At 46.2% G+C, this 287,034-nt stretch overlaps 2 protein-coding genes across 24 annotated transcripts; both read left to right on the top strand.

The window, feature by feature from the left end:
- Positions 1-546: 546 nt before the first annotated feature.
- Positions 547-165,654, top strand: ZBTB7C (zinc finger and BTB domain containing 7C). 10 transcript variants are annotated; one of them, XM_065046850.1, is made up of 6 exons: positions 25,297-25,511; positions 29,981-30,286; positions 68,645-68,743; positions 86,138-86,198; positions 153,436-154,632; positions 159,520-165,654. In XM_065046850.1, exons 5-6 carry the CDS (start codon positions 153,452-153,454, stop codon positions 160,154-160,156), a joined length of 1,818 nt encoding a protein of 605 aa, XP_064902922.1. In that variant the 5' UTR covers positions 25,297-25,511; positions 29,981-30,286; positions 68,645-68,743; positions 86,138-86,198; positions 153,436-153,451; the 3' UTR covers positions 160,157-165,654. The 10 variants fall into 10 exon arrangements, with proteins under 10 accessions (XP_064902925.1, XP_064902920.1, XP_064902922.1 ...); XM_065046849.1 differs by lacking the exon at positions 29,981-30,286 and adding an exon at positions 54,339-54,486; XM_065046848.1 differs by lacking the exons at positions 25,297-25,511; positions 29,981-30,286 and adding an exon at positions 696-833.
- Positions 165,655-192,076: 26,422 nt separating this feature from the next.
- Positions 192,077-240,904, top strand: SMAD2 (SMAD family member 2). 14 transcript variants are annotated; one of them, XM_065046855.1, is made up of 13 exons: positions 192,129-192,198; positions 194,174-194,198; positions 195,595-195,639; positions 202,852-203,144; positions 226,101-226,190; positions 227,363-227,556; positions 228,026-228,160; positions 231,255-231,329; positions 232,540-232,593; positions 233,230-233,442; positions 234,862-234,999; positions 235,152-235,296; positions 238,937-240,904. In XM_065046855.1, exons 4-13 carry the CDS (start codon positions 202,909-202,911, stop codon positions 239,058-239,060), a joined length of 1,404 nt encoding a protein of 467 aa, XP_064902927.1. In that variant the 5' UTR covers positions 192,129-192,198; positions 194,174-194,198; positions 195,595-195,639; positions 202,852-202,908; the 3' UTR covers positions 239,061-240,904. The 14 variants fall into 14 exon arrangements, with proteins under 14 accessions (XP_064902931.1, XP_064902938.1, XP_064902926.1 ...); XM_065046857.1 differs by having other exon boundaries at positions 192,156-192,248; XM_065046858.1 differs by lacking the exon at positions 192,129-192,198 and adding an exon at positions 192,729-192,857.
- The last annotated feature ends 46,130 nt before the right edge of the window (positions 240,905-287,034 follow it).

Below are 287,034 nucleotides of genomic sequence, written 5' to 3' on the forward strand. Positions count from 1 at the left end.
AGCGAGTTGAGAGAAGGGAACGGAGCTGGGGAAGGGGCTGGAGCACAAGTGTGATGGGAGCGGCTGAGGGACCTGGGGGGTTCAGCTGGAGAACAGGAGCTGAGGGGACACAGGATGGAGTCGCCATCCCTGGAGGGGTTGAACAGACGTGGAGATGAGGTTCTTATGGACGTGGGTTAGTGCGAGGGGTAGGTTAATAGCTGGACTTTTTGATCTTGAGGGGCTTTTCCCACCCGAACGCCTCTGTCACCCCGAGGCAGGGGCGCTTCCCGCCCTCCAGCTCCTCAGGGCAGCGGGCGGCGCTCGGACCCCGCGCTCCCCTCGGGCGGCCGCCAGCCCCGCCCCTCCGTCCTGATTGGCTGAGCCGCCCGCCCGTCCGCCGCGGTTTGTTTGGTCGCGTGGACCTGTCAAGCCCGCCGCGGGGGGGGGCGGCAGGGGCGGCCCCGCTCCCCACCCTCCCTCCCCCCCCCCCCCGCCGCTCCCACGTGGCAGCGCCCGGCGCCCCGACGGGGCGGGCGGGACTTCCCACCCCCGACCCCCCGACACCGGTGACCCCCCCGCGGGGGTGGGGCCGCCCGGGGCTGCGGCGGTGGCGGGGGGGGAGGGAGCGGGGCTACCGACATCCGGGCCCTTCGCTCGCCGCCGGGAGCCGCCGCCAGCCGCGGGTCAGCGCCGCCGGACGGGGCGGGCGGTGCAGGTGGGTCCGCGCCCGCGTCCCCCCCCCCACACGCCGAGGGAGCCACCGCCCCCCCCGCTCTCCCCGGAGGTGCCGCCGCTGTCCCCGCGATGCTCCCCCCGCACCGCCGGGGCTCCCTTTGATTGCGCGTTAGACGGTAAGTTCTTATTGTATTTAATATATATTTTTCTTCTAATGCTCCATCTCCCCGCCCCAGCCCCACCAGGATTCCCGTGCCGGGGTGGGGGGGACACGGAACTCGGGGTCTCCCGTCTGCACCGACGGGACGTGTCCCCTCCATCCCCAGCGCCCCCCACCCCGCGGGGAGCGTCCTGCGTGGGGAGGCAGCGGCAGCTTCACCCCCGCCCCGTCCCTCCCTCCCCGGTGCCGGGGAAGGTGCCCGGTTGTACCAGGGACGGTGCCCGCTTGTACCGGGGGACGGTGCCCGGTTCTCCCAGCGGGGTCGCAGCACCGGCGGGTCCCCGAGCTGCGGCAGCACCGCAGAGCCAGCACCGCTGTCACCGGCAACCCCGGCTCCCAGGTCTGCTGTTCCCACCCCCATCTTATTTTTATCGAATATTAATTATCATTCTTGCTTAATTATTATTATTAATTTTTATTATTTGTTAATATTGGGGCAAAACTTTTGCCGGAGTTCCCACTGCCTGCGGTTGCTCGTGCTGCAGCCGGCGCGATCCTGAGCTCTGCCAAGCGCACGCCGACTTAAGCTCAGCTTTGACTTGTCGCTAAGGACGGGGTGTTTGGGGGGGAGACCCCATCACAGCCCATCGCACCTTGCACCCGGTGGCTCAGGGTCCCCTCCCGGTTCTGGGGTGTCCTCGCTAGGTTTTGGTTCTGGTTATTTATCCAGCTGCTGCCTGAGCCTGTGTGAACTCGGAGGCGGTTGTGGCTTGTGCTCGGGTTTAAGGTGGCACCTTGGGCGAGGCGTTGTCCCCGCGGATGCTGACGGGCTTCACGCTGTGTCACCGTGTCACTTAGGTTTTCCTGGCCCCCCACAATAAATAACCCCGCGTCCTGCCTCCCCCACAGCAGCACCGAGCGATGCGGAGCTGCCTGCCCTGCGGGTGGGCTGCCCGGAGGAGAGGGATGTGGGGGGCTGTGGTGGCTGGGGACCGGTGGGCTTGGTCGTGAGCAGCCCAGGGACAGGCTCAGTGTGGGGTGTGGGGTGAGAATCCCTGGGACATGCTCAGTGTGGGGTGAGCATCCCTGGGATGGGTCAGAGTGGGGTGAACATCCATGTGATGGGTGAGTGTGGGGCGACCATCTCTGGGATGGGTCAGTGTGGGGCGAGCATCCCTAGGACAGGCTCAGTGTGGGGTGGGCATCCCTGGGATGGGTCAGTGTGGTGCGAGCATCCTTGGGATGGGTCATTGTGGGGTGAGCATCCCTAGGACAGGCTCAGCGTGGGGTGAGCCTCCGTGGGATGGGTCAGTGTGGGGCGAGCACCCCTGGGGTGGGTCAGTGGGGGGTGAGCATCCCTGGGGTGGGTCAGAGTGGGGCGAGCATCCCTGGGATGGGTCAGTGTGGGGTGAGCATCCCTAGGACAGGCTCAGCGTGGGGTGAGCCTCCCTGGGATGGGTCAGTGTGGGGCGAGCCTCCCTGGGATGGGTCAGTGTGGGGCGAGCATCCCTGGGATGGGTCAGTGTGGGGTGAGCATCCCTGGGATGGGTCAGTGTGGGCCGAGCATCCCTGGAATGGGTCAGTGGGGGGTGAGCATCCCTGGGGTGGGTCAGTGTGGGGCAAGCATCCCTGGGATGGGTCAGTGTGGGGTGAGCACCCCTGGGATGGGTCAGTGGGGGATGAGCATCCCTGGGGTGGGTCAGTGTGTTACAAGTGTCCGTGGGATGGGCTGAACGTGGGGCGAGATCCCTGGGACATGCTCAGCTTCGGTGCGGGGAGCATGAAGCCAGAATCCCTGGGAAGGGCTGAGCCTGGGGTGAGAATCCCTGTGACGTGCTCAGCCCGGGTGTGAGGAGCATGGGACGAGCATCCGGCCCGGTGTGGGTGCCTTGCCCCCTCCCGCACTGCTGGCAGCCGTCCCAGCATCCCCAAATGTCCCCACCGTCCACACATGCCGCGTGGCAGGAGGGGGAGCTCGCATCGCGTTGGCCAAACAGTCTGGGGAGCTGTGCAGGACAGGGGACGAGCCCCAGCCTGTGTGGGGGTCCCGTGAGCCCCCCTGTACCCCGAGCAGGGGGGACCCCTTTCCACCGAACCCCCCTTTCCGCCAGCCCTCGCCGCTGAATTTCCTCCGAGCCCTCCTGCCCGTATTGTGCTATCGATCGCTGAGCTGAACTTCCTCCCGAAATCATTAAAGCTTAAAAAATTGATGGCACAATAGAGCCCTTTATTAGCCACATAACTTTTCTCGCTTGCTTTTTCTTTCTCTCTTTTTTTTTTAATCAACACAAAAGAGCAGAGCCCGAGCTCAGATTTGTGTCCCGTGTCCCCACGAGAGCTGAGCAGTGTGCCCTCCTCCACCCCGGATACCCATCAGCACAGCCGTGCTGGGCTATTTATTAGGAAAAATGGCAACAAAAATGAATCTCTTATTTTCGTTTAATCCCAGCCTCCTCCCTTTGCAGCAGGCAGATAGGTCTGTTTATTTCTCCTCTTATCAATAAAAATACCTGAATGGGGACTGTGATATTTTATTCCCTGTCACACTTGTCCCTTGCTCTAACGGCAGCTGAATTCTTGCTCGGTATTATCTTACCATTTGGGTAACAGTTGAGTTTTCCTGGAGGAAACCCCCCCGGGCTGGCCGTTACCGTGTCGTTGTACAACACGGCAGAAAGATGGATTACCTGCCTGGGTCTCCTCCGGTGTGACTTCTCCAGGCGACGGAACTTCAGCTAATCCATCCCCGTTCCCGTCCCAATCGTCAGGATGGGTTTTATAGCTTCTAGGAAATATTCGCGGCGTTTCCCGGTTGTAAATACAGGCGCTGATTTGGCAGGTGGGACCGTTGGTGGCATCTTAGGTCCTGCAGTCAGGTAAACCCCTACTAGTTCTCTTTTAGCAGAGAAATGCGGAATTCTTACTTTTTCTGGTTATTCAGAGGGATTTTGAGGTGGCACCTGGAAACAAAAGAAAGAAGGAGGCAAAAAAATAACTACATTTATACACCCTGTTTCCCCAAAAATAAGACAGGGCCTTATATTAATTTTTGCTCCAAAAGATGCGTTAGGGTTTATTTTCAGAGAATGTCGTATTTTTCCATGAGCAACAATCTACATTTATTCCTGAACAGAAAAATCAACATCTATTCAAATACAGTCGTGTCATCACATTCTGTAACATCATAACAACTCTCCAAACGCTGAATTCCATCATTAATTTCTTGTGACTCTGTTTCCTTTTCCATGTACAACACTCCACATTTTGGGTCTCGTGGGGTCTTTTGAGCGCGATTCTCTTGGGGTATCTGCTTTTCTTGGTGAAGGGTGCGTTCTGTTGCCAATTAATTTTACTTTTTTACATGTATAGCTGCGTGTACACTTTTTAAATTGACTATTTTTATGAACTGTAACTAGGGCTTATTTTTCGAGCAGGGCTTATATTTCAAGCATCCTCAAAAATAATGAGAAATCATGGTAGGGCTTATTTTCAGGGTAGGTCTTATTTTTTATTTGGGGAAAAAAGGGTATGTGTGTATGAGTGTAAAATAAATCTCATTATTTTGAAGGCAATATTAACAGTTTTTGAAGGGTCCCTTAGTGATCCTGTGCCGGAGCGGGGACTGGCAGTCACATAGAGGGGACACTGGCCGGTTGTGTGGCCTTGGGCTGGTCATTTGCCTTCTCTGTGTGTCAGTGTCTCTGGAGCGCGGCTGCCTGTGCTGGTATCACCCTCCTCCTCGTTGTAATATCCATTGGGCACTTGCACCCTGTTATTTTTGGGGTGGAAGCCCTTGGGTGCAAAGCATCACCCCCCAAATGTTTCCTTCTGAGAAGAGGAGCTTCAGGTGCATCCGCTGTGCTCCTTGGTTTTTGGGGGAACAGCAGCTCGGTTCTGGGTGATGCGAACGGACCCACGAGCCCCCCGTTTGCCATCCTACAGAATATTGCATGCTGCTGCTGAAAATTATAGAGTCATTTGGTTGGAAAAGACCCTCAAGATCATCAAATTCAACCATAACCCAGCCCTAGCACTGCCCCATGTCCCTGAGAACCTCATCTCCATCTGTCCAACCCTCCAGGGATGGTGACTCCAGCACTGCCCTGGGCAGCCTGTTCCAATGCCCCACAGCCCTTTGGGGAAGAAATTGTTCCCCACATCCAACCTCAACCTCCCCTGGCGCAACTTGAGGCTGTTTCCTCTTGTATGGATCTCAGTGGACACAAATGGCCACAAACAGGACCAAAGGGCATGGGGCATTATAGAATCATAGAACAGTTTGTGTTGAAGGGACCTTCCCAGCTCCCCCAGTGCCCCCCCTGCCATGAGCAGGGACATCTTCACCAGCTCAGGTTGCTCGGAGCCCCGTCCAGCCTGGCCTGGGATGTCTCCAGGGATGGTTCATCCACCACCTCTCTGCCCAACCTGGGACAGGCTCTCACCACCCTCAGGGACAACAATTTCTTCCTTATGTCCAGCCTGGATCTCCCTCCTCTAGTTTAAAACCATCGCCCCTTGTCCTATCACAACAGCTCCTGCTCAAAAGTCTGTCCCCATCTTTCCCACAGGCCCCTTTTAAGTTCGGAAAGGTGCAATAATGTCTCCCCGGAGCTTCTCTTCTCCAGCTGAACACCCCAGCTCTCTCAGCCTGTCCTCCCAGCAGAGCTGTTCCAGCCTCGGATCATTCCTGTGGCTCCTCTGGCCCCTCTCCAGCAGGTCCATGTGTGTCCTGTGCTGAGCACCCAGAGCTGGACCAGCACTGCAGGGGGGTCTCACCGGAGCAGAAGGACAATTACACCATATTGAAAAAGCCTGAGTCTGCCTAACCTGGGGCTTTGCAAATGCCAGAACCAGGTGCCTGAAGACATATTCAGGCACCTAGATCTCTGTGAAACCCTTTTCATTCCTTCCTCTCCCAGAGCATCCCTGTCGTCCCACGGCAGCGACGCGCTCTCCTCAGCACCAGGACTCTCTGTTCCCTGCTCCAGCCACGCTCCAGAAGCTTATACAATATTTTTGGCGCTTTTCCCCGGAGTCATTATTCTGGGTAACGTGGTTTGTTTGTTTATGCTTTTTGGTTTTAATCATACTTTTTTTTTTATTAAATTGTGTCTGAAAAGCTCCAGGGCTTCCTTTCTCTTCTCCGTTCCCAGATTATTAAAAAAAAAAGGAAATATTAGAATAAAAAAGGAAATAGTTCGGTGCTGTAATGAATGTAGTTTGGCTTTTCCAGAGAGGATGTGGGAGAGAAAAAGGGGAGGGGAAAAATAAGCGGCAGGTGTGTTTGTAGGGAAGGGTGTGCCCGGCTGTGTATTTTGGGATCTGCTGGGTCTGTGCCACTTTTTTACGGCGTTCTGGTGAAAATCCGGGTCTCGCTTTGCTTTTAATCTCACTGTCACCAGCTCAAAGGAGAAACAACCCTCATCGTTCTTATGAATCCGTTTCATTTGTTTAATTAGATCTTAGTTCTCTGTTGGCGTTGCTGGGAGGAGGTGTCTTGGCTTGTTTACCTAAGCTGGTTGATCTAAAAGGGTTTGAATTTCTTTTATTGAGTTTTATTTTGGAGAAGGAGGAAGGCTGGGGAGCGGTGGGGCTGGCCAGGCTGCTGGTGTCCTCTCCAGTGGACCTCCAGGAGCAAAGGGAATTACTACGAGAGCAAAGCTCAGAAGAAGGACATCCAAGGGTGGGATGACACTGGTGGCAAGGAGAACCAGGAGCAAACTGTACCTCCCTTGTAGATGGTGGTACAATTCACAGAATCAGAGAATTGTTTTGCTTGGAAAAGACCTTTAAAGTCATTGAGACCAATTGTTAAGCCAACACTGCCACGTCCACCTCTAAACCATGTCCCTAAGTGCTAATTCCCATGGATCAGGACTAGGATCTTGGCTAACAGCCATGGTTGGGAGGTTCAGTCCATCCTGGTGACACCTTGGCTATTGTGGCTCGAGGTTGCAGCAGCTCGCTGGCATCCATGGTAGTTGTCCCCACACATGGTCCTTCCTCTGAAAGGAGGTTGTAGCATGGAGGGTGTTGGTCTCTTGTCCTAAATAGCAAGTGATCGGACAAGAGAAAATGGCCTCAAGTTGCACCAGGCAATGTTCAGGTTGGATATTAGGAACCATTTCTTTGCAGAAAGGGCTGTTGGGCATTGGAACAGGCTGCCTAGGGCAGTGGTGGAGTCACCATCCCTGGAGGGGTAGAAAGACGTCTAGATGAGGTTATTAGGAACATGGGTTAGTGCTGGAGTTGGGTTATGGTTGGAGAGTTGGGTTATGGTTAGACTCGATGATCTTGAGGGTCTCTTCCAACCAAACAATTCTATGATTCATGCAATGGGACAAACATCTGGCGCAAGTAGAGGAGGTGACACAGGGCCTGGCCGCAGCTGTGGGGTTATCCCACATCCCCGTAAGTGCTGTTGGGTCATGTCAACCTGCTTCTAGATGTCCTGTTGGCTTCCCCAAGGTCAAGCGTGATGCGTCTTGCTAGACCGGAGCTGGGATATTACAAATACACCCACCGCTTCTGCATCACTCAGCAGCAGCAGGGCTCGCATGCCGCCTCGGGGCACCTGAATGCAGAGACGATGAGCGGTATGGGCTGATAGCATCTCATCCTGCCGGTCCATACAGACCAGTGCCAGAACACACGTTGGCTGTGCTTAACGTTCCTGGAGGGAAGCAGGTCTCTGGGGCAGGCAGGGAGGCTGTCGTAGCGAGGAGAGCTTGATCTAGGTCTGGCTTTGCAGAGATGTGAGCTCATGGGTTTTAGTTGCTCACAGTGTATTCTGCTTTCTCTCACCAAACCTTTACTTTTGTTCTTGTGTGGCCTCAGTTTTCCTTTTCTCCCACTGAAACCGTGGGAGATGGAAAACATCCCGATGTGCAAATGGATGCTGTGACCAGGAGTTTATTGTTCTGTGATAAACGGGAAAAAATATGGAGTGTCCCATTTATTCCTGAAGAGGTTCTTATTGCCACCTGTGTGAGGGACATCTTTGGAGCATTGAAGTATGACGTATAGATGGGGTGAGGGATCTAGGATGAGAGGAAATGTCCTCAAGTTGCGCCAGGGGAGGCTGAGGTTGGATCTGGGGAACAATTTCTTCCCCAAAAGGCTGTGGGGCATTGGAACAGGCTGCCCAGGGCAGTGCTGGAGTCACCATCCCTGGAGGGGTTGGAAATACACAGAGATGAGGTTCTCAGGGACATGGGGCAGTGCCAGGGGTGGGGTAACGGTTGGACTCGATGATCTTGAGGGTCTCTCCCAACCACATTGATTCTGTGTTTCTATGTCGTGGCCAAGGCGTTATGGTGGGACACACATCTCAACATGAAAGGTCTGTCTGAGACTCCTTGTTCTGTCTGAGGTGGGACTGCTGTGGTCCTCTTGTGGTTAAACACTTAGATGGGTGCTCTGGGCTTTTCCTTCTGTTCATTTTGCTGGCTTTTTCCTTGGGATTTGGGGACATAATCTGTTTTTACCTCCATTCCCCACCATCACCAGCTGCGATGCTTCCTTTTCTGCTCCGCATCCTGTAGAACCGGTGCTGTCTCTTACTGGTGCGTATCAATAGCGTGGTCTCCATCATGGTTGGAACCTGAATGAATTACTCCACTACAAATAAGTAAATTAAAAAAATAGTATTTGCAAGAGCAACAGGTCAGAGATCTAACATTTCTGCAGGGCTGTTCATCAGAAATGATGCCCAAATATCCTATAAACTTTCATGTGCACATAAAATGCCACTCCCAGGCTTCAAGGCAGTATCAACTGTTTAATAATGAATAATGAACTGTTTAATAATGATGGTTCCGGGCCTGAAATACAGAATTATTGCCTCCACTTGGAATTTTTTTTGTCTTCCAGTGGGCAAACCCAGCAGCTCTATGGCTTATCCGAAAATTGTCAGCTCTATCAGCCAAGCACCCCCAAGAGGGACATGGCTTCTTTTGAGTTGTGGGGTGAACGATGCTCTAGAAAGTCCTAAATAACCTTTCTGGGAACTGAATTGCTGGGAAAAGTGGTGTCTCCCAACCTCTTGTGGCTACTTCCTTCGGATTTTGGGTCTTTCGCAGATAAGATTCACCAGTCTACAAGATGTCCTTGGGTCCTGTAGGACCTCTTGGTAGAAGAAGCTTGGTGGAAGGAGCCTTTCCAACACTATATGAACCTGCTAATCGCATCAAATTTAACAATATACAGCAGAGGAGGAGGTCGGGAGGGAGCAGAAAATGTAAATTTTGTTTCAGTTTAATCCCGAACTGATATTTTTATTTATTTACCGCTCAGCCCTCCTCCTTTCTCCAGGCTTTGTCTAGCGTAAGGAGATGAAGATTTGCATGCCCGATCAAATCTGATAGGAATAAACAAATCAGCGAATTAGCGAGTGTGCGGCCCTCAAGCTAATTGGCAGGTGACGAGCTCCGTGACTGTGCCGAAGACGAGATCTTCTGCGCAGCGTGTTGTACCTTGGCACAGGGACACGAACAAGAGGCCGTTGGCGACTTTTGAAACAGAAATCCCTCGGGGTGTTTATTTTTAGGTTGCCTCGCTCTGTGATGAACACACCATCAAAGTCAAACCAAAAAAGGGTGGGCAGGAGAACAGCGACCTCAGCTCGGTCGGCGATGAGCTTGAGCTTAAAGTCGCGAAGATCCGCCAAAATTGGCGACTCTTTGTGCCTCGAGAATGAAGTTTCGACAGTTAATCATGGCAATGTGAGAGAAAACATTTGGGGTATTTGTTGTTGCTTTTAAACATCCTAATTGTCAATTAAATAGAGGAGATGAGCAACATGACTGATGATAGTTGCCGGGGTTGCTCAGCGGGCGTTTGCAGTGGTTTTGTCAGCCTTTCCTTTAAAAGTCATCCTTTTTTTTTGGTATTTGCAGCTTGGAGTTTCTTTTTGAGCCTGGATTTTTGGTATTAGGACCCTCAATCTTCTCTTCAACCCAAAGTCACCAGGCACTGGTGCAGATCTGGTGTTGGTCAGTGCCTTGGATTGGTGAAATTAATCTCTGATATTCTGCTTTCGTGTCTTTTATTTCTCCCAAGAAGACAAACACTTCTTGGCCAGCCTGTTGAGAACCGCAGAGATGCCATGTGAAATTATAAGGGGGAAACAAGCAGCAGGGTTTCTTTAACAATCACCATTTAAAATGGTAAGGCTATAAACGAGCCCTTTGATAACGTGCAATTAATATGGCGATGCAGGATTTTACCGGGTCCAGGTTGTAAATTTAAAACGACCTGTAATAATGACGGGCTTTGCAAATTAAACACCTTGTAGATTAATTTAACACCACTTTACAAATAATGCATTATATGACTCCCCTTCAAAATATGAAAAAGCGGGTGTTAATCTCATTTTTTGTGAGGTTGATGCAACTTGAGTCTTTCACTTCAGTGTATGTGTGTACTCCTGTGTTATTTTTTGATGCCTTATTTTTAATGTATTTTATTAGGGACTGAGCTTGCAGCACTTCCAAGTGTGAATGATTTAGTTCGCCTGGCTAGTCCATTGATTTCAGGAGCAGATCTTCTCCGGGGTTATTCTGAACCCATTATCTTTATCGGGCTTCGAATTGTAAAGAAATACCCTGCCGTCCTTGTAAAATGTGGAACTGGTTGGATTATTTTTGAGGGGGAATAGAGGAAAAAGGCACTTTTGGTTTAGAAACATGGGTAATTGGGAAAGATGCTGCTGTGGCAAGCGCTGAGCCTCCTTTGGGCATCATGGATGAGCCATTGGGACGCTTTTCTTCTGAGCAGTGTAGCCCAAAGCAGGTGAGGATGTTACAAAAAAGGAGGAAATCATGACCCCCTCCGTGAAGAATAAAAAAATCAGAGGAGGAAATTAAAGTCACGTTCTAGTTTTGAGTGAATTTGCTGTTTTGGCATCCTCACCTTCACAAGTGGTCCTGCTGCCCGAGCATCCCTCATGAGATGGACCTCAGGAGCCCGATTTTGGGTGGAGGAGCAACCGGTAGGGGCTGAACACCATCTGCTTTTGAGTCTTCTCTTGCCCACCTTCTCCTAGTGGTCTTGGTGCTGCTGCAGTTTTGCCCCCAGTTCCTATTGTCAGTGCCTCCTATTTGCTTGGTAACCCTGGTGCCGTTGATGAGACTTAGTCATTCCCTGGTGCTCTTATCCTCCTTCCTCCTTCCTCCTTCCTCCTTCCTCCTTCCTCCTTCCTCCTTCCTCCTTCCTCCTTCCTCCTTCCTCCTTCTCCTTCTCCTCCTCCTCCTCCTCCCCAGGAACAGGAAAATGCTGCACAGCCATGGTGTCCAGCATGGCCACACTCTTCTGCCACCCCTCGAGCTCCCCGAAATAGTCTCACAGCGTGCTGGGCTCCTCTCTCCATGAAGAACTCCAAACATCTGTGGTCACCAGAGGTAAAGACGTTCTGCCTGGGAGAGTGGCTGCTCGTCATTGGGGTCTCCAGCCCCAGCAGAGGACATGGGGAAGGCTGAGGAGCAATGATGAGCTCCCTCTCCTGGTCTCTGTTACCCCAAATCTGTGCAGCCCACGTGCTCCTACAAGGATGGTTTCAAACCAGGCTTGTTGGGATACTTTTGTCCTTCGTTATTTCCTCCTGGCTCTGCCAGGTTGTGTCTAGAGGTGAAAAAGGAGTTTGGAGAAACTTGGTACCTCCAAGTCATTGGGCATGGCTGGTCCCCCTGATACCCTCTCCATCCTTGGGGCACGTGTGCTGTGATTGATCAGTAAAAGCATTTCCATTGCATCTTTCATCTGGATGTTCCAAATGTTGTATCAACTTCCAGGCAGGCTGCTGACATGCTCGAGTAGGGATGGGTTGTGTTCTCTATCATCTTCAGTTCAGGATGTCTTCCTGGAAAACGTGCTTCAGCTCAGATGTCACACGTGGTCTTCATGGGGCTCCGCTCTCCAGGTTGAGGTGGGGACAGGGTATCTCGGAGGGCCTTTGTAGATAAAACCCTGTGGATTTATTGAAAGGAGTTTGGGTTGAGTGACTGTTTTCAGTCCATGGTTATGTGAGGAGCTGGAGGATGATTTGGAGACAACCCATCGTCTGGACTGCTTATCAGACCAGAAGATCGCTCCGTGATGAGACCGGAATTTAGAAACAACATGCATGAGAGAAGGGAATCTAATTGGCCAATTGCATACTAATTCATAGTAATTACTCATGCAAATTAGAGGCATAATTTTACATGCATTTGGTGCAGGGGCGGCTTTGTGCCAGCGTGGTCCTGGCTGGGGACATGCTGGTGACAGGGAGGGCTGAGGGTGTCACACAAGAAATCCATTTTAACATGGGATTTCCAGGGCTGTGTTGCTTCCCTGTCCCTGGAAAGACGCTTCCCCTTCAGCTCGGACCTTTCGATGGCTGTGGGGAAGAGCAGACGTGCAGGAGAATCCCCAGAACTGTTCTGGGAGATGCTGCTTATTTTCTTTTCTCATAGAAAAATAAATGAATTAGTCACCAAAGGGGCTTTTTGTTCTTCAGAAAGTACTTAGACTTTCTAATCTCTGCCGAGTGTGTCATGGGCTGGAATCTGCATAGCCCTGTGCCTGCTTTGCCTGTCTGAAGAAGTTGCGTTAGTCTCAGTTTTGCCTCCTGTGCTAATCCAGAACCACCGTTATTGCTTCACGCTCCGGAGCCTGATCTGGGATGTAAATCTCGAGTCTTTGTTTTGCCTTTCGGTTCATTCCATCCTGAAGCTTTTGCCTTTACCAAAGACTGGCTTCGTGATCTCCAAAAAATGTTTCCTAATCTCTGTCTGCATCTTGTCTCCTTAATAGTTCCGTCTGTTGATAGTGGGCAAGGAAAATGTTCTGATGTTCATTTATCGTGCCCAGTTTGCCACATAGGTAAGAACGTTGGGGTTCTTCTATACGTAACCTGAAATAAACACCAAGAACATCTTTATCCACACCACATCATCATGTATTAGGTATATGTTGCAGTTTTGTTTATGCTTTATGTATATTACAGCTATACTTTGGGAATCCAGGTTGTATTTAGAGCTTCAGGTGGAACGGGGAAGCAGTTCACTTGCATCTCCTCTAAAATAATCCAAAAATGAGGTGCCCTATGTAATACAGCTGTCATTGTGTTTTCTTTGGGTCATTTCTGTTGGGGCCTGATAAGCGTGGAAACTATAAAATAAAAAGCAGTTTTCCATAGCTGCAAATTCCTCATGTTATTTTCACATGTTGCAGCAATTTCTACTTTAAAGGCACCATTTTAGTAAGGCTTAATAATGCCTCTCCTACATTTTGGACTTATGTAGTTTTGCAAGAGATAATTGCAAAATGTTTGGGAGGCAAAAAGCTAATTTTACCCAGGGCTCTGTTATTTCCTTAGCAAAGTTGATCGTTTTTGTGAAGCATCTTGCAAGTTGTGGGTGTTGGGATGAGTCTGGAGGGGAACAAACGGGTGGATGATGTGCAGGTGTGGCTTCTAAAGAAAAAACACAAGCCATTTTTCTGCTGAACAGCTTTTCCTTGCGAGTTCTGCCTCATCTCGCGCTCCACCATGAGCTCCTGGGGACAGGGACATCTCTGTAGACTTTGGCAACCACCATGGCGGGTTCATTGCGGGATGCGCACCCCCAAATTGTTTGCGGCTGCACTTCTCTTTTGCTCTTAAGCTATTTTTTTAGCATTAAGGGCTGGTTTAATGTGGTTCCAAATATGCAAACGTTCAGACAGCGCAATCAGCCGACTCAGCGCAGCCTTCAATGATGCTTCCCTGGGGCTCCCGCACCGTGCTGGCCCCGGGGCTACTGGTGCCTCAGGTGGCTGATGAGTGTCTGGTGACTGAGGCCCCGGGGGGACACCCTGAGATGACCCAGAGGGTTCAATCTTCTCCCCTTGCTGCACCCCACGCTCAGGGATGTCTTTTGCTGTTCCACTATCTCAGGCACATCTCCATCACATTGGCCTTGTGCTGTGGGGCTTCCCCAGAGTCCATCACCAGGGTGGTCTTCTCCCCACCTTCCCAAGGGCTCTTCTCCTTCTTCTCTACAGCTGAAGCTCATCATCAGTCACTTTCAGGGCAGAGCCTTCAACAGCTGAGCAAGAGGATGTTATGCTGCAGGTGTGGCAGGTCAGATACACCTATAGGTTATCAATAATCATAGAGTCATTTTGGTTGGAAAAGACCCTCAAGATCATCAAGTCCAACTGTTACCCTGCCCCTGGCACTGCCCCATGTCCCTGAGAACCTCATCTCTGCATCTGTTCAACCCCTCCAGGGATGGTGACTCCAGCACTGCCCTGGGCAGCCTGTTCCAATGCCCCACAGCTCTTTGGGGAAGAAATTGTTCCCCAGATCCAACCTCAACCTCCCCTGGCGCAACTTGAGGCCGTTTCTGTGTGTCCCTGTGTCCCCTCAGCTCCTGTTCTCCAGCTGAACCCCCCAGGTCCCTCAGCCGCTCCCATCACACTTGTGCTCCAGCCCCTCACCAGCTCCGTTCCCTTCTCTCCACACGCTCCAGCACCTCAAGGCCTCTCTTGGCATAAGGGGCCCAAAACTGACCCTGGGATTAGAGGTGCAATAATTCACTATAATATAAAGAGTTAGTATATCCACATGGAGCAGCTTTTCTCCATGGGTGAGGGATGTGTGCTGGTGGGAGGAGGCTGGTGCAATGTCACCTGAGGTGTCTGCACCATTTCTCACCCTCTTCTGCCTTTAGTTTGGATTTGCAAAAGGGCTGTAGATCACTTAGGCTTGGTCAGACCTGACAAAGGGACACAAACAAACCCTGAGCCACGTGTTTGCTGCAAACCCACCCTTCCCCATCTCTTGTCTGCAAGATGGTGCAGGCTGGACATGAGGAAGGAATTGTTGTCCCTGAGGGTGGTGAGAGCCTGTCCCAGGTTGGCCAGAGAGGTGGTGGATGAACCATCCCTGGAGACATCCCAGGCCAGGCTGGACGGGGCTCTGAGCAACCTGAGCTGGTGAAGATGTCCCTGCTCATGGCAGGGGGGGCACTGGGGGTGCTGGGAAGGTCTCTTCAACACAAACCATTCAGTTATTCTATGGAGGGAGAGCCCCATCCTGTCTCAAGGAGCTGGGTTAAAAATATCTTAAAGACAGGCAAGCTCTGACGTGCAGGAAAAGAAAAATATGACTTAGATATGTCTGCTGCAATTGGTATTTTTTCTTTCTTTTTTAGCACTGGGGGCCCCAGCCAGTCCAGGGGTGGGCAGAGCAACATGTAGAGCGATATTGGCCTCTGAGCTGGGCTCAACACTGCATGGGCCTGAAGGGATGCTGTGATTGTAGAATCATGGAATAGTTCAGGTTGATGGGACCTTCCCAGCTCCCCCAGTGTCCCCCCTGCCATGAGCAGGGACATCTTCAGCAGCTCAGGTTGCTCAGAGCCCCGTCCAGCCTGGCCTGGGATGTCTCCAGGGATGGTTCATCCACCACCTCTCTGTGCAACTCATTTCAGTGAAACCTGCTCATCTTTTGGCAACCGTCTTGCCCACTCTGATGTCCCCAGCTGCCTTTCAGGTGAATCTTCACCATCCCTCCAACTCCTTCACTAGTACTGAGGAACATCGGTCGGGGTTGTCGTCCTATCAAATATGGTTGCTTCTGCTGGCTTTAAGTTATCAGCTTTTTTCAAGTCCTACCAGAGTGAATCTGTCCCACAAAATTCACCCTTCTCTCATTCCCACAGTCATCTTTTCCTTTAGTTTTGCCTGAGCCCTTTTGAAGCAATCGTGGGATGTAGGAGGAGAACTTGCGCCTATGGACAAGTTGTTGAGTCAAACATGTTGAGTTGGGGTTCCTCTGGGGTTATGTTTTTAATAAGATATACCATCAATACATATGTATACGTGAGAGATTTTGGGTTCCTTTCAGTGTGGGCTTCTTAATTTATGAGGAAATGGTGTTTGTGCATTGCTTGTTTTCATTATGCCTGAAGAGAGGAGTGGAAGCTGGCCAAGATATGGAGATAGTTTTGGCTGAGGAATAAAGTGTGAGTTCTGGTACTTCTGTGGTGAAGGACACAATGGGTGAGATACTGAAATAATAAGAAAAAGAGAGATATAGAAAACATGTTTGATATTGCAGGTTGGTGCTTGAAGGGGTGGTTGGGCGTTAGAGAGGTGATGGTTCATGAGCTGCAGGTGAAGGATCTGATCTGGAGAACGAGCTGCAGCTGTGGGGAGGGAGGAGACAAGCCCATGGGGAGGGGATTATCTCGGTGATGGACTTTGGGAAGTCCCAAAGCATGAAGCTGATGTGATGTGATGAGGATGTGGCTGAGATGGGGAGCAGGAGAGGACAACCCTAAGTGTGGGGAGCAGGAGATGTCTTCCCTAAACATGGGACACAGCAGAGGTAAGAGTGGACCTCAGGGCCAGTGGTGGAGAATTGGAAAACACCACATTTTTGAGCTTTTCTTTAGAATGATGAGGGTGAAAGGTTTTTAAGGCTTTATTTTTGAGGTGAGCGCAGCTGTAATTGCACCTTGGTGAGAACCACCACCACGGCCACCACGTTGGTGTCTTTGGTGTCACCTCGCACAGGGACAGGGCCGGAGGACGCTGCCCGCTCCCCCTACCTGTGGCATTTTGCTGGCGTTTTAAAAAACAACGAGTGGGCAGAAACCTGGGGAACATAAAAGCACAAACCTGGTGCTAAACCAACCCAGGTGCTGCTCGAGCTGTGACGCCCCGTGGTCCCCAGGAGGGGTCCCCCATAGCCGGAGAGGAGGGAGCGATGCAAACCAGAATAATCCCCTTTATGGTTATTATTTTTTCCTTCTTCTGGAGCATTTTAGTCTCTCCCCTGGACAAAAGCAGGATAGTGCTGTGTGTCATTTCCTCCCCGGCAGCTATTCAGCCTGGCACCGCGCGGCTCTGCCGCCCCCTCCCCTGCCCCGGGCACAGATTCCTCCTTGTTCCCGTCCTCTGTACCACCCAGGGCTTCCTTGCCAAGTTTTCTCACACCCTTTTATAGCTGTGCAGAAGGAACATTTAAAGCCGCACAAGCGAGGAGCCAAGGGGTGTCTTTAAAAACCAGACATTTCTCTCTGCTAAGCCATGGAGATGGGTTGGGTGAGCTCTGGTGATGCTCTACGTGCAGAAGATGAAGTTCAGCCCTTAAATAAGCTCCTGTCTCATGGCCAAGAGGGCAGCTGGTCGTTCGTACTCTGTATTGATGAGTCTTCAAAATATGAGAGTGTTTTTAGGTCCAAATCCAGGCAAAGAGGTCCTGAGTGGGTTGAATTGGAGCTGGAGAGCACTGGTTGTCCTTGCCGGAGAGCTGGCCCTGGTGGTGAAAGCATCAAATACGATGGTGTCTCTTATATGTTGGGGATGAGGGAGAGATCCAGATTTCCTGATCTGGGCACAAAAATCGGCATTATGCCGTCCTGCTTTCTAATTTTCTTGAGTTGATCGCCAAGGAACCATCCCATGGGCAGGACCTTTTAATGTCACTGGTTTGCTTAGGTGGCAATCAAACCAGCGACCTAAAGGCAAGTGGTAATTAATTACAGCCCTTACTTAACATGCAATAAAATGCACCATATACCCTGTATTTCAGTCAATAAGTTGTATATTACACAGAAGAAGTGCATAAATTGGTGTTTTTTGCATCAAACAAAGGCTTCTTGCAGGCTCCTTCTTGACGGAGTCTCTTGGCTTGGATACCGGATCGCCGCTCAAATGATGGGGAGTGATATCGTTGAACAGTAATTGGCTCCTGAATTATTTAACTGCACAATCCCTGTAGTAGCAACAACACTGGCGAACATTTAACTCGCAATTGTCTCGGCTGGGAAACAAATACAGGGGTGCTGCAAACTCCATGGAGCCCGGAGGTGGAATAATTCGGTGGAGACTGTGCTTTATAAAATGAAAAGGTTTATAGTTATTTTGTCGATGGTGGCCTCGTGCAGTGGGAAGTGCATGCTAATCGCTTATCAGCTCCTGCCTTTTAATTTGTAATCTGGATCCTGCTGATTTTTTTTGAAGAAAAAGGGATGTTAATCCATTGCAGGTTCCTCATGTTAAAGGCCAATATCTCCCTGCACCTTCTCAATTCAGTGGCATTTGCTGGAGATGTAGTTGAGTTGTAACTCGTTGGCTCCTGACCTGGGTCTTTGGAGAGGATGGGCTAATCAATTAACAAAGCAGCTGAACTTATGAAGCAGAAAACCCCAATCAAAATGGGTTCTAAGTCCCCCTAAAGCCTCCTTGCAGCTGGTTGAAGACCACAAGCTCTTTATACATGAGGTTCAAGACCAGATGTTGGTGATGCTCTTCTTGCACTAACCTGTGTGCAGAACCTCACCCCTCATTATTGTCTCCCCAGTTCTCAGCTTGGCCATCACTCAAAGTCCTCTCTGCCTTTGAGGTGCACCTAGAAAACCCACCAGCAGCTGGTGGTGCTGCTGCCATCTTGTCTAGACTGTGGTTTGCCAAGAAAGGTTGGACCAGATGATACTTGTGGTCCCTTCCAACCTAGAACTCGATGATTCTATGATGATCCTACGATGCTGCACCATCAGAAAACCCATTCTTGGTTATGTTTGCCTGAAAGTCACAGGCAGCAGAGTCAGGCAGGAGGTTTAACACGTTCGTATCTCATAGTACAGACTCCACCGTGAGTGCGGCCCTTCATTTAGAGCAGTTCCAGCTCCTCCTCTGTCAAGCAGTTTCTTCTGTCCCTTTGGTGTCTGTGTGTGTAGGAGCAGCAAAGAATAACCTGGTGACTCTTCAGGGTTTGTTTTCACAAAATCCCAGAGTGTCAGGGGTTGAAGGGCCCTGGCAAGCTCGTCCAGTGCAATCCCCCCATGGAGCAGGAACACCCAGATGAGGTTACACAGGAAGGTGTCCAGGCGGGTTGGAATGTCTGCAGAGAAGGAGACTCCACAACCTCCCTGGGCAGCCTGGGCCAGGCTCTGCCACCCTCACCAGGAACAAGTTTCTTCTCAAATTTAAGTGGAACCTCTTGTGTTCCAGTTTGTACCCATTACCCCTTGTCCTGTCACTGGTTGTCACTGAGAAGAGCCTGGCTCCATCCTCCTGACACTCACCCTTCATGTATCTGTAAACATGAATGAGGTCACCCCTCAGTGTCCTCTTCTCCAGCTCCAGAGCCCCAGCTCCCTCAGCCGGTGGTCTGGCAGCTTCAACATCTTTCTCCTGTATAGGTGCCACCTGAGTTCTCAACCCGGTGCCCAGCAAGGATGGCGTGACCCAGATTCGATGTGTTAGACTTGCTTCTCTTTTAATTAAAAGCCCAAAGAGAAATAAATTATTTTGCTCCTGTGGATGAAGAACAAGTGAGGGAGGTGGAAAAGGAAAAGAAGGTGCAGGCTGTTTGCAGAGGCTTGTTCGCGAGCTGCTTGTCCAGGCAGCGCCGCATGTTTGCTGTGGGACGGGCTGATATTTTGTGGCTTCATTACGTGGGTTCGTTTAGCACTGAGAAATCGGGAGGTTCCCCTAATTTGGGGATGCAGGCTAAGGTTGGATCTTGGGAACAATTTCTTCCCCAAAGGGCTGTTGGGCATTGGAACAGGCTGCCCAGGGCAGTGCTGGAGTCACCATCCCTGGAGGGGTTGAACAGACACACAGATGAGGTTCTCAGGGACATGGGGCAGTGCCAGGGGTGGGTTATGGTTGGACTCAATGATCTTGAGGGTCTCTCCCAACCAAAATGATTCTGTGACTCTATCCCCAAGGAGCAGCAGCTGAAGCTTTCCCATCCCATCACATAACCATGGCCACTCGTAGATGCCCCACTGACTTTTCCAATCGCATTATTACTATTAATCGGTTATTGACTTGCCCCAGTGCTTGGCAGCCACTGGAGCAGGGCTCTGGTTTCCTACACGGGGCATAAATATCCTGGTGAAATGTCCCAAAGAGCTGATTTTCCTATTGTCTTGCTCCCGTCTGGTCCCACAGCAGGAGGTTTGATGCTCACTGGTCCAGATATGCTTTTCGTCCCCTTTGCGCAACTCTATTTACTCCATGGAACCAACAGCAGGATCCAACCCTGTGATTCAGACCTTCCCATAGATGCACCTCTGGGAAGATTAATCTTCTTAATGGAAGCTGGACTTGTGACAGCTGTGACTTTCAAACCTTGGTCTGTCTCGATGCCACATAAACCAGGGAGATCTAAAAGGCTTGTAACCTGACCAAGGGATGTATAAAGCAAAATAGTTATAATTAACTTCAAAGTATGAAGCTGTCTGTCTTTCAAGCGAAGAGAAAAAAATCCTCCCTGGGCTTGGGTCGAAAATGAGTCGTTTTTATAAAGGCATAGTTAATGTGACATAAAAGATATATATATATATATATATAATTCTGAATAGTAATAGGTAACAGATAATGAAGTTCTCCCTTTCATAGGAACAGTGTGGTTCTGTCACTGGGGTGAGCTGCTTGTTTGGATACAGGGTTATTGTTGTGTAAAATCAGCGTGCGGTCACTTAATTAAACACAATCAAAGCTTTGTGGGTCTCTGAAGATGGCAGCATCCAGCAATGGGCAGGGGATGGAGGTGGAGCCTTTTGCACAGCCCCTATATATCTGTACATGAGCTGCCTTGTAGCTGGTAGAGGTGGATATATATGGATGGAAAGACCATGGGGAGCTTTAGACCTTGCCCATCTCCCCGTATGGATTTTTTGGGGACGATTCAGGGACCCCATGCACGCACCCCAAGCTTGAAGGATCTTTCCAAGCAACATCTGGCAGCTCTGGTGTTGCTGCCCCACCAGCTCCTTCCCTCATGGAAATGCTGGGTGAAGAGTTTCTTCCGAAACAAACCCGGCGTTGGCAAGGCGGCCCCGTCTCCGGTTTGTCCGTCCTTGCTTTTGGCACGAGGCCGGAGCTTGTATCCCAGGAAAATAATACGTAGCCGGGAGGCCAAGACAAACAGCGTGTCCCTGCTTATTTTATGACTTCTTGTCCTTCCTCCCAGCCATCGACGCCTTTCCCTTAATAAAGGATGTTTTGGTCTCCATAGGGGACTTCCCAACTTCTCATGGTTAAAGCCAAGTTGGTTGACAAAGGGAGGATCTGGAGAGACCGGGGGCTCCTGCTCTTTGCAACCCTTTTCATGGCGATGTTTTGATTTAGGGCCTTGTTACTGTGATGAGCAGGTTTTAAACTAAAAGAGGGGAGATTTAGATTAGATATTAGGAAGATGTCCTTTACCGTGAGTGTGGTGAGAGCCTGTCCCAGGTTGGGCAGAGATGTGGTAGATGAACCATTCCTGGAGACATCCCAGGCCAGGCTGGACTGGGCTCTGAGCAACCTGAGCTGGTGAAGATGTCCCTGATCATAGCAGAGGTTAGACTAGATGACCTTCAAGTTCTCTTCCAACCCCCAAAATTCTGTGATCCTGTGAAAATCACTGTTGGATTTTAGTGGGAAATGCAGGCAGTACATTGCGATGGATGGTGCGATGCTCCAGCTGGTGGCCATCTCCCCTGGGACTAACGCAGCAAGTGGTCTCATCGTAGTGACTCTGAGAGCAGATGTTGGCCCCACCACCCCCAGGGCCCTGGCAACTACCAGGAACATTGCAAAGAATTCAGCCCAATGCTTGGGACAACAGCATCAATGCTCTATTTAAAGCCCCAGCTCTTGGCATCAGGTGCTGTTGTGGGTTGTCCGCTTTGGCTGGTGGAGCGTAGAGGAGAGCAGGACATGCATCTGCCTTCATGGTTTGGAGGAGAAGCTCAGAAACTTGTCTGCCATGCAGACTTAGAGGCAAAGAAGTAATTTGTTTAAGCCATGGGAATTTTTTTTTTGGAAACTGCCAGAGGGGTTTTGAACCTCCAGGGCTTGCAGTTCCAAGTGCAACAATTAAAAGTTTGGGGTATTTAGTGAACTCTGCATAGCTGTTTTTCCTCTTTCATAGTTCCATCATACCTTCTAATTAATTCCCTTTAATTGCTTTTAATTTCCTTTCCTCCTTATTTTCTCCCTTCGTATAACTAGCACTGTCATCCTTTTAGTTTGCCTTTCATGTTGGAGACTCACCATTTGATTTCGTTTCACCCACGTTGTGTCTTGCAGCTATTTCATTCCTGGAAAGCTCCGGCTCCGGAGATAAAATCTAAGTGGATTCAGAGAACCTAAAAGGATCGCATGCTTCATGGCTTTCTCTTTAATAATATAGGAGGTAAACAGAACGTAATAAAAGATCCATCCTCCTTGGAAAAGGGCCATTTTCCGTCCCCTGTATTTTTGCAGTACCGTCATGCCGTGGATGCTCTTAGTCACCGGTGACAAGATAAAGAGCCTCTCGGTATCCAGCGCTGGGGGGTGTCTGGGGCTGAAACGGGCTGTTTGGATGACACACCGTCTCGCTGTATTTTGATTTAGTCCTCACCGATGTCTTACACAGCACCCCCCACCCAAATTCCCACCGCTGGGACAGGCAATGTTGCGGATGGCACCTTGTCTAGACAGAGGGGACATAGGGAGGGTGACAAGTTGCCGGTTTTGGCCAAATGAGGCTTTAGCCAATTATTAAAATTTTGACATTTGTCTCCAATAGATCTTTGGTTTAATGTGCACTAAAGGGCATGGTGCATTTTGGTTGAGGCACGTTCCACCCCAGTCAAAAGTAAAAATAAGAGCAAGCAAAGCCACTCAAAAACACTCAGAATTATTGTAGAGACTTGGATCCATCCAGACGGGTGGTTATCGGGAGAGCTCTTTGGAGCTTGGCCAATATGCGCCAAGAGCTGGGAGAGGGGTGGCAATCATATATTTTGGTTTTCTACATCATCTCCCTTCTTGAGTGATGTTGCGATTGCTTTATCTGATCTGACCTCTTTTCCTACTGCTCCTCTGTTCGTAGTGGTATTTAAACACTGTCTACCCCTATGTTTTCCATGGTCCAAATAAACCAGGCATTCAAAACCTCCTTGGCAGTTTTCCTCCCAGCTGCTGAAGGATTCGTGATTCCAGTGCTATTGCTTAATTCTCTCCAAGGACTTTGCAAATGAGAGCGAGCAATGCTCTGAGTACAGAATCATAGAACAGTTTGGGTTGAAGGGACCTTCCCAGCTCCCCCAGTGCCCCCCCTGCCATGAGCAGGGACATCTTCACCAGCTCAGGTTGCTCACAGCCCCGTCCAGCCTGGCCTGGGATGTCTCCAGGGATGGTTCATCCACCACCTCTCTGCCCAACCTGGGACAGGCTCTCACCACCCTCAGGGACAACAATTCCTTCCTCATGTCCAGCCTGAATCTCCCTCCTTTAGTTTAAAACCATCACCCCTTGTCCTGTGGCAACAGGCCCTGCTCAAAGGTCTGTCCCCATCTTTCTTAGAAGCTTTGGTGAGGAACAGAAGGTCGCATGAAGCAGCAAGGGCTGTCCCAGCTGCTATGACTTGGGGATGTGCACGTGTGGTAGGGCCAGGTTATGTGATGGTGATTCAGAGGTTGGTGGAGAAACTTTCTTGGGCTACCCAGTTGCTATAAGGAGAGAGCTGAGTTTGGGTGGAAACCACGACAGTGGAGTCAGCGGAGGGAGGAATGCGGTCCTGGGCCCTCAATGTGCCAAGAAGAGCGGTTCTAAAGACAAAGTCACCAAAAAGATGGGCTCTTGCTACCTTGGGAGTTTAGTATAGATTATTATTATTCTACTAGCAGTTGGAATAGTAGCAGTAGTAGTAATTTAGCTTTGCAGGCTGTCCTGCTGGTCCTCCCTGAGTCAGTAGGTTGTTCTGTTGAGTTGCCATCACTGTGAGATGGTAGAGCAAGAACGGGTGGGACATGTTCAGGGCTGGTCTGTGAGCTGTAGGGTCTGGTTTTGGAGATCCTAGCAGCTCCAACTCCCTTTTTTTAAGGTGCTGCGGGGCTGCCAAGGAGGTCTTGGTGAACTGGCCCTCTTTGACAAGGGAGGAGTATTACAGCAAATCCTTTTTTGTCCAGGTGGGACCAAGCTATGGCCAGGAGTTGGTGGCAGCCAGTTTAGCCCTGGGGCTGTCCCCACTGTCTAGAAGCCCAGGACCAAAGTGGCTCTGGGCCAAGCAGTCACCGAGACATAACATCTTGCAACGAGCTGATCAGAGCACTTTGTACCTTGCATTTGTGGGTGAATCATCCTGGCGAGAGCCGAGAGCGAGCAGGGATCTCCGGAGGCACTGGGGTGCAGGTTCCTGGCAGCCCCGGGCCGGGTGGCAGTTGTGGGGGAACCTCCTTGTCCCTGTCCCGTCTGGGCACGTCCTCATGGCTGCAGCTGGGGCTGAGATCTTCGGGGCTGAGGGCAAGCGGCTGCCTGCAGACTTGGCCTGCGAGCAGCATCTTCTTCTTGGGACTTTAAGAAATCACGGAAGCAGAGAATGGTTTGAGTTGAAGAGACCTTCCCAGCTCCCCCAGTGCCCCCCCTGCCATGAGCAGGGACATCTTCACCAGCTCAGGTTGCTCAGAGCCCCGTCCAGCCTGGCCTGGGATGTCTCCAGGGATGGTTCATCCACCACCTCTCTGGCCAACCTGGGACAGGCTCTCACCACCCTCAGGGACAACAATTCCTTCCTCATGTCCAGCCTGGATCTCCCTCCTTTAGTTTAAACCCATCACCCCTTGTCCTATCACAACAGGCCCTGCTCAGAAGTCTGTCCCCATCTTTCTCAGAGGCCCCTTTTAAGTCCAGAAAGGTGCAATAAGGTCTCCCTGGAACTTCTCTTCTCCAGCTGAACACCCCAGCTCTCTCAGCCTGTCCTCCCAGCAGAGCTGTTCCAGCCTCGGATCATTCCTGTGGCTCCTCTGGTCCCTCTCCAGCAGGTCCAGGACTCGGAGATCCTTCCCCAGGGTGCTATGAGGAGGTGCATGTCTCCTCTTTGGTATATTCCTCCCCCAAAAAAAAGTCACCAGGAGGAAGTTTTGGGGATCTGGCCTTGGATTACCCGAGAGCCTCTTCCCCACCCCTAAGCAATACAAGGGGCTTTATTTCCTCGGTAGGAACCGGGTCAGCTCCTTGTTTGAGCATCCCTCAGCTCTGCGCTCCCGATTCTTCCCACTCCTGTCTTAATAACCGTAAAGATCAGGGTTGCCAAGGTCTTCCCGTTGCTATAGTGAGATTAGATAGGGCAGAGCACTGCATTCCCTCCGCCGAGGGGAGAAAACACTCACATCCCTTCCCTGGCCCTCACCAGCTGCCTTTTTTCCTCCACTACAAGCTGCTAATTGCACCTGAAAGACACGCTATCTATTTCCCCAAAATTAATATTTCATAGCCTTTAAAAAAAAAAAGACAAAAAATTATTGAGGCATTTTCTGCTAGAATCAAGTTAAGAGACTCTCCGGCTGTAACGAGTTTACAGCGCGAACTGCGAAGTTAAAATATTTATCTTCATCAGCGCGTCGCTCGAGCCGTCCTCTTCCTCGCGGGGTAATTAGCAAGAGGCACGTTAGTCCAATCAGCAGGTGCCTGCGAGACACAGATTTGCCTTTTGCTTCTGGGCGTGGTGAGGAGATGATTTATTAAACGAATTTGCGAGCTGCGAGTCTGGCCAGACCTCTGAGTCAAACCGCTGTAGGAAAAGAAGGAAACAAAACCACCAGCCGGGGCGTTTGCGGGCAGAAGATGGGGCGCATTCGCTTCGGTACGGTCGATTGTTTGCTCCTGTGGACGTTTGCTCCCCAAAAACTCTCGAGGACCTACGGGAACTGACCCAAGGACCGTCGGATTGCAGGAGGTAGTTTTTCATTTTATTGTTTTCTTAGGTTTGATTTTCATGTTCTTAGTTTTTGTTTTGAATTATTCTTTGGGGTGCCTGGGGACTTGGGTTGGTTTATATGAGAATTTTGGATGAGATGTCCTCAAATACAGGAGCACTTGGCTTGGGGGATGGCACATTATCCCTCCTCTCCGCCTCCTTTTTTGGGTTTAAAGTGTTTTGTTTTGTTTTCTTTTTTGAAGCTGTGAAGTTTAACCCTCTGTAACCCAGCACCAAATGTGAAGTCAAACCAGCACAAGGGATCTGTGTGATCATTTGAGTGTGTTTGTGGGATGGAGGGTTTAGGTAAAGGGCTGGTATTTGAACTTGAGGCTGTATCTTGTGTGTGTTGGGTGCTGGTACCCCAGGATGTGGGGCAGGGTGAAGGACACAGGTCTTCTGGACACCTTGCTGTGGGGTGCGCTTCCCAAAACTCGCATATTTTATGGTGGGGCCAGAGATGTTCAAGTCCATAAACCTCTCCGGTCTTGAGACTGGTGAGGAACATGCAAAGGAAGAGCTTCTGGTGGCCCCGTAGCGTAGGAGAAGGTCCTTGGCTGGTGACCTGGGAAGGGTCTGGTGTCTCATCCTCTGAGCAGATGTATTCTTGGCAAGGTTCAAGATGTATTATTTTTCCTCTCCAGCAGAAAACCTCACTCTTTACTTGAAATTTTTGAAAACAGATCTCCTGAGCAGCATTGCAAGCTCTCTGTGTAGAGGGGGCAGTTGGAGATCCAGTTTTTGGTAGGAAACCAGTTCTTACAGACATTTTCTGCTGGGTCCCAATTTATGTTGTGGTTGCCACTTGCATTTTGTCTGCCCTTGTCTCCTCTGCTTTTGTCTCCTTGTCTCGTCTGCCAAACTTCCCCCAGATGTGCTGGGCTTCACAGCTGGAGGGGTTGTCAGGAGAGCTCTCACATAGTTACTCGCAGGATTTGCCATAGCAAACGTTGCTCAGCGTTGATCGCCTGGTCTGCTCTGGTTGAGCAAACACAGGGCTCTGAGCAACCTGATCTGGGTGAAGATGTCCCGGCTCATGGCAGAGGGTTGGACTAGATGAGCTCCGAAGGTCCCTTCCAACCCATTCTATGATAAATCTTGATGCTGCCATTGCTCCCACCACTGCTCTTCACTTGTGGTCAGGCTGGGAAGCACCTGGCGCTCCCCACATCTTGTGTTCCTGGGTTTTTCATGACTTAATTCTGATCGTCATTCAGCAGTGGTGGCTACATGGCTTGCAGGAGATGTACTCAAAATTTACATCCTGGTGGGAGGTGTCATGCCCTGTGCTGTTTGATCAGGGCTGATATTTGTGTGATTGTACTGGCCCGTGCTGGGTGGATGCTGTTTGCAGAGTTCTTCTCCCAGGCAAATACCAATATTTTGCTTTCAGTAAACTTCCTGTTTTTGGGAAGCCTTTTTGGCTTTTTCTCTGCTGTTTTCCAGCAGGTGGTTCCAGCTGCTTCTTGGGTTGGAGCAGCCAAAGCCATTGTTGGTTTAACGCAACAGGGAACATTTTAAAGGTGCAGCATCTTCTTCTTCACCACAGTGTGGCCAAGAAAGCAAAGCGTGATGTGGTGGCATTGTGGTTGGTGCCCTGGGTAGGCAGGAGGAGGCTGGACCAGGCCAAGAGGATGGTTTCTGGTCCAAATCCTGCATGTTTTTGATAGAAAATGGAGCAGGGACTCCCCTGTACATGGTCCCTGTCTGGCTCCAGTGCTGGTGGAGGAGCTTGGTGGAGAAGTGATCATGGAGGGTACGAAGTAGAAGCCTTGGCCCTGGTGTGAAACCCACCCATGGTTGTCCCATCCTTGCGTGTTTTGTTCCTGAAAGCCACGGTAAAGGGTGTGGTTGCCCACAGTGGGGTGGGTTTGTTGTGGGTTTCAGGGAGAAGAGTGTTTGGGTTTGTGCAAAACTTGGTCTAAGATGCTTGCAAGGTTTTCTAGAGATTTTTAGGGGAAGGACCAAGGATGCAGGAAGGAAGGGATCGGGGTGGGTTGGGGAAGAACACTCAAGGGAAAATAGAAGGAAAAAAGGATAAAAGCAACTTCCCTGGATGTGGGGGAAAGGAGGGAGGGTCACAGCTGGGATGACGAGTAGATCTGATGTCTGGAGGGGCGTACTGGAGGCTGGAGAGCAGGAAACTCGCTGAGATGTTGAAGAAGAGGTCGATGGTGAACCAGCAGTGTGAATAGGAAGGAAACTAAAGGAGGGAGTTTCAGGTGAGATATGAGGAAGAAATTGTTGTCCCTGAGGGTGGTGAGAGCCTGTCCCAGGTTGGGCAGAGAGGTGGTAGATGAACCATCCCTGGAGACATCCCAGGCCAGGCTGGACGGGGCTCTGAGCACCCTGAGCTGGTGAAGATGTCCCTGCTCATGGCAGGGGGGGACTGGGGAGCTGGGAAGGCCCCTTCTAACCGAAACTATTCTGTGATTCTACTTAATTGTCCTTAGAGCTGATGAACTGCTCAATAAGCTTTTTTTCATCCTGTATGACACAGAGGGGTGTGCACGAGCAAGACACTCAGCCCTTTGCCCATGCTGAGGAGCAGCAGGTGTCCACAGCATGTAGGTACCAGCCGCGATGAAACCGTCCATGTGTTGCTGCACAGACAATGTGGAAGAGATCTGTGGTATGGTTGGGGAGCAAGGAGAGAGGGGAGGACATGCTCCCAAATGCCTTTGGGGGCACTTGGAGCTCTTTCTGGTTATCCAGGTGGCCAATTTTTTGGCGTTGCGGCCAGCCCTGCGGGCTGTGGTGCTCATCTCCCGCTTCTCCAGCGATGCCAGAAGATGTGCATTATGTATGGCCACTAAAACTCTCACCCTGCTGCTTCTGATTACGGAGAAATTACAGGTTACTGGGCCAGACTGTGCAACCAGTGACGTCTGAAGGGCTTTGATGCCCCGGGCAGAATTCGGTCAATAATGCGTTACTAACTACAGGTGCTCGGCAGCAGCCTGACCTCAGCCCTGGAGATCCTGCTTATCCAAAGCCCACATTTCGCAGGGAATTTGCAAGCCCCAAGACTTGCCTCAAATCCTTTGCATATATATACATATATATATATATATATATATATATATATATATATGCATATATTTTAGTTCTCCTAAGGTTTGGGCAAGGCTTCTGTTCTGGGTGCTGTTTCCCGTGACTCAGAGCATAAGTAGCAGTTGGCTGCGCTCACCTGGTTTGCTTGCTAAAAATGAATGGCGGACAGTCCAGGGTTTTGTTTCCTGCAAGGACAACTTCTATTTCAGTCGAGTTTGTCTCTGATTACGGACTGTCAAACCTCAGAAATTCCTAACTGCCTGCCCACTCTCTAATTTTTATTTTATTTTTCTTAAATAGAAAAAGAGCATAGCCCTCTTTTAGTGGAAGGCCAGAAATATTCGTAAGAGCAGGTGGATTTTGGAGGGCTCGTGCCTGGGTAACGATGCAAATGGTGAGCAGCACAATTTTTGGCAGGAGATGGTAACCACTGAGCAACCGCATCATAGGCACATTTAAAATAAAGACCTCCAGCTCCACAGCCCTCCCTGGGGTCATTTGTTGTGTTATGTCATACTGGGAATATCGTGAAGAAGAGGACTGTCTTTGTCCAGTACATCTAAGACCCACCAAACTGTAATTACAGCAATAATTTCAAGGCTATTGCCCATTTTGTGGTGCCTAAGTGGAAAGACAGAAAAACATAGTGGGGTGATTAAGACATTGGAGTTGGTTTGATATTGAGATGGTGGAGGAGATGGGCTGGCTCCTCTATGAGTCTGAGCATGATGACACAGAGGCAAACGGTGTTAGTTCAGGTCTGTAGGGGAGAAAATAAAGTCATGTTGGTGTTAACATGACACGGTGACAAAACAACATCATCACCACAACTCTTCGGAGGCAGGATCACACGATGACATCTGATGCGGGGCTGCCCCAGAGCATGCGGACGTGGGCAGCAAGGTGGCTGCCCTTCCAGCTCCCTGTGCGTGCACACACTTGTGCACGTGCACACACAAGCACACGTGCATTTGTTATCTTACTTTTACGTTGGACCGTTGCCCCAGAGCAAAGGCTGTTGTTCATCCCTCTGCCATGTGCTGCAGCTTGCTGAGGTCAACTTGGCTTGTAGGTGGCCCTAGACAAGATGTTGGTGTGTTCTCCATCCCGTCTACTTGAGCATGAGTCTTCCGTCTTTGGAAGGACTCAGGTGGCGGGCTTGGTGCTGGGCCCCTCTTTGGTGCTCTGTCCTGTCCCTGGCATGGGAAGCCCAGTGATACTTGGCCGCAGGATCTCTGTTGCTCCACATGCAATGTTCAGGGCCAGGCTGGATGAGGTTCTGAGCAACCTGAGCTGGTGAAGATGTCCCTGCTCATGGCAGGGGTGGCACTGGATGAGCTTTGAAGGTCCCTTCCAAGCCAAACTGTTCTATGACTCTATATTTTCATTGACAGGTTGGCACAGGATGATGATGACTGACCCTCATAAAGGTTTTCTTCTGGCAGAAGAGTGGCCTTTGAGGACATGAGCTAAGGAGAGTTGAGGAAAGCAGGGGTACAAGGAAAGATGTGGAATAGAAGCCTGAATTAAAAGTCGTCTTTGAAGAGATGACTTGGTCGCTTCTGACCCAAACCGTTCTGTGATTCCTCCTGGATCCTGGTGGTGGTCAGCTCTTGTCTGCAGCTGGGAACCTCTGTTGATCTCCACACTTGCTGCAGAGCAGCCATCTACCTACAGGTCAAGTTGAGGGAGGAAGTAAGGTGAGAATGAGAGGAAATGGCCTCAAGTTGCACCAGGGGAGGTTGAGGTTGGATCTGGGGAACAGTTTCTTCCCCAAAGGGCTGTGGGGCATTGGAACAGGCTGCCCAGGGCAGTGCTGGAGTCACCATCCCTGGAGGGGTTGAACAGACACAGAGATGAGGTTCTCGGGGACATGGGGTAGTGCCAGGGTTATGTGAATGGTTGGACTCAATGATTTTGAGGGTCTCTTCCAACCAAAATAATTCTGCGATTCAGGTTGCAAAAAACTGATGTTAGGATGAGAATTCATCCCATGAGGTTGGGTACTCCTGAAGGGACACCTGGGTGTCTTCCTGGCTTGGCCACTACTCGCTTGGCTGACCATGGCAGGTTTTGTGTTTCCACTGCCTTGTCTGTGGAGCATCATTTTGATTCTTCAGGGCAGGGCTTGTCTTTGATGTTGGAAGTAAAACCCGAGTAACTTGCCAAGCACGACATTAGGCCCTCTTGTCTAGGTCTCTGGACCTCTCTGTAATATGGACAGTGAATTGTGATGATACGGCATGCCCACAGCCTGCAAGTTGTTGTAATTCTTCAGATCTTCCACCTTCTTGAGGAGGAAGAAGTCAGAAGGTCTGCAGCGAAATGGCCCTGATGTGAACTAACTACCCAGCCTTTTAGATCATTGTCTCATAAAACTTGCACAAAATACACACAAAGTTCAAAATAACAGATGGCTTGGTTTTTCCTCTTTTTTCTCAAATACAAGGAACCCCAAGGTTTGTTATTTTGACCTTGCAAACTGTATACAAGACAGTGATGAATTTGCAGGAGTGGGATAATCAGCTGGAAGGAAAGAGGTCAGTGGAAGAGGTGTTTTTGGGAGTGAAAAAGAGATGGGGAACTTTAGACTGCTGGTCATGCAGTTAACCAAAACTATAGCCAAGGAGTGTCCATCCCACCAGAATACAGTAGGATCGTCCTGCATGGTCCAGCTGGTGGCAGAAAGAGAGGACGTGGGTATGGACTGGGCACCACGAGCTCAGCCGCCTCCGCTCAGAGGCTTGAGCTGAATTTTGCGTTGGTGTTATTTTCTGCAAGGCTTGGGATCCAGCTGCTTGATGGGTGGGTTGATGTTTTAGAGCAGAACAGGCTTGGATTAATGTGAAGTGTTTTAGATGTGAGAGGGAGAGAGATTTTATTCTCCCTTTTAAAACCTCTATGGGATTTTCACAATTAATTTCTCAGTGACTGTAGCTTCCATGGTGTGAGTTCAGCTCAGGCTTGGTGTGTAACCAAGTCACTCTAGACCAAGGCAGAATCATGGAATGGTTTGGGTTGAAGGGACCTTCCCAGCTCCCCCAGTGCCCCCCCTGCCATGAGCAGGGACATCTTCACCAGCTCAGGTTGCTCAGAGCCCCGTCCAGCCTGGCCTGGGATGTCTCCAGGGATGGTTCATCCACCACCTCTCTGGCCAACCTGGGACAGGCTCTCACCACCCTCAGGGCCAACAATTTCTTCCCCATATCCAGCCTGAGTGCTGCAGCAGCCTCTGTTGGGCTCAGACCTGTACCTGGCACTCGCTGGGAGAAGCCAAAGCCCTGGCATTGGTTCCCCCCCTGGATCTTCTGAGAGTCAATATGCAAACTCCTGCCTGGGCTCTGATGCAGCAAAACGACTGCCAGCTTCACGCTGGCATTTCAGAGCCCCAAATCCCCCAGGGGGTGTATGAGCAAGTTGTTTTTGCTGTAACTTTTGCTTTTAGTTCAAAGCTCTCCTCCCTTCGCCTTCAAATCCATCCTCTGCTCTCTGTTTCCTCCGCAGAAATCCTGTTTTCTTCTTCCCACTAGGATTCCCCTCCCTACCAACGAAATCCAAGCTGCACATTTTAATGCTTGAGATAGATATAAAATATGATCAACAGTCCAGGCATTTCTTTTTCAAAATTCCTGCAGTGATTGTGAAGGTTTCTCTAAATAGCTACTGCCTGCAAATATTGGCCTGGAGGAGGCTGACATCTCAGAGAAGGGTTTTTTGTAGGAGGTGACTGTGTGGTGGGGTTCTGAACGTCATTACGGGAGGTTGAGGTTGGATCTGGGGAACAATTTCTTCCCCAAAGGGCTGTGGGGCATTGGAACAGGCTGCCCAGGACAGTGCTGGAGTCACCAGACCTGGAGGGTTGGACAGACACATAAATGAGGTTTTCAGGGACATGGGGCAGTGCCAGGGGTGGGTTAATAGTTGGACTTGATGATCTTGAGGGTCTTTTCCAACCAAAACGATTCTATAATTAAATGCAATTGGGGTGGTTCTCCTCCCTTTGCTGGATTTTCCAAGTCCTTGTTCCCATCTCCGCACGCTCGACGTTTATCCCAGGTTGAGATGGGACAGTCCGGATGGGTCCCAGCTCTGGTATCCGTCATCCTTCGCAGGCAGCAGCTCTGATTTCGCCCTCGTTTACATGGGTACAGCTGGGAGTGTCACCCGTGCGTGGTAATGGAGAAGCCTGTGTTTTTAATCACTTACTCCGAGTGTAATCCCCAGGCCATTCTGAGTCACATCAAGAACTGCAAAACAAGGCGTCTGAAGTGTGTCCTTCACTTTGGTGGGCGATGACGTCGTCGGGGCGAGTGGTGATGTACCCTGTTTCCCCGAAAATAAGGCAGGGTCTTATATTAATTTTTGCTCCAAAAGATGCCTTAGGGCTTATTTTGGGGGGATGTCTTATTTTTCCATGAACAACAATCTGTGTTTATTCCTGAACAAAAAAATCAACATTTATTCAAATAGAGTTGTGTCATCACATTCTGTAACATCACAATAACTCTCCAAACCCTGATTTCCATCATTAATTTCTTGTGACTGTATTTCGTTTTTCCATGTGCAACAATCTACATGTACTGATATTCAGGAACAAAAATCAACATTTATTCAAATGCAGTCATGTCATCATCTTCTCGAACATCATCATAACTCTCCAAACCCTGTCTGTCCTGCTGCATTCTATTGCCAATTAATTTTGCTTTTTTACATGTGTAGCTGCCTGGACACTATGTGAACTGCCTTTTAAAATGAACTGTAACTAGGGCTTATTTTTGGAGTAGGGCTTTTATTTGGAGCATCCTCAAAAATCCTGTAAAAACATGCTAGGGCTTATTTTTGGGGTAGGACTTATTTTCGGGGAAACTGGGTAGAGACCACTCAGCTCTGACTGCTATACACTGGCTGGGAAAAACAAGGTGCGCAGCACCCTGGCTGCTAAGAGAGAGAAATACCAAGGGAAAAACAGGAGCCAAAGGGTGATTTGCAGCAATGATAGTAAGTACAGCTCTTAAAAATCCTCTTGGAGTCGTGTCACAGGTCTGCGGCGTAATGTGAAACAAGAGAAGCCACCTGGCAGTCTGGGGAGGTTGCCTTGAAGGCACCGTCTGCTCCCTGCAAGATGTGTTGCTGGTAGGGAGGGCAGATATATGGCAGTTGGAGAAGGAAGGAGAGGGATGCGATTATTCTCTCTCCTCTGTGCAGCCGTGCGCCCTCACAAGCTGGTGTGTGCGTGGAGATGGAATGGCTCATGGAATCATAGAATGTCCCGAGTTGGAAGGGACCCACAAGGATCATGGAGACCAGCTCCTGTCCCTGCACAGGACACCCCACAGTTCACACCATGTGTCTGAGGACGTTGTCCAGTCTCTTCTTGAACACTGTTGGTCTTTGGGCTGTGACACCTCCCTGGGGAGCCTGTTCAGTGTCCAGCACCTCTGGGTGAAGAACCTTTTCCTCATGTCCCACTGACCCTCCCCGGCACATCTTCTGCCATTCCCTCGGGTCCTCATGAGTCCTATTGTCTTGTGAGGATATTGTACCCTTTAAGCTGTGGTTGCTTAAAGTTTTAGCTGTGCAAGTGGAAAATGAGATGGTGGAACCAGGAGGAGGGGAGTAAGGGTAGACTGGGCAGTGAAAACCAAATGACTTTGTGGCGAGACATTAAAATCAGGGTTTTGCTTGCTTTTGGCTGGAATTGTGCAGGGAGGAGTGTAAAGGGGATTAGATATCAACTATTTAGTTAGTGTGACAGAGGCTCCAAGTTCAGAGCATGTCCCTGTGATTAAGATGTGGGGTGGTGGGCCGGTCAGGGTCATGTATGGGTTTAGAAAAGAAGACCACCAGACCACAAGGAACCCTCCCGCTTTCTGCCTGCACAGCCAGGTCACATTGGGGCCTCCCAATGGCCCGTGGCGTGTCCTGCTGTCCCGCCGGGCTGTGGTCAAGCCATGTGCTGCAGTGTTAGGCTCAGTCACAGAATCCCAGAATGTCAGGGGTTGGAAGGGCCCTGGCAAGCTCATCCAGTGCAATCCCCCCATGGAGCAGGAACACCCAGATGAGGTTACACAGGAAGGTGTCCAGGCGGGTTGGAATGTCTGCAGAGAAGGAGACTCCACAACCCCCTGGGCAGCCTGGGCCAGGCTCTGCCACCCTCACCAGGAACAAGTTTCTTCTCAAATTTAAGTGGAACCTTTTGTGTTCCAGTTTGCACCCATTACCCCTTGTCCTGTCACTGGTTGTCACCCAGAAGAGCCTGGCTCCATCCTCCTGACACTCACCCTTTATCTATCTGTAAACATGAATGAGTCCCCCCTCAGTGTCCTCTTGTCCAGCTCCAGAGCCCCAGCTCCCTCAGCCTTTCCTCACACGGGAGATGCTCCACTCCCTTCAGCATCTTGGTGGCTGCGCTGGACTCTCTCCAGCAGTTCCCTGTCCTGCTGGAACTGAGGGGCCACAACTGGACACAAGATTCCAGGTGTGGTCTCCCCAGGGCAGAGCAGAGGGGCAGGAGAACCTCTCTGACCTACTGACCACCCCCTTCTAATACATCCCAATGGTGATGGGTTGCTCAGAGAAACATCTGGCTAGGACTGTTGGTGCCCAGAAACACCTGATGGGGAGAAAGGAGCCTCCTGGGAGAAGCATCATAGGATGGTTGGGTTGGAGGGACCTTCCCAGCATCCCCAGTGCCCCCCCTGCCGTGAGCAGGGACATCTTCACCAGCTCAGGTTGCTCAGAGCCCCGTCCAGCCTGGCCTGGGATGTTTCCAGGGATGGGGTTTCTGGGAAGGAAAGCTCCCATCTCTGAACTCAGCACGCTGGGGGAGATTGGGTTAATGTCTCGTTATTGCTGGCTTGGGAGACAAGTCTGCTTTACTTTATTTTTTTTTTTTTTTTTTAATTTTGATATTAAAGACATCCTTTAAAGAAGTGTCAGCTCATAGCTTGTCACTTTTATGATTTAAAAAATGATATCCACTTGCCTGGGGTGTATTTGAGAATAGCAAGGAAGAGACTACTTTAGATTAATAAGTGAGCGCTTAATTAATTTTCGTTATTTCCATAACAGTGTCCTCTAATTAATAGATAGTGGATAGCCTCTGTATTAATGCAGGGGTGAGTTCTCCAGTGGTGCCATCCTAGGAGGGTTTTATTGCTGGGAGGTGCAGTTTTCCTTAATTTTTCTAGGAAATTCAGGAGCCAGGAAGGCCAAATTTTGTCCGTGCCATTGTGTGCTGGTGGCCAGGTCTTTATGGGACAAGTCTAGTCCTGGTCTACTGCAGGCAGAGGAGAGCCAAGAAGCCGCCCTTATGTTTTAATTAGTCTTAAGTAGCTTGCAAAGTAGATGCTTGTATCATGGCCATGGTTTTTCCTCTCTTTTTTTTTTCCCATAAAAGCCTGTCGTGCTGTCGTTTCGTGTGTTCCTTCTTCAATGAGCAGTTATCTTAGGGAAATGGGTTAATGCCAGGATTGGGTTAACGGTTGGACTCAATGATCTTGAGGGTCTCTTCCAACCTAAATGATTCCGTGATTCTGTATCTTACTTCTGGTCTGGAGGTGCACAAATAGTGCTTGTATTATTCAATGTATTCATCAGTTATTTGGACGAGGGAATGGAGTGACTGTCAGCAAGTTTGCTGGTGACACCAAGCTGGGAGGAGTGGTGACACGCCAGAGGCTGTGCTGCCATCAGAGACCTGGACAGGCTGGAGAGTTGGGTGGGAAAATGTAATGAAATAGAACAAGGGCAAGTGTAGAGTCTTGAATCTGGGCAGGAACAACCCCAGGTTCCAGTGTAAGTTGGGGAATGACCTATTAGAGAGCAGCGTAGGGGAAAGGGAGCTGGGGGTCCTGGGGACAGCAGGGTGACCATGAGCCAGCACTGGGCCCTTGTGGCCAGGAAGCCAATGGTACCTGGGGTGGGTTAGAAGGGGGTGGTCAGTAGGTCCGAGAGGTTCTCCTGCCCCTCTGCTCTGCCCTGGGGAGACCACACCTGGAATATTGTGTCCAGTTGTGGCCCCTCAGTTCCAGCAGGACAGGGAACTGCTGGAGAGAGTCCAGCGCAGCCACCAAGATGCTGAAGGGAGTGGAGCATCTCCCGTGTGAGGAAAGGCTGAGGGAGCTGGGGCTCTGGAGCTGGACAAGAGGACACTGAGGGGGGACTCATTCATGGTTACAGATATCTAAAGGGGGAGTGTCAGGAGGATGGAGCCAGGCTCTTCTCGGTGACAACCAGTGACAGGACAAGGGGTAATGGGTGCAAACTGGAACACAAGAGGTTCCACTTGAATTTGAGAAGAAATTTCTTCTCAGTAAGGGTAACAGAACACTGGCCCAGGCTGCCCAGGGGGTTGTGGAGTCTCCTTCTCTGCAGACATTCCAACCCGCCTGGACACCTTCCTGTGTAACCTCATCTGGGTGTTCCTGCTCCATGGGGGGATTGAACTGGATGAGCTTTCCAGGTCGCTTCCAATCCCTGACATTCTGTGATTCTGTGATTCTGTCTCAGATACATGCTGTAGGGGGATCTCTCTCTTTATATCTCCGTTTCTCTCTCCTTTTTTATGCTTGGGTCACACCGTTGTTTGTGTTAACAGCGGAACGCGATTGCATTGGGTGACTTGAGATGCAGAAGCAGAGAAAAGCTGGTGATAAAGTTTGAGGTGGGAAGGAGACAGAAGCAACCTTTTTGCTTGGAGATAGATCTTGGTAGTAGCTGGGACTCCAGGCTCGGCAAATTACGTGCTGTGGAAGGAGCAACATGCAATTTGCATCCTGAAGACCTCACCTTACGAGATGAGACAGGCACGTGTGTGCAGACGTAGAAGAAAGCCGGGGAAGCCACGGGATGTAGGTCCAGGATGGTTCTTGGTTTTCTTCGTCACCAAACTGCCCCAGGGCTGTCCCACTTTAATTTTAGTGGCTATTTTGCCCCTTGTCTCTCTAGTGATTAAATCACTCTTCCCTGCATCCTAATATGTGCTCAGTGTTTTCCTGCAACGATAATCCTGCTGCCTTTGGAGATGTGGCGTGGATGCGGCCTCGGCTCTGTGTTGGGATTTGCACCCACTCGTACCAGTGGTGAGCGGGGACCTTAGGGCTTATTTATTTTTCTTTCACTTAATCCACTCCGTCTCCTGAAAGGAAAGCTTCATGCAGCTACCCTGGGAGACTTTTCCTCTCATTCTCCGCTGAACCTGTGTGAGATCCCACGGGCTTTGAGTGATGTTTATAGGCTCTGACAAAGGAGAAGCGTCGTTCTGACAGACGACAGGTATTTTGGAAATAAATTACAAAAAAAAAAAAAACAAGTCGTGGGAGTTGAAAACATAAATTTTTGTTGCTTCTGCAGTTCCGAGCAACCTCTCCTTGCCAACAGTAGCCCTTCAAAGAGGAAGCACAATTTGGCTAAAATTACTCGAATGAGGTAATAAAATTAGGCTCCCATGCAAGTTCCCGTTATTCACAAAAAGCGCATTTGTTTGGATGCAAATTACTGAAGACCTTTCACTGATACAGTGGGGAAAAGAGAGCGTTTTCTTGAGCTTCCTACAATTTAGCCGCTGAGCAGATTAATACTAATGTAACATCCAAATACTCTTTTAGAGCCCATTTATACTCTATTATACTCTGGGGACTGCCGCTCTTTGGATGTAATCTTGAACACAGCTCATCACATACTGTTTATAATTTATATAATACCTTACAATCTCAAAATGTGTGTCCAGGAACCCCTTTCCCAATGCCTGGAGCTCTTCCTTGGTGTTATTCCTCTGGGCACAGGATGTTTTTGAATGTGGTATCGGTGGGGAAAAAAATATCATGTGCAGCAGGATGCAGAGGATGCTTCACTCACCTGGAATTACATGGAACTTGTATGTGAGCAAAATAGTTGCCAAAATTGCTAATCATGCCAATCAACAAGGTCAGGGACTTGTTCTTGCAGAAGGGAGTCAAGGAACCTTTGAATGCAAGTCTTGGAGATGCCACCGTAGTGTGTTGGTCCGGTACTAACACATGCTGGTGAGCTCAAGAGCCTTTGCTTCGCTGCCTCAGTTTTCAGTTTTGGGGTTCATGTTGAAGAAAAGCCCAGATCTAACTTGATACCAAGAGGTTTTCAGTTCAAGAGTCCAGAGAAAAGGAGCAGCCTCCTAAGGAGTATTCCCAGGAGCTCTGTATTTCCCATAAGGTTGCTTTTTAATTTTTTTCTTCATTGTTATCATTCATGGTTCAGCAGGTGAAGAGCCAGCTTCATTTAATAAGGGATGCTGGCTGAGCTTCAGGAATGGGAAGTTAAAAATAATGGATTAAACACAGAAATATGTGGAGAGTGGAGAAAAAGGCTGAATGTGAAGAGGCTTGTTTTTCTCCTCTCCCTCACCTCAAAAAGACAAGAGGTAAAAGGTTCCAGAGAAAGGACAACAGGAGAGAAAAGCAAAGTATATATCTACATTTTTTCCCCTTGCATTAATTCTGCAGCTGTGTCCTAAAAGCAGTGTTTTGTCTTCTGTATTTCATACCTTCTATGACCGTGACACCTGCTTTTATCTGGTGGACAATGGGAGTGCAGCTGGCGTTGAGCCCGAGCCTGAGCTGTTCTGCACCTCATGTGGCTTTGAGTTCAAATAAATAGTTTGACTCACTCAAGGAGTGAATCAAAAGGAGGAACTTGAGCCTCCATCCTACAAGCACCGTGCTGTGCGAGTGAGGCGTATAAACATGTGAGTTATTCTTTCGTGTGCGGTTTGATGCAAAACTGGAGGAGAAGTCGATATTTCAGACCTCCCGTAGATTTGTTCGGGCTCTTGATGGAGGTTTAGACCCTTTAGAAACCCAGGAGAGTGGAGGTTTGTGGTCTGTCCTGGGCAGGTTGGTGGTCTGTCCTGTTCTCAGCTTTGGTGCTAAGTGGTTTCAGTCTGAGCAAATTACAGCACTGAAAAGGAAAAACAGAAAAAACAGCCCCCCTGAGCTATCACCACAAAATGGGGATAATATATTGCTAATGGCAGGAGACTCTATATTGAGATATTTTGCCAATGGGAAAAGTTGGTACCTTGCTGGTGATGCCTGGGGACAGGTTCTCCTGGCCTTGACTGACTCAATGATCTTGAGGGTCTCTTCCAACCAAAATGATCCTATAAATCTATAAAAGTACTTCCCCGTCAGTCACCCCAGGGAGGTCACACCAGAACAGCGACTGATCTAATGGTCTAATGGTGCAAATTTTCCTTTAGCCACTGTCTATCCAAGCTTGGATCTGTTGAGCGTGACATCTTCTAGAAAACACGGTTGTGGGCAGCTCCACCGCATCAGACAACCCAAGTTCGTGATGAGAATTGCAGCTGGCCTGGGGGCTCTACTGAGTCCCACCACCAACCTAATGGAAAACAAGCATGGGTGTGACCACCCTCATGTCCCCAAAACCCTTCACCAAGGCTTTTGGTTGATGGATGTGCTTATCCGCATGAGTATTACTCATCCAAAGAGGGGTTGTAAGACAATACCCTTGGTTGTCATTGCCGGCTGGTTTTGTCAGGCCTCCAGAGCCTTGCACATCACTCATGGCCTGACATGGTCGTCTGTGCATGTGAGGAGAAATCTACTGAGAAATTGTTTTTATTATATGTTAGCACTAGCAAATAAATAATGTTCCTTCTTGCCTTGTGCATGAGGAGATGGTTTTCTGCTCTGCCTTCAAATGGGGTGATTAATAACAAACATTAATCCCCGTGAATGACAGCAGTATATTAGGAGTGAAGCACCTGTTAAAATAATTTGAGAGACTGTTGTTGGGTCTCAGGCTAGCACATTCTCTTCATATATAATATTTTCATAAGGTGTAAATATTTCTAGACTGGGGCTGTTGGCTGGAGATCAACTTTCGGGAATGTACAGAAGAGGATCATGTACAAGGGCATCTCAGGGTCTCAGCATCGCTGTCTAGATCAAAACTGAGCTGTTCCAGTGTAAATTATTTCAAAAGCCAAATTTGGGAAAGCCAGGACTTTCATAAGCTTAAGTTGAGTTTGGCGGCTGGATATGTTCAAAATCCCCCGGGGGAGTTAATTTACTTTTAATGTCCAGGCATTTTATTTGAAATGTCAAAATGAAATGTGTCATTTTGGAAATGCCAAAACATTTCTTTTTTGACGTCTTCTCAATGAAGCTTTTCAACTTTTTGTTTAGAAATGACAGTTTGCAGTTAGAAGGAGGAAAGGTTAAACTTGGAAGCGAACTAAGACATTTTGTTTCGATTCAAACAAAATGTGGAGGGCTGAACCCCTTTCCCTTCCTCTCAAATCTGTTTCTCGTTGACCCAAGCCATTTTCATCCTGCTTTTAGCACAAATAGGAAATGTCACTGCATTTGAAAAATTAATTATTCATCCCCTTCCAGCTCCTGGAGAGCCCTGGTTTGGAAATGGTGGAAAACACTGATGGAAAACCCAGGCAGAAATATGTAGAAGAGCCCCTTAACATGATGATCCTGAATGTGGGATTTCATGGAAGGCTGTGAGGATGTGCTCAGGTGGCCAAGAGGCCACCAGCATCCTGGCTGGTACCAGCACTGGTGTGGCCAGCAGGCCCAGGGCAGCGACCGTCCCTGTGCTGGGACCTGGGGAGGAAAAACCTCGAATCCTGGGGGCAGTTTTGGGAGTGCAAAATTGTGGTACCAGGGGCACCAGAATCACCTCAGGGCTCAAAATGGCGGCCAGAGGCGTGGCGGGATCACCTCACAAGAAAGGCCTTGAGGTGCTGGAGCGAGTGGAGAGAAGGGAACGGAGCTGGTGAGGGGCTGGAGCACAAGTGTGATGGGAGCGGCTGAGGGACCTGGGGGGTTCAGCTGGAGAACAGGAGCTGAGGGGACACAGGGACACAAAGAAACGGCCTCAAGTTTCACCAGGGGAGGTTGAGGTTGGATGTGGGGAACAATTTCTTCCCCAAAGGGCTGTGGGGCATTGGAACAGGCTGCCCAGGGCAGTGCTGGAGTCACCATCCCTGGAGGGGTTGAAAATACACGCAGATGAGGTTCTCAGGGACATGGGGCAATGCCAGGGGTGGGTTGTGGTTGGACTCAATGATCTTGAGGGTCTTTTCCAACCAACATGATTCTATGGTTCTATGACTTGTTACCTGCTGGTAACCTCCTCGTTACCACCCACCCAGTTGTGGAATGTGGCCCTGCTCGCACTGGTGGCTGCAGCAAGCCTTCGATCTTGACGCACCCTCTTTGCAGGCAATGAGGAGTGATCTTTCCTTAGTGTTCGGTGAGGAGATGCATCATGCTGTCTGCTGGAGCTCAGGGAGGAGCGTCGCCAAAATGCAAGAGGCTTGTTTGATCTTCCAGGATCAGCGCCCAGCTTGTTCCTGTTCTCAGCTCCTTTCTACCATAGTCTTTCCCATCAGTTAGAGGAAATGATAAGAAAAAAACACTAGTTTTGCATCTGAGTGAGCTCCTGCTGGTTTTATTCTGGGTTTTGGAGGAAACTGTGTGATATTCAATGGGAAGGAAACAAATGAAATTTTAAAAATAAATAAATAAATAAATTGCAGGTTTAACCAGGAATGACTCTGAAAATGCTTCTGAATTTCCAAACCGGAGCATTAAATCCCGTGTGCCCTTCCCTCCCCCCACCCTCTTTAAGCCAGCCTTTGGCAGTCTGGGCTGCAATTCAGTGTCACGGTATCAGATGCTCCAGCCAAGCCTGCGCTTGCCGAAATCCTGGAGTGTTTTTGCAAGGACAGCATCCCGGAACGGGGGAGCTGAGCAGAGTGGACACGTCGACTTCCTTTGATTAATTACCTGTCAAAGCTCCCAAAACGCATCCCCAAAGCCGGTCAGAGGAGGCTGGGACATGGGAAGGGGAGAGCGATCCCCCCAGAATCGCCGGAGGGTCCCAGCACCGACCAGGAGCTGTCAATGCCGCCACGTGTGGATGGAGCTCGCAAACCTCCGGAGGAACATTTTGCACAGCGTGGCTCTGGTAGCTGTCATCTAAAGCTGAGGTTTGGGAATAACCATGCGCAGGGTGATGGCAGCATCCCCGTGGCTTTTGTTTCTTTAATTGCTAACAGCGAGGTGTTGCTGTTTTACTGGAAGAGAAGGGGGAAACTCGAGGTTTCTCATCACTTTGACCCAAGCTGCTGCTGAGCTCCAGAAGATTTTTGTGCTTTCAAAGACTTAACACCAAGGCAATGTTTTTGGGTTTTTTTAAACACATTTAACAGCGTGATGGTGAGAGGGAAATGTCACCAAACATTTGCTTGGTTCTGCCTACGTGTTGGTGTAGCGTGGCTTTCAGATGATTGCCCATATGTGGGGAAACACATTTTCTGTTACTCATACTGGAAACAACCGTGTCTGGAAAAGGCGACTTGTAGCTCTATTTGCCGCAAGGTGCAAGACAAAATTGATTTTAGGCGGCGAAGAGACTTTCTGTGTCAGTAGCAAACTTTGGATGGGGTCTCGACGTGATCTGGGAAGCTGATGGTGTAAAAATATGACTTCTCTACGTGGTTGTTCTTCTTTTATTTTAGCTGGTATGGCCCTAATCCTGCAAACATGCTGAATTGTCACCAGGGAGCTGTTTTGTGCAGGTACTGGCTGGACTGGGGTTTGCAGGTCGTTGCTGGTGGAAATGCTGGTAAATGCTGATTATTTGAATTTCTCTGGTCTCTAGTATCTATATCTGTGTATATATGTGTATATATATATATATACACATATCTATCTATCTATCTATCTATCTATCTATCTATCTATCTATCTATCTATTTATATCTAGATACCAGCCCAGGTAGAGCCAGTGGTGAGTCTTTGGCTCACCCCCGCCTTGTTGGTGGGATGCTTCTGTTATCTTTTGAGATGAAAGCTGCCCCAGAAATGTAAACCACCGGCAAGCTGTACCCCTTTTAATGTAAAATAGCAATAATAAATACTCTGCCGCTGTTCCCCTCATCCCTCGGGGTCACCAAGCACTCCATAAATCACCTTCCAGCCTCTCACATTCCAGCTGTTGGATGCACCGAGATGCAGCCCTGCGTGGGAATAGAAGAAATTCAATCTTTGGGGCCAGTGCTTATGTTACCTGTAGGTTAATGTGAATGGTTGGTATTTCCCTTCACTCCCCCTCCTCCAGGTCTCTGATCCATGTTGATTTGGAGGCTGAGCTCAGCCTGCAGCAGTTTGTATCTTTATTTCTGTTGAGTCCTTCATACCAGCTGGCACAAGGACCATCTCGCATCCCTCTGGCCAGGGCAGAGTTGTTGGCCTGTTCTTGGAGGCTTGATGAAATCCTGGGTGTTCACCTACTCTACAAATGGCGCAAGGTTGTATTTTTTGCCATCTTCTCTGCCCTTTCCCATGGATCTAAAGCTGGCACCCGGCCCGATGAAAAGCTCAGGTTTCTCTTTGGCAGGCCGTGGTCTCCTCCCTCCTTGTCTTGGGTCTTTGCTTGTGGAGAAGAGGTCTCAGCCATCACCACATCCTCTTTTCTTCTGTCAGCCGCACCTCCTTCCCATCCAGCATCCATTCAGGAGATGAGTGTTTTGGAAGGAGGGATGAGTGTGCCTGAGCTCTGGTATTTCTCTGTGGGGACCTCCTGCCTCTTCGGCACATCCTCTAGATCCTTGATTGCTCTTCCTTCTCCGTCCTCGCGCTGTTGGCCAAGGAAGTAACATAAGCCAGTAGGTTGGATGGTGTCCTGGCCCACACACAGCAGCCTAATTTCCCCAAGAGAAATGTATTTTGTAATTTCATTAGACTCCCAAAGACCTTTTCCTGGTGCTAAACCATCCGTGTTTCAGGATCACAGAATGGTTTGGGTTGGAAGGGGCCGTCAAAGCTCATCCAGTGCCACCCCTGCCATGAGCAGGGACATCTTCACCAGCTCAGGTTGCTCAGAGCCCCATCCAGCCTGGCCTGGGATGTCTCCAGGGATGGTTCATCCACCACCTCTCTGTTTTTATACTGTTTTGTTGTTTTTATCCAGAAGAAAAAGATGTAGTTGAGGTTCAGCTGCAGATTGGCCTCTGCGCTCTTGCTTGCTGAGACTCAGTCAGGAGCCATATCCAAATTATCCAAATTCAGACCAGGCTGCTGTGGGCTGGTAGCAGCTCAGGGGAACCATAACCTCCATCGCCAAGGTCCAATCCAGCAACCAGGGTTATTTTAAAGCAGGCGAGTGGAAAACCCACCGAGATAAACGCTCAGGTAATCACATGGGTCCAAACTGTGCAACCACCTTATGTCATCAGAGCAATCTGAAAATCAATTTGATGTCTGGCAGGGAGGCAGACACGCCGGGTCCCTTCGGCGTTCATTAGCATTCAGGTGGCAGCACTCTGCCGAAGCTGCTTTTTCTGGGAAAGCCATTAAAAAAAGATAAATTAAAGGCAAGTGGGGGGACAAAATAAAATAAAGCATTAACCATAATTTCCTCTCATTAAAGGTAACAACAGCCCCAGCACCAGTCTTGAACGGGGCTGGCTGATGGTTTTCCAAGACGGGGAAGCGAAGTGCACACCGCAGAAGTGAAGCGATGATCAAATAAGAAAGCAAATGAGGCTCCCCCCTCGTTTTTAACAAAGGCAGGAACGGGGCCGGTGGCAGAGTGGTTTAGCTGAGCAGTTATAAAATTGGAGGTCAAAGCCTGACATGGCTATTGATGAATCGGAGGGCGATAGAAGAAGAGTCGCAGGCATTAGGAGTGGGCTGCGGGGACTAAAACGCGAAGGGAGATTAAAAGAAGTTAAGTGCCTGGAGGTGGTGTGTCTGCACGGCAGCAAGGAGGGCGGTAATTACAGTCACCGCAGGCTCGGAGAGGGATAGAGAGAGGACTGGAGCGGGTAAAATAGGTGTACAGGGGTGAAATTCAGGCTTTTCTCTCTAGGTGCTGAATTTGGTCAGGTTGTGTCGTCTGCGGGTCATCTCTTTTTTGCCGTCTCTTCTGGAGTTATCTCGGTTTATACCCTGATATTTCTGATATAGCCACAGGTTGTTAATGAAGAGCTGGATTCTGCTCTGCCAATGGAGAATGATCAAAGTCAACATCCGGTGCCTTCTACTGTATGTCAGCCTCATGGGCATTGAGTTCAAAGCTTGAAGGAACAAATTCTTTGAAGATCTGGTTTGCCCTTGGTAGTTCATGCCTCACCGGGCAGGGTGATGGGATGGAGCCGGCTCAGGAAAGGTTTCCTGCTGGAAAGGGTCACAGTATCTCAGACTGGTTGGGGTTGAAGGGACCTCTGGAGATCATCCAGTCCAACCCACCTACTCAAGCAGGGTCACCAGAGCAGGTCACACAGGATCGTGTCCAGGTGGGTTTGAATGTCTCAGAGAAGGAGACTCCACAACCTCTCTGGGCAGCCTGGGCCAGGCTCTGGCACCTCAAAGGAAAGAAGTTTCTCCTCATATTCAGATGGAACCTCCTGTGTTTCAGTCTGTAACCATTGCCCCTCAAACATCGGGTGTCAGGCTCATGTTGTGGCTTTTCTGGTGTCACCTAATGGCTCTTGCTTGATGAGATCGCCCCTTTTCATGAAGACTTTATGAGCTTCAGAACTTTGTATCATCACGTTGCCCTTTGAAACTCAAGTGGAGATGACGCCCTGGGCAGGTGACCTAGTGAGAAACGTAGATGTGGAGACTTGCATGTATGTTATTAAGCTTGCTTGCTCACAAAGCCAAGCTCCAAACGAGCCTCTAATTGCTGCGACTGCAAAATTGTGTCTGTGGGGTGTAGCAGCACCTTCGTGAGTCTCAGATAGTAACAAACAGGGTGAACTCTCCTGCCTCTTACCACATGCCTTGGGGAGCTCAGCTCGGTGGCTTTGCCTTGGTTGGTCTAGACTAACTTTTTTCCTGATGATTATTTCAGTGGTTGGAGTGACAACAGGAACGGATTAAGCCTGTTAGCATCATGCTTTCCAATGTTTTTATTGATGACATGTTCAATTGATTGATTAGATCCATGATTGCATGCATCATGTTTTCTGTCTGGCTTCTAAGGGAACAAATCTGAGACCTGGTGCTTTCTCTGTCCACATATCTCCCTCCAGTGAATCTTGAACAATGCAGTGGCCGAGGGTCAAATTTGATGGAGGGCTAGCAAGAATTTGGAACATCTCAGTTTCTTGAAAATAAATATCTTGAGATGGCAGAGCCATTCGAGGTGGTTGCCGCCCGACTGCAGCAGCTTTCTGGGTGGTTGCTTTTAATAAATGAGTCCTAGGGGTGCCTGCAGTCTCTGCACAGCCAGACACTCCTAGGATAAATCCTGGACCTAATTCTGAGCTGTCTGGCATCTTATGTAGTCATTTGGCTTCTGCAAAATGGGGACAAGAAGCAGCCAGACTGATGTTTGACTGCGAGGCGCTGAGGGATTGAACTTTTTGCATGTGTCTGAGTCGGGCAGACATAAGTCTTGAATCAGATAAAAAAAAAGAAAACAAGTTGTTAGTTCATTAGACATGACTAAAGGCTGCTTGGGTTAATGGAAAAGTTGAGCAGAGCTTAATTGTTCCTGCGTAACGAGCAAATGGAGGAGCTATGGAGGCAATCGGAGGCGATGTGTGTAAGGTGGTACTTGCGTGCTTGTAAGGTTGGAGGGAGTAGGTGTGTCAGCGTCAGGTTGCATGAGGAGGAAGAATATAAAAATAAAACTCAAGAGCTTCTATTTTGAGAGCTGCCAGTGGCAGAGCAGCCATAGAAAGATGCTGGCCTGGGATGCTACGGGTTCAGATGTGGTCTAATGTTATTTTACACATTTATCATATAATCACAGAATGGTTTGTGTTGAAGGGACCTTCCCAGCTCCCCCAGTGCCCCCCCTGCCATGACAGGGACATCTTCACCAGCTCAGGTTGCTCAGAGCCCCGTCCAGCCTGGCCTGGGATGTCTCCAGGGATGGTTCATCCACCACCTCTCTGGCCAACCTGGGACAGGCTCTCACCACCCTCAGGGACAACAATTCCTTCCTCATGTCCAGCCTGAATCTCCCTCCTTTAGTTTAAAACCACCACCCCTTGTCCTATCACAACAGGCCCTGCTCAAAGTCTGTCCCCATCTTTCTCACAGGCCCCTTTTAAGTCCAGAAAGGTGCAATAAGGTCTCCCCAGAGCTTCTCTTCTGCAGCTGAACACCCCAGCTCTCTCAGCCTGTCCTCCCAGCAGAGCTGTTCCAGCCTCGGATCATTCACCTTTATTTCCTCATGGCCTTCCTCTCCTTTAGCCCCGGTCACCATGACCGTCCTCACCTCCTTGCTTGTGGATCAGATCAGCAAGCTGATCTTTTATTATTATTCTTTTTTAGTCTGACTAAGAAAGTGGGAGAAAGGCAAAGAAAGGGGTGGGAATGGCATCACGATGGCTGGGGTGACTGCTCAGGTCCCTGCTGCTGTCCCAAAAGAGAGGGGGGACACCAGGGTCAGTGTAGGAATCCCCAGCAACATCTGCGTGGCTCCTTCCATCACACCATTGAGGAGTTACAGGGCTTAATAAGTGCTATATCGACACAGAAAAACATACTTTATGCAAGAGCAAACTGTCCATGAGGTGGAATAAAAATTTTATGTGTCATCTCTTTTCCTTTCTCCCTCTTTTACGCCTAAATAGCAGATGTTGATGTTGTCTGGATGGGTCTGATCTCGGCACTCGGGTTGTTTTATGGCTGTTCTTGCTGTTTTCATGCGAGTCAAGTGATTTATGTGCATCTCTGTAGATCTGGGCCTTTGGATAATATCGAAGTGCGCACCCCCGCATGCCGCCACGGCAACATCTCATAACCCCTGTGTAGAAAAATATTTCCTTTTCATTTTAGCACTAAAGCTGGAATTTTTGGGAGGGTTGATGGTGTGAAGTGCCTGACTCCCACCCAGGTAAATAAAAGTTGAACGTGTTATTCTTTGCAGGACCCTTTTTGGAAAACTCCTTGGTGCCTGTATCTGCTGATGTGGGGGTAGAGGAGTTCTACACCGTGGTGGTGATGGAGAGATCCCTTTTGGTCCTAAGCTGGGCTCCTGGTCTTCAGCAGTCAGGTCCCTTGTGCTCAGCATGCTCTGATGATGGTGGTTTAGTATTGGGGCTTAAGATTTAGGAGCAGCGTTTGACCCCAGAGTGTTGTCTCAGCCAGGGTAACGCCAGGGGATGTTACGTATAGATACCAGGGGGAGATCCTTGAAAGTGTTTTGAAGCCAATGGGGAGGAATAAAATAAAAATAAGAGGCTGTTTTGTGCCCCCCCCGCCCCAGCAGCCAAAGCAGCATTAATGAAATTCTGCAGAGGGCAGAGGGAGGGCAAGGCAGCGCAGTCAGCAAAAAGATGAATCCAGACGGCTGTAACATAAATATCGAGGGGGATGGAAGGAGCTGGAGCTGCTGCCCTGCCCTGCAATGCCGAGCGTTGCAATTTCAGTCTGCGGTGTCCTAGTTTGAGAGCAGCCATCTGCACGTGCGCACACACAGTCATGGAATCGGGATGGTTTGGGTGGGAACGGACCTTTAAAAATCATCTGGTTCCATGAGCAGGGACATCTTCACCAGCTCAGGTTGCTCAGAGCCCCGTCCAGCCTGGCCTGGGATGTCTCCAGGGATGGTTCATCCACCACCTCTCTGGGCAACTCATTTTAGTGAAACCACCTCCTCGTTTGGCCAAGGTCTTGCTCCCTCTGATGTGCCAGGCTGCTGTTTATCCCTCTGTGTTCTCTTCTTCCCTTCCCTTCCCTTCCCTTCCCTTCCCTTCCCTTCCCTTCCCTTCCCTTCCCTTCCCTTCCCTTCCCTTCCCTTCCCTTCCCTTCCCTTCCCTTCCCTTCCCTTCCCTTCCCTTCCCTTCCCTTCCCTTCCCTTCCCTTCCCTTCCCTTCCCTTCCCTTCCCTTCCCCTCATGCACATGTCCCACCTTCTATTTTGGGAGCTGCTGCAGATGCAGCCATGCCATGGCTTTGCTGTGGTTTGGAGTTGGAAAAGGATGACTATTTTTTTTCACTGGTATGGAGGAATCACGGGTGCAAGCTGCAAAATTTAGAGCCACATGTCCAGAGCCCACATCTCAGGGATGTCTGCTTGGAGGGTTTTGGATTCTGCTTTGAATTTCTGATTGAAGGAAACCTTGGGTCCTGGAGGGGCTTCTCTTCCAGGAAACTAGGGCTCCGAATTAGAAATGTGAATGATGTCTGAGGAGCACATGGGCTTCCTGGGGCTTTTGTTGTCTTCAGACCACTTTTGTTGGAGGATACGTGCTCCTAACGCAAGTGAGATACCATCCCAGCCTGGACCTGTGCTGGGATTGCATTGCAAAAGCAGAGCTCGGGTACAGTCCCAGGGAAATGGAACCTTCTGGCTCCAGCTTCATGATGAGGTTTTGGAGAACATCAACGTGAAGGCTCAGAGTCAGGTTTGAGGAGAAGGTGATCTACACCGGTGTGACAAAGGCCGCGTGGGCAGAAGGCAAGGCGGGTGAAGACCCTTGTTGAGGAGTACATGGGAAGTGTGGCCAAAAGGGAGGCCAGTAGGTGCTGGGAGACCAAGGAAGAGTTGAGGCTGAGCAAGTGTGGAGACCAAAGAAGAATCTAGAAAACAGAGGCTTCACCATGGCTACCAGGGGAGTTCTACAGGGGTGTGCACTAGTACCTCAGCTGTTCAGCGGGTTCATAAAGGATCTGGAAAGTGGTGACCAGGGAGATGACAATATTTACTAACTTTAGTGAATTATTTCAGGTGTTTAAAACCACAGAGAGGTGGGGAAAGCTCTAAACATCACTGTGGATACTGCTTTGAAATACCAGCTCAAATCATCTGTTGCTGTCAGAAAGACAAATTGACTGTTACGAGTTAATATGATGAAGGTTGAGAAGAAAAGGAGAACATGGGGCATGTGGCTGGACTTCATAGTCCAGGAGCATCTTGGCCAATGTGTACCCCAATGCAGAAGGCGGTAGGAAGGACCTGTAGGAAGAGAGTCTCAATAGATTAGGACACCTAGTGCTATAAAAACCTGGTCCTTGAAGGTTTCAAATAGACAGAAACACCAAACCATGGCTGGTGTGAAGAAGGGAAGTATGGAACTGTTTATTCATTATTTTCTCTTTTATATCCCAGAAATGAATGTCTAGAAATGAAATTATTTTGCAGCAGGGTTAAAGCAAACAAAAGGAAATAGTTTTTCACACGGTGTGCAGTTAAACTGAGGAGCTAGTTGGCACCACGTGTTTTGGAGGCCAAAGGTGTAAAACGGTTTGAAAAGCATTTAGATGAAATAAAATCTCAGTGAGGGCTCTGGGATTCAGGTTCACTCTTACAGGTGGATGGATGGTCAGCAGCTGCCAGGTTGAATGAGGAGGAAACATCTCCATACATTCATATTTTCTGTATGTTTCTGGGTATCTCATGTCAGCCGCTGTTCAAAACAAGATATGGGGCTGGACATCCCTTTCTGCCCTTCTGCTCTGCTCTGGTGAGGCCTCGCCTGGAATGCTGGTCCAGCTGTGGGTGCTCAGCACAGGACACACACGGACCTGCTGGAGAGGGGCCAGAGGAGCCACAGGAATGATCCGAGGCTGGAACAGCTCTGCTGGGAGGACAGGCTGAGAGAGCTGGGGTGTTCAGCTGCAGAAGAGAAGCTTGGGGAGACCTTGTTGCACCTTTCCGGACTTAAAAGGGGCCTCTGAGAAAGATGGGGACAGACTTTTGAGCAGGGCCTGTTGTGATAGGACAAGGGGTGATGGGTTTAAACTAAAGGAGGGAGGTTCAGGCTGGACATGAGGAAGAAATTGTTGTCCCTGAGGGTGGTGAGAGCCTGTCCCAGGTTGGCCAGAGAGGTGGTGGCTGAACCATCCCTGGAGACATCCCAGGCCAGGCTGGACGGGGCTCTGAGCAACCTGAGCTGGTGAAGATGTCCCTGCTCATGGCAGGGGGGGCACTGGGGAGCTGGGAAGGTCCCTGCAACCCAAACTGTTCTATGATTCTTTGATTCTGTAGGTATTTCTTTCCATTTTATGGGCCTGGGTTGATGTGTTGTGGGTCCCTGGTGATTACCCTTCTCTTTACACTGTGTCCTGCAGTCAGACTCAGTCCTTCAGGTGGTCCCTTGTGGTCCCCAGCTTCATGAAGCTCCGACAAATACCTGCCAAGTCTCTGATGCACTTCACTTAGAGCTATTTCTGCTTCTGCTCAGCTTTTTAATCTCCTCATTGATCTGAGCTTGCTTCTCAGCTTATTTCTGCTGGGTAGCACAGCACACATGGACTAGAAGGATGGAGTGGCTGACATGCAACCTGAAAAAAGCCACTGCTGGACACTGAGAGGCAGTTTCCCTGTCTCTGGAATTCTGTGCCAGTCTGGTCTTTCTGCAAGCTGGAGACCAGCAAGGGGTTTGACCTTAAGAGGGAAGGGGCTTCTGAGGGCATTCACCATTGTTCTAGCTTTCCTTTTTGTGTTATTAAAAAAAAAAATAGCGAAGAGCATTTTGCCAATGTGCATTTGCTGTTCCATTCACTGGAAGCAAAATTAGCTCAACGTTGGCCATATTTGAAGGCCCTGCCAACCTCAAAGGACCTCATTCAGTATCCACTTTGTTTCTGCAATTAGCAAGACACAAGAGCATCTGGCGTGCAAATTGTGTGCTAGGACAAACTCCCGACGTGAGGTCCTGCACTGGCAAGCAACAGTTCCAAACAAACAAACAGAAAATATCGCTTTCAGTCAAGAGATCTGCTGTTGGGTTGTCTCCAAATGCCTGCACGTTGACACAATACGTTTTTTGTCTCGCGGTGTCCCTCCAGGGTCTGCCTGGGTAGCAAGAAGGGTCGTGTGCGTCGTTAGTTGATTACCATCTTCTAATTGCATCTGGTGTGGCTGTCTAACATGCTGTGTCTCAGCTGTCACTGTGGCATGGCTAAAGCCAAACCTTCTCATCATTCCAGAGAAGCTGTGGATGCCCCATGCTTGGGAGTGTTCAAGGCCAGGTGTCTCTGCCCATAGCAGGGAGGTTGGACTAGATGATCTTTAAGTTCTTGACCAACCCAAACCATTCTGTGATCCTCCAGCTTGTGATCCTCCTGCAAACTGCTCTGGAGAGCTATGGAGGAGAAGGGGTAGAAGAATTAATGAGACACCATCCCGAAGGCTGATGTTCTTAAGCCCATGATGAGGCTCCTTCTCTACCAGTGGGTAAATATCAGGTCCTGGAGAAGGGGAGATCCCAGATTGCTGCTCAGCTTGAAGACACAGGGTGGAGTGGAAAAATGGCTGTTCACTCCAGTTTACTGATACGATGTCAAAATTACGGTGACAAAGCCACAGCAGCATGTTGCCTTTCTGCAGAGGACCTCCCTGTCCCCTGGTGAGAGGTGCAGGAAGGATGGCACCAGAAGTTATTTTTTCAATATTTCCTTAAAATGTATGAAAAATAGTAGAATTTGGGACCAAAATGCTGAAGTGTCAGTGAAAGGGAGCAGATATCTTTGCTGGAATCAGAGCCAGATGTTCGTGGGAGAGCATGGGCTTGGTTGATGCTTCCGTATTTCATTGTCTAAGGTAGGGTTGACCCAACGGTGATTGCCTGTTGGAGCATGTGGATCCTTGTGGCAGAGGTTGTTGGTTGTCCTGCTCTCAGGTGTTGCAGCTGCTGAAGGAATGACCCTTTTGATGGAATAAAGAGAAAAATGAGCAGGTGAATAACCAAACAAGTTCTGTTGGTGCAGAACAAGCAAACGATTGATTGCTTCTCTTGAGGGTTTTCAAGCACTCTTGCATTTGACTTTGCCGGGAAGTTAAAGGAAAAACACTGAGAAAGGTGAAATTTCCTATTTGATCCTGTAATATCTTTTCCCGAAGCTTGTGCAGAGATCTCTGGAAGGTCAGTGGCATCTTCTGCGGTGGTGCGATGGGCTCATTGCCCTTTCCCCCCTGTGCATCCCCGTGGATAACCATGTCTCCAGACCCTGCTGTCGCGATCCAGCTGTGCAAGCGGCAAAGTCCAAATGCTGTTTTTACGTGCTTGGCTGAGCCCTCTGCTGTTTCCACATTTTGGCAAAGGAGGCTGCAATCCAGCGCTTGGTATGTGCCATGGCACTGGGCACTCAGTGTTGCATGAAAGTGAAAATGAGTTGTGAGGCCGAGAGAGAGGTGATGGGCTGGTCAGGACTGGATGTGGCCTCGGGAGGGGTTGGAAGTAGGTCCTGTCACCTCCCCAGAGCTCTTGTTTTCCCTTATTTTTCTTCTTCTTGCCTTTTTTTCCGTGTCTGTCTGCGTTGGACATCCCAGGAGATGGTGCCCTTTGCAGATGGGCGTTGACCTTGGCCACCACCCAGGCCCGATCTGCTGGGGCAGGTGGAGATGGGAGGAATTTAGAGCCTTTGAGACCATCCCTTAAGCATTTTTTGAATATTCTGAGGTGTGATTGAAGCCTGATAACTACTTTTTTCCACTGAAAAAAAAAGAGATAATTCAGGGTTGTGGGAAACTGCGCTTACTTCAGCTTGAGGTAACTTCAGCTGAGCTTGTTAGACTCTCTGGTCCATCCCAAACCTTTCAGCTGAGGGAACTAAAAATAAAATGGTGATGAACAACAATCCTGCTGTTCCTGTTGCAAGAGTTTTGGGGTTTTTAATCTTGTAACTTTGACGTGATTCATGGAAAATAAATGTACTACAACTTTAAGGCTTTGCCTGTAGCTAAATATAAGGGTGTGCTGGCTCCACCCTGCCGCTTTGTTAGCGATACAGGCATTTATTTATTTTTTTTTTGTTTGTTTTAGTTCTGTTTTAATTTTTTTGTGGTGAATCTCCACCATGAAATAACCAACAGTTAAGTGAGTGGTCTTGAAGCTCACGGGAGAGATACCTCCTAAAGTTTTCCCCATGGAAACTTAAAGGATTGGGACTTCACCAGATTTCAGTTTTCACGTAAGTGCTGCGCACTCTCATCCGGTGGGGAGATGATGATGGTGGGGATGAAGGTTTCATATAGTAAATTTGTTTAAACCTGACTTTCGTGAGCCCCTGGCCCGGTTGATGTTGAGCCAACAACCAAGGGCAACATATCTTTGCATTCAAGCTTGGGGACAATCAGCCCGGAGTGGATTACTCTTCTTTTCCTAAACATTTTTTGAGGTGAAAACTCTGCGGTGTTGGTAAAACTCCAAGAGGTGATGGCAGAGTGTGTTTTCAATCAGCGTTTGCTCAGTCTAAACTTGTGTTTTATTTTTTGAAAGAGGAACTGTTTTCGTCTATATTTTCTGTAATCATACGCTTATTTTATTAGCTTTTGCAAAAAAGAAAATAAGCTGTATTTCCCCCGATGCCTGGGCACCTGTTTTATATGAGCTGCTGAAGCGTCTTTCTCCGCTTCCGCAGAGCAGATTTCTTGTGACAAGCCAAAAGAAACGGCACGACTATATACTAAAAAGGGAAAAAAAGTAGAAAAAAAAGAACCACATGCTGTGCTATTTTGGTAGTAGCAAATTATGCGTCCTACAAATTACCATTGGTTCCGAACATCGTCCGTCTGTCTGGATGACAATGTCCTGCTTTCAGACCACCGCTAATACGGTTAGAGTGAGGATAATTCCCGCTGAACTCCAAAGCGTCGCCTCTTTTCCGAGCCCTGATTTATTCCTACCAGCAAATGTCATATGTAAGTAGGAGGTTTATGGCTGTATAATTCACAGACTGTTGGGCATCTTATTAGGAAGGACTTGGGCTTTTTAAAAAATGACTTTAGTATCTGGAAACTATCAGTTCTCTAGATTTTCTTGCTTGCTGACTTTCTCTTTTCCTATTTTATTTTCCTTTTTTCTTTTCTTTCCCCTCTTTTTCTTTTCCTTCCCTTTTGTTTTCCTTCTTTCTTCCTCCTTTCTTTCTTATTCTTTGTTTCTCTTTGTTTTTCCATTTTCTTCTTTTTCTTTGTCCTTTTTTCTTTCTATATTTTTCAGTCATTTTCTTTTTTCCCTTTTCCCTCTTTTTTCTCTTTTTTTCTCTTTTTTCCTCTCTTTTTTCCTCTCTTTTTTCCTTTTTTTTTTTTTTTTTCTTCTCTTTTCTCCTTTTTCTCTTTTCATTTTCTTTCTCTTTTGGTCTCTTTTATTTTTATTTCCCTTCTCCCTACTCCCATTTATCTTTTCCTTTTCCTCATCTTTCTCCTTCCCCTCTTTTCCTTTTCTTCCTTTTTATCATAATTTATTTTTTAAAAAATGATTAATTTTTCTCTTGTTTTCCTATTTTCTTTCTTTTTTTTTCCTTCTTTCAAGTAAAGAGCACGTTGAGGATTTTCTCACCGTTCTGTTTTACCTTCATCAACATCAGCTCTGAAACACCACTCGGAAACCACGGAGGGGAATGTGCTGCTGTAAATACATTGACCGATAGATTAAATCAGATTCCCTGCCCAGGAGGCAGCTTTCTTCTCTCCTACAAGCCCTCTCTGGACCATAGCAAGGGCAGGTTATGAGCCTTCCAGATGTGGAGGTCCAGAGCAGATGTTGTCTTGTCCCACTTCACACCACCTGTGGTTTCCTTTCCTATTTTCCTGAGTCACCTTTGTCACAAGTGGGACTGAAAGGCAGAAAGAGAATGACACGTCCATGGGGACTGGTTGGTTTTCACCTTCAATGCATGTTCCTTTTAGAGAGTGTCTGCTTGGCGTTTCTGCAGCATCTCTTTCCTGGATCACATCTGTGCTTCTCTCCAGGGTCTTCTCCGTGCCGAGCAGAGGACAGGAGGTGAGGTGCTTTACTGGCAGCCTGGGGACAGAACAGGATGGTGGCCTCGTTCCGTGCCAATGGATCCAGGCATTGCTTAACTTCCTTTAAATATAGGAGTGATGAATTCAGAGACCTCTTCACCAAGATGCTGAAGGGAGTGGAGCATCTCCCGTGTGAGGAAAGGCTGAGGGAGCTGGGGCTCTGGAGCTGGACAAGAGGAGACTGAGGGGGGACTCATTCATGTTTGCAGATAGATAAAGGGTGAGTGTCAGGAGGATGGAGCCAGGCTCTTCTCGGTGACAACCAGTGATAGGACAAGGGGCAGTGGGTACAAACTGGAACACAGGAGGTTCCACTGAAATTTGAGAAGCAACTTGTTCCTGGTGAGGGTGGCAGAGCCTGGCCCAGGCTGCCCAGGGGGGTTGTGGAGTCTCCTTCTCTGCAGACATTCCAACCCGCCTGGACACCTTCCTGTGTAACCTCATCTGGGTGTTCCTGCTCCATGGGGGGATTGCACTGGATGAGCTTGCCAGGGCCCTTCCAACCCCCGACATTCTGTGATTCTCCTCTTTCTTTCTCCTCCTCTCCTTTGCTTCATTCTCATACATCCTTCATCGTTCTCCTTCATCCTTCTCCTTCACCCTTCTCCTCTTTCTCCTCCACCTCTATCACAGCCATGACTGCAGGCTGGTGCCACAGCAGGATCTGGGGACAGCTGGGTGAGGTCCCAGTGTACCAGAGTGACATTCCCAGCTCTGACTGCCACATCCATGAGCTTTATCTGATGCCGGAGCCATCTGCTTCTTGTAGCACAAAAGCAGATTGTGCAGAAGGGAGACCCCACGGTGTCTCAGTGTGGGGGTGGTGGGAGGGACTTCTGGGAGATCTTGTGAAGGATTCTCTCATCAAGTAAGAAGGTGTAGGGGAAAGGGACCTGGGGGTCCTGGTGGACAACAGGATGACCATGAGCCAGCACTGGGCCCTTGTGGCCAGGAAGGCCAATGGTACCTGGGGTGGGTTAGAAGGGGGTGGCTAGTAGATCGAGAGAGGTTCTCCTGCCCCTCTACTCCGCCCTGGTGAGACCACATCTGGAATATTGTGTCCAGTTGTGGCCCCTCAGTTCCAGCAGGACAGGGAACTGCTGGAGAGGGTCCAGTGTAGGGCAATGAAGATGATTAAGGGAGTGGAGCATCTCCCTTATGAAGAAAGGCTGAGTGAGCTGGGGCTCTTTAGTTTGGAGAAGAGGAGACTGAGGGCTGACCTTATTAATGTTTATAAATATATAAAGGGTGAGTGCCATGAGGATGGAGCCAGGCTCTTCTCGGTGGCAAACAATGATAGGACAAGGGGTAACGGGATCAAGCTGGAACACAAGAGGTTCTGCTTAAATTTGAGAAAAAGCTTCTTCTCAGTGAGGGTGGCAGAGCCTGGCCCAGGCTGCCCAGGGAGGTTGTGGAGTCTCCTTCGCTGGAGACATTCAAACCCGCCTGGACATGTTCCTGTGCGACCTCACCCAGGCGTTCCTGCTCCAGTAGATGATCTAGATGATCTAGATGATCTTTTGAGGTCCCTTCCAATCCCAAACATACTGTGATACTGTGAAGGTGTTTGTTGCCATGATTGGTCCCACAATCACCCACCAGCTGCTTCTATGGTGTCTTGGGGCTTTGGGTGGACAAACAGGACAGCAAACTTATGGAATCATAGAATCATTATGTTTGGAAGACCCTCAAGGTCACAGAGTCTGATTATAATCTAAATCTGGCCCTGAACCCCATGTCTGTAAGAACCTCATCTTTTCAGCTTTTAAACCCTCCAGGGATGGTGACTCCAGCACTGCCCTGGGCAGCCTGTTCCAATGCCCCACAGCCCTTTGGGGAAGAAATTGTTCCCCAGATCCAACCTCAACCTCCCCTGGCGCAACTTGAGGCCGTTTCTTTGTGTCCCTGTGTCCCCTCAGCTCCTGTTCTCCAGCTGAACCCCCCAGGTCCCTCAGCCGCTCCCATCACACTTGTGCTCCAGCCCCTTCCCCAGCTCCGTTCCCTTCTCTGAACTTGTCCACGGTGGGTTACTGACACATGGGTGCAAGGCAAGTGTGAAATGCCCATTGTTGCAAAGGCACTTGCAGAGGTCTCTGTGCATGGGAAACTTTTATCCCTCTCACAGGACTAGCTGAGCTGCATCCTCAGCTACTCGGGAGCTGCTTTGTGTGGTGTTTCAGGTTGTAAAACCAAAGACAGATTGCTGCCACAGCGTAAACAAATCTATTGAGACCAGACAGCTTGCTAATTCACCCTGTGCCGCGTGTGTATCTCTCCACCCCTTTCCTGCTTCCCTCGCCAGACTGAGAATGGATGGAGCATTGCTGCCTTCCGAAAGACAGGGAGAAAGAAATTATGCTTCTAGAGACCAAGCCAAGCAGGAGGACTCATTTGGGACTCTGGGGTGAATGTCTGGTGGGATTCCAGAGTGTCCTGGTCCAGCAGATGTTTCCAGGCAGGTTTTCTGATGGGGACAGACTTTTGAGCAGGGCCTGTTGTGAAAGGACAAGGGGTGATGGTTTTAAACTGAAGGAGGGAGATTCAGGCTGGACATGAGGAAGGAATTGTTGTCCCTGAGGGTGGTGAGAGCCTGTCCCAGGTTGGCCAGAGAGGTGGTGGATGAACCATCCCTGGAGACATCCCAGGCCAGGCTGGACGGGGCTCTGAGCAACCTGAGCTGGTGAAGATGTCCCTGCTCATGGCAGGGGGGGCACTGGGGGAGCTGGGAACATCCCTCCAACCCAAACTATTCGATGATTCTATGATTCTCAGTGCCTGGATGAAATGAGGAGGAGGAGGAGGAGAGACATACCCAGGAAGGTACCAGCATGTGGGGAGCAGAAGAACCACCATGAACACATTCGGAACTCATAGTGCCTGACAGCGTCTGCTCCAGACCAGCCATTTCAAGGCTGCCCGAAAGCACAGCTAGCCAGTATGGTCAATGTGGACTTGTTGGGCTCCCGGCAGCAAACAGGGGTGTGTTGGGCAGTAGCTATGGAGGTGGCAGCAAAAATAAGGGACCCACCACTAAGGCTACTTAGGAGCTGCTTTGGTAGGACAGCCACAGCGAAGGGACGGAGCTCTCACTGCTTGGGTTCAGCAGTGGTGTTGCTCCAGCCGTGCTGGTGGTATTTTTAATAATAAATTAACCCAATAGTGGTTGCACCAAGCCAGGCCTGGCAGGAGATGGCACTAAAGTTTCTTTGTCACTCTGTCTGGGTCAAACCCCTTGAGTGAGGCCCCGCTTGTCCGGGTGACTTTGGACAAGGTGTGTCATGACTTCTGGAACATGTCTACGTAAATCTCTACCTACAGGTCCCCAAATTTTTGGCCGCAGATAGAAATTCAAGGCTGTTTTTGTTTAAGGATTGATGAGCTGCAGCTGATGTTGCTCATTTACACCTTTTCCATCTCATAATGGAAGGGGTGCAGTTGTCCACTGGCAAATGGAACAAATGCCCTATAGACCACTGAAAGAGGGATGTGTGTGTGTGTGTGTATACGCTGCGGAGGGGCAGTGCATGCAGATTTGTCAGCATTTCTAAGAAACAGCAATTCTCCTTTGGAAGCCTAAGTGAACACCACTTTCCGAGAGCTGCCTAATTTAAATCATCTTTGCTCTGTTTTGTCCTATCAATTATTTCCAGCTGTCACATTAAGTGCCACCAAGACTCTTCAAGAGGCTTCTTTCTGCTTCCCTCTAATAAACCCAGAAACAGACACCGGTCCTTTTGTCCGGGGCTCTCTCTGGTAGCTCTCAGCATTCAGTTTTCTGGAGAGGAACCACTTTGTGAAACAATAGGACAATCAGACCTGCGGCGGCTCAAGTGCTGCCATCCTGCCCTTGAAGAGGCAGGGGAGGAACAGGCTGGAATCGTGTTTTGGCCATTGCGGTTAATGAGTTCTAGGAAAATCTTTGGTGTGGGCTCAACAAAGGTGCAAAAATACTCCTGCATTTCATGTGCTCTGAGATTTGTTGGGGTTTAGTGCCATCTCCGGTGCTCAAAGAGAGTGTTAAAGCTCTAGTATTCGGTTCTGGATTAGGGCTTACAGTCTGAGTCCAACAGGAGGGTTCAAGCCCGTGTCAGGCCTTTGAATACACCTGCTTTCCATAAAGTCCCAGGTCTGGAATTGGGTGGGAAACAAAAAATCTAAGGAAAATGGTCAGGAAAAGATTGGGGGTTGTTTAGCTCAGGTGGTTGGTTGTAAGCTGAAGCTGTGGTTGAGGAGAGAACTTCACCCTCCAGCTTTTCTTCAGGGGCAAGGAAGGTGGATTGTTTTCTGGTGATGATATTTCCTATTGAAATATTGAATGCTTCCTTCTTGTGGTTGTGAATGGGACACCCGGGAAGCGGAGCACCCTGGGTCCAATTACCAGCACCGTGAGGCCAAGTGCTGCTGTTGGTCAGGAATTTATAGCTTTTCATACGTACTTGAAAAGATAAAACCAGTTCCAGTATAGGTTGAGAAATTACATATTAGAGAGCAGTGTAGGGGAAAGGGACCTGGGGCTCCTGGTGGACAACAGGATCACCATGAGCCAGCCCTGGGCCCTTGTGGCCAGGAAGGCCAATGGTACCTGGGGTGTATTAGAAGGGGGGTGGTCAGTAGATCGAGAGAGGTTCTCCTGCCCCTCTACTCTGCCCTGGTGAGACCCCATCTGGAATATTGTGTCCAGTTCTGGGCCCCTCAGTTCAAGAAGGACAGGGAACTGCTGGAGAAGGTCCAGCGTAGGGCAACAAAGATGATTAAGGGAGTGGAGCTGGGTCTCTTTAGTTTGGAGAAGAGGAGACTGAAAGGGTGAGTGCCACGAGGATGGAGCCAGGCTCTTCTCGGTGACAAACAATGATAGGACAAGGCGCAATGGGTACAAACTGGAACACAGGAGGTTCCACTGAAATTTGAGAAGAAACTTCTCAGTGAGGGTGGCAGAGCACTGGCCCAGGCAGCCCAGGGAGGTTGTGGAGTCTCCTTCTCTGGAGACATTCAAAACCCGCCTGGACATGTTCCTGTGCGACCTCACCCAGCCGTTCCTGCTCCGGCAGGGGGATTGGACTAGATGATCTTTTGAGGTCCCTTCCAATCCCAAACATACTGTGATACTGAATTAGAAGTAGGAACCCAGCCAGCCAAGCTGCCTCTGATTTGTTTACATATTAACATTTTTATGGCTGAATATGTGCCTGGTCACTCGAATTTGTCAAATTTGCTGCCTCAGCTGGGCCAAAAAAAGGGGTCCTGGGGAACTCAGACTCATTCCTTGCTCCCCTTCGCGTCGTCTGTAGGGATGGCTTGTTTATGTCTGGGATTTTCCTGAAGGAAGACGTACTTGGTAGCACATCCACAGGGAAAGCTCAGGGTGGTTGATATTGATCCCAACCCAAATGTGGCATCACGAGATAATTGAGAAGGTAAACAGCATTGCAAGTGCATGAACAGGAGCGTTGCTTACCTTTGGTGGCATGTCCCGCACACATCGAATGTTGTTGAGTTGAGGACATCTGGGATTTTTTACTATCCCAAAGAGTTACTGATCCTCCATTATTATCCAACATTTTCATTTGCTGTCTGGGCAAGATTTCCATGTGGAAAAAGATGTTTCTTGAGATACATCGGTGTACGTGCTACAGGGAGGCAGACAGGGCAATTGTCCATCAACCATGAAGGACAGGGCTGTCACTAGAAACTGGAAGTGCTGGAGTCACCATCCCTGGAGGGGCTGAACAGACACGGAGATGAGGTTCTCAGGGACATGGGTTAGTGCCAGGGTTGGGTTAATGGTTTGACGCGATGGTCTTGAGTGTCTTTTCCAGCCTAAACAATTCTATGGTTCTGTGGAAGGGGGGTCAGGAGATCAAGGCTTGATTCCCACCTTGGGCACAGCTTTTCTGTGCAGCGTTTCTTTACATGGTATCTGGATGACACTTCCCCACTGGTAAAATGTCTCCCACAATGTGTCTTTCCCACCCATTTGAGGTGTGATGTCTTTTGATGTCCAGTGCAGTGTCTGACGTGCAGTGATGCCCTTGCTTGGGGCCAGAAGTCACCTGCAAACCAAATCCTTGTGGTGGCAATATCCAGAAATTTGTGGTATGAGGCTCTTTGTCTAATTGATTGTAAGAAGACCTGTTTCCTGCAACAGGGATTTCCTGATCCTGTAATGCTGGGTCTGTTTGTTAACCTGGTGGCTCATCCAGTCTCTCCTGAAGCCCATCCACACTTGGTCCCACCAGTGCTTCATCAAGGAATTCTGCAGACCCACCACCTGCTGCAGGAAAACTGTCTCTGTCTCCTTGTTTTGAACCTTCTACTAGGTTAATGTGGTGTCCCTGAGTGAAGGAAAGGAGACTGGCAGCAATCATAAGATGGTACAGTTGCCCATTATAGCAGTTGGCCCAGTTAGAATGCTTGTTTGTGTTACTGTCAGGCTTTGGCGAACCAGTCTCCTCTAGGCAGGCCAGTGGAAGGGAACTGGGAGGGAGCCTTGGTTTTAAGGACTCACCCTGAGCGGTGGTTTGTATGTGTAGAACATCATGGGAGATAATGTTGCTGGCTGGGGGTAAGAGAGGCAGGTTGGTGAAGCAGGTCTAAGAAGATGCTGAAGGGTCTGAAGCATCTTTCTGATGAGGAGAGACTGGGAGAGCTGGGGCTATTCAGCTGGAGAAGAGAATCTGAGAGGGATCTTATCAATATTTATAAATATCTGCAGGGTGGGTGTCAAGAGGATGGACCAGACTCTGTTCAGTGGTGCCCAATGACAGGGTGAGGGGCAATGGGCACAGACTGAAGCACAGGAGGTTCCATCTGAATATGAGGAGAAACTTCTTTCCTTTGAGGTGCCAGAGCCTGGCCCAGGCTGCCCAGAGAGGTTGTGGAGTCTCCTTCTCTGAGACATTCAAACCTGCCTGGACACGATCCTGTGTGATCTGCTCTGGTGACCCTGCTTGAGCAGGTGGGTTGGACAGGATGATCTACAGAGGTCCCTTCAACCCCAATCAGTCTGAGATTCTGTGAAGCAGACAAGAGAGGGAGGGGGTCGTAACTGTCATAACATGATATATTAAGTCCCATTTTTAATTCTGAGTATTGACAGAGGGTTGAACCACTGAATCCAGGTGTTGGGATGGGCTGAGATCATGTAGCTGCCTGGTTTATTTGTACAGGGACCTGCACCAGTGCTCTTCATCCAGACCCAGCCATGAGGAGCACCAGCACCGCTTGCTGCTCTGGGACCACTTCTCCCCAGACCTTTCCCTGCCTACATGTGAAGGGTGTCTGACCCAATTTTCAGGCAGTGTTGGCTGTAACCAGTGCTGGCTGTGAGTGCAAATGGGCGCGTAGGCTCCGGCTTTACCTGCTGCCTTCTGCTGATGATCTGGCAGAACACAAAGACCTCGTTGAGGTGGTTAGTTTGGCTACAAACACACATCCCTTCCAAGGCATGCTTGAGGAAGGTGATGCTGCCACCCTATCAAGCTGTTGCTTCCCCACGTTCCTCTTAATTTGTAAAATGAGAGCATCCCGATGTCACCTACAGGTCTTCAAGCAGAATCTCTGCTTTCCTATGGGGTTGCACAAATCATAGAACAGTGTGGGTTGAAGGGACCTTCCCAGCTCCCCCAGTGCCCCCCCTGCCATGAGCAGGGACATCTTCACCAGCTCAGGTTGCTCAGAGCCCCGTCCAGCCTGGCCTGGGATGTCTCCAGGGATGGTTCATCTACCACCTCTCTGCCCAACATGGGACAGGCTCTCACCACCCTAATGAAGCTATAACAGAGCAGAATGTTGCACTGAAGAGGTGACAGTCTGAGATGAGGGGCAGCAGGTAGATGGAGAATGAAAAAACAATGATCCTGAATTGGCTATGGGACATGCAGAGGTCTCACCACACACAAAGTCGCTTGTAGTGTATGGAAATGTGCATATACATCTATATGGTTGCAAAAGATGCAGGTTGTTCAGTTGTGTTATTGTGAAATAGGACATGATCATTAGGAGTGAGCCATAGGAACACCTGGAGGGGCAGAGTTAAGGGTGATTATGCAGCCCAGCCCTGATGTTTCTTCACTTTGGAGAGCTACACAGCATAATTTCGTCATAGATTTATAATACAGCTAATTGGCATGTAGTTTGATATGCAAATAAAACCATCATAAATATCAGAGAAAGATTTAAAGCTGTGCTTTCCACTATCGTGCTACAATCCTGGCTTTTCTGGTCACTCTAATCTACTCAATTACTCCTTTCATCAGCTTGTCTTTTGAAGACATGACATTTCTTTCAAGGAACATCTGTCAGACATGTATTAATTAGATAATTTTTCTGCGTGGAATGAAAAAAACAAGGGTGGGGAACCCAGAACCCTGAGGATCAGATGTGACCAAGTAGTTATTTTGGGGTAATGTGGAGATGTGTCATGCATGGCCTGTGCTCGGCCTACAAAGGCCTCTCTAGCTCTTGGCAAGGAACAGGTTTCCTACCAGAGATACACAATTTATGCTGAAGATTACAGTCAAATTTTCTTAATGTAGATAATAAGAGCATCTGTAGCAGACACCATTGAGATGTCACGTCCAGACTGAGCTTTCTAGATCAAGGGTTCTACAGGCAATGGCGCTGAGAGGTGTTTTTAATTCAGAAGATTAAGCTTAAGGAGTTTAAGAATGGGAGAAAGTGTGGATGGAGTCAATATTTTTGTGTTCAAGGACAAATTGAAGCCGTAGACTTGTTTGCTGGTAGCATCAAAGTTCTCAGGTAGCTTGGGAGACCTGGGTGCTTCTCATCTGGGTCACTCTGAGAACCAGATTTACTGGGAATTTTGTGTTGTGGTCTTGGGTGAATCAGTGTCACTGTGATTTTTGAATCAGGTACGTTTCATGCAATATCAAGAAATATGTTATATGCAAGGGGGCTATGACCAGGTGTGTCATCAATATGCACAGTTCAGCTGGAGAAGAGCTGCTTCTGCAATTTTGGGGACAAATCTAAGTCTTGCAGCAGTGGAGTAAATTGAAGAAGGGAAATGCACATGTAGTTGTTGGGCAGGAGTTCCCAAAGGGTGTCAGTAGCAGTGGAGCTTGTCTCTTCATCAGGGAGCTTTGGAAATGCTGTTAAAGTGGGATCTCCTCTGTCAAACCCCTCCTTGAAACCTCTGGTTCTCCATCCAGGGATGAGAAGTCACTGGGCATCCATCCCTGGGGTGCTCAGCACACATGGACCTGCTGGAGAGGGGCCAGAGGAGCCACAGGAATGATCCGAGGCTGGAACAGCTCTGCTGGGAGGACAGGCTGAGAGAGTTGGGGTGTTCAGCTGGAGAAGAGAAGCTCCGGGGAGACCTTAGTGCACATTTCTGGACTTAAAAGGGGCCTGTGAGAAAGATGGGGACAGACTTTTGAGCAGGGCCTGTTGTGATAGGACAAGAGGTGATGGTTTTAAACTTAAGGAGGGAGGTTCAGGCTGGACATGAAGAAGGAATTGTTGTCCCTGAGGGTGGTGAGAGCCTGTCCCAGGTTGGCCAGAGAGGTGGTAGATGAACCATCCCTGGAGACATCCCAGGCCAGGCTGGACGGGGCTCTGAGCAACCTGAGCTGGTGAAGATGTCCCTGCTCATGGCAGGGGGGGCACTGGGGGAGCTGGGAACGTCCCTTCAACACAAACTGTTCTATGATTCTGTGATTTTTGTAGCTAGGTAGTGGACTGCTGGTGGGTCCTGCAGGTTTCAATAATATACATAATTTTCCCCCACCTGCCCAGCCAAATAATCAAAAAATTGATTTGAGGAGAAAGGGAAGGGATGCTCATTATCAGCTGGGCATCTGTTAAAACAGTGTATTTCACAACATTCACAGTAAAATCGCAACACTGGCAATGCTAGGCTGAAGATTTTTGTTAAGGGTCGTGCTTTCTTTGCATTGCTCGATAAAATAAAACCTTCAAAAGCACCGGTGGCAAGGTCCCATCTATCTGTTCTCATACATCCAGCCGCTTCTGCTTGAATTATTCATGTTGGAGGAGTGATCTGCAAACAGCTCCCGTGATCTCCCTGTGTTCTGTGTGTGTGCTGGACTCACCCCTGCATAGGTCAGGGCATTTTCTCGTTCCCTTCCTCGTGGCAGGGAGTCTGTGGGAACCTCCAGATTGCTCAGCGCCTCTTTCTGATTAACCTTCCAGTGTTTATTATTGACGCCGTGTGATTTATTTGGACGTGGTATCATCACTAGATAAGTGAGAAGACTCTGTGCAAACATCTGTTGCTTTTGCTTGATGAGCCCTATTGTAGAAAGAACATCAAGGAGCTGCAGAGGCACTTGTAGGGAAAATGTCCCTGTAAGTAAAGGCAGCACTTCTCACCCAGCACAGGATGCATTTCACCTGCCTGTGCATCTTAACAGAGCTTTATTTTGGTGTTATATATACAGATATATACACACATATATGTGTTTTATATGTTTGCTTTTTCCCCCACAAACTCTTATATATATATGTATATTCATACACATATGTGTTTCATGTGTTTGCTTTTTTCCCACAAGCTCTGCTCTGTTAATTTTAGTTTTTCCTAACGTGTTGTGATTTGGTCATGGAAAGAGCTTTGTAAAACTAGTCAGAAAGGGCAGTTTATGGTCAGGCAATTGGTAGGTCCCCTGTTTACTATACAATCCATATTACTGATAAAACAGGCTGTAGGCCCACCTCTGACAGCATTAGGATACCTTCTCCCCTTTGGGTGAAAAAAGCTCCATTTAAGGTACCTGCTTTTATACATTATCACTGAGTAGGACCTGTGCCTTGCCTAGAATATCCCTCACTTCCAGCAAAACTGGAATACAGTAGAATTTGTTAAAATATCTTGCCCCTCGGCATTCTGGAAGGAAGATTTTCTATTAAACCTTAGGGAAATTACTGGTCTTGTTAACTAGTGGAGAAGTAATGAACCACAACAGGGTTACTCGAGAGATTTGGGCCCTGGCTTTGTGAGACTGCATTGTTTCTTTCAATGGTAGAAATAATTTAAGCAAACAAACGAGGAAAGAATTTCTGGAAATTAAAGTACGGTACGTCTGTTTAACAGGAGTGGCGCAGTGAACAATTGCACAGTCAACCTCAGAAATCCATCCATGGTAACCAGTCACAGGAGGGAAAAATAGACAGCCCTGCCACCAACTTGGTATTAAAAGTTATATTTTCCATTTTTTCCGCCGTTGCGGGCCAGTCAGGGAATTTCCATGAGCAATCAGCGTGGCAGAAATCCCCTTTCTGCTTTGTAGCAGCTGCTGAGCGATGGAAGTTCCGATGCTGGTTTTGGCTTTAGTGGGTTTTGGTCCCAGTTTCCAGTGAGATTGGGCTGGGACAGACCTGTGGCCAAGGCTTGTTTGCCGTGGGGTCTGGTGGAGGAGGTTCACCTTTGGTTTCACCACCTCTGCGAGGTACTGATGGGTCTGGGGTCTGTGCAAACCTGTGTGTCCCGTGCATCTCTGGGCAAGAGTCTGGAAGAAGGACAGAAAGACGCTGCCAGGCTGGAGTTTGTCCAGAACTAAATAAACCAGAAATATTGGGCCTTCAGGCCTTCAGTTCCTCAAAAGACGTTTTTGGAAGGGATCACTGGGCTTTTGTTCTTCCATTAGGGGAGTGAGGAGAGAGCATTGTTTTCCTCCCCTCATCTGTTCCCCTTATAGGGGAAGAAGAAGGAGGACTTGGCCACCCCGAGCTGAGCATCTCAGGGGACCTCCCAAAACAAAGGAGAAAAGTGTCGTCATCGTGTCCCCGTCATCCCCTTGCCTCCCTTCACCCCGCTCTTGGCACGGCGGTGCCCGCCCGGGGCTGGCGTGCCACACATCACGGAGCATGGAGCGATGTCCCTGGGCCTTCCTCCCTGGAAACCCAGCAAACTTCTCCTATCTCCAGGTTTATCTCTTCCTGGAGACTTGGCAAGGCAACCTTGGGGTTTGTGGTCTGCCAAGAAGGTGTGTTAGCTCCGGGATGGTGTTGACAGTGTAGGTGTCCATGTGTGGTGGCTTGGATAAAGCAGTGTTCCTGAGGAATGTTGTTTTGGTGTTCCTGGATGTGGATCAAAGCTCTATGGACGCATCCGTCCTGGTGTGGTTTCTCTCCTGTGTGCTGCAGCCTTCCATCCCTGGTCTACAGAGAATTCCTGTGGGTTGGAGAGCATCTCCCCAAGCCTGGTCTGCATGATCATTGCATTAGCTCCTCATACGGGGCTGACATGTGGAGCTGGGATGTTGTTTTTCTTTTAGTTATTAGTTGTATCTGTTTTTTTTTTACAAAATATTGGACTAAGACCAACCTTCTTCTTTTGCCCAGGCTCCAAGGCTGCCCCTGCTGAGAGCCCCTGAGATACTGAACTCTATGGGAGCAGAGACCACTTGACTGCACTCAGCACCTTTCAGGATCAGGCCCTAGGTAATTGTTCTAATTCTCTGCCTGGATGATGGGTGAAATTTGATATTTTGGGTTATGCAGACCATCTGAAATGACATTCCTAGTTGTCTGTCCCATGAATCCATGGATTTCTTTTTTTTCCTCTGAGGGCTGACACTGGCAATATATCTCCTGTGCTTCCAGAGGGGGATTTATAAAATGGTTTGGGTGGGAAGGGACCTTCCCAGCTCCCCAGTGCCCCCCCTGCCATGAGCAGGGACATCTTCACCAGCTCAGGTTGCTCAGAGCCCCGTCCAGCCTGGCCTGGGATGTCTCCAGGGATGGTTCATCCACCACCTCTCTGGCCAACCTGAACTGCTGGGTCACTGTTGTGGCAGTGGTCACCAGCTCTTCTGCTTGGGAAGTTCTCCTGAAGTGAAGTTGCAGAAAGCTATAAAAACAAATTAAAAAGTTTTCACTCCCATCAGAAGCAATCAAAGGCTTAAAATATCAATATTTGTTGGCAAGGATGCGTGTTCAGGTTGGACTTTTAAGAAGGGCTCAAAAGCTACAGCCGCAGGAGGCTGCTTTCTAAATTACATCTGGCAACTATTTTCTGCAGAAGGAAAAAGTATGAAAATGCTATTTACCCAGGTTCACAGCAGCTGCATTCTCTCCTCCATACCTGGCCTCATTGTTGTGCCTTTGGTAAATGTTAAAACTTTGCTCCAAGGTGGATAGATGGAAATCAAAGGTCCTAGGGCCAAGCAGTGCATCCTCGTTGAGATGCGGTGTCAGCCCGATGCCTGAGGCGTACACGGGCAGGATTTAATCCAAGCTTTATTCTTTCAGCCCAGCAAGGCCAGCTCAAACTCAGAGCGGGAGCTTGAGAAGGACCTCGGGGTGGATTTGGAAGAGGAGTAAGAAGGGAGCCAGCAGGATGCTGTGGATGTTGCTCTGAAACACTAAAGATGAGGGATTTTCTGGAGGGTTGGCTTCCTGAGCAAGATGTTTTTCCTTATAAAATTCTCGATGTCTTTAAAAGTATCGGTCAACAAAGCATTATAATTTTTAACTGAGTCTGTTGGATTTTTTCCTCCAATAAATCAGTCAATAAATCCCAGCTTCCCACTGATTTTCAGCAGAGGTTAAAGCCCAAGATTGAGGTGTTGCGAGGGACAGATCGTGTGTCTCTGGTTGCTCTCCCAGAGCATCCTCCATGCCTGCAAGGAACAGAGGCTCTTCTCTGTCCCTTGCAGCGCCGTACGGTGACATTTTTGGGACATAGGCCTGAGGACTTTGACTGGGTTGTTTCCCATTTTGATAATCTCCATTTAAATACTCTATACACAGCATTGTGCAGGAAATTTTACAAAAAACCCAACTCATATCCTTCTCGCTTGAATATTGCGGTGGGGAGCTAAGCTCACATTTCCATTTGGGACAGAGAAGACACAAATGGTGAAACAGGCTCGGAAAGTGAAAGACAGAAAAATGAAGAGTGACAAAGAATAAATACATTCACCATCAGGGCCGTGGTGTGGTATTTTCCCCCGTCCACTCTGAATTTGCGGGGATGGAGTGCTTTCTCAAAGCTCGTGTGCTCTGTGTTTAAACCGCGGTTGTCAAAAGCTCAGAGAGTAACTAAAACAAAAGTGTCACAGGTCAAATGGATGTTTTCCAGTTGACCAGCGAGCAAAGTAAATCCTGGGGAAGGAAATAACCCACCAAACATCCACCCGGTCTACGTCCTCCACCCTGCTGCTGGTGGCAGGTCCTCCAAGGACCTTCAAGCTGGTGGCAGGTCCTCCAAGGACCTCCAAGCCGGTGGCAGGTCCTCCAAGGACCTCCAAGCCGGTGGCAGAGCTGGGCAGGCAGCTGCCTCCACAGCTGGAAACTCTGCAAGCAGCATTGTCTCCCCACCAACAATTTTTGTGCAAATTTAACACTATCAGATCCAGATTTGATCTGTGTCAGTGATTGGGAGGATCAAGAGGTTGCTTCAGGTTGGAGACAAAACATCTGCCTATTGAGGAACCTGGGCTGGAGGTTCCATCCTAAGACCCTGCCATGCATCTTCAGCTGAGGGTTCAGCTTTGCTGCTATAAATTCGGAAGGTTTGGATGGGCGACGATCTCGGGGAGCATCAAGGCAAGTGCATCTCCACTGCGGCTTCACGCCGTCCATCGCAACGTCCCCTCGAATTTTCGGCTTGGCCGATTGCTCTTCGATGTGTCGTAACCTGAAGATAAGGATAGATAAAGGCAAAATGTTCTGGGAGCGATGCCAAGCCGAAGGGACTGAATTATTAAAAGATCCGTATCTGGATAACGGATTTGTGCTCTTTAACAACTTTTAAGAGAAAATGTTGTGTTAGCGGGATCGGATTGGGATCATCCTAAGAAATAGAGCTTTCCTTTAAGAATTATATTGCTTTTTATTATTATTATTTTAATAATAATAATATTTCCCCAGAAAAGACATATAGGAGGATATTATTTGCGTAGGAACTGAAAATGAACCTGAAACGATCAGCATATTTTTTTAAGGGCACTTTACAAGTCACTTGGCATTGGAAAAGGTACAACTATCCGTCAAAGCAAAGCTTGAGGATAAAATAATTAGAAATCACACAACCATAGCAAAGGAAGATTAGGGCTAAAATTAGAAGCCATAAAGTTGCTTTTAGATTAGGTTGGAATCTGAGCAGGCTGTTTTATTGTACTGTGTTACTTCAGAAAATTGCAAGGTGAGAGGCGTGAATTGCCTGGATTTGGGTGTGTTTCAATGGAAATGCTATTGCTGATGTTAGGTGGGATGATCTGTGAGATAATTTTCAGGGAAATCCTTAGGGAATGGAAATAAAATCCACCATGGAAGATGAGGAGCTGCCATAGTTGCTGGGTTCAATGCTGGGCTCTGCTTCCCACTCCCTGGGAACCATAAGGTTGGTTGTTTCAGAGTTCTGGTGGCCAAATGCCCACATTTAATCCAGAAACTGTGGTGGGATGGCTAGGGTGGGTGCGAGATGGAGCTGCTGTGGTCGTGGGACACAAGATGGCTCTTGGGAGCCAAATAGCAATGTTAGACGGGGCACAGCCCATGGAACTTGATGTGTGTGCTGGATCTTCTTACACATGAACAGGAATGAATCCTCTGTCAGAGGAGGCCACAAAAAATGATCAGGGGACAGGCTGAGAGAGTTGGGGTGTTCAGCTGGAGAAGAGAAGCTCCAGAGAGACCTTAGTGTGGCCTTTTAGTGCTTAAAAGGGGCCTGTGAGAAAGATGGGGACAGACTTTTGAGCAGGGCCTGTTGTGATGGTTTTAAACTAAAGGAGGGAGATGCAGGCTGGACATGAGGGAGAAATTCTTGTCCCTGAGGGTGGTGAGAGCCTGTCCCAGGTTGGCCAGAGAGGTGGTGGATGAACCATCCCTGGAGACATCCCAGGGCAGGCTGGACGGGCTCTGAGCAACCTGAGCTGGTGAAGATGTCCCTGCTCATGGCAAGGGGGGCACTGGGGGAGCTGGGAAGGTCCCTTCAACTCAAACTACTCTGCGATTCTATGATTCTATGACATATTTGACATGGAACTAGTGAAAGAGTCTAGTAGTACCAAGGAGGAACTCCTCCGTTTGGTCTTTCACACAGAATCCCAGAATGTCAGAGTTTGGAAGGGACCTGGAAAGCTCATCCAGTGCAATCCCCCCATGGAGCAGGAACACCCAGATGAGGTTACACAGGAAGGTGTCCAGGCGGGTTGGAATGTCTGCACAGAAGGAGACTCCACAACCTCCCTGGGCAGCTTGGGCCAGGCTCTGCCACCCTCACCAGGAACAAGTTTCTTCTCAGATTTAAGTGGAACCTCCTGTGTTCCAGTTTGAACCCATTGCCCCTTGTCCTGTCACTGGTTGTCACCAAGAAGAGCCTGGCTTCATCCTCCTAACACTCACCCTTTAGATATCTGTAAACATGAATGAGTCCCCCCTCAGTGTCCTCTTGTCCAGCTCCAGAGCCCCAGCTCCCTCAGCCTTTCCTCACACGGGAGATGCTCCACTCCCTTCAGCATCTTGGTGGCTGCGCTGGACTCTCTCCAGCAGTTCCCTGTCCTGCTGGAACTGAGGGGCCACAGCTGGACACAAGATTCCAGGTGTGGTCTCCCCAGGGCAGAGCAGAGGGGCAGGAGAACCTCTCTGACCTACTGACCACCCCCCTTCTAGGGGTACAGGTCCAGATGGGTTAATATTTTCCAGTGAAAATGTCCTGCCACTGAATTCCTCCTAAGTCCAAGTGAGCATCCCAAGAGGGTACGGGGTCGAGAGAAACTGGCATGTTCCATGTATAAATGTCTTCAGAGGAAAAGTGTCTTGATATAGTCTAATGTAGTTGGAATGGTGTAACATGAGCGAGAAGGTTGGAGGACAAGGTCAGGCACATCTAGGCATTCTCACCATGAAGGTGGCCAGGCAAAGGTCCCTGTCACCCAGAGGAAGGTGCATTCTTCAGGGCTGGTGCCTTGAAATGCAGAGGAGGGGATTTCTGGGAGAGAAACCTGAACTTTGTGGGATGTGCCGCCTAAATACAGATGGGACTGAGCAAAGCCCTTCACCTGGTCCCACCAGAGGTACCAAATAAAAGGGTCTAGAGGTTCTGTCCTGGCTGGGAAGCACCAGCCCCGCTGTGACCACACATGGTATCTCGTCATCAGCTGCATTTCCCAGTGACTGCAATGGGAGAGTGGAGTCGAGCAGACTGTCTGCTCCCCCCAAAACACTCCCCGTCATAGTGCCAGCTCGGAGAGAGCAAAACAACTCCTCATCGACTCTTTGTAGCCCGAGAACAGGGCCTTGGAGAAGTCCTGCAGTGGGAACTTTACTAATTCCAACTAACGACTCCAAAATCCTGACTGAGAGGAACAATTGGGCATAGTCAAAAGGCACAGACAAAAGAAATGTTCTTGTATTGTAACAGCAAACGGAGCTGGATTTAGTCTGATGGAGCATCTTTCATATTCAAGAGCATTTCAAAGCCCTTTGCAGAGTAATGAGCTTCATGGTGACGGCTGGTGGAGTGGTGGTTTTGTGCCCAACAATAGGTGGCAGGGCCAGTGGAGGAGGACCTGCTTGGTGGAGGAGGACCTGCTCGTGGTGGGAGAGGGGATGATGGCTGGGATGCTGTGGTTATTCTGCACTTTCCTGTTTTTTTTAGTGCAGTTATATCTCTGAGCAGCTGGAAGGACCCAGGACAGACTGGGCGATGGGATTGTTTTTTCTTAACGCTAGCTCAGGTTGGCCAGAGAGGTGGTGGATGAACCATCCCTGGAGACATCCCAAGCCAGGTTGGATGGGGCTCTGAGCAACCTGAGCTGGTGAAGATGTCCCTTCTCATGGCAGGGGTGGCACTGGGGGAGCTGGGAACATCCCTTCCAACCCAAACCATTCAATGATTGTATGAAGACCTGGCTGTGCTTCCTGTCTGGGGAATGGGATTATTGTTTCCTTCTTGAAACTACAGAAGTCCCTAGGTGTACCTGTCGATCTTCTCATATTGTCATTGCCTAGAAGGTCAGGCAGCTTGGCCTGAGGGACTGGGTGAGCCTGTGAATGCTCTATCCTCCAAAACTCAAGTGACTGAGCTACTTCATCCTCCCAGGAGTGCACTGATATCAGTGTGTGATCCTGTGAATTTAGCTGGTCCCATGGACCTGCAGGTCCTTCACATGTAGGTCTGTGGTTTTGATAGGCTCAGTTTCTCTGCCCTTCTTTTATCTTTGTGGAAACGGAGGTGGATAAACATGTTGTGACTCACATGAGAATCCCCGGGCACAGCTGGGAATAGACTCCCAGGTCACCATCTGGTGCTCTAATCTTGTGGTCTCCGGGACAGTTTTCATGAAGGCCCCTGTACAATTCCAACTCTTTTATTTTAGCTAAACTAGAATAGCACTGGCACAGCTGCCTGAGCAGATCTCATAGTCATGAAACCATTTATATGGCAGGGATGTTTCTTGCCCCTTGTAAAGGGAGGAAAAGGTTAATTGCTTTTTTAATTCTTTTTTTTTTTTAGAGGAAATAAATGTACCTACCCCACCCTACAGGGACTGCACAAATCTGTCAGCCCAGGGCGGGTGGGGGCAGCAGCTGGGCTGCGTTGAGGAAGGAGCCCTTGGGAGGGACGGGAATGGGGACATGGGTGGGGGGCTTGGCCGCCTGCCCGGAGCTGTGGGCAGGGAGGAGGATGCTGTGCCGGGCTATATTTGGAGAGCCTGGGCTGTGACATTCGCTGCAGAGCCCTGGGCACTTCAGATGAGTTCATCATTCAGGCTGGAGATGAGGAAGAAATTGTTGTCCCTGAGGGTGGTGAGAGCCTGTCCCAGGTTGGGCAGAGAGGTGGTAGATGAACCATCCCTGGAGACATCCCAGGCCAGGCTGGACGGGGCTCTGAGCAACCTGAGCTGCTGAAGAAGTCCCTGCTCATGGCAGGGGGGGCACTGGGGGAGCTGGGAAGGCCCCTTCCACCCCAAAGCATTCTGTGATTCTATGAAAATCATACCCAGTGTTGGAATAAAAGGCTTGCAGCAAATGTTTTGGGGTTAGAAAATGAGCTCTGGGATGAGGAAGGAGACCTCAGACCTTTTCCTGAGTGACTTGTATCCTTCGCTACACCACATCCCTCCTAACCAAGATGACCAGGTTCCAGTGTCCTCCTCACTTTGCTAGCATTGGGTTGGTTGTATCTCCTGCATTCCAGCAGAGAAAGGAGGATGGGAAGCAGAGAGAGATGTGTTGGAAACCTGGATTCTCCTTTCTCCTCCATGTGTGTTTTCATGCCACCTGTTCTCCAGCTGGGTTGGGCTGATGTCAGCAGCGATCTCACATGCTGTCATCCTGATTAGATGGTGTGGAGACAGCTTTGCTATTCCCCTCCTGTCTGCCTCGTGCTGAGGCTGGTTGGGGCTGTTTTCCAAGCAGGGGTGTCTCAAAGGGCCGGTTGAGTGGTGGCTTCTCCATGATGACCCAACCTTGTGTGGTTATTTTGGTGCTGCTTCTGAGTTAATGCTCTAAGGAATATATAAAGACCCAATGTTTTAAGTTTTTTTGGGTGCTCACGGCAATAAAAATGAAGTCTTATGTGGTGGAGCCATAAGGTCAAAGCAAAGCAGCTTGAAACAACTCAAAGCAACTTTCCAGCTTCTTGTCTTCTTGAGTTTCAAGGCACCTAAATTCAAAGCTGTTGTGCACATATATCACACAGGGTGTGCTGTTTGCACAGAGCCTGTCCAAATCTCTCTTGTGCTTTTATATCAGCAGTGACTGGTGTGAGTAACTGGTACCCATCTTTTGAGGACAGTAGGAGGCAAGTCTCCTCCTGAAAGGAGGCTGTAGCATGGAGGGTGTTGGTCTCTTCTCCCAAGTAGCAAGTGGTAGGACAAGAGGAAGTGGCCTCAAGTTGTGCCAGGGAGGTTTAGATTGGATATTAGGAAAAAATTATGCCTGGAAAGGTCTGTGGGGCATTGGAACAGGCTGCCCAGGGCAGTGGTGGAGTCACCGTCCCTGGTGGGGTTGAAAATACACAGAGATGAGGTTCTCAGGGACACGGGTTAGTGCTAGAGTTATGTTAGGGTTGGACTCGATGATCCTGAGGGTCTTTTCCAACTGAAACGATTCTGTGATTCTGTTCTAAGTCAGCTCTGGAGGCTCAGGGGACACTGTGCTCGGAGGAGGACCAGGGCTGAAGGTGGAGGTGATTTTGGTCCTGGTGGTGTGTTTGAGGTGGGTTTACATCCTTGCGCACCTTGCCAGATGGATGCTTTACTCATGGCTCTTGTTTCAGCTGAACGGTGCAGTAGGGACAGGAGAGAAGGTTTTAAGAAGACAAGAAATGGATTTATAATCCCCAACCAGCACCGCTTGGTCTAGGAGAGCATCAGTCGAGCCTTGATGGTGTTTTCCAGTGGAGGGGCAGACCTGCTGACCTTGGATGTCCCTGTGGGCGCTGCAGAAGATGCGGTACCTGATAGTGAGGTGTAGCCCAGGGCTCTCTGCCCTCCCCGCCACATATCTGGGGAGAGTGGCTCATCTGGATTCAGCAGAACAAAGTTTCCTTGCCCCTCCTGTCTAGGATTCACCATCTGTTGGAGCTTTTAATATCACTTCATTCTCCCTCCTGACATCCCATGCCCTTGTCCCAGATGTATTTGTTTAAGTGGCTTTAATTAACTTACATTTTCCTGTGCGTGACAGCTCCTTGAGGTTTTGCTAGCTGTTTTTTGTCTGTCCACAGTTGTCACTGGCATGTAGCGCTTTCCCTGCAGACTGGTCTTCAAGCCTAATGTGTATGTCTCTTTTTCTGCTGCTCTGCGGAATCATTTTCACATACTGGAAGGAAATGGTTTCCATGTGAGCCTTGTTACACACACTCCGTTGATTATTAGGTGTGATTTTCCTGATCTCTGCTTGTATCTATGAGGATTTGGAGCGAGGAAGCCCGAGGGGTGTAGGATGATGGTTGAGGTCAGATAGATTTATCTTCACGAGCGACAAGACTGATAGCTCCGGAGTGGCGTGGCTACAGGTGTTATCATTTGGGTGTCTCCTCAAGAGTGAAGGTTAATGTCTTGCCACTACTGATCCATCACAGTGTTATCTGCAGGATTTATAGGTCTTCTTGTGCCTTTCCAGCAACAACGGGTTCATATTTCTGGAGCTCAGAGCTATTCCCTGGTTGCGGTCACATCAAAAACCCCCAGATCTCCTGGGATCATTTGCTTTTAAACCCAATGTTAAGAATAATCTCTGCTTGTTATTGTGTAGTGTTGTACTTTTTCAGTGGAAGAAGGTGGGCTGGTTGGGGAAAGCCCAATGTCTGAGTCCTCTCCCAAGGGAAGAAGACATCAGGCAGATGAACAGTTGGACTCCATGATCTTAAAGGTCTTTTCCAACCAAAAGGATTAATGGAATCATCAAATGGTTTGTGTTGAAGGGACCTTCCCAGCTCCCCCAGTGTCCCCCCTGCCATGAGCAGGGACATCTTCACCAGCTCAGGTTGCTCAGAGCCCCGTCCAGCCTGGCCTGGGATGTCTCCAGGGATGGTTCATCTACCACCTCTCTGCCCAACCTGGGACAGGCTCTCACCACCCTCAGGGACAACAATTTCTTCCTCATGTCCAGCCTGAATCTCCCTCCTTTAGTTTAAAACCATCACCCCTTGTCCTGTCACAACAGGCCCTGCTCAAAAGTCTGAATCTATGACTCTATGAAGGCAAGACAAGCCCTGATCCCGACTTCCGAGGATCGCTCAAAGAAATGTGAGCATGAGGAAGGTGGGGAGCAAGGAGAGACTCACATCTTAAAGTAAAATCTCTTAAAAAAAAAAAATCAATATATCAAAAAAATTAAAATGAGAAGGTAACTAACATGAGTGACACTTGTATGGTATCAGATAACACCACATCCTGAATTCCAGTGAGGTAGGAAATGTGAAGCACAAATCACTCAGGTGCTCCTAGATAGCGATAAGAAAAGCAATTCCCATTTAGCATTAGAAATAAAATAAGAGGTCCTGATAAACCCTCCCTGACTTGACTGGATTAGGGCTCTGGCTGTGAAAATTCATTACGGGCATGCAAAAGAATGCATATCTTGAGCGAAACTGACTATAAACACCATTTATCTAGAGAAGAGCCAGTTCTCTCGGAATAAATAGATTTTTTTCAAAGGGAAGAGAGGAGGGGGATCTGACAGAAATCTGTATCCCTGCCTTGTCATTTATTATGCAAATAAATCGCACACCTTTCTAAACCACGAAAGGTGAGTTTATGTTGGAAGAGCGATCGGAAGCTGTTCCAGCAACTCCAGGGCCAGGAGGTACTGATTTCAGGAGGGCTTCTGGTGGCGAGAAGTGCCAGGCTGTGTCGATGAGGGGAATGCAATTTGGTTGGATGTTTTCAGGGTTCCCATAAACAAACCAATTGCTTCACAGCAGTTTATAGCCCTTCCCCTTCCCCTTCCCCTTCCCCTTCCCCTTCCCCTTCCCCTTCCCCTTCCCCTTCCCCTTCCCCTTCCCCTTCCCCTTCCCCTTCCCCTTCCCCTTCCCCTCCTCCTTCTCCTCCTTCTCCTCCTCCTGTCTATTCTTCTCTTTTCTGTTTTCTGTAGGAATGACTTTGTATCAGGATCATGTGCAGAAAGTAACCCACGGCATCTTCTGCTCTCTCTGTGTCTTCAGCTCTGTCTCTTGTTATCAAAGTGGGTTAAAACTTCATCTTTCTGCTGGGCACGGCTTAGTAGAACACAACATGTTTGAGCTTCAGTCCGTGCTTGACTCTAAGTTGGTTGTAGGTGGCTGCAGAAGAACTTACCATGTTGTGCAGGGACCAAAATGTGATCTTATGTCTTTTGTTCTAGCAATTAACTTTTTCAGGATGCTAATTTTAGAAACAGAATTGAGCTGGTAGGAGCCAGGAATAATGGGTGAAACCTTGATCAGAGAGTAGAGTGTTGAGCCAATGTTATATGGATGAAAAAAAGCAACAAGCTGCAGGACGAGAGGCAATGGCCTCAAGTTGCGCCAGGGGAGGTTGAGATTGGATCTGGGGAACAATTTCTTCCCCAAAGGGCTGTGGGGCATTGGAACAGGCTGCCCAGGGCAGTGCTGGAGTCACCATCCCTGGAGGGGTTGAACAGACACAGAAATGAGGTTCTCAGAGACATGGGGTGGTGCCAGGGTTGAGTTAATGGTTGGACATGATGACCTTGAGTGTCTTTTCCAACCAAAATGATTCTATGATTCTATGACCAACCACCCAACATCTACCATGGCCGAAGGGAAAGGCAATGTGCATTGATGTTGGCCATCGCATGAATCTCTCTCACTTTTTCAGGGAAATTTTGCATTTGTGTTTTTCTCTCAGCGTTTCTGCAGCACTGGGCTGACCGAGCCCTTGGAATGATTCTGCTAATGGGATCTGACCTGATGGCTTTGCATGTTTTAAGTAAATTAAACACAGCTGCTAGGAAAATCCAGTAACCTTAACAGCACCGTGGCTCCGTTGTCTGCATTGTAATTACAGCAGCAACTGTCTGGAAGTTCTACTTTCTGGTTTATTTTTAAATAACTTCTGAGCTACCCTTTGATCAAGTGCTTCATCCCCAAGTCCTGCCTGTCCCTTCCTTGTCCTGGGTTTAACCATTGCTGCTTCTTCAAGTATCCATCTCGTTGCAACTTTAAGTCAGTTGCAAATGCAAGCGGCTGATTGCAAAAATGGTATTTTTCCATTGACACATCCTGCAATTTTGAGCTGAGGAGAATTTTAAGCCAGAGCCTATGGGGTACATAAGTACGCCAGCAGAGTGAAGTGTTTTATGGATGCTGGGGAAGCTCATCTTGAAATATGCAGCTTTTTCTGTTGTTTCAGCCGAAAGCCTTTGTACCCTTCAGAGACATGGGCTTTCTGTCACAGTGAAAACACTTTAATCAGAAGCAAAAGGAGTTAGTTTTATGTAGGAAGCAAAACTAGGAGCCTAATTAATTCTCCTTCATCAACCTGTGAGTGGAACACGAGCAAACGATCAGCTCCAAGCACGGACGTAGCTGCCTGCTCCTTCCCTTCGTTAGAAACTCAAAACATCTTCCCTGTGGGATCTGCATGGCCTTAAATTTTTGGAGGAAACCCGGACTTGGGGATGTGACTCAGGGTTTTGCATCAGAACCTGCAAAAGGGCTCAGAAAACAGCTGAATTTTAAGCATGGCGCAGTGTGAGGAAGGAGGTTGGCTCAGCATCGCGGGATGCTGGTCACATCTTGAGGACAATGTGTTTACGGCACCAGAACTACAGATCCCCAACTGTGCTCAAGGTCACATTGGATTTGTTGAATCAGAGAATAATTTGGGTTGAGGGGATGTTCCCAGCTCCCCAGTGCCCCCCCTGCCATGAGCAGGGACATCTTCACCAGCTCAGGTTGCTCAGAGCCCCGTCCAGCCTGGCCTGGGATGTCTCCAGGGATGGTTCATCCACCACCTCCCTGGCCAACCTGGGACAGGCTCTCACCACCCTCATCATAAATCATGGTTCTGTCTGCTCTTCATCCTGCTGCTCTTCACTCTGTCTGCTCTCTCATCTGCTGTCTGCAGCGTGTCACTGTATGTCCATGTTGGAAAGTGAAGCAGTTCCTATGTGTTTCATCTGGGCGAAAGCGCTGAGCGAGTGTGATTTGGGTCATAAAGTTTATGAGATTTTGTGTTTCGTGGTAAATTTTAAATTGACTTTGCAATCAGGAGACATTAAAGTTTGTAAAGGAAAGTCGGTGTGATGTGTTGCAGAACACAAGGTGGTAATTTCCCCTCTTAGATTGATGCTATCAACAATAAAGTATGGAACAGCTGCTTCTCCAGGATTGTTTTTTTGATGCATTCAATTTACGTAATTTATAGACTATTATTTATTACGCGAGGGTTTTTCTCCTTTAGTCGCTTTCCCTTTCCCTCCGTTACTAGGATAATTCAGCACCATCTTATCTGTTAATACCACTTCTCATCTGTACAGTTCAAAGCCCTTTCCAACCACGGCCAACATCGTTGTTTCTATTTTCACACAGGAAGGGGAAAATAGAGGGGTGAGCACGGGAAAGGATGTCAGCACAAAGTCACAGCCAGGCCTTTTATCAGAGAACAGTTTGGGTTGAAGGGACCTTCCCAGGTCCCCCAGTGCCCCCGCTGCCATGAGCAGGGACATCTTCACCAGCTCAGGTTGCTCAGAGCCCCGTCCAGCCTGGCCTGGGATGTCTCCAGGGATGGTTCATCTACCACCTCTCTGCCCAACCTGGGACAGGCTCTCACCACCCTCAGGGACAACAATTCCTTCCTCATGTCCAGCCTGAATCTCCCTCCTTTAGTTTAAACCCATCACCCCTTGTCCTATCACAACAGGCCCTGCTCAAAAGTCTGTCCCCATCTTTCTCACAGGCCCCTTTTAAGTCCAGAAAGGTGCAATAAGGTCTCCCTGAGCTTCTCTTCTCCAGCTGAACACCCCAGCTCTCTCAGCCTGTCCTCCCAGCAGAGCTGCTCCAGCCTCGCATCATTCCTGTGTCTCCTCTCCAGCAGGTCCATGATAGATGTGGCTTTTCAAAGGGCATTTGCCAGGTGGGATTTTCTGCAGGGACATGGGTGGCTTGATGCCCTTGACTTCTCCAGAACACTGCCCTATTCGAGGCAACACAGACTCTGAGCAGGCCTCAGGCTCTGAAGTTGCTGGTCGTTGTCAGAAACAAGGTTTTTAGCTGTGTAGAATGTTTTCTGATGAGGTGGGGTTCATCCATTTGCGTTTATGTACCTTGATGGTCCCTACTTCTTCCCTAATTGCCTGGGCTGCCTTCACCATCTATGGAGAGCAGTCAGCACAATTTCAGTGGTGTGGTGTCTCTTGCCCTACGGTAGATATCTAGCTGAGATCAGCTGGATTCTGCTGTAGATTCTCATCTTTGCAGATGGATTCTAGCTAACTAGCCCAGCCTAGTTAATTAGCATTTTTCTGCAGGTACACAACGAGTCTTTGACTCTGGGTATCTCCTTCCCATCACACATTTCAGTATCTCGACATAAAAATAATTGACTGGAAGGAGAATTACCCAGAAAAGGCAGTGTGTAATGGGTTTTGTACACCCGATGTCTTGTGCCCTGGTGTTCCACCATGGCTCTGTGGTTGCACTGCAGGTCCTGACATCTTCTTACCTACCTTCATGCACCTCCAGAAGGGATGGGGTCATCCCAGTCTGTCCAGCTGACTGGGGAGCATCACTAGAGGAAGCTGTAGCTTTATTTTTTCGGTTGTCATTTCCTCATTACTGAGACACCTCAGATGCTCAGGCTGGGAAGGAAAGTCAACACTTCATAGTTTTCTCCTCGTCTTCACTTAAGTTCACCTTCATTTCTGTCTGACAACGAGGCAGTGTCTGCTTGCAGCTCTGTATTTTGCTTATACTTATTAAGGCTGCTAGAAGATGTTTCTGGCAGCTTCCTGATTCACTAATGTGTCTGGTGAGACCAAAAACTCCTGAGATCATATGAAAGAAATGGGCAGAGTGCTCTGGGAAGGAGCCTGTGGCCACCCAGCCACCAGGGGACATGTGCGATGAGCCCTTCTTTAGGCTTGGGCTTATTCATTAAAGCTGAATCGCAGCAAAGGCGTTTTATGAGGTTTGGTTTTCAGATATTCCAAGAAGATGAAAAAATTTGATTGCAAAAGTTCTGGGCATTTTAAAGTCGTATTTGATGGGGATTTATTGATGATGCTGTAGCAGCATCTGCTTTCCAGGTTAACTGAGGGCTTGCAAACAACACTTCGGACGCAACCTCCAAGATTATTTGAAAGCTAGAGAGCAAATTCCATTTGGTGAATGATTCATGGCATGGCTTTGCGTATCAGTTGTTCCTTCTCCTTTCTTTGTCAAATTTATTGTCTTCAGTGATGTTATGCAAGAGGCACCCAAACCCTGGAACCATCCTGGAGATGTTTTTATATGCCACTTGTCACAGCAGGCGCCTGAGGGCGCAGAGCTGGAGGGTGTCCTCATCTGGTGCAAATGGCTTTTATTTTGGAGCTGTTGGAACTTGGACCAGCAGCTGGAGGTGGGCTGCAGTGGAAGATAAAAATATGAACTTGGCACCTCATCTTGTGTTATGGTCGGTGAATGTTTGGTCAATGGAGTCTGGAGGGTGTTACACACCCCGAAATAATGTTTGAGTAACTCAGTGGCTCTCCAGACACCCCAAATCATGCTGATTGCATCCCCATGAACTGTGATAAGAGGCTGGATGGGGCTCTGAGCAACCTGATCGGGGTGAAGATGTCCCTGCTCGTGGCAAGAGGGTTGGACTAGATGGGCTTTGAAGGTCACTTCCAACCCAAGCCATTTATGATTCTGTGATTCTGTATCTAGGAGGGTGTGTTCCATTCATCTAGAAACCACTTCAAGAAGCTAAAAGGGACCTTGTGGCTGAGGGGAAAGCCACGGGGAAGGCTGTTGGTTTAGAGCTTTTCATCCTACATGTGTTTTGGGAACGGGAGAGCAAAGCTTGGGCTGCTCTCAGCGATGCCCATCCTATTTTGGAAAATGCTATAGGGACACCGGGGCATCCTCCCTGGCTCTGTGTTTGCCGGCTCAGAGGGTTGACCATGAGTGTGGTCATCCACAGACACTGTTCTTCAAGCCCCTATTAATGACAATTGGTTAATGAAGCTGTAATTCGGGTGCAGCCTTTCTGTAGCCCAGAAACTCCCATTTATAACCTCATCCCATGAGGATTCTCCTAAGCCTCAAACACTGATTTTTTTTAGATGTTGCGTCGCAAGCTGTTGTGTCCCCGAGTTCCCTTTGGCATGGGGAGAAACCGCAATGCAGGACTCTGTCTGTAGAGAGGAAACAACTTTAAGTAGAATTTAAAGCTCAAGCTCAGCGTCGCTCAAGGGAAACGAGGTGCCAGCCCCTGTCCTGGCACCAGGAGGAGGTTTTGCCTCGACCTTAGCAGAGCTGATGAGCTCTGGCATGAAGCCAGGGCATTGCAGGATTTTTGCCGCCTTTCCTGGGAATTTTGCCCAAAATAAAGATGAAAGGCACTCACCCACATGGATATGCATGAAGCTCTTTACCCCCTTTGCTGATCACTTTTGGCCGTTGAGCAGCAAACGAGTCATTAGTCGTCAGCGGTGGCGGTTAGTCCTCTGCTAATGATCTGAACTGGGGCCGGGGCTAAGGAAGGAGGTCGAGCTTAAGTGCGGGAGGTCAGAGCAGCTGGATGCTCTTGAATAGCAGATGGACTCATTAGCTGTAGAGAAGTCCCTGTGTTGGGCTGACCGTGGCCCCGGAGCTTGGCCATCCTGCACAGCTGCAGCCACCGCAGGCTCTACCAGCCACCTGTGCTCCGGGCATTGCTTGCTGCCAAAATGTCCTCATGCCGATGGTTGGAGAAACATGAAAATGAAAAATACAGACCAGCACAAAGGTTACCTGTTGTGGTTTTCCTCTGTTCCTTGTTTATGCGCATACAGCAATTATCTTACCAGTTTAATAAAAAGGGTAGAGTGGTCAGAGCCCCTTGGTTCCTTGGTCCCAGGACAGTCATAGAATCATAGAATCGTTTTGGTTGGAAGAGACCCTCAAAATCGACTCCAGCTGTTAACCCACTCCTGGCACTACCCCATGTCCCTGAGAACCTCATTTATGTCTACGTTCAACCCCTTCAGGGGTAGTGACTCCACTACTGCCCTGGGCAGCCTGTTCCAATGCCCAACGGCACCTTAGGGGAAGAAAGTTGGTGGGAACCCCTTGACCCTGGCCAAAACTCATGTACAAACCCAGGTTTAAGGACAGATGTGAGCTGTTGATGCCTTTCTGGGGAAAATATCCCAGATCATGAGCTCATTGCTATTTTCACACGTAGATACCGCTTCTCCAGCTGCCTGCTCAACCACAGGAGCAATGTCCAGCTATGCGCTCCCACAGCTTCTGTGTTGTATTGGCCATCATGGTCTTCCTCTCCACCCGTGCCCACAAGGAGGCCTCGACCACCACCCCCAAGCTGTACTAGGGGGGCTCTGGACCCCATTAATACGATGGCTGCATGCTGGTGGGCATCTCACACCTTGAGTTTGTGTTGAAAGGGAGTCAGACCATGCTCTGAGTCCTGCCCAGCTTCAGACAAGCTTCTGGCCACCTTATCGTTCACCGTCCACCTCATAGCTGGCATTAGCAGCCATCAGCATTTTGTGATCTCCTCTAGCGTGTTCTCTTGACAGTTCTTAACACCTCCTGCATGGAGATGTCAGCTCCCTGTTGGGAACTGCCAACCCACCGTCTCCAAAATTTGCAAGCACGACATGGTGGCCAAGAGCTTGTTTTTCCCAAAGTTTTTCCCAAGCTAAGAAGGAGAGAGGGCTTGCACGGGCAGAATTGGGTGGATGCCGGTCATACGGCCTTCCTCCTCCGCACCCCATCACCTGTGGGCCGTGGGTTTGTTGTTGGTACCGCCGAGCTACCACAGACAACCAAGCTTTGGGTGTAGGAAGACACAGGAATTCAATAATCCCATAGCGACCAAGGTGTATTTATCCACCGGCTGGAGGGTGTGATGCATGAAGCATCCGACGGGATCTGTTTCTGGCCTGTTCACCTCCCAGCTGTCACAGGAGGAGATGTGATACGGCGGGAGGATGGGTTGGGTTTACACCTCCATGGCACGGTGTTGCTAGGTGATGTTGTGCTGCAGGCACAAGGGGTGATGAGCAGAGAAACCCTGAACAGACCGTGGAAAAATGGGGGGTAGGGGAGCAGGAGCAGTTTGGTGGTTCCTCATCACCCTCACAGAAGGTTTCTTTGGATCTGAACCAGAAGCTCAGTTCTGGATCTGATGAAGGTGTTTCTTTTTTCTCTTTGTTTTTTCTTAGGAAATGGTCAGAGGAGCAAAGGGAGCATCGCTGGAGATTTGAAACAAAAACAAGGGTACCGGTGAGTGCGCTTTGGGTGTGCTGAGCGGGTGGCTTTGTGGGGAGAGCTGGTGGCCCCTCGCAAGCAGGACGTGAGCTGAGGAGCACAAAGTGGCTGTCTTGATGTCTTTCTGGGATCTTGGGGGTCTAATTCCACCCTTCATTTACTGGGGGCTCCTGTGGGAGATGAGACATGAGTAGTTTGTAGCGTTGATGAATCAGCACAAATCAGCTTCACCACCACCACGATTCTCCGCTGTTGTCAACGACCAAACAGCTAATTGCTCTTTCTGTAAATCCCTAGAAGATGCTCTCATAAATACTCGTGTTCTCTGAGCTGCAGTGCTGGGAAGAGCAGGCGGCAGAGGCACTGGCAGCTGCACGGGAGTGCGCTGAGCAGCAATATTTGTTAATGCTTGGAGTGATTTTGGCTTTTGTTGTGCTTGGCCCCATTGCAGATACAGTCACGGGGCTGTGAGCTGGGTGGCATTTCAAGGTCCTCTCCAAGCCTGTTTTCTGCAGCTGTCAGGCAGGAGGTGCGGGCTTGAGTGTTTGCTTAGAGTTCTTGAATAGGAAGAAAGAAACATCTTGTTTTTAATCTGGTTCACATACACCAGAGCCAGCTCCTGAGTTGACATTGCTGAAACGAGTTATCTGTCATTGCACCAGGTGGGAGACTGGTTGGTATTGGCCAAACCCTTAGCAGAGCTGTGCTCTAAGTCCCCACGGGTCCCTATCCATCAGGGACCAAATCCCTGTGTCCCCCTGACCCCCAAACTGCACATGTGTTATGAATGCTGAGGAGCACATCGGTGCTGGGTTATCACAGAATGATTTGGGTTGAAAGGACCTTCCCAGCTGCCCCAGTGCCCCCCCTGCCATGAGCAGGGACATCTTCACCAGCTCAGGTTGCTCAGAGCCCCGTCCAGCCTGGCCTGGGATGTCTCCAGGGATGGTTCATCCACCACCTCTCTGGCCAACCTGGGACAGGCTCTCACCACCCTCAGGGCCAACAGTTTCTTCCTTATATCCGTTCTTGCACCTGTACTATAGCCCAGACTACGTGGACGTGCAGAAGCAGTTGTGGTGGGTGGTAGATCGTGGGGAGATGTGGATTGTAAGACTCACCTCAGCTCCTTACAGTAGATATGAGCTTAGATGAAGGGAGAAGGTGACACAGAGAAGTGTTTTCGGGAAGGACTCTTTTTTAGACATTTGAAAACCAGGTTGTTTGTTCCCAGTGATCATCCCTGCCTCCAAAACAGGTGCTTAATCAGTGTCCGGAGCACACAGCAAACCCCTCTCTTGCTCCCACACCTCCCACTCGCTCCCTGCTGCCTCTCTGCAATCAGCTAGAAAATAAGCTCCGCTTATCTCCCCAGGAGCAGCAACCCCTCTGCCTGGGAACAAGCCAACTGGAAGGGTGCGATCCCCAGCCTGGAGGTGTTGGAGCGTGTCCCTACTCCTTGGGGAACCCTCACGTCCATCTGCTCCCAAAATTCAGTAGAGACAGTGATAACCACGGGGACCAGCGTGTATCAGAAGCACCGGGTATTTTATAATGCTGCTTTTCCTGATTTACACAAGTGAAGGTTTGGTCCCTTGAGCTCCTGCAATCCTGGAGTGATCCAGCTTATTAAACATCCGTTTGCACTGTCCTTAGTGTTAAATAATTGGCTTCTCAGCATATTTGAGTTGGAGGGGATCTACTAATCCTGTGAACTATCCATCAGGCTCCATTATCATCTCGGCACTCCTGTGCCGGCTGCCTCACGTCTGCTCTGCCTGGGGTTTACAAATAGATTTTGTTTCTCTGGCAGTTTTGCTTCTTTTATTCTTTCTCTCTCTCTCAAAGGAGCAGTTTCAGGCTCCTTACAATTTGTGCAGATGCTGCTCTCGTCTGCGACAGCATCTTTCTGTTGACTCATGAGCGATGTGTCCCATCCTTGTCCTGGCTCCGCTTCTGCTGGAGTCCCCGAATGAAGCAGAAACCCTTGTTTGCCAGAGAGGAATAGAATCTTTATCTCAATTGAAAGAATTTCCCTTTCCAGCCTAAAAACTGATAAACCATCACATTGTTGGAGTTCCCTTATCGGTTTGTAGGATTTTTAGGACACAAAATAATGACCTGTCAAGTCCCCTGGGGCAGAGCAGCACCGAGCTGCTCACACGCAGGGCAAAAACCTCGTCTGCCAGGATGGTATTTTAATAAGGATGCTTCAGAGGACTCCTAAAAAGCCTCGTAAGCAGGTGGGTAACATGATAGCTGAGACTTTCTCATATTATTCTTGGTACCCAGTGCTGCCGCGGCTGCACCAGCGATAGGAGGGATGCTCAGCATCTCTGTAAATCAGGCTTGCGCTTGCCCTCCTGGGGTCTGCAGCATCCTGGATGAAGCGGACGGGGTGGGAAATCATGTCCCTGTGGATCAGGTTTGCTTTTTGAGCTAATCCGTCAGGAACCACACACATGGCGGAGCCAGGGGATGCAGTTGCACATGTGTTCCCCTCTTTACAGGCTCTGGAGCCGCTGCTGGATGTTTTGCCGATGTCAAGAGAGACGTATGTAGGTTTTGCTCGTGCAAAATCAGCTTATTCCTTTTTTATACAGGCTAAAAAATAGTTTTTTTGGTGAAACACTGGGGTTATCAAGACCTTGATCATATTTTCAGCTGACAGGTGGGATTGCAGGCAAGGGGGCTTATAAAAAAAGGGCCTGTCTGTGTTACAAACATCTCCCCAAATACTCTGAATGCTTCTTTTCTGACTCATCCTAGAGATATCTTTTGCTCTTAGGTTGTAAGACACACAAGGTAAATTCAGACAGCTTCAACCCATTTAGCTCTTCAGCCCTTATGTTGAATTTTACCCCTGCATTTAAAGATCGCCCTTTAAAAAAAATCTTTGCTACTTCTAACCTGTCAAGAGGAGATTGATAAGAGGAGGTGAACATCCTAAAATAGCAGCCTGGTAGTTTTTGTAGAAACATGTCAGTGCCATTGTCTAAAGGACAAAAACATTTAATTTTCCACTGAAATATGTTTGGTTTTGCAAGGATAAGTTTCACTTTACATCCTTGTCCTGGGTCTTGTGTATTATTGGGCAGGAGCCACCTCTAAGCTATCAAGCTTGTAGTGTAAACATAAAAAAAAGGTGAATTATTATGGAAAAAGAGCTATTAATTCTGGTTAAAACATAGAGGAGACAGATGCTGGATGGTGTAAAGTGACCCACCGAAGTCCACATACCTTCAGCAGAGGCAGAAACCGGGTTGTCTGAGATGTTTGCAGTGTCTTAAAAGCTACAAATTTTACTTCCATGGAAGATTTGACAGTGCTGCCGCGCATACAAGAAAAAACATCCCTGATTTCTGCGCCTCTGCCCTAATGTCATTACTTTCCCTCTTCTGCAGATCCGCATAATGACATTCATGGTCACACACACACATTAGAAACAACTTTATATAAAGAAAACGGATCTGGCTTCAGCCGGCTCTCGCCTCCTGCCGCCGTTACCTCCAGACCCCGGCTGGCACGGGGTGAAACGAAAAGGGGAGTTAATGCAGCGGGGTCGCTCCTCGCCACTGAATCGGTCAGAGCCAATTTCTGCAGCTTTTCAGCGGCCTGGCAGACCCCTGGGTAATATTTGCCTGAATAGAGCCCGTAAGTGTTTAAGCTGTATTGCTAGGAGGGGCTGTTTTATCCTCTGCATCTGAGATTTCCACCCATCAGACGTGAAGCGGGTCAAGACTCTCGTGCCATTGTGCGCGATTTCGCGAAGGGAACAGAACACGCTCGATAAAAGAGAGGACTTAAAAGAAATGCTGCTTTAGACCCGCAACTTTCAAGTCCCACAATGCATCAAAGACCCCTCGGATAGACTTTGAAAGGGGCAGAAAGCATTACCTAATGTTTGGAGGAAATGAATAATAAAGCATCCCAAGTGCCTGGAAACTAATTTAGGAGTGCACATTGTACTGTATCGCCTCTGCGGGATTCGCTCCCCAGAAGAGCTGCTCACAAAAGATTTTAAAATATATATATATTACATTTGGAGACCAACTTTTCTGCCTTGAAATACCCCCTTTTTTGTCACGTTTCCTGGTAAGAGTTACTTATGAAAAGATGAAATGCAGCCCGTGCTGCAAACACCGGGTCTCAAATGGAGCTCGGGAGCCCGTCAGGTTTCCCACTGTTCCCCTCCCCACTGCAGCCTTTTGTTCCTTCACATTGAAAGCTTGGTGGGATGCTGAGGCACTGCCTGCTCGTGGAGTTTAGTGATATCTTAGGAAAAAAAACAAAAAAACCCCAAACAAATCTAAAAGCTGTTTGTGTAGCCTTCGCTTTTGTTCCAGCAAAACCACCTTTGGGCAGAGTTGCGGCTGCCCTGTTGATGACTTGCTGCTCCAGGAGCCTGGTGTCACGCTGAAGGTACCGGTTCTGATTCTGGTGTCAACCAGGGATGCTGAAGGTGCTGTTTGGAGCTGGAGATGCTTCTTGCCATCATTTGGTTTGTTAGATGGAGTGTTTCCTCGTGAAGTGGTCTCCACAGCCAACAAGGCTCCTGTGGGACTTGGGAACTCCGAAGCTTGTATGGGCTCAACTTCTATCTTGTATCGTGAGCTGCAGTGTCAGGTCTAAGTGTGTCTGAGGGGACACTGAGGTGCTGGAGCGAGTGGAGAGAAGGGAACGGAGCTGGGGAAGGGGCTGGAGCACAAGTGTGATGGGAGCGGCTGAGGGACCTGGGGGGTTCAGCTGGAGAACAGGAGCTGAGGGGACACAGGGACACAAAGAAATGGCCTCAAGTTGCGCCAGGGCAGGTTGAGGTTGGATCTGGGGAACAATTTCTTCCCCAAAGGGCTGTGGGGCATTGGAACAGGCTGCCCAGGGCAGTGCTGGAGTCACCATCCCTGGAGGGTTGAACAGATGGAGATGAGGTTCTCAGGGACATGGGGCAGTGCCGGGGGTGGGGTAACAGTTGGACTTGATTGTGCCACTGTACTTGGCGCTGGCGAGGCCCCACCTTGAATCCTGTATTGCATTTTGTGCCCCTCCATCATAAGAAGGACATTGAGGTACTAGAGAGAGTGCAGAGGAGGTGACAAAGATGGTGAGGGGCTGGAGCACAAGTGTGATGGGAGCAGCTGAGGGAACTGGGGGGTTCAGCTGGAGAACAGGAGCTGAGGGGAGATCTTATCACTGTCTACAACTGCCTGAAAGGAGGTTGTAGCATGGAGGGTGTTGATCTCTTCTCCCAAGCAGCAAGTGACAGGACAAGAGGAAAGGGCCTCAAGTTGCACCAGGGAGGTTTGGATTTGATATTAGGAAAAAATTCTTCACGGAAAGTGTTGTCAGGCATTGGAACAGTCTGCCCAGGGCAGTGGTGGAGTCACCATCCCTGGAGGGGTTGAAAATACACACAGATGAACTTCTTAGGGACACCGGTTAGTGCTGGAGTTAGTTTATGGTTGGACTCAATGATCTTAAGGGTCTCTTCCAACCACAGTGATTCTATGACGTCCACCCCTTTGGATCTGGTGGGACTGGACTGATGGTTCTAGGAGCGTGGGATTCAGCAGATGGGAGCTTTTGCTCACTAGGACAACCTGCTCCAGACCAGGGTTCTCCTCTGAGAATCAGACCCTGTGGCATGCCAGGTGTCTCCAAATCCCGCAAAACAATGGGAGATCAGGACAGCTTGGCACCCATGAGCATGTTTTGCTGTCCTCCCCTCCCTGCTCGTCCCTGCTGCCCACACTTGTCTCATCAAGATCCATTTTTACCATCTGCAGAGACTGGTTAAATTTGAGCTCTCTCTTACCTGCTTCTCCCCCAGGCCACGATTAATTGAGGCCAGGAGGGCAGACAGGAGTGCTCAGGCAATATTTACATGAAGAAGGGGATGTTTATGGGTCACCAGGGCCAGACAGAGATGCGGATGATGGGCATTGAGGAGGCAGCAGATGTCCCACCAACCCCAGGTGTAATTAATACCTCAGCTTTATGTCCAAGTGAATTAAAACTGGCCTCCTCCTCATTAAGCCTGGGGTGCTGGGGCTGCTGTTTCAGTGGGACCTTCTGGGAGGGAGGATGGTAGATATTGGCGTGAGGGAGGATGTTTTTCAGTTATCAGTCTCTGCAAGTCTGGGGAATGGAGAGTTTTTAAGAAAAATGAGGTTTTCCCTCATCAGAGCTTAGTCCAGCAACCCTGCTAGGCTGGGCCTATTTATTTCAGTTATCAGAGAGGTGGTGGATGAACCGTCCCTGGAGACATCCCAGGCCAGGCTGGACGGGGCTCTGAGCAACCTGAGCTGGTGAAGATGTCCCTGCTCATGGCAGGGGTGGCACTGGGGGAGCTGGGAAGGTCCCTCCAACCCAAACCACTTGATTATTCTGTTTGCTATTTCTCTTCTGCATCCTTCATGATCAGGGTGTGCTCAGTCGCTGGCTCAAGTTGCTGATGGTCTCAGCCACAAAGCCCAGTTAGGAGATAAGGCACAAAGAGCGCTGTAAGGGAATGGCCCACCACCTTTTACCCTAACACTGGAGAGCCAAGTGACAGAAATCTGGCCTTTCTTGAGCACTGCAGCAATCAGAAATGAGGATAATTTCTCATGGAAAGTGGATTTGGCCGCACTGCAAGGGGAGGTTCATGCCCTGCCTTAACGATGCGTCAGCGTCCAGGGACTTCTTAAACCAGCGCTTGGGTTTTATGTTCTGTGTTACTTCTCTTTTAATTTTTATTGCTTCACTTTAATTTTTGACACGCTGCTGGAAGCACCTCGGTGGGCAGAGACAGCTCCGCTTGCACAAACTGTCACTTGTGGCTTGACCTACATTGAAGCGAGGGGCACAGAGGAGCCGGACGCGGGGTCAACAGCCCATTGGTGTGGTGACATCCCAGTGTGGGCCTGCCCGCTGCTGCACCTTGAGTAGCTGGTCTTACTGATCTGTGCCAATGCCGCGGTGCCAAGGGCAGTGTGGCCAAGAGGCCACCAGCATCCTGGCTGGTACCAGCACTGGTGTGGCCAGCAGGCCCAGGGTAGTGACCGTCCCTGTGCTGGGAGCTGGGGAGGCCAAACCGCGAATCCTGGGGGCAGTTTTGGGCGCCTCACACCAAGAAAGGCCTTGAGGTGCTGGAGCGAGTTGAGAGAAGGGAACGGAGCTGGGGAAGGGGCTGGAGCACAAGTGTGATGGGAGCGGCTGAGGGACCCTGGGGGTTCAGCTGGAGAACAGGAGCTGAGGGGACACAGGGACACAAAGAAACGGCCTCAAGTTGCACCAGGGGAGGTTGAGGTTGGATGTGGGGAACAATTTCTTCCCCAAAGGGCTGTGGGGCATTGGAACAGGCTGCCCAGGGCAGTGCTGGAGTCACCATCCCTGGAGGGGTTGAAAATGCACAGAGATGAGGTTCTCAGTGCCAGGGATTTGTGCCAGGGGTGGGGAAACAGTTGGACTTGATGATCTTGAGGGTCTTTTACAACCAAAATGATTCGAAAGGATTCTCTGTTTGCTTCTCTTCGGTGTGTGCCATTCTTGCTGTACTTGTGTTTCTGGTTTGCTCCCTGTTGCAGAGAGAAATAAAGTCTCCTCTAATGTCACCCTGATATATAAAGGTAGTAAAATGTGGAACACCATGAGGTTCCTCTGGGACACGTTAACAGTTCAGAAACACAAGGGGTCATCCATCTTCTCCTGAGCTGGAGCCCTAAAGCCCATTCCCCCCAGGTCTGCTGGTGGCTCTTGTCTCAGAATAGCTCTGGATAAGACGTAATGTCGGGGGAAGCAAAGGGAAGGGATTGATTTATCCTGACTGGGAAGGTGGTACTTTCCAAGCTGTATGGTGGTGGGGTGATTTCTGTTGAGGAGACAGTCGCGCTGGACCAGTTGGCACGTCGGTGTGAAGGGACACCTGCCCTGGGTGTCTCCTGGGGCTCACTCCACACCAGCTGGTAACCCATGTCATTTATTAATAGAAGAGGTTTTGCTCCTTGCTGCTCTGCGTTTCTGCACAGTGCCTGGGGACAAGACTCAACCCTGCCGGCATCAGGGGAGGTTTTCACCAACTTCAGCTGCCTCCATCCTCCCAGAAAGATGTCGCACAACCTCTCTGTAACCAATGATTCCTGGTGACAAGTGCACCTTCCGTGGTGACCTTTCCCACCGCTGAACGGAGGGAAGGGGACACCGGTGCCTTCCCAGGCAGCCCCAGAGCGGGGCTGTCAGAGCTGGGCAGCCAGAAATCCTCCCTGCAGCACCCACGAGACCCGAGTGCTGGTTCAAAAGGTTTCGAAGCCCTGTCAGCTCCTGTTTGGGCTGCCAGGCTGAAGGGAGATCCTGCCAAGAAGGTCACAGGATGAAGCGGGATGAATTTGAAGTGGTTGTAGTTTGAAATAGACTTTCAGGTTTGTCAGCTCCGTCAGAATTTAACTCGTGTCAGAGCAGCCAAGAGCTTAGGGTACGTTGGCAACCAGCCAGCCAGGGATGGGTGGCCTTGCAGGTGACATAGCTGGGTCCTGGGCTTTCTTTAGCAAGGTTATGCTCCAGTTTATCGGCAGCAAGGGAGAAAGTGCAGGTGGTCCAGTGAAAAGAAGCAACAAGGACATCAGCCACAGTGTTGAGTTTGCCATGGTGTGTGCTGAGGTCCCTCTGGCTCTAGCACAGTGGTAGGGATTGTAGAATCAGAGAATGGTTTGGGCTAAAGGGCCCTTCCCAGCTCCCCCAGTGCCCCCCCTGCCATGAGCAGGGACATCTTCACCAGCTCAGGTTGCTCAGAGCCCCGTCCAGCCTGGCCTGGGATGTCTCCAGGGATGGTTCATCCACCACCTCTCTGCCCAACCTGGGACAGGCTCTCACCACCCTCAGGGCCAACAATTTCTTCCTCATGTCCAGCCTGAATCTCCCTCCTTTAGTTTAAAACCATCACCCCTTGTTCTATCGCAACAGGCCCTGCTCAAAAGCCTGTCGGTCCATCCATCCATCCATCATAGAATCACTCCGTTTGGAAAAGACCCTCAAGATCGTGAAGTCCAACTATAACATAAATGTAGCACTAAACTGTGTCCCTAAGGACCTCATCTATTCAGCTTTTAAGCCACTCCAGGGCTGGTGACTCCAGCACTGCCCTGGGCAGCCTGTTCCAATGCCCCACAGCCCTTTGGGGAAGAAATTGTTCCCCAGATCCAACCTCAACCTCCCCTGGCGCAACTTGAGGCCGTTTCTGTGTGTCCCTGTGTCCCCTCAGCTCCTGTTCTCCAGCTGAACCCCCCAGGTCCCTCAGCCGCTCCCATCACACTTGTGCTCCAGCCCCTTCCCCAGCTCCGTTCCCTTCTCTCAACTCGCTCCAGCACCTCAGGGGCTTTCCATCCATCCATCCATCCATCCATCCATCCATCCATCCATCCATCCATCTCAGATAGTTTCCAGACAGTGTCCATCCTTCCCTGTGCATGTGGGTACATCCCTTTCCCCTCTTCTCTACAGATACGACATTTCCTCATGTCAGTGGCAGAACCTCCGTTGAGTGAAGCTTGCTGTGCTTGTCTTCTGCCAGCATTTCATTTTATGGTTGGACTCAATGATCTTGAGTGTCTCTTCCAACCAAAATTGTTCTACGATTTAATACATAACCAGCTCACGACTACTGTTGCTCCAGGTTTCTTCAACAAAACACTTTGTAAAGAAAACTAAACTACCAAAAGCAGCAGAGCTTGTCAAAAAAGAGAAAAAAAAAAGGGGCTGGCGGGAATGTTTCTTTTTATGGCTCCAACCAGCCAAAAGCCCAATTTATTCTAGTGAAGCAGAGACAATTGAACAATCTCCCTTTTGTTTTTCGGTTCACAGATATTGTTGTATTCACACCTGAAATATTTTACGGAAAATTCAGCATAATTTTTTCCCCTTTTACCCAAGGAACCGGTAGATTCTAAGTGGCTTCATCCTTTCTGGTTCTTCAAGGACTAATTACTGGTAGCACCAGTGGGTGGGAACTGCAACCTGCATTTCATCGCCAACCACACATCCCATCCGTCAGTGGGAGCCGAACAGTTCTCCCTCTGCTAACAAAATTATTTATTTTGACCTGTCATTAAGGATATTCATGCAGCGGGGTGAAAGGTGGGAATGATCTATGCTTTGTGAGTTTTACAAGCCCATTTTGTATTTGTCTCAGCGGCAGAGGAGCGGTGAAGAGCTCTGTGCTGGCGCCTGTTATGATAAGTGAGTTTTGGAAGAGGTTTTCTGTCTGATAGTCCATCTAAAACTGTGGGGAAATGCCATTCGAAAGGCTGTTAAAACACAATTGCTCGCTGATTTACACAGTCGAGGAGTGCCTCTTTAGCAGGAGATGTATGCCGAATAAAAGCTGTTCAAGTGGTGCTTTTAATAAATAGATAATGGAACGGCTTTTTATCTCCTGCTTTAATCCGTTATGTGAGCATACCCCTCTGATGGAGTTTGAGATAGCAGAAACCTAAAGTCAAACCGCTTTCTTTGTGTGTCTCTGAAGCCAAACTGCACGCTGGTGACAGGCACTGGGTTCATGGTGCTTGTGAGATGGGAGTTTTTTTGCCATTGAGCGGTGATGGGTGAGCTTAGTGGGGTCCTGCTGGGCTGGTGTGCAGGTCACTGGTCACAGAGTCATAGAATAGCTCAGGTTGGAAGGGACTCAGAAGGATCACAGAATCCCAGAATGTCAGGGGTTGAAGGGCCCTGGCAAGCTCATCCAGTGCAATCCCCCCATGGAGCAGGAACACCCAGATGAGGTTACACAGGAAGGTGTCCAGGCGGGTTGGAATGTCTGCACAGAAGGAGACTCCACAACCCCCTGGGCAGCCTGGGCCAGGCTCTGCCACCCTCACCAGGAACAAGTTTCTTCTCATATTTAAGTGGAACCTTTTTTGTTCCAGTTTGTACCCATTGCCCCTTGTCCTATCATTGGTTGTCACTGAGAAGAGCCTGGCTCCATCCTCCTGACACTCACCCTTTAGATATCTGTAAACATGAATGAGTCCCCCCTCAGTGTCCTCTTGTCCAGCTCCAGAGCCCCAGCTCCCTCAGCCTTTCCTCACGCGGGAGATGCTCCACTCCCTTCAGCATCTTGGCGGCTGCGCTGGACTCTCTCCAGCAGTTCCCTGTCCTGCTGGAACTGAGGGGCCACAACTGGACACAAGATTCCAGGTGTGGTCTCCCCAGGGCAGAGCAGAGGGGCAGGAGAACCTCTTGGACCTACTGACCACCCCCTTCTAACCCACCCCAGGTACCATTGGCTTCCTGGCCACAAGGGCCCAGTGCTGGCTCATGGTCACCCTGCTGTGGATCATCGAGTCCAACTCTGAGCTGGGTGAAGATATCCCTGCTCATTGCAGGCGTTGGACTACATGAGCTTTAAAGGTCCCTTGCAACGTGAGCCATTCTATGGTTCTATGACCATACGCTCAGTGCTTCACATCCCCAGCACCATTTTGGGTCTCTTCTCGCCCTCAGTTCCCATTGGTTTGGGTGGGAAGGGTGCAGAGCCGTGGGGGAGGAGTTTGATCTGTTGGAAGTTCCATTCCAAGCCCTTGGACTTCTCTGGAGGCTCCAGGTTGCAGGGGCCAAGTGCTGTGGAGCCCAAGGAACAGTTGGCCGCCAGGTTAGGAAAGAAACAGGACACTCTGGGAGGCAGGAAAAAGGTCATTTATCCTGTCACCGCTCATCCTTGCTAATTCATTGTTTCCGTTGAAAACCCGACACTTAGCTGCTTCATGAATGAACCTACTGTTTGTGCCTCCAAAAACAACTTGGTCTGATGAAAAATAGGAGCCGCTTTCACCTCCTGTCTGGTCTGCTGTGCTTTCCCCCCACACCCTGCCTTGTTTTCTTCCACTTGCATCCATTGTGCCCGGGTGGCAGTCCGGGTTGTCCCCATGGAGTGTGGCTGGAATCATAAAATCATTGAATGGTTTGGGTTGAAGGGATAGAATCATAGAATCAAAGAATGCTTTGGGTTGGAAGGGACCTTCCCAGCTCCTCCAGTGCCACCCCTGCCATGAGCAGGGACATCTTCACCAGCTCAGGTTGCTCAGAGCCCCGTCCAGCCTGGCCTGGGATGTCTCCAGGGATGGTTCATCCACCACCTCTCTGCCTAACCTGGGACAGGCTCTCACCACCCTCAGGAACAACATTTTCACCCTGGGGGTTGCTCCATGAGCACAGAGGACCCCTCATTGGGTGAGGTTTGCTGGGCTGGGACCACAGGGGCTCTCACAAGCCAAAGAGGGATGGGAAAGCTTGATGGAGAGGTTTGAAGAGGGACAAGCAGCTCAGTTGCACGTCAGGAGGGATGTCAAGGAAGAAGGATGGGTGGGGAGATCCAGATCGACCTGGGAGGCTTTGGGTGGGGAACAGTGGGGCTGGAAGGTCACCTGGCTGCCGCGATGGGACCTTCCTCCAGTGCTGGCTGGGGGTGTGGAAGGACAGATGGAGCAGAGGAGTGATCTGGGCTGAGCTGTAGCTGGTCTCCTAATGCAGTTTAGCAGCTGGGATTGACGAGAGCTGGCACCATGTCAATCGTGAGCTCTCCCCAGACCATCTGTGAGTGAAGGGCAATGAGAACAATTACCAGCCAGAGGAAAAAAGCACTGAGAGAGAGGCTGGAAAAAGCTGGGGGGAGGCACAGAGCCAAGCAGAGGCAGAGAAAAGGGGACAGTAGCATCTCGAACCTACTGAGAAACTACGTTGGATGTTTTCGATCTCTATATCTCATAACACAAGGTCTGTTTAAGGAAGCAGCTGTATCCATGAGAAAAGTCTCTCCCATCGGGTTGGGTCTGCAAAATTCGCTGCTGCAGGATGTCTCCAAAGCCAGGAACTTAACACTCAAGTAAGGCTTGGAAGTCATTTGGGAACGGCAAAGAAAACAAGGGATACAAATGAGCAGGATGACATGAGGTTTGGAAGGGGCGTTCGACCTCTTTATTCAGGGTTTAGAACAACATCGAGCTCATTGGGGTTGAGAAAACACCTTCCTGGGTTTTGGTGCATCAACCTACTGGTGTTGGGTTCTTGAGGGCAATTGGTGGACCCTGGATTTGATGTAAAACCGTCATTGCCAGGTTGCTTGGGCTTTTCAGATCATTGCTGGCCTTGTCCACAAAGCTTTCCTCCCGGGAATCCAGCCAGCGGGGAGAGGAGCAGCTTTGAAGCTCTTCCCAGAGTAGGGAAGAAACCAAGAAAAGAGTAGATATTTCCTAAGAGTAATCTGGCTGGTCCATTTGGTGCTCCCAAAAAGGCTGGTGAGATGGCAGAGCACCGAGGGAGGCTGTAAAAGAGGCAAGTGGAGAAATTCAAAGCAGAAGGTGATTAAAAACTCCAAGTAAAATAGCAGCAGGGCTGGTCTCAAGGGAGGGAGAAAGTCTGGCAGGGCGCCATCGGGAAGGAAAGCAAAGGGAGGCTGGAAATTAAAACAGGGCAGTAAAGAAGGTCAAGCATATCTCCAAGGCTTTGGGAACTAGGAGTAATGCTAACTCTGAGTTGCAGCAACTGCTGCTCCAGGGAAGGAGGATGATACATAAATAAACTGGTCTATCGAACCTGTGATGTTAGTTTTCCCAGTCTGAAGGCAAGAGCTGTGTTTGAGCCTGGCTAGGCTGGTATTAACAAGATTTTCTGAGTTCTCGCCTTTTTTTTAAGCCAGCCTTCATTTTGGATAGTCCTGCTTATCATCTCTCCCTCTCTATAAACGTGAAATGAAGGGTGGAGTGGAGGTGCTGCTTTTCCAGGCTCTCACTTAGTCGTTTGGTACCTCGTTTCTCCTACAGCCTGGGAGCGCTGGGGTGGGAGCAGAAGGTGTCCGAAGGTATTAGATAGTGGAGATGAGGTGCTTAGGGACATGGCTTAGTGACAGTGTTGGGTTAATGGTTGGACTCGATGATCCGGAGGTTTTAGCCATTGTTGCTCTATCCTTCAGCCAGGACAACGCCAGCTCCAGCACTTGCAATGAGGGGGTGTCATGATGAGGTGTCACCCAGCGGGCCATCATGCTGTCCCCATCACGAGCTGGAGCACATACTGTCTTCAGGGTGGTGGCGGAATATGCATCTGATGGGGTTCAGAGGCAGGAGAGGGAAGATACTGCCCCAGCTTTCAGTTCTCCCTCCTGAACAGCGTTTTCTCACAAACCTTCTAGCCCAAGTAGCCTCCAAGAGTTGGTTGAATACGTGTGAGTTGGATATTAGGAAAAAATTTTGGATATTAGAAGAAAATTATTCCCAGAAGGGGCTGTCAGACATTGGAACAGGCTGCCCAGGGCAGTGGTAGAGTCACTGTCCTTGGAGGGATTTAAAAGGCATTTAGATGAGGTTCTTATTGACATGGTTTAGTGCTAGAGTTAGGTCATGGTTGGACTCAATGATCCTGAGTGTCTTTTCAAACTGAAATGATTTTGTGATTCTATGAGTTGGTGTTTGAAAGGGCTTGGAAGTGCCCTCAGGTTGGGGTTGTGCCTTGTGGGGGGCAGTTCTCGTCCATGCAGGTCTGCTATGGGATCAGAGCCCCACTCAGCTTCTCCAGGAACACACCATGGCCGGGACCACCACCTTCACCTGGAGCAGCCCATCACAGAATAGAATCATAGAGTCATTTTGGTTGGAGGAGACCTTCAAGATCATAAAGTCCAACCATTAACCCAACACTGGCATTAAACCATGTCCCTAAGAACTTAATCTCTGTGTATTTCCAACCCCTCCAGGGATGGTGACTCCACCACTGTCCTGGGCAGCCTGTTCCAATGCCCCACAGCCCTTTGGGGAAGAAATTGTTCCCCACATCCAACCTCAACCTCCCCTGGCGCAACTTGAGGCCGTTTCTTTGTGTCCCTGTCTCCCCTCAGCTCCTGTTCTCCAGCTGAACCCCCCAGGTCCCTCAGCCGCTCCCATCACACTTGTGCTCCAGCCCCTTCCCCAGCTCTGTTCCCTTCTTTCCACTCACTCCAGCACCTCAAGGCCTTTTCTTGGCGTGAGGGACCCAAAACTGAACATTTGGGTGCAGGATGTATCTTCCAGCTACCATGACCAAGCCACCCCACCACCACCAACGTGGTGGGTACGTGGTCTGAGCTGCCACCTCTTCCATGACAAGTTGAGCATGATCCAAGTGGAGAAGCTCTTAGCGAATCCAAGTGCTGCAAAACAGCTTTTCAATGTAGAGCACATCTGTGGTGATGACCCTCCCCAAAACGAATTCTTTTCATTTATTATGTCTTGACCTAAAGACCTGGCCTGGCATGAGAAGATCAGGTGGAAATCATGGTGCTCCCCCACTTCTGTTAACCTCCTGATTGCCTTTTTGTTTTTGTTTCTTCGCTGACTTTCTCTGTTCCCATTGTCTCGTGATGGGGGAGTGTCTTTAAATAAGCAGGTTTGGGAATGGCAAGGCTGTGGAGATAAGAGCCGTCTCCTGCACACAGAGATTCATTACCTGCTCCCACCTAAGCCAGAAGAAAAGCAAGCTGGCTTTTCTTTTCCTTCTTGTTAATAAACAAATGCAACACCGGGATTTAAAAAAAAAAAACAGACAACAAATTAAACAGAGAGGGACTTGAGAAAGTGTGGAGGCTACAAACTAGTGCGGGAGCAAAAAGGAGATTATTTAGGAGAACAAACTGGAATGCCATTATACAAAGTGTCACCGACTCATTTTCGTTTCACTGAGTCCAGCCTGGGGTTTGGCTGCACATGATAAATGTGTCCCTACTCCTCTTTCTCCTTCTTTTCTTTGTTTGTTTGATGTGGGAGGGGAAAATATGCAATTACAATTTCAACCTGTTGAAAAATCCAGTCCCGCTGGGGCAGTCAGAGCCAAATCTTGGGGGAGTACTTGGGGGGACAGGGACGCTCCTCACCTGCCAGGATTTGGGGTGCAACCAGAACCTCCTGGGACCAAATCCTGCCCCTCCTCGGGGAGAAATCTGATTCAGCAGCAGGATTTTGCTTGTCTCCCTAAATGTGGAATGTCTGGACTGCAGCCATCTGCTTAAAACTGGGCACCTGGGTGAGTCTTCAGGGTCCCCGTTTCTGAATTTAGGAGGGTGCTGCAATGGGGTGCCCGGACCAACCCCAATCCAGGTGCCAACCCACCCGATGTGCTGGCAGAGTAAGGCTTTGAAGACAAGAAACCTTTGTCCGCTGTGGTTATTCAGTTTTATTTCTTTTTCTTTTCCCTGCTCTCTTCTAAATAATTTGCTCTGGCTGCGCCTTCTCAGGCTCGGCTGCAGAGGTGGGGGGATGTTCTGCTTCGTTAAGCGTTAATTGCAGCCGAGGACAAAACGCGCAGGCTGAGCAGGGGTTGGGGTGGGGGCGAGGAGGAAGGTGGGAGTGGAAGTAATAATGTATTTTTTGGAGGGATGGAGGCCCTGCGGCTGCGTTACCCTCCTCGCCCCAGATGCAGAGAGGGGAGGAAGAGGAGGTGGGAGGCAGGGCAGGCAGCACAGGGTGTTCCCTGGCACGGCTCTCACCCACCCAGGACTTTGTGCAAAGCACGAATATTTAAAGTCATACAGAGGAGCAATGCTGTGGCGATCCTGCCTCCCCTTTAGTTCAGGGATGCAGGAGCAAAGTGCTCAAGGGATTTGGGTGCTGCCACTTCCATAGGAACACAGAATCATAGAATGGTTTGGGTTGAAGGGACATTCCCAGCTCCCCCAGTGCCCCCCCTGCCATGAGCAGGGGCGTCTTCACCAGCTCAGGTTGCTCAGAGCCCCGTCCAGCCTGGCCTGGGATGTCTCCAGGGATGGTTCATCCACCACCTCTCTGGCCAACCTGGGACAGGCTCTCACCACAGAATCACAGAATCCCAGAATGACAGGGGTTGGAAGGGACCTGGCAAGCTCATCCAGTGCAATCCCCCCATGGAGCAGGAACACCCAGATGAGGTTACACAGGAAGGTGTCCAGGACGGGGCTCTGAGCAACCTGAGCTGGTGAAGATGTCCCTGCTCATGGCAGGGGTGGCACTGGGGGAGCTGGGAAGGTCCCTTCCAACCCAAACTATTCTATGATTCTATGATGCCTCAGAAATAAGTGGTACTTGTTCAGGGAGAAAAGAAATTGTGGTGCGGGTAGGATGCTAAGGATAGTGTAAGTGTTCCTGGTGTAACAGGGATGCAGTGGAGCTGCTACATGTAGTATCATTTAAGCGTTTCTATTTTCTCTTTCTAAAACCCTTTTCTTTCAGCAGCTAGTGTTCTGGTTTTGGAGCAGACAAGACCTTGGTGTCCTGGTCTGCGGGGCTGCCCGCAGGGATGCTCGCTCCCTTCGAGGTGTCGCTGAGATGTTCGCCCGTGCATTAAGTGTTGTGTTTTCCCAAGGGGCAGCTCGAACTCAGGGATAGAAAAGGCCAGATGGAAATATTCCTGTTAGCAGAAAAGCTGGACCGAGCTTTCTATTGATTTGTTCGGGGTCACAAAGCTCAGCGTCAGAATTAAGCCCTGTGAAGAGCACTGGAGAGGCTGGTTTGGGTCATTTGTCCTCTCTCGGCAGTGGCCAACCCCAGGTGCTGCAGGATGGAGTCACTCATCCCAGGCTTCATTTTACCTCCTGATACCCACATCAGAGACTTTTCCTTGGAGATTTTGGGGTGTGCATAACATCCAGCCCTCTGCCTTCCTGCCGGACCGGGCGTCCACATCTCTCTGAAGGGACACGGTCCCCACCACCACCTGCCACAGTGTCACCTCCCAGTTTGTGCATCGATTTTGAGCATCCCACCTCTGCTTTGCCACTGACCATCCCCTTCTTCCCACCCTCTGAAGTGATGACCCCAACCAGATGCTTGGCTGCCATCATCTCCGCTTTGCTCCGATGGCTTGGCCTCTCCTGTTTGTGTAGTTATCACCAACCGTGTTCTATTTGCTTTCAGATAAGAAAACGCTGGATATCGGGACTGGGATTGAACCTTTTGAAATCCCCCTGGAAACAGTCCGATTCCCCCTGACAGCTATTTGTTGCCATCAGCTCCAAAATCCCTGCACACGTGGTTTGTTCTTACAATACAGCGCTCGTTTTTTAATCAACACGTTATGTCGTAGCAAATCAACCGCTGTCCAAAAGCCCGTGTATATTATCTCTAGGCAATTATCTTTATTAACCAAAATTGTAATCTCCTCCAAGAACAAAATCAGCTTTTGTTTGACGTGACGTGTTTGCTGCAGAACCTCTCTGATGAGCATTAACTGTATTCCCGTCCTTTAATTCCTCTTCTGGTTGATTCTCCGGAGGGTTCCTATTATTTTACCCATGATTGATGGCGGACAAGCCAACCTGTTCATCAGCCCCTTTTGCAGATCGGCGCAGCATTTTCATGCGTCCAGCGGTCTGGATCTTGCCCGGCATTCCAAGATTTATTAAAAATTAACATCAGCGGGCCGGCGAGCTTCTCAGCCAGCTGTTGGAAGGCTCTTGGGAGCAAGTTATCCAAGCCTGCTGATTTAAAATTGTTTATCGCTAGTAGATGCTGTTTAACAACCTCCTTGGTTACTAATGGACTGGAAAGCACTTCATCCTCCTCGCGCGATCCGAGCGCCTTGTCCTGCTTCTTTCCAAACGCGGAGCAGGAATATTGATTGAATGCTTCTTGCCTTTTCTGCATCATTACTTTTTCTCCCCATCTGAGGCTGCTCTACTGATTTATACTGAGGCATTAGGATATTTCCAGGATTATTTGCTGTCCCTTTCCATAGGCAGCCAAACATCTTGTTGGCTTTGCGGCCATGCACAGAGCAGAGGTCTCCAATGTGCTGTCCCCAATGCTGGCGGGTTGACACAGTTCAGGACCCTGGAAGGTGCCCGAGGAGCAGAAATTCCTCTGCATCTCTTTGCATTTATTAAGGAGGGATTATTTAATTGCTCTGCTGTTGCCCATCTGTTTGGGTTGCCGAGCCACTGGGCCACCTCCAAGAGCTCTAAAGCCACCAGGCGCCTCCCAGCCCTTCCACAAAGGATGAGATTTACCCCCAAAACCTTCAGATTTTTTTAAGTCATTACATCCTATGTCTTAATATTTCTTTCTCTGTGTGTCAACACACCAATTTTAGGTTGCTTATCCATGGATGGACAAGCCCTCATCTCTCTTTAGCTGTTTATGACTGCTTGCGAGACAGCCATGTAGAAGAGATGTAGAAGATGTAGCTGCTATTTCTTTCTCCCATCTTTGCCCTTTGCTCCATTTCTCTAGCTCCCTCCTGCCCAGGGTTTCTTAAATAATAACCCACGTTAGTCAGATAATCTTCATTTGCTGTTTCTCTCACACCTTCTGTGAGATGAGGATGAGTTTCCCACACACCTTTTTTTCCCACTATGAGTCTAATTTCATGCTCTTGGAAGGACAATCCAGTTGCACTTGGTGGGCTTGACCTAGGAAATCATGGTTGGGTTTAGTGTTTGTTTGGGTTTTTCTTTTCCCTGGGTCATCTGTATTTTGCATTTTTCTTGGTTGAATGGAGAAAACTGGGGTCTGGCGGTGAAGTCGGGGGGTATGGAGGGTGGACATGGATAGCAGGCACATTTTGTTGCCCCAAGTTTTTAATACTGAGACTGATAAAGTGCTCGAAACACCTGCCAAGGGTCAGGGTAAGGCTCCTCTGATCTGAAATCTTTCAGCCAAGATTGCCTCTGCTTCTAAGTGCTGGAGGGCAGGCAGAAATTACCGGGTGAAGTACTTTGTTTTGTATGAAGCTGGAGGGCATAATACACAATCATAGCGGTCCCTGTTACTTGAAAATACCGGCATGAAATAACTTTGTTTTTTATCCTCGATTTCCTATCAAGTGCGGTCTGAAATCCGTGCATAGAGGTAGCACGGATGTTAAAATCTTGAGTAACGGAGTGAAAATCAGGTGAAATAGGCAAAGGAATCACAGAATCCCAGAATGTCAGGGGTTGGAAGGGACCTGGAAAGCTCATCCAGTGCAATCCCCCCATGGAGCAGGAACACCCAGATGAGGTTACACAGGAAGGTGTCCAGGCGGGTTGGAATGTCTGCAGAGAAGGAGACTCCACAACCCCCCTGGGCAGCCTGGGCCAGGCTCTGCCACCCTCACCAGGAACAAGTTTCTTCTCAAATTTAAGTGGAACCTCTTGTGTTCCAGTTTGCACCCATTGCCCCTTGTCCTGTCACTGGTTGTCACTGAGAAGAGCCTGGCTCCATCCTCCTGACACTCACCCTTTAGATATATTGATCACCATGAATGAGGTCACCCCTCAGTCTCCTCTTGTCCAGCTCCAGAGCCCCAGCTCCCTCAGCCTTTCCTCATAAGGAAAAATGTCCTACAGTAAAGTTTGGGACAACAGGGGATGAGGATGCTCGGGCGGCAAAGATGCAAGACCTGAAGGAAAATACTCTTGCACCCAATAAAAGGCGTTTGATCAGTTGTGTTCGATATCACATGGAGCTCAGGTCCTCCCTCCCGAGCGCAGCCTGAAAGCAGAGGAAATAAAAAGCTTGGCTTTTGCTAAGCAAAAGAATGACCCACAATGTCATTTTTATATGTTTTTTTTCCTGCGGGAAGAACGGCTGGATTCAGTGTTTTCCTTTCTCGCTGCAATGCTTTGCTGTTCGGCTGGGCAGGCTGGCCAGCAGATAATGAATCTGCCGAATTGTGGTTATTGATATAGCCGAGATCATTATACCTCAGGGTCTTATGAGCTTTCCCATCTAAAGGGGCATTTTTCTGAAGGTTGCGGTCGTGACATAAACAGCCTCATTTCATATGAAATCTCAGCCGGCAGAGTCCTCAACCTGGGAGTATTTTTAAAATACGTTATCAGGAAGGTAAATCAGGTCAACCGCATTTATTTTTTTCAGCGAGGAGAAGTAAAATGGTTCATTTGCCTCTCACTATTAATGCGATATTCTGCAAGGAGCTGCGGCCTGATCCACAGCTTTGGAAGGCAAATGAGATCTTTTCTCTTTTTCCACCCACATCAGGGACCTTCTGCTCAATTTCTTATTCCTGGGTAACTTTCTGGATTGTGGAAATGAAAACGAGCGGTCTGGGCAGAGGGTTATGAGCACCCAGAGGCTGGTTGCTGGTTGTGATGGACAATTTGCACCAGTGGAGGTTTAGATTGGATATTAGGAAAAGATTATTCCCAGAAAGAGCTGTCGGGCACTGGAACAGGCTGCCCAGGGCAGTGGTGGAGTCACTATCCCTGGAGGGGTTGAAAATGCATTTAGACGAGGTTCTTAGGGACATGGTTTAGTGCTAGAGTTAGGTTGTGGTTGGACTCGATGATCCTGAGGGTTTCTTCCAACCGAAACAATTCTAATTCGCTTCTTCGTCCTTATCACGTCCATAGGTGGGATAGTACGAGCAGACCCAGCGAGGAGTCGTGGCTCATTTTCTGTGATTGCAAAGAAAAATAACCCGCGGAGAAATTACGAGGAACACATTTCAAAAGCTGCATGTAGCAATTGCGCTGGGGCTGTGAATTGTGCAAGGAGGTTAGAAGTGATTGCAGTAGAAACCAGGTTCCAATCTGCAGCCATCACTAGGGTCTGGGTCTTTGTGGATGTTCTCCACCACCTCCCTTTCATCCTCCAGCAGATTTTATTTGTAGAATCACAGAATCATTTTGCTTGGAAGACACCCTTAAGATCATCGAGTCCAACCATAACCTAACTCCAGCACTAAACCACGTCCCTAAGAACCTTGTCTATATGCCTGTTAAACATCTCCAACGATGGTGACTCAACGGCTTCCCTGGGCAGCCTGTCACTTGTGTTTTTACCACCCATCTCATGTTTGTTCTGGGGTGCTAGGAAGGTTTTTTGGCATTGGGGTTGGTGACAAGTGTAAGGTCGATTTTCAGAAGCCCCAGGTGGTCTGGACCTCCCTGGAGGTCTTCATCTCAACCAGCTTCAGCTGCTATGGGGTGGGAGAGGTATCTCCAGTAAGACTCTGCGCCAACCCATTGACATCTGCAAAGTGTCTCTTCCATCCACATCTTGCCTTTTATTATTAAAATCCATTTGTGCCTAGGCTTCAACCTGCAATCATTTATTTTTAGCGGCCCTCGCCCAGTCCCAGCCCTGCAAAAACACAATCACACTTGAAAATCTTTCCTGATTAAGAGGAAGGAAGGACTGAAGCATTAGTCTTGGATCCTATCTTCTCTCCACAACTGCCTGGAAGGAGGTTGGAGTGACAGCAGGTCGGTCTCATCTGCCAAGGAACAAGTGACGGGACAAGAGGAAACGGCCTCAAGTTGCGCCAGGGGAGGCTGAGGTTGGATCTGGGGAACAATTTCTTCCCCAAAGGGCTGTGGGGCATTGGAACAGGCTGCCCAGGGCAGTGCTGGAGTCACCATCCCTGGAGGGTTGGACAGACACAGAGATGAGGTTCTCAGGGACATGGGGCAGTGCCAGGGGTGGGTTATGGTTGGACTCGATGAACTTGAGGGTCTTCTCCAATCAAGATGATTCTATGGTTCTATGGTTCTGTGACTCGTTACCTGCTGGTAACCTCCTTCTTACCATTGTAAAATTCTAATCTGTTGTCCTTGGAGATGATCTTTCCCACCAAGCAAGAGATTGCCCAGGCAGCAGCTCTGCCCAACTTCTTCTTTCATTAGACTGAGAAGAAGACCCAGTGGGGAAAAGGTAAAAGTTTCCCAAGCAAAATACAGGTTTAATTCAAAGTTTGTACAGAAGTTTGGTCACATTCTTGCTAACGTGGTATTGTTCTCGTTCCCTTGTGGCACCATGAAGCTGCAGAGGAGCAAGAAGAACTGGGAGCTGTGGGTTAAGGACTGGGAGCTGTGGATTAAGGGGTGGGAGCTGTGGATTAAAAAGGACTATGTTTTCATTTCTCAAGGAAATCTCCAGGTATCAGAAATGACCCAATTTCCACTGAAGTTCACAGAGTTCCACCAACCAGGTTAGGCAAAGTACTGGAGATCCTTTAGGATCGATCTGGATTATGATCCATTGTGGTTTCAAATGTGAAATCACTGGGACTCCAGATGGATACTTTTAGCAAAGCACTTAATGAACATTGGTTTTCACTGATGTGCTTTAGAGCTTTTATTTTCTTTTCATCTGGGAACATTATAAGAGCAGCTTTGCATGTACAATTAAGCTGGACCACTGAATCTGCCCAGTACCTGGTAATTCATAATTCATCCTTCCTCCTGACCTGGTGGTCATCAGCAATAAGGTGTTAGAAATGAAGGTTGTAGGCTCACATCTCTCCCTTCTACTTATTCTGTCACCTTTAAAATAAAACCAACATTTGGAAGCACTTAGGCAAGGCTTAACTTTAATGCCTGGAGAGCGGTGTTGAAGTTAACAGGGGGATACACCATGTGTGGGGTAAACACCTTGGAGGAAACCTCATCGGGTTTTTCCAAATTTCCCATTTGCAAGCACTTTCTGTGAGATTTGGGGGGGAAAATATGGTTCTGGGGTTTATTTCTTGCCAAAATGAAGCAGAAAAAAGTCCTTTTTTTCTTTTTTACCAGCAGGTTTTGGTAGCAAAATAGGGATGTTTGAGGAAGAAGATGACATTCCTTTGAAAAATGTAACTGGTGCAGGAAATCTTGTTGCAGAAAATATCTTCCTCTGGGTCTCAGAGACCTGGATTCACTGAGGTTGATTATTGGGCTTCAGCAAAAATTTAAAACCAGCCCGAAAAACTCAGGTTCGAAAATAAAAAAATTGCAAAAATCCACAAAAAGTGTTTTATTTTTAACAACAAAACCAAAAAACAAACCTGTAGAAAACAAAACTGTGTCAAAATTTGTTTTGGCCCATGAAAATCTTTAAATTTAATGATCATTTATTTTTCTGATTGGATGAGCATCTTTCAAGGACTCTTTCTTCTGGAAAGCTTTCAATTCAATATGCTTGTAATTAGAGCTTTCCTGACATGGGATAAGCAATCATTACAAGCCTTTATATTATTTTTTTTACTAGGTGTTTTCCGTTGTGATTGTGAACCGGTACGGGCTCTGGCACGACCCTTTCTTCTTTTTTCTCCTGCTATTCTTATTTCACACCCTGTCAGACGTAGTTGAGCGTCTCTTCTTTGTAGTCTGGGAGACCTATTCATCGCTCTGTTAATGATGATGAAAAAAACAAGAACCAATTTCACATGGGAAATGGTGAATAATTTCCAGGGGACCTGCTGCTCTGCAGTGGTTTTGGACTCAAAATCATTGCTGAGATCACAGAATCCCAGAATGCCAGGGGTTGGAAGGGCCCTGGAAAGCTCATGCAGTGCAATCCCCCCATGGAGCAGGAACACCCAGATGAGGTTACACAGGAAGGTGTCCAGGCGGGTTGGAATGTCTGCAGAGAAGGAGACTCCACAACCCCCTGGGCAGCCTGGGCCAGGCTCTGCCACCCTCACCAGGAACAAGTTTCTTCTCAAACTTAAGTGGAACCTCCTGTGTTCCAGTTTGTACCCATTGCCCCTTGTCCTATCACTGGTTGTCACCGAGAAGAGCCTGGCTCCATCCTCCTGACACTCACCCTTTATATATATTGATCACCATGAATGAGGTCACCCCTCAGTCTCCTCCAAGCTCCAGAGCCCCAGCTCCCTCAGCCTTTCATTTGTCACTGTCTCTGCACCTAAGTGTTCTTCTATTTGAAAGTGTTGGGTTTGGCTGGCAAGAATTTGGGGACATTTTTTAAACATATAATCATTTTGGTTGGAAGAAGCTCTCAAGATCATTGAGTCCAACCGTTAACCCACCTCTGACAGTAACCCACGTCCCTGAGAACCTCATCTCTGTGCATTTTCAACCCCTCCAGGGATGGTGACTCCAGCACTGCCCTGGGCAGCCTGTTCCAATGCCCCACAGCCCTTTGGGGAAGAAATTGTTCCCCAGATCCAACCTCAACCTCCCCTGGTGCAACTCGAGGCCGTTTCTTTGTGTCCTGTGTCCCCTCAGCTCCTGTTCTCCAGCTGGACCCCCCAAGTCCCTCAGCCGCTCCCATCACACTTGTGCTCCAGCCCCTTCCCCAGCTCTGTTCTTCTTCTTTGGACATGCTCCAGCACCTCAGTGGTGCTGGAGGCCTTTCCATAAAACCATCTTTCGAAGGAGCACCATGAACAATGCACTTCAGTATCATGGGACGGGCATAATTGTTCCTTCAATGGATCAGCTTTGATGGGGGCATCCCATTTAGATCGGGATAAAAAATCCCAACAACAACAAAAAAAGAGCAGTTTTTGTGGGAAACAAAGCGTCGCTTGATTTTGTGCTTGTCAGGGTGGGCGGTTGGATGGGTGCTCCCATCCCACGGCTGCGGGAGTACCAGGAAAAGCGATGGGTGGCAACTGGTGTTCCTCTCCGCGCCGGCTCGGCAGTCGCTGGATGCGGCCCAAGTTTTTCTTTCCCCTTATCTGGGGCCAGACATATTGTTCGCACCGACTCCGTGTACTGATTTACCCAGACACTCCTTAGAAACCCAGCAGTCAGAAGAGCTGCAGATAGTGGTTTGGGTGTGGGGATGGAAGCAGTAGATTTTTTTCCCTACAGACCGAGAAAGCGTGTAATGAAAGTTTCAAAAGTAACCGTGTTCTGAGCACGGACCTCTTCCAAGCTGTGTCTGGGAGTGCCAGGCTGCCCCGGGCTATCTTACACTTGATTTTGCCTCGTGCTTCAGAAAGGTTTCTCTTGTATAAACAATTTTGGTTGTGTTTTGGGGTTTTTTTAATGTGCTTCTTTAAAGGAAAACCAGCAGAAGGGCATGTTAGGTGGAACTCCATGTCCAGCTGCTCTCATCGGATTTATTGCATTAACAACATATCCATATTTCCTCATTGTCATAACACCTGTGCCAGAAAGGAACTAGTATTTTATTTAATGTGGTATTTGACTTAATGCTCAGAGATGTGGCTGCTTAATTTGGGGGAGAATCTCAAGAATGAGCTGATCCCTGGGACACCCAAGGAGAAGATGAAGAAACCTGTGATTTATCACTCAACACGATGGCCCAGCCTTTGGCGTTGCGCGCATGCCGGCAAGCCGGGCTTAGCCAGGCTAGGTGGGTCGTGGAGGTGGAGGTGACATGCTTTGCTGAGCCGGGGTGACTCCTCTGCTGGGGACGTCCCCATGGACGGGGACCACAGGAGGTGGGTGTGACATGGGGTCCTTGGCCATGTGGGTGCAGCTGAGGTGGCCAGGAGGTGGCTTCCAAATCTGGATGCTGGGGGGTGTGCTTTGAAGCCCCACGCTGAGCACTTGTGAAGGGTTTTAAAGTCACTTGTTCCATGGATTGGACATTCAATTTGGGGTCTTGTCACCTGGATAACACAGTGACGGGGGACTTGGAGGAGCAAACCTCACTGTTGTAGATGCTTTGACTTCATCTTCTTGGGTCATTCATGTGAAAAGCCTGATTTTTGTTTAGTTAAATTATACCTGGTTCTTTTCCAAAAGAGGTTTCCACCACCCCCCCAGGTTTACCTTGTCCCAGTTGGGTATGATTCGCAGGGGAAGTGGAGCAAATCAGGAGTAAAGTCACCCGTGGGGTCACCTCAGTGGGTGCAAAACCGGCAGATAGATGGTCAGGGGTCAGCGGTTACACCAGGGAAAGGCTTAAAGCAAAAAGGATGCGATAAATCTGCTTGAACAAAACACGAGATTTAGAACAAAAAAAAAAGAGTTCTTCTTTCCAAAGAACTTTGTGTGCCTGTTTAAAAAAGAAACACAAAAAGATCCCGGTTAAATCGGTCCGTGTCCTGCGTGTTTTTTAGACCTTAATAGTACAGGTGGACGAGGAGGGCGCCGTGCCAAATACTTTTGGTTTAGAGGGAGTGGTGGGAGTGAATTCTCCCAACCGCTCCTAGAAAGGCTTAACTTTCTGCACACAAATCAATGACAAATCTCGGCTGCAGCCGCTGCCGCTGCCGGATTCCCCAGGCGGGCGAGGGCAGGACGAGGGTCGGCACCTGGAGCGGGAAGGTGGGTCAGATGCTCTGCTTTCCACGTCCAAAATATGCAATTTTTTTAATTGCTTTTCCCCCGTTTGAGGCTTTTACAGTTTATTGAGGGGAGGGGAAGGGGTTGAATTCCGTGCTCGGAGGCGAATCGTGTTCGTGCTAAAAATCGTCGCGATTTTGTACTAATCTGTCTCCGTTTATATGCGTTTTTAATTGCCGGTTGAAATCGAACCTGTGATTCTGATTTCCCTGCTTGGTATCTTGAGTCTTTACCAACCCCGGAGATTTTGGCTGTATACGACACATTAATTCCTCCTCTAATTAACACCTGTACGACACAACCTCTCCATTTGCTGAGTTGTTTTCTTTTTAATTGTAAATCCAGCTTAGTTGTTTGTTTGTTTTAGATAGGAAATATCAGTGTGAAAAAACATCTGTTAACATCTCCTGCTGGGTATGCAGAAGGGAGATGATTAATATTTATAATATAACATAATATAATTTACTGCAATATTATGTTGTGTTATATTATGCTATATATTTAAAACACTTATTTCTTAATATTTGTTTTACACTTATTTCTTAATATTTGTTTTAAAGTCATTTTTCTTTCAGTTCTTTGCAGAAAACTTGCTGAAAAAAAAAGCAACAAGCCTCCTTCTCTTAAATAGTTAAAATGTCTCAGCAGATTTGATGCTGGCAGAGAAATTGTGATTAAAGACAGGCTGGGAAGTGTGGTTGGGATGAGGCTGCTGCTCAGTGCGGGGTTAAGCCCAGCTCAAGCTGACCTGCTCCGTGCTGCCCGTGCTGCGAGCGGGGATTACAGGAGGTGCTTTATTTGGAGACCCCCTACCTGGCGTTTGGGTTTAAATCTCAGTCTATCTCAGGCAATTTTTGCTTCTTTACAAGCAAGCGGGACGCAACAGGATGGTATGTTATACCCAGTTAAGCTTTAATATTTTTAACAGCTCCTTCTTGAGATTAAACGCTATTTCAGCAGCACAAACCCCCTCCCCATCTCCTGTGACCCCGCGTAGGTGATTCCCAGAGCCGTGCTGCTGATAAAAGAAACAACGGCCAGGGTTTTGTTTAAGGTTGGGCTGAATGAAAACAGGAGGAGAGGAATGTGCTGGGCAGAGGAGGAACCGGCGCTCGGCCATCCCGGCGTTGCTTTCCAGAGCGCGTCGGGTGGATGGGAACACTTGGCGCCGTCTTGCAGGGGGGGACCCGCAGCTCGTTCTGTCCTCAAAACGGGGATGTGGCAGCCGCCTTCACCCAGGTACAATATGTGAGGGAAAGAGAGCGAGTGGGGTTCTTTTTCCCCATCTTGGGTGGAGGTTTCTCCTCCCGGGAGGGTTTGGAGCAGCCAAGGCAGCTGAGATCTATCTGGTCTGAGGACCAAGTCTGAAGTTCTCAGACCAGGTCTATCTGAGCCCTGGTTGCAGGGAGCAGATGCCGAGGGCACAAACCAGCCCTTGATGCCTTCAGCATCTCCAGCACCCCACACCAGAGGACAAACCTTTTGCCAGCTTCTTGGTGTCTATATTGGTATATCCACCCCAGGACAGCCCAGCAAATAACTCCTGGAAAGGGAGATAGGATGCTCTGCCGTCTTTCCCTGTTCTTCTAAAGCTTCCATCACCCCCACCACCACAAAAAAAAGGACATTTCAAACCCGTGCTGCAGAGCAGGCAGGATTTAAAACCCATTTTACGCTTCTGCTTGCCGCTGTTTACTTCAAGAGCCAGGAGTCAAAGCCGGCGTGTTTGAGCACTGAGCAAGCGTAAGCCGTCCCAAGCTGGGATTTTCCAGCGAGCCCGGGGCTGTCCGGCACCTCACGCCCTTATCCTCCTTTGAAATTCCTCCTCTAATTAATAAATAAGTGGCAAGTTTCACTGACATGATTTCGGAGCTATTGCTCTTAATTAAATAGCAAGCAATTATAATTGTTTCCAAAACACCGAAGTCTTCCCTCCCAGATACGTAGTCCTGCTCTCACTGCCATTAAGCATCGCTGGCAGAATGGTTTTATAAATATGGAAGGAATTAGAAAAGGTGAAGGATCTCAGACGGCATTGAAACGGGGGGTTATTGAGTGTGTGTGGGTGATCTGAGCGAAGGGGGCGGCAATGGGAGAGCTGACCGCTGCCCTCCCAGCAGAACGGGGATGCAGCGTCACGCCAGGTCCCGTTGCAGAAATGCCTATATTTATGTATAAATATAATACATATTATAAATTAATATAGTATATACATTTATATTTTTAAAATACATGTCACACTATTAAATTGGTCTGTGATGGGTGGATGGGGCAGCCTGGAAGGGCGCGGGTCAGTGAGGGAGCCGCCTGGTTTATTTTCCTTTGGCTGAGAGCTTTAGGGATGAATAGAGGGAGGGAATCCGGGGCTGGGATGCTTCTGCCAGGAATGATTTGGAGGCCTCGTTATATTAGTCAGAGCTTTATTTTATTCCTTACTGGAAGCCTGAGAGGAGCCACATGCCCGATGGCAACATTGCTCACAGGTCTGAAGAATTTTCAAGTATCTCTCGTGTGAGCAGCTTGCCTTAATTGCAGATTTATTTCTCACTGCTGTTGGGTTGCTGTGTTCCTTGTCCCTCAAAAAGATGTCCCTGCCCCAAAGGAGTGGTTGCGTGATGGTCACGAGTGCTTTTTTGGGTGGGGAGGAAGGATGGCACATCCCAGCCGGTGGTTTTGCAAGGGGCTGGATGTGCTTGGCAGCTGCAGAAGAGGAGGAGGTGATGTCCTGCACCATGACAGGTCTCTACCATCTCCATAGAATCACAGAGTCATTTTTAGTCATTTCTGTTGGAAGAAACCCTTAAGATCATCGAGTCCAACCATAACCTAACTCTAGAACTACCCCATGTCCCTGAGAACCTCATTTCTGTATTTCCAACCGCTCCAGGGATGGTGACTCCACCACTGCCCTGGGCAGCCTGTTCCAATGCCCCACAGCCCTTTGGGGAAGAAACTGTTCCCCAGATCCAACCTCAACCTCCCCTGGTGCAACTTGAGGCCGTTTCTTTGTGTCCCTGTGTCCCCTCAGCTCCTGTTCTCCAGCTGAACCCCCCAGGTCCCTCAGCCGCTCCCGTCACACTTGTGCTCCAGCCCCTTCCCCAGCTCCATTCCCTTCTCTCAACTCTAAATGTGGGTCCAGATAGGCATGTTGATGGTGGGACCATCGAATTGCTTTCTTCTCCCAGGGTTCAGGGAGAGGTGGCTATCCCCAACCCTGCCCTACCCTGTGGGGAACCAGTTTGGGAAGTGCCTGTGGATGAGCCAGCCCAGGAGGAGGTAGGAGACCACTTTGGATTGAGATCCTGGCACAGCTGGGAGGAGGCAGGGTGGAGGGATGGAGACCAGCCAGCTTCCTAACTATGCAAACAGCCCACACCCTTGTTCGGTGTTTATCCCCACCGAGCCCGTCACCATGGTATCTGGGCACCTTTTGCCAAGGTGAGTTGAAGCTGATGTAGCAGATTCTCTTGCCAAACCCCAGGCTCTCTAGGCATGTGTCTGGGAGGTCTTCTACATCAGCCGGATCTTCCAGAGTTGCTGCTGTTGATTAATCCAAACAATTTTGCTGCTGCCTTTGGACCCCCTGCTGCTGTCTGCCCCATCCTTGGCCACCTTCTGTCTTCCATGATCTCCTCAAAGCAGGATCATCCTCACCTCCACCTGGTGGTTTCTTAACAACGTGTCCACCACAGTGCCAGATGGGCATCTGGAGAGCCAGCTTCACAACCCCCTGTGCTGGGACTGCTGCCTTGATGCAAACTTTGGGCCCTTGTTCCCAACATGGCTGTGACTCTGGCATGCTGGGGAGCAATTTGGAGGCTGGTGGTGCCTCCAGGAACACATGGGGTCTGAGCACATCAAGTGACTAACCAGTGATCGTAGAATCATAGAGTCATTGTGGTTGGAAGAGACCCTCAAGATCATTGAGTCCAATCATTGATCCACCATGTTCTCCTCACTGTTCGTGTTCTTCTCACTGTTCATGTTCTTCTCATTCTTTGTGTTCTCATCACTGTTCATCTTCTCCTCACTGTTCATCTTCTCCTCACTGTTCATGTTGTCCTCACTGTTCATGTTCTTTTCACTCTTTGTGTTCTCCTCGCTGTTCATGTTCTCCTCGCTGTTCATGTTCTCCTCACTGTTCATGTTCTCCGCACTGTTCTTGTTCTCTGTTACTGTTCTCCGGGGTTTTGGAGCAAATTGTTCCATCTGCTACCACCAAAATGGTGATGAGATGATTTGATGGCCTCTCAAGAGGAAACTGGAGGGGAGGAGAGGCTGAAAACAGAAAACAGCAAAGAGGAAAGAAAAGCAAAGAAGCATATTCTTTCTTTAAGGTATTTAGGTAAAAAGAAAAAGAATATTTTTATTATCGATGTTGAGCGATTTAGAAATGGGAAATTTCTGCACCTGCCATACGGGCAAGTTGTTGCCCTGGCTGCTTGCTGATGGTCCAGACCTTCTGCCCAGCCTTGCAGGGATGCAGACTTCTGGTGCTGCTGCCTTTCTTGCACAGAAATAATCGGTTGGGGGATGAAACTTGAGGCAACCTCAGATGCATTTGGTGGCTTCTCGTTTCCCAGCGGCTGCCCAGCGATTGTGTTACAGCCACTTTTATAGTCTGCACTGGGAGACTGAATGGCAGCTGGAAGGAGACCTGAAGGTCCACCTCAGTCGGGATTAATAACTCCATGCCATGGCGAGATGCTGGAAATACTAGAAGGGAACAGGCTGTAAAAGAAATGGGTCAGATTTGCTTTCCTTTATCATCAGGTCCCTGTGCCATGAGCAGATATTGTTCCCTGGTCTTCAGGGAGGTGGTGGATGAGACAACCTTCTCCATGGGCTGGTCCTCACCTGGGTGAGGATGTCCGTGCTCATGGCAGTGGTTGGACTGGATAAGATTTGAAGGTCCCTTCCAACCCAAACTATTCTATAATTCAAGGTGCTAGGTGGCTTTGGGAGATGCAAGGGAACATGAGAACATCTGAGCATCCCAGGGTGGAGAAAAAGGTTGTGATTTACATCCAGGCCCAAGCTTGGTTCACTTCTTGCTAGTCCTGCACTCTTAACCCTTTCTGAATGAGAAATTAAAGAGATTAGCTCCTCCATGCCCTAATTTCCCTGCATGTAAAGTAAGACCTTCCATGAGTCTTGGTCTTTTTTTGAGAAGACTTGGAGATGCTCTGGTTATAGGGTGGAAAAATGACTGACAAGTGTTCTGCCGAAAGAGAATGAGAGATTCTTCGCTCGTGGCTGCAGAGGAGCAGGCAGATTGCAATATTGCAGCCTTTCTGCCTTGCACACACACTTTCCAAACAGTTTTGTTGCAATTAATTACAGTGTAATTAAAGCAGAACGACCGTGCTAACTAAGGGCAAAAAATCTTGTGAAACAAATAGTGTTTGGGCTGATTTTGTAATTGCTCTGGGTTCCCTGGATACAAATTACACTGTCAGGTCTCTTGATTTATGGCGGAGCGATACAACACACAAATAACTTCAGGCAAGGACCGCCTGTGTGGGTTGCAGGTGCAGTGGCCCATGTCCCATCGGTTCTTCTTGTGGGTGACCCATGAGGTGTGTGGTTCTCCTTGAATTGTGGGTTCTCCTTGAGCTGTTGGTTCTCCTTGAGCTGTTGGTTCTCCATGAAGTGTGGGTTCTCCTTGAGCTGTTGGTTCTCCTTGAATTGTGGGTTCTTCTTGAGCTGTTGGTTCTCCATGAAGTGTGGATCCTCCTTGAACTGTTGGTTCTCCTTGAGCTGTTGGTTCTCCATGAAGTGTGGATCCTCCTTGAACTGTTGGTTCTCCTTGAGCTGTTGGTTCTCCATGAAGTGTGGATCCTCCTTGAACTGTTGGTTCTCCTTGAGCTGTTGGTTCTCCATGAAGTGTGGTTTCTTCTTGAAGTGTCCCATGGCTAGCAGGACACGAGTGGCACCAACTATCCCTGCTCTGCCCCATCACCAAGTTTTCTCCTGAAGTTTCCTCACCAGGGAGGTGACAGTGGTGTCCTGGGTGCGATCCCATCCTAGGCAGAGGGACACAGCTGGTGACAAGCCACCAACAGGGACATGGTGGGGTAGAGGGTTCTCATCCATCCGTGGTCGTCCAGGCTGTGTGACAACAAGGCTGGTGACACAATCTAGCCCTTGGGTCCCAAACTTTTTGTGCTGGTGGGAAGTCCCCGTGTGGGTGAGAAGGCAAAGCCTGGCTTTGCTAAGTCAGTGGCAGATTTGTGCAGCCTGATCCTTCCCGGGCAATCTTGTGAGGCCACGATAAATCACACCAGAACACGGTGACACAGCTGAGGAAGGTGACCTGCAAAGGGAATACAAAGGGGTTTTGCCCTTATCTGCTTCTTCGAAGCAGAAAAGGCACTTTTTAAAATGCTTTTTTTCCTCCGCTCTTGGTTTCCAGCTGTACTGGAAATACCGCGCTTTGTTTTTGTGCAGGAAGTCCCTTTCCAGATTACAGAGCGGGTGTTTTCTCACCTTTGATTAAAGGAGTGAGGCTGTGACTTTTTAGCAAAGAAATCCTGCCTTTGGAGGTTATTTGAGTTAATGCATTTCAAGAAATGCAAACAAACTCCCCCCTCCCCCAAATATCCAGGCACCACTGCCTGGAGTTTAAAAATAAATGAGGTATGCTTCTGAAAATTCGGGAGATTAAGTGAAAAGCAAGGAGATGAGCTAGAAGCATCAGTTTTTACAATCAAACCCCTCTGTGTTCAGCTTTTACCACTGAACTCTGGGGTTTCGGACGTGGGTGTCCCCATGAGGACGTGATGCCGCTTGGTCACACCAAGGGCTCCCTGCGAGATGCAGCACCAAAAACCCTCACTGTGCTTGTGCTTGTCAACATTGAATCATAGAATAGTTTGGGTTGAAGGGACCTTCCCAGCTCCCCCAGTGCCACCCCTGCCATGAGCAGGGACATCTTCACCAGCTCAGGTTGCTCAGAGCCCCGTCCAGCCTGGCCTGGGATGTCTCCAGGGATGGTTCATCTACCACCTCTCTGGCCAACCTGGGACAGGCTCTCACCACCCTCAGGAACAACAATTTCTCCCTCATGTCCAGCTGAATCTTCCTCCTTTAGTTTAAAACCATCGCCCCTTGTCCTATCACAACAGGCCCTGCTGAAAAGTCTGTCCCCATCTTTCTCACAGGCCCCTTTTAAGTCCAGAAAGGTGCAATAAGGTCTCCCCAAGCTTCTCTTCTCCAGCTGAACACCCCAGCTCTCTCAGCCTGTCCTCCCAGCAGAGCTGTTCCAGCCTCGGATCATTCCTGTGGCTCCTCTGGCCCCTCCCCAGCAGGTCCATGTGTGTCCTGTGCTGTGGGTCATGGGTGGATTCCCATTGTAGCCAGGAACTCGTGGTGGTTCACACCACCATCCCGGCTGCGGCTCAAGTTTGAGCATCTTTCCCCGGTAGGTTTTGGCATTGGGTACGAGTTTTCCCCCCCAACACACCCCATCAGCCACTGGGCTCCTGCTCTGAATACTAAATCCTGAGACAGAGAGAAGGAGCCTGAACGCTGATTAATTTGAGCCCGTGCTGCTCTTATCCTGGTTTCAAAGTAATTGTCTCTCTTGTCCACAATTTTCTCTCCTTACATTTCACTGCATATTTATTAGGTTTTTGTGAGGCTATCTGCAGCCACATTAAACCAATTTACTCCTTGAAATGTCTGACCTTTGATCTGCCAGCCACTGCCTTTCGGAGCCAGAAAAAGAGCCTTTAATAATGTGTCAGATGAAAGGCTTGCTGCCGAGCCTGTCACTTGCACAGCCCAACTCCAGTTAATAAAGTATCGGATGAATCAATTATTGCCTAATAATTGTTACCTACATTTTTGTGCTAAACAAGGAGAGTATTTTTCTCCTCTTTTCCTGGTTGCTTTATCATCTCCCTCTAGAGAAAAGTAATAAGGTGAATACACGTACAGAGCTATAACTAATATTTCTCAAGCAACATCTTCAACCTCTGTAGCTGGTTCTAATCCTAGCAGGCGTGTTGTTTTTTTTTTTCTTGGCAGAGGTGTTAGACTGTCTGGGTACATCTCATTTTAGGAGTCTCTGCAGCATCCCTGTGTGCTCTGCCATGTTCTGTGTCTCCTGAACCCCTCCAGCCGTCATCCACAGCAGACATAGGAGAGGAGAAGAGGTTTAATGGGTTGAAAAGTGCTTTGCTGGGGATGTTTCAGCTGCTTTTCAGGCAAAAGCGGTGAGACAGGGGGTTGCCATGACTCGTCTATCACAGCAAAGTTGGAAGCAGCCAACTCCAGTACCACGTTCTTGCCCATCACCTCCCAGCACTCTGGGCACTGCTCGGTGTCCTTGTGTGTCAGGTTGGATGGTCCTGTATTGTTGTTGGAGGACAGGAATCCCAATCCAGGGGTGATATGTCACCTCTTAGAGGACAAAGTGGGCTTGAGTGGCAAGGCTGGCTTTCCACACCACGAGACTAGGCAGCTCTCATCATGTTCGTGGCTGCATCCAGCCACATTGGCTACCTTTTATTTTACATTCTTACCATGTATCTGAATGATAGAATCATAGAATAGTTTGGGTTGGAGGGGATCTTGCCAGCTCATCCACCCCTGCCATGAGCAGGGACATCTTCACCAGCTCAGGTTGCTCAGAGCCCCGTCCAGCCTGGCCTGGGATGTCTCCAGGGATGGTTCATCCACCACCTCTCTGGCCAACCTGGGACAGGCTCTCACCACCCTCAGGGACAACAATTCCTTCCTCATGTCCAGCCTGAATCTTCCTCCTTTAGTTTAAAACCATCACCCCTTGTCCTACCACAACAGGCCCTGCTCAAAAGTCTGTCCCCATCTTTCTCACAGGCCCCTTGTAAGCACTGAAGTGACCAACACATTGTCTCTTACTGCTCCAGTGTCATCAGGCTTTCAGGGGTTTGCTGAGAAAAACAGAGGCAGGTGTGGCCCAGCTGCCGTTGAAATAAGGACATGGCAATGGAGCTGGTGGGTGCAAAGTAGCTTCCTTGAGGTCTCTGCAGCCTCTGGGCACAAGATGCCAATGTCCTGAACCCCTACAAATCATCTGTAGCATCTCACACTGGGTCTGAGACCTTTTTCTCTAAGGCTGCTGGCTCTCTGCAGCCTGTTTTGGACTCCTTTTGGGGATGATGGAGGACATTATTCAGGTCCTCATGGAAGACGGAGCATCCGTGAGGCGCCAGGGGTACAGGACCCTCTGCTCAGGCAGCGGGGCTTTGTCCCGTAGCACTTCCAACCTCCCCTCTGGTAGGGACATCAATCCTGCTTCTGCTGAAATCAGCAGCCAAGCCAGGTTTCACGGGGGGTGAAACGGGCCGGTGAAGTTTAATCACAGCAATTACAGTTTCTGTCACCTGCAAGGTTCTCCGATGCATCATTCAGAAACAGCGTCTTGCCCAGGAGCTCCATTTCACTCCCAGTGACATCTCTCCGGGGCAGGAGCTGGCAGCCGTCCGGAGGGGAGCACCCAGGTACAGATCCGTCCTGGAGGTGGCCTTGGCAAAACACTTTGGTATTTATGCATTATTTATTTTCCCCGACGCTTTTCGTCTCTCACGTAGCTGCTTAACAGCACTGGGCTTTCACAAAGTGATAGAGAAGGGCTGTAAAATGCAGGAGGCAACTCAGGTCTCCTCTCTCGGCTTTAATCTTTCCCGGGGTGACTTCTCGCTTGCCATATGGGATGGGACGTGCTCCTGACATCCCCAGCCTGCAGAACACTGCAGTGTCGAGCAGAAGCAAAGTCTCGAGTTTCAGGGGAAGGAGAAACCATCTGCATCGCTCTCTCCAGCACATCTGTGCTGATTTGACTCCGCGAGGACTTGGTTGCAAGCCTGGAGGATTCATCTTCAAAAAGGCTGGTATTAATTGCCATTGAAATGGGAAGCATTAAAAGATGGGTGAAGAAAAGTGGGGAAGCTTGGAAGTGCCGTGGGCTGAAAATTCTTTCATTGCTCTTGAGAGTATTAACAACATTGATAGTTAAAATGGGTTCTGTAGGACTCCGTCTGCTAGGCCTTGCCTACCATGGATCGGGAGGGGAGGTGGAAGCGAATGTCACTGGAGGGGTTTCAGACCAAATCTCAAATTTGAGATGAGATTCAGATGGTCCTGAAGACCTTCATAAAACTGCATTTCCTATCTGCATTAAGAAATAAATGTACCAAACCACATGTCATTCTGTGTGTTGTCGACCGTATTTTGGTTGGAGGCACGTAATCTACCTTCCAGCTTCAATACTGGCTCACGCTTTGTGCCTTCATCTCTGCTTACCCAGTGAAAAAGCCATGACCAGGGACTCTTTTTTATCCAGGGCTGTTTCCAAGCTGAGCTTTAGAGTGGAACTCAGCCTGGAACAAGAACCTGTGCTAATCCTGGCCGTGGAACGCCAAGCAACCTTATTGACCCTAAAGTCCTGTCCTGGAAGACCCTGCAGAGACTTTCACCTTGTCCTTGTGTTTCTCAGAAATCAGCGCTTTGCTTTCACACCTTCCATCAAGGAGCGCCCGGGAGTTGTGTGTTGATTCTCCTTAAAATGATGCTGCCACTTTTACCTTCATCTTTCACATTTGACACCCTGCGGTGATGATGCTCGATGTTATTCCCCAGCTCCAAATCCACGGATGCTCAGCTTGTGGTCCCCACTGTCCCCTACCTGTGTGTGTGAGGGGAAATTCAAGCCTTTTTGACCTTTGGTTTTCCTCCTTGGGAGGTTAAATTAATACTCCCTGCCATACCTTGCAGGGATGCTGCGGGGCTGAATTAATTAACAGACCCAATTTCACTCGTCAGCCTCTGTGAGGGCAATTGCTGTGTGGCTGAGTCTAATAGTCGCCTTTCCAATGACCACAAGGGACTTTACGCTGGGATTTGGCTTGGGTGGGAACACCCTGGGGACTCACCAGGATCTGTCCCTTGGGCGACGAGGGGCTGAGGCTCTTGCAAAGACACCGCAGCTGCCTCCCTGCAGCCCTGCACCCCGTAATTTCCAGGCTCACAGTGCTGCCTCTGCAAAGGTGGATTTGGTTTCTATTAATAAGGGGATAATAGCACGGGAAACCTGGCTACGGGATGGTCCGTGCCCAATTACTGCGGTCGCTGGGCTACGGCAGCTGCTTCCCTGCAATTATCCCACCGCAGCGCAACCCTCCACGTTTTATTCTTAGTAACAGAGCCCCAGGCAAGGTCAGGGGGGTCTCTGCAGCCCAAAGTCCCCAGCTGGGGGATGCGGGAGCTGAGACAGGGATGGCAGAGCCACCACGGTGTCACCCACTGGTGGAGGGGTCGGTGGGGGCAGCACTGGTGTCCGCAGCCCTGAGGCTGGCGGCAAAGCAGCGCCCTCCCTGTTTTTGTTTTGCACATCAGCCTGGTGGGGGGAGGACATAAAATCCCTGATCCAGTCAAGATGTGGTTCAGTGGTGGCCTCAGCAGTGTTATGTGTATTGTTGGGCTTCATGATCTTAAGGGGCTTTTCCAAACGAAATGATTCAGGTTGGACATGAGGAAGGAACAGATATTGAGCAGACTGAAGAAATTATCAGGGGCTGGAACAGCTCTACTGGGGGACAAGCTGAGAGAGCTGGGGTGTTCAGCTGGAGAAGAGAAGCTCCGGGGAGACCTTATTGCACCTTTCTGGACTTAAAAGGGGCCTGTGAGAAAGATGGGGACAGACTTTTGAGCAGGGCCTGTTGTGATAGGACAAGGGGTGATGGGTTTAAACTAAAGGAGGGAGATTCAGCTGGACATGAGGAAGAAATTGTTGGCCCTGAGGGTGGTGAGAGCCTGTCCCAGGTTGGCCAGAGAGGTGGTGGATGAACCATCCCTGGAGACATCCCAGGCTGGACGGGGCTCTGAGCAACCTGAGCTGGTGAAGATGTCCCTGCTCATGGCAGGGGGGGCACTGGGGAGCTGGGAAGGTCCCTTCAACCCAAACCATTCTCTGATTCCCCATTGGGAATTGGCCCATCCGTACAAGCAAGCTGGTGTGGGGATCACGGAGGCAGGAGATGCACTGAGTGGTCTGGAGATTGAGATCTGGGGAACCCAGGGTGAGTTTCTTCTCCAGCACTTTCCCTGTGTATCTGTAGTAAGCCACTTTGCTTCTTTATCCCTCGGCCGGGTATCCATAAACACGGATAATAGCCTGACAGGGGATGCAGCAAAAACAAATTACAGCCGGGCAGATGCTCAAAAGCAAGTTACCCAAATCACTCTAAAAACACAGAAGACCCTTCCTAAACCTGTGTCGGTTGTGGGAAAGCGATGAATGGAAAATATATGTCAAGGATAAAAAAGTGATGCTTAAAGGGCAGGAATAAAGCCTTTCTCCTGAGAAAAGCCCAGCTCTAGTCTGTGCTGTTTCAAATTAAGTTTTCGGTTTCCTAAAGGCAGCAGACAATGCTTCACTCAATTCTCTCCCCACTGTCATTAAAACTCGAGTGTGTTGTCTGGCTATAGTATTTTGCCCTACCTTAAGAGCTCTAATCTTTTTAGGACCATTTCTTGCCACTATCTGCAGCCACTCGAAAGCCTCCTCGACCGCGGAGTGAAATACAATCCCTGTCTCGGGGAGCTTTACCTCCCCTTTGTCTTCTGCAAAGACAGAGGGAAAATAACCACTTAACAAATCCGCCAGGTCTGAAATTTCTGCCCCCCTTCTCCGTCTCCCCTTTTTGCCGCTCTCATTTGTCGTGGGTTGCTTTCTCCCAGTGCCACTCGCCTGTTGCAGGGAGATGGTGAGGAGCCTTTTATTGTTTGCCTGACAATTCCCTGCAATTTGCTGCTCGCTATTTCTTTCGGGCTCCTTTAATCCTTTCTCTTTTTTTTTTTTTTTTTTCACTTGCTGCTGCTTATTTTCAGCTCCTGTGCAGTTCTCGTTTCTTCCCCAAAACTGTTTATGTTTTGAAAAACCCCTTTTTGCTGCTGCTGATGCCGTTTTTTGAGCATGGATGCGAGGAGGTGCCATTCCCAGCTTCTCCAACTATCCCTGTTGTTTTTTTCCTTTGGGATTTTTCTTCCATCCCTCCCTGGAAACCCAAATGTTGTGCTTTGGTTCAGTGAAATTCCCAGGTGAGCTGCGGGAATGCTGAGCTCAGATCCATAGAATCATAGAATCATTTTGGTTGGAAAAGACCCTCAAACTCATTGAGTCCAACCGTTACCCCACCCCTGGCACTGCCCCATGTCCCTGAGAACCTCATCTCTGTGTATTTCCAACCCCTCCAGGGATGGTGACTCCAGCACTGCCCTGGGCAGCCTGTTCCAATGCCCCACAGCCCTTTGGGGAAGAAATTGTTCCCCAGATCCAACCTCAACCTCCCCTGGCGCAACTTGAGGCCGTTTCTTCTCATCCTACCACTTGCTACTTGGGAGACCAACATGTTCCATGCTACAGCCTCCTTTCAGGTAGTTGTAGAGAGCCATCCCAGCTCCTTTTGGGTGAGTTGTGCTGTATCAGTGCAACCCAAAATCCTCCTGCTTTACTGGTTGCCAAAACTCTACTGGTGACAGGCTGAGCCAGCTGGATGCTGGGCTGGTGACACCGACCATGAGATGTGTACATGAGGTTCAGCCCATGGCAACCACCTGGCACATTTGGTGGCCCTGATCTGGAGCAACTCTGAGCTTTTGGCTGCTTCTAGTCTTAGGCTAAACCTGAGCCTTAGGCAGGAGCCAGCTCAGGCTGATGATCTAGATAAGGTGGTGAGTTGAGATTTGGAAGAACTAACTCCAAATTTTGGCTCTGCCATGGGTTTCCTCCATGGCCTGCAGCAAATCTTCTCATATCTCTGTTCCTCATCTGTACAAACAGGGTAATCTCTCTTTTTTTTTTTCTCCCACTGTTTGTTTGGAACACGAGAATTTAGAGACAGATTGCTCGTTCTTCTCTCTCGCTTTTAGTGTCTATAGGGGGATGAGCATCTCACTTGTAGTTATAAGACACTGCTGCTGTATAAATGGTCACTGCAATTAGTAATCATGATAATGATAAAGATAATAATAGTAATAATAACAATAATAATAATCATCATCATCATCATAATGATAAACCCTGCACCTTGCACAGTATAAACTTAGTCTGGTCTGAAGATGCTCTGAGCTGTCACCAGCAAACAACAGCAGCAGATATTTTTCTTTCCTTGCCTATACGTATTCTGTCAGGGTTATGCTTTGCTCCTTTTACTCAGGCTGTACAGCTGGAGAATTAAAATCCATCCTTTCTCCTGCTTGCAGTCAAGATTCAGACATTCGTATCCATACAAACATCTCCCGATCTGCCCCAAATTTGGCTGCCCTGAAGGCAAACAGCATCGTCCGGCGTAACCCCCTTGCTCTCGAGCTATCCAAACTCTTCCCCGCTGTGTCAGCCAGGAAAATAGATTTCATTTCTCCCCAGCGGTCCCGTCTCCTCCCTCGTTAATATTGCAACAAGAATTCCTCCTCGGGAGCACCGCCTGTCCCTCGGGAAGGCTTCCAGCCTCCCTGTTTTAGGCAGGTCTATGGCGACTCCGCAAGCTCCATCCTCCACGCAGACACAAAGCCGGTAGCATCACCTCTGCCTTTTTCCTGAGATCGCCCAGAAGGTAGATTTATCATAATCTTCACGGCTCCTTGCCGGTTTTTTTTCTAATGACCAGGTGGATTTATGTTGGAAAAGCAACTTGAATTTCCCAACCTCGGAAATTATTAGGAATAGGTCTGGGGACACTCTGGTTCTGGTGGTTTTTGTCCCCTAATACACGCTGTTGGTGCAGCCCCAGAGCTGCGTCTTTAATTGCTGTTTTTATGAGCATCACGGAAACTATGCCGCAGTTTAGGAAAAGAAGTAGGATCTCTGTTAATAACCAACTGGTCTCGCTGCCGGTATCTTGGACCAGCAAAATAGAGTTATTTCTCCTCGCTGGTAATAACAAACTGATTTTCTCTGTTGTCTTTCAGCATCCAATGAGTCCTTGCTCCCATTTCCCTTTAATAAGCGCTATTTTGTTTCCATTATTACTCAAGAGTAAAATCTTTTCCGGCAACTTTACCAGAAGTAGATTTACGGCTATGAAAATAAACTTGGGTGTGATGAGATCTTGTCTCTTTATTATCTATAAAGCACCTCGCATGACTTTGTAGTTACCAAAATGTAATTATACATGTAGATCTTTCCATCGTCTCTCTTTATTCTTGTTTTATTTTTTTTAAGATGGAAATGATGAAAACTTAAGAAATCTATGCTTGATATAACTCAAGATATAAATGCTGTTGACTTTACCCTGGCATTTTCCAGAAGAAGGGCAGAAAATAATCACCGTGTGTTGCGATGGTGCAGATCTGCCCAGAGTGGTGTTCATGTTAAGACACATCTTTGGGGTTTATTTCTTGATGAGCCTGGAAAATGTCGACGTTTCCTGGTTTGATATATGGTATTTACCGATTCTTACGCGGGGCTGGATGTTAATTGTCGTCGGAGGCTCTGGGTGTGGGTGAATCATTGTATAATGCCCACACCCTTCGGGTGGCTTAGGGTGCGGCCTTGTCTTTGCCTCACCGTGCAGTTTTCAGATGTATTATTACCCAAAAGGAACACACCCTTCCGTGCTTCGTTGGGTTTTTTCTTTCTTTTTTTTTTTTTTTTAATATATTTTATTTTATTAGGGATTTGCTCAGAACCAGCACTCCAAGCGCCTGGCAAAGCCACTGTTGGATGCGGAGCTGATAACTCTGGCTTGCCCAGGCTTCCCGCTGGGATTCCTGGTGCAGGAGCCATCGCCGCTGGTGCTCTGCCATGGGAGAAGGTCAACTGGGGCATCTACTTCTCCAGGCTGAGTTGGGTTTCTTCATCTTGGAGAAAAGAAGCTCCAGGGAGCCCTTATTGTGCCCTTTCTGTGCTTAAAAGGGGCCTGTGAGAAAGATGGGGACAGACTTTTGGGCAGTGCCTGTTGTGATAGGACAAGAGGTGATGGTTTTAAACTAAAGGAGGGAGATTGAGGCTGGACATGAGGAAGGAATTGTTGTTCCTGAGGGTGGTGAGAGCCTGTCCCAGGTTGGCCAGAGAGGTGGTGGCTGAACCATCCCTGGAGACATCCCAGGCCAGGCTGGACGGGGCTCTGAGCAACCTGAGCTGGTGAAGATGTCCCTGCTCATGGCAGGGGGGGCACTGGCGGAGCTGGGAGCGTCCCTTCCAACCCAAACCATTCGATAATTCTATGATTCTCCCCGTGGGAGTGATGGGCATGCTGGTCTGTAGCCACATCACGGTTGAAGACCACGGGGGGCTTGGGCTGATCTTACCTAGGCTGAGCTCCTAGGCAGAGCTTACATAGATGGGGCTTTCTGTGATAAGAAGGAGATGGAAGGGTGGGAAGGGCGAGTATTTCTGTGGAACTGGACAGGAGAGGAGAGAATTACCCCTTTGCAGAGGACTTCTAGCCTGAGCTTAGGTTTAGGGACTTTGGTTGGACTTGCCCCATGCAAGAACTTCTGAATGTGTGTCCTGTCCTGCCTCAGTTTCCCACCTCTCTGTGAGATGAGGATCATGATAACTACCCAGACACTTCCCCAACATGCTGCAGGCTCTTGATGATGGCAAATATAACCAATTCTTTATCCAAATGAAGACTTCTCTTGCAAACTGCTTAGGAAAGTGGTGTCCCATTGAAGAGCCCAATCCCTACATTGTATCCGGCCTTTTCCTTAAGCACACCAGACATCACATCTTCTCCACCTTGACATGTCCACCCACCATGGTGGCTATTCCACCATCTCCACCTGGCCAACCCTCAGGAGCATCCATGGTGTCCCCACCATCCATGGCGACCCCTTTGCTCTTCTCTAGGTCGCCGTCATCTTCTCCGACCACCTCATTTTCCTTCTTTTATTCCTTTTTTCTTGCCTGAAGTAGGGTCTGTATTTAAATGAAACACATCTAAGGCAAACTCGCAGAGAAGTCTCACCTTTCCCCACGCCACATGATTGAATAGGGGGGCAAAGATGCAACCCCCTTATTAGAGTAATATAATTTTCCATCTCAAATAGGAACCAGGGATGTTTTAATGATTGGGCTCATTAGATGGACTTTCCACTTAAAGTGTCTGTCTGGCAATTAAGGCTGGGAAAAGCATGACTGATGACCACACCTTCTGTGACTTAATGGGGAGTCTGAAGGCTGATCTTATTATCGCACCGATACAGTCTGTGATAAAAAAGAATTTAAGATACTCTCCAGAGATTTATTTGCCCATTAGGAAGCTGCCAGGAGAAGGTTAAGGGAACTCGTAAGGTCAAAGCTGAACAGAGAAAAGTACTAAACACTTGGGATCTGGGTGGGCAGTAACTGGAGGACACGGTTTCTGCTCTTTGCTCTGTTGCTGACGTATTACATGGCCTTCACCAAGTCACTTCATTTCTGGTTTTGGTTTGTTTTATTTTTCTGGTGTGGCTGGTTGTCACGTTGGGTGGCACCTTGGTGGCCCTGCTGATGCTTCAAGTAATGGGGCAAAGCCATGGTGGCACAAATCCTTGCTGCCATCCGCTGCCAAAACGGGATAAAAACTTGTGTTGAGTGGAAGGAAGTATCTATAGTCAGGAGGGGAGGAAAATGATGGTGTTTAGGGCAGGAGGCTGAAAAAGGGTATGGCAGAATTTCCATTCTCCTCCAAGAGCATCCTCATGGATGCTCTAAAACGTGTCTGTCTGCTTTAAAACGTGACCCGCTGTAATATTTTACTTAAGCTTGGTGTTTAATGGACTGGAACTTATTGCAGAGCTCACTGTGTTGGCTTCAAACCTCCTGTTGGGTACCGTTTTCCTGACATTACCTTGCTATAGCTTGTCAGTGATTTTAAGTGTGCTGATGGGTTGAATGCCCCGGGATACAGGAGACGGCTCTTTCAGCTTTGTATTTAGCTTCAGATTCCTTAAGTACAGTTGGGAGAGATAATTCAGCCAAATACGGTTTTGTACAAAGTGAAGGTTTTGATCACGGAAAAATTACTGTGTGTGTAGGGTCAGTTTTGTCAGATTGTGAAAAACGGAAGCGTTTCATTTCAGCATCTTCAAAGCGAAAGCCTTGGCTTTCACTGGCAGCGCCATTTGTTTGCTTCAACATTTCCTGTGTTTTTAATTGCACAGGTGCCCAGAATTTAAGGAAAACATTTTGTTTCGGGCTGAGCAAATAATTTTTAGATATTTTTAAGTTCCACAAAGGAGAAGCCCTTCTCACTCCCAGCCTGCCATGAACCAGAAGAGCCTCTTCTCCTTCGCTCCCCATCTGTTGCAAGTGGGTGACACTGGTTCCATCCCTGTCTCGGTCCATTAGGAAAGCAGAGAGTCCCAGGCTTCTCTTTGTGCCAAATTGAGTGTTGAGAGGGAAAAAAAATAATAAAAAAAAAATAATTATAAATATATAACTTAGACTTGTGTGAAAACTAAATAATTGAATATGAAGGCTTTATGTCTTTTAAGGAATCCTTTTGAAGTTGACTCTTTTGACCTTCCAAGCTCTGCATAATTCTTTTCCTTCTCCTCTCTCCTCCTCTTTGTTGTTCTTTGAGCTCCTGCAATCTCCTCTCCTGCTTCCTTCATCTCCTCCCACCCTGATCCGCTTCTCCGTGCCCCGGGTTTGAAGCTGGTGGAGCCTTCTCTTCCTCCCTTGAGCCTTCCTCCCATCTCCTCTCTGCCGGGAGCCTCTCCGACCCACCCTGTTTTCTCCAGCTAGCATTTTGCCTGGGTTCTTTCCACCCCCCCACATTGCTTTTTCTCCCTCCCCTTCCATTGGGAAATGTTAAATTAAGGGACCTGCCTTAATCATCTGGCTGGCCAAGTGCAATATGTCCGCCCACGGCTTTCAGCAGGGGATGGGCTCCCTTCCCTCTCTCCGGACAGAAGTGGGACTCCACCCTCCCATGCTAATAATATAATAACTGTGTGACCTTCCTGAGCTGAATCTGCATCGTGTCCAACCCCACTGCCTTCTCTGTTGGCCTCACGGTCTCCCCACGGGTGGTTGTTCCTACACGGTATGGCACGTCCTGGCGTCCCATCATCAGGCTCTAGCGATGCTGTAAAGTCAGAGTTTGGAATAATTCAATAAAAGAGGTTTCAACCAGTGGAAAGGTCATTTAGGTAGTATATAAAAATTGCTACAGAGCTTCAGTTTTACTGATTCAGGGAACGGTTTTCTGTATTTACTGGGAGTTGTAGCTTTGCTGGGGTGAATGGGAGGACTCAGCTGACTTATAGAACGGTTTGGGTTGAAGGGACCTTCCCAGCTCCCCCAGTGCCCCCCCTGCCATGAGCAGGGACATCTTCACCAGCTCAGGTTGCTCAGAGCCCCGTCCAGCCTGGCCTGGGATGTCTCCAGGGATGGTTCATCCACCACCTCCCTGGCCAACCTGGGACAGGCTCTCACCACCCTCAGGGCAACCATTTCTTCTTTCTCACCTCAATAAGACAAACAATTTTCTTTCTAAAGAATAAATTCAGGTCTGAATAAAGGATGTGTGCACATGCATATTTCTTGGAGGTATTTAAGTCAGGAGAGTGCAGATATTGGAGGGAAAGCAAAACTCTTGCCCTGCATTTATCTGGACAAGTCTTTCTTGCTTATTCCCTGAAAGGGAGGGATGTGGATTGGCTCCTGGTGCAGGTAAATATTCACAGTGATTTCACGAAGTCTTGAATTCCCCGTGCAGCAAACATGTGAGCTGAGAAAGGGCAGCAGCGGTTGGCTTTGTGAAGAGCTGCTCTCCTTTCTTGCCAGGGTACAGAGTTCATTTTTCCACTTACACGTCTCTGACAAACGCCCGATGAGAGCGTGGCACGGGGGGAGCCAAGTGATTGTGTTGTCATGGCAAAGACTAGTGAAAGAAGAGCAAGATTTATATCGTGGCCGCGCAGAGGGTTGGAGGAAGATGGCCCAAAGCCAGGAGTCATGCAGGCATGGCTGATACGGTTCTGCGCTTTTTGCCAAGTGTGGGCTGGTTGGTGGCTGATGCGAAATGGGCCGCGTAGTCTTGGTCCAAGTCTCAGTGGGCATGATTCCACATCACAGAAAACAGCCGCACAGTTGACACTTTTGCTGACAGTCTTAGCAGAAAGATGAGTTGCTGAGTTGGCCCTGAAGATGAAAAAAAAAAGAAAAAAAAGGAAATCCAAAGGATTTTGCATCTAGAAAAACGCTATCTTCTACCAGGGAAGCGAGAAGAGCAGATGACCCCAAAAAGCCCAGCACACACACACAATTATGGTGGCATGTGGGGAGGGCTTTAGGTTGATTTCTGGAGATGTGGCTTCATGTGCAGGTACCCTACATGACTGTGGTTTTACTAATTCATCTCCTTTGTCCCTCGGCTCCCTGTCTCCAAAACTGGAACATGGAGTCAGAGACTGGTTTTGGTGGCAGAAACTTTTGGAGGCTCCTGATTCAGCTCTAGGTCAGGCTTATTCCTTTGTGCAGGTGAGTTTTGAGGATCTCCAAGGATCCAAATCCCAACACCTCTCTGGTTCTAGGTTTCAAGGCTCTTCATGGTTCAAGGCTTGGCCAGCCTCTTCCTAAAATATGCTTTTCTTACATCTTATCTAGACTTCCTTTGGGCAACTTCTCTCCGTATCTTCTTGTATTCTGAGACTGACTCCATCTTCTCCACATTTATGCCTTAGGTAGGTAGATTAAGAAGTTTTATTCCCTATTAACCCCTTCTTCTCCAGGCTGAATAAACCTCTGTTCTTATCTTGTGTGCTCCAGCTCCACAACCATCTTGGGGTACCTCCACAATGACAATGTCCATGTGGTGAGCCCAAATTGGACACAGTGCTTCAGCTGTGGTCTCACAAGTGACAAATAGAGGGGAAGGATCACTTCTCTACACCTCTGGGCAGCACTTTTGCTAATGCGACTCAGTGTATGTCCAACCATCTTAAGTGCAAGGACATGCTGCTGACTCCTGGGCACCTTCATGGCCACCAGGACCACCAGGTCTTGTTCTACAAGGTTTCTAGCCAAACCGAGGTGACGCTCACTCCCTACGGAGCTGGCATGGATGGGGAATGCCAGGGTCTTGGCAAAGCTCAAAACTTGAGGAGCAAATTGTCCCTGGAGATGCAGGACCTGGAGGATCAGACGGGGCATGAGCTTGGCCATGTTGTGCGCTGCTGACTACGCCAAAACTCACCTCAGCCTTTTTGCTTGGAAGCGTGAAGCCCATTAAAAACTGAGAGGTGAGATGGCTGTAAGGAGCAAGAAAACACAGTAGAAAGCCTGAGGATACACTGAAGCACTTTTTTTGGCTCTCAGGATTGTTCTTGTTCAGAGGAGACACAGCTCGTGTAGCTGATGGGCTACCTGCCATGTGAATATAAAAACAAGATTTCTGTCTCCACCGCTGCCCATACATCACCATTCACAAGCCTAGAAGCAGAAGGAGGAATAAAAGGAATAACAAGAAAATAAAGAAACATTGCAACCAGAAAGCTATCCTCTGCGTTTCACAATTCTATAAATTATGCCCTTCCCTTTGTCTTTAATCGCCAGGCATATAAAATACGCTTGCAGCAGAATCATATTCTTCCCATTAAAGTTTCAGAGGAGAAATACAGGTCCCATCTGCCTGTTTAGCAAAGCAGGGCAGTGCATGACCATTTCTTTTTTTTTTTTTTTTCAAAAACTGCTTTATGGCAGGAATTTTCTCGTTTAGGACTGGCCATTCATTTCATTTTCTCATTTCAGCATGCATTTTCGCAAGCAGCCTCCTCTTTATTCTCACAGAGGCCTTTCACCAGTGCCTTTAAACTCAAATGCACTGAAGGAGCAGAGGTGCAACCTGCCCTCAATAATTGGAAAAGAGAGATGAAGGTCATAGAATCACAGAACAGTTTGGGTTGAAGGGACCTTCCCAGCTCCCCCAGTGCCCCCCCTGCCATGAGCAGGGACATCTTCACCAGCTCAGGTTGCTCAGAGCCCCGTCCAGCCTGGCCTGGGATGTCTCCAGGGATGGTTCATCCACCACCTCTCTGGCCAACCTGGGACAGGCTCTCACCACCCTCAGGGACAACAATTTCTTCCAGCCCGAATCTCCCTTCTTTACAGACTGGTTGGGCTTGGAAGGGACCTCTGTAGATCATCCAGTCCAACCCACCTGCTCAGCCAGGGTCACCAGAGCAGATCACACAGGATCGTGTCCAGGCGGGTTGGAATGTCTCAGAGAAGGAGACTCCACAACCTCTCTGGGCAGCCTGGGCCAGGCTCTGGCACCTCAAAGGAAAGAAGTTTCTCCTCATATTCAGATGGAACCTCCTGTGCTTCAGTCTGTGCCCGTTGCCCCTCAGCCTGTCACTGGGCACCACTGGTCCACTGGTCCATCCTCTTGACACCAACCCTGCAGATATTGGTCCCATTGATCAGATCCAGCTCAGCTTCTTTTCTCGAGCTGAACAACCCCAGCTCTCAGTGTCTCCACATCAGAAAGATGCTCCAGACCCCTCAGCGTCTTTGTGTCCCTCCGCTGGACTCCCTCCAGTAATTCTTGTCCTTCTTAAACTGGGGAGCCCAGAACTGGACACAGAACTGCAGATGTGGCCTCACCAGGGCAGAGCAGAAAGGGAGTTTAAAACCATCACTCCTTGTCCTATCACAACAGGCCCTGATCAAAAGTCTGTCCCCATCTTTCTCACAGGCCCCTTTTAAGTCCAGAAAGGTGCAATAAGGTCTCCCTGGAGCTTCTCTTCTGGAGCTGAACACCCCAACTCTCTCAGCCTGTCCTCCCAGCAGAGCTGTTCCAGCCTTGGTTCATATTTTTAGTCTTCTCAATACCTGTTCCATGGCTTATCACAGGTTATGTGAGGAACGTCCAGAGTGGCTTGAATGATTATTTATGATGCTGTGCCCTTAGAAATCCCTCCTACCTGGCAGAAGGACGTGTCCCTCTCTTTTACCATAAAGCCTCATTCTTATTCTGTGGCATTCAGAGCAAATTCAGAGGGCTGGGGCTGTGCAGCTGCTGTTTCCGTGCCTGGAGATTTACACCCGTGCTTCTGCTGCCATTAAAGTTGCCCTGCTCTCAGTATAAATCAGACCGTGCTCTATTAGATGCCTTCTATGTTTCCAAGAAGCCATTTGCAATGGTAGAAAGGATCCACTGCCATTTTTGTACTGGCTTTTGAGGGCTGAATTGTGTTGGGGGGACTTATATTCCCCTATTCTGATGGGTTCACCATAGAAGAGGTTTGGTTTTTTTTTACCACCTTGGGCAAGAAGTTGTTTGGTTTGATAGAGGTTCAAATTTTATTTTTAAGCAAAATATGAGAAACGCAGGAGAGGAAACCGCACTCTGTTCCTTAAAATAAATGGAAGAAAAGACAGGGCTAGAAAAATATTCTCTGATGCATGCGCTTCCTGAGCATGTACCTTGGCATACACAGCACTGAGGAGCTCTGGATGTTTAACTGGATTGTCTCTTTCATAGAATCATAGGTCAGAGAATGGTTTGGGTTGGAAGGGAGTTTAAAGATCGACCCCTGCCATGAGCAGGGACATCTTCACCAGCTCAGGTTGCTCAGAGCCCCGTCCAGCCTGGCCTGGGATGTCTCCAGGGGTGGAACATCCACAGCTTTTGTGGCAAAACTGTGCCAGGCTCTCACTGCCCTCACGGTAAAGAATTTCTTCCTAATATCTGATCTAAATATCCCCTCTTTCAATTTAAAAAGCATCTTGTTGTTCCTAAGCAGCCACTCCTGGCTTTCTCTGCTCCGCGCTTTGCACCCCCGATGCAAGTGCCCAGTTCGCTGCTGAGACTTCATGGGTTTTAGAAAAAGGCTTCAAATCCCAATTTTCACCATCCCAAAAGCTGAAGCCCCCAGCACCCACCTGGGCAAGGGGAGCAGCCCTGCTCATCGTCCCACACCCATATCTCCGCTCCACTTGCCAGCCCGCCCACAGCGCCATTCCCTTATAATTAAATCTCTTTTTTTTTTCCCCAACTGGAAGGATTTTGCTATAAACAAGGGTTTTCTCTAACCATAATTGGCACTCGGCAGAGGGAAAAGAGCTGCAATAACTCAGGGCTTTGTTCTTTGTGCAGGGAGCGAGTCCCTCCGCCGATCCTCAGGTATGCCAACAATGCGAGCGCAGCTCCCCTCGACCCGACATGAATCGCAGGGCAGGGTTTGCAAATAGAGGCAGCGGTCAAAATGGGGCTTAAGTGAGTTTCTAAATATTTGGAAGCACCGATTTGGAAAAGGAAAGTCCCCGGCGTGCCGCGGTGCTGGTGTTTTGTCGGGCGCTGGTGCACGGCTTTGAAGTGCGGCATTGGGTTCCTGCCCGTTCCTCGGAAGGGCTGAATGGATATATATATTCATATATTTTAAAAAAAAAAAAATGTATATGTATATATATAAAATGCAAGACACAGTGTTTATGTTCATTTCTTGTTGAGTGTCTTCGTGGACAAACAAGGAGAGGGAATTGAAATGCTGCAAAGGGCGTTTTGCTAATGCGATGCATATGTGAAATAAGATAACGTGGATTAGAAATGCCAGAGATGGGAGGCAAAGTGGGTGGATGGTTAGGTAGGTGTTTCCAAATGTCTCCTTTTGTTGTGTCCACTTAACTAATGAATTTTCCTCTCATAGGGAGAATTCACTGTCATACGTTTAATGAGATGCTGACATATCTGTGCTGTGGCATGCAAAATACAGATAGCAAAATGATGGGGAAAGCGGGGTAAGATGGTGACGTCGTCCCTCCCAGGACAAAAAGTACACCCTGAAGTTGTGTGAGTGATTCTGATGATGCTCTTCGGGGCATTTCCCAAACACACACACACACTCGGAGCATCCTCCGGTCCTTTGCTCAGGAGGTGGATCAAACCTCGCAGCAGAATCCGTGTGCTCCTTGTGCACATGTGATTCTCCAACACTAAAATACTTGAGGTTGCCATTGTGTTAGACATCTGGGTTTTTTGGTTTGTGTTTTTTGGTGGGTTTTTGTGTGTAAGATAGGAAGAGCAAAGCAGCTTCTCTATAAGATACTCTTCATTTAGGAGCTAAGAATGAAAACCTCCATAGATATGGACATGGCGCTGCACTGCGACACTGATCTGTACCATCCCATAGGTTTACCTGGAAGTTGTAGCACTTTAACTCATTCTACTCCTACTGTTATCCCAGACAGATGCAATCAGAGCTGTACAGATGTTGCCTTATGCATCCAGCTGTTCCAGTGGAAGATGATGCCTCTCTCCCAGAGGCTCCTCCCTCTGTCGCTGTGCTGCTGGAACCATCCTTCAGCAGCACCAGCCAAATTCCCTTTGCCCAGCTGCCCACAGCAGTTGGAATAAACCTGGTTGCTACTTTTTTCCCAGCAGTAATCAAGATTTTCATTAAAAAGCAGCCTCAAAGACAGACCTGTGAGAGGCAATGATCTCTGGCCTGATAGTGGATGAGAAGGTGGGGGTCGTTCCTTGTGCCTCTGGCACCTCTTGGACCAGGAGACAGCATCTGTCCTCAGTCTTCAAGTGCTCCATAGGGGTATATGTAGTCCTTTGTGTGATATAAGGTGTTTTTGTAATGGTATAGCTGTCCCTGTTCTAGCTCTTGTGCCCATGCGGCTCTTTCTGTAAGTCCCAAACTAGCTGCACATCCCATGCCAGCATCTTCTTGGTGGCACCAACACAGAAGGTCTCTGTAGGATGGTGTGATTCAGATCCATCTGCAAGACTGTCCTGCAGACCGCTGGTGCAGATGCAGAGTAGCATCAGTTAATCCCTGGAATCAATCCATAGTTACACCAGGATAAATAAGAATACTCTTTACCCAGCAAAGCCCAACAAAAGCATAAAATCCATCTGTTCTGCTCCAGCGTGGCCAAGTTCTGGCTCTTTTGGACAACCCCTTTGAGTCGGGACGTGTGAGCAGCTTCCCTTGAAAAATGTTTCCTTGTAAAGCCTTCGTGAACTTGTGCATGTTATGGTTATCGCACATGTAATTTCATTTGACATTGTAATGACAGCATGGGGAGTTCAAAATGTAACAGTAAATACAGTTGTTAGGGGAAAAAAAGAAGAAGAAAAAATCCCATCCCATCATCTTGAATGCCTCTTCACGTCATGGGAGGGATGCAGACAGATTCCAAACACCATCAGCGTTTCTGGGTTCCCGCTGGAAACTGCCTGGAGTTCAGGAGGGGCCAAAACAAACAGGCGGAACTGTCTCTCTTTACATGGCGGGGCTGCGTTTTCTCCTCCTTTTCTCTATTTCTTTTGCTTTTTGAAGGATCACTCCTCTCAAATCCCTGGGAGAGAAGAGGTGGGGGATTTTTCCCTGCTTGCTTGGGCTGTTTTTGTAGCCGGTGGTGTGATGCAGCCCCGATCCTCCAGCTGGGACCTGAATCCCGGCTCGAGCTCCGGTTATTTTCGAGCGCTGCCTGTCCGCAGTGCTGCATTGATGGGTCGTTTGCCAATTCCATTATAAGCCTCATTTGCAACTCAGCTGCTTTAAATCGAATCAGACTGTGAGTTGGTGTGTGTGTAGTCAGCTGGTGATCTTCCACCAACTTTTGAGTATATTTACCAAGCTGGGCATGGGTGGACCCCACCGAATCGCAGAGATTGCTGGGGCAGGTGAGGCTTTGCAGGATTCAGCTGCTGTTGAGCTTATCGAGTAGGTTGGCAGAGAAACCAGGGGCTTTGCGCACAGAAGGAGCTGAGATACAAATGAGGTCTGAATCTGACCCCTGGTCATCAGTTAAATTGCTCTGTAACCTTCAGAGCCGGATTAAATCGCCCCCTGAAGACAGGGAGTTGCCTCTGGATATTCGGTGCTTGGGCTGCACTGTAAGGTTATGGTCATATATTACCTGTGGTCTTTAGAGAGCTCATTAGTTGGTTGGTTTACATACAAGAAGTGTGGATGAAAGTCTCGTCCCCTTTTCCCTGAGTGTCCTCTGCTGAAGCCTGGCAGTAATTCCTCTAGAAACACCTGGCTCAAGGGTTAGAGATGTGATGCACCTTGCTAGGTTTCAGCATGGTGGGGACGTGCGATTCAGAGAAGTGTTGGCTTGAAGAGAAATGTTCATAGAATCATAAATGGTTTTGGTTGGAAGGGACCTTCAATGCTCATCCAGTGCCCCCCCTGCCATGAGCAGGGACATCTTCACCAGCTCAGGTTGCTCAGAGCCCTGTCCAGCCTGGCCTGGGATGTCTCCAGGGATGGGACATCCATGATGTCCTCTTGGTCACTGAAGGGTGGGGGGATGCAATATTCACCCCTCTGTGATGGATCTGGGGCCCTACGTGACTTTGAAGAGATGCTCATATGTGTAAAAAAAGGGTGGATTTGGCATCCTCTCTGAAGGCCAGAACTTGAATTTTCATCCTGTGTTGGGGTTGATGCGGCAGCGCGGTCCAAGCCCAGGATTCTGCCCGTGGTACGGGTGACGGTGGTGCTGGAGGGGCTGTGCTTTGCAGGCTGGATCATTGTCACAGGGTGAGATGCTCTGCAGAGGCGTCTTCCATGACTACATCTCTCCAAAATCCACTCTGTGTCCATACAGGAGCTACTCTGGCCTGGCTGTAGCAAGGCAGCTCGTGTGCTCAGAGCTCCAGGACTTAAATGGCAATTAAAAATGAATGAGACTACAAAGGCTCCCATGAGAGACAAGCAGAAAAATAATATTTTGGGTTATGCTGGAGGAAAATAGACCAATCTGAGGTACCGCTCTTGTAAATACTCACGGGAACGAAAGCTTATTGAACACCATCCTGTGTAAGCAGCAGAGGGCATGCTGGGAGGTGAAAGGTGAGGCTGAGCCTGTGTTATGGGACTGGGCTTAGAGCAAGCTAGGTTTTAGAGACATGCTAGCTCCTGAGGTTGTCCTTGTGAGAGGCAGGACAGAGCTCCTGCCATTGCCTTGGTGCAAAGCTGCAGATACAGATTCAGTACTTAAAAGGGACCTGTAAAAAAGATGGGGACAGACTTTTGAGCAGGGCCTGTTGTGACAGGACAAGGCGTGATGGTTTTAAACTAAAGGATGGAGATCCAGGCTGGACATGAGGAAGGAATTGTTGTCCCTGAGGGTGGTGAGAGCCTGTCCCAGGTTGGCCAGAGAGGTGGTGGATGAACCATCCCTGGAGACATCCCAGGCCAGGCTGGATGGGGCTCTGAGCAACCTGAGCTGGTGAAGATGTCCCTGCTCATGGCAGGGGGGGCACTGGGGAGCTGGGAAGGTCCCTCCAACACAAACCATTCTGTGATTCTATGCCTTGGCCACGAGGTGGGTCAGGCATTGGACACGTCTTGGCCAACGGATGAGGACGGGAGCTCCTCCTGGAGGGATGATGCTTGGAGATGCGATGGGAACCAGCAAAAAACTCCCCCAAACAGGGATGTGCATGAGTGGGGGTGCCTGACAATGCTGCAGGGGAGCAGGGGAGGGTCTGGAGGATCAACCCTGCCTGGGCAGGGAGGTGAACACAACTGCTGCCAGTGCCACCGCCGAGCTCAACCTCCCACCCCACCGCTGCTGGAGCCTGCCTGTACCTGCTCCCAAGCCGATATTAAGCCTGCTCAAACACTGCACCGCCTTCTCCTCGCATTGTTTTCTGTACCCCACACCCAGCACCAAAATAGCGATAACCCCCCCTTCCCCACCCTCCCGCGGTGACTCAGGCTGGCGAGCAGGCACACATCTGCTTCTGATTTAACGTGCTGGAGCGCTCCGACCCTTTTATTTTTACTCCCAAAGTCCTCCCTTCGGTGGCTTTCTCTCTGGGGGCCAAGGGGAGAGAAGGAGGAGCTGGATCCCCATCCTTTGCCCCCCCTGCTTTTTTTGGAGCACTCCAAACCTGATTTTATTTTATTTTGGAGCCGTGTTTTCATGCAAGCTGGTGACAGCCTTACCGGATCCGCGTCCAGGTCCCTCACAATCCTGTCCACTCCGGAGGGACACCAGCCAAACCAGTTTTCCATGGTTAAGCTGGGCACATTTTTTTCCACTGTGGTGTATTTTTTTTTGTCAGGAAGCAAACCCACCCAGTGTGTGAGTACCATTCAATAGGAGCCTTTTTTTAAAAGAAATTTCTTTTCCTTTTTCTGGCTGTGGAGAAAAGCAAAGCGAGAGGGAGCGAAGGGGCCGGCTTGTTCTCCCAGGAGAGCTCAGAATGGGAGGAAATGGTGCTTTTTTCTTTTTGCTATTTTTATATGCTGTGCTGGAAGGAGGTACCCACCACCGGTGGGCTCGTGGGGTTGTAATGTTATACACCAATAGGGATGTATCCTATATATATACACACATATATATATATATCACAGAATCGAAGAATCACAGAATCACAGAATGGACTGGGTTGGAAAAGACATCAGAGATCATCGGGTCCAACCCTTGGTCCAACTCCAGTCCATTGACTAAATCATGGCACTAAGTGCCATGTCCAGTCTCAGTTTAAAAACCTTCAGGGCCGGTGAGTCCAGCACCTCCCTGGGCAGCCATTCCAATGCCTGACCACTCTCTCTGCAGAGAATTGCTTTCTAATCCCCAGCCTTAATTTAAGCCCATGCCCCCTTGTCCTATTGCTGACTGCCTGGGAGAAGAGACCAAGCCCCACCTGGCTAGAACTGCCCTTCAGGTAGTTCTAGAGAGTGCTGAGCTCAGCTCTAAGCCTCCTCTTCTCCAGACTAAACAAGCCCAGCTCCCTCAGCCTCTCCCCATAGGGCTTGTGTTCCAGTCCCTTCCCCAGTCTTGTTGCTCTTCTCTGCACCCGCTCCAGCACTTCAATCTCTTTCCTGAGCTGAGGGGCCCAGAACTGAACACAACACTCCAGGTGTGGCCTCCCCAATGAGGGAGAAATTGTACAGGAGAAGGATCACTGCCCTTGTCCTGCTGACCACGCTAGTTTGGATCCAGGATATATCACATATAGCCTCATGTAGCAGGGTCTGGACATCTTGCACAAGGGGGAAAGTGGTGTTGGAGGTAAGCAGCTGCAGACATGTGGACAGAAATCCCACCAACAATGTCATGTACCTCCAGGTCTTGCCAGAGGGGCTGGAGGGACCAGCAACCCGATGTTCAGCCAGGTCAGTTCCAGTGTGGGGACATCTCTGGTGGGGATTTTCTTCTCGCTCCCTTTTTTTCCTCTTTTTGGGGGTTTTGTGAACACGACGTGGGAGAAGGGACACATCAGCTGGAGTGTGAGTGAGGTTCCAGTAGAGTTGGGGGGTTGCACAGGATGACTGGAAACTCTTCTGTGTCGCTGGATATATTCCCCTTCCGTGGGATTTCTGTGCATGTATGTATAAAGTGTATGTGTGTGTGTCCATATAGTTACATTGAGAGGGGACATACTAATCCAGGATCATTTCTTGAACCACTGGCACCTGATTTAGAAGTCCTTAAATGCTGGAGCATGGCCAGGAGAGCATCAGGGATAATGGAGAGAGATGTAGAGAGGGACCTCGGAGGGTTTACAGGTAAAAAAAACCCATAACTAACTGGATATTGAGCATCTCCAGCCCTGGAGAAACCACAGCAGAGAGGAGCAGGAGGGATGTGATGCCCAGAGCATTATCTCCTCAAGCTCTACACCTCCAAGGAGCTGCTTGGATGGGGGAAACGAGGCTACAAGGAAACACTATGGTCATATGTGGCCACCCTATAAAGTCCCTTCCCACCTGCCTGTGGTTAATTAATTTGCCCCTGCTTTGTGCATAGATGTAGCCCTCAAAACGCCATCTGGAGCCAGGTTGTGCCTTCCGTGCAGCTCCGCTAATTGTTGATGTTTATTTGACCATTTATCCCTGGGATCCCCTTTTGCCAAAACCGGCCCAGCCCATCAGATGGGACTTGTCATGAGGCATGCTGACTTAATCCAGCTGCCACCCAGAAATGACCCAGAACTCATGGTTTTGGAGATTTATATAAACTCTGAAATGGGAAGTGTGCTGGGTAATTTAAAGAAGCCAGAAAGGAGAAACCAAAGTGAAAACGTGGCCCTTCAATTATAGGAGTCATTGAACTCTACTCTGGCCCTGCCAGAGCTCCTGTTTGCGTTTATGTGGGGCCCAAGAAGTGGTTTCAAGGAAACGGGAGAGCCATGGGGCTTGGTCGTTCTAGTGTGATGGCATCTGCCTAGCATCGGTCCCACACCGTGCAGAGCTGCCAGCAGGGAGGTCCCTACGGCCTTGCCCAAATAAAGGTGTTGATCTACCAAACTTCACACCAGAGTCTCTGAGCTCATTATAAAATGATGCTCAGGTCAGGCCAGGGTGGAGAACTCAGGTGGATCTAAGGGAATGCTGGGGCTTTATGGATGCCTATAGAATCATAGAATAGTTGGGGTTGGAAGGGACCAAGCTCCCCCAGTGGCACCCCTGCCATGGGCAGGGACATCTTCACAAGCTCAGGTTGCTCAGAGCCCCGTCCAGCCTGGCCTGGGATGTCTCCAGGGATGGTTCATCCACCACCTCTCTGGGCAACCTGGGACAGGCTCTCACCACCCTCAGGGACAACAATTCCTTCCTCATGTCCAGCCTGAATCTCCCTCCTTTAGTTTGAAACCATCACCCCTTGTCCTATCACAACAGGCCCTGCTCAAAAGTCTGGCCCCATCTTTCTCACAGGCCCCTTTTAAGTCCAGAAAGGTGCAATAAGGTCTCCCCGGAGCTTCTCTTCTCCAGCTGAACACCCCAGCTCTCTCAGCCTGTCCTCCCAGCAGAGCTGTTCCAGCCTCGGATCATTCCTGTGGCTCCTCTGGCCCCTCTCCAGCAGGTCCATGTGTGTCCTGTGCTGAGCACCCAGAGCTGGATGAGAACTCCAGGTGGGGCCTCACCAGAGCAGTACACCTGGTACCTTCCATGATGAGTGATGGTGGAGAGAGGAAAGGAGCTGGACTTGTTCATCACGTGCCAACGGAGGGTTCAACTTGAGTAGCAAGCCCATAGAGGAGCTGAGGCCAGGCAAATGGCTGTGTCAAATTCCCATTACAACCAGTAGCACCCAACCGCTCAACTCACTGGGGGAAGGCTTTGATTTACAATTTGCAATTTCACCAGATCATATCTGTACATAAACAAAGTTCCTGAAGAACAAGGTGCCTAGTGCAGGCTCTCGGCAGCTGGAGCTGACCTGCAGGGATAGATTTGTTGAAAGATGCATAATATTTGATGCAATGTATAACTAGCCTTCAAAAATTCCTGAGGATGGATTCACAAAGGGCACAGGAGTCACTTGGCTCACACCTCTGTGAGCCAATGAGTGGCACCTGCAATCACTATTTATCTTCTTAAGCAAATAGTCCTCCTGGTGCTTCTCAAGAGATGTTGTACCAGAGAGATACAGCAGATCACCGGTATTGACGTGCCCCAGGTCTGCTCGGCCAGCTTAATTTCTGCATGAATTTTGGAAAACAGGATGAGTGGCTGTCACTAAAACAAAGAAACGGTGAAATTTGTCATTGTTGAGATTATTGGGCACTCTGGAAGTGGAGGTCCAGCACCTTTTATTTTGGATCTCTTATGGGACTTCAGTTGAAGATGGCTTTCTGATCACCTGCTTATATGAAACTAATAGTTTCAGCCCCCCAAAAAAGTCAGTTTTATATAGTATGTGTAAATATATATGGTTCACATGGGCTCATCTTGCCAGCCAGATGTTGATAAGGCCAAATCCTTGTATGCACAAGGATTTTGTTTGGGGATCAGTATTAATATTGAAAAGTCCTGGAGGCAGTGTAGAAATACCAGGCTGAAGGTCACCTGTGTGATCTCAATCCCTGAAGCGTAACTACTTTAATTACGTGATCAAACCGTGCTTGACTTCCTGGGGCTTTTCCTTAAGGTAGGAGCCGTCGCACACATCCATGGCTCTGTGGAGGTTGGCCAAAAGGGTTGGGCTGTCTCCCCAGGGCTTCTTGGCCAACCCTCTCCTCCCAGCATCAGCAGGAGGTCTCTATCTGTGTCAGTGTTGCTGGGGCTCTGCCTGGCCATGGTGCTGGTGTCCTATGGAGCATCCTCTTCAGTTATACTGACCTGCTCCATTTAAGGAGCTTCTCCCTTGCCAGGAGCCACACAGGTTGATGGCACCACTGCAGTCACCTACTGGGCTTCCTTCACCATTCATGCAGCAAGTGAGCATCTTCCATGGCCTATGTAGCTCTCCCTGCATCCTTCCCTGCCTTATCACTTTGGAAACCTCCGCCCTTGTCTGCTTTGTCCAGATCTCAGCAAAATCCATGAATTTTTTGAGGAGGAATCATCAGTTTTGGGTGGATGAGTATATTACATACCTCTTCAAAACCAAACACCCCACCTTTCCTGCCTCAACCCCATATCCCCCGAGCAAGACTGGTTCCAAGGGGAAGGATGGTCTCAGATATTAGAGGCCGGGATGTATAGAATAATGGAATCATAGAATCATTTTGGTTGGAGAAGAGCCTCAAGATCATCGAGTCCAACTGTTAACGTTGGCACTACCTCATTTCCCTGAGAACCTCATCTCTGTCTGTTCAACCCCTCCAGGGATGGTGACTCCAGCACTGCCCTGGGCAGCCTGTTCCAATGCCCAACAGCCCTTTGGGGAAGAAATTGTTCCCACATCCAACCTCAACCTCCCCTGGCGCAACTTGAGGCCGTTTCTTTGTGTCCCTGTGTCCCCTCAGCTCCTGTTCTCCAGCTGAACCCCCCAGGTCCCTCAGCCGCTCCCATCACACTTGTGCTCCAGCCCCTTCCCCAGCTCCGTTCCCTTCTCTCAACTCGCTCCAGCACCTCAAGGCCTTTCGTGGCGTGAGGATGCCCAGCCTGATATTAAACCCCTGGTGCTCTTCCCTCCCACAACATGATCTTTGGGTCTGCAAAGTGGCTCATCTCCTTTAGAAAACAAATGGTTTCCTTGCAAGGGAGGCAGGGGTTGGTGTCCCCACATTTCCCTCATCATTTCAGGCATCTCACAGGGAAGCGATCGAAAGGTGAGAAGCAACTCTCTGCCCCACCTTCTCGCCAGAGGGGAGAAACACTCAGTACTAGGGTGGGTGGTTTAATAACATGTTCTTCTGGAGACAAGATGTTCACGGGGAGGTGTGCTTAAGGAAATATTTGCCTTTTTCGAGTTTCAGATCTTCTCTTTTTTTAGTAAAAGAGAAGAAAACTAAACAAAACAAAACACCTCTCTGCTTGCCTTTCGTGTATGCTTTTAGGGTTCCCAGCTCCTTCTTGGTAGGAATGAAGAGGCCTCTTCCAGTTGAAGTCAAGCACTTGGCCAAGGCTCTTCCCCGTGGGGCCGGTTTTGGGTGCGGTGTCAACATGGGTGGCTCTGCTTGGGGACACTTGCACAAGGGACTTGCTCAAGGTCATGGATGCAAGAACAGAATCCCAGCATCCCTATTCCCCCCAAAATAATGCAGCTAAGGAGCAGGAGCTATCAATCACGGGTCAGCATATCCCGTAGAAAGCAGCTGTAATATTTTGACAGATTAGGGTCATCTCACATGCACATCTTAATTGCCTCATTACGACGAGGCACAAATAAACCTGGGGAAAAAAAACCATAAACCCATGTATATTTATGGGCTGATGGACGTAGCAGGCAGGTCTACATCATGGCTGCATGGTGTGGGACCACGGCATGCTTTGCTGGATGGTCTCGTGCTTCAGAGCTCAAATCTCCCCTGGGTTTTGCTCCCTGCAGGGACCAAACATGAGGGATGGTGTGATGGGGGGCAGGATCTGGCTTTGGGGGTGGTTTGCCCTGGGCTTGCACCCCAAACCCGACTCCGTGCACAGGGTAGAATTTGGGACACTATTTGTTTTGCCTGGAAAAATGTCATTTTGACACCAGTAGTGAGCAGAGATCAGCCGGAGCCTCAGGCTCCTTTCTCCGCTGTGCTGAATGCAGAATGAGCACAGCATGGGGCAGGGGGAGCCGCTTTCTGCTCCCCAATTTACCCCAGGGCACCCCTTTATCTTTGGGGTGGCACTGCTGGTGAGAGCCCCAGCACTTTGCACAGGGAAAATCCTAGCAAAGAGAAAGCCAAGCAATGCCCATTTGAAGAGGAAATGCTCCAAGAATCTCTATATAAACATAAACATATAAAATTAATATGAAAATATAAAAATAATGTTGATATAAAAATAAAAAAGAAATGCAGATGTGCACGTGTACAAATATTGAAGTATTTAAAATATAGTATTAATAATATTATATTGATTAGAATATTAAAATATTGAAATTATGCATGTTATAGTAACGATGCTACATGCCAGCAGGCAGCCAAAGCCCAAAATTGCCATTTGTAAGCTAAGACTCAGATTGTGAAGCGTTGTCCCCATGGATGGAGGGGATGGGATGGGGACATCCCCAGCACTGAACCAGGAACCACATCTTGCACAAGCCTGAGTGATTCCCAGCAGCTTTTATCTCCTTCTCAGGGCGTTGTTGCTGAAGATGAGGAAGGAGATGGGAGAGGGAGGTGCTGGTCTCAGGTCTTCTGGCCTTGAGCAATATTGGGTTCCAGGGTCAAGATCCTGTCCCACTTCAGCTGGAACATCTTTTCCAGGGCTCCTCCAAGCCCTCCATTTCCACTTATACAAATGAACACAGACAATATTGCGTTACTTCCTCTATGTTCTATAAATATACCTCTATAGTTTATGTGTATACTGCTATTTCTTCACTTATCACAATGCTAGGTGAGCGTTTGGCCTCTCTCTCTGATATTTTGGTTGTGCATTACTGGTTTTCAGAGGCTGTATTATACTGAAGGAGGCTTGAAGTAAAAGGAGATAAGCGAATGAAGCAACTGAAAAATAAAAATTAAAAATAGAAGGGGCTTTTGAGCACCATGATGAGCTCCAGGTCACCCAGGGAGTGAATAGAGCAGATGATTTATAATATCTCTGCTGTCCCGGGCTCGGATCTGGGTTGTGTCACCCACGTGAGGTTTAACCTCAGCGTCACAGCTGAGACTCCTGCCCACATCTGCTGACACATCCATCCCAAAAACAGATGGATTTTCACCCAAAAAAGGGGCAAAGCTCAGCTCCCCCTAATCCCTGTTTTCTCGCCGTGGTGGGGGAGGTCGTGCTGTATCCAAATAGCATCTCCCAGGATCACTCTTTTATAAATGGGGTGGGAAAGTCATGAATGAGTTTTAAGCATGCCCATAAATGCAATCTTTCGAGACGTCATCTGCAGAAGATGTTTATTTTGGGTGCCCTCCACTCCTTCCCCCCCACTCAACCTCGGTTTATTTTAACAACGCCGTAATTTTCTCTTATAAAATGGGATTTATTTTTTCTATTTAACTCCATGTCGTCTGTTCGCCGTGTGTGTGCGCTGGTGACATTTTTTGCCATCGGGACGCTATTTTTAGGGCTGTTATTCTGGAAGAACCCCACCCTTGGCTTGGGGAGGGGAAGGGGGGAGTGCAGGAGGAGGGAGAGGAGGGAGGCGGGGAGGAAGGAAAAACATCATCCTCATCACACTTCCAGCCTCTGGCCATCAGCCTCCCCTGGGGGGCACGGGAACCATAAGGTCATTTCTGAAGCTCCGGAGCTGTCAAACCACCCTAGGAGTTTAAAAAATGCAAATGTATGCAAATGAATCGCATAGGCTGTTTCTCTCCCCCTCCCCACCCTGTCGAAATGACATGAATCACCTTCAATTTTGCCAGCGTCTTGTAAAGTTATCGGCTTGCCTAAGTGCTTCGGTTAACAGAACCGAGAGGACCAGGAGGGGAAGAGGAAGGAAAAGGGATCCATTTCCACCAAAAAGAGCTGTATTTAGTTTTATTTTATAATCACATGCCCCCGATCTACTAATTGCATTTACTTCTTGCTGCCAAGTGAATAATCCACAAATTAGGGAGGACGGTGTTTAGTGTCTGAAAAAAAAAATTCTATAAAAACAATCATCAGAGTAGCCCAATATTCTGCTTTTCTGATCTTTTGCACTTCGGGTAATCTGGCCATAAAACATCAAAACAGATTCGTAGGAAGACACGTTCGTTCATGCAAGGAACTGCTTTAACGCTAATGCTCCTTCCAAACAAAAACAAATGAGTAGAAGATAAGTACAGTAATAGAAATTTAATTGCTCATGCTTATTATTAAGGATATAAAGCCCTAAAAAGGACTTGGTCTTTTCCTCCCTGGCTCAGGGGTTGTTTGTTCTCTTACACTCCACTTGGAGAACAGGTTGGATTTACTTTCATTTATTGGTGATTTTTCAGGGCAGATTTGATACAGAGCCGGTCGGGCTTGTAGAGGAGCCGAGCTGGTTAACATGGTTAAGCACAGCACACTGTAACGAATCAATTTGGTTTAAACAGACATAATTAGTGTGGAGTTAATTATGTGAGACTTGCGGGGGGGGCGGGTGAGACTGGACCATCATCACTTGGTTGAAAACTTGGGCGGCTGGAGCTTGTGGCGGCTCAAAGGGGGTAATTCCCAGTTCCTCTGCCCATCTCTGGACATGAGGAGGCGGCTGGAGAGGACTTCCCATGGTGAGACTGCCCTCCAGCCCCACTGTGAAGGCCTCACTAGCTTGTCCCCTGTCCAGGGGGGACCAGGCTGGTGGTCTGTAACCCATCCCCGGGGTGTGCTCCATATGGGTTACACCACCTTCCCAAGGCCTTTGCTTGCCGACTCCCAGGCAGTGTTTGGCAATGTTGATGAGGCCTGGGGAAGATGTCTTCAAGGTCTCGACTGGAGATTGACCCTGTGGAGAAGAAGGGAGATGGCATTTCTCTTCCCGTGGGAATGTTTGCTGCAGAGTCCAGTGCTCTCTACAGCCCCGACAAGAGTCACTGGCTTGGTGGCCAAGCTGAAGCAAGGGTCTCCCTGGACAATCTCTGTCACACCAGGCCCTTCCATTGCCATCCACACCTCACTGTGTCCAGCTGTGGGGTCCCCAGCCCAGGACAGACATGGACCAGAGGAAACACAGGAATGATCCGAGGCTGGAACAGCTCTGCTGGGAGGACAGGCTGAAAGAGCTGGGGTGTTCAGCTGGAGAAGAGAAGCTCCAGGGAGACCTTATTGCATCTTTCTGGACTTAAAAGGGGCCTGTGAGAAAGATGGGGACAGACTTTTGAGCAGGGCCTGTTGTGACAGGACAAAGGGTGATGGGTTTAAACTAAAGGAGGGAGATTGAGGCTGGACATGAGGAAGAAATTGTTGTCCCTGAGGGTGGTGAGAGCCTGTCCCAGGTTGGGCAGAGAGGTGGTGGGATGAACCATCCCTGGAGACATCCCAGGCCAGGCTGGACGGGGCTCTGAGCAACCTGAGCTGGTGAAGATGTCCCTGCTCATGGCAGGGGGGGCACTGGGGGAGCTGGGAAGGTCCCTTCAACCCAAACTATTCTATGGTTCTATAGGGATGTTTTCCCAAGGGATCTGGGAGTGGGGGAGACAAGTGAGGTGTTGTGTGTCACTACATACCTAAATGCTCACAGAAAGACAACCAGGGAGCACGGGCCTGGCCAGAGGCAGATGGCTGTCTGCCATCGTCACTCCTGAGCTGAGCTCACTCCATTCGCTGTCCTGTTTGGACTTGTCAGCATGGTATCAAGTGCCCTGTGCATCTGGCAGACAGCTTCCTCTGCTAAAGCAGCTCCAGCTTCAAAGGGAAATTCGGAAGCAAAAAGCTCACACCCAAAAGGAAAACCTCATTTTTATTTTTTTTTTCATTTTTTTTGGTCATTTTTTTATCTGTAAGATGTTTCCTCTTTCACATGGCTGCTGCAGCCCTTCCACATGAGAAATCCCAGGAAAGGAGAGAGACTTCCTCCAGCAGGCCATGAACACATTAATCCCCTCACACACAGAGCACATCAAACAGCCAGAACAACTCTGAATACACCAACCCTTTGGAAACCCACAGGACACAGAGCAGTGTCACCTCCACGAGTCCCAGCTCATGGCCCTGCTGCAGGTACACAGTTCACAGCCGAGCAGTTAATCTCCGAGACAGGAGACGGCACGTAAATAAAACTGCCGTCCCATTCTGGCCCCTTCTGCAACGTTGGAAGCATCAGGCAGGTTCTCAATCCCATCCTGTGCCACTTCTGCATCTCTCCTAAGATCCATCGCCATGTCCTGGGTATTCTTCCCTGCTCGGTGTCTGTCCATGCTAACTCCAAACCTGCTTCCCACCAGCTGTGCGGACCTGGTCTGTCTCATGGTCATAGGATCATAGAACCACAGAATAGTTTGGGTTGAAGGGACCTTGAAAGTCCATCCAGTGCCACCCCTGCCATGAGCAGGGACATCTTCACCAGCTCAGGTTGCTCAGAGCCCCGTCCAGCCTGGCCTGGGATGTCTCCAGGGATGGTTCATCTACCACCACTCTGGCCAACCTGGGACAGGCTCTCACCACCCTCAGGGCCAACAATTTCTTCCTCATGTTCAGCCTGAATCTCCCTCCTTTAGTTTAAATCCACCACCCCTTGTCCTATCGCAACAGGCCCTGCTCAAAATCTGTCCCCATGTTTATTCTCGGACCCTTTTAAGTCCAGAAAGATGCAATAAGGTCTCCCCGGAGCTTCTCTTCTGCAGCTGAACACCCCAACTCTCTCAGCCTGTCCTCCCAGCAGAGCTGTTCCAGCCTCAGATCATTTTTATGGCCCTCTATGTGGTTTATCCACATGCTGAGGTGACATGGGATGGTTTCCAGGCATGAAGTAGCAGGAGGACACAGATATAGAGACCTGCTGATCCCTGAGCACTGTTCTCCTGCTGCAGGCAACCGCCATGACCGGCAGTCCCTCCTATTTGGGATGTCCAGTTTTACCAGTCCCCAAAATAATTGAGTAGATGAGATGGGAATTCCCTGGATCATCTTGGTTGAGTGGTGTAGGTGCTGGCACTTGGCTGTGTGAAGCAACAGAGCATCACCCTTTCCTCACATACCTCCTGGCAGAGCAAATCCAACATGTGCCTGGAAAGATGTTGGCACTGGGAGGATGTGGAAGAAACATGATGGGGAGGGAGTCATTGCACAAGGTTCCTGGGGGAGGTATGTGAAAGACAAGAGGGAGCTTGTGGTGGTTATGAAAAGGTGCATACTGTGGGAACTGAGGATGGAGACAAAGAGATGTGGAGGGGAGCGGAGGCTAAATCACAGAGGACCTGGAAAGAGCTGAAGGTGACATGGAGATGCATTGGAGCAATGCAAACAGGAGGTGATGACGGAGACCCAAGTGAGATAGGGGAGAGAAGGACTGTGAGAGAAGGCAGCGTCCTTTGGGTGCTACTGATTGGGAACCCCCTGTTAATTCTCTCCTGTGTCTGTGTTTTTTCCTAGGGCACTAAATGAGAATATGGCAAATGGCATTGAAGATCTTATCGGGATCCCATTCCCGAACCATAGCAGTGAAGTCTTATGTGGTTTAAATGAGCAGCGGCATGACGGGCTCCTCTGCGATGTCATCCTCATCGTACAGGACCAGGAGTACCGAACCCATCGGTCCGTCCTTGCTGCCTGCAGCAAGTACTTCAAAAAACTCTTCACTACCGGCACTTTAACTGACCAGCCCTATGTTTACGAGATTGACTTTGTCAAGCCTGAAGCACTTTCTGCCATCCTGGAGTTTGCCTACACCTCAACCCTCACCATCACCACCTCAAATGTCAAGCACATCCTCAGTGCTGCCAAGATGCTGGAGATCCAGTGCATTATCAACGTATGCCTTGAAATCATGGAGCCGGACAGGGAGGTAGAAGAGGAAGAAGACAAAGAGGATGAAGATGATGATGAAGATGAAGATGATGAGGAGGAGGAAGAGGAAGAGGAGGAAGAAGTAGAAGATTTTGTCAATCAGGAGAACCTAACCGATGTCCAAGAAGTAAGCTGTCACCAAAGCCCTTCGAAGTCTGATCTTACCGAAGAAGCATATACAGAAGCACCTAAAGACTTTCCAAATCACTACCCAGCCAATAACTCCTCTGGACAGTTGGGTGTGATACGAGACTTCTCCATTGAGTCCTTGCTAAGGGAAAACTTGTACCCTAAGTCAAACAACCCGGAAAGGAGACCTGCTCTCTCTCCTTTCACTCCTAGCTTCTTCCCTCATCTGTGGAATGGCGATTTCAGCTCCTTCTCCCAACTCGAGGAGCCACAAGTAGACAATGGCCCCTTGGATCTGGTCATCAAAAAGAGGAAGATCAAGGAAGAGGAGGAGAAGGAAGAACTGCCTCCGCCTCCTTTCCCTAATGACTTCTTCAAGGACATGTTTACCAACACCCCAGCAGCTCCCTTAGGGCATATTAAGGCAGAGACTGACTATAGCGCTTATCTCAATTTCCTAAGCGCTACCCAGTTTGGAGGAGTTTTTCCCCCATGGCCCTTGGAGGAAGAGAGGAGAATAAAGCCCAAGGCATCCCAGCAATGTCCCATTTGTAACAAAGTCATCATGGGGGCCGGCAAGTTGCCCAGACACATGAGGACCCACACAGGAGAGAAGCCGTATATGTGCAATATCTGTGAAGTCCGCTTTACCAGGTGTGTGTTGATTACCTCTGCCACGTGTGGCTGTCTATGGGGGGGTGGTGGTGGTTGGAGGAGCCACATCATGACATCATGGCTGATCCTTGAGCTACACATCCCTTTTTCCCCCAAAAAATAAGTCAAGAAAGCAGGGCATGATTTCCATCTGTTTAGAAAAAGAGGGTGGAGGAAGAAAACAAACCTACTGATTTTGTTGGGTTGTGGATCCATCTGCTCGCTGGACAAAAGCTTAAATAAGTAACAGGATATTTTCAACCCCACCATAGTTCACCACAGTTGGGCCAGAGAGAGCTGGAAAAGAGGCGTTCAAACAGCTGAGGAGGCTTCATCTTTGATGTGCTGAGAGATGCGTTGAGTTAGGAGGGTCATTTAGCTACGGGATGTAATTAGTTTGGGCTTGCACATTTTGGCATCAGTGTAGACCACAACCAAGTTCCACATGTTTGGACATGACAGTGTCTGGGCTTTCTGAGGCTGGAGCCATCCTAATTATTATTTGTTAGTAGCAAGGAGGATGTCGGTCTCTTTTCCTAAGTAACAAGTGATAGGATAAGAGGAAATGGCCCCAAGTTGCACCAGGGGACGTTTATATTGAATCTTGGGAACAATTTCTTCACCAAGAGGGTTGTCGGGCATTGGAACAGGCTGCCCAGGGCAGTGGTGGAGTCACCATCCCTGGAGGGATTGAAAAGGTGCGTAAATGAGGTCCTTAGAGACATGGTTTAGAGGTGGACTTGGCAGTGTTCGGTTAACAGTTGGACTCGATGATCTTAATGATCTTTTCCAACCGAAATGATTCTGTGATTTATCACCCCGAGCGTTGACCGCCCAGGAGTCCAGCACCTCGACTCCCTCCATGGTCAGTGGAAAGAGCTCAGCACCTTAATAGCAGTAGTTGAGCAAAGGGGGCAAGCAGAGGGCATCATGCCTGATGACAAAAACAATCCATGGGGCTTTGACTCAGGCACCGGACTTTTGAGCATCTCAACTTAGGGGAGACCAGCCCAAGACAGATCTGAACTATCAGATCAAATATTCTTCTGTTCCCAGCTTTTGCACCTCTCTGCACCCCAGCCAAGCCCCCGACAGTAATAAATTGGAGCAGGTTACGCAAATGCGATGCTCCAGCTTTCAACCCTCCTCTGAAAAGCCGGGCCAACTTAATCGCTGAGCAGAGACAAATAGATTCCTGGACCTGCACTTGCTGGGTATAATTAATATCTAATGAGTACAATCTTTACCATAATAATAAAGCTTTCTGACAAGAGCAGGGTATTTAAGCTCCTGGCTGCTTGTGAGAGAGAGAACCCTATTAGGCTGGGGCGAGCAATCCGGAGGAAAATAATATTCACAGTAGGCAACGGCGAGCTCCTGACAATGGCCAGACACCTGGAGTGCTCCCGCATTCAGCTCGTCTTTTCTTTTCCTGTCCCTGTGATAATATTCGAGTGGAAGTTATGCAGATGATGAGGATTTGACCTGAAAGTAAATTTCCATGCTCCACTCCCATTAACACAGCAGACACTTTGTTATAAATGTGGGGGAGCATCGTGCCGCGACGTGCGCCGGCTTCACCCGGGTGTTTGCCAGGGGAAAAGCCACTGCCCAGTGCTAATTCCCACCCGCAGGAGTTTGGATTTGGCTCCTGCTGGTGTTGCATTCCCAATTTAGAGCTGGGTCTTCACCTCCGGACAGGCAGGATCTTCTGGGAGGAGTCTGGCTGCATCCCTATGGTCCCCATCACTCTGCTAATTGCTAACGAGGAAATAATTGGGCTTGACCCATCACCGACACCTTCCCCATGATGGGAATAGTAGAGATGAGCTCTCCCAGAGGGCTCCCAAAGTCCTTTGCAAGCATCGTTGGCTCATTTGGGGAAACTGAGGCATGGAGAGATGTCGGTGTTGACTCACAGTCACTGCGAAGGTGGATTTGGGTGGGAATTCAGGTATCCAGACAGGTTAAATCAGCATCGTGGAGGTTAAAAGCTCCATGCAGAGATGGTCTAGCATGACCCATTATTAAAGCAGGGTTAAACCCACGGCTTCTACACCCCCCATATGCCCAACAGCTCTTAAATATAAATCAAAGAGGTAGGAGGACTTCAGCCCGAGAAACTAATCACAGAGAAAACTGGGACTAACCCAAAAGTGCGATTTCCCATCATTGCTCACCAAAATGAAGCCACTCGTTTGGGTCACCCTGCGCAGAGCTGAAGGCTGGAGGGTTCTTTCATACATTAACATCCCCAGCAAAGTAGAAATTTCAAAACATTGGTTTATTTTTAAGTGTATTTGGAAGCAGCTGTTTTGGTTTTGTTTTTTTTTTTAGCCATTGTCAGCGTTACTCTAATGTGAGAGCTCTCCTTTAGGAGAGAGTGTATTTAAGCAAAGGAAAGTGATTAAAATGTAGAAAGAGATTTCTGCCGGGATTTCCTAAACACCACTGTTTGCATTAATGTGTTTTGCTCTCAGGGGGAATCTCGTGCTTACCAAAAGCATCGTGTTCACACCCATGGCAGTGATAGAGGGTTCACTGGGGATCCCCAAGGAATGAGGGTGCAGAGGTTCCCAAATAGTATTTCTGGATGAATCTATATTATTTTTGCACTTGAGGAACTGTGGAAGAGAAAATTCACTGGGGGAAATAGATACAATATCTATTTTCCTGCATGAGGGTGCTCCAGCCTCCCCATCACATCCCTTTCCCGCATCCCACGGCAAGGACCTGGATCTGACTCCCAGGGACATCCCATCGGACTTCATTTAACAGCTCATTAATTTTTTCCCTTAAACAAAGGCTGCTCAGCGTCTAATCTGCTGGTTTACCCTGTGAAAACGCTGGAGCAAACTGCAAATATTTCAGCTTTTCCACCAAGGCAGCCCCCGAGTGCTCAAGGAGAAACTGTTCCAGCCCGAAAGGTTAACATTATTTGTTCCGATTATTTGTGTTGTGACAGCTCGCAGAGCCCCGATCGCTCTCCTAATGCAATTGCATTAAGGTTATTCACACACGCAGAGTGCGGTTTCACAAATCCCGTGTCACATCCTCCCCTGGGTGCCTGACCAGAGCTTCTCACCCCCCAAAAAACCCTCTGGGCTTCTCCAGGTAAAGCCATAAAACCTCTTTTCCATCCCACAAAGATGCTACCGGTGTAGGAAGGTTTGAGTTTCTCCCCATCTGCTGCCGGAGATGGGTAATAGCCTCAAAAAACCCCAGCTTTGCCTGTATTTACATTATACAGTCCTGGCACACTGCGTGTTTATTAGGCAGAGTGATCCAGCTATGTTAAACATCACATATATAGGTTTAAATTATATTATAGGTGGGGCTGGTAGCTCTGCTTTTTATTAAGATTTCCCAACATTTCGCGTTACGAACGCCTGCGCTGCTCGCTATCCATTTGGAACGAAATCTTCCACGCTGCTTCGTCTTGGGCACTCGCAGGGGAAATGTGCCCTTGTTAAAAGTATTGGAAAAACAGCATCTTTGGACATTTCAGGGCTGGAATTTGGATTCTGACCCTGCACATTGTGGGCACCGACGTGCTGCAGCGCACATCACCCAAAACTATTTCAAGGTGCAGAAATTGGTGCAAAGGCAGCACCTTGCAAGTTTGGAGGGCTTGACCATAAATAGACTTTTTTCGGTGTTTTTTGCTTTTTTTTTTTGCATGCTCGCATGTTTTTATGTATAATAATGACATGATTCCATATATTCTACATATTCGTAGCCACATTACTAATGTCTTAGAGGGACCAGGCTGAAAATATTTTGGAAAGCTATGGATTCTCCCACTTTGCTGTTTACTTATTTCAACTCTGCTTGTGCAATCTAGATAGCACTCTGCTTAGTTCAGCTTTGCTTTTTATAATAATCTGCCTTCACTGGGGCTTTTTGTGGACTGCAGAAGGAAATGTTTATTGGGAAAAAAACCACAGAGACTGGACTGCCAGCTTGGGAAAATACTACTGATGTTTTTAGATATTATGCTTAAAATAAAGATAAATGCTATATTTGTAAATACGTGCTATTGGGGTGGATATGGTGCTCTCCCATGGCTGCACCTCTGCCTGCACCTCCCCTGTGCCGTGTTCCCGCTCCAAACCAAAGCTCCTGAGACACCGTGTGGTCAGTTCCAGGATAAAAGGAGAAGAAAAAGTCCTCTCCAAGAGAGATTTTTGTTTCAGCAGCATTGCCACACAAGTTCAGATAATTTCCTTATCTGCAGGTGGGAATGTAGCTCTGCTTATTTAGATATTCCTGTATGTGTTTTGGCTTTACTTTTTATATATTTTTCCTCAAATTTAGGCTGTTCTGGACTTTTGGGGATGGTCTGCAAGCTCTTGACATGAAGGGCTGGATCTGTGTGATGTTCAGGCGTTGTCAACCTGGGAAAGGAAGAGTTGAATTAAGATTATTTTCCCTCTGTGCTGGGCACTGGGGAGGCCAAACCTCCAATCCTGGGGGCAGTTTTGGGCCCCTCACACCAAGAAAGGCCTTGAGGTGCTGGAGCGAGTTGAGAGAAGGGAACGGAGCTGGTGAGGGGCTGGAGCACAAGTGTGATGGGAGCGGCTGAGGGACCTGGGGGGTTCAGCTGGAGAACAGGAGCTGAGGGGACACAGGGACACACAGAAACGGCCTCAAGTTGCACCAGGGGAGGTTGAGGTTGGATGTGGGGAACAATTTCTTCCCCAAAGGGCTGTGGAGCATTGGAACAGGCTGCCCAGGGCAGTGCTGGAGTCACCATCCCTGGAGGGGTTGAACAGACAGAGATTAGGTTCTCAGGGACATGAGGTAGTGCCAAGGGTGGGTTAACTGTTGGACTTGATGATCTTGAGCATCTTTTCCAACTAAAACAATTCTATGATTCTTTTGCAGGCAGGACAAGCTGAAGATCCACATGCGGAAGCACACGGGCGAGCGGCCGTACCTCTGCATCCACTGCAACGCCAAGTTCGTGCACAACTACGACCTGAAGAACCACATGCGCATCCACACGGGCGTCCGGCCCTACCAGTGCGAGTTCTGCTACAAGAGCTTCACCCGTTCCGACCACCTCCACCGCCACATCAAACGCCAGAGCTGCCGCATCGCGCGGCCCCGGCGAGGACGCAAACCAGCAGCCTGGAGGGCGGCTGGCTTGCTCTTCGCTCCCGGTGGCCCGCCGGTGGAGAAGAGCTTCGTGATGCCGCCAACGTTGGAGGAGGTGAGCGGCCACCTCGGCGGCGCGGCCATGTGCCTTCCCGGCCCCAGCCCCAAGCACTTTTTGAGCGGGGCCAAGACCCCCTTCAGCCTACAGGAGCTGGAGAGCCAGTTTGAAGAAACCCAGATGAAGCTCTTGAGGCGAGCCCAGCTGGACATGGAGAGGAACGCGGGCATCTTCGCCTTCGCCCTGGGCCATAATGAGAACCTCACCGCCCAACCCTTCTTCCCTCTCCCCGACCCTTGGAGCACGGGCTTCAGCGGCTTGGCGGGGCTCGGCCACATGGCTCCTATCTCAGAGGCGAGCAACTAAACCCATGTCTGGTCCCGCCATGGGTCGGCTCCCTTCCCAACAGGGCAATGGGCTCCCTTGGGGGTCCCCTTCTGCCCTTTTGCATCATCTGGCTCCCAAGAAGCTCTTTGTCCCCATGGCTTGGGGCACGGGGACATCCCCACGGTGAGCAGGTGGGTGGGTGCTGCACCCCATGGCCACCAGCACTTTAGACTCTACGATGCACTTGACTTTGGGGCCGTGGGGCACTTGGTGCCCTGTCCAACCACCCACTCCTACTTGTTACATCCGGGAAGGCCAGACCAGGACTGCTGCTCTCTTCAACACTCCCGAAAATGTCATTTGCCTTAGTCCAGGCCATGGCCATCACCATGCGGTGGCTCTTCGTGGGGAGACATTCCCCATTTTCCATCCACGAGGCCATCTGGACACCACCAAGCTGTCTAGACATGGTTTTGATGTGTTACATTCCTTGGCCCTTTTGATCAAAAGGACTTTTGTTTTGTTTTCTGTTTTTTTGTTTGTTTGGTTTTTAGTTTTTGGGGATTTTTTTCCAATTAATTCCCATGTCTTGCAACAAAATTCTTTCTACAAGGGATAAATGGGAGGGTCAAGCAGCCACGTTGGGCGGGAGAAGATCCCGACCATTGCCTTTCTCAGTGGTATATCAGATTTGTAGTGCTGGTGAAAGCCGTAAAAAATCACCCAGGAGCAGACCGGGCTGGAAAAACAGGATCTTACTTATTTTGTTTCTTTGGCCATTTCCAAATTTCAGAAGGAGAACCAAAGTCTGCTTCGAGTATTTTAACTTCAGTTGCTTGAAAATGTGAATGCAAATTCATGGAAGCATCAGAAATGTTTCAATCCTGAGGTGTTTTTAAACCCTCGCTTTGTGAAAATAGAACACATGGGGATTTTGAAATGAATAAGTCATTTCAAACCAAAGATTCAGAATTCACCGCTGCTGACCATTCTGGGTTTTTGTCCTTAATTCCCCCTAATATATTGATGATAAAAATTTACAAAACACTTGAGTGTCCCTTGAGTGTTGATGGGGAAAAATCAGGTGTGCAAATTTCTGTGCTGCTCATCTCAAGGGATCTATGTGGATAAGGAGACCCCAAAAGGCTTCTTGCAGATGATTTTGTCTACTTGCAAGCAAGTAAAATGCTATTTCCTCACCGTTGGTTGGTTGAAAATATGAGGCAGTAACATGACGGGCTGCTCCAATCTGAAGGTTGCCCATGGTGGCCACCAGGTCAGGGGTCCTCCCCATGGTCCCTGCAGATCTTGGTTTGGCCACCCGTATCTAATATTTCTTTTGAGGCCAAAAAAAGTGGTAGATTTGCTGGAATTACCCCATTGGCTTCCTTCATCCTCTAAGAACGTGAGCTGCCCTCAAGGATGAAGGCTTTTGATGGCCACCTGCTTCTGATGGCTCCTCTTAGACATGGTGGGACCCCAGTTTCACCGCTGGCTGAGGTGTCTTGTGGTGGGTGCCCTGGGAAGCTGGTTTTACAGGAAACCAGCTCTCAAAAATTTAAATGCTACAAAATTAGGGCTTTTTTTTTTTCAACGTCAGCAGAATTAAAGGGAACGAGAGGACCATGGGTTCAGTCATTTTTTGGTTTGCCCATCGATAATGGAGCCCTGAAGTGGCGGCTGGATAAAGGTCTCCCCACCGAAGCGTGGGGGACACAAGGGGATACAGCCCCATCATGAGGGCACGATGGACTTCAGCTCTGAAACCACCCATAGCAGAGCGATACCAAGGAACTGCCCAATGCTCTCTTCCTCCTCCAAAAATAAACCCAGAAGGACTCCGCCTGCAACAAGTCAATGGAGAAAAATAAAGAAAAGAGAAAACTTCTTAAAACTGCATCAAACTCTTTTTGTTTTTAATCCGTATCAACTTCTTACACAAGCAACATTTTGCAGGTGACTGGTTACTTCAGGTGTTTTTTTTTTTTTGTCTACGATTTGGAGTCATTGTAAAGTATCCAAAGATGCTGAGTACTGTATAATCTACAAGGACTTGAAGCAAGGTGTTTTTTCTGTCTCAATCTGTTTGTTGGGTTCGTTGGGTTTGTTTGTTTGTTTATTTTTTTCCTATTTGTCAACGGGGGAAAAAAAAAAAAACCTTTGCAATTTTTTCTATTTATAACTATTTTTACGTGATTGCTTTATGTACAAAACAATGGAAAAAAAAAAAAACAAAACGAAAAAGGAGAGAAACACACATACAGAGACAAATTTGCCTTAGTTACTCACGGGACAATCACCCTTAACTTTCATTAACACTAGAAAGTGGATGTATTTATTAAAGTGTATGAATTGATGCTCTTAAATTATTAGCAGGACTTGGTTCTCTTGCCTGTGACCATGAGGAGAGGGCTAAGCCACTGCAGGTGCTGAGTGGCCTCCCTTCTTGGGCCGGCTTGGCCACCTCCATGGCCTCAGGTCTACGGATGTTTGCCAGACACACAATTTTGGTGCTTTCCAAAGACACCTTTTGGAAAGCCCAAATAACCACGCATTAATTAAGCATCTAGCTGGTATGGGCTCTGGCCCAACTAGGGCTGTTGTCATGATGCTGATGATGATTAACAAGTTAAGGTTGATTTTCCCGCATTGCTCTGGGTTGGGTTGAGTTGGATTGGACGGAGCTGGGTGCTGGCAGCAATCACATTCTGGGGTGGGGAGGGAGGACTACATCAAACTATATTTCTTCCCATTTTGATGTTGTATGGTGACTCCAGGCCACAGGTATCCACGTGGGAGCCTGGCTGAGCATAGAGGGGCCTTCCCAGGGCTTCGATCCTCATCCCCAGCCAGGATGGGTGTGATGAGCACCAAACCTTGGGCTGGAAGGACACGGGGCTGTCTCCCAGCTGATGGTGTGGTGGCTTATTGGTCAACCTGGAGAACAGAAGCTCTGGGGAGACCTTATTGCACCTTTCTGGACTTAAAAGGGGCCTGTGAGAAAGATGGGGACAGACCTTTGAGCAGGGCCTGTTGTGACAGGACAAGGGCTGATGGTTTTAAACTAAAGAAGGGAGATTCAGTCTGGACATGAGGAAGAAATTGTTGGCCCTGAGGGTGGTGAGAGCCTGTCCCAGGTTGGCCAGAGAGGTGGTGGATGAACCATCCCTGGAGACATCCCAGGCCAGGCTGGACGGGGCTCTGAGCAACCTGAGCTGGTGAAGATGTCCCTGCTCATGGCAGGGGGTCACTGGGGGAGCTTTAAATGTTCCTGCAACCCAAACCACTCTGTGATTCTCTGAACACAACTGACATGAACACAAGCCCTGTAACTTGTGTTGCTGCTAAAGTTGCAGGATTTCCTTGTTATTTTTGAAAGAAGTGCAAACCCCTGGAAAATACATCCCCGGTATGAACGGTGGGACTCATCCCACATCGTTCAGCCATTTAGAAGTGTAGTAGCAGACACCTCCTGCACATGTTGACACTCTAATTTTGGGTGTCCTAACCTGCAACGTGATTTCCAGCCTCCCTCTGAAGCCGTCCTGGCTCTGGAACATGGCAGGTGCTGCTCTCAGGTGATTCACCCCACCTACGCTGGACCTCCCAAGGGCGGGATGAATCACCTTCGATGGCACCTGTCTGTCTCCTACCTACCAGTGTGGTTTGGCAAAAATAGCTTGGACTAAACTGCTTTCCTTTTCCATAGCTGCAGCAAGACAAGTTCAACCATGGGGAGGGACGTTCCCGTCACTGCAACCCCCTCCTCATCACGGATGGGATGCTGGCACAGGCCAGGGACCTTTCCCAGTAGGCTCGACTTCTTCCCAGTCTGTTTTCACTGGGAATGCAATGGGACATAAGGGTCTAAATCCATCCTCCCAAGCGTGGGGATCAGGGATTTGGGCTTGTTGGTCATACATCCCCCTGCAATCCCAACAAAACATCCCAAGCTCTCACAGCCCACAGTTATTTTCCTTTCTCCATGCTGATGAGGTGCACACCATAGCATCAGGGGCTCAGGCAGGGGTCTGCACCCGCAGGCACAGACCAGAAATGTGGCTTGAGAAGATAAAAATATCAATCCCCCTCCCAGGGTGGGCAGTCGGTTGTTGGGGATCTCACCTGTGCTCAGAGCCTGCAGGACCACGGCACGGTCAGCACGTGAACAGTGCGCTTTTGAGCACAGAAAACACGAAACAAAAATAAGGCTAGTTACCTTTTAGCTATTTAAATGCATTTTTAGTTGGTTGGTTGGTTGTTTTTTGATCTTGTGGCTTTTAACCCCATTTTATGCTCATATTCTGGTTTGCTTATAATGCCAAAAAAAAGAAAAAAAAAAAATTAGTAAGGGAAGGGTGGAAAATCTGAAAATTGCTCGGAGGAGCTGTGCACTAATCAGACACATGGGAATCGCAGAAAGAAACCAGCTTTCGGTAAATGCTTGTTAGCAGCAACATATGGCTCCACTCTTGCTCCCGAACAGCTGCTGTTATCTGCTGGATCATCCAGACCCCGGTGGGGGACGTGGTGCTGGGGCGATGCTGTGCATGCAGTGTTTGCTTGCACCAGGTGTTGCTGCAGAAAAGGAGCATCTCCTGTGTACAACCGGTGTGGAACTGGATGGGGAACTCGTTGCCCTTGGCTCGAAAGCCTTTGGCGAGCAGTTGCGAGAGCCTCTTCCCCTTGCTGCGCGGGAGGAATGGAATACCAAAAAAGAAGAGTTAAAGCAAAAGGAAAGATCCTGCACTTTGGGAAGGGAGAGGGTTTTCTATCTGGCAGTTACCTGCAGGTTAAAAAAAAACATAAAGTGAATAATTTCTTAAAATACACCCTAAAACGCTTCAGACATGAGTGTTTGGTCCTCAGTTATGCTGCTCCCCACAGGCTCGTGGGACCCGCTGTGTTCCCCATTTTCACAGCCACTTTGGAGGGGATTAGTGCTTTATTTACAGCCTGAGCGCTGGAAGATGGTGTGATTGCAGAGGGAAGTTTTGAGGTAAGCGAGAAAACGATGTGAGACCCCAAGCATCTCATTTTAAGAAAATGTTGTGTTTTGGAGCGGGTCACCCATGACTGGGTTTTTAGGGTCTGCTGTTGCCTTTTGGCACCTCGGACAGCCTGCACCTCCTTGGGCCACACAGGAGTTTATTTCCAAGCCAAACAAAAAAAGGGAAGAAATCAGAAAAAGAAAAAACAACTTTATTGTAAAAAATACATTGACTCGCCCTGTGTAGCCCAAGTGAACGCAGCCCCATCCCACCTCCCAGCCCCATCTGCTGGATCCCCACCACCTTGACAGCAGGAGAGAAAATACCTATGGCTTGGAAATGCCTTTTTAAAAATGTTTTCCTTTGTTTTCCTGTGTTGAATCGATGTTTTACATGACTTGCACTAATTGCTGTAGGGCAGGATACTGTTGGGTTTCTTTGTTTCGGTCTCTTGTTTGGTTGCGACTCCTCTTGGCTGAGTAAACGTCCTCTACACGTACCTGCTGCACATTTTACTCCCCTGGAGAAAATAAACTATTACCTGAAGCTGTGAGTGCCTCGTGTGTCCTTAACGCTGCTGTGGGACTGGGGGATGGAGAAGTTGCGGCATCAAATGATGGCGAGATGGGTGATGGACCACTCGTGGAGGCCTTCCAAGGTGACCCTTCACGTGGCATCTGCAAAGACATGGACCTGCTGGAGAGGGGCCAGAGGAGCCACAGGAATGATCCGAGGCTGGAACAGCTCTGCTGGGAGGACAGGCTGAGAGAGCTGGGGTGTTCAGCTGGAGAAGAGAAGCTTGGGGAGACCTTATTGCACCTTTCTGGACCTAAAAAGGGCCTGTGAGAAAGATGGGGCCAGACTTTTGAGCAGGGCCTGTTGTGATAGGACAAGGGGTGATGGGTTTAAACTAAAGGAGGGAGATTCAGGCTGGACATGAGGAAGAAACTGTTGGCCCTGAGGGTGGTGAGAGCCTGTCCCAGGTTGGCCAGAGAGGTGGTGGATGAACCATCCCTGGAGACATCCCAGGCCAGGCTGGACGGGGCTCTGAGCAACCTGAGCTGGTGAAGATGTCCCTGCTCATGGCAGGGGTGGGAATGGGGGAGCTGGGAAGATCCATTACAACCCAAACTGTTCTATGACCGTGAGGGTGTTTGGGTTGAGGAGCAGCCCCTGGTGATGGCTGATACCCCAGCATGAAACTGGTCTGCAGAAAAAAACAAAACAAAACATAAGCGTGTTTGGGGTATTTCTCCTCACTTCTGCTCATCTGCTTTCCGCAGCTCAAACCTGCACTGCCATCGTGTGGTGGGTGGCCTGGTGACAGCTCTGCCACCGAAGCAGCAATGGGGACACCGGCAGGCTGGTACCCACATCTAGAGGTGTTTGTGGGGGGCCTGGTTGCACCAGGACAAGAACAATTCTCCATCACTTCCTTAGCAGAGGAAAATCAAAGCTCAACCACATTCAATATGGAGTTTAATGGTTGGACTCGATCTTAAGAGTTTTTTTCCAACCTAAACGATTCTACGATTTGAAGAGTTTCCTGCGCCCTCATTAACCACAACCAAATAATAGAGGCCAGGGACATCCCACCCACAACCATCACTGACCTCATGGGGACCCTAATTTTGAGAAGGTTCTTCTCTGGAGCCCAAGGGTGAGCCAGGACTGGACTCTCTGATGCCCAACAGCTGACACTTCCCCCTCCCGGTACTAGTAATGATATTACCCAGTTTATATGAGCAGAGAGGCCATATGTAAATAATACTCAATTGTATAAAGCTAAAAACACACAAATACCAAGAAAAAAGCCAAATGGCTTTGCCGAGCTACACCCCCACCCCCACCTTTATAACTGGAAGTTTTATTTTATTCCTTTTTTTCCTGTGGCGAAGACACCGACCGAGATGTCACAAACCTGATCGCGCTTCCTAATAGTTCATGCAGCACCTGGAGCCTCAGAAGTCATCTCTGATGCAGGCAGCCAATTTGCAGGCAGGCAATGCAAAGCATACATGGTGCTGGCTTGCTTAGGCCAGGCAGGGGCTGAGGTTTTAAGGACAGAGCCTGGCTGGGAGGTAAAACCCTCCTCTGCTCTTGGGTAACCTCCAGCAAATCCTTATATTGGTGGCTAAAAACCTGCCTGCCTTGATACTGGGGAAGGTGTATATGTTAACTTGGTTTCTGTAGTGAACAGGACAGTGTTTTCTTGGTGGCACCAACATCAGGTGGAGTTTTGTATCATTTGGGAAATATTATGGGTTTTATCTTTGAGTTCTTGGAACATGGGTTGTCATTTAAGTAGCTCTTATGAGCTGCTACAGCTCTCTGCAACTGCCTGAAAAGAGGTTGGAGCCAGGGGAGGTCGGGCTCTGCTGCCAAGGAACAAGTGACAAGATGAGAGGAAATGGCCTCAAGTTGCGCCAGGGGAGGTTGAGGTTGGATGTAGGGAACAATTTCTTCCCCAAAGGGCTGTGGGGCATTGGAACAGGCTGCCCAGGGCAGTGCTGGAGTCACCATCCTTGGAGGGTTGGAAATACACAGAGATGAAGTTCTCAGGGACATGGGGCAGTGCCAGGGGTGGGTGAACAGTTGGTCTCAATGATCTAGAGGGTCTCTTCCAACAGAAATTATTCTATGACCCTATGATTCTGTTGCCAGGAGTTTTTGATGATAAACAGTGAAAAATCAGTTGGAAACACAAAGTTATCCCGAAGTACTGCACAGCCCAACAGCATTCACGACCTTTCTGAGACCTGGTCCTTGGACATGAAGGGAGGGCGAGCAGTGATGTGCTCCAAGCGCTGTTGCAGGGATGAAGGAGCTGGGCTGAGAGCCACCAAAATTTGAATACAGGAAGTCAACAAGGAAAGGGAAGAGCGAGCAGAGGCTCTGCAGGAGGTGCAAGATGATCTCCCATGGGGAAATGGTGGAGATGAGGGCAAACCATGCACAGACCTGCTCCTCATCCAGCTACCTGGTGTCCTGCTGTTTTGCATTTGATCAGCTCAGCCCACGATGAAGGTTATTGTAGCTGCAAGCACCAGGGGTGCTTTTTCCTTGGAGCAGAAATAGCCCAGGTATATAAATATATTCATATATTTATACTTTAAGATATATTCACCAACCCTAATACAGTTGTAAATACATACACAGACCTATATACATATAATATGTGTTTAGCTGTTATCCTCACTAGATCTCAGACAGAAGTCAATATTATTATTTTTGGAGGGAAACTGAGGCACGGGAGGGCATAGGGATTTATTCATGGTTCCCTTGCAATACACACGTCTCTGAGTGTGTGCTGCCAGCCTAACCTCGACACATCATTTTTGCACGTGTGGAAATCATCACTGGGGAGTGGTCAACTGCAGCAATGGCTTCATCAGTCTGTTAAATGTAATACCAGGAGGGAGCATCTTCATGCATCTTTGTCTCCAGCATCTCTATCTGATACACAAAACAACAGAGTGAGCAACACGAGAGACAAATGTCTCTGTCCCACTGGTGATGCTCTGAAACAACCGGGTGAGAAGGAGGCAGAATGAAATGTGGGGATGACTCCAAATGCTGATGAGGAAGGAAATTCCCTTCCAGATGCCACACTGAGCAGCATCAGAGTGAAACCCAGCAGTGGGGAGGGGATTACAGAATCACAGACTGGTTGGGGTTGGAAGGGACCTCTGGAGATCATCCAGTCCAACCCACCTGCTCAAGCAGGGTCACCAGAGCAGATCACACAGGATCGTGTCCAGGCAGGTTTGAATGTCTCAGAGAAGAAGACTCCACAACCTCTCCAGGCACCTCAAAGGAAAGAAGCTTCTCCTCATGTTCAGATGGAACCTCCTGTGCTTCAGTCTGTGCCCGTTGCCCCTCATCCTGTCATTGGGCACCACTGAACAGAGTCTCGTTCATCCTCTTGACACCCACCCTGCAGATATTTATCACATTGATAAGATCCCTCTCAGCATCTCTTCTGCAGCTGAACAGCCCCAGCTCTCTCAGTGTCTCCTCATCAGAAAGATGCTCCAGACCCCTCAGCATCTTTGTGTTACTCCACTGGACTCTCTCCAGTAATTCCTTGTGCTTCTTAAACTGGGGAGCCCGGAACTGGACACAGAACTGCAGATGTGGCTTGACCAGGGCAGAGCAGAGTGGGAGGAACAACCTCCCTCCACCTGCTGGTCACACTTTTCCTAATGCGCCCCAGGGACCATTGGCCTCCTTGGCCACAAGGGCACATGAGACACAGCCATGGCCACCAATGCTCCTAATCTGGCAGAGATATCCAAAGCACAGGACATGGTCATGTCACACAGACAGGTTTCTTGCTTGCAGCAAACATGAGCGCCTACCACGCTGAAGCCCGCAGAGGTCCACACCAGCCACTGCTCTAACGGCCCATATGCTGGGCCATATGCTCAGTCCACATGGGTGGATGCTCGCATGGGCCTTAAGGGGAGGATAAGGGACATCTGAGCATGTGGAAGGAGGTTTAGAGAGGGCCCTGGGGACCGGAGATGCAGAGGCGGGCAAGGATGCTCGGTGGGTGTTGGGGAAGGATGCTCAGTGGGTACAAGAGCCCACATGGGAAGATACAGGATGCATTGTACCATGGCCAGTGGCAGCCCCCCGATGTGAAGGAGCTAAAAAACAAGCTGGAAGATGTCGAGGAGGTGCTGGCAGGTACCACTGACCCTTTGCAACGTAATTCTCTCACACAGGTTGGCAGAAAGTTGCATGCACGAAGTTTATTATGACAAGGGAGTTTCAAGACACGAACAAGATTTGAAAAATAACCCGCTGGAAATCTGAAGGTGTTGGGTGTTTCTGCAATGGGGAGCATGTCCTGCCTGGGTGGCAGCAATGGGGCGGATGAAGGAAAGGGTTTCACTTCATCTAGGTTGGACACGACAGCAGAGATGCTGTCATCTCAGCTTGCTGTCTATGTTCCTCCTGTAATCAAGGAAGAGAGCAATCCCTCTCAAAGTAAACATCTGAAATGGGTCAAATAAACCACACGTTCAAAGAGTCTGCTGCTTTTTGGTAGCTGGGAAGGGACAACCTCTGTCCCAAGTGTCCCCTCTAAGCCTCCTGCCATGCAGTCTCCAGCTGGTCCTTTGCACAGAGACATCATTATAAACTCTGCTCAAAGCTTTCACTAATCACCACCGGAGAGCCTGACACATTCACACACCTGGGATAGGATATTTCACGGTACTAAAGGCAAAATTCCCTGTGTGGATCATCAGAGCAGAGAGGCAGGAGGCTCCGGGTGTGCTCACCACTCATTAGGAGCCAGATGAAGGGCTAACGAGGGCCACGACCAGCTGAAGGTCCACACGTTCAGCCCAAAGCACTGAAAAGGGGCGCTAGGCTGCCCTGAGTTAATCATAGTTCTCCAGGGAAGGGGAGGGTGGGTTCTGCACCTCCTTCAGCTCTCACCATGGGGTGAATGGGGTTTCTCCTTCACCCTTGGTAGCTCAGTCAGATTCATGTGATGAAGGATACCTGCATCATTCAAAAGGTTAGTTAAAATGTTTGAAAAGCTGCTTTTTTTTTCCTTGGAAAAACTCATAATTTATTTGGATGAACTCGAGTCTTGTCCTCAAACAAAGCAGGGGACCCAGGCCAGGTTTAGAACCTCCCATAATGTTTAATGAACTATCTTGTGTCCTCTCCCACCAGCCTACCCCAGGCATGGTGTGATGCCAAGCCACATCTCCTGCTTAGAGAGAAACTCATTTCAGCTGAGTTCAGGACTGAGATTCAGGTTCCTTGAGGGAAGGCGGTTAATCTTTCTGCCTTAGCTCCTCTATTTGTAAAATGGAAATGATGACTTTATCCATCTTTGTGGGCTGCGGTGAGGATTACTGCTTAATCTGAGTCTCTGCTGCACTGTGATGAAGGAGCTCAGGGTGAGAGCTTGTATTAGCTGTATTGATTGGGATGCTGCTGCCCTGCTATGGCCATAATTGCTCCGAGGACGTGGTGGGATTTGCAAATTGAGAAGGGGAGGGATTTGGGAGCTAATTTGGATGTCAAGGTGAGCAGCAGAACTGGCACTGGTGAGGCCCCACCTTGAAGCCTCTGTTGCATTTTGGGCCCTCCATCATAAGAAGGACACTGAGGTACTAGAGAGAGTGCAGAGGAGGTGACAAAGATGGTGAGGGGCTGGAGCACAAGTGTGATGGGAGCAGCTGAGGGAACTGGGGGGTTCAGCTGGAGAACAGGAGCTGAGGGGAGATCTTATCGCTGTCTACAGTTGCCTGAAAGGAGGTTGTAGAATGGAGGGTGTTGGTCTCTTCTCCCAAGGAACAAGTGATAGGACAAGAGGAAACGGCCTCAAGTTGCACCAGGGAGGTTTAGATTGGATGTTAGGAAAAAAAATCTTCACAGAAAGAGTTGCCAGGCATTGGAACAGGCTGCCCAGGACAGTGGTGGAGTCACCATCCCTGGAGGGGTTTAAAAGATGTTTAGACGAGGTTTTTAGGGACATGGGTTAGTGCTAGAGTTAGGTTATGGTTGGACTTGGTGATCCTGAGGGTCTCTTCCAAACGAAATGATTCTATGACTCTACATGCTCATCCTGTCACAATAGGACAAGGGGTAATGTTTTTAAACTAAAGGAGGGAGATTCAGGCTGGACATGAGGAAGAAATTGTTGTCCCTGGGGGTGGTGAGAGCCTGTCCCAGGTTGGCCAGAGAGGTGGTAGATGAACCATCCCTGGAGACATCCCAGGCCAGGCTGGACGGGGCTCTGAGCAACCTGAGCTGGTGAAGATGTCCCTGCTCATGGCAGGGGGGGCACCGGGGGAGGTGCCATTCCAGCCCAGCCTATCCTATGATTCCTGTTGCCAACTGAGGAGCATCTTGCTTAGGCAGAGATTGGGAAATTTAACTATAAGGAGACCTGAGTCTTTTTGTGTTCTTAACCTGTGTGTGGGTACTGATGCACAGTGTGTGGCTCCGTGATCTGCCAAGACATGCGAAATATCTCCAGGTGCTGAAAAGCATGAGAAGTGCAAAAGATGAAACAGATGACAAAGATGACAAAGAAGCTGTAAGAAAAGGCAATTGGGGAGCTGGTGGGACAGCAGGAGTTGTAAGAGCCTGGAAAGGGGAAAATATCAGGAGATTAAGGGAATGGCAATGATGTGCAAAGCATCCCAGGTTCCTTTTAGAAAGTTTAAGACTAGGTGTCCACAGTCCTTTCTGTCAGGCTTCTTTTTGGAGCTCTCTCCCCTTGGGGAAAAGCTCAGCCTGCTCCAGGATTGTTAATTCCTAGGTGATGCTTAAAATCCTAGAGATGCCATTGTGTACCACTAAGTGAAGCCATAGAATGGTTTGTGTTGGAAGGGATCTTAGAGATATCTAATCCCAACCCCCATGCAACAAGCAGGGACACCTTCCACCAGATTGAGTTGCCAAAAAGCCCAATTCAACCTGGTCTTGAACACTTTCAGGGATAGGGCATCCGCAGCTTCTCTGGGCAGCCTGTTCCAGTGCTTCACCACCCTCATGGTCAAGAATTTCTTCCTCATATGGAATCCTAATCTCCCCTCTTTCAGTTTGAACTGCTACCCCTCTTCCTATCACTATACTCCTTGATAAAGAGTCCCTCCCCATCTTTCCTGTAGGCCATCTTTGAGTACTTGAAGGCCACTATAAGGTCTCCACAGCCATTGTTTGTTGTTTGCAGGGACTTGGACAGTTTGCAGAAACTGACCCCAGTATGTGATTCTTCTGGTTTGCTTCAGGTTTGGAAACCTGATCAGCAAGGAGAAGGTGAATTTTTTTAGTAATGCATTAACCCAAGATGTGTAAATTCTGCACTCAGTTCTCTGCCCTGCCCAGGCTTTCAGCGTGAGCTGGGCTGTGTCCACCTCCAGCCAACAAGGCCTCTGGGATCTGACCATGCATCGTTGGGTTGGATGGACAACGGGGCTGGATCATCTGAGCTCATTGCTGTGGCCTCCCCAGGTAGTCACTGTAAATAAGTAGGAATTCTTAGGGCATTGTTCTTATCTTCCTTTAAATTTAAGGGATCCAGCTGGGAAGTTTGGCCTTGCACACATGGGCATGGAGGAGGAAGAGTCCCCACAACACTTCGAGCATGTAAACACCAGTCCTGCCTGTGTGAGAGACAAAAAGGACAGAAAACAGAAGGACACAAAGATGCTGAGGGGTCTGGAGCATCGTTCTGATGAGGAGAAACTGAGAGCTGGGGCTGTTCAGCTGGAGAAGAGAAGCTGAGAGGGATCTTATCAATGTGATAAATATCTCCAGGATGGGTGTCAAGAGGATGGACCAGACTCTGTTCAGTGGTGCCCAATGACAGGATGAGGGGCAACGGGCACAGACTGAAGCACAGGAGGTTCCATCTGAATATGAGGAGAAACTTCTTTACTTTGAGGTGCCAGAGCCTGGCCCAGGCTGCCCAGAGAGGTTGTGGAGTCTCCTTCACTGAGACATTCCAACCCGCCTGGACACCTTCCTGTGTGACCTGCTCTGGTGACCCTGCTTGAGCAGGTGGGTTGGACTGGATGATCTCCAGAGGTCCCTTCCAACCCCAACCAGTCTGTGAAAGTCCAGCTGTGTAAGCCTTGAGCTTGGGTAAGGCAAGAGGACAGACCTGTGGTTGTCTCTGTTGATGGAGGACCAAAGCCTAGGAGCAGCATCTGTATGTTGTCCTCTCGCGTCTTCATAATAAATCATGGTATGTCTGAAACAAGCTCCCAGTGATGTTTTTGTTACTGCCTTTAAAATAGGATGAAGAAGGAAAGGTTTATGGGAGATAATTCATTTTATTGGCTCTTCTGCACCAGAATTAATTGCAGCCATATTTATTGCTCAGGAAAGTAGAGATGAGGTAGATAAGGGAATGTCTTTGTTTAGGGCAATGAATAATTCATGTCATAAATCCACCAGAACCTTTAAATTTGAAGGGCTGATTTTTGCTTCCTTCTGTGTCCATGAAGTGAGACTGAGCCTTTACCCTTGTGTGTGACTGATGTTTTATGACTTTCCCATTACTGTGATCATCTGCTCAGCCTTCTGTAATGCAAAATGTACAATGTCCCTGTGTAGGGTGGCTTGAACTATCTATAGGGTTGGCATCCAGGCGACTTGTGTGCAGTGGTGAGAGGTGTATCCATGCAATAACCCATCCTGTCCTATGACAAATGTCGAGGGCAGAATAAAACATACAACTGACTACAGAGGGAGCTTTGACAAACAGCTTTGACGGCTAATTTCCCATCTGCCAAGACAGGAGTTATGTGTCAAACCCATTCTAGTCGAGCTGGAAAAGATGGTTTTAGAAAGACACCCGGAACAACATCCACCGAAAACCTCCCAAACGTTACTAGAAAGTGGCAGCTTCTTTGCCAAAGTGACTTTCCCCCAGGCTGTAGGCTCCTGATGAGTATTAGGATTTGTGTCCTAGGAAATCCCTCATATCTGCAATGTCTATTTTTTTCTAAGAGGACAGATATGTCAAGACCTATTCTGTCCCTGGGGTGGACGCCACTACCTGCCCACCCCTCTGAGACCCTCCACAGCTGTGCAGATGGCACATGTCCTGCTTCCCAGGCTGGGAATGAGACAGTTTTGTAAAGCTTTTGCCTCAGAGACAGAGGATGAACATTGATTTATTAGCCTTGCCTGCTTGTGCTCTGGAGCAGAGCTGGAAGGCTCTCGATCATGTGTGTGTTGGTGTCCCTTGGATGATCTCTTACTTCAAAATGAGGGGGGTGAGAGGCAAAGACAGTGAAAGTCAGAAACTGTAGCTTCAAAGACAAGCTGGGGCGGGAGCCTGTGCCAGCTTATGAGGGGAAAAACAGGGATGTTTTCAATTAGTGAGAAGGTAAAACACATGGTTAGACTGAACAGCAGTGTCCTTTCATAGCTCAAAGAAAGGACAGTTGTGGGGGACAATGGCGTTCTGAGTGGAAACTATTGTGCCTTGGGAGGAAAAAGATACGTGTTTATTTTAATCAACTGGGAAACAGGTCTATAAATACTTCTGCTTTGGAGAGGCCCTGAAGCAGCAATGATAGCTGGACCCTTTGCGTGACTCCAGTGTTACCACCTCTACAAAGGAAATGACGCTGGTAGCAAAATTGGGTTAAAAAGGGGACTTTGGGGGAGGAAAAAAATTCTCTGTGACTCAATCCTGCCTCCACAGAAGCTAATGATGCGCTAAAAAAATCCCAGCTGCAGAGTGGTTGTCCAGGTTTCCCAATCTAAAGGGAGGTCACCAGCAGTCCTCTGTTGGATCTTGTTCCATTCAACATATGCAGAAGTCTCTTCAAAGCATGAAAAGGAGGTGGACAGGCCTTTGCAGGGAATATATTTTTCTTTTTCAAGGTAGGTGAATACAAATAGTAGCAGAGGGCTCATGGTGAAGAGTGAGCAGGCCACAGGATGGCAGAGGAAACTCAGGCTTGATAAATGACAAGTGCTGAATGTCACGGTGGGGAAATACAATCAAAGCAACTTGGATGGTTCGGCCAGAGTTGGACTGATGATGATAAAAATCAACAGTGGCTGAGAACAGGTATTCAAGGCTTGGATTTTGGATGTGGACACCTCAAAGGGGATTCTACTGCCTGGTTTGGTAGCGATTCATCAAGAGTTGCCCTAAGTCTGGAGCACAAGTGTGATGGGAGCGGCTGAGGGACCTGGGGGGTTCAGCTGGAGAACAGGAGCTGAGGGGACACAGGGACACAAAGAAACGGCCTCAAGTTGCACCAGGGGAGGTTGAGGTTGGATCTGGGGAACAATTTCTTCCCCAAAGGGCTGTGGGGCATTGGAACAGGCTGCCCAGGACAGTGCTGGAGTCACCATCCCTGGAGGGATTGAAAATACACAGAGATGAGGTTCTCAGGGACATGGGGCAGTGCCAGGGGTGAGTTAACAGTTGGACTTGATGATCTGCAGAGTCTGTACCAACCAAAATGATTCTGTGACTCTGAGTGTGGCCCCTGTAATGCCAGTTCAGTAACTCAGGCCCCTGTGTCTGGTGGTGCATGTTGGCCCTGCTCTGGTCAAGCCTGAACTATGTCCTGAAGCCCTCAAAGGTTCCTGCTTCTAATACCCATTCTCACGTCTAAGATACAGCTGCAGCAAAACACAAATAATGAAGGGGAAAATAATCTTGCTGTTTTCTATTTTATTTTAAAACCAAGCTTCCAGGTCTTGCTTTCCTTACTTGGAAGAACGAGGAAGGCACAAGCATGTTCCCCCTCCTTGTCTTCATTTTGCAGGTCAGCATTCATCCAGCAGTTGAACTTCCAGCTGTCACAGAGGTGGCGAGTGGGGGACTCTGATGACTAAAAAGTCACCTGTGGATCAATCACAAGCAGACAGCCAGAGATGGAGGCTGCTGGGTGAGTAATTCTCACCGGCAGAAGTGACCAAACAGTAGGCAGCATTTTCTCTTGCTTGGCATTGAGAGTTGTCAGATGGATGGTGAGATGGTCTCGAGATTGTGCTGGAAACATCTGGGACCGGAAAGGTAATTCTTCAGCTCCTGCCGTGTGTTAGCCCTCAGCTTCTGTTGTCTTCCTGGACACGGCCTTGAAACTCATCTTCTGAGGACATGTTAAAGCACCGGCTCCTTAGGAGGATACGCTGCAAGATTTGAGTGTGTGTCAGGGTCTGAACACCCAACTCCTAGCTGTGCATGGCCCACACCTGCTAACCATGCTATTAGCCTTCCCTTCTCCTTCAAGCCTCAGTTTTTCCTTCAGTATTTTTAACTCCTATTTACTCTAGTCTTCAAACGCAATAATTACCCTTCCTTGGCTACACAGACAGCCAAGACTGCGTTATGTTGCTTAGAAAATGGTAGATCACAACTTTTTGAGCCAGTTGGGAGATGGGGAAACTGGAGGAGGGTATGGGCAGGGTTTGAGGACTCCAGGTTAGCACTGGAGCTGGGCAGCAAGTTCTTCACCTTGTCCCCAGCTGGGGAAGGATGTGGTTGGAGGGCATGGGAAGGCATGGATCATCACAGGTAAAATGGTGAAAATATCTGTTCACCTCATCTCAGCAGGCTGTGGTTTACACAGAGGCTTCAGGTTGGCAGGAGGATCATAGAATCATAGAATGGTTTGGGTCAGCTTCCCAGCTCCCCCAGTGCCCCCCCTGCCATGAGCAGGGACATCTTCACCAGCTCAGGTTGCTCAGAGCCCCGTCCAGCCTGGCCTGGGATGTCTCCAGGGATGGTTCATCCACCACCTCTCTGGCCAACCTGGGACAGTACCAACCTCATCTTAAAGAATTTCTTCCTCATGTCCAGCCTGAATTGACGAGCATGCCAGCTTGCCCCAGTCTTAGATTTTGGTCTAGGGGCAACAATCCCCAGCAGGTGTTGGCCTTAGGAAGCATCACGCCACAGGCACACCCCTCAAGTCACCATTCTTTGGGGTTATAATTTTTTTTTTCTTCCTCAAACCTGAAATAATTTGCAAGACAAATAATGACATTTACCATATTCTTGTATATGCTGACACAGGCTCATGTGCTCCTTAGCAAAGCTCAGACCTGTTTCTCCCCCTTGAGTGCCCAACCAGCCATGGAGAGGGTCTGCAAAGCCTTCCACTTGATGTGTCCATCCAAGGTTCTTCAAGCTCATGTAGGGCAGAGAGTGAGGGCTGAGCCCAGCTGTGCTGTGGGACTAAACTGCAGCCCTCATCACCAATGGCCAACAAGGTGGTCTCATTGTGTTGCATGATGGGCTGGTGGGCTGCAACAAAAACCTCCAGTGATTGCAGGCACTGAGGAAAAAGAAATTTGGAGTTACGATAGCGTTGTGTGCCAATAAGAACTTAATTCACAGCCAAGTGTGTAATTTTGGTCCAGCCACTTTGCACAGCTTGGACCTGGGGCCAAAAAAACGATCTAAGTCCAGCCAGGTCATATGAAATTTGGGTCTGTCTTAAGATACACCCTGACTTCCACTCCTCCTGGTGACTGCAGAACTTAAACTAAGTTTAGAACCAAGCATAAGCGAGCTCAGTCTTGCACTTCACTGCTAGCATAGCATCTCCTTGCTTCTATTGTGTCGTACTGGTCCTCAGCTGGATTTCCTATGTGCTGCCTCACTAGAACTAGTTTAACAGTGTCTCTGGACTAAGTGTTAGAACAAGCTTTACGGTGTCCATCAGAAAAGTGGTTGGGTACAGCCTCTAACACAACCCATCCATGTCTGTCTATTTTAATAGCTGGTGCCCACCTGGACCTCTCTGAAGTAGCCAAGATGCTTAATTCACAAACCAAGGTCTGGTAAGGAAGCAGTTGGCGTTACATTAGCACCAGGCTGTCCAGTGGCATTTTTTGTTTGTTTGTTTTTGATGTTGGAGACTAAAAATAGAGACCAAATTTGGTTTCGATCAACCAAGACAACAAATATTTAAAATGCCATAATTAAAATAATTGCAGTTTAAAGTAATACTCCAATGAAAGTTAATGGCAGATAAACCTATTCTGAATGATACAAAGGAATAAAGGGAGTAATTACTTAGCTAAGCCGTAATTTCATTCATTGTTATTAGGTGGATTTAGATTACTTGCTCGCTTGAGATTAGAGATTTGAGGTACACAGCTGAAATCCTCTTTCGAATGCAGAATTGCTAAATCCTTGGCTATTTCTCCATTATGACACTTTGATTTGCATCTGTGCTCATGTTCAAGGTATAATTTCAGTTCTCTGCCAAATATTTGCTCCTTTCTGCTCCCCCAGATATAGTCCCCATTTTGCTGATAGTAAACACCATAGACAAACCAACAGCACCAACTCCTCCCAGGTTCTCCAAGGCTCCCAACACTTCATACTTACAAACTTCAAAGCAAACGATAATTAATTTCATTGAAATAAAAGATGCCAACAACATGAAATCACATGGAAAAAGTAATTTTTTTAAAACAAAACAAAAACAAACAACAAAAACTTTAACAAACTTGTGCACAGACTTGATGGCCCTCCTTGTCTGGGTTGCCGCTACCAGAAATTAAATCAAACCCTTGTGCCCAGCTTCTTGGTCCCTTTGCCCTTGCCAAGGTTGTGTGTGGATGTGGTGAAAGAAGGAGGGAGAAGATGGACCTGGTCCTCTAAGAAACAGGAGCTCAGCCAGTCAACTGGAGTGGCCCCAAGAGGGTCAGCAGAGTTATGCCACCTTCTGGTAGGGAAAGACTTGGTCCTTCATTTATTTGGAAGCCTATTTCTAGACCCTGTTCCTACCGGTTCTTATATAAACCCATTCCTCTTGGTGATAAAAGCACTTGGGGAGCTCCACGAGGTGCTGTCTGTCCTCATCCTCATGAGGAGAAGAAGTAAACTATCTCTGGGTGAGCACTGAAGAACACTGAGTAGGTGGTGTATTCAGTTCGCACACTCAATGGAAAAGCACCATGTCCCTGATTTCGCTCACTGATGTTCAACCCACAGGCTACTTTGTGACAGCAGGATGTTGGTTGGTGGTCATTGCTGCAAATGAATCTCTCATCAAGACTGGGAGCAAGGAGCTAATGAAGTGTCAGAGCAGAACTCGGGGGACGGTGTTCAGGCAGCTCTTGAACTGTGGCATTTGCTAACCTGCTCCTTAGTGTTGCTGGAAAAATCATCCATATTTTCCTATGTAAAATAAAATCAATAACTGTATGGGGGGTGGGGTGGGGGGAACAAATAACAACCAGAACAACCCACAAACATTTTTCATCCACAAAAAAACCCCCAGTCCAGTGGAGATTTAAGTCTAGTCCTTTTGGTTTTGAAGCTGTTTCAATGGTTGGGGTGCAAAGGGAGTGGTTGGGTGCTGCCCAGAGACATAACCACAACCGCCAATGTTTCAGTGCTCAGTCACGTCTGGTTTCTGGCTGTTACCTGCTCTCACTCAACTGATTTTTAACTCACTTGGTGTTTTCTGTGCGTGCGAGATGTTTGGTTAGATCCCTTCTGCTGCACGTGTGGAAATAAAAGGCCAGCTAAGAACAGACAAGCGATTAGGCATTAGGTGAGGTATAATCCTCCATAATCACATTTCTAAACCTGGTAATTGGAGGTAGGATTAGAGTTATTAACATGCGGACTCTAAAGCATATAATTTATTTAACAATTACTGGCTCTTTGCGAAGCGGGGGTCTGCACAAGCTGCAACCGCACATCAGCTCCTCCATCTCATGCAGGATGGAGCTGCTGTCAGTGACCATGGCAGCAGATATGGCTCGTTGTCCACCAGCAAAAATGCCAGCAAAATAGGAATATAAGCAGAAGTAAATCTGAAATTGCCTCAAAAGACCCCTAGGAGGGGCATACTTGACATCTAGATGTTAAAAAATAAAATATCACAGGGTGAAAAAACTTATCCAGTGTTTCTTCTATTTTCCTGAACATACTGTAATACAAAAGTACAATAGCTTTAAAAGCTGGAACTTGTAGGTTGAAGAGCAGGAGGCAAAGGCAACAACTGGCAAGTAGCGATGTTGTGCAAGTGAAGCAGGGAATTCCAAGCCCTGTCCTGAGCATGCTGTAGTTTTCCAAGCTCAGCTGGTGTTACACCAGTGATTAACATGCCAGATAGACACCCTGGTAGTCAACAGATTTGTATTTTAGTTCTTCAGTCTATCATGTCACTGTACCTGTCTGCCTTTGGAGAATTGAGGTTTGACCTCGTGATTGAGCTGAGGATGTTTGAAACAGCAGATTTTTTTACACAACTTATCAAATAAAAAATAAAGCTCTGTGCCTCAGCCTGTTGCCTGGTAGGTATTAACCTACTGAATGATGGTTTCAAGTTGCTCTAAGAAGGGTGTCAGGTCTGCTCTGCAGCAAAAGGCCAGGATGCCAAATCCTGGGTGGAGCTCAGTTTGATCCCAGGACTATGTAGATGCACATGGGCAGACCCAGGGAAAGCCCAGCACATGCAGCTCCACTGTCCGTGCTCTTCATCTGTCGTGGTCACAGAAGCACAGTCTGGTTTGAGCTGGAAGTGACCTCTGGAGATCATCCAGTCCAACCCCCCTGCTAAATCAGGTTAACCTAGAGTAGATTGCACAGGAGCCTGGCAAAGGGCCTGTTGCATCTTCCAGACAAACCTTGGGCATGGTTTGGGATTTAGGTCAGGCCAGGGACCATCTGCAACAACATTTTTTCATCTGCCCGCCCTGTTTTGAAAGCCGAAAGTCTGGTACTCTGGGTGTTGCTCATTCCATGGCGGGTGATGTGGTACGTACACCATGAGCTGCTCCACACTGGTGCAACAGATGCTATGGACAGGTTTAGAACAGGTTCCAGGCTTAGGCCCCACAGGTTTAGACCTCACGTGCTCTGCTGGGGGCCTTTGGTCAGGCTTGCAGATCTAAAGTGTTCTGAAGGACCTAAAAATTAAGAGGCTCCCTGTAGAGTCAGTGCAGAATAAAATAAACTATGGTTGGACTCGATCTTAAGGGTCTCTTCTAACCAAAATGATTCTATGATTCTATTCCGTGACTCTATCCCACCCTGAAACAAGTTCTAAAATAGGCCACATGAACTTTCCTCTAGAGGGACCTCTTTTCCTGATGACTGTAGAAAGTTTAAGGTGACTAACTTGAACTTCAATGTCTAAATTCTAACATTTGGTGAAGTGCACCCAACCATCCATCTGCATGGATAAGGGGCTGGTGCTGGAGGGGGCCTCAAGACACCACAGGCCTGTAAATCCATCGAATACCTTTTCATATGTACATTACAGAGCAAAACCATCTTCAAAATATTATTTTCTGGACTGTATTTATACCTGGAGAGGTTGCCTTTGTTTCTATGATCTCCCTCCCCTGGGCTTTGTTCTTGCCCCATACAGAGGTCATGAGATGCAGGTCCTGGCTCAGAGCACGGAGATCTTCCATATAACACCTTTTATGAGCCATCTGACAGCTTTACTAACATTTCCAGCTGAGACTGTAGCTGGGCCATGTCACAGATTTGAGTCATATCACCCGCTGTTAAGTCGTCATGCTCAAAAAAGGGCAAAAAGTCAGGGGAGGGGAACGGCAGGATCCCTTCCTGGTGACAATCTTATCTGTCTGGAACTGTAAATGGTGCTGAGATTGTTCTCTTACTCCTCTCCACTCCTCACCTTTTTGCTGAGAAGCAACCTAAGAAAAGAAACTGGTGATCTGTTTCAAAATGGATGTTTTTTTACTAATCACTAGCCTTCATTTTTAAATGTATGCCAAGTGTAAAATGGGATGGCTTTTATTCTGGCTTTATCTACCAGCAGGAGACCATTATCTACTGATATTACCAGTTAAATAAGTGTAAACTACCGGTAACTGCAGCACTGCCTATGCCTGGGGAACTTATGTAAACCTGAGCTGATACCAGGGATGGACTTTGGACAAAAAAATACCCAGAGCATCTTGAAGAGCCAGAGCTGATTAATTAAATCATGGCTTCATCGGAAAAACGTTGTACCTGCCGCTGACACAAATAACCTCCGAGATGATGACTGAAAGAAGGTTCACAGGGAAAATACTCTCCCCTCTTGTTTTGTTAACTTTGTGTGTTTGACAGCCCATCGCCCCGTGGAGACGGGTTCAGGGTGGACTGACAATCAGCTGTCTGGCAGGCGAGATGCCCCACACATGCTCTTCCTCAGGATCAACCAGAGGAGAAATAACAGGAATACCAGCTGAGGGATGAGAAGATAGTAGCCAGGAAGGGATAATCACAAAGAAGGCCACGCACACCGGCTGTCAGTTCTCCGAGTGGTTCCAGGAGAGGACTATTCATTCGTGGAGCATCAGAGCTGCCCATCAGCAGAGTCATTAGGGTTTGTGGTGGAAGACCTTGGGCAGAATGACTCCTGGACTCAAATCATGCTCAAGGCATCTCTGCACCATGTTTCTGAAGGGTGGAGAGGGTTCAGACTGACATTCCCCGACTTTCTTCCTCCCCAGACAGTGTAGTCACCTGGAATGCCAAGTTTGGTGTGTTGCAAAATCCACCCGTGACCTGGGGAAAGCAGCCAGCCCCAAATGCCACGTTAATCTGGTTGCAGCACTGGCAAACCCTGAGATATTGAGTTAAATCAAGAGATTTTTCAACCTGGAGTAAATTATAGACACAGCCTGGAAAGGGCTTTCCAGATGATTCTGCTGTTTCCTTTAACTTCAAGGGCACTTTCTTCTTGCTGGAGGGCCAGAGGCAAGTTGTGCTTCACACACAGAATTTAACAAGGATAACTGTACCCAGCTCAAGGTCCTTCGAGGCTTTGCATTATGATAAACTCACTCATCAGCGTCACTTGGGGCTTCACAGGGCCAAATTTGTCAGTCTCCGTCCTGCAAAAGCACAAACATGACCCTGGTAGCTGAGCAGGAGCCCATGGTGACACTCAACAGAGTCCAGGTCAGAACTGCACACAGAGGGTGACCTGGGTCTTTGAGTCCAAAAATAAAGGCCAAAACTCGCCTTAAATCCTTACCATCAGATTTAGTTTTCTAGTTTTTGTAAGATACTTGTATTCATGCTGCAAACGAAGACACAACGTCCTCAGGACCTTTCTAATATCATGTCTTGCCAGTGCTTGAGGTGCAAACTACCTTTTTTTTAATGTATTTTTTTTTTTTGCTTTAATCTTGGGGAACAAGGCACGGCTTCTGAGGGTTGTGACTGTTTCTCTTCAGTCTCTGTAGATTACAAATTGCTGCAGATTACTGTTTGTATAGACTTGGGAAGCGATTTATCTTGGAATGAACACACACAGCGTTATTATTGGACATTAGCCTCTTTCATTTGCTTCTTGCTCTTTGCAGACCACTTTTATTTCTGTTGTATTTTTTCTTTTTGTGCATGGCCTGCATCTTATGTGTTTTCAAAGGCTTTCATCTCTTGTAGCTCTTTCTTGCCCTGTTCCTTGCTGTGACATATATCAGCAGGCTGATTAAGTTCTGGATATGACTTTTGCAGCTCATGCGCTCTGCTTCCCTTATCTCCGGTGCTTAAAACTATATGATCTGCAATAAGTTTGCCTGCAGTCCTGTCAAACTTGCATGAAGGAGCTAACCCAGCTAGACCACAACTTCAGATTTCATTTGGCCGCACCTACCAGAACACATACCTCTTTATTTCCATTTTCACCAGCAATATTACTCTAAACGGTTTAAGATCTCATTATTGCCTGGCCTTCCTTCACCTGTAAACGCTAAGGTCTGAAAGATCAGCAGCTGTCCTTGCCTGTGGCTGTAAGCTGGGGATCTTTTCCTACTGCCATGTTTCATAAACACAGACAAATTGCTTTTATAGAGCGATCCGCGCGGTGCAGTAAATGTAGTCACCGAGACTGGTGGTTTTAAGACAGCTGTCTCGAGGAATCAAGGCTGCACATCTCAACTTCAAGCGTTGGGACTGCGCTTTGGAAAGCAGCGACTTTAAAAAGGATTTACAGGTCGCTGTCGAAAGCACTGTGAGCATATATCCCTGGTTTTACATAGTAGAGGAAATAGGGCCTTTGCATCCATAAGCAGAAGGAAACGGAATAAAGGCAGAGGAGTATTATATAGTGCTGTAAATGTATTTAAACTATTTGTGATTTCAGTGCCCGTAATTCAGAAAGGAATTTGTAAAGGTAACAAGGATTTGGGGTAAATGTGGAAGTTTGGAGACCCTCCTTGTGGTGAAAGACCAGAGAAACTCATTTTAATTTGCTTATGTCAGAAAAACACTGAGGTGCAACCGGCTCCCAGTCACCAAATATTTATATGCCATAAGGATTTCAATGTAAAGGCATCACACTGGCAAAAAGAAAACGCAAAAAGGCATAATGAGATCAAACAGCATGAAGTTGAAGCTAAACAGATCCTTTATAGATAAAAAAAAGTTCTCATTTTCAGCACATCACACATCAACTTACCACATAGTTGGTGGCTCCTTTGCTCCACAGGTTTGTATTCGGAGTCGAGCCATCTTTTCCATGGCTGAAATGGAACAGCTCAAAGCTGCAAAGGTTACGGGCTCAAAAAAGGATTCTGGGGGGAAATCATTTGGCCTTTGAAAGGAATAACATAGAGTAGATGGTTGTAATGGTCTATCTTAATCATAAATTTGAAGACTCTGGTAAAGTGTTGGTTTTTTAACCTCTCAGTGCTTTAAATCCCGCAGCCAGAACGTGGTGATGGGACAATAATCTCCCAGATATTGGTGAGGAGCTGGTCTGTAGTGCCAGAAAGGCACTTCCTAAGTACAACAGGTCAAAATTCACTTTTGCAGAGAGTAAATCTTGCTGTGCTGAGAGACATGTGCCCAGCACCATCTTGATCCCAAACTGGAGGAGGACAGCGCTCCAGGTTGGGCACAGAGTGGCTGGAGAGCAGTCAGGCAGAAAGGGACCTGGGGGGACTCATGGACAGGAAGCTCAACAGGAGCCACCAGTGTGCCCAGGTGGCCAAGAAGGCCAATGGGATCCTGTCCTGGATCCAAACCAGCGTGGTCAGCAGGACAAGGGCAGTGATCCTTCCCCTGTGCTCTGCATTGGGGAGGCCACACCTGGAGTGTTGTGTTCAGTTCTGGGCCCCTCAGCTCAGGAAAGAGATTGAAGTGCTGGAGCGGGTGCAGAGAAGAGCAACAAGACTGGGGAAGGGACTGGAACACAAGCCCTATGGGGAGAGGCTGAGGGAGCTGGGCTTGTTTAGTCTGGAGAAGAGGAGGCTTAGAGCTGAGCTCAGCACTCTCTAGAACTACCTGAAGGGCAGTTCTAGCCAGGTGGGGCTTGGTCTCTTCTCCCAGGCAGTCAGCAATAGGACAAGGGGGCATGGGCTTCAACTCTGCCAGGGGAAATTTAGGCTGGATATTAGAAAGCAATTCTTTGCAGAGAGAGTGGTCAGGCATTGGAATGGCTGCCCAGGGAGGTGCTGGACTCACCGGCCCTGGAGGTTTTTAAACTGAGATTGGACATGGCACTTAGTGCCATGATCTAGTCAATGGACTGGAGTTGGACCAAGGGTTGGACTTGATGATCTCTGAGGTCTTTTCCAACCCAGGCCATTCTGTGATTCTGTGATTCTGTGAAAACCAGCTGATTCTTACCCCAAATGGCTCCTCGAGTTCTTCCCAACCTCCTCTGTAAATATGATGGATGTCACAGTGTCACACCACAACCGTCCAGAGCAAAGAGCTTCTTCTGTCACCCCAGCCGAATAAATCAGCCAGGGTAATGCATCTATGGATTGAGATACTAACACAGAATTCCCTGTATTTACACAAAAAAAGCCATCAGTTGGCTTCTTGTTAGAAGGACAGATATTTTATTTATTTATTTATTTTGCATCCGCTATTCATCATGATAAATGTCAAGAGCTGAAATAAACAACATGACAGTTTTGTAATGATAAAGTTCTGGTATATTTTTAAGGCCTGATTTTTTTATTATGGCAACATTTTTTATTCGGTGATAGCTTTACCTGCGTAACAGTAATATATGGTTTATATCTCTAAACAAAGCTAAGCAAGAAAGGATTGTTCTGGTTCTTGCTCGATCTATCCTGTCCATCAGAATAACAATAACCTTTAAAATTATATTGTCATAAATCAACCAGTTTTTGAAAGCACAAAGAGAACGTTCTAAATCTGTAACTGAAGCTTTGCAAGACCAATAATAACAACACAAATAAAACTTTTACCTCAAAGGATTCTAAACCCTTCATCAACTAATATAGACAATATATACAGAGATCACTTCCAACTCGGCTACCAATCTTGCACAGATGGTGTAGAAAACCGGGGTAAATCTCATTGAGACTAATCTATACAAACATATGCTTAATTAGCATAGTGCATCTTACACAGTGTAAAACAGAAACAGACTGTATTGCAATAACTGATCACAGCATAAATTGGTTTATTTTGATCCTTCCTAGGGAGGCAGTGACTATTTCTTATTATTATTTTGCAGATTTCACCGTAATGAATTAATTTCAGCTCGCTGGAAAAAGCAAACAGAAAAAAGAAATAAGGATGATAGAAAAAATAATCGTATAAGGTTTGAGTTTATGCTGAATTTTGTTCCTATGACTGATCCCACTGCCTTCAGCTGGTTTATTCACCCTGTAGATTTAAACACTCACACAAATCCTCTGGACCAGGGCCTACCATTAATTCAGAAACAAAGCTATTGTTCCCCAGGCCTACTCAGAAATTGCTCTTGTTTATTTAAGTCAATAAAGATAAACTCGTGTAAATCTCTTCGTAAACAAGGCTATTTCGCTTTAACGATGGCTTATTTGGGGTTAGCATAATTGCGTTTCTAATCAACTTTGACTAATCCAAAATAAAGGATGTTGGTAGATGAATGGTGCAGTATTTGGAATAATAATAGAGAGGGATAACCTGATAAAAACCCTGAAATGCTGATAACGTGAAATGTTTCTAATCTATAAAAATCAGAAAAATAGAGGAAAGAAAAGCCTGTTTTGGTGACTGCTGATGTCTGAGAGGGGACATGGCTTAACAATGCAACCTCTGCTGCAAGCTAAGTGTAATTGAAAGGCGTTCAGATTTCTGGTCGTTTAGGACATTAAGACATCATCGTTGCTTGGCAGTGACTGACCACACCTAAAGTCAGGTTTAAAACTGAACTTTTGAAGGCAAGAGACTAGTACAACATCTGTGATCGCATATGAGCTCCCTAGATGGATCCAGGCATTCAGGATTTTCCTGTAGTGAGATCTTTACTGTCCGGTTGTATGAAAGCTCCCGATCCACTTCAATGCAAAGTCAAGCAAGTTAATGCAGCGAAATAATTCAAAATTCAGGTGTCTGATGGTGCCAAAGTCGTCTCAACTCACCCTGCTTGTGGTTACTCAGGGTAACTGGGTTTATGTGCAAATTAAGATTAGTTAAATCATTTACTCATCAGAATTACACAGCGTGAACGAGGAACATGAGCAGATACCAAGATCTTCTCATTGCGTTATGGATTTCTTACAGATGTCACTTGGAGGGATTACTGTCTAACTCCATTCCATCTGATAAATGTAATGTACTTCATAACATAAACACCAAACGGTTTGTGCTACGACAGGTCAGAAGGGCATATCTTTGCTTTTAGAGCTTTATTTTGAATGCCGGTAATTTCTTAAGTCCGCTTTGACAAGGGTATAAGACAGACACAGCGGGCTTACATCAAGGGCTGTCTATTTTATTTGTGCACCATGGGATTGTTTCCCTTTTTTTTCCTTCTTTTTTACTTTGAAATCTCCCAACAGCCCAGCCTGAAATGACGGTGATTTATGTAATATTGGAAGCACACTTCTGCATTTCAGAAGAGGTAGCGAACAGATTTGAGTTTCAACATTTCAGGGAAATTTCATTACTGAGAAGATAAATAAAAGAGCAGAAACATGAAACGCCTTTTTAATGTATTTTTTTGCTGCTACACCCAGCCCTCAGTCACAGCTATTTTTAAAGTTTGCGTTGTACTTGGCGTATTTAATCTACTACATACTGCACATATTTAATCTACTATATTCTGGCATGACTGAGTAGAAGTTCCTACTAATTCTGACGATTTTTATGCCCTGTGCAGTAGCTTCCTTTTCATTTACGATGTTAAAGCTCTTTCTCTAGCCACTTTAAGGCCTATTTGGACAGTACAACACCAGCAGTTAAGTCATCTTGAAAAACAACCACCACACTCCTCATTATGGATGGGAAAAGCACGGTGTGGTGTCCTCTTTAACCCTCTCTGTGCTGCCACAATAAGTGGTTTATCCAATATTTAACCCACCGAGGCCAAAGGAGACACAACCTCAATCCTACAGGAGTGTTTTCACGCTGTTACTTACACCGGGGGGTGTTTTTGGGAGCATTGTGCTATTTGCCCCTGCAGCTCTTTCATAATCTTTTGCAGATTTGCGGAAGACAAAAGCTACCTTCATGTTCAGAGAGAAGACAATGCGCTCAAATGGCATTTACAGTAAGTGGATCGCTGATGGAAGAGACAAAGCACTTATTGAAATATATGTCAATAGGGTGAGTTAAGAAACCTGGGAGCATTTAGCAGTGGTTCTCCGTGGATTTGTGGTCATTTCTGTCACACATTATTTCCTGTCTTTGTGTGTTGCAACACTGTTCAAAGCTCCTCCTTTTTTTTTGTCAGTTTAACAGATGACTTTGACATATTGGTAATAACGATCCCGGTAATAATGATCACTTCACACTCGTCTCCACCTTCACGCAGTGATATCTGATAGCGTCCGGTCATTTAGAAACCCGAGTTGTCTTTGAACTTATCTGATGTCGGCGTTGTATTTCTTTTATCTCTCAGAGAATTTGGTCACAGCCTTTGGGAAATCAACGTGTATTCTCTGTAGCACAGTGCAGCCAGCCACCGTTTCATCATGTTTTCTTTAGATCTTAGATTATTTCCCCTGTTCTTCCTAGCAGACAGGTGACTGTGAAATACCACCGCGCTGTTTCTGTCCCTCTGTACAAAAAGGTTGTTTGTGGGGATGCTGGTCCCTCTGACACGTCAAATCACCTTGTGGGAGATGCTGATGCTCTCCCACAGCAGCTCACATCCAAATGGGACTGTCAACCACCTGCCCCCAACCGCCCACGTCCAAAACACACTGAGCCGCCTGGTTTACAGTACCCAGCTTTGATACCAGGGATTGAGTTTTGCTGTTGCTTTGTTTTTACCAAACCAGGGACTATTTCTGCCATTGCAGGTGTGTGGCCGGGAGCCTTTTCCGGAGAAGCGTTTAAGTTACAGATGAACATCTTCTCCACGGCAACCACGCTTCTCAGGTAACTTATGGCCCTGGTGATTTGCAGCCCGGCCACCACTTCCTTCCATTTGCTTTATTTCTCCTGCCTCTTGCAATATTCTTCCATGAAGAAAGGAGATTTAGACAATTGCTTTTACATATTTTCTTTTCTTCCAGTATAAGCTTGTCAACATTTTGACCTGTTTTGACCAAACGGAGCTTTTGGAAACTCAAGGTCTGCCAAGTTTCACAGCAAACAGAGGCCACGATAGGAAAGAAAAAGCCTTGTTAGAGCCGTCCCTGGGAGAAAGGCAGGGAAAGCTCAGCCCTTATCAGCGCTGTTTGGCTTCCTTGGCAGTGGAAACAGTGGGCAGCTGGCCAGACCCTGAACCAGCCCTGGCATGTGCTGCTCCGTGCCCCAAATTAAAGCCAAAATAAAGCAGATTGGGGACGTAGAAAGGAGCTTTGGGTATATCAGAAGTCAGCCTTGGCGATAGAAAAGGAGAGGGGACTGTGGGTTTATCGCAGCAGAGGGGTGAAGGGAATGTCTGACACAAAAAAATGAGGTTAATTAATTTGCTGTTCGTAGAAGAATTTCAGTGAAAGCTTCACAAAGCGAGTGCTGTGCTGGCTGAATAGCCTGGACCTGTTTCCAGGTGCAACATGCCTAGAACACCTCCTTATCTTTCGAAAACATGATGGTAATCTTTTAGCAGCTCCGCTTTGTCTGCAGAGGGAATCTTCTCTGCTGAGTTTATTTCATTACTGGCTTGAATCTCAAACTGACGGAAGAAACAGAAAGAAAACAAATAAGCTGCATGTCTGGGAAAACCAAGGACTGACAAGGCAAGATGGAGGTTTCTGTCAGCCCACATCTATCATTAGCAGGAGGGCCCAGTGATGGGAGAGGTGTCTCACCCGGCTGGGGACACCAAACCTGTTGAGATGGGAGACGTGCCCAAGAGGCTGAACCACAAACACCCGTGTCACCAAGCACAGAGGCTGTTTTGGTCCGTATGAGGGACAATACCGCTGGGAAGCAGGATTGTATGTTGGTGAGGTGGGACCTCGGGTAGAAGTGGTCTGCAGGTGAGGTGTACGGGGCGGGGGTGACAGGAAAAGTATCAAAAAGTGGAAGCAAAAAAACCCCAGAGTGTCTCCAACAAACAGCAAAGCAGGAATGGAGCTTTTCACCCAAAAAACCCCAAAGGAACCCTGTTAAACACACGTCTTGTGGCTTCCATCCCTGGAGGGGCTGAACAGATGTGGAGATGAGGTTCTCAGGGTTAGAGACGGGGTGGGTTAATGGTTGGACTCAATGATCTTGAGGGGCTTTTCCAACGAAAATGATTCTGTGATTCCCACTCGTTACATCAACAGGGGCTGAAACAGGTATTCGGGTCTTGGATTTTGGATGTTGATGCCCCAAATGGGATTGAGCTGCCCGGTTTGGTAGCGACTCATCAATAGTCTGGAGCACAAGTGTGATGGGAGCGGCTGAGGGACCTGGGGGGTTCAGCTGGAGAACAGGAGCTGAGGGGACACAGGGACACAAAGAAACGGCCTCAAGTTGCACCAGGGGAGGTTGAGGTTGGATCTGGGGAACAATTTCTTCCCCAAAGGGCTGTGGGGCATTGGAACAGGCTGCCCAGGGCAGTGCTGGAGTCACCAGCCCTGGAGGGGTTGGAAATACACACAGATGAGGTTCTCAGGGACATGGGACAGTGCCAGGGGTGGGTTAATGGTTGGACTTGGTGATCTTGCGGTTCTTTTCCGTCCAAAATGACTCTTGCCATTCTGTGGAGGAGCGCACTACTTTTTCTCAGCTCCCACCCGCGCCCGGGGCGGAAGGACCCGGGGCCGGTAGCGGTGCAACCACAGCCCTCCAGTGCGGCTGCGCGCCCACAGGTCACACAAGCCTCCGCTCACCGGCCAACCACCCCTAGCGGGCGCGTGAAACAGTGAGTGACAGCCATCACAACCAATGAGCGACGCTTCCACGCCCCCGCCGCGCGGGGCACGCAGCCCCTCCCACCCGGCTCCATCTCCCTTCTCCTCGCGTCTTTTTTTTTCTTTTTTTTTTTTTTACGCCGCGGGCACTCGATTGGCTCACCCATCCGCCAATCGGCAGCGTGGGCCGGGCCTCCGCTCCTTTCCCCCAATCCCTGCTCTGTCTGTTCTCAAGCGACGGGCACCGCAGCCAATGCGCCGCCTCCCCGCCTCCCGCCGGGGGCGTGGCGCGGCGGCAGCCAATAGGCGGCGCGGAGGGCGGGCGCGCAAGGGACGGTAGCGCTGAGGGAGGAGGCGGCCGCGCAGCTCGCCGAGGAGGAGGTTGGTCCCGGAGCGGTTTCGGCGGGCACCTCGGCCGCGGGAAGTGGGGGGTACGCCGGGCGGCTGCTCCGCGGGGACGGGGAGTCTCACGGGGTGTGGGGGACGCCGGGCCGGGGCGGGAAACCGGGGGGCGCCTCCCCACGCCCTCCTCCCCCTTTGTTGTGGTGGGCCCGGGCGGGTCGCGGCCGGGGGAGCGGGAGGGAAGGGCGGCGGGAGGCGGGCTGGGGCTGCATGAGGGGAATCGGGGATGGTCGGTGTCACCCCCGGCCGCTCACACGGCGGAACAGCCCCCGGGGGAGGGTGGGGAGGGTCGGGTTGTGGCTCCCTGTGTGTGTACGAGGGGTAAACGGGGAAAAAAAACGTAAAGTTCTGCTTCTTTCTCTCCGCCCCCACCCCAGCTCTGCGCTTCTTGCGGAGCTCAGGTGTGCTGGGGTGGTGGAGAAAGTTTAGGAGCGAGTTGTAAAGAAGCGTCGAGGGTCGCGAAGCGTCGCTTGAACCCTTTTGTCTGGTGCTGTCCTGGTGCAGAGCCACGGGTGTGAAATACGCGCTGCCTACACGAGAAATGGCCACGCGAGTGGAGAGCAGTGGTTTTCTTCATGGCTCTGGTTGTGATGCTGTAGCTGTCCCTATGCATTATAAGATGTCAACAAACGCGATCTGTTAAGTGTTTCATCTACCCTGATAAGTAGAAGTTGTGTTGTGATAAATGCAAATAGTCGGTGTTCCTGCAGAGTTGTAGAGTTAGTTCCTAGTTGCAGTTTTTTCCTTTGTTCTGTGGGGAGTGGAAGGGAAGAGAAACAGTGACACTGTGGTATTTTTATTTTTGAGTCCTCACTCTGGAGAAATAAAAGTAAAAAAGGGTGAAGAGCCCTTGTGATAGTCTTGGAGAGCTGTGGAATTGAGCAGTTGGGGTTCAGACTGCAGCCTAGTCTAGTGTCTTTTTGGTTGTCCATCACAGTGTTTGACTGAAAAAAAAAATAACAAATGTGTGTTGTGCTCCTTTCAAACACTTAACAAGCAAGGAGATAGTGTTAAGAAAAAGTTTTATGTGCTGGATTTACCAAATGAGTGTTTCTGAAAATGCTGCAACCGGTGTATATTAGGTGTAGAGCTCATGTTATCACAGCTCATGGTTATAAAGGAGTCAGATTGCATCTGTAGCAAGAAGTATATAATGACAGCTTATTAGGAGACCGCACGTAACAGCAGGTTTGTCTGTTCTTTAGCGTTCCTCTCTTAGCCTGGAGAGCTGTACTTTCAAACTGATTCATGACATTATTTCTGTGGGAGCTGGACTCTGTAGTGAGAGACTGATTAGTCTTTACTTTGTTTCTCCTGGAAAAAAGGAGAAAACCCAAAACAAAACCTCTTGTTGTTAAAGCTTCTCTTAGCAGAACAAGGTTGTTTTTCAGACTTTCCAGTGTTTTATCACGGTGTTGGACCTTTCATAGTGTGTGAATAAATTGTTTGTGTGTATTTGTTCTGAAGTGAGCTTAAAAACTGTAGCATTTATAAAATGTAGGGAGCTAGAGGGGAATAACTATAAATACAGAGGAGGTTTTGAAGTTGCTTCCCCCCGTTTGTTTAGCACTATCCTGATGAAAGATAACATGAGTTACAAATGCCTTTAAAGAGAAGGAGGTGAGCATCTCATTTAAGGTGGTTTAAGCTGAACTCAAAGGTGAGTCTAAGCATACATTTGACAATATATTGGGCTGTTTAATAGAGCAACCTGGTAGTTGATTGGTTTTTGCAGTTGTGTGGGTCAGACTCAGAGTACCCTGACAGTCACCAAAAAAGAACAAAAATGTTTCAAGTTACAGCTTTCTCCATGGGAGAAGCTGGATGTGTGTGGTATAATCTTGGAGAAGAACTTGTCAACTTTCCTGAGGTTTTGTGTGATGATGAAGAACAACATTGAAAAAATGAGGTTCAAAAATTGGTCTTTTAACTGATCTTCTTTTCCTTCCTCCAGAAGTTAGATTCATGAACAAAATCAAGTAAGTTTGGATTACACAGTGAATCTCCAAATGAAAGGTGCTCCTGGGTTCTCCATTTTCCTGTTACACTTGATCTTTCAGAAGTGCTGAGCACCAGTTGATATAATTGAATTTATTGGAGCTTAAAGAAAAATCTCTGCTTCTGAGAGCAACTTTAAAACCCAAAACTTGTTTTCATCTCTCTAATCCCTTTCCCACAAAAGTCCTGGGAGAACAGGCTTTGTAGTAATTTCTGGATAACAATGAATCTGAGCTCTGCTTGAGACTGAAGAGAATTCCTCAGTTTTGTTTGTATAAAGAACAGTACACAAAGTTTTAATTATTATAAAAAGTATTCTAGAGTTTTCAAATGTATTCAATGCTGCCTTAATGATTGTGCATGTAAATGCCCTGTAATTGAAAGCATCCATTTATGGGCCTGACTTGCTAAGTGAGCTGTAAATTCTGCTTTTCAGATTGGATTTAATGACTTTTATCATAAAGCCACAAACTGGTTGTGAACTGTGCCGAGAGGCAAACAATACCTAAGCTTACTTTGCCAAAATATTTGTAATTGTTGATTTGTTAAACTGAATTGCTGCAGGTCATGCGATGGGATTAGGTTTTTTGTAATAGAATGGAGAGTACAGGCAGCCCTGTGTTCAATCCTCTCTGGGCCAGAAGAAATTGGCTATTGCAGAAAACCTTCCTAAATGCTTTTCTCCACTTCCAGTAGAGAAACTGTGTTACAGGCATCATTCCAGATGATATTTTATTATGATTATGTGCTTTTGACAGCCATAGTGTGAAGTAAGACCAAGAAGAAACTGCGGGAGAGCAGCTCCTGGGTTTCTTATCAGTTTGGTCTGGGGCTTAAGCTTGATTTAATTACACTGGAGCAATATGAGCTTAACACAAGATGCTCTTTGGTGCAGAGTGAACTCTGCTTATCAGGGAGTTGGGGGGGGCTGGCTTGTTTGAAGAACATTTACCTTAGGCCTGTATTGAAAGTGAACTTTCATTAACTAATGGTTAAATGCAATTGTTTGTGGTTTAAGAAAGTGGAGAAGCTGCTAAGCTATACAGAAAAACTGAAACAGGTACCTGCTAATCAGTTCTGTGAATATTCCTGTCAGATTTAGCCCAGGAGTAATTTTATTTTCTAAAATAGTGGAACTGACACTTGCCTGTTACACATGGAAAATTTTAGTCAAAACAAATGAGGTGAGAAGGGCTTCAACTGCTGTGGTTTGAAGTGCTTATTCAGTGCTTTTGTGGGGCTATTAAGGTATTTTAGTTTTAAGAAGCAATATTGTGAGGTTGTTCATAATACTAAGTAGGTGGAAGAAGTATGGTGCTTTGCAGAGACAGCTGGATTGACTGCTGTTGTGGTAATTTTCCTCTTTTGTAATTCTAGGAGAGTTGCTAAAATACGTTGGTCCTATTAGCAGTTTAATCAAAGGTCAGTAAAATTAACATCTCTTCTTTCTCATGTCTCTAGTTGCATGCAATTTTAGTATACCTTGAATACATGTGTAACAGTGTGCTAATTTTCCAATAGCAATGTAGGGGTTTTTTTATTACATTTGCCTGTAATTTGCTGCAGTCCTTAGTAATTGAAGAAAAATCCAGCTTCTGAAGCTTTCATAACACCACGGTCAAGCTTCTTTTAGTTCTGTGTATGAGAAACATGAGTTTTCTCATTTGATTAATAATCAAACTTCATGAAATGAGTGAGAGGAAAAAAGTCTACTTTCAAATTAGGTGGGTAATTCTGCTTTCAATGAGCTGTATAAAGATAATACAGTTACGCAGTTTCGAGATGCAATAGTAGGGCAAAATAACCTAAAAATTCCTGGGGAAATTGAGTCTGTAGATAGGCTCGTTACAAAATCCTCATGCTAAAGCTGACCCAGAGGAAGAATTTTCCTTGCTCCTGTCCCCCCAGATGACAAGCAACCTGCCTTGAACTTCATCAGCTCATGTCAAAGCTTCAGAAAAGTATGTATGTGACTGCAGGTTTGAGCTTCTCCCCTGTGACAAAACCAGGTCTTTTTAGTATGTGTGTGTAGGGGAAGAAGAAAGAATTATCCCTTCTGAAATCTCGAAAGACAGTTTTTGGAGGGGGTGTGGTTGCAATAGAAGTTAAATACCTTGTCCTGTCAGTTCCACTGAGGTATTTAACTAGAGCGTATCCTATATGAAAGGGAAAAGACTGGCTTGGATTTTAGTTCTAACTTCATAGAAAATTCAGATTTCCTGCAAATTGAGATCATGAACATCGGGAAAACTTTCTCAGATTCTGCTGTGAATAAACTGTCTTTTTGTTGTTTGGAATAATACAGCCTAAAGTATCCAGGAATGGATCATAATTTAGTTTTGCTTCTGTTCAAGGCAAGATGAAATGCTTGTTTTATAATTTCTATCAGTCTTAATGACTTTGGATTAATATAGAAGACATATGCGATGCTGCATAAGCTATGCCCTTTAAAACTTCAGTTCTCAGTACTGTTTAGCCTAACATAAGGTCTTGATACTGCCTTAATTAGATGGTGCTTCAATTAATGTGGCATTATTCTGAAACCACTAATATCACAGGGATGCCTGTGAAGGGAAAGGGTGGATATTTCCTCCTCTCCTAAAAGATCTGAAATACTGTGCACTGGGTAAAATCAATAAAGAATCTTGTCCAAATTCCAGGTCTAATGAAAAAAAAGCATAGCCTTTTCAGAAAAATCACAAAACCAGGACTAAAATAGGGAGGAAATGAACTTGTAGACTTTCTCTCAAATGCCACAAACTATTTTCCTCGATCTTCTTTCCTTGGGAGCTTAACTTCTGTCCTCTTTATTCCAGAAGAGCTCTTGCGAATGAAATTCCTCTAAGCCAGAATACTTCTAGTAAAACCAGAGGAGATCAGATTTCTTCATTTCAAGTTTAAGACGAATAAGCAGACTGATATGAAATATGTTGCATAAGGCTTTGGAATAAATTAGCCAGAAATCACTTGATATTTTTGGTAGCATCAGTGTATTTGTAGTGTGTTCCAGACGCTCAGGAAAGGAGAATTTCCCTTGAAGATTTTAGTCTACTTAGCATGCTGCCCTTAAGGTTTTCTTCGTCTTTTATGCTTAGTTATTGCTGGGATCATGGGCTTAATATTTAATACTTGTTCCAGAGAGCCACAGTAGAATGGAATAATAGCAGACATGACTCAAACTGTGACTTTAAAAGTTGCCAACTATGACACTGTTTGACCTACTATAGAAACACGTGTGCATCAGGAAGCGGAGATACACAACAGAGGCAGAGATGAAACAAATACCACCAAAGTTAGGCAAATTGTAAATTTTAATCCGTTGGGAATAACAGCACGTGCTCCCTTTGTTGCAGCAATCTGGAGACAGACTCAGAACTCTCTGGGTAACAGAGTGAGTCCTCCTTCGAGTATACAAATCTGTATTTTTAAGGCATAATCCAGAGAACATGGAAAGGGATAAGATTGTGGAAGTGTTTGTTTGTTGTTTTTTTTGTTTTTTCTCTGTATCACGCTGCTACCTTGATATTAGTAGTTCAACTGTAGTTGAGCTCAGAAAGGGGTCTCAAAAATCTACTTACAGTTACTCAGAGTCCCAGAATATCGATACGTTGTGGTGGGAATAGTACATAGGAAGGTAAAAGATCAGATTTGGGCTGTGATGTTGGGCCTCAGTAGAAGAGAATGAGTAAAGGAGAGACAATGCAAAGAATAAGCAGTGGCAAGGCACATTTAACATCCTTAAAAGCAAAGGCTGTAAATAGGTACTTGGTTTTTGGAGGTGGTTAACTGTAGACTAGAAGGAAGTAACAAAAACTATATTGCAAGGAGGAAGGGATGTTACATATTAAGCATGTATTTAATCTGTGGCCATTTTAGCAATGTGAAAATATTTCTGGCAATGTTGGCAAAGATTGTTTTCTGGGTGCATTTGGGGAAAAAGCAATTTTTTTTTTCTGGATGAGGAAAGTGTACATTGAAAAAGACTAGAGGAATGTTTTTAGTAAGAGGCTATTGTCAAAGGAGGAGGTGTGACAGGGTGATTCTTCAGGAACAAAGATCAAAACTCTTTATATTACTGTATCAATTTAAAGGCAAAAGTTACAGGTGATGAATTGAAACGAGATTTTACTGGTCAAGAATGAGCTGCAACAATGACTCCTAAATCCCTTAGTATAAACATTGTATCCAAGACCATCTAGGTCCATACCTTTAGAACTCAAGGCAAATTTTTGTTTGAGCTGCTGCCAGATGTTCAGCAGCAGATAAAAGGTGCCCACCTTCTGTCTCCAAATTCCTTGTGAGGTGTAGATTTCTTTGTGCTTTTAATTGTAGTGTTGAGAGCTTTAGGGTAATATAATAAAAAAAGATAAGCAAAAATATAACTGTAGACTGATAGGGTTTTTCTGTGGTCTTCAGATCAGTCCTTATGCAATATCTTCAAGGACTTGTAGTTAAATTGAAGTAGTAAAGCTTTGAGGCTTGAGATCTGGCCAGAGGAGCTTCCAAAACTGTGTGTGCGGCGTTCAGATACTTTCTTTGTGACAAAAGGCTAATAGTCCTCTCTTGGAGAGAGGGACGTGATTCAGATGTACAGAATCCTGAAGCTTGTGGACGACGTGAACATACACGATTCTTTAGCAAAGCTTGCAGTAGTAGAACAAGGGCCACTTTCTGATGCTAGAAAGAGATCAAATTAAAGCAACCAAAAGTACTTCTTGAGACAAGTGGGCAGTTAAACTCTGGTGCTGTCTGCCACAAGAGGTTGTGAAAGCAGGTTCAAAAAGTGGTTAGATGAATTTGTGGACAACAGGTCCATAAACGGCTACTAAAGGGAATAGGTAGGAATGGAGCCTTTAATTTCCTGCTGGAACAGTTTAAGATGCTGAAGAATTATGAGGAGAATGGACAACATGTAACAGCCAGTTTCATGCATTTTCCTTGAGCAGTGAATCCTTTTGCCACCTTTGGAGACAGGACTACCCCGTAGGGTATTTCTTCTTAATTTCTTTCTTCCTGCATTTTCCTGGCATAATTTGCATGTATCAAAATTGCTTAGAATTCAGCCTAACTGTGCCTTGTACACTGCCTTCTCTAGGCTTGGAGCAGAGTGTCACTTTTGCAGAAATTAAACTGGCTGAAATATTCTCCTGTGAGCACTCATCACAAGTGGCTGAAGTATTAAACCGAGTGAAGTCCTGCCCTACTTGTGTCACATTCTCTCTGCTCAGCCCCTCAAAGACATGGGGCCAATACAGGAAGAATTTAGTGAAATTCTTATTAATACCCCTGGCAAAGCCCTGGCATGGCAAAACAACAGCTAGAAGGAAAAAGTTAGTTTAAGCTTCTCAGATTTTTAGTCTGCAGCTGTGGTGTATGTTGATTTTTTTGTTGTTATTTGATTTTTTTTTTAAACAGCTGCTAAGCTGCAATAATAATTGCAATAAAGGGCTCTTTAAGTGTGTCCTTTTGGTTTTTATTCTTTAAAATCAGATCAACCTGTGCTTTCTGACAGCTTCTGCAGAAACTGGATGAGCAAATGTCTGTGGGGGAACTGGTTAAAACCAATTATAATATTTGGAAATTTCAGATTAGTTACGTCTGCATGGAGAGTCTTCTGGAGATGGGAAAAGAAAGATTTTTATTTATTTTATTTATTTTTTTAAAACCTCTGAGTATGTCAAAATAGTATGGGAATTCAAATGTAAAGGAAAACCGAAACGTATGGGGTTTCTAAATTTTCTTCCCTGCTACAAGACTTAAAATATGCATTTGAAGCAGGAAGGCAAATCTTAGTTAAAAAAAAAGAGCACCAGAGAATCCAGAAAATTGTATATAGATCAGTGTTACGTCTTAGAGGAGAGAATACTGCAAAATTGGACACCTCATCACAAGGGGTGTTGTAAAGCTGAAACATTAGATAAAAGCAATGAGGATGTTTAAAGGACCTGGAAGAATAGTCAATTTACCCTGGTGGTAAATGAGGCCCTTCTGAAGTGTGTATTTTATAAGGCTGACAATCAAAGGAGTATTCTGGGGAACTGAAAGGTGTCAAATTTGAAGCTAAGGAGCAGGAAATATGTATACTATGTGTCAGTGAGCTCAGCAAACAGGAGAATTGGTGTGTGGATAAGCAACAATACTGGGACTCGGTTGCATGTGTCTTGTCATCACTGAATTCATTGTTCAGATGTGAAACCACCAATTGGTGGTGTTCAAAGCGGGATCTTTGTTGCAGAAGAAGTTACCATCTTTGGTTTGGTGTTTTTTAATTTCTTGCCTCTGAAGCATCTCATGTTGGCTTTGCTCAGTCAGTGAAGTCTTTATAAAGCTCTGAGTGACCACGGTTCACTCAGGGAAAAACAAAACAAAACACCAAAAAACCCTCAGTTAATTAGTTTTTACTTAGTTATCTACCTGAGTCTTTCTGGAAAGCACTAGTGCTGAGGTGGAGGGTATGGGCACCTGGGCTTCTTATGGCCAGAAGCTGTTGTGTTGGCTTGACTCCCCTTGAAACTGTACCCTGAGTGTCCTAGTCAGTGTTTAATTTGAAAAAAATTGGATATTGAGTTTATTTTTCTTGTGTTTGTAGCAGCCAGGACTCCTGTGCAACAATTTGTGATCTGCAAAACCTGTAGTCTGAAATATTTGGGACAATTATGTAATAATGTAACATTACTCAAAGAATAAAGGTTCTTTTCATATTATAGTCTGGTGAAGAAGCCTTGACTTTTTACCAAGGCCTGTACTGACAGGGCAAGGAACGAAGGTTTTAAACTGAAATACTAGGTTTAGATTGGATATAAGGAAGAAATTTTTTACTATGAGAGTGGTGAGGCATTGAAACAGGTTACCCAAAGAAATTGTGCATATGCCATCATTGGAAGTGTTGAAAGTCAGGTTGGACAGAACTTTGAGCTACCTGACTTAGTGATCCATGTCAGGGGGTTGAATTAAATTATTTTTAACCAAAACCATTCTATGGTTCTCTAATTTGGAATAGATTCTTTTGAATGACTTGCATAAAGTTAGTGTTAATCTTGACTCACTCTTAATGGGCACCTCTCTCTCCTTGAACCCAGAAAACTACAATTCTTGCTTCAGTCATATTTTTAGGTGCTATCAGAAGCTCGTTTTTGGAGGTATATTTTAGTTGAAACTGAAATGTCATTGCTGCTGGATGTTGTGTCTCATGGAAGCTGGAAAGTTATGATTTAAAGTTACCTGTAGAATATGATTTAGTGTTAGTTTGACCTGTCAGTCCTCACTGAAACTGCAAAGACATGATGAGGCATAAATTAGCCACGAATACTGTAGCCTGAAGTATCCCAAATAATCCATGCTGTTTTGCAGATGGAAAATTTCAATAGGATGAAGTTGGTACATTTTGGGTAGAAATGAGGCACGCACCTGTACATGATGGGGAAATTTGTAAGCTGCCTTCAAATCTCAAATTAAGTAGCCTGAAGGTAGTGTTAGCTCCTAGCTAAAACAAAATATTTTCAGGTGACCGAACTAATTTATACAGCTTGGAGATAAGGTAGCTTTCTGGACGTGAAATACCCATTTGCTGCTTGGAAATAAGGTTGGTTTTGACTTCAACCCATAGGGCCATTATGTCCTAAAGCAATTTCGAACAGCTGTCTGCCTGAAATAATACGGTTGATTTGAGGATTATGTTTTAATACCTCAAACTAGCCTAATAAAAGCTGCAAAAACAATATATGTATATATATATATATATATATTTTTTTTTTTTTTTTCTAAATGGCTGTCATTTTTCTTTAAAATGATTCGAAGTGCAAATTGCAGTGAATGCTAAACATAGCCCAAGTTTCAGCATCCCTTCTAATCTTTCATTTTATATAAACATCCTGATCAGGTAGTTGATACTATCAAAATTGAAAACACAGTTCTAGTACTCCGGTGCCTGCAAACTAAGATTTTAGATATCCTTTAATGAATTTTGAAAGACTTGATGATTTTAAGTACTGCCAGTTGAGAAGTTTCATTTTCTGTAGGCAATTGAACTCTAGGGTGCAAGATGGGAATAAGCTTATTACCAGATTGGTGAGAGAATTTCAAGTCAGTGTCCTCAGTGAAACAAAAGCTGGTAGTTATTTAAAATATGACAAACAAAATGAGAAAAGGCTTGTGAAATGGCTGGCTGTCGGAAGACTTCTATCAAGCCATAATGACTAAATGACATTCAAAATGCAATTTGGCTTGCTAAATATATTTGGAGATGGGCAGAATGTGCATATATGTATATGCAATGTGTCAATCATGTGTGGAAATTTTTAATAAATGGCTAAAATGAGCCTGCCTCCGTGCGAAGTTAGACTCAAGTTAACTTCTTTGTTTTCTGGAGTTGACTTTAGGCAGGAAAGACTTGTAGAAAAATTAAATATAAATTATAATAGCCTTAACTGTTGACGAGTCTGCAGCAAACTTGCATTTTAACTTTAGTGGTGAAATTCTGAACCATGATGAAGACAATTTCTGAACTATTATCTGCCTTGTTTTGGGTTGCAGTGTTCTATGGCATTTAGTAATGAAGGGTCCTAAGCAAGGTATTAATATTTGTTTCATGTGAAACCTCAGTGCTAACGTGTCTGTTTTGTTTTGTGTTTTTAGGGATCGGACAGGAATCTCTAATTTATTGCTTGCTGAGTGTTCTGTCTGCTGAAAGTCATGTCATCCATATTGCCATTCACTCCACCGGTGGTGAAGAGACTCCTGGGGTGGAAAAAATCTGCTGGTGGCTCTGGAGGGGCTGGTGGTGGTGAGCAGAACGGTCAGGAGGAAAAGTGGTGTGAAAAAGCAGTGAAAAGCTTGGTCAAGAAGCTGAAGAAAACAGGACAGCTGGATGAGCTCGAGAAGGCAATTACCACTCAGAATTGCAATACAAAATGTGTGACGATACCAAGGTAAGTACTGTTGTATTTGAAATTGTTACAGCCACTTAAGAAACAACTACATGGATATTTAGGCCATCCCATGAACAAATGACTACAAAAAAAATCAGTTGCATGTTTTTGATTCTTTAAAACATGTTTTGGTTTTACATAGTGCTTGCTTTGTGAAGTCACAGTTTCTAATGGTAACTTTACGTTTCAATTTTCATTACTATGTAGATTCCAACTTGTGTTGTATTCTGGTGGTGCCTAGCACAGCTCCTAGTTTGTAGCTCTGCCTTATGCTTTTATTTAATAACCTTGTCTGTATTCGGAGGGGCAAACTTGAATCTACGCTTCTTTAAAAAAAAAAAAAGACTAGTTTTTCCTTGGTCAATACTTCAGTCATCTAATTATTTTCAGTTGTATATAGTAGTTTTATTTTAAGTTGTACAAGCTGCATCCATTCTCCATTTTGAAGGGGAATTTTCTCTTTAGAGGCAGGTTGCCGGAAGACCAGTTTATTTACTGTAATTATTATTTGTTATTGGTTAACGAAAGTGCTTTTTATTTAATAACCTGGAGTATTTCTAGAACTGCTCTTCTGCTCCTGATATATATATACAACTAGGTGAACGACTTGCATTTACCCCTTTGAATTTCTCAACTTAATTCACAGCAGCTGCTGTGTGAGAGGCAAGGGTTATGTTTGTCAGTATAATGCAGTCTGCTCTCAATTCACGCCGTACAGAAATCCCACTAAGGTGCATGTGTAAGCTCATTATGTGTGACATAAGTGTCAAATCACTTCAAAGGTGTGTTTTTCTAGGAAAATTTAGAAGATCTGGTGGCACAGGAATATTCTGGGCACTTAGCCCGTTGTCACTTAGAATACTTTCTAGGGGAGAGAAAATGCATCTGGTTTATGAACTTAATTTCCCCATTAGCACATTTGCTCCGGCTACTTTTAAACTTTGTATTAATCATAGCGCAAGCTAGATTTGACTGGTGTCAGTAGTGATTTCCATATATCAAATGTGTTATAGCTGTTAGATCTGATAATGGTTTTAGCATTCTCTTTTAGATTTGACACAGCTTTCTGGGAAAAATCATAAGTATGTTCTGAATGAATGACGACTTGAATTCTGTTCTCTCTCTTTTCTGCTCACCTTTTGTTTCCTATGCTGCCCTCTGCTTGTATTTTCTTCCCTAGAGCAGTCCCAAAGTTCTCTGGGTTTTCCTTCTGCTTCCTTCTTTTTGCCAGCTGGAAAAAGAATCAGAAATAAAATGTTTGAGTTTTCTTGTCTTAAGTGTATATCAGTAAACTGAGATTGGAACCTGCAGAGACATGGACTTTCTGAGTTGACATGCGACGACTTTATGATTTTTAGCAAGTATTTACTATGACAGAGACAAAATGCTTAATTGGAAGGTATTTCATATGACAGAAGGTCCATGTGTCATACAGAGCTTCACTTGATATAAAATGTATATCTAACTTTTAGAGCTCTTAGAGAGACTTCCTAGAGCTCTCCTGCAGAGGTACTGGGGCAGTAAATGTTACTACTTAAGAGGAATTCTTGTTTAAATGTAATTTTGAAGATGGTGTTGGGAGATACAAACCGAATGCCAATTTATCATTGTTTCCATAGTCTACTTGTCGTCTGTATTTGACTATCTCCTCCCACATGCGTGATTGTTTTGTGTTCAGGTAAATATAGTAAATAATTCTTTAAAACAGACTACAAAACTCAGTTTTACTCTCTATAGGCTCCATATTGTGACCAGCAATCCTTGCTGGGCTGTGATGGATGATCTTCCTCTACCCTCCAGTCCGCTGTAAAAAGGACTGGACCTGCATTTTGTTTTTCTTTACTACCTCAGGAGAAGCTGGTCGCCTAGAGAGCTCTTCGCATGGTTTTAGTTATTACACAAGGTTTAAAATTAAACTAAGAAATGGCTTTGGTATTAAGGGGTGAGGTATCAGGGTTGCCAGCAGCACTACACAGAATTCTTGAGTTTCGTAGTTGGCTTTTGGACTGTTGATATAATTTAACTTTGACAGCAGTAATCTGGGTTCCCAAGGAAGAGCAAATGTCAGCTCAGTACTGTAATGACTTCTGGAGATTCTTGGTCTTGGATTTAGTAAGTTAATGAAACTGCTGCTTGAGACCAACTTTAATGAGTGTCTTTAATGATCTGCAGATCAGCAGGTCTAAATAATAAAATGCTGAATTTGAAACTTTTTGTTTTCTTCCTAGTCAGCAGGAAGTTTGAGGTGCTAAGCTGCTGAGATGTGGTTCTGATGTGACCGACCTTTCCACATGTTCTGCGTGGGGAGGGTTTTGTGTTTAGTTTTGTGTGTGTGTGTTTAACCTTAGATTTAATTACTAGTACTGTTTAACTCAGTGTAGATATTGCCAAATGTTGTGGGATGCTTCAGTTTGCAACTGCTGCATTATTCCCTCAACAGAAGTTTCGGTTGTGTTTTCACAAAATTCTGGTCCCCTTGGAGATTTCCAGTGAATTTGATACAGTACTTTATACTTTTTCATCATTGAAACCTAAAACAACTCAACGCCTACAAGTTTTTTGTGTTTTCTTTTTTTTTTAGAAGCTGAGAGCAAAAATTGAATTAAATTGCCCCTTAAGAAATCTGAATATTGTCATTGATAACCCTCCTGTGATTGGGATTGTTCTGTTTCTGCGCTGTTTGTCCAGGTGACTATGCATTCAGTGAGGCTCATACTGTGTGTACTATGCAAAAGCTGCTCGTTTAGTAATTAACACAATGCGGGCTAATAGACGTTCCGAGAAAGCAGAGGCAAACAGATGGAGTGGGTGTTGGCATCGCGCAGCAGGGGTGCTGAGCTCTTCATAAGTGGGTCAGTAATCTAGAGCAGAGGCTAAATAAGTACAGAGGTCCTTTTGACACTGGCCCTCTAAGTAATTTGTAGTTATCTTGCTGAATCCTTCCAGCGAGCCAGTGGGATTCTAATCGCATAATCCCTGTGTATCCTGAAACTAAATGTTGGCATGTGAGTTCACTTTTCTAAAATTTATGATGAATTTGGTAGATTTTAAGATGACGTCTTTGCACTCTCCCTTGCAGTTTCGACACAAACAGAGCACAAGAAGAAGTCAGTGAAGAAACAGAGCATGAGCATCCGTTTATGAAGTAATTCTTAGAACGGAGCAGTTTCTTCCTTATTAGCATGGGTTGTTCTGTTGAAATAAGTACTTTGTAACTAGGGATAGCTAAAATCAAGCCTTTAACCAAGCAAACCAGGTAGTGAATAGTCAACAGGCATATTCATAGTCTGTCTACATTATTTAAGAAGTCATTTCAGTGGCGACAGTACAGAGTATTAGAATCCAAAGTAGGGAAACACAAATCCCTCTTTTCAGTGTCCTGGTGTTTTGGTATTTCTGTCTTAAAAAGAATACAGACATGCTTCATGCTTGCTTCTTGCTACCTTTAAATGAGACCAAAATGCACCTGTTTTTGAAAAATGCCTGATACTGTACAAGTAACAAGAGTTTAGTGGGAGTAGGTTTGGGATAATGTTGATCTGGGATGTTGTAGCTCTTCTATTTTTAAAATGTTAAAAAAAAAAAAAAAAGCTAAGGGAAGCATTGAGTTTTAAGACTCCTTTGTGATGTTTTATGTTCCTCTAGAGCATACATATCTGAAATCTAATGCAGAACTGTGTCCTTCCTAAGATGTCCATCCATATCACATGCAGAATTCTCCTTCCATGCCAGCATTTGGGAAATTTGCCAATTGTGGTAGGGTCTGTTAAAAGATGCGTCTATAACATTTGTTTTTCTCTTCCCAGATGTTTGTGTGCTCATGTCAGTACTGCAGAAGGGTTTAACACAGCATCAAATGACGTCCTGATTGATAACTTCAGAAACTTTCTTCTTGAACAGATAATTTTTTTGTTGATGTTAATAATAGTAGTTACATTATAGTTTTTACATAAACTTTTGATGTCATGTGTGGAACGGTACTTAACGCCTGAATCTGAACTTTAATGGGAGATCCTGAGTTTATATGAGGGAGTTAAACTTTATCACTACTTTATATTAGAGGAAACTACAGCGCAAAAGCAGAGCAATGTTGAAGGTTGACGAAAAGTGATCTGGCAGTTCACTGGCAGAAATAAGGTTTTTAGACCAACTTGCTTGAATCTCAATTCAGAGAGTCTTTGCTGGAGCGCTAGTACCATGCAAGTGCTTTAGATTCTTAGGTGGAAAGCAGCGGTTGCTTCCAATGCGGAGAGAAGAGTAATTGTCTGTCAAACTCTTGCTTTCCAGCCTGCTGTGCAATAAGAGTTTTATAAAGTATTTTCTGAAATATACTTTCTCTTGCTTAACAGTTCAATATGTATGTAGGAAATGTAGTCTTATGTGTGCCCTCTGTCCTTCTTGCTTAACATGAGGACAGCACCTCTGTGCTATGTTTCCTGTTTTTCAGAAGCTTGCTTTTGCTTTGTTTTCTGCAGCCACCCAATTCTGACTTAAGTGGGAGTGCAAGAGGGGCTCAAATCCTGCTATTGTTTTTTGAAGAGTGTAGTTGATTTGTGGGACTTACTGTAAACAATTAGACTTTGGAAGCATCTGACTTCTGCTTCAGAAAAGTTGAATTCTGCATATTTTATTACCCAGAGAAGAAACTCTACAATGGGTTCCATGGTTTTGGGAATATGGAAGATCTTCAGGGAGTGTTTGAAATGTGAAGCAGACAGACAGTTGCAAGTGAAGTGATTGGTTGACATTGAAAGCAGGAGCTAATTTCTGACCAGTTTCACCATTATTGCTGTTTCTTTGAGCTTGTTAGGATGAAATGGTAGTATGTTAAAGCTGTAAGTGATGCATATCTTTCACTTCAGCCAATAGTCAAAGTGGATAACTTTTAAAATTGCTGTTACGGAATAATAAATCACACCCTGATTCTCCCAAAGAAATAGCATGGTGGTGGTTTTTAAGCATTGTGTTCAGAATGCCTTTTTAATATTTTTTCCTTAAGAAAGTAAAAATGTGATAGTCTACATTGACTGCTTCTGAAGGCTGTAATGTGGTGGGTTTTTGTGAAGCAAAAATGTGCAAGGGTTTCTTCTCCATGTGATTTCTGAGGCTAAAAGGCTGTTACTGGTGTTAAAATGAATAGTGCTATTGACACTTGACAACTTTTCTCATACTTGTTTACAGTGTCCAGGAAACAAATCCAGTATATCTTAATGTTGTTGTATTTCCAATGTACCCTACAAGGATTCAGCTATTAAGACTGCAGAATCTGGTGAAGGTTCATCATACATGTGAGGGCAAGACCATTTGGCATGGTCAGAATTCCCTACATAAATGTTTTTCTCTGTTATTCTAGTGTTATTCCTTTGCTTGCTTGTCCTGTAGCCCCTTGTTCATTCCTTGCAGTGAATTAATGCTATGGATTAGACTTTACAGCCTAAGCATAGTTTACAGCACATGTTAAGATTGTTTTTTGAGGGCTGACTCTCTTTATTAGTGTAATAACAAGCCTTCATATGTGGAACTTCTTTTTTTTTTGTGCTGATTGAAGTGTCTACAAAGGAGTTAAGAGCAGAAGTAAACTTTTTCAACACAGGACAGTGGGCTTGACTCTGCTGTATAAAAGCAAACAGATCTTTTTTAAATGATGGCACTTTGACGCCTTTTTCTTCACATAGCTGAGTAAAAAGTCATTTCTAATTTAGGTGTACGAGGCACAGTTTTACTTGAATATAACCTGTGCTACCAGTTAACATGTCTCTTTGAATTCCTTGGGAATATTTGTTGGAAAACTGATCACACAGGTGCATGCAGTAACCTAGTTTTAAGGATGCTTTTGATCACCCATAGAGCAGAGTTGTCAAGCAAATGTGGCTTCTAGAATAGATTGTTTTCAAGCTTTAAAATCTTTCCCCAAAATAGGTTACTTCAGAGGACAGCAATACAGAAATTCCTTTGTTCCTTCTCAGGTTAAAGCCATAGGAGATGGGTGATTTTGGCAATTACACTGTAGGGGGAGATTCTTCCGGAAGCTGTTTGAGGAAAGTTCCCAACATCTGCTGCTAAGCTGTGAATTAATTTAGCTGAGGTAGCTGGATTGGCACAGCAGATCCTAAAATAACATTGTTATCCAGACAGAGGTGAAATCTCTTTTCCCAGAAGTAGAATTTGACACTGTAGGTTTGTAGCAGAGCTGGGATAATTCACTCTTCAAGTTGGGGTTGGATGTTGATTCTTAATCCTAGGTCACAAGTTGTGAACTGCTATGTATTAGAATGTAAATATAAATAATACAAAGAATGTCCTCAAACTGTGTACCATGTTTCAGTCTGGATGCATTTGCTTAGATGTAAGTTGGTTCTATAAATGTTTGAAGACTATAGTTGAACATCTTAAGCTTTCTAAAATATGTATAGATATTTAAGGCAGTACATCAGAATACACTAAAAGCACAATTTTTATTGCTGAGATTACAGGAAGAGCATGTTTGTAAATTGTTTTTTGATAAGCTGACTCTTTTTCTCACAGGATGCAGCAGAACCCTCTCTGCTTTTCTCTTGTTGGATTTTCAATAAAAATAATGCTTTAGAACAAAGTGAGAGGGATCTTTCCTGGAAGGATGTTTGAGATTTTGAGGAGCATTGACCCAGATTAGCTTCAGAATCCCCTGATCCTCATGACACCTGGTGCTGTGAAGACTGGGTGTGTTCACTGGAGAAGTGTAGCAGGAGCATCAAATTGCCCTCGCTCTTCTCGGTCCTGTAGTTATGGTGGGACTTGAATGTTGTTTCTACATCCTCCATAAAAGACTAAAAGATGTTCTTGGTGCTTTCTAAGTGTCACGCCAGGCTCTGGCCTCTGCAGAACAGTAAGGACAGAATGATGATGCTTTGCAGTGCCTGTTGCATGTGACATCTCTTCATCTCAGAGTTGGCCCAGTGCGTACGTACTGCTCCAACAGATTGCTGTGTACCTTCCTCTTAGTAAATGGTTTTGAGCCTAGAAAAAAGCCAGGCGGCTGCTGGCCAGGTGAACAAAGTACACCTGCATTGCCTGAAAATAAAATGTGAGATTATCCTGCAAGAGAAACAGTCTGTTGTTGCTGAAAGTAGCCAGTGGAAAGCAGTTGAATCCAGAGGTGTTCTGACTTTTTGCAGTGCCTTCTAATCTGAGTTGAGAGTTTCTTTCAATAATTTTACAATGACAGCTTCCAGCTGGTCCATGTTCTTTAGTGCAGAGAGAGAACAAAACAAAGGGATTCTGAGAGACTTCCCCAACTTCAATGAAGTCTTTCTTGGAGATGGTGTGATGCAAGCAGGCACCTGGCTTTCCAAGACCTTTTCCTGCTTAAAGATAAATGGGACCAGGTCTTCTTAATTTCTAAATGTTCAGGATGGTGTGATTGTAGACAAAAGGATGCTGGACTTAATTAAATATGTGTAAAATGATGTGCAAACTCTAGGTTGCAGGACACCTTTAGGTGCTGCATGGACATATAATGAGAAATTAAAATTCAGGTCAAGTTTGACATCAAGGCTCTATGAAAATCAATTTCTAAACTTGAGGTTAGCAATAAGTAGGACAGTGTTGGTGACATTACCTGTATCTGTTTAAAAACTACTTTTACACATTAACTGCAAAACTATATTCAAAAATATAGCCTCAAGTTATGTTGTGCTTGCTCTCTCCTGTTTGATTAATAAAATCAGTATATTTGATATGTAGAATAGGACACAATATTAATGTAAGTATAAGATAATGCTTTTTTTTAATAGCATTTTTTTCCTCTACTAACTGCCTTCTAATGCAGTGTTGATTGAAATTAAGAGCAGTGATTGTGTTCAAGAGTGAGATTTTATCAAAGGTACTAAAACATAATCGTTGTTTTGGTTTGCACAGCTGTGACTGATGTTGAGGACTGAACTACCGCAACTAAGGTTAAGCTTTAGTTTAGACGTAGCTCAGGTTACAGCATCTTATAAGATTGATGTCATCCTGAAAAAGGAAGTCTTAGAGTATTAAACAAAGAAACTTAGGGCTGCCAGTTTTAAGCTCGTGCAATTCAGGAAGCCACGTGACTTACCCACATAATTTCTCACAGAGCCGGTGTGCCAGGCAGAAAGTATTGGCATGTCATTTGGGGTCGGTCAACGTGTAAAAAATATAAGTGTGCAAGATATTTAGCCAATAGCAAAATGCTGCATAGTTGGAAGAGCTTGCCTGGAGTCAGGAGGAAAGATTGCTGTCAGTTTTCAGTCTATAAATTGAGATTAATTTCTGTGATAATGCCTTCACCTCCCTGATCTAAGCTGAATTATTTGGTTAGGGAGTGTAAGTTTAAGGCATTGTTCCCATCGGAGTATCAGTGATATGGAAAGCAAATTTAGGGGTGTTGGAAGTTGTTGGAATATGTGGAAATTCTTTAATTTCAAGGTGCTGTTGCTCCTCACTAGGAGTGTTCTGATGGTAAGAAGCAGGAAGAGTTAGAATAAAAAATAAGTGTTTAAACTTGGTTGGCTTTATATGCCATTAATTGTTTGGTAGGTAAACAACTGATGCTGGGGCTGTTGAATTTTAAAAAACTGAAAAATATCTACTTGTGGTTAATTTAGAAGTGTATCTGTTCAGCGGATCCCGTTACTGAGCTCTAACTAGGAATAGTAGTATCTATATCTGACATTTCATGCTACTGTTAAGAAGACACATTCATCACCCAAGAAAAATAAGCTGACTGTGCTTTATTGTCAATATTGAGCCCCAGATTATCTTGGAAATAGTACTTATTTTTCTCCAATAAAAGAATCAGGGCTTTAGTCAGCCTAAGTCAATGCTAAACTATTCCCTGGCTTACTGTGGTAAGTAATGTCTTTATATATGGTGAAGATTACTCTCTTCATTATATTGTGGTTTTGTTTTATGGTGTGATTGTGTTTTGTTTTGTTTTTTTTTTCTTTGGTAGAAGTCAGCCAATTTCGTTTTCTTGGTACTGCTTTTGCTCATGTGAATGTTTTATGACAACCAGAGCAATTTTACAGGAAAAACTTCCCAATTGTGTAGCTCAGGCTGTTAGTCTGGTAAGAATTTATAGGATAAAGAACATGCTGCAGTTCTTTAACTGCTGCAGCTTTTGAACACAAATAGCTGGTTAACAGGTTCCCTACTGATTTAATCCTGTTTGGAAGCGATACCTCCTAATTTAATAAAACTAATTCCCCATGTTTTGTTTACTGCTTGTTTCTGTTCACTTACTCTGACTTGGTTGCAGTGCTGTTTGGCGGAAAACTTCTAAAATTTACAGTATACAATGCCGTAATATCATCACGAGCGGCTTTCGTTGGCTTCTGTCACACTGCATTGTTTGAAGCAGACCGGCAGGATACGAGAGAACAATCGGGAGCTGGAGTAAGTTCACATCTCGCTGCGTATGCTTCAAAATTGGCAGAAGAACAATGAAATTGGGGAAATCCCCTCGGACAAGTGCTGCCCAGTAAGCCGACTTCAGCTTTTGTTCAGAAAAGATCCCCCAAATTGTGGTGTTTTTTTATTCTGAAATGTACAAGCGAGTTTCAGTTGGTCAAGAATGCAAGCTTTCAGTTGGGGTCTCTTTTTCCATAATTGTAGCAAAACTGATCATTTATTTGGATGCTTGGGTTATCTTTTCTTAGGTACTTGATAGAGAAAAGCGTGATGCAAATGAAGCAAACTGAGTTTTGCTTAAATGCAGAATTTTGAGCTTACTGTGTGATTAAATGGGTGAGTTACATCCCAGAACTGGTCTTCACTTCCTCTTAGTTTTGTGGGAGGCTTCAAGTCAAGTTCCTCTGTTGATATTTGAAATAATTTTAACTCCTGCTGTAGTTTTGAAATTTTGACTCAAGGGTGTGAAATCTTCTAGCCTCATGGCCTGGAAAGTTGCGTTTAAAATGGTGTTTGGTTGAAAAAGTCTTTTCTTTCTAGTAGATAACTCAAATATAATTTCATGGGCTCCAGCTACAATTTTCAGGAGCACCTTGCTGTGTTTGTGTAGCCTATAGCAGCGCAGCTTCCAATCACCAGAGCTTATTGATAGTTCTTTACTGTCCTTCTGTAATAAATCTCCCCTTCTCTTATAGTGGGAGGACTTAAATGTAGACTTCATCACTGTATCAGGGGAAGAATTGAAGTGTGCCATTCTGATGAATTCTGAAAAGCTAATATGAAAATACCTTTAGTTCCTTTATATCTAAATTTTGAGTGTTTTGCATTCTGTGTACCTGTCTTGCAGACTGGCGCCTTGTCTAAGCACGGTATGTAACCAAAAATCAATGTTTTGCTGTCCCCTGTCTCTCTCTATTGTAAGCTGCATTGGTGGTGGCCATTTTAAAAGTGCCGTAATAATCTATTCAATGGTAGGAAGACATTTTTACTGGAGCTCAGTGTCAGCATGGTTGTTCATCATGTGGGAAACCTTCAACATTTTGGGCAATAACCCCATACGTTCCAAGAAAGATTTAAGCAGCTCTCCTTGTGAGAAGCCAGGTAACCATTTACTTGAATGCTAATGGTCCTAAAGCCTTTGGAATTCTCTTATTTTTGGCTGCAAGGGGAGAGAGAGTGAGCAGGGCAACTGCCACCTCAGCAGAGCGCAGATGGTAGTAGATCAGAGTTGATTCTTTTTAGGTGGAGTGAAGAGAAGAAGCTTTTGGATCTCCTGGGAAAGTGCTTCAAGTGTTAAGCAATTGCATGTGAAGCAAGAGGGCTTGTGGGCATCGTCTTCAGGTGCGTGTTGTGGGTGTGGATCGTGAAGAAGATGCCGAAAACTTCACGACTTGATCTTAACACGTCCTTGCTGGCCAGCTCTAGGCAGCAAAACTCTGGAAATAGATTTTAATTCTTCTTTTTCTAATAGTGTACCCTGCATACTCAGATTTTCTGACAATAGTGTCTAACACGGGGTCCTGTATTCTGCTCTGGGCCTGAGGAGAGCAGACATCTGTAGTTGGGCAGCTTGGCTATTAAGTTATCTTGCTTGATTTTTGCTTTTGCTAAGCACATAAGGCAATATAATGTCTCAGCAAACAGGCTAGGTTAATTTTAAAAATAAAATACCAGTTTCTTGTATCTTTGTACCAGTTGCTTGTATCTGAAGACTGAAACTCTTCAAGCCTTTTAATGCTTCCTTGCTAGTTGTGAGTTTTCTTTAATATTTCTCATAAAATATGGACATTGCTGTGAGTGGTGGTAATGTCATCATCTGACTTAAGGTTTTGCTTTTACTTATTTATGAAAATGGCACAAGTGCCGTTCAGTTCTCTTCCCCAATATGTTTCTTGGGGAACCGTCCTCTATGGCTCAAACTTCATTTGAAATATCTTATGGGAAACACTGCATGCCTTAGTTGTATAACAGTTGATATTTTATATTCTGTGTTAATTTTTCCTCCTGGGTTTCTTGAGACTGGTGTGTAATTCATTAGAAGCTGTCCAGAGGCAACTTCAGTTTGAAAAGAGGTATTAAAGGTTTCTGTAACTGTTGTTCTAAGAGTAATATTTTGCCAAGTTAGCATAGTTTTCAAGCAATGTGGACAAGATAAATGTCTTGCAGAGCTAATGCCTCCCCCTCACTCCCGCAAATACCTACTAGTTGGAGAAGGTTAATCAAAATGTCACATCTTTTTTCGGCTGTCCATTAGTTGCAAACCAGCCCACTCGTGCAGTAGCATCAGCCACTCGCCCACTTGGAGAATGACGGACTATTTCAGAAAAATTATTTGACGTAGCCCTTGGTATCTGTACCTTTTAGCTTGTGGGAAAAGCTTTCACCGCACCTACTATGACTAATAGTGGTTAGAGAACTTGAGATAAAGGTTGTTTTTTTAATATCTGTCTGGTGCTAGTCCTGAAATGTGTACGTTTATGTCTTTTGAAAGTATGATCTTCCATGAGATTCCTTTCTGCTGTTAACAAAGCAATTTGTTGTGGATAGATCAGCCAGTATTGTGTGTATATCTTCCTATAAAGATCCTCTGTCTTTGATACTTCTGTTTAGGGCTGTTAAGGATGATAGAGAGCGTTAATCTGCGAAACTGCATTGGGTGTCATGTTAACCCACTGCGTGATACCGCTTACTAATACCAACAAGCAAAAAAGAAAAAGTAACAACCACATGTGGTGTGAAATGAAATTGAAATGTTGGGTTCTTCATTCCTTACGTAACTTATAAGGAAGATATTAACAGTTTGACGTTGCTCCTGTCTGGAAGACCGTACAAGTCATCTGTCTCTTTAGTTGGAACTTTTCAGTGGTAATTCAAATATTAGAAAGAATTGCTTGATCAGCTGTTTTCACAGGCATGGCATAATGAGAGTGGAAGACAGATGGTGATTTCTTCGCTAAACTGAGTTGCTGAATACACCTGCTTCGTAGCTGCTTGCTGCATGACATGGTGCAACATCGCACTAGATATCCAGAGCTCTGATTCTTTTCCTAAATGGACGTTTTTGGCGCTTGTGTTCCTGGTTATGCTTCTTTTACTGTGATAGTATAGTTTTGATACTTTATTTCTTGCAGGAGGTGGTGATCTTGTGTTCTTTGGAAAGCTTGTGTAAGAAAGTCTGAAGACTTCTTCAGGTGTGATGTTCTCAGATGAAATACAGATAATTAATGTTGAAGATAAGTTCGCTCAGACACATAATGAACACAGTGCTTTCAGCTGTGGGAATTTCAAACTTGGAAGCTTCCATCCCAGTTGAAAAGCTGTATTTATGTTTCTGGAGATACTGTGAGAAATTGAAAAATAATACAGCAATCAGAAAGTCCTTATTGGATATAATAGTGTAAAAGAAGAAAGCAGTAGGAGCTCCAGGTTATCATTTCAAGAATGCCATCTTAAAGTACAAACATGCATGTTCTCAGAGCTTGTGAGCCCACATGACAGTCTTTTTTTTTTTTTTTTTAAATTAATAACTCACCTTGTTAGTCTGGGGAGCTGCCATTGTGAATGATGTTGTACTTGCCATCCTCACTGGATGCAGGACATCTAGAATCACAGGATGGTTTAGGTTGGAAGGGCCCTTCCCAGCTCCCCAGTGTCCCCCCTGCCATGAGCAGGGACATCTTCACCAGCTCAGGTTGCTCAGAGCCCCGTCCAGCCTGGCCTGGGATGTCTCCAGGGATGGTTCATCCACCACCTCTCTGGCCAACCTGGGACAGGCTCTCACCACCCTCAGGGCCAACAATTCCTTCCTCGTGTCCAGCCTGAATCTCCCTCCATTAGTTTAAACCCATCACCCCTTGTTCTATCACAACAGGCCCTGCTCCAAAACTCTCTCCCCATCTTTCCCACAGGCCCCTTTTAAGTCCAGAAAGGTGCAATAAGGTCTCCCCGGAGCTTCTCTTCTCCAGCTGGACACCCCAGCTCTCTCAGCCTGTCCTCCCAGCAGAGCTGTTCCAGCCTCGGATCATTCCTGTGGCTCCTCTGGCCCCTCTCCAGCAGCTCCACGTGTGTCCTCTGCTGAGCACCCAGTGCTGGACCAGCACTGCAGGGGGGTCTCACTGGAGTGTCACTTGTTTAGGTGGCTTTTTTTGAACATGTGATTGAGGGGAGAAATAATGAATCAGTGTTGTGGTTCATCCTATCTCCACTAAGACTGTTTCAGAGTTTGTGCAACAGAAACTGCAGCTGCCGAAAGCTTTGGTGTGTTACATTGAGAGTAGGGAACTGCAGGGCATGTTTCCCAGTGAAGCTCTTAGCTCGTGATTTGCATAGGTGTCTTTTGCATGCTCCTTGTCTTCAGTCTCTCTCCATAAGACTTGTGACCAGCTCCCTGCCGAATCTTGAGTGAGACTGAGCTGTGTTGCATGCCTTTTGTTTCTCAGTCCTGAACATATTTCTGTGCTGCTTGACCTTGCCATTTATAAGCATAAAAGTTTGCAGGCTGCCCTCCACCTGGCCTTGAACAGAGAGTAGACACTCCCTGGTAGGATCTACATCTGAACAGACCATATGGACAACAAGAAAAGAAAGAAATATTTTACTTCTGCTTGGTTTCCATGGCATCCTGGCAAAATCACTCTTGAACTTTGAGATGCTATCCTTCCAGTATCATGTAGTATTGAGAGAGAAATCAAGGTAACGCTGATTGTTGGCTGATTTATTTTGTCTGACAGCACTGGGCTAGCATGTCAGGATTTGGGAGAAGGAAGGAAGATACTGCAGGGTCTCTCCTACTTTCTGTATTTTTGCTTTTGCAAGCAGTTTGTCGCACATGTGACTTAAGAAGTGTGCCTTTAGAAAAGGCAACAGAAGCATATACTGTTTGTCAGGACGACTTGTTGGCGCTCTGCAAAACTGGAAGAAACCAGCTCCTGGCCCTAAAATGAGCAATGGGCAGCTCAGATGTTAGGCTTTAACAGAGTATCTTTTGTACCTCATGTTCCACTTTTGCGTCCCCTGTGGACATCCTTAAAGTTTAAGCTGAAGCAAAGGGGAGTTGTGCAATGACTTATTTTTTTTTATTTTCCCACAGTGTTAGAGAGGTTAATTGTATCCTGTGCCTCCTGCTTTTCTGCCTGTTTTGATGTGTTAATTTTTTAGCATACATCCATTTATAAGTAGGTTACTTAATTCATTTTCTTCGGTTCTGATGCTCCATTTTGTATTTGATGTAGTAGTTTTGAATGTGTTGTGTAAAATTCTATGTAAACTTTGTGTAAAAGGCTTATGATTATGAGGAATTGTGCAGTGGTTCCTGGTTTATATTCCACTGAATATGCACGTATGTAAAGATTTCTTTCTTGCATCTAGTATATCCTGAATGTGTGTATGTGGGGAGGAGGGAGGCAGGGGGAGAAGGTACAGTTAATGTTTTGAGCAAATAATCTGTGTTGCATATGTTTGATAAAAAAGGTCTGCTTTTGTATTACAGGGGAGAGGGAAAACTAAGCGCTTTTTGTTGTTATGTGTGTAAAACTAGTTGCTTAAATATAAGTAAATCTAAGGGGTTGGGGATGCATTCAGAACTGTGGGAGCTGAGTGTCCCATCTGCCAGTTTTACTATTGTTTGTTGAGTTTGTGCTGAAAGAAACCTGGGCTTTCAGTTCTGTGAGAGATTTCTTTTCTGGAGTCCAGGGCTCTTTTAGACATTACTTAATATCCTTTTCCTATTTTTAACAGGCTCTGTTTCTCCTTTGAAGAATGGGAGAATCTTTTAGCAAGCTAACTGCCCACCCGTGCTTAAACATGTGTAAATATCCATTTACTCTGGTTGCTTATATTACCCTTTAACAGAAATTTTCTAGGGATTTGCTTTTCTACCCCAGTGTTTATTACAGAAAGGTCTTCATGGAAGAACCTTGTCCAGCTCCTCTTAGAGATGAGTTTTTCAAAAGAATTCACACTCGTGCTTTTTATTTGGCATGGTTAAGTTATTGGCTTATCCCTCTAGTAGGTGCTTAGAAGGAAAATTATTTCATCCTGAATTAGTGACTCTTTACATTTTCTGTTGCAAGAAAATGAGATCAGGACCTCTGTGTTCGCGTAACTCACAAGCAGAAATGAACTGTTGTAGCTTTGAGTCATGCCATTTGATGAATGTGCATGCCTGGTTGTGTACATTTAAGTAGGTAAATGACATTCTGCCACTGTAATATGGGATGATGGAAATGTGAGTAAATCGGTCAGTTCTGGAGGGATGCAAAATGCCGCGAGATTCAAAGAGCAGCAGGGCAGATATAAAAGTAGCTTAACATTTGCATTGTTATTGCAGATCTCTAATGTTTTCTAGGTGAGCATAGTACAAATAACCTTTTCCCTGCCAACTCCAGCATGGGGCAAAAAAAAAATCGGTAATTGAGACACTTAGGCCAGCAAACCTGCATTTAATAATGAGCTTTTGTTCAGACAACTGGCTGTACAGCTAACTGAGGTGCTTTTTGCAAAGACAGGTAGTATAATTCACATTGCTACTGCCTGGTGCAGAGACATTCTAGGCTGTAATAGGGAGAAATGCTAATTGCCAGTACATAGAAAGGTCTGTCAAGTCAGAATATAAAAGCAGCTGCATGTATTTTCATTTGAAACCCAGAATTAAAGAAACCATTATCAGGCAGATTTGGTACGATCTGTTGTCACTGCTGAATATAATACTGTATGTAAGCCAATGAACTTCTAAAATTGTTGACTTTGTTTCATCTGTATTACCGCTAAGCCTGTCAAATCAGTCTGTCTTATTACTGTTTTCTTTGAGACCCTCTCTGAGCTAGTTCCAAAGGTTTGGTGTATCTCCTCCCGCGCCCCCCAGCTTTTTGGGTTCTTGAAGATAATTGATATGAGAGGAAAGATTCTGTTCTTTCATCCATCAATTAGTTGCTCCTTTTCTCAAATTGAATATCAGTGGAGTGTAATGGACAGTGTCTTCACAGGAGTATAACTTCAATCTATCTACACCAGTGATGAACCAGAGCCTAAGGCAATATAGAGGTGTTCCTGCCTTGGGTTCGTGTTCCATATGTAGCTGTGTGAGGTCTTGGATCTTACATAGCAAGATCTGGGCAGGGGGGGAAGAAGTTAGTACACAAGGTACAGGTCTTCAATCTGCAGACGTTAACCTGTTTTCTCAGGCAAATTTTATAGAAGGAGCCATGTGCAATGTTAAAGTGATGTAATTTACTAATTTTTAATGAGAAAATGGGATTCCCTAAATCCAGAGGCCATTTTTTAATGCTCTAACTCCATTTGGGATAGCTTGGTGTAGTTCCTAAAGCAAATTCTGCACCTTTTTTCTGCCCCCTTGGCAGAATCCCAGTCAAGGCAGTAAGTCCTATAAATGTTAGGCTGGTATAAATGTGCGTGTGTGCCTCTGCTAAGTGACTTCTCTAGCTCGGGTGAAAACCTAATTGCTTCTCTTATTGTTATGTTTTTCTTCTTTACTCTTTGAGTGAAAATGTGAGTGAAAAAAAGAAGTGAGGTTCACACCTGTAAGGAAGACTTTGCATGCAAATTCTAGAATTTGAAAAGTAACTTTCATTCTTATCTCCCACTTTAAAACTGATAATTGGGGTTCTATCTCAGTTTGCTGAAATTATTTTTCAGCTCCAGCACTACAAATGCCTCTGAAAACGTCGTGGTGGACAAATTAGACTAATTGAAAGAAATGCTCATGATGCAGGAGACAGATAAATGGAGAAGATTGCCTTGAACATGGACTTACAAACTTGTTGGTAGCTGTAGATTCTGAAAGATATGAAAGATTCAGGAAAAATGTTAGGTTTTCAGTGTAATACTTCACAAATAAGTGAGTTAAATATCCAAGACCATTCTATAATGATTCCTATATAATATGGGCTTTGACTAGCATGATGATATTTGTGTTTTGGGTTTTATTTGTCATTTTTCTAGTGCTGCCACTTCAGGTAAAGAAGAGGCTGTCAGCTGAACTCTGTGCCTTTTAGTTTCTTTAGAGCTGTTCTACTTTGCAGGACTTTAGAGAAGAAAGTGGGATCACAGTTATGTATCAATTGTGACAATATTTAACAACAACTGTGTAGAGTTTCTGGTACTTCATATGTCTTTGAAGTGGTTCTGCTTACTTTAATCTGATGGCGTATTTGTTGCAAGCACTTCATTTAGTACAAAAAATACCTGGAGCTTGCAGCGTTGCCAATAGTGTAATAAATTCATATTAGCAACAACCTGTAGTACATAAATACCAGCCTAAGCACATGTGTGACAGTTTTGGTACACACAGCGTACTGTTTAAAACTCTTCTGGCTTCAGGTTCTTTTGACTACAGCCTCAAATAAAACTGCTTCTCTATAACTGAGTATTATTGACAAGACCTACCACCTTTATCCCTGGTTGTATTTTCTTTTTGGCAGATGCACTTGGAGAAAGTACAGGGACATCTTAGAGTGTGTGCAGTGCAGTGCCGTGCTTGTTTGGACAGTACTTGCTTATGTGTTTTCGGATCTACAAATCCATACATCTGCCTTTTAATGGTGCTGAACTTAATTATAATAAATGGTATGGTCTAGGTTGAGTACCAGCCTGAGGAGGCTTTATTAATTGGCATTTGGACATCAGCAAGGGGACTGTGGATCGTTCTGTGTAGCTGCATCTCCATCTACTCAAGTTTTTAATTCAGAATTACTGCCACTGCAAGCCAGGCTTTTCTCTATTCAGTAAGATGAGGTTGCACTGTCACAGATTTGACACTAATATGCTGGTTGGCAGTGGTCATTTTATCCTCTTCCTTTTTTTCACCTGGATGGGTCAGCATCCTTTGCAAATATAATAATTGTTTTTTGGGTAGTGTGTTCCAGTTGAGATGTTGCCCATCTGTATTTTTGGACTCTTGAAAATGACTATGGTCTGTTCCTTTAGACTCATTCAACCCATGTAGCTTATATCTGGTCATTACAGATTTTGATAGGGACTTTGATTTCTCTAATAGGGATATAATACATTAAAGCATCAATCATATTGCTTACTTATGAGTTTGCCCATGTTCATTCTTCATGGGCACATCAATAATTCATTTGTATTTTAACTGCGACTTGATAGTCCAGTTTTGTAGTAGACTTCCAGATACTGTGATTCCACTAAGATAATGTTCACTGATGCAGATTGAGAACATAATTCGTGATATGTAGACTAGACAATACAAATACTTTTTCGTTATCTTTGATATTTAGGTTTTTCCTGTGTCCACATTTTTCTTGCGTGTGTCACTATTTTCTGTCATATTCAAGAAAGGCAGTTTTGGCACTTGGTCTCAAAATTGTGCAGCATTGCTGCAACTCTTTGCTGTTGAGGTAATTTCTTGCCCAGAGTGGGGTTTTTTTGGAACTCAGATTTTCCTGTGAAAGGAAATGATGAAATGGAAGAAGTGAGGGCATACCGTGTGCTGTTGCATGTTGATAGCCACATTAAAGATTCTTCTTGCCAGAGTTATACAATATGACCCGAGATGCTGCTCCTTATAAGCAGATAAAAAATCAGGTTGAAACACCAGCTCTCACAACCCTTATGGAAAAGCTCCTATGGAGGTGGCTTTGATTCCACCCGTTAATACTTTATCTGACCCTTTCTTTATTACATTAGTCCTCTGGTCAATCCCAACATAGGGATTCCGGGGTAGCAGCTTAACCAGATGTCTGCTAGACTTCAATTTTCCTTAAAAATCCATGGGTCACAAAAAGTAGTTGTCATTCCTTGCAAGTATCCGTTGAACATTTCTCCTCTAGAAAAGTTTTCTTTTGTTAGGACTTCAAAACACCTGGGAAATTGAGCCAATTTGATGCTTTATGTCCCTGAAGTCCCTTATAAATTCACTTATTTTGTGGGGTCTGCAAAAACAGCAATCTAGTATTCAAGCAGGCTTGCTCCGGGAGTGCTGGAGGCCACAGAACACAGTGATTTGCTAATCCAAGCTAGTGTTGAAAAGATAAAAATATTAGCTTTTGTATAGCTGACCTCGTTTCTGTCAACAGACCAATTGTTTTGAGAACAGCAGTGAAAATGCTCCTTGGAATGAAAGTGTCCGCTCTGGTTAGAGGAAGTATATTAGCTTTAAGCTTGTATTTTTGAGTGTATTTAAGTGCTGTCTACACAGGAAAGATTTAAGTAGAGCTTGGATGCAGGAGCCAAATTATATTTTGGAAACAATGATGCCTTACCAGTGCTGCAATATACAGTGAGTTTGAAACAAAAAAAACCCCACCCACACTGTATGGCAGGAGAATGTTCTAGCTGCTTTCTAGCATATATGATCATGTTCCAGGGGCTGGGATTGTTTCCAGACAAGATGTAACTTCTGAGTATGAATCTTAGTCCTCAATGGTTCTGAATTCTTTATGAACTAAGGCCCAGAAGGACTTTTCATATTACAAGGAATTTGGGACACTTCAGAAAGGTAGGTTTAGGAGAGAATGCTTCTTACTTATTTTGAGGCAGTAATTCTGCGCTGCTAAAAAGTCTGTGCCTCCTGTCTTCCTTTTAGATGGTTTTAGTGGTTGTCTAAACATCTTTCAGAATTCAGTCACCTTCTTTCCAGCCACAACCTTTCTGGGATGTGTAGGAGTGTCTGCCCTTCCTCCGTCAGGGTATTGCTTGCGTATGAATGAACACACTGTGGCCTTTCATGGAAGTACTGTGTATGAAATATGCTTTTTATGGTTGTGAGGAATTAAGTTCTGATTTGGTGTGCGTGTGTGTGAATATCAAGAGTCTTAGTTTACTGTCTGGGTGAAGTTGTGGGACAGTCTTGCATGTTTTAGACTTTAATGTGAGCAGGAGAGTGAGGAGACCACTCAAATGTTTCTTCTAGTGAACAGTAAAAGCTGTGTTGAGCGGACTTTATTGATCATACAGGATGATTTCCTGCAGGCTCTTCAGTGTTTGCTTGTGGATTATAGGGGTTGGTGTGTAGTCCTAGTGTAGGTGAGCCAGTAAAACACTGTTATGAATCCCAGCTCTAAGCAGACATATATCCTGGAAGACAATGACATGTAAGCTACCGAAAACTGGAGCAGTTTTGCTCCAATTGATCACTTTTTCTGTCCCTACTGGCCAGCCCTCCCTGTGTGGTGTCCTCAGTTTCATTGCAAGATGTGGCTTTGTCACATCCCTCAGGATCCTGTTTGTCTCTCCGTAGCTTATGGAATATGCTGTCACCTTTGATAATTTGAATATTTATAAAGAGGTTAGCAGTGTAAAATACTGTTCTTGTTTGTTGTGCATGCTCAAGGACTATGAAATTTTACTTTTGCGTGTGTTGGGAAGCAAACAAGTGGCATGTCATGCTCACACCAGTGGTTCGCCCCATGATTTTGGAAACGTGTAGTCTCAACTTTGGAACACGGCTTTGTACGAAGGATCTGTTTCTCAAAGGTCGTAAGCTGTCAGAGCTGACTGTGCCGATTAATATGCAGCAGGCTTTGTGTCTGCTGATTGTTCTTCTAATTTAATGTGCCTGATCTGTCTTCCCAGCAGTAGCCGTGTGTATTTAAGGACACGGTTCAGCATGGGGATGCTCCCTGGTGTCCCACAAGCTTACTGTGTGTCTTCAGGGCAACTATTTCAGTTCTTAAGCAGCTTCTGGCAGTCCAGTGTCCTGGAGGCATCTCAGGAATATGAAAAAGAGAGGTTTGCAGGCTCTGCTGATGATCAGTATTCCTCTTCTTGCCCACTTGGTTTCTGGAGAGCTGCGATGCTGCCCGTGTCCGAGATGGATGCGTCTTGTCTAGGACAGTCAGCTCTTTTGAAGAGCTGGGTTTATGTCACAGAATGGGCCTCTCTGCAGCTCTCTTCTAGGAAAAAAGTCGTCTGCTGCAAGGTTTTACCTGTGTCTTTAATCAGTAAAATGTCAAAAGGCATATTTTGTTTAATGTTTTTGTCTGTTGCCAAAAACGATGCTCTCAGTCCTGCTTTGTAGTGCTCGTGTAGCTCCATGGTGAACAGAAAAACTGATATGGATGAAAAATAACTTTCAAAATGTTAATTTTTCAGCCATGTTCTGTGGTCTGACAGCCAGCTTGTTGCTTTGGGTTGCTACACAATTGGATGGACATTTCAGCCTCCCTGGGATGGCAATAGAAATTAAACGTGTGGGACCGGGCGAGAAGTGGACAAGAACCATTCAGTCCCTTTTTCAGTAGCCCACACTTAATGTTTTATTAAAGTCACCGTGGAATTGAGGTGGTTGTTGGCCCTGAAAGTGGTTTTAAGTACTATGCTGTTCTCTCTCCTCTTTTGTTTCTTAACACTAATTAATTTTATCTATGTAGGGGCCTGAAATTCAGAATACCTGCTACATTTCTCTTCCCTGTACCACTCAATCGAAATTTGTGAGTGCATCAGCTAAGCTTAGTAGCTTATATTTAACTAGTGAAACCTGTATTTAAAACCAGGAGTTTGGTAAACTTGGATTCTTTTTATTGCGACTTTTTGGAGCTGTTAAATTTAATGCAGCAGCCAAACTTCAGGCTTTTTAAGTAGGGAGTGGAGTTTTAAGTTGCTTGTGAACCCAAATTCTTTTCGTTTCTGAGGTGTGTTACTTATATAAAATAAACTGTTGGTCTTCAGTGGTCACAGAGCAAGTCTGTGGTAGAGCTGAGCTTAATTTATGCTTCTGAAAATGTGCTGCCTGTTTACAAGTCCGTGCTGTTTTCTTGCTTTGCCTAAATCTACTCCTGCTTTTATACCCTGAGGCTCCTTTTTCTTTCCTGCTCTGATCTTGTCATTCAACCAGTTTGGTCAAGAATTAGTTGTCTCTCCTTTCCTCCTGCTTTATTTAGCAATTAAGTTTTGTTATTCTATGGTTAAGTCTTAAAATACTATACTGTAAAACTCGGTTAAACATTCTGTTTTGTATACAGTGGAAAATAATATTTAGTTCTTGAGGAGACTATAGAAAACTGTGAGAAGTGTCAGCTACAATCTGCTTTTCTTCGGAGTCTGGATTCTACTGTTTTGGGAAAAGCAGCAAATTAGTGTGTGCATGGAGAAATTAGAATAATACCTAAGTGGGTGTACTGAAAGTTAGATTGTGATGTTTGGTTTCAGGTACACGTGGCCTTTGTTTGAAGTCTTAGAGAAGCTTATGTTTAAAAACAAACAAAAACAAAAAACCCAACCCAGAAACTACCCTTTAAAATCTAATTTTGTCAAGAGCTAGGCTGAGGAAGTTTTGCCTGTTTTAAGGAACATTACAACTGTACTGACTACTTAAAAACCAGAGAACTTGTTCACCTTTTAAAAACATTATCATTTACCTTGAATCACGTGTTCCATTTTGATAGCCTCCTTCATATAGAAAATATAGCATGAGATGTCAATTCAAATGCGAGTCTTACAATGCTCTATCTTCTATGTGAAAGGAAGTATTCTGTACATTTTTCCATGTTTGACATCATGGTGTTTTGAATAACCATGTTCCATATTCATATCAATTTTTTGTTTTTGTTTTCAATTTATGCACAGCACTTGCTCTGAAATTTGGGGACTGAGTACACCAAACACGATAGATCAGTGGGATACAACAGGCCTTTACAGCTTCTCTGAACAAACCAGGTGAATATTCCACCCTCTCTCGCATCGTAGAAATCTTGTGGGAGGGATTGGCTTTGGAGGGTCTGTAAGGGGATGCTTTAGCTGTAAAAAATAGCCTAAAATGCTTCCTAGGCCTCTCATGGTATAGCATTTTAAAATATTTGCTTGCCAGTGTAGATCTCTGAGTGTTCTCAGCTGATGTTTTGACCAATGAAACTCTAATTCTGGAATATTCCTTTTTCACACCAGTGCCGTTGAAAGAATGGGAAGACTTGTTAAATGCAAGCTCTAATGTGATTTGGTATTTATATTAACAAAGTTGGGATATTTAATTCTTTAGACCTAATCTTACAAAGTGTTTAAACTGCTTTGTATGCCACAAGCTTTCAGTTAAATCTTGCTAATTGGCTCAGATAGGAGCTACTAAAGAATTGTTTGTAAATTCTTCAGTAGTTAATGGTGGGCAAATTATAAACAGGGTCTTTATTTTTTTTCATGTCACATTACTTGATTTGTGTACTGAGGTTTGTCTCCCATCCCATAACAATCATAAACATCTGCATTTGTGTAAGCATATGCAGTCTGTCTTTAAAACTAGCAAAATGTTTTCAGCTGGTAGCAAGGCAGATGAAGTCAAGAAGATAAACTGTCCAGCCCTTACAAGATGTGTATTCACACTTTTTTGCATTACAGTTATACTGCCATGTGGATCACTTGGGCAGCTGACTGCTTATAGGCTTATTTGCAGTCCTGTGGGAATTCTTATGCTTAAAACCATAAAATATCCATGCCACAGCAAAGCCTTGAGGTTTAGCAGTGCAATGGGACTATTAAGTGTGTTATTATTTTTATTTATTTATTTTTTTAACAACTGTCTTCTGCATTTAAAAAGATCAGTATGAAGCAATCATCTTAAATACTTGGTTGGAGGTAAAGTGGCTTTTAATGAACTCTAAATTCACTGGCAATAATCTGAACAGCTCAAAAATAAGTTAAAGACACTGCTTGATACCATCATTTTTATCACATTTGAAGCCTTTCAACAAGAATATACATAAATGTCGCTAACAGCGCCATTCCGCTGAATTCTGAGAATAAACAAACTACCCATCCCATGCGTGTACGTTATTGCTTGAGTGATTTAAGAGGCAACATGCAGTCTGTAAATACCTCTCCAAATCTTTCCCCTACAGATCTCTCGATGGCCGCCTACAGGTATCTCACCGTAAAGGGTTACCGCATGTTATTTACTGTCGTTTGTGGCGCTGGCCGGATCTTCACAGTCACCATGAACTTAAAGCAATTGAAAACTGTGAATATGCTTTTAATCTTAAGAAGGATGAAGTCTGTGTAAACCCTTACCATTACCAGAGGGTGGAGACGCCAGGTAGGAAGAACTCTGACTTTCTTTAGCAGCGTCTCTACGTACTTGTTCAGAATAACATTTTAAATGAAAAACAGAGAAAGATGATGCTTTCTCTTGCCAGAAGATTCTTAGAGATACAACTTTTGAGAATACCATCTCCTGGAAGTTTTTAACAGTAAAAATGCTGAAAAATCTTTACAAATTATTGGATACCCCTGATAAACACTTCCAGTACCATTAGCAGTTTCCAGCTGGTTAAGTATGGTCTGGACCGAACCTTTACTAATGTGGAATAGTTTTACTCGAGATGCCACAGAAATCTGTTTATTCTATGAACTAGCAGTACATTTGCAGTATTAGTAGTGCTGAGAGTCAAAATTTCAAAATGTATTAAGAAATTGTTGATTTTTTTTTTTTTGGAGGGGGGTTTTTTTTGCTCCTGGTGTGTATTTTGAGTGTCTTACTAATGCTTTGCATTTTGCTTTTCCAGTCTTGCCCCCTGTACTAGTGCCGCGGCACACTGAGATCCTAACGGAGCTTCCGCCTCTTGATGACTATACCCATTCCATTCCTGAAAACACTAATTTTCCAGCTGGGATTGAGCCACAGAGCAATTACATACCAGGTATTTTCTTAACTCCCACTGCAAACAGTACACTTAACACATTGCCACAGGGACAGAGATGGTGATTTCATCCTCCTGAGTGATTATAGTAATTGAAAGATGTACCAGTGAATTAAATCTGGGTTGATTTTGTGTATTTATTCCAAAGGAAGTACTTGAACACTCACTGTTTGTAGAACATGATCCTGTGTGAAACCACATTGCTGTGGTTTCACCATAGCTTACTTGGTTTCAGTAGCTTATTTGAGATTCAAAATGCTAATGAGTGCAGAGTAGACCTTCACCTTGTGCTTTAAGCCTGTTTTACAAACATATAAGGGTTGCCAAATGCTATTTATTGGAGATTTGAGGAGTAATCAATCTCACCACATGTATATGGAGAAAACTTAGTTGCAGAACAGTGACTTAAAGTGTTTTGTTATGTTGTTCGCAGTGGATCAAGGTCTGCTTTATGGATTTGTTACTATAGTTTGCCTATAGTTTTGCCTTTTACTATGAAAGAACAACCCAACAACATTGAACGTTTAAATAATTCCTCTCCTCCACCCCAAAGCAAATACTGATACAGTGGACCCAAAAGCCTGTTCACTTATTGGAACATAAAATCATTGACTTTGGTTTCCTGCCCAGCTTCCTGTTTCCTTTCTCTTCAGGAAGTTGCCTGGAGTGCAAAACCAAGCAAAGCTGAAGTTTTCTCAAAAACATTTAACATAGCCTCATTACAAACAAACTGAAAATTCACATTTGGACTCTTGAAGAGTAAGATGACTACCTTGAAACTAAATTATATGCAGTGTACAAGTTGTGTCTCTGTGTCTTAAACAGAATTTTGCTTATGTTTTCTTTACATGTATCCAAGAATTTAAATGGCACCAAAAATTTTCAGTTCATTTGATCTCTTCAGTTTAATTTGTGGCACGTTTGTTGCCAGCAGATCTTTAAAGAGCAATTTCAGGTGCTAGAAGCTAATGTTGTTTTCTTCACTTATGGCTACTTTTTTGACTGAAACTGAAGGTTTTGGGAAGCATTTGCAAACAACTTACTGGAAAGCCACCATTAGAAAAAAAATGAGCTAAAGCAATTGAGTGGTTATTTGCAGGAAGTTTCTTCAAGGTGATTGTGGGTATTCACAAAATCTTCAAATATTTACAAAGCTGAGCACACCTTGCCTCCTTTTGTCACTTACACCCTAATGTTGTATTCATATAATGACATCTTGCTTTATTTGACCTTGCTAACAAAATCTTGAGTATTTATCTAGTTTCTGCTAAGTCTTGTGTTTTGACAGCCTACTTCAGAGATCCGTTTGCTTTAGGCCAGGCTTAACAGCTGTTATAGTTTTGCACCGTAAAACTCTCTCCATACTTGGTCTACAGAGATGTTGGTTTCACCAAAAGCTGGGAAGAAGATTGAAGGTGCAGCATGTGGCTTTTGGGGCTGTTTGTTCCCTGTTGGGTTACAGATGCACTGAACTGCAATATTCAAACTTCAGGCAGTGCTCAAACTCGGCTAAGAATTTTGAACGCTGCACTTGAACATTGATTTCCAGCTGTGGTGGTGCTCAACCTCTGGCCTTAAAACAATATTAATAGTACTAGGTGGAGGAAATATCTGTTCAGACAGAGACTAGATATGGGAAAAATAATGTGTGCCAAAGTGCTGAGATTAGCAACTGGAAACAAGAGGTGTGAGTTGGGTTTGAAATGGTTATTGACCTTTTACCATGACTGTGGGTTTAACTATAATGAATGATTTGGAGAGGGGTGGAGTTATCTTTATTACAATAAATTCTCTAAAAATGTTCAAAACAAGCGTGATTTTTTCATCCTACTTCTTGCTAATAAAGATTTTCTTTAATCTTCCTTTAAAATTCTCAGTTCAGTTTTGTTGCATCTCTCTTTAGCACGGTAGTTTTATAGAATGAATCAAAGATATAATTATTTTGATTCATTTTTATTTAATCCACCGACTTGATCCAGTTTCCTCTTGCTGACTTCCTTCTGATCTTAGTATATTCCTGTAAATCTCAGACATGATATTGGATATAATTGGATTTTAATTCTTAAGCGAAAGACCTTATCTTTAAATTTCTGCCATTTGGTAATGATGTAATTAAATGTGTTTAATCTCTCAGATGTCTCAGAGACAATTCTAAGGCGATTTAGAGATAGTTCAAACACTTTCACTAAAGAAATCCAGGTTTTGCATTTAATGTATAGGAAAAGACATTTGCCCAGTTCAAAGAAAATTATTTCCTGAAAGGCAGTTGGTTAACCTGTTATTTGGATTACAAATTACATTTTGAGCGGAGAAAAGGAACAGCCACATTCTCCTGCGTTTTGAGGATATTTCTGTGGAATTAGACATAGTTTCTGGTATCACAATCCTTCAAAATTGTTATTGAGTTTAGTTTGGTCTATGAAACTCCATCTTTAAAGAAAACTAATTAGAAGAGTAGATGATTGTTTTAATAGAGCTTGGAAGTAAAAATAATTATAATATACCTTGTATATTGTAACTAGTTAGATAAAATAGTTGTTATTATTAATGAGTGAAATCAGCTGTTGGGTATGGAAGAAAAATGGGTTTGGTGACTGAACTAAAAAATAACCTTTAAATCTAAAAGCTTGTATAAGGTGTGGGAGGGTATCTGATCTGATGGTTATTCTACATAAAGGCAGCTCACTCTTTTTTTTGTAGAAGTCACCAGATGGGTTTTTTTCATTTGTAATTCTACTAAATGTGAAAGCTGTTGATCACAATTGCAAAATTGTTACTCATTGTAGTGAAAGTATCTTGTATTAAATGGAACAAACAAGGGTCATGTGTTAATTATATAACATATCTGAGCAATTGACTGGCAGACAAGAGATGATACATTTTCCATAGGCAATAAGGCAGGTAATGAGTTTGAAGTACTGCTGGAAGGCAAAAAGCGACAGCAAAATAAAATTCTAATTCAGTATTCAGGTATATGAAGCTTTTGAAGGCTTGAAGACAAAACCCCTAAATGCTAAATATTGACACATTTCCCCAATCATTGAATCAATACGATCAATACTTGGATTTTTATTTTTTTTTTAATTTGTGACAGAAACACCACCTCCAGGATATATCAGTGAAGATGGAGAAACAAGTGACCAGCAGTTGAACCAAAGCATGGATACAGGTAACATTTATTTTTCACTACTTTCAAGGCTTGGGCATTAATTCAGCCCAAAAGATGCTGGCGATGGCTCTCTATACAATGTGGTGGGTTTTATTTAAAAATACCACTTTCAGTCTTTTGTGAACCAACTAATTTTTTGTGAGAGGAATGCTTTTAAAACATTCTGTGCCATATTAAGTACATTTTGTTTTGTAACAAAAGGATACAGATCTAATTAAAGTCCTCATCAGAAAGCCCTAAAATAGATTTTAATAGCTGGCTGGTTTCAACCTACCCCTGTCTTCACCTTCTGAAAATAGGTTCATCAAAGCAAAATGTCTCTTGGCCTAAAGTGACAGAAATCCTGCGTTTTGAGAACCTCTTAACTCTGACAACCTTATAGCTTCGGCCATATTTCAAATTAATTCTTGCATGGAATGGTTTCTGGGTAATCTGGTTGGCCTTAGTTGGACAAAGCACGTTGAATGTGCTGGGTAAGAACCTCCTACGTGCAGGCAGACTTGAGTGTCTGTTTGGTTTAGCTAATGTTAGCAACCTTTTTCAGTTAAACTGGAATCACCACGGTCATTTCTGTAAGAACTGCAATATTTTCCCCCTGTCAGACAACAGGTAGCTTAATTAAAAAAGCCTGACGCCAGCACTCATTGTAGGAATGTTTCTGTGCTAACCATCTCTGTATTTTCAGTGCAAAAATTATGTTGGAGAGTTCATGTTTTTTTTTTTTTCGGAGTTTTTTTTTTCCTTCCTCCTTCCAGAAAAGAATAATTTCCTCAAATTAGGAAATAAATCCAGCTTGTTCATTTCTAGAGATAAACCTCTCCTTTGAGAACAGAGAGAGGTAATATCTTTGTCTCAGCCACTCTTTCCTAGATTTTTTTTCCACTAAATTTGGGAAGAAGTCACTACTTTCTCACATGAGTAAAGTTATGTGCACAGAGGGTGCATGAAGCGAGAGCTCTGCCAAAATACACTGCTAAGATGTTAAGCGAGTCTTTACAAGGAGAGGGGTAGGTTCCCAGGAGTCTGGAACATTAAATGCAATCTTAATTCAGAATAAGCATGTGACATGCTGGAAAACTGGTTGTAGGATTTCTGAGGTTTCTTATTCCAAAGAATTTTAATCTAAACCTGTGTCTAGATAATAGTTATACCTACCCACCTGAAATAATGAGAATTATTTGCTCTGAAACAATCTGTGTTGCTTCAACAGGATCTCCTGCAGAGCTGTCTCCTAGTACTCTCTCCCCAGTTAATCATAGCCTGGGTAAGCTGGAAATACTTCTAATTGTTTCTGTGTGTGGTGACTATTCTTTATATATGTAATTACATTAAAAATGAAAATGTACTTTAAAAAAATAAGAGCTGTATTAGGAGGAGACTGTTGGGTTGGCTTCCTGATGATAAACACGATAGGGCTGGGTTAATAACTTGTTAATAACTATTTCTGTAATTATTGAGCTACTAGCAAATAAAATAACATAGTGGTGTGGGCAGGAATAGTATTTATAACATAAATATTTTAAAGGATGTTAGCCTATCCTTTATGTGGTTCAGTGTTTGATAGTTTAATCTTTTCTTTGACGTTGGCAGAATGTTTGCAAGTTATAGGAAGGCAACAGAAATGTCTCCATATCTGGCACTCACAGTAACATCGGCTTAATCATTTTGTTGAGCAAAATGCAAGTGCTGAAGTACATGAGCTGCGGTCAGATTAGCTCACCCCTTCCTCTCCCCCTCCTTCCTTTGTGTGGAATCTTGAATTCCATTCTGTTTACTGGGATAGGTAAAAATGACAGCAAGCAAATTATAATTGGAGTAGTTTGAGGGAGAGACGAAGAGCAGGGCAGATTTCAGCTTCAAATTCTATGTTAATCTTGTTTTTCAATTATTTTTTTTTTAGACTTGCAACCAGTTACTTACTCAGAGCCTGCGTTTTGGTGTTCGATAGCATATTATGAATTGAATCAAAGAGTGGGAGAAACCTTCCATGCATCACAGCCTTCCCTGACCGTAGATGGCTTTACAGATCCATCAAATTCCGAACGGTTTTGCCTAGGTCTGCTCTCCAACGTTAACAGAAACGCTACAGTGGAAATGACAAGGCGACACATAGGTAAAAGTCTCCCATCTTTTAAATGTTTGGTTTCATCTTAGCCATTACATTAGCTGGAATCATCCAGGTAGGTTGAACAGATCTGTGTGTTGGCATCGTTGTGGAATTTCTTTCTTTCAAACCAAATCATGCCAAGGGGCAGGTTTTTGGCTTTCAGGCTCCTACTCTGCTTCAGGTGGTGTTTATAGTCTGAGTTGTTTGTAATCAAAATATAAGCTTTAATTACAAATTATTCACATGTTGCTTACGTATTCTAATATATAAAATGTTGGATGGACATTGATAGTACTTAATTTAAACTTAAATTATTTTCTGAAATGGGAAAAGCTGCCGTTGAGATAACACGTGATCAAGATTTTCTTTGTAAACTGTTTTCCACAATGCAGCATCTTGGCTTTAAGTTCTTCAATAAACTACTTTTATTTTTCCTTTTTTTTTTTTTTCCCTTTGTTCTTTTATTTAGCAACATTTGCAATATTTTTTTTTGTTTTCACTTTTAGTAAAAAAATAAAGTTTAACCTCTTCAGTAGAACCTTCTGACTCCCTCTATGTCAAATCCAAATATTCATTTAATAAAACTTTAGATATACAGAAACCCAGGCTATGCCTGTGATGAGTGATCAAAATGGTCAATGTTGAAGAAAAGCAAAAATATAAGGAGCGCTCATTTTTTTTATAGAGCAGCCCATATTTCATTTGAAAAATAGCTTTAAAGAAAAAGAAGAGAAACTGGCCTTTAAAGGACCTGTTCATTATTAATAGTTTTTTGGGGGGATTAATTGCACATTATTTCTCTTGTGATAGAAGTAACTCATTCAGATTTTTTTCTACTCAGAGAAGGAACAAGATCACAATTTAAGCATGAACAACAGGATTTCTTATGGGTATTTTTTGCGATGGGGCTAAATGAAGTCCTGTTGGTGTCGTCCACTCAGTGGGTTGTGAAATAGTGTGGTGTGAATACTGAAGTGATATACTTGTGTTTTCCTTTTTTTTTTTTTTTTGCCATAGTGGCCTGTGCTACCTGACATACAACACTTTAATGTTAGCACAAGTTTTAATTCTGTTGGATCTCAACTTTTTAATTTCCATTTCGGTATTTCTTTAGTGAAAAAGTTATTTGGTGATGAACTTGGAGTTGGTTACGAGTCATTACATGGCTAGAAAATTCTGTCTCACTCTTGACCAAAAGTTATTCTGCTTCTCCTTTAAATAGTGTGTGTTCCTGGGAGAAGAATGCAAGTTAATTGTGTTCTCTTTCTACTACAGCTGTCAGCCCAGCAGTGTGGTCCTGTAGATAATTGATTTCTGTTTCTGTTTTCAAGAAAAGCTTTGGCCTTCACTGAAACAAAATACTCCCTTGTTTGTTAATCTGCTCTGGTCGTATCGTAACAAGAGTTCCTTTGAATTTTGCTACAGGAAGGGGAGTGCGTCTCTATTATATCGGTGGAGAAGTTTTTGCCGAGTGCCTAAGTGATAGTGCGATTTTTGTTCAGAGCCCCAACTGTAATCAAAGATATGGCTGGCATCCTGCAACTGTGTGCAAAATTCCACCAGGTTAGTAGCCTACAAAAGAGGTCAAATAAAAATATCCAGTGAATATATTCTTTTTCTTTCCTTTGGATAGTTTATTCGTAGGTTTTGGCTTCTTTGTAGCAAACACAAGCATTCATGGATTGTATCCTTTTGGCATTTTTTTGTCTTTATAGGATGCAATCTAAAAATCTTTAATAACCAAGAATTTGCTGCTCTTCTGGCTCAATCTGTGAATCAGGGTTTTGAAGCAGTTTATCAGCTTACTAGAATGTGTACCATAAGAATGAGTTTTGTTAAAGGATGGGGAGCTGAATACAGGTAAGAAAACCTTTGTTTTTAAATTTAAGTGTTAGTAGTTTTCCTTTTTTCATTAATAAACTATTTCTGTGTGACTTCAAAGCCATATGTACAGGTTTCTTACTTCTGCCTTAGAAATGTTGTCTCCAAGTTGAACCCATATTTTCCTTTTTCTGCCCCTCCTAAATCGTAAAGACCGATAAACTGATTTTAGCATTGCATTGAAGTCAAGTGTTGAGCAACGAATGTTGTCAAAATTCTGTTTCCTCACTCAGTCCTGCTTGCTTATTGTGGTGGAAACGCTGACAACATCTACAAGTTACACAGCTTGTGCTATGAGATTATTTCTTGTTTATTAGATGTACAGTTGTTTTGGTCCCTGTTGTGTTCTATATAGAGTATAATGAATCTATTAGGTTGTGGTGTGGGATAGTACCCAACAGAAAGAATTGAAGTCACTTGGAGTGCATTCTGCAAAACAAACCAGCTGGAGAACACACATTTAAAGGACATTTTGGAACTTGTAGCGGAAAAAATTTTTGAAAGAGTAAGATGACTGTGTAAAACTGCTAAAAACAGCTTCCTGAGTGGAAAAAATAGGTTGTTTTTTTTAGTCTGCCTTTGAATAAATTTTAATTGTATTCTCTATTAGCATAAACTAAAAACTGTAGTATAGGACTTTGCCTGTTTTTAATGTAGTACAGTAATTTGGGAAGAAAAAGCATTGACTTCTGAGCACCATTAAAGATTTTGTTATTTTGGAGAGCTAGAGATGTAGTTTTAAATAAATCCCTTAAACCTCTAGAAATTGACATCTGAAAGAAGTCTTGACCTATACCCTGTTTCCATTCAGAATGTTGGGGTTTTTTGTTTAAATCCTTATCGTTTCTGAAGTTGAATAATGGCATGTAGATTCTACTGTAAATCCTTGGGTTTTTATTCTTTTATCTGCTCTTGAAATATATACATGTAAATAGTGGCGTCACTATGTGGGGGGAGGCTTCTCAGCTAAATGAGGCCAATTTTGTGAAAGCCTAATTAGATTAAATGAGGAATTTGAATAATGGAATAAATTGGTACCTCTTTGTGAGCAAGAGGTACATGAGAAAGAATCTGGCTCAAGTTTAAAGAGCTGTTGGATTTGGCTCAAAAGGAGTATGTATAAACTTACACATAATTAAACACAACATTCAAATTGGAACAGAAGAAAGGCTTAATCAGTCAGATTATATGGAGACAGCTTGAAGTGAATGGAGCGTAAGTGCTGCTTTAAAACAGTGGGGGAAGCTTCTGGTGAAGTGATTTCTAATGAAAATGTTGGCTATTAGTCCATAAACCCTTCAGAGATCATTGGGTTGAAAAAACTCTAGTGAAAACTCTATGAGAACAGCACAGACACCAATATTACTGGCATAATGCTGAACTAGTTTCTTTTCATCTCTGTTTAAGACGCTGCTAATAAATTATTGATGCACAAAACTTGTAAGTTTTGCTGCAGTTGTGATTAAAGCAAGAAGAGGCTGCTCCTCCAACCACAACCTAGGATGTAAATCAATATAGTTGGAATTGCCAGAATAGACCAGGAAGCTCCGTGAAATCCATCAGTCTTGTTAAAACTTCCATGCTGAATTATTATGTCAGAAACATTTCTCATAGAACTGGCTTTGCCGAAGAATTACTTGCATTTTTGGGCATATGTGCCTGAGTATGGCAAGGTGGTAGATTTTGTAAGCTTGGTAGACAAAACAGTTTATTGCTTTTTGGTCAATATTTGTTGGTTTGAATCATGGTAAAAGTTCAGATCAGCAGATAAGTGTTGACGTTAACACATGAACTATCTAGGTTGAGGGTCATCTTCTGAAGAAAGTTAAGCAGAGGTAATTATACCAGAGATTTGGTGATACATGAACTGGAAATTCACAAGTAGAAGCTTTGACACATCTGCTAAGTGACTGTTGCTATTTTAGCAACTTTTACCGGTGCAGCACAAAGCCAAGGTTGTTGAACAGATCCAGCTAGAGAATTTTGAGGAAGTGTGTTGTGGAACACATGGGAGGGGAGTTGACAGCGGTGGAATAATGAGCTTCCTTCTTTGAGAGAGGATTCAAAGTTAAGTGGAATTACATTTCCTGTGGTTTAGATTGTTCTTTTATTGGATCACTTTGTTTTGGCATTGGCATTCAGGGCACAGACCCTCACCACTTTCTTCTAGAAAAATGTGAAACCACAGACAACTTTTGAAATCCATCCTTTGAAATCCATCTTCTTAATCTTTCTACCATTTCAGTTCCTCTGTTTACATAAACAGATTTCCTTCAAGCCAAGGGTTGCATTTGCCAACAGTAAAAATGTGTCCGATTAATTTGCTTGCCTTGAAATCTTAACGCCTCCTTGCTTTGGCTTTGGGATAGCTAGAATTATTTGGAAAAACTGACTTAGCAACACTAGTCTTGCCAGTCTCTTGGGAAAACTCCCATGCCTGGAGTGGAGACAGTGAAGTAACAGGATTTCGCAGGCAAGAGGATGGCCAATACTGATTTATTGATTTTGGAGATGAGCAGGAAGATTTTCTTTGAATAACAGGTCTCTGAAACAAGGATATGTGGCAAAGTGAGTAAAGCTTCAGGGTTGACAACTATGAAGCTTCACTGAGGCTTTCTAGATGGTGTTTAATTAATGGCTTCTGTGGTGGAAGATTATGTGCAAGTTTATATAGAAGACAAGGGAAATGCAATTTTTACTGAAATTGATTGAGGATGTTACAGTGCAAAATACACGTAGAAATGTAAGATTACAGGAAATCAGAGGTGAATTTTTGAGATAGCATCAGTCAGCCCAGCTCAACCACGCTTTGACGTAGCATTTCTGACAACATCTGCCAGTTTCCTCAGACGACCCGATGGCTGCAATAGTGTTGTATTGTTTGGCCACACCGACAGTGCAGAGCTGAGTGGTTTATTCCATATTTCTCAGTAGTTTTCTACAAAATTCAAACCCTGTTATGCATACAGGCCTTTCAAAGGCTGTAATATAGCTGCATACAGCTATCTCCTCTTGTTTTAATTTTTTTTCCTTCTTTTTCCTCCCTCCTTCTTTTTCCTCCCTCCTTCTTTTTCCTCCCTCCTTCTTTTTCCTCCCTCCTTCTTTTTCCTCCCTCCTTCTTTTTCCTCCCTCCTTCTTTTTCCTCCCTCCTTCTTTTTCCTCCCTCCTTCTTTTTCCTCCCTCCTTCTTTTTCCTCCCTCCTTCTTTTTCCTCCCTCCTTCTTTTTCCTCCCTCCTTCTTTTTCCTCCCTCCTTCTTTTTCCTCCCTCCTTCTTTTTCCTCCCTCCTTCTTTTTCCTCCCTCCTTCTTTTTCCTCCCTCCTTCTTTTTCCTCCCTCCTTCTTTTTCCTCCCTCCTTCTTTTTCCTCCCTCCTTCTTTTTCCTCCCTCCTTCTTTTTCCTCCCTCCTTCTTTTTCCTCCCTCCTTCTTTTTCCTCCCTCCTTCTTTTTCCTCCCTCCTTCTTAAGACTGTCTGAAAAAAGCTTAGGAACACTTATGGTAGTGGCTGCAGATTTTTATACTCCTAGGTTGTAGTTATGAATGGAAACATATTTGGTCGTATGATGGAGAACTTTTTGGCAGCTGAAGCTCCTTTCTGACTCTCCTATTTTTTATTTCCTAGACGGCAAACGGTAACAAGCACTCCTTGCTGGATCGAACTTCATCTGAACGGACCTCTACAATGGCTGGACAAAGTATTGACTCAGATGGGCTCCCCTTCAGTACGCTGCTCCAGCATGTCGTAAAACTCCTTCCTCCCTTACCAGTGGGCTAAATATTGAGTCCAATCAACAGACTTAATATAACAGCTCATCTGTCGTTAGTATTTGTGTGTGGTCCCCATGAACTGTTTACTATCCAAAAAGGTTTTTAAAAAAAAAAAAAAAGAAAAACAAAAAAAAAGAAAAACAGCACTTGAGGTCTCATCTATTAAAGCACCTTGTGGATTCTGTTTCCTATACTCTGATACTAGATGAAAATTTAGTGTATAGAAATGCCTTCTTCAGAAAGAAGAAGGGACAGTTCTAAAGACTCTTAATGGTGTTTTTATGGGGTATATAATTGAGTGTCCTAATGGTTTATCAATAACATGAATAGCTAAGTATATGTACAGGTAATGTATCATGATCTCAAATATCACAGTATTGTGCTGTTCTACATTTTAGTTCCCATAAATAGTTGTTTGGTTTTTTGATTGGGGCAAATCTCTCATAAAATTCCAAGACTCTACTCCTTTATTCTTTTTTATTTTTTTATATAAGCAGATTTTTGAGTTGTCCTAAACATAAAAAGCAGACTTTCCTTGTAGAAAAGCTTAACTTTTTGCTGCCTTCTTAAAGAAAAAGAAAATCCCTCCATTGGAAGGGAAAGAAATGTCTTGAGATTCATCTGTGAAATCTTAAGATGCTTTATATGCTTAATGGGGCCTAAAATGAATTCATATTATAAATTCTGAGTATCCATCACACTAGGAGTCTATTTTCCCTACCCATCTGAGCTGATGCATCTGTTGCCAGCAATATTGCTGGCACTGATGTAATTTGTGACTTCTTTTGTACCTCGAATCATTGAAATCAGTGTGTTTTCTCATGGAATGAGAATTTACTGTAGCATTTTGGATACTGGATTAAGTAGACAAGGTTACTGGCTTACCCCTTACATCTGTGTTTTTTTCATTAAACAGATGTCACTAAAAAGAATGGATTTTTTTAGTTTTTTGGAGCCAGATACCTTGAAAAAAATCCTTTCCCAGGGTAAACTAGACTCTTTCGTATAGGTTTTAAGTAGATGCAGCTTCTTAACATATTTCAGTAACAGAATTTAAATTTCTGATCGGAGTGGCTTTGTCTAGCTTACTTACATACCAGATCATACGCATTCATTACGTCATAATGGGCCTTGTTATTAAAAGTAGTTGCTTCTGCAAAACCCCTAGGATAGTGGTTGCTGAGGTATGACCAGCGAAGAAGGACTTCTAGGTTCTTCATGACAGTGCATGTTATTGTGAACCCTTGGACACTACAGCTGCACCATATTAAAAATATTCTGAAATATATTCTACAGATAAGTCTGGGTTGGGAAAGGGTTGGGAAACTGTATAGAAGGGTTATTCTGACTTGAAAAAAAATATCTTACTAACAATCTTGTGATCTAGCTGTCTGTCATTCTTTTGTTATTGTGGCAGTAGCGGGATTGCCTTTGTCTGTTTTTTGTTTTGTTTTTTTTTTTTCCCCCATTGTTTAATCCATTACACTAGTTCTGTACTTTGTAAGTACAACTAGTGAGAACTTTAGCTTTGAGAACAAAAATGTGGCCAGTGTTACAGCTTTTAATCAGTCGACTGAATCGATGATAGCGATGGATATTTTTATGCCATAATGACTAGGGCATAGAAGCAATACCAAAAATCAAGCCTTGAAAAAATGGGCCAGACACCTTTAAAAAAATTTGGCAAAGCAGTTACCAGTTTGTGTTAGTTTTACCAGTAGACTAATGTATTGGTAGAACTTGTGAACCTAAGAAATATGCTTCATGCGTGTTGCATTTGCCTAATATGTGAATACACTAATAAAAGTTTTAATTCTCATGATGGTTGGGTTTTTTCTTAATTCATTGCTATATGTATATACTATATATATATATGTTGAACGTTAGGAATCATTCTACAAAATAAATGGCACCAGTGTCCTGCATGTTGTGGCTGGAAAGCTGTTGTTTAGATGGTGAAATCAGTCTTACACATCTGTCATGGAGGTTCTGGGTCCATTTGTGTTTAGTGATAGACTTCTACTCTAGATGAAGTTTACTAAAGCTGGTGCTTTTCCCTACCACAGTCCAGTTCTGTAGTCTACATCCTGTGGATTTCTGCACATGTCCATTTGGTGACGGTGACGTTAATTGCTTTGCTGTGAACATGGTAATAGCCTTGACTGGACCCTGTTGTTTTTTTTATGGTGGGCACTTCCAAGCAGCGTACAAGGACACCGTGGGCGTTATCTGTGGGCCTGCGGTGCTGCCAGCATGCGAGGCCGTTTCAGTTTGTGCAGAAGTCGCTTTTTATGACTTTTTTTTGTACCACTGAAATATTTTCTCCTGCCATTACTGTTTCAGCCACAGCGCAGTGGAACAAGGGAACTCTATCTGTGTTCGAAATGTTTGTGTGCCTGTGTTTCATTTAAATGCCTTTGGCAGTTCTTGGGTAACTTTAACCTACTCCTGTTTCTTAATTCAGTGCCCTTCTGACTTATCCCACTGCTGTTCCACTCTTCTTCAGGATCTGACCAGTGCCTGCTCAAGCATCTTAATGCCTGTGGTATGTAAGGAATGTGACTTCATCCCTCCTCTCTTCTGCAACATCCAGAATACAAGTGAAAAGTGAACTATTTTTTTCAATTAGGCTGTTTTGTTAAATGAAATACTTACCAAGCAGGGAGTGATCAACTTTAAGTGTGGGTAGCCAGCTGCTTATCTATATCATGAAGCTGGAAGAGCTTTACATACTGTTGCCTCTAGTTTAGACTAGGATTCCATGTGCACGGGTTCTGATCTCTCTCTTGTCATTAGCCCTGTCTGAGCTTGATTTCTATAGTACTATCAAAGCCAAGTCATCAAAAATCGGGTACTGTAAACAACTGAGCCTAAAAATGATCTTTGAATTGCCTTTTAGCAGTTTGGATGCACTGAGCTGACATTTCAGAACCATTCCCCCTCCAAAGAAAAACCTGATTTAGTTTAGAAGTTGTTCCAGATCTGAGGCTTTGAGAACAATGTCGCATGTCTGGACTCCTGCACCTTTAAACTGTGAGAATTGATAGTAGAGCGTCACCTTTGTGTATTTCTCCATTCCTTTTGTGCATGTTTCTATTTAGGTGGTAAACTCTGCAGCAGGAATTTTCTGCTGTTACTTTAGCATCTTGCACAGAGTCCCTTGACTTCCAAGTGCTGTTCTACAAATCCAGAACGTGGTGAGAGCTGTGGTGGTTTCTTGTTCTTATTCAGAAGTTGAGACTGATTGCAGGCAAACACCATAAATAGTTTTAACCTCAGACTCCCTGTATACTCAGCAGGGAGAGGTAAAATCTGAATTTGGGGCTCTGAATTCCTCTCTGCCTGATTTAAATACATAAAGTACAAATATCTGCCTTAAAATATTCTTGTGTGCCATCAAAGTAGTCAGCTTAGATGTTTAGGAATAATAGCTTTAAACTAATTTACACGGTGAAAATTAGAAATCGCAACTACTGTACTTCACTAAGATTTTTATGTTTATGTGTCCAACCTGATTTTTCATGTTGAAGTGGGACGGTGTTATGTTTGGGGGTTTGATAATCATCTGCAGCTCTAAACTGTTGGCACAGTGAAGTGTAAGCACTTTGTTTTAACCTTCAAACTTGTCATACTTCATTGTGGTTACAGCTTTTTTTAGCATTGCAAACTGAAATTTTACTGCAGCTGGGTTTTGAGTTAAAATATTGTGAAATACAGGATTTCACTACACTCCACCCACACAGCATTTTACTTGAGTATGAAGCCGTGTTCCTTTTACCAAAACAAGTTCGACTATAACCTAATTTTGGGGACACTGAAGCTGCATTAATAGCTCTGAAGAACACTGGTGTTCTTAGAAGAATTACAGATATTGCGAGTAACACACCAGCTATATCAGAAAGGAAGGACCTGCTCAGGGAATTAAATTGCAGCTGGTCTGAAAGTTTATTACTGTTAAGAAAACATTAATGAAATGTGTGTTTTCATGACTATGTGGCTAGGAAATAACCATCATAAACTGTATTAAAGGAGGCTGTTTAAAAATAAACCAGTCACGTTGGGCCACTTTTCCATCTCTCTTTTGGGTAAAAATTGCTCCAGATAAGGTTGTTCTTTTCTTCTCCTGGGAAAGCACAGTTGGTGGAGTAAGTTTCTAGAACCAGACTGTCACAGCTACAAAAATGAGAGTCAAGGCTTCAAAGCCAAGAAGAGTCTTTGATGTTACATTAGCTGTTGCTTCATTACCTGTAATCAGGATTAAATCTAGTTAGTTGGCAGAAGAAAAATGAGCGACAAGAAATGGATATGTAAAGATGTCAGAGCTTGATGCTCTTGATTCTTTTCTGCCACGTAGAAAATTTAGTCAGGATGGATTCAGTAAAGCCCAGTTGCTTGTTCTGTTCCTTTTGGAATAGAGTCCAAAGTGACAATGGATAAATATATATTTCAGCCCTTCTGTTGTGTGTTTTTATGTTTTAATTTGCAACGGGAAGTTGAAACAAAGCTGATTTTTCTGTTAACAGCATCTAGATATTTGCTCATCTAAAGCTGTAGTAAGGTATAATAAAAAATTAATGTATGCCTCATGAATTAATTGAGCTTATGTGCAATGCATACCTGAGGCTGCAGATTCCATTTGATTTTCAAACTGATCTTTGCTTTAAAGTCTTACTTACTTGCCTTTTTGTTTTGAAGTAAAATTTAAGAACAGGTATTGTGGCACCAAGCATAGAAAAATCATTAAATTTAGGCTGCCAGCAGATGTAGTTTTATCTTTGTGTGAAGGAGTGGGTGCTGCCCGTCGGTTCTTATTTAAATATATGAAATCTTTGTCTTGGTGGTGGGTCGCCTTTGATAGAGGAATAATGAAACAGGGACGCTGGAGCCTCAAACATGCAGCCAGTTTACAAGAAGCAGGTCAAGCTGTAGAACCGTACGTTGGACCAGAAATTGCAGGATCCGCAGGGTTATTTGTCTTGTGCTCCAAACTCTGCAGCGATGTGAAAGAGTTAGAGAGTAGAATACAGGAAAGCTTAGTTTGTCTAGGTTTATGAATTACTTTGAAATAAAACCCAAGCATAATGAGTTTAGAAAACACTTCAGAAGTCCTGTCTTTTCTGTTTGCGTTGCATCTTCTTGAAGAGTTGATCTGTAGGATTCACAAAGAGAAGCTGAGAAAAAGATGTGCTGAAGCTGTTGAGATTTGGGTAGGAGTTGTTCAGCATGGACTCATCAGGACTTTCACAGCTGGGTGTTGGTGTAACTTTTTTTTCTGTGAAATCACTAATGAAGCCTGTGGTTTAAAAACAAGCCTCAGGCAACAGAGACAGGCTTCCCAGGAGAGGAGCAAGACTCGATCCTACTATAGCTCTGAGAAGAGCAGAATTTATCTTGCCAGGAAACAGTGGCAGGTAGTGCTGAGATCTGTGAGCTGGTGGAAATCCAAGTGACGCCACATGGAGAAGGACCGTGGACTAACCCGGGGGATGTCAGCTCAGTGAAATTCCTTAGGGACCTGAGCCAGGTTGTGCTGTGTGTCGGTGCTGTGACATCCTCACACCCTTGGTTCCCAAGCCAGGTCAAGCTTGGGCTCGTCTCTGCTGCTGGTGGAGATGGGTGAAAGCTCCACAAGGTCCACTGGAAAGTTGAACAGGTGTTCACTACCCGACTGCTGTCTGAGAGTGGAGAAAGTACTTTAGAATTAGCTGCCATGTATTTTTATGAGTGATCTAGTGGAATAGCAAAGAACATCCACTTTGGCAGAAAAGGATCTGGGATAAACATGATTTGTAGTGGGCAACAAATGAAATCGTCTTTTGGATGAGGACTGTGGTGCATCTGAGGACGTAAGTGATGTCGGAAGTGAGGAAGGCCTGTTGAGCTGTGGGTTGGGAAGGGCTGTGGTTGCTCTGGAGAACATCAACCCTCCAGGCTGGACATGCCTTGCAAAAGAGATTCATACATATATGCCAACATAAACCCTGTATTTTCTTTTTGTAGTTAAACTTTGCAAATGATAACATTAATTTGGGAACAATAATCCCCTTCTAGACAAGTTCACTTGTCTTTTCTTTTCCAGCTTCAGAAGTCTGAGAGTCCAATGGGAGGAAAAACCACAGCTATTAGCAATGCTGAGGTTAGTACTGATGTGAGGGGAAAATATCTTCATAATGTGCTCAGGCTTTGAGGTTTGTATAGTGTGTGAAATTAAAATGGGCAGAGAGCCAGGGCTGAGAAATAACTGAGGTTTGGTAGAACAGGAAAAGTGGTAGAGCTGAAAAACAAAGTGGCTGATGCTCCGCTTCAGCAGTGATATGTGGTCACCAAAGCACCCTGACCAGTTATCTGAACGCTCTTGATTATGTATCAGCTAGTTAAAGGTCATAAAACTGGTTTTCCTTTTGTTTCAACACTGACACAGGAGCAGGCTTTATGGAAATTTTGCTGAGCACAACTCTAGTTTTGCATCTCTTTTTACTGTCAAAGCTAAGACTTAGCTTAGTCACTTGAGGAGCAACTTGAGCTCAAGACTGAAGAACTGAAATAACTTGTTCTGCACCCTGGTACTGGATGGAAGAGACTGTTACCTGACCCACAAGGAGAAGCAGTCTTACAAATAAATAGTAACAAAAATCCCACAAGCCTTGTGAGAAGAGGTTTGCTGTAATATCTACATGAATTTTGATTTCGGAGAAGAGTTTTGCTTGTTCTTTAATGAGAGCGCTTGGACAATCCCTGCAAGTGTTCAAGTACTCCTCAGCAAATAGCAGATCTCATCCTGTGAAGCAAAAGTGTTTTGTTTTGGGAGTTTTTGGTGGTATTTCTTTTATTAGGGACTGAGCAGAAAGTCTGACTTAAGCTTTGCAACACTTCTTTGTCTCCTGATTTCATTCTAAAAACACTTAAATCCAAAATCAGTGGGTTTTTGCATGGCAAACAGCAGCCATGCCTGTAAAATGTGAAGAAAAAATTTTGTTTTTCTGAGGAAGAATATTAAAGAGGATTTTCTTTTCCTAAGTGCTTATTTCCACAGGAAGTACTATTAGAAGGAGGAAGGAAAAAAACAGCTTCAAAGTTATCTACATCAAAACGGGGGGGGAAATAGGAAAGGAATTAGCATGCAGGTAACAATCTAAATATTTTAATTGTCTGGATTTAAGAGTACTGGGTTGAAACCTGCCTGGCTGATGGACCGAAGTCTCACTGAACTTCAGCTTGAAGAGGCTTTATTTCAAGTGCAGGGCACTTGATCACAGATCTGTATTATTTTTAGCTTGTCATGTCAACAGACCCTTGTTTTGTGCAGCTTCGTTTGGCTGACACACAGTATGGCAAAGGTGTCCTGTCTCCAGTGAAGACATCAGAAAACAGGTCAACCATCAGTTGAGTTATTGATTTGGTTTGATGTAATGAACTTAGTACATCTGGGAAGGCAGTTCTGGTCTTGGTGCCACCCCAAGGGCACCAACTAAAGCTCAGCAGTTCTGTTTTTCTCATACCTTTCAGAAGGTGCTTCCTCAGGACCTTATTTCTGGTCATCCAGTTGAAATCAAGGGGAACTACCAGTAAGCTTTGCTGTGGTAATACCATAATTACATTAGAATGACCAGAATTTATGTTTTCTCTCTGAGTTCTACCTTCTGCTAGTAGAGCTGTGGCCAGTTTATATGTGAGTGGATGCTGTATGGAGTCAAAACCCTTGAGCCTTGTCTTTGTTAGGGAGTCAAAAGGTGACTGTAAAGTTCTGGAGATCTGTTTGTACCCAGTGCTTCCCCTGGACATGCTCTGAGAGCTTAACAAGCAGAAAGAATCATCTATTATTATTGTGACATTGGGGAGGTTGAGCAGGATTTTGGGAAATTGAATCTCTGACCTAGGGTAAGCAAGGATGCTTCTCCTCCTGCCTTCCAACAACACCCCGTGTCTGGTGCTGTCAAAAGATCTGGGTACATTTAGAAGGCCTAATTGTGCTGTTAATTAGCACTGCAGTAGGTAGCACCGGCCACACTAATTGCTACCATCGGGTCTGTTATGTCCAACTGGGTGGCTGACAAAATACAGACAGATGGCGATGGATTAACTGACTTTTTGACCACGGTTCAGATGATGGCTCGAGGAGCTCCAATCTGCTTGCGGAGGCTACTGGTGGGCCAAATTTGCTAAGACCTTGTCAAAAGCCAGCTTAGTGACTTTGCTAGGTATTGAAATCCATTTGTATTTCTTAAATATTAGGCCCAATTGACATAAAGTTAAAAAAAACTCTAGCTGGATTAAAACATAAGGGGAGGAGGGAAGAATTGGTCGACTTCTTCCTGTGGTGTGGGATGTTTAAGTTGTTCCAGTTCAACCCAAAATTCATGCATTTTGTGTTAATCTTGGCATGTCTGCACCCATGGAGCTCTGACTATGATAATTTCCCCATCTGTGATTGAGCTAATTCCCGAACTACTGATTTCTAAGATGTTTTGAGGTGTACAGGAGCTGTTCCTTCCCTTGATATTCATAAATGTCCTGTGCTGTAGCTGGCATCCGTGAAACCTGGCCTTTGACTGAGCAGTCTACGATCTTTTTTGTGTTCTTGTTATCCGTGTGTTTAAAAGATGCATAGACAAGGTTCTTAGGATTTAATGCCAGAGTTAGGTTATGGTTGGAATCGATGATCTTAAGGGTCTTTTCCAACTGAAATGATTCTATGATTCTGTGTGGTTAAGGCATTATCAACTTTTACAAGCCAAGTCCCTTGGGGCCTCTTTCCCACAGAAAACATCTGATGAAGTGTGAAGATTAAAAAGGGATGAAATGCTGATACTGAGTATGATAAGAGGTAACATGATCATAATTTCAGAAATAAATTAAAAAAAAAAAAAAAGTAGTAAGTCTCCTCTGCCACTCTCCTTTAAAAGGTGCTTGCGTGAGTTGTAATATATAGCAGAGGCATCGGGTTCCCTCCACGCGGGCGTCAAACCTCCGCAATGATGGAGGAGGAGGGGAAAATGATCTTATAGAGGTTTGTGTGGAGGAATGTCAAGGGAGCAGAGCTGGAGAATGACGTGAAGATGGAAAGCAGAGAGCTACAGTCAGTGGTTTTTTTCTGCCCTTGTTTTCCTGGAGTCCTTGGGTGTTTCTTGTCTGTGTCAACCCAATGTACTTTCAAATAAGCTTAAGCTCGTGGGGAATTTCTTGGTCGCTTTTACCTGGTGATGCAGGAGCAGAGTTGGCATTAAAACCCGCGTTTTCCTGCTTTCGAGCCTCAGACTGATTTCACTAAGCCACAGTATAGTAATGGTTTTAAACTGAAAGAGAGGAGATTCAGGCTGGACATGAGGAAGGAATTGTTGTCCCTGAGGGTGGTGAGAGCCTGTCCCAGGTTGGCCAGAGAGGTGGTGGATGAACCATCCCTGGAGACACCCCAGGCCAGGCTGGACGGGGCTCTGAGCAACCTGAGCTGGTGAAGATGTCCCTGCTCATGGCAGGGGGGGCACTGGGGGACCTAAGAAGGTCCCTTCCAACCCAAACCATTCTATGATTCTATTAATATTTTTTTGGACAGGGTACCACTGTTGGCTGGCAGCCCATAGCTCTGAGTCATGGAAACGCTGAAAACACTTGTGACTACAGAGACGTTTTGCTTTGTTTCCCCCTTCTTTTAGCTTGTGGGAGTGTTCTGGTTCCAGCCCAATGACACCCATGAGGGTGGTTTTCTTGTCCTTAGTTCATGAGGCAGTGGTGGAGGTTCTATGACCAGACTGTAACTCAAGATGGGGTTGGCCTTCTAACCAGCTGAAATAAGAAAGTATCTTCTTCAAAGAGGCAAAATAATGAGAAACAGCTGTTTGATATTTATTAAACTAGTCATGTATCAGTTGGCTGACTATTTTTGTTCTTAGGAGTCTTGGAATTCGCAGATTTGACGCTATTACAAGCTGCCCTTGCTTATTGAGAGGGTAAAGCACAAGGCCTGAGGACCCTCGCTGGCCTTGATTCCTTGTGGAAGACAAGCTCGTTTGACCTTGGGCATCAACCCAAAGCCATCTGATAAACAACCTGCTCTTCTCACCTCCCAGAGAAGGTGGGTGAGAATGACCAGTGGCACAGCTATCTCACAGCTAGCAGGGTTTTAAATAGAACCTGGCGCTTGTGAGAGTGAAGAAGCTTGAAAGAACAAAAGCAAATAAGCACCTTCGGAGTTGCATTGAGAATAACTCAATCCTTTGAAATTTACTACTCTTAAAAAATAAGAAAGAGGGGTACCTTTGATTACAAATCTTTAAGGAACTTATTAATAAAATATCAATAAAGTCTTTGTTGCACAGTGTTAGGTGATAATTTTTATCCCATCTACATAAAAGAGGTCACTGAATTTTATTAGCTTTGGATTTTTTTTTTTTTTTAAAGCGCCGGGCACTTCTGACGGAGTCAAAATGTTACGTGGAAAAGTGTTGATTACATGGGACTATTGAATAAAAGCAAAGCAGACAAGTTGGTCCCTTGGTCATCTTTCCAGCCAAGCAACCTCCCTGAGCTTATGTCACCCCACGTGTCTCCAGGTATTGAAAAACTAATTTTTTCTGACAAGTCTTCTAGTGAATATTTCTCACATTCAATTTTCAATTCCCAAATAACATCAAAATCATCTGCCTTCCTTCACATAGGGTAGGCATTTGGTTCTAAACCTTCTCCAGCTGTTGTTATATGCAGCACAGTAACTTCTATTAGGATGTGGGCATTGCTCTTTCTCAAAGCTGTTTTATGAATTCAGGCCACTTCTAAACTCCTTCACAGTTTTCACTCCTTCTAACAACAGGACTGTCTTGTCTTCCCAAAATTTGCTGTGCTGTTATTTAACTCCCCAGCCTCATTATCTTACAAGCCGGGGAGGCAACCTCTTGAGCTGTATGATGGGGAAGTGTCATTTTTCTCATCTCATAGAGTAATTTTGTCTGGAAGAGACCCTCATGTTCATCAAGTCCAACCATTAACCCAACCCTGGCACTAACCCATATCCCTAAAGAACCTCATTTATGTGTCTGTTGAACTCCTCTAGGGATGGTGACTAAATCACTTCCCTCTCAATATGGCTTGTGCAAAACCTTGGGTCTCCCAAAGCCTAGGACAGCTAAAATCTGGAAAAAGGCCACAAAAATGTGTTTTGAAGACATCCTACAGTGGTTGCAGGTAAGACCTTGTGGTCTTAGGTAGGTGCCAAGCTTGATTCAAATAGTCTTTGTGAGCATGGAGTTTGTTAGAGAACCTTGGCAGGGATTGGAGCAGGCTGCCCAGGGAAGTGGTGGAGTCACCATCCCTGGAGGTGTTTAAAAAACACATATATGAGGTTCTTAGGGACATGATTTAGAGGTGGACTTGACAGCGTTAAGTTAACGGTTGGACTTGATGATCTTAAGGGTCCTTTCCAACCAAAACGATTCTATGATCTTGTGACTCTTTAGCAAGGTAACGTTAACTTCCTAGGGGCAAGGTTTCCACCATGCCAAACTTGATTCTGCAGTTGACATCCCAGCCAACCACCACAGTCAGATGGTGTCTATTACCTTTGGGCACATGGTCGTTGTCCTTCACATGAGGTTTCATACATAAGCTTTGCTTCAGGTGTTCCCAGATGGAGCTGCACTCTCTTTACTCTCCTGCCAGACTTTCCCACAACAACGTGGTCACCACTTGCTCTGCGGCAAGACTCGTTGGGTGGTTGGGAACAAAAAAACCCGTCTTTCTCCAGGTTAGTGTTAGTGAACACCATCTTTTCTGGTTGGAGTAGCTCATACAGGCAACTTGGGGAGCTTGGGTTTAGCCCTGGTAGACGCAGAAATTTCACATTCATGCCCTAAAGCTCCAGGCTCTTTTAAAAAGCGTTCATGCAAAGTTTTCTGGTCTGTCAACCGCAGTGTGCTCTATCAAAAAGATTTTCTCCGTCAGGCGGTCCCAATTTCCCTGTGGCTTAGGTGTAAAGACAATGTGATTTGCTTGTCTCAGCAGCTCCCCTCCTGCTCATCCTTGAACGCTCTAGGAGATGAATTGAGTGGAGTTTTGCTTCTCCACGCCCCCCCGCTCCAAGGTAGGACATCTGTTTTGAAATTATTTTGAGGGCATGTGATGCGGAGTTAGCCAAATGTAAATAAACCCTGCCAGCTTATTTCCCATGTGACCAGGAAACATTGATGCTTCTGCTTTTGAGCAGGTTTGTGCCCAGGGTCTTTGTCAGGTGGTTCAGATTGCATGGCTGAACTCTCCTGGAGCTGGTCTCCCAAGCTTCGCTATTTCTTTGTGAAAATCTGAAGAAGATAGGATGGTGCTCTCATGATTCTGGCCAGTGAAGCAGTTTGGAGGCAGCCTTCGTGTTTTAGGTCCCTGAAACCCATCTGGGACAATTCCTGACCACCTGAGCCAGAGGTCTGTCCACTTGATTCATTCCGAATCTAAAACACTGTTCCTCACAGCTGGGGTGTCCTACAGGTCTCCTTGCTTGCTAACTCCGTCTCCAACTCCGTAGTACCAGGGGTCAGAGACAGGGAAGGGAGGTCTCCTAGAACAAATTTTCCCTTCACTCTGTTACAGCTCCTGACTATTCTGGGATACCTGGTGGAATCAGCACCCTGGGTTTCCCCTTTGAATCACAGAATCACAGAATGTAAGGGATGGGGAGGAACCTCAAACAATTATTTAGTCCAGCCCCCCAGTCCTTTGGCTCTTTTAAGATCTGTTTTGTCCCCACGCCTACTTGAGGGTTGGAAACTTGGTTCTTTCAAAGAATCACCGAATGGTTTGAGTTGGAAGGGACCTTCCCAGCTCCCCCAGTGCCACCCCATGAGCAGGGACATCTTCACCAGCTCAGGTTGCTCAGAGCCCCGTCCAGCCTGGCCTGGGATGTCTCCAGGGATGGTTCATCCCCCACCTCTCTGGCCAACCTGGGACAGGCTCTCACCACCCTCAGGGTAGATAAAGGAAACCTGAATCTTCATGGCTGACACAGCTCAGGTCTCAAAGGAGGAGTGTTCCTTCGGAGTCTACTTGCATTTTTCTCTAAGACTGTGCCTAATTCAGCCAAGAGATTAATGTTGTTTATTTCTCCAAGCCTCGCACCTGAAAGGAGCTCTCACACCCTTCATGTCGGGGAAGTTCTGCTATTTGAAGGTCTTGCTGGTGGGTCATGGGAAACTGTTGCTTCAAGGTAAGAATTTGTCAATTCCAAGCAAAGACAAGGAGGGTGTGCTGAGTCTTGTGGCCATATTGCTGAGATGCCTCCACTACCAGGTTCAGCTGCCAGGTCTTCTCATTCAAACTGAAGAATGTGAGATGCTTCCTTCCAGAGCTACAAAGATGCTGAGGGGTCTGGAGCATCTTTCTCATGAGGAAAGGCTGAGAGAGTTGGGGCTGTTCTGCCTGGAGAAGGATGAGAGGGGATCTCATTAGTGCTGATCAATATCTCCAGGGTGGGTGTCGAAAGGATGGACCAGACACTGTTCAGTGGTGCCCAACGGCAGGCTGAGGGGCAACGGACACAGGCTGAAACACAGGAGGTTCCATCTGAATATGAGGAGAAACTTCTTTCCTTTGAGGTGCCAGAGCCTGGCCCAGGCTGCCCAGAGAGGTTGTGGAGTCTCCTTCTCTGAGACATTCCAACCCGCCTGGACACGATCCTGTGTGACCTGCTCTGGTGACCCTGCTTGAGCAGGTGGGTTGGACTGGATGATCTCCAGAGGTCCCTTCAACCCCAACCACTCTGGGATTAAGTGATTCTCTCACCTGCATCACGAATCATCTTCCATATCTTCTCCAAACAGTGTTCCATCTCTGAAGCCTTGAGGGTAAATGTGTCGTTGAGCTGAGCAGCTTTGTGGTTGGAACTGTGGAGCACTGACCCTCTCCTCTTTTAATTAACAATGTAAGAAAATTGCTGGGATTAGTTGGGGGTTTTCACCTGAAGATAAGATCCCATGTGGGTGAAACAAGGGTACAGTTGTGATGGACCTTCATCTATCCATGCGCGGAGTTATGGGGGGTTCTGCTGCTGGTCTAGGCTCTGCAGAAGTCACACTACCGTGTCTGTGTCTGCAGAGCTTGTGATGCAAACCCTTCTCACAGCCTGTGAATAAATACATAAAATATTGCCAAGTGCATCGTTTTCTCACGGAACCACATGAGGAAATTCAGCTCAACAGTAACAGAGGGGTAGAAAAAAACAGTGAATGGTTTGTGAAAACACTTTCAAATTACAAAGTACTAAAGGTCACCAGACACCCCAGGAATTTATAGAGATGATGCACACCAAAACGAACTCAATGAAAAGTATCTGGGTCGTGTTTGGCTATTTTATTGTGATTATGGCCAACTGTGTTGGGAATTTAAATCCTGTTTAATGGGGAGAAAAAGTTGTGGTAGCCTCAAGCTATGAAAATTCAGATTTTTTTTAATTTTTATTTTACTTTTAAAAAGAAAGCACACAGCAAAACTTGAAATGAAAAAGCTAATGAAACCCATACCCTGCAGAGAGTTTGCACTGAAACATTATACACGTGAAAGAAAATATTCCTAAGCAAGCTAATACTCATTGAGAGAGAGACTTTCTATCATCGTATTTCGGGCAGTCAGGAAGATCAGGAGATTTTGATGTCAAATGATATTTTTCATATGCTTCGCTTAAAGCAATTCAGTCCAGATACCAAAAGGCCAGTTTCTCTTAATTGCTGTGTTGGTTTTATGCTGCCTGTAAGGATCTGGCCTCCAGAATTTCTAGGGTTTGGGGTTTTTCTCTTTTTTCCACACTTCCCCCCCCCCCTTTTTTCTCATTTTTCTTCATTTTTTTTTTCTTCCCTTCCCCCCCTCTTTCCATCCCCTCTTTCCCCGCCTCTTTTCCCTTTTGTCCCTCTTTTTTTTTCCCTTTTCTTTTCCTTCTTTTTCCTCTCTTTGTCTTCCTTTTTCCTCCTATTTCCTCTTCTTTCCTCTCTTCTTCCCCCTCTTTCCTCCTATTTCCCTTTTTCTAATTTTTTCTCTTCTCTTTTTTCTCTTCTTTCTTTTTTTCTCTCTTTTATATTTTTCTCCTTGCTTCTCTTCCCCCCCTTTTTTTCCCTCTTTTCCCCTGTTTCCCCCACCCACCCCTTTTCTCCCCCCCTTTTTTCCTCCTCCTTTCCCAGACAAATTTTAATCTAACAGGCAGGGCTTTCATTGCAAGTAACAGGATAAACATGTGAAGGTTTCCCAGGAAATTTACTTCCCTGAAAAAAACAAAGATAAAATGAAACCTTGAAATGCACAGATATTATCAGCGTAACCTTATAGATGGGATAAGCCATCAAATATTTTTCATTTTTAAATTCTTGTCAGCTGGGACAAAGTTGTGTCTGAGCTCCCTGTGGCCTCGAGAAGCCGTAACAGCCCGTATGTGTGTCAGGGAAAGACAATTAAAGGAACAGGTTTGCTCATCAACCTCCTGGAAAATATGAGGATATCAAAGCCGGCTGGGTAATTAGCATAATTACATCAGAGCGAATGCAAAGGAGATCATCCGAGGGGATATTGTGGGAGCTCGGCTTCCACGGGTGGTGTGTGTTGCACGACAGGCTAATAGACTGCTCGGGGGAACGGAGCAGTAAAATCTTGTTACGAATTTGTTTATCAAGAGCGCAGAGATAGGAAGGAACAATGATGGCAGTTAACCAGCTGAATTATTGTTTTTTTAACCTTGCTTTCTGCTGATAGTCTTTTGTCAATGCCTGAGCATCCCGTTTACTTCAGGGGCAAAGGAAAAATATGAGCTGACAAAGGACTTTCAGGCCATGAGGGCTATGAATACCAGGAAAGTAGGAGCCGATTTCTTTATTTCTCCTCTTTATTTCTCCTTTTCTTTTATTTTTCCTCCTATTTGCTTTGCTGGTTGCCCAGCACATGCTGGTGTTTCAAGAAGTGCTGTGGGTTCCTGCACCAGGGCCACTTTTCTCCCTCCTCTTTCCACCAAAATGGGAAGAGAAGTGCTTAGTGACTCATGTATGACCAAAATCTGCTTGGGAAATTTAAGATACCTTCTTCAATATCTTGATTTCTTGCTTTGTACTTTTTTCTGTCTAACTCAAAAACATCTCCTGTGTTTTTTTTTCAGCCTGCAAAATTGCGCACATGCTGTTGTTAGTCCAGGCTCCCCCTGGCCTTTTGAACCCACTCGCCAGTTTAGGTCGTGTATAACAGAGGATGCTCAGCCTTGTAGGATCTTCTAGGGCCACACAGAAGGAAGATCCACACCAAGATGTGACGCAAAGTGAGCTTCGTGTTTCTATTCTGTTTGGCCCACCACTGTTGAACCAGAATCTACTGGGAATGAGGGAGCAGCCTGGCAAGAGGAGATGTGGTTGGTGACAAAATACACGTTGGGGATTTCCTCTGTGAAGGAAGGGGTTGAAATGCAATGGAAGGTCTGGGAATAAAGCACCAGAGGTGGATACTCAGGGGTGGTGGAGAAATATCACATGTAGTGCTTGCTTTGTATAGCCCTGCGCAAGGTAAGTGAATGAGTTGCAATCATTGTTGCTGGGTACTGTGCAAAAATAACACATTTGTCCGCAGAACCATAGAATAGTTCGGGTTGGAAGGGACCTTCAAAACTCCCCCAGTGCCCCCCCTGCCATGAGCAGGGACATCTTCAGCAGCTCAGGTTGCTCAGAGCCCCGTCCAGCCTGGCCTGGGATGTCTCCAGGGATGGTTCATCCACCACCTCTCTGGCCAACCTGGGACAGGCTCTCACCACCCTCAGGGACAACAATTTCTTCCTCATGTCCAGCCTCAATCTCCTCTTTAGTTTAAACCCATCACCCCTTGTCCTATCACAACAGGCCCTGCTCCAAAACTCTCTCCCCATCTTTCTCACAGGCCGCTTTTAAGTCTGGAAAGGTGCACTGAGGTCTCCCCGGAGTTTCTCTTCTCCAGCTGAACACCCCAGCTCTCTCAGCCTGTCCTCCCAGCAGAGCTGTTCCAGCCTCGGATCATTCCTGTGGCTCCTCTGGCCCCTCTCCAGCAGGTCCATGTGTGTCCTGTGCTGAGCACCCAGAGCTGGACCAGCACTGCAGGGGGGTCTCACCAGAGCGGGGCAGAGGGGCAGAGTCACCTCCCTGACCTGCTGCCCACGCTCCTGGTGATGCGGCCCAAGACACAATTGGTTTCTGGGCTGCAAGCGCACATTGCCGGCTCATGTCCCATCTCTCATCCCCCAGCACCCCCAAGTCCTTCTCATGGGGGCTGCTCTCCATCCCTTCACCCTCAGCCTGTGCTGATACTGGGGGTTGCTGTGTTATAGGTGACACTTCGTATCGTACTGCATCAGCACCAAACATCTTGGCACCATTCTGGATTTCAGAAGCATCACCTTGGTTGATTCTTCCATTGAAATACTGAAGTTTTTCTGCACAAGCATGTTATCTGTCCAAATTTCAGTACTGAGACAGTACTCTGGGCTTTTGGTGATGCCGCTGTGATGTGGAAAACAGAGATTTGCAACTTTTAAATTAGCTAGTCCTTTCCATGTTAAGTGCAAAACAATTCAAAAAATGTTCACAAATGCTGCAGTTTGAAGCAATTCTCGGAAGTCTTGTGGCACGTCAGGAACAAGATGCATTTGTGGAATTACATAGAAGGGGTTCTTGTCTGGGGCAGAGGTGGCTGCTGGATGATTGTCTCAGCAAAGCTCCATGGGAAATTAAGATGTGTGTTGTTTTCCTATCTCTGCCAGCAACTTCCAATACATTCAGAACCAGCAAATCTCCCAAATGCAGTGGTGTCCCATTGGACAAGAACCCTGCTCTGTGTTGTCTTGAGCATCCCGTCCCACAGACTGCTGACCCCTAAACTAAGGAGTGCAGGAAATCTCCAGGCCCTGAGGCCGTGCCAAGGTGGATGCGACTGCTAAATGCCACCAGTGCTTTAACTCTTGCCTCTGCTGGGGTGGGATTTGCAAGGGAGATGCTGGGTATGGGGACCCACTCTCACAGGTGGGGTTGGAACCACACCAGTGGTTTAGAGACAAGACAACAAGGGTAGTGAGAGCCTGTCCCAGGTTGGGCAGAGAGGTGGTGGATGAACCATCCCTGGAGACTTCCCAGGCCAGGCTGGACGGGGCTCTGAGCAACCTGAGCTGGTGAAGATGTCCCTGCTCATGGCAGGGGGGGCACTGGGGGAGTTTTGAAGGTCCCTTCCAACCCGAACTATTCTATGGTTCTATGCTGCCTGTTGGGTCTTGCCAGCTCTTTGTGGTGTTCAAAATCAACTTGTTCCTGAGAAGGGGAAAAATATCAAGGATTTTACCATGTCTCCAGGCTCCCACGGCTTTGCCTGCATGACCAAAGCCAGGAAGTCTACTGCCCATGGCCAAGGTGGTTAAACCTGAGGGAAACACGCTGGGATTTTTCAGCCGCATCCTGAATAAAATAAAACATCCACCTGATGGCAGCAGAGAACAGGGAATGGATGAGCGGCTGTCCCTCTAGTGCTGAAAGCATACCGAGGATTTCCGAAATACAGAGCGTTTTTCAGTGATGTGGCCTTCCCAAGGTGAAAGACTATTTGTCCAAGGGAGAGTTCACCAAAAGCATCTCTGTGCTGTCCTGGAGAGGAAAAGACCAGGTGGGGCTCGGGTGCCACTTCTGAGGATGCCACGATATGATGAGCAGGGGGAAGTGCCCAGCGCTTCTGCCAAGTATCGGCATCTCCGAAAAACAAGTGGGTAGGGCTGTGGTGGTTGGGTGCCCACGGTTGCCCCTGCGAGTGGTGCCAGATCTGGCTGCTGTCCCTCCAGCCATGGGCACTGCTTCCAGTGGTGGCCAGAGGCGTCAGGAGGAGAGTGAGAAAGGGACATGGGTGGTTGTATTGGGGAATTTGGGGGTTTACTGTGGGGTGTTCAAGTGTGGGAGCTCCTGAAGCAAAACTGTGGAGCTGTTTTATGAGGGACAAAAGTACTTGATAGCAGAAGTCTCTTAGTACCAAAGTGCATCTCAGGGGAATGGGTGAGACCCACCAGTGACCACAATTTGGAGCGAGTACCTCTCCGCGTAGCCCAAATGGCATTTTCTGTCCATTCCACCATCATCTTCCCAGGCATTGCTGCAACAGGTGAGGACATGGGTTTTCCCATGGAAACGCAGCCATCCACACATGTTGCATTAAAGGAGACCTGCAGCAACTTTCTTAACTGAAGCTCTTGATAAATAACCTCAATCCTTTGTTTTTTAACATCTGCCAAAACGTTGGGGTCACAGGAGGGGAATTTAAGAAAAACCTTTGGGAATATCTCAAAGGAACACTCTCAAAGCAAAGTAAGCTTTTCTCTTCGAAATATTTTTTATTTTGAATTTAATTCTGTTGGGGAAAATATCCTTTTAAATACACCATTTGAAAAAAGGCTTGGCCCCCAATTCAACTCTTAAACTTATTAGTACTTTTTGCTGTTATTCTCCCCATTGTGTTGTCTTTTTCAATTGCCAGTGAATGAAAAAAATCTGCTGTATATCTGTAGTGATCAACATTGTTGCTGGGACCCTGTGGCATATTCAGCACTAAGCAAATAGATACTGTGGCAAGAAGTGAGATGAAGTTACGTGAAAAATGAGGAGGGAAGAGAAGAATGATTATTTTTTGTTTTAAATAATTTTTCGTTTTAAATTATTTTTCTTTCCTCTTGCCCTGTGCAGATCCCGTATACAGGAACAGCATCAAGACAGCAAAGGGGAGGTTGGAGCTTTTACTATCACACTCAAGCCTGATCCTCCTGGCCCCTTCCTACCCAACTTCTTGCACAACGTGTTGCCACAACAGTCTCAAATGGGAATCAGCATCATCTCTGCCAACCTGTTATATATAAATACATAACCCTCATCATCATAAAGGTGGGTATTCTGTCTGCACCCTGATGCCTGGATTCTCCTTTTGGTACCTTTCGAAGGACCAAAGGAAAAAAAAATAAGGAAAAAACCCAACATCACCTTTTGAGAGCTATTGCATGCTGGTAGATTAACCCAGATGCTATATGAACTTCAAAAACTAAATTTGGATGGTGATCGTTGCTGTTGTTAGCTTTAAAGAGCTAGCTGGTCTTTGCGTGATTACTGACCCATTTATCTAAATAACTGGAAAATAGTATTTATATCCATATGACCTTTCAGTGACCAAGTAATCAAGCAACAGCACGTTCAATGATTTGGTGTCAGGTGAAAAGCTGCTGACACAAAGAGGTCTGTGCTTGGGGAACGCAAGCTGGGCTGGAGGGCAACCTTGGTTGAAGACCAAGGAAAGCTGGACAAGATGAATTCAAAGAGAACCTCATTCTGCATTCAAAGCAAACCTTTAGCTAATAATATTAAATGCTCACAAAAGAGACTATGGTCAGTTATGGGTAATAAACTATTAATTAGAGCTTTGTCATAAGCGACTCTCGACCTTTGAGCCAAGACAATAAGCAATTGGGGATCCTTTGTTTCTGTGCTCTTGACTCCAGCAGTGTCAAATGTTGGATACAGGTGAGTTATGTTGTTCTCCCCCTTTGGGAAAGGTGATGCCCCGTAATTTGAGGATATTCAGCAACTTAGAAACTAATTAGTTTAAAATTAAATTTTCCACTCTGCCAGACCAAGGACAATAAGACAGGTCTTAAGACACAAGAGACCACTTTGGCAAGGACTAAAAGGTGAATGGGCACATGAAAGAGCCAGCACGTGTTTCAGGCATATCCAGGCACCCTAATTAGGTAGAACACAAAACCATACCCCCACTTCTGCAACTCTGAGCTGCTGCCAGGGTCAGGGAAGGCCCCTGTGGTCCCCTTGATGTCCCCAAATACTCCCTCTCCACCTCCTTCCCATGGGCTGATCTTTGCCTACCTCTAACTTCTGGTTCCTTTTCAACCTTCTCCCTTGTGCTGGGGCTCACCTAATGCGTGGCAGCAAACTGGAAGGATAAAATAAGCTCAACTGACCAACTGAAGACCACTTAAAAAAAAAAAAAAAAAAAAAAATTAATTATGGGCTGAAGTGACAGGCTTGCAACAAACTGCCATGCCCAAGACATCTTCTTGCTGATCTACCCAAAATCTGCTTTTGAAAGGTAGTGGTCCAAACCCCATCTCTTCCCTTGCATTGGGTTTTCTTCCCTTGTGCCTCTTGCCTGCAAAGACCCTCTTTGCATAAACACGTTGCTCCCCATTCCCAAGGTGCCAGCACAGCTCCAGTTTTCTGGGAGGGCATTTATGAGCTCCTTCCCACCCCATGGCCATCCCAGGGCTGAGGACAGATGAGAACCAGGCTGCTCGCCACAAGGACCAGGGCCACATCTTTCCTTCTTGGCCAGACACATGGTCACGGTGAGACGTTCTTCAACGTGCATGGCTGGACGCGCAGTGTTTGCGATGAGGAAGGTGAGGTTGGTTCATGGGTTGTGTTTCACCTCCTAGAGCCTGTCCACAGCATCAAAATTCTGGAAGTATTTGCAGAATTGGACTCCAGTTGAGTAAACCGTACCAGGTAGGACTCCCTCTTCCGTGGGATCAGGTTGTAATTAAGGTGGGTTCCTACAAAAAGTAGTTATTTTTAAAACAAAAAAAAATAAACCACTTCAGAATGTCATTGAAATATGATTTTAAATACAAAAAACCAGAAGGGGTTACATTAATGTTGCTGAAAATCCTTTTCCATACCCTTATAAGCCCCAAGCCCCTGCTCCAAGCCAGCTCTGCACCATGGTTGGCACCACTGAATGCTGGAGAAACTGTAATTGTTCCTAAGCAAAGTAACACTTCCTGGAGTACAGTATTTGTTTAATGGATCGTTAAACCAATATAAATAACGCTGAAGCATGCATGGAAGCAATGAGGATTTAAACATAATTACACGGGGAAACTTGGAGCGTGACTGTCCGCTTTCCGAGGCTGTGGTGCAGCATGAGTAGTATTGTCGAAGTAAGGGGATTAAGCCAAGGTCAGGAGAGGTTTTGACTCTGCAAGGCACTACTTTAGGTTTCTGCATTCCTTTTCTGCTTAAAGAGAAAATCTGGAGAGAGGGTTTGACCATTTAACTTTGTTCCTGGGATAATTTCCTCTATTTCCTGGGATAATTTCCTTCCATCAAGATCAATGAAATTCAATAAAAAAGCAAACAGACAAACCCAACCATCTCTTCTACAGCCATGAGAGCAGATGGAAGTGAATGAAGATTATCATGCCATTTGGGGCCAGTTTTGAAAAATATTTTGGTGTTTTCCTCGTGTGTCTTCCATCTGTAGATGAAAGCTCTGGAAGGAAACTCAATGACCATTTTGGCCGACCTGCCCAAGGCTTGGCAGCACCATCCCTACCACCACCCTGGAAACCCTAACCCCAAGGACATCCACCCATCTATTTATTTATCGAGGACTTTGCAGCACACAGAGCCAATGCAGATTTATTTTGGAAGGTTGCTCAAACCGTAAAATAATGTAGTGTTCAAAAATTATATTATAAAAACCAAACTCTGCTACCAGGAAGGTCTATGCGATATAGACCTGTATCCAAACCAGCGTGGTCAGCAGGACAAGGGCAGTGATCCTTCCCCTGTACTCTGCATTGGTGAGGCCACACCTGGAGTATTGTGTTCAGTTCTGGGCCCCTCAGTTCAGGAAAGAGATTGAAGTGCTGGAGCGGGTCCAGAGAAGAGCAACAAGACTGGGGAAGGGACTTGAACATAAGACCTATGAGGAGAGGCTGAGGGAGCTGGGGTTGTTTAGTCTGGAGAAGAGGAGGCTTAGAGCTGAGCTCCTCACTCTCTAGAACTACCTGAAGGGCAGTTCTAGCCAGGTGGGGATTGGTCTCTTCTCCCAGGCAGTCAGCAACAGGACAAGGGGGCATGGGCTTCAACTCTGCCAGGGGAAATTTAGGCTGGGTATTAGAAAGCAATTATTTGCAGAGAGAGTGGTCAGGCATTGGAATGGCTGCCCAGGGAGGTGCTGGACTCACCGGCCCTGGAGGTTTTTAAACTGAGATTGGCCATGGCACTTAGTGCCGTGATCTAGTCAATGGACTGGAGTTGGACCAAGGGTTGGACTCGATGATCTCTGAGGTCTTTTCCAACCCAGTCCATTCTGTGATTCTGTGATAGGTGAAGTGAGTGAAAACACAGCATGATGTGCAGCATTTGCAGTGCAAAATGCATATTCAGACCACAAGCAGTAGCAGATAAATGTTCAGGGCTGTTTTTCCAGGTGCATCAGTGAGCAAGAACTCAGCTTTGGTCTGGTTTTGGTTAACCCCACCTGGAAGCTGTACTTCTTGAACACTGTCAGGCTTGGGGCCATGACATCTCCCTGGGGAGCCTGTTCCAGTGTCCAGCACCTCTGGGTGAAGAACCTTTCCCTAATGCCCAGCCTGACCCTCCCCTGGCACATCTTCCTTCTGTTCCCTCAGATTCTGTCATTGGTCACTAAAGAGAAGAGTTTGATTCCTGTCCCTCCTTCTCCCCTTGTGATGAAGCCGTAACCACGATGAGGTCTTCTCTTAGTCTCCTCTTCTCCAGGCTGAACAAAACAAGCAACTTCAGCCACTCCTCATATGGCTTCTCATCCAAACCCTTCACCAACTTCATGGACCTCCTTGCATCTCCTCAGCCCATCTCTGGACCCCAACGTTGTGTTTTCTGGATCCAGTGACAACCAAGTGATGCCACCAAGGGCTGCAGGCTGAGCCCAGGCAGGTTGGGACACCCAAGGGTACCCAGGGTGGGGGGTTTCCCCATGTCTTTCCCTGCGATAGTGAGAGATGACATCTCTTCCACCGTCCTGGACCTGGAGAGGGCAGTAGAGAAAAGCTGGAGCATCCTTGGCTGCAAACTCCTGGATGGAGCAGGAGCAGCTGCGCTTCAGTATCCAAACCCACTTCTCTGTGAGGAGGGTAATTTAGAGCAATTACACCGATTATTATTGCTTTTCTAATTAGTGCTTTTCCTGCAGAATTAGCTGAGTGTTTATTAGGAGCCGCTTGTTGCCAATAGCTTAACTGCTTCAGTCCCAGTTTTTATCAAACATTAGAGGGGCTTATTTATTTTTTTTTCCCTGTGTGTAACTGGTTTTGTTATCTAGTTTCACATAAAAGCCCCAATTAAATATTCATTTTGCTTTGTTACATATGGCATTAAATTTTCATGAGCTGTATGTTCTCCTTGAAATTTGGGAGGGGAGGAGAGGAGCGAAGAAACCCGCATTCTCTTAAAGACAGGGATGCGCTTATGTGTGTTTGCTTTAGTGGTAGGGAGCAAAACGCCACAAAACAAACAAACGAACAAAATCAACAGGAAAAGTATTTTCTTATGTATTCATCCTTAAACTCACGAGCAGAGATAAAAATTGCGAGGCAGGTGGATTTTTTCATCCCTGCCCTCTTGCGTTGGATTGTGAGGCTGTTGCACTGAGGCTGATCTTGGGGAAAAAAGGGTTTTCTTGGCAGCTGAGAAGAAAATTTTCACTCTTAATTCTTTATTTTCCACCTTCCTAAGCGCCTTTGAACAAGTTTTGTGGGCCCGTAGCTCATGCAATTCTTCCTTGGTGCAGTTGAGGTTTAAACTTGTATTCCTGGGAAGGGTGACCTTTCAGTGATGTTGACGGAAAGCGTTGGGGTTGATGGTGACTTGACGACGGGATTAAAAGAATTGCCAACAAATTAAAAAAGATATATCGGCAACAAAATTAGCAATAATTAAATCCTTACCCTCCTCCCTAGCATGGAATAAGGATTTAAAAAGCTTGCATTTACCTTTCCCAGTGCATGAAATCTTAATTTTACAGCAGTTGATTTCTTCCATGCAGCTGTAGGACTGGATCACCTGCTGCCATCCTCGTGTATGAGGTCGTTTTGTTGTTGTTGTTGTTTTGTTGTTGTGTTGTTGTTGTAGTTGTATTTGTTTTGTTTGTTGTTGTTGTTGTTTGGTTGTTGTTTTTCACCTGGGGTTAGCTGACCTGCAACAAGAGCTTTGGGTTTGTACCAAGGACAAGATCAAGCAAAACAAGTGGTTTTGTTCCCTTGGGTTTTCCTGGCTTCCCCCAGAATATATTTCATGGAGGAACAGCAAAAAAGTTTGTGCTGAAAGTACAAGTTTCTAAAAATTATGTTGTAGTGAAAAGAGAAAAAAAATACAAAATTCAGACTTTTAAATTTTTTAAGCCAGGAAATTTAAATTTTAACAGTGAAGACAAAACTGCATTTGAAGCAAATGTCTTTCAATATATCCCATAAAAATCCAATTAAATGTTTTCCCTGAAAACGCAGCTTGTTCTTAAGACACCTGAGAGGTTTGAGGTTGGTCTTTTGTTTGTTTGCTTTTCATTTTTTGTCAAGGGGGAAGTATGGTTTTGGTTAATTTTTCTATTGATTCTCTTTGGTCAGTTAGCAAGTAGTGCCCATGACTTTGATAGAAATTAAGCCCCCTCCTCTTAATCCATAGAAAACAGCAGCGCTTCCCACCTGTGTTCAAAATTAAAAAAGGGAAACAAAAATTGAAAAATTAGGAAAAAGTATTATTTTACATGTTTCTTCCCCTTCAGAGGGCAGGTGGAGGTTGTGAGACATGGAGAGACAGGAAAGAACTGTCACATTATTCCTCCTTCTGCCCTCAAAAGTAGAGAAAATAATCCAGTTGTTTTCAATAAGCTTGTAGTAAGAATATTTCCAAAGACTTTTAACAGTAATATATTGGGCTTCACCATAAGGTACAGAATTCCCGTGTCCCACCCTCTGTAGCAGGTGATGGGATGAGTGTGTGGGCACCAGCTCTGTGATAATGGGATGGAAATTATTATCCATAATCGAAAAGTTTCTAATTGGCAGCATTTCTGGGTGGCACAGTTGTGCCTGGCTCCCTTGAACAAGGGAACACGTTCGTGCATATTTTAGGGTAAAATAGGCTCAAAGCGCTTGTCTGGCATAGATCAGCAAACCAAATATCATGTTTCTTTCTGGATGTTTATGTTTTTAAGGATTCTGATTTTACCTGTATATAAGTAAAATTATATATATATTTATTTATAATATAATTTTATATATATATATATATAATATATCTAGGAAAAAAAAATTAAGGACATTTTTGTCCACAGTATCAGGCCTTGCAGAATAACTACTTTACAAAACATTGACCAGAACATGAAATCCTCCGAATTATGTCCTACTTATGGGTTTCCAAAAGTGAGCTTTAGAATAAATTCCCAGGGATAAGTAGGATGGGAAATACGCAAGCTAATATGTGTCCATGCATTGTGAGAGATGCTGTTGCAACTGCTCAAATCAAGGAAGGTGGGAAGATAAATTAAATTCGTAGTCAATAGATCATTTCTTATCCCCCTCTTGGGGCAAGGGGTTCAGGTTTGGTTTGGAATTTTATTTTATTTTATTTTATTTTATTTTATTTTATTTTATTTTATTTTATTTTATTTTATTTTATTTTATTATTTTATTTTATTTCATTTTATTTCATTTCATTTTATTTCATTTTATAATTTTGTCTGTATGTGGCAGTAACTGATGTTCAGAGTAGGGGTACCTTGAGGTACCCAATGGGACCATCCCGACCTTCCCACGGTCTCCAGGTACATCCACACTGCTTGCGGATGGCACCAAAAGTCCTGGTTTTGGATAATGCAGTAAATTCCAATTTTATTTTGTTTTCCCCAAAGAGAATTACTCATTCCCCTCTTTGTTTTAAACAGCAAATTTTAAAACAAGCTTAACTGAAAGGAAACTATGGAAGTGTATTAGAGGCGAATGAAAGCTGGAGGAGGGGAGAAGACAAATGATTCCCATGTCAAAAGGTAGAATATTGGGGTGATAATATCCATTTATAAAATAGCATCAAATTAATGGCATTAAATTCTGTCTGAGGGGGGAAGAAGAATAAAAGTACCCTAGAAATTTAGAGATAAATCATTGTTATAAGTTAGTCTAAGAGGGATAATTACTTATTTTTAAAAATAGTACTTTGAAACTACCCAAAATTAATTTGAAAATGTGAAACCTTTGCCCACGCTTCTGTCTTGGAAAAAAAAAAGGGTTGGGTAAAACAATTAGGGTCAAATTAAGCATTCATTAAAACACATTTTCTTAACTTCAAGAGAAAATTTAAAAAAAATATATATATATGTGTGGGACAACCTGTTTTTCTCCAAAATTTTGCAGGAGAATAAGGAAGAACAGGTGAACTTGATACATGGGACAGTCAATGGTGGGTGGGAAGTTTGGGGGTGCCTTGTGTGGCTCAGATCTGCCCCATGGAAAAGGGGTTTTGCTGCCTTGATTTTCTCACCCTGTTGGTTTAAAAATGGCTTTTTCTGGAGTTCAAACACAGATGCAGCGTGCTTGGAAAATTAATACAGGTTTGGAATTCAAATTTTTTCTCTTATATCGTGTGCGTCCACTTTTAGCTTAATTCTTGGTAAATTATCTTAAAGTCATCCTCAGCCTTCCAAGCGTGTTTCCACCAAAAGGTGAGAGGTTTTCTCTGCACAAACCATTTTCCAGGGTGATTTTTGCAGTTCTGCCAGGTTTTCCTTGTGAAAGTGGGATGAATGGGACACTGGCATTACAAAAAAGCACAGGAGGTGGCTGGGATTCCCCAAAACAAAGGGATTTTAGTTGAAAACTGCCCCTTTTTTGAGTGTGGAAAAGCTAGCTGCCATTTTTTTTGTGTTTTCAATATCGTTTTGGTCTCTTCCAAGTTTTGTTTTGGGCAGGGAAAAACACAAACCCTGTTTGCAGGCAGGTTCATTGCTCTGAAGAGAGGGTCATTGCCATTTGTGATAATGGTTTCACAGAATCACAGATTGGACTGGGTTGGAAAAGACCTCAGAGATCATCAAGTCCAACCCTTGGTCCAACTCCAGTCCATTGACTAGATCATGGCACTAAGTGCCATGGCCAATCTCAGCTTAAAAACCTCCAGGGCCGGTGAGTCCAGCACCTCCCTGAGCAGCCATTCAAATGCCTGACCACTCTCTCTGCAAAGAATTGCTTTCTAATCTCCAGCCTAAATTTAAGTTTAAGCCCCTTTGTCCTATTGCTGACTGCCTGGGAGAAGAGACCAAGCCCCACCTGGCTAGAACTGCCCTTCAGGTAGTTCTAGAGAGTGCTGAGCTCAGCTCTAAGCCTCCTCTTCTCCAGACTAAACAAGCCCAGCTCCCTCAGCCTCTCCCCATAGGGCTTGTGTTCCAGTCCCTTCCCCAGTCTCATTGCTCTTCTCTGGACCCGCTCCGGGACTTCATTCTCTTTCCTGAGCTGAGGGTTTGTATTCAGTTAGGTGAGTAACCATTGGAAAAGTTAATTCTGGGCACCTTGTCATGAAAATGGTTTCAGTTTTTCCGCTGCTGTTGCAAATATGGGGACTGGGGTCTGTTCAGCCCAAGAGATCTGTCCACCCCCCTCACCCGCAGCACTTTTTGGAGCTGGCTTTGAATTTTGTGTTTTCTCCACTGATTTTCATCCCCCTGAAGTCCCTGATCTTGTACCTTGTAAAAAAGATGGTTGTGTGGGAAGAAGAGGGGACAGAAAAATTACTTTTAGTCTGGGAAAATAAAAACAACAAACGCAGCTCCATTTCATCCGTTAAAAGGTATGTGTGACTTAAAAAATTAAAATATGGTTTCCTACAGGAAACAAAAAAAAAATTTGGAATCAACCAAATTTTGCATATCTAACCAAAACTTTTCAAAGTTACAAATTCAAGGAAAGGCTTGAAGCTTGAAAACATAAGCCTGCTTTCCCATCCAGTTAATCTCTTTCCTAAGCACTAACGTGAGCAGAGCTCACTGCTCCTCTGCGCAGCACAAGAGGCGGCGTGGCTGCATCGCAACGTGTGGCCGTGCCGGCTGTGAAGCTGCATCGTACGTAGGGGTCTCCAAAAACCAGCTTTTAGAGAAAGTTCCTGGGGATAAGCAGGATCGAAAAATACACAGCCTAATATGTTTACATGCATGGGGAGCAAAGCTGTTGTCACAAAATCACAGTGTGTCAGGGGTTGGAAGGGACCTGGCAAGCTCATCCAGTGCAATCCCCCCATGGAGCAGGAACACCCAGATGAGGTTGCACAGGAAGGTGTCCAGGCGGGTTGGAATGTCTGCAGAGAAGGAGACTCCACAACCCCCTGGGCAGCCTGGGCCAGGCTCTGACACCCTCACTGAGATGAAGTTTCTTCTCATATTTAAGTGGCACCTCCTGTCTTCTAGTTTGTACCCGTTGCCCCTTTTCCTATCACTGGTTGTCACCAGAAGAGCCTGGCTCCATCCTCCTGACACTCCCCCTTTCCATATTGATCCCCATGAATGAGTCCCCCCTCAGTCTCCTCTTGTCCAGCTCCAGAGCCCCAGCTCCCTCAGCCTTTCCTCACACGGGAGATGCTCCACTCCCTTCAGCGTCTTCATGGCTCTAGCACATTCTCCTAACAGTTTAACTAGTGTGAGGCAGCCAGGGATGAATTTTGGTCATTGCGGTTCATCTTCATCCATGATGCTCCGGTGCCCTGGCTGAGCCACCTCTGTGGCTCGCTGCTGGTGGGAGGACCAGGTCCAGGGTGCTTTTGGTATCCAAAAACCAGGCACCAAGGAGGGCTTTGCTACTGGGTTGGTGGGGTAAATCAGCCCAGGAAGGCAGAGCTGGGGCAGTGCTGGTGTGAGAGGGGACAGCTAATGAGGGCTGTGCCTTGTTTAGAAAATGAATACAAGGAAACTGTGGGTTTTTTTTTGAGAAAGTGGCCCATTTGGGATGGTTATCAATGATTCCCAGCCACAAACCAGCAGTGGAAATAACAGCTTGTATGTAGCACCTTGCATGCAGGACTCTAAACTTCCTGGGCCAAATTTCACTGGGGAGCAATTAATTACAATCCAGCTCAGCCCCATGTTCTTGCCAGAGCTGATGAGGGCTGTCTGCTGGATGTTCTTTTCTTATTTTCCCCAAAATGGCTTTTCTGGCGTGGAAATACAGCCCTGACTGGGGAGGAACCATGACACCTTCTTCCCCTCCAGTAACAGCCACCTTGCAGGGATGCCAGGTGTGAGGAGCACATTGTCCCCTGGAAAACACAACCTTTGGAGGCTGGTGTGAAATTACTTGACCTGGAAAGCAGCCAGGGCTGGTGAGCCAGCCCTAAAAAGCATCATGGGTCACCTCTTAACCATACTTGTCCCACAGGGGACAGACGACCCCAGAAAGGCAAGGGCATGGGGTCTTGATCGTCTAGCATGAAGATCAGGCCAGGTCCCTGCAGGGTTTGGGCTGAAGGGTGGAAATCGAGCTGAGTTTTCTGGCCCGTGGCACGATGGCATGGAAACAGAAACGCCCCAGCAGGTTAAGAACAGGCTCTTCCACCTAAAGGATGAAAAGAAAGCAAAAAAAAAAGGAGAGAGAGAGAGAGAGAGAGACACGCTGCCATTGAATAATTGATGAGTTTCAGACCAATCAATGCGACAGCAGAGCAGGGCTAATTAAAGGTTTCTAAGGAATCCCTGTAGTAATTTACTTGAATGTAAGAAGTTCATTCTCTCTCTCCCTATTTTTCACCTCCCTTTTCCCAGGAATTCCAGTTTTAGGCTTCGGCGGTCTCTAACCACCGCTCACTTTTCCCCTCTAGGGGGGTGTTTGCGATGGAAATATGCAATTAATATTGCAGTGATCATAATTGCTAATTATTAAAACAATGCTACCCCCTTTTTCATGGCCTACTTTCTTGCTCAAAATCATTTAAATAACAGGGAAAGAAAAAAAAATAGCAAAGACGAGGTGGGTGGGGCTCAGCTGAGCCAGGATTAAGTGTTGAGCGAGGCTGGGTTTGGCTGTAATTTGGTGTGTTCCCACCACAACTGCCTGAAAACTCAGGGCAAAATGCTGCTGTTAGTGGGTGCCCCTTGCTGTAACTTTAGCCCAGGCCAAAAAATATGCCCTATGATGCCGGAGCAACCCTAAGTCATTTAGGATTCAGGCTATCTGCCTGGTCCACCTGCAATTCTGAAGCAGCTGTCGCAGTGGTGTCCCTGTGCTGGCTGCTGCTATGAAATATTAATAGTCAGTGATGAAGAATGGACTGTCAGAGGTGTAGGCTGTCAAGGGAAAGGCAAATCAGGCAAGGGAGAGGTGCTTAGTGCTGGGGACCTGGCTCAAGGAGGGGATGCAATTCCCTCCCGTGCCCGGTCAGGTCCTGCCATCCCACCAAAGAAACATGGGGTTTTCAGGTAGCCCAGATGTTGGAATCCTGGGGGAGCATGGCCAGCTTCTGGTCATAGAACCACAGAGTCATAGAATGGTTTGGGTGGGAAGGACCTTCCCAGCTCCCCCAGTGCCCCCCCTGCCATGAGCAGGGACATCTTCACCAGCTCAGGTTGCTCAGAGCCCCGTCCAGCCTGGCCTGGGATGTCTCCAGGGATGGTTCATCCACCACCTCTCTGGCCAACCTGGGACAGGCTCTCACCACCCTCAGGGACAACAATTTCTCCCTCATGTCCAGCTGAATCTCCCTCCTTTAGTTTAAAACCATCACCCCTTGTCCTGTCACAACAGGCCCTGCTCCAAAATTCTCTCCCCATCTTTCTCACAGGCCCCTTTTAAGTCCAGAAAGGTGCAATAAGGTCTCCCCAAGCTTCTCTTCTCCAGCTGAACACCCCAGCTCTCTCAGCCTGTCCTCCCAGCAGAGCTGTTCCAGCCTCAGATCATTCCTGTGTCTCCTCTGGCCCCTCTCCAGCAGGTCCGTGTGTGTCCTGTGCTGAGCACCCAGAGCTGGACCAGCACTGCAGGGGGGTCTCACCAGAGCAGTCCTTCCTGCAGCCTTTAAAACATCAAGATCATTGTCTGACAAGTGAGAGCTGAAGTGTCTTGGGGCTGAACCAGGAGAAGAACGCTGGGGCTGGCTCTGTTTGCCCCCCACACTTTGCATGCCAACTCTTTCTTAGCTGGACTCATGTCATGGGACACCTGGATGAGGATGGGATGAGATGGGATGAGAGGAACACACACATGGTGTCATACAAGCTTGTGTGGTTTTGGGCATGAGCGAGGTGCCACTGTAAGAGCTGCCAGCACAGGGAGCTCTCATGGATGTCCTTGGAGGACCTTCTCCATGCCTTGGTGGCTGCTGCAGTCATAAAAGTAGGGGACTTTAATAGACTGCACTTAAAAATAGCACGATGAAAAATGTGAAGAGCACTGCCATGGTTTCATCACCCACGTGAACACAGAGCAAGAAAGGATGAAAAACCTGCTCCCAAGGATGCTGCTGGGCTGTCCCTTGCAGCCAGAGCATCAAACCGCAGTAATCCAGAGGAGATCTGCTGGGGGTTTCTGGAAACAATGTATGTGGAAATAAGGCTAAAAGAAAAGTCCCCTTGTGTGTTGAAGCCAGCAAAGCAGCCATTTTTTTCCCCTCACACATAAATGAAAGCAAAAATCGGCAGGGTTATAATAAAACATGAAAGGCTTATGTGTAAGCTAGGAAGCAAGGCTTTGAATGGGTTCCTGGTGGTCTCAGGTGGTTGAAGGTGTAGCTATAATACCGCAAACAATTAGAAACAGGTTTTCTATTAACTGGCTTACTTTGCTGGCTGCTTTGATGGAGCTGACCTTTCCCTCCCAGCCCATCCTAGAGCAGGCGACAGGTTGGAGACTGCCTGTCCCTCACCCCTCTGTGTCACCCACAGGATTCCACCCTACACATCTTATCTTTTCACGCCATAGGGGAGGGAATTCGCCTCTGTAGAGCCCATGGTGTGAGGGCTGAGTCCTGGCTCTAATGTGGCATGTGGGCAGTGCAAACCTGTGATTGAGAAGGCAGGAGGAATGGGCTGGGCTCCACTTCAAGAGAACAAAACATGCCAAAAAAAAACCTGGAGGGTCCGAGAAGTTTTTAGGAATATTTTTTTTTAATTTCTCTCATTACAGTGGATGCTTCAACTCTAAAACTCTCTATTTTGTAACACTGTCAAAGGTTCATTAAAGGTGTTAACAGCTGATTCGCCTGGAATTCCCTCCCATTTATCCCAGGAGTGAACTGGGGAGTCTATTAAGAGACAGAAATTCTCATCATTTGCCGAGATTTCATTTTCAAAGGACTTGAACTAAGTAATCTTTTCAGGCATCTCGCAAAGCTACCTGGAACTTACCTGGTCTAGTTTCAAACCCGTCACTGGTCCTGCTGGGATTTGAACCAGTAATTTGAAGAAGTATTAATACTTAGGTGTGTTCTGCTTTCCGTCACTGACCGTCTTGTTGGGTCACCCGTGATGAGCAGGCAGAGCGGTCAAGCAGTGGTTGATTTCAGCAGAGAGAGAAAGGGAATTGCTCCCAGGTCCAGTTTGTAGGGGCAAACTGGTTTTTGAGTGGGCATGGTGGAGGTGGAAGAGCGGGCTCTGTTACAGCTCCAGCTACGTGGCTCCTGTCTCTGTGTTGATGTTCATCACACCTGAAGCTACACCTTTTTGGCCTGAAAAAATACCAAATACAGACGCAGAAGCAACAATCAGGAGACCCCCGAGGCTGCTGAGAAGCCAGGTGGGTAACTGAGTCTGCTTCACGTCTTTTAACCTTGTGCGAGTCAGAGGTTTGACTGATGCACCCTGATTCACTGAAAATAAGCACTAGCTTGGCTTTTCAGGATTTTTGAGGATGCTTGAAATATGAACACTACTCCAAAACCAAGCCCTAGTTACAGTTCACAAAAAAGTCAATTTAAATAGTGATCAGGCGGCTGTACATGTGAAAAAGTAATAAGTTTTGGAGCAAAATTAATATAAGACCCTGTCTTACTTTTGGGGAAACAGGAAATATTCCAAATCTGTTCCCCACACTTGGTGTCTTCCTCTTCTCCATCACACTGAAAACACCTCAGTTGCAGGTCTTTGCATCTGCAGCTTCAGGGAAGGTCTGTAGTCAATTATTTAAAATAACTCCCACTGCTGGAGCTTGCAGGCTCAAGCATTTCTCCAAAACACTGACAAGAAATCCATACCAGGCTCCAAGTGTCATGTCCAACTCTTCTCCTTCCCAAGTCAAACCATTACATCTTCACCCAGAGTTGGTAGGTGAGGAGTTCAGAACTACCCCTGAGTTCCAAGTGTCTTGGAGCCCATTGCTGGTTTTTGGGTGAAAACTAAAGCATGGACGAGTTCATCCCCACCTTGGCATGGAATGGTGGGACCATGTGTGCCAGGAACCAATGCTGCGCTTGGAGAGCAGCAGATGGTTGAACAAACTAGACTGTTAATCCAGCCAAATTATGGCAACAGATGTTTTAAGATGTTCTCATTCAAATTCACACTGTTTGCCCTCTTGAGCGAACTAGGTGGGATGAGGGTGTTTGTTAATTACAAAATCAAGAGAAGGAAAAATAAAATAAAAAAAAAAAAACCCTGTGGTTGTGCCAAAATGCTGGAAGATTTTCTACCACCTGTAATCAGTTATAAAAGGAGAAGAGATGGGCTTTCTATGATCAAAAAGCAGCCCCTGCCCTCTCCCTGTGACCCTCCTGGGGTGGAAGGAGCATCCCCAAAGGAGAGGAACTGGTTAAAACCGTGACTCCTGTGCAGCAGCAGGACGTGTGTGGTGAAAGATTGGTGGGCTGTAATGATGCGTAGGGGCTGTATGGAAATGCCCACCAGCTCTCGGTCCCGGCACAGACGGGGGGACGCGGCACCGAGAGGCAGAAGGGAGCGTTATTGATGCGCTCGCCTCGGGGAGGGAAGCGGATAATGGATGTGGGATGTTGGCCGTGCTTTGTCATCAAACGAGGGCCCTGAAAGATGGTCTGCTGGAATATTATCAGTCATTCCTTGATCAAGATGTAATGCTCTCAGGGTCCTTCTCTTTTTTCTTTTCTCTTTCTCCCCCACCGCACTGGCAAATGCTTTTGTTTCTCACACTTTGACCTTTTTTGCTCCAGCACTCAGGATGCTCAGATTCGTTCCCCTTTTAACCAAGAGCATGTTGCCCTCCGCTGTCTTCTTCCCTCCCTTCCCCCAGGCCTGAAGATACTGGTGTGAACTCGAGGAAATCATGTTTCCCGATTGGCATAGCCTCATCTTGAAAAGACCTCTTGCTTTTTATTCCCCCTTGTCATACCGTTAATAGATTATGTGTATGCATACACATACTTAAGTTTCATTTCTACGGTACTATAGGTAAGAATAGTGCTTCATAGACAAATAAAAAGGTCAGTCCCTGCTTTGAGATTGCCATAACACAGCAAGGGATGGCAAATAAGGAGTTTTATTACATCTCACCTGTATTTAGGCAAATCAAACAATTGCATTTTTTACAGCCCTGTGTAATGGCCTGATGCAACCAAATGAGACCTCTCTCCTGGGGAGTTTAAGCAGCATATTAGCTTTATCACTTGATGACCCATAAAATGGTTGTGCACCCCTTAGTGATTACCTGACTTACTCAGCACAGCTCTGCAGGGAGGATATTTAAACATTTTTTGCATTATCAGTTTCACAATGTCATAGTTCCAGTCGTCAGCCTGTTAAAGGCAGTGGCATTCCTCTTCATCTTTGTATGGGGTGGTAAATCAAGGAAGATGGAAATGGAAAGATCAAAACAAGGTTTTGCCTCATCTTGCAGGTGGAACTAGGATCTGGGGCTTCTTCTCTTCCATCGTGTCTTCTCTGACGAAGTTTCATCACGTGAGAAACTTGATTGTCATGAACCTAATGGTGATGATGGACAAGGTAAATGGAGAAATCTTCCCTCCCATGGGACATGGCAGAGCACCAGTGTTTGTTGCAGAGGGGCGTAAGATACAGAATAGTGGTGGTAATTCATCTTGCATGTCATCTCTACAGGCTGCACGTGGCAGGAGAGCTCCAGCTCATGGGGTGGTCTTCTAGGCTGTGGAGCATCTCATCCACCTTCACACTCTGCAACCAATTTTTCTGTGTTCATTGCCATTTCTTCTGATTATCTGTAAGCACAAGGTGCCACATCATTGTGTTCATGTGGCTCGTTAGCTTGGCTGGGGTTTGTTTGCAGAAATTCCAGCTTAGGGGCTTCTCCTAGGTAAAAGTTGTCCACAACTGGAGCAGATGTTGAACAAACCCTCTCCAACATCCCATTAAATTCACCTTTTATAAATGAGAAGCGTCACTTTTCTGTGGCTGACAGAGAAATTTATATTTAGAGAAACTGCCTGGGTGGGCATTAGAAGGAACATTTCAAAACACTCATATCCCCTTTACTCCATTTGGGGTAATTTCTCCTTTCTTGTGAATAACTCACACTCTGAATATTCCAAATAAAACATGTAAGCCATGACAGCACCAGCATTTTTTCTGTAGTTGAATTCCCCTAAAGTACAGCTGGAAATGTAGGGAAAAGCGATGCAAAAGGAAATGTGCTTCAAAGCAGCATTTGAGATAACAATAGTAAATGAGGAGGAACAAGATCCAAAAACAGGATCTTGGAACAAGAATTTCAAATGACAATGGTTCTGGGCATCTTAGTTTTGGGGCTCCACTTTGTGTGTAAAGCAAGTTGGAGAATGTTTTTTGTTTTGTTTTGTTTTGTTTCATTTTGTTTTGTTTCGTTTTGTTTTAAATCTTGTTAAAAACTTCAAGGTTTCAAAATTCACATTTTACCAAATTTGGGTGAAAAGCCAATATTTTGGTACATTTTTGAAATTAGATTTTGGGAGAAAGTCAGTCTGGCAACTATTTAATTGGAAAAACCCTAAATTTAAATGAGTTGTTGGTTTTTTTTTTTTCTACTGAAAAAATGACCTGAAATTAAGTATGCCTCAAGATGAAATGAAAACATTTGGTAAATAACTGAAGTGAGATATTTCAGTATTGTAAAAAGTTTTTCAATATCTTTATTAAAAAATTTTGTTGCGATCAGTAAAGACAGGAGAAACTCTTTGGTATTGCCAGAAGCGCCCTGCTTCTGGGAAATGTCTTCTAATTATTAACTTATGGACAACTCTGTTGTTTAGGTAAGCACTGGAGGCCCCTTTCCTGCCCCTTCTCTCTAATTCAAGTATCCCAAAATTTCACTGATCATCTCTGGAAACCAAAGTCTTTATTTTAGGGGCTGTTGGTGTCGAAAGGAGATGAAGCTGCAAACCAGAAGACTTGGTGTTGTGCCAGAAGAAGCAGTTGTTTGGGAGTGGAAAAAGCACATTGTAATTATGGTTCCTTTCACCATAAATGTTGCCAATTTTCTAAGTTTTATCCAGGAAGTTTCCAAAGTTTGTTCTGCTCTTGTTTGCTTTTGTACGGGGACAGTCAACTACACTAGCAACGAAGCTCATGGTGAAATGAGTAGAGCGTCCAGATCTCCCCTCTTAGATCTGCTCAAAGAGCCAAGATGAGAGCTGCTGACATTGTGAATGTCACTTTGCTTCAATGGAAGGTTCATTCATTGAATCTTTTAATCTCTACATGGGCTTTTTCTTGTCTGTAGTCACCTGGAACCTGGCCCTGGTGGTCCCTGTCACCACACTTGTGTGGGCAACGTCTGCAGGGCCTGGAGTTGAATTGAGGTGAAAATACAGATGCTCATTCACATCTGAGATGTCTCAATGCACCCAACATGATCACAAGCTTCTGTGCAAGATGCGTCTCTTGGAGGTCATGGCTTCAATCTGCCATGCCCTTAGACATATTTTGGATAATCTTAAGGAATCTGGCACTGGATACCTGTGTTTGGGAATTTCATTCCCACTCTCTTTGCAGTTTGGCCAAGAGCGGTTGTTCTTTGTTGCAGCATGTGTTAAGACTCATTGAGACTCCATCCAGCTGAATGACATAATTGTGGGGTGAATGAGATGTCTGAGCATCAAAGCTACCTAAAGCTCCTGCAGCATGTTGCTAATTGGGCCCAAAAGTCACCGAGCTTGCATTTGAGTCCAAAACCGCACTACTTTTGGGCTACAAAGGAGGCTAAGAGTGGGGGTTCCCCTGTTGGCCTCCCAGCACAGCATCTCCTTCTGCCCATGGTTTGAAAAGAATCAAATGCCAGGTCTGAATGATAATCCTCTAGTCTTTGTGGAAATTTTTGAGTGGATGAGGTGAGATATCTTTTCTTAAATAATTCTGAAACTGTGCAGATGTCCCTATTTTTACTGATTGTCTTTCATCAATCACACTGAAAATTCATCTGTCTCTTTGGAAATTCAATAAGTAGATATTACAAAGGGTTTGCGTGGCACAGTGATAGATGATCTATCCTGAACTATGCACACTGAGCATATCAGTAGTAAGATTTACTCCCAAGAGCAGCCCCCAGAGATAGATCTTAGACCTTAGTTAAAGACCACTGTCTCTATTCATTATCTTGTCGCTGGTTCCAGTGTTGGTTTGATCTATAGATGGTTGTATAGGGAGCAGAGCTTAGTAGTTGGAGAAGGAGAGCTATCTGGGGTTCTGTCACTGACTAGGTGGAGTCACCTTGAGCAAGTCACTTGCTGCTAGAACACCAAAAATACATTAGCACTTCCATCTTGTTGACGTGGATGGGAGATTGTGGGTTTTTTGAGGATGTGGAGCTTGTGTTGCAGAGCAACATCAGGATGCTGCTGTTTGTTGGATTAACACACCTTGGGACAACTGTTGGGAAGGGATTTGTAGGGAAAAGGGGTGGCAAATACGTGCTGGGGGTCTTATTTTACCTGGAGATTTCCTGCAGGCAGGGTGGAGGAAAGATGTTATCTACTACTTCCGTTCTTAAATGGCTGTTTTCTTAAAATCTTCTCTAAGTCACAAGGAAATAATCTTTGCAGTCCTGACTTGACTTGGGAGGCAGTAGGACTAGATGATCATTGTAGATCTCTTCCAACTGAAGTATTCTATTATTGTTTAGATTTGATCCTATCATTTTCATATCTGTTAAATTCATGGTACACAAATGACCCATCCAACCATCTTCATTTTTCCTTCCCTGGAAAAATTTCAAAGGACTGAGGACTGCTATCTGCAAGTCATCAAATGGAAAATCTTCTGGTAAGTAAAGGGAAAACTGAGGTAGGTATGACTGACCCATTTATAATTGGCTCATAATAACACATATTCTCTTTCCATATGCAGAAAAGACTGAAGCTTACTTGCCTTTTTTCATTTATTGCTGCTACACTAAAAGTGCCTGTCACCTTAGAAATTACATAATTTTTCAGCTTGTTTTTGGATGTCACAACAAAAAAAAACGCAACAGTCTTCTGAGATAAATGTGTCTTTTTAAGAAATGTTTTTGTTAGTTTTTATGATACAACTTCACCCAAATGCTTCCTAAATCAGGACTCTGCTTTGGCTTTGACAATTCTTCAGTGATTTCTGAAACTTATAGCCAATAATGCAGCTGGCTGGTGGGGGGTCTGTTGTGGGTGTTAGTCTGTGGAAACAAATTCCTAACTATTCTGGTCTATAAATCCTGAGCCTAATGCTGTGAGACTTTCATCAGCGAGTTCGGTCTCGGTGTATTGGCATTTAAAGTTTTGACAATCCCATTTAACCATCTATATTGATTGCAGGTTTTGGTATATACAAAGGAACTTTACGGGGGGAATTTGAATTACATTGGAGTAGAAGGAAAGCCCCAGATTGCTTCAATGCACTTTCGTATTTAATTTGCAATTCCGGGATAGTGTAAATTCAATTACAGTGAAGACATCCCACGTATCTGCCTACTGACCTGAGTTCCTGCGTGAACATGACGATGTTTGACAATGAGCAAGGAGAGCACACAGTAAAACAAGCCCAAGGTATCAAGTCTCTTTAAGACACTCTTTCCCTTTATTTTTTTTTTAATTATTATTTTTCTTCCTGGTAGTGGCTTTACCCACCTGTAATTGCAAGAGAAAGAAGGAGCCAGGAGATATTTCTTTGCAGACGAGACAGTGGTTGTATTATTATGGTGTATTATGTTACTTTCCATTAGACCAAAAACTTTTCATCTCTAACCCTAGGAGGTGACCTACAGTAAATACAGTGTCATATTTAGCTTTTGTAAATAGCTTAGCTCTCATGAATGTTTTATAGTGGGGTAAATATCACATTCTCTCCACTTATTTACATCCGTACAGCATCACAGAAGACTTGTTGCTATTAAATATTGATTCTGAGCTTCACTGAATCTATGCCTTTGTCAAGCGTGTGCTGGGCCACACATCTTTTTTGGCCTCACACATTGAGAAACCGCATGATCTTCTGAAGAAAGAACTGGAAGTGCATTATCAGTGTTTTTAACCAAACTGCCGATCAGCTTGATGGCTCCAGCTTCCATTACTTATCCTTGGCTGGGAGGAGGGAGAGAAGTCACGGACAAAGATGTACACGGCTGGCCCAAGACTTTGACCTTAGTCTATGTACCTTTTGCATCCCAGGGCAAGTCCCTGTGGAAGGATTTCGGAGATTTATGAAGATCAGAACAAATCAGCCAGTTTGGCTCGTTCTGTATCTTGGTCCACTGACCTCCCTGATTGAGCCAAGAACTTGTGTCTGCCTGAAGTACATCTTCCAGGGAGCAACCACACTTTTGGCTGCAAGACATCAATCAATGGGGAATCCACCATATCCCTTGGTACATTGCTATTACCTGATGCACAGTTAATTAATTTTAGAATTACCAATGATTTCTAATGCCATGCTATGATTTTCCTGGCTTTCACTTCCAGCTGTGGATTTTTGTTGTGTCTCTCCTGGTCAATTTATGGGTCTTGCTTATACCTTTTTCCCTGGAAAGGGCAGGTTCTTGATCTCGTGATGAAAAGTAACAATTCATGTCTTCTTTTTGATATGCTAAATGCATGGAGCTCTTGCTCGCTGTTTTCTTCAGTCACAAATTGTCCACGGAGCTTTTTTGTATCTCAGTCAATTTTTGCATGTCGTCTGTTTTAGAGCTGAGGGACATACTCAATACTTCAGGATCAATTTTTCCTCTGAGGAGTTTGGGGCTGTTTTTTCTGTTCTGTTCCAGATTGACCATGATTCATTACAGGTATTGTTTGCAAAGGATTTTTTTTTTATCAAGTCCAGCATTTTTCATAGATACATTATTGAGAAACTACTCCAAAGTGAAACCCAATGTTGCACATGAATGGGACTCTGAGATGTGCTATAATTATTGTCTATGAGCACAGCTTAAGCTCCCCCTCAAATTTCAGAATAACTTTTCTCCGGCAACAAGCATGGATTATTAATGATCTTTGCGCTTTGTAAGTTTGCACCAAGGTGTCATTCCAGACATGTCAGTAGGGATGCTGCCAACATCTACGGTGTTGATTGATTTCAGTGTCTTCTCACTGACCCAACGTTCATTGATTCCATGTTCACCCACACTGGTGCATCTCTGTTGTCTTCCCTCAAGTCTCTGCTGAATTATACAAATTTGGGAGAGTAGAAAACAGGCAAATTAGGCAGAGGAGGTTAAAGAACAGCTCTCAGTGGAGCAAATGAAGACCTTTTATGCCTTTGAGGTATTCATTTTTAAATAATCCTCCGAAGTGCTTCATGTGAAAGATTACTTCTCTCCTGGCTATTACTGGTGCCAGTTGGGGTCATAGTTTATGGTCTGACTGGTATTGGTTACCTAGGCATGGAGGAAAGCTAGTGTAATGGTGTTTAACAGCATTGATTTTACACAGAAGGCTTATTCTACGCTTAAACCCCTCCTTTCCCCATGAATACCTTATTTAAATGGTTGGTATACCACTTTTTAATGAGAAGTTCCCTAATCTATCTGACCAATTACTAGGAAGACTATGACTATACAAGAGGGACAAAAAGATTCCGGTTTTGTTAGCTGTCTGATTTTCTCTTTCATTGACTTTGGTGGCCTTTATTTGGCAAGAAATGCCTTTTCTGTCCCACCTGACCCCCACCCATTAAAATGACTGTAGAAACCAAAGAGGTTGCTCGTACATGCTGGACTTTGTGAAGTGACTCTTGGCCCAGAGTAGCAACCCAGTTATTTTTAATCAACGCAAATCAAGTTTTGAAGCATCCATTATGTCCTGGTCCAGGGGCAAACTAAACTACATTACAAAACACTTAAGCCCTGTAAAATTCCCTGACCTCTGAAATCTCTTACGACCCAGTTGTGCAGCTTCACAATGTCTAGCGCTAATCTCTCCATTAAAGCCTTTTCACCTATTTCCTGAACTGCTGCACAATGTGTGTATTTAGACAAAAGCAGCAGCTTTCAGAGCCATTAAAGGCTCAGGCCAAAAGTAAAGATGATTTCTTATGGCTGAGGATGTCTGACAGCCCAGGGGGGTTGGACAACACCATGTTCTTCAGCTGACCCTTATTTAAGATAACTTGTGAGTGTCAGGATTATGGTGCTAAGATTACTGTGGTATTTAAATATTATGTTATTAGTCAAATACTAGCATGTATAAACCTAACATAATTTGGTGGGGAGAAGAACTCACTGTCGAGGCTCAGATTTAAGCTGTTAGATTCAGCTCACAACCAAGTCTTTAAAAACATGCTCTTCCCCTCTTAAAAACTGCTGTTTATATTTACGGCATCAAATTAAATCTTTCCTTTTGAGTTTGGTGACCCTGATCTGCCTGCTTTTCATTTACTAATCACCAAATGACCTTTCTAACTAAATGAAGTGTGTTCTATTTGTAGGAGGGTGTGTCAAATCTGCCTTCTTGCTTGGACAGAACCATAGGATCATTTTGGTTGGACAAAACCCTCGAGATCATCGTTACCAATGATTTAACTCACACTGTCACTAACCTATGCCCCTAAGAATGTCATCTCCACGTCTGTTCAACCCCTCCAGGGATGGTGACTCCACCACTTGGTTCTGCATCCAAGCTCTTCACTGAGCCATTTGAATCATAGAATCAGTTTGCTTGAAAAGACCCTCAAGATCATTAAGTCCAACCATTAACCCACCCCTAGCACTAAACCATGTGCTTAAGAACCTCAACTCTGCATCTGTTCAACCCCTCCAGGGATGGTGACTCCACCACTGCCCTGGGCAGCCTCTTCCAATGCCTGACAATGGAAGGAGACTCATCCTGATCCTTCAGCCTTTCCACAGGAAGAGCAAGGACTAGCGTGAGATCAGAAGAGTCACCCTATGAATCTGTTTTTCTCCATTGAATGGGCAGAGTCATCAGTCCATCTCTGGGCAGCACAGTCCTTGGTGTTTGAAGGTAGGTAGGGTGTTTTCCACCTTGGCCTGCACAGCCCACCTGCTTTGTAAAATACCTTTGCAAGAAAACACAACCTCATTTGTCCTACAGGTTCACAAAATGATGAACCCACATGGGGTCCTCTGGGTCTGCACCACCTTCCCCTGTAGAGAAGTAGGACCTGCCTTACCCACGGAGAATCTTGTGAACTTCAGTGCCTCTTTTCTTTTAGCTTTGATATCATCCTTCAGGTCAACCCTAGTTTTGATGCTGCATTTGTAGGAGCTTTGGATTCCTCCTCTGTAAAAAAAAGACTAAAAAAGAATGGTTGCAAAACTCCTCAAGACCTACTGCTGTAAAATGCAAAGATGAGAGCAAGCTATTGTGGAGCAGCAGACGCAGCAGAGGGGAGGATGTTTCCCGCGGGAAGCCCCTGGCATTGCCTGCACAGCCTGGCATTGTGTCATTCGCCTTCCCTTAATCTCCCCATTTTTATTGGAGATTTTTAGTTGTCATTCTTCACAGCGCTGTGGTCTCAGGATCCAGTTAAGCAAACCCTGCATTATCCACACTACCTAACAGTGTGACATCTGTGAATGGCTTTCTAATTACTCAAATAAATCAGCATGATTGGAAATTCTTGAGATTTTATTGGGAAGGAAATTTATAGTAATTAAACCCAATTAATTTTGTATTTCTGTTAATCTAAAGAAGGCTTCGGAAGCCTTGGGTTAGACCTGCATTGTCCCCAGGAAGTGATGTGGGTGAAAGAATGAGAAATTAATTGATTTTGGACATTATGGTGATAATAGGAGAATGTTTCAAATGAGTTTGTTATGCATCTCGCATCAGTTGCATAGTCTCTTTTCCGGCGTCTAAAAATATCGTTCAGAGCTTTTACTAAAGATTCGAACAGACTGAAAGGAATCTTTTTTTAATCAAAATAAAGAACCCTTTTTAATTACTCAGACTCCTTCACAGTTGGAGGTAATAATTGTCTTACGTTCTTAAGTAGTGCTGTTATTAGCCTGCCCTGGGGCTCTTCTATTTTCCAGAAGTTGAATGCCACGATAGAGCGTGCGTCAGCTTAAATATTTCTGTATCTTCGATGCTGGGAGTGATGTGGATTGAACCCAGCCTCTTCCTTTGGTGTTGCTGTTCCCAAAATGTCTGTGCACCCCAGTGGGAGCCTGGGAGCAGTGGTAAAAGGTGGAATGGTAAGACCATGTTTTGCAGAAATGTATGTCACTACGTCCACTTGTAAGGCCGTCACCATATGCTTTTTCTTAAGTGTCTTTTTTTGTAGTTGGATTAGAGGGGTTTTTTTTGACAAATAAGTGCCAGATTCAAGTGAGTAAATATTCTCCCTCTCTGTTTTCTGCTCTGCGTTTTAAACCTTTTGTCCAACACTGATGGAAGGGGAAGGAGAGCATCTAGGCAGTGTGGTGGTCCTCCTCTGCAGCATCAACAGTAGAAGTTTGCAGACTGTGCTGCATGATTATCAGGACAGGAGTAAACATTTTATGTGGAAAAATAGGAATTTATGGGACCAGAGATTGCAGTTCTTCGTGAAGACCTGCTAGATGCCCACTGGAAATGTGACTTTAAGAACTGACATCAAATTAAAAGTTTCTCATTAAGGGAGAGTATTGCAGACTCTGAGAAAGGCTTTTGACCATTTATGCAGGTGTCTCTTCATTATGTCCTTGGCTTTTGACATTGCTTCTGCGTCCATCTACTTTTCGTCAACACACTTTTCAATTGAGACTTTTGGTGTTTGTTTATTTTTGGGCACTTGCTTCCAACATTAGTTTGCATGGAACTGCTCTTGATTACAATTGAGGTTGGTGAAAGCAGAAGTAGCCACCAAGCTTTTATTCCTACCATGCACTGAAATATATAAAATAGATATAACATAGATGGATTTGTATTGTATTTGGCAGCTGTAATATCTTTTTATTCACCAGTATTACTAACCAAGCCCTCTCGCCCCTTCTTCTGTAGGTGAAAAAATTAGGTAAAATAAAATGAAGCTCACCTCACCTTAGGACAAGAGGAAATGAACCAGTTGTGCCAGGGGAGGTTCACATGGGATCTTGGGAACACTTTCTTCCTGGAAAGGGCTATGGGGCATTGGAACAGGCTGCCCAGGGCAGTGGTGGAGTCACCATTCCTGGAGGGGTTGAACAGATGCAGAGATGAGGTTCATAAGCACATGGTTTAGTGCCAGGGGTGGGTTAATGGTTGGACTTAAAGATCTTGAGGGTCTTTTCCAACCAAACTGATTCTATGATTCAAGTGGCTCAGTGAAGAGCTTGGATGCAGAACCAAGGCATCCTGACTCCACCTTACTGCTGTGAACGGATCATCTGTGCAATTCGGTGCATCCTGCAGTCTGTCTCCTATAGACTGGCTTAAAATTACAGAATCATTTTGGTTGGAAGAAGCCAAATGTGTTTCATTGCTATGAGAACAGAAGCACTCAAGATTGTCAAGGAAAAGAAGTAATCCATTCTGTAAAGCAAGATCCATGGACTATATGAAGGTCTCCTGAGAGAAAGAAAGAGAGAAAGAGAGAGAAAGAGAGAGAGAGATAAAGAGAAAGAAAGAGAGAAAGAGAGAAAGAGAGGGGAAAGGGGAAAGGGGAAAGGGGAAAGGGGAAAGGGGAAAGGGGAAAGGGGAAAGGGGAAAGGGGAAAGGGGAAGGGGAAAGGGGAAGGGGAAGGGGAAGGGGAAGGGGAAAGGGAAGGGGAAGGGGAAGGGGAAGGGGAAGGGGAAGGGGAAGGGGAAGGGAAGGGAAGGGAAGGGAAGGGAAGGGAAGGGAAGGGAAGGGAAGGGAAGGGAAGGAAAGGAAAGGAAAGGAAAGGAAAGGAAAGGAAAGGAAAGGAAAGGAAAGGAAAGGAAAGGAAAGGAAAGGAAAGGAAAGGAAAGGAAAGGAAAGGAAAGGAAAGGAAAGGAAAGGAAAGGAAAGGAAAGGAAAGGAAAGGAAAGGAAAGGAAACAATAAAAGGTTTTGATGGACGTCCAATGTCTCTGAATTAATATTTGCCAAACATCTTTTATTGGGAGCTCGTCACATTGCCTGACTGCAGCAACAGGCTGAAACAGTGGCTTTTATTATATTTTTACCATCAAAAGCCAAGAAAAGCCTTGTTCCATATTACTGGAAAGAAGAAACTGGCTTGGAAAACATCTCAGATTTCATGTGCACCAGTAATTGGTGTAACTACTGCTTTGCAAACTCTCAGTATAGCCAAGCAAAGACCTTCCACTGGGCAACTTCATAGGGCTTGAAATATCAAATTTTCAATATCTCTGTCAGAGTCTGGCTGAAGACCCAGGAGTCAAAGAGTTAAACTGCTTTTCTATTCCAGGTATTTTCAGCTAAAGAAGCCCCATATCAGGGAGCTGTGTCTTTCTGAATGTGAGTTTAGGCTGGTTTTGTGCTAATGCATTTATATTGTGATTGTGAAAAGCTTTTTTTTTTTTTTTTTTAAAGAGGAAGATAAATCTTACCCAGATCTGATAATCATTTTTAAAAATCTCTGCTCTGAGATTTATGTTGTGTTTTCTTTTCCCCCCTCCCCCTGAAAAAAAAAAAAAAAAAAAAAGGAAAATAACCACCCTACTGCATCAAAGATAGAAATAATGGCTTGTAAGTACTTAAAAGCTTATGGATAGGAAACTTAAAAAACTGGTCGGATTCAGAGCAAATCCTATCAGATTTTCTTGGTTCTCATAAACCTTTAATCAGCTCCTGTGGGGCATTTTTGCTAACCATAAAACATGTGATTAGAAGACACATGAACTACTGGAATTATGACAGCGAGATGGGCTTTGACTTTAGTCCGACTTAAGAATGAGAATTTAAGAAGCCGTTGCAGCAGAGGGAGCACAACACACTGCTATTTGTTGTGAGAAGCCAAACTGCTGGTGAGACCCTCATTCATTGTGTCTCAGCCCTACGAGGGGTTTTCAGAGTCCAAACATCTTCCTCGATGAAACCCTGAAGTATTCAGCATGGGATGTGATTTGCAAGCCACTGGTCCTTGGTAACTTACTGGTGTTAATGGGGTACAGGAACTGGACAACTCCGAATGGGGAAACAGCATAGTATTTTCAGCAGAAGACTGGGGTTATCCTAATTGTAGAGGCAACCTGGTACTTTTCACCCATGCTTTCTATGAGATGATGTCTGGCTGACAAAGGTAGGGTATGTCCTGGGGTCCCTGGTAGCATTCTGCTCCATCCAAGTCCTTGTCCTTGCTCTAAGACCAGCTTACAAGTTTGGCTCAGTTTTTTTCCATCTCAGGGCTTTGTTAGTTTAAAACACCAGTTTTCTGGAGCATTAATTCCCTCTTATAAGACAACGCTTAGGGGCTGAATGCAATTCAGTCAGGATCTCCAGGTGTTTTGGGCATATTTTACATGTCATGTTTTACACTGAGGGTGGTGAGAGCCTGTCCCAGGTTGGGCAGAGAGGTGGTGGATGAACCATCCCTGGAGACATCCCAGGCCAGGCTGGACGGGGCTCTGAGCAACCTGAGCTGGTGAAGATGTCCCTGCTCATGGCAGGGGGGGCACTGGGGGAGCTGGGAAAACATCCCTTCAACCCAAACCATTCTGTGATTCTATATAAATATTGTCTGTTGGGGTAGAGTCACCGAGCAGGCTGCGAGAAGAGATTCTGAGTTAGACTGGAAGTGGATACTTGGTTCCTTTATGGGAGAAGATAAATATTTTATAATCTATGTGTAAAGGTCCCAGACATAACAGGATAGAAATACGTGGTAAATATGATAGAAATTACCAGGCCAATAGACAAAGGCTGACATTTAC

The sequence above is a fragment of the Columba livia genome, chromosome Z (assembly GCF_036013475.1).
Source record: "Columba livia isolate bColLiv1 breed racing homer chromosome Z, bColLiv1.pat.W.v2, whole genome shotgun sequence".
In the NCBI taxonomy this organism is placed as follows: domain Eukaryota; kingdom Metazoa; phylum Chordata; class Aves; order Columbiformes; family Columbidae; genus Columba; species Columba livia.

Bases quoted from the DNA above. Each gene is read 5' to 3' on its own strand.
- ZBTB7C (XM_065046846.1), top strand. From the start codon at position 114,359: ATGTGGCAGCCGCCTTCACCCAG. The intron at 114,382-153,435 runs GTACAATATGTG...GTTTTTTCCTAG, and splicing joins TGGCAGCCGCCTTCACCCAG to GGCACTAAATGAGAATATGG. The intron at 154,633-159,519 runs GTGTGTGTTGAT...ATTCTTTTGCAG, and splicing joins TGTGAAGTCCGCTTTACCAG to GCAGGACAAGCTGAAGATCC.
- SMAD2 (XM_065046859.1), top strand. From the start codon at position 202,909: ATGTCATCCATATTGCCATTCACTCCACCGGTGGTGAAGAGACTCCTG. The intron at 203,145-226,100 runs GTAAGTACTGTT...ATTTATGCACAG, and splicing joins AAATGTGTGACGATACCAAG to CACTTGCTCTGAAATTTGGG. The intron at 233,443-234,861 runs GTAAAAGTCTCC...ATTTTGCTACAG, and splicing joins AATGACAAGGCGACACATAG to GAAGGGGAGTGCGTCTCTAT.